Source organism: Pipistrellus kuhlii, unplaced genomic scaffold (assembly GCF_014108245.1).
Source record: "Pipistrellus kuhlii isolate mPipKuh1 unplaced genomic scaffold, mPipKuh1.p scaffold_m20_p_7, whole genome shotgun sequence".
In the NCBI taxonomy this organism is placed as follows: domain Eukaryota; kingdom Metazoa; phylum Chordata; class Mammalia; order Chiroptera; family Vespertilionidae; genus Pipistrellus; species Pipistrellus kuhlii.
Genome location: NW_023425573.1, coordinates 46,405,285 through 46,693,642, shown reverse-complemented (window position 1 = coordinate 46,693,642; position 288,358 = coordinate 46,405,285). Strand labels below are relative to the sequence as shown.

Genomic DNA, 288,358 nt, shown 5'->3' with positions numbered 1-288,358 from the left:
CCTCATGTGGACACAAGATGGCCACCACAAGATGGCCAACAAAGGAGGGACCAGGTCTGCAAGGGAGGGCAGTTGTGGGCAATCAGGTCAGCAGGGGAGGGCAGTTGGGAAGGACCAGGCCTGCAAGGAAGGGTAGTTGTAGGCAATCAAGCCTGCAGGAGAGGGCAGTTAGAGGTGACCAGGCTAGCAGAGGAGGGAAGTTGGGGGCGACTGGGCCTGCAGGGAAGGGCAGTTGTGGTGGGACCCAGGCCTGCAAGGGAGAGCAGTTGGGGGAAGGACCAGGCTTGCAGAGGAGGTCAGTTAGGGGTGACCAGGCCTGCAGGGAAGGGCAGTTGCAGGGGACCCAGGGCTGCAGGGGAGAGCAGTTGAGGGGAAGGACCAGGCCTGCAGAGGAGGGCAGTTAGGGACAAACAGGCTGGAAGGGGAGCAGTTAGGCATCAATCAGACTGGCCGGGGAGTAGTTAGGGGGTGATCAGGCTGGCAGATAGAAACGGTTAGGATTAGGATCGGGCCTAAACGGGCAGTTGGGCATCCCTTGAGGGGTTCCTAGATTGAAGAGGGTGCAGGCTGGGGTGAGGGACACCTCCCTCCCCGTGCACGAATTTCATGCACTGGGCCTCTAGTAAAATTATAAAGTAAATTACATCATAGGTTTGTACTGATATCTCCAACTTCAATGCAAGACACAAGTTTTATTTAACTTTCTTCAGTCTTAAATTTCTATTGGGTTTCTCTTATGCCAGAAGTCTCCATTTCCTCTAATCCTGAAAATCCGTTTTCTACCTTAGTAGTCTAATTACTTGCTTCCCTTCCCCCCCCCATAATATACTCACAAGAGTCTCACAATAAAAATACTAGTAGCGCTACCAGCAATATGATCACTGAAAACAGTTCAATATTTCCTTACAATTCTTTCATCTTTAGGATAGATATATCACATTCAATTGAATCACTGTGTTTTAAAGCTGTGTGGAATGAATGGTTCTTTCTTGGCGGTTGTATGATCAACTGGCATGGTAGGCAGAATAATGGCCTCCTTACACTGTCCATGTCCTAGGCTCTGAAACCTCTGAATCTATTACCTTACATGGCAAAAGAGACTTCACAGATGTGATTAAGTTTAGGGCTTGAGATTGGGAGACTTTCCTGGATTATCCAGTTGGGTTTAGTATAATCACAAGGATTCTTAAAAGTGCAAGAAGTAGAATAAGAGGTTGGAGTGATACCATGTGAAAAGAAATCAACACACTTTTGCTGGCTTTGAAGACAGAAGCTGTCAGTGACAATATATGGTATTATTTTTCCATAATTAGAATATAGTGGTCTGGTAATTCATGGCTTAAAAATGAGCTTTGTGCCTGTTGCAATAACATGTAACAATACATTTGCAAAATTTTTACTTAGCATGCTTATAATTCCAGGGTTTGGTCCAAGGGAGCATTGCTCATTAGATGAGGACATCTGACTCTTCACATGGTTAATTGAACATTGTAAGAAATTAAAAAAAATATTTTATTGATATTTTACAGAGAGGAAGAGAGAGAGATAGAGAGTTAGAAACATCGATGAGAGAGAATCATCAATCAGCTGCTTCTTGCACACCCCCTACTAGGAATGTGCCTGCAAACCACGGTACATGCCCTTGACCAGAATCAAACCCGGGACCTTTCAGTCCGCAGGCCGACGCTCTATCCACTGAGCCAAACCGGTTTCAGCCATTGTAAGAAATTATTGGTAGTTTAATGGGTACTGTATTCTCCCCTTGAAATTTTATGGATTTTCCACCCGACTAGCTACAGGGCCCCTACATGGCTTCAGACATTTTCCTCCAATATTTCTGGATATTTCCAGTGTGCATGCCATAGGCCACATTTATTATGCAATGTGACCTCTGCCTCTGTACTTTCATTGGGTGAGTCAGAACAGAATGGTACAGAAGTATTCTGAAAGCCATTCCTATTGTGGAGGGCTAGCAATAACTCGTGAATCTGACCACATATATATGTGCAACTAAAGCAAAAGTATATATCCGTAACGCTGCTTCCCCTCAGCAGAATCCTCAACATGCCTGCAGCCACTCTTTTCCAGCATGAGAAGAGTGGTGCAAGAGAAGTGGAGTAAAATGAGACAGTGGTCTTAGTTAATTGTGGCTAAAATGTATTACTTTTGCAAATTTTACAAAATCATTGCCATGTGAACCTGTTTGCTAAAACCTCTTCCAGAAATTTGGAAGGGGTTTATATTAGTTCCTTGTTGATGCAGTAGCAAACTACCACAAACTTGATTGCTTAAAACAAATTACCCTCTTACAGTTCTGGAGGCCAGAGGTTTTAAGTGGTTTCACTGGTCTGGAATCAGGTGTCAGTTGGTTTGCATTTCTTTTGAAGGCTTTATGGGAGAGTCTGTTCCTTTGTCCTTTCAGGTTCTAGAGGTTGTCTTCATTCTTGATTTCTGGTTCCATCTTTTGAGCTAGTGATAAGTCGTTCTTTTTTATCCTCAAGCTCTCAACTTCCCATTGCAAGTTCCTTAATTTAATTACATTTTCAAAGTAGCATATTAATATAGCCACAGTTCTGGGGGTTAGGTGTGGACTTCTTTGGAGGCCACATGCAGCCTACCACACCGCCAGTGCAGAGCCCTGAAATGAAGGAAACTTTTCTTAGTTCTAGAATAAATCTGCAAGATCTTAGAGTTTTCTTCATGCAGGTCCTATGTGGTCTTCATTAAATGTGCTTTTAAACATTCTGTTTCATTGTCATAAATTATAAATAGCTGTTTTCCATTTTTGTTACTAGATGGTTGTGTTAGTATGGAGAAGATTTACTAATTTTTGTATAGTTCCTTCTCAAATGTAATATTAAAAAGTCATAGAACATGTCATTATTAATTCTACTATTTTCTTTTTTAAAAAAATATGTATTTTATTGATTTTTTTTTTTTACAGAGAGGAAGGGAGAGGAATAGAGAGTTAGAAACATCGATGAGAGAGAAACATCGATCAGCTGCCTCCTGCACACCCTCCACTGGGAATGTGCCCACAACCAATGTACATGCCCTTGACTGGAATCAAACCTAGGACCTTTCAAGTCCGCAGGCCAAAACTGCATCCACTGAGCCAAACCATTCAGGGCCTATTTTATTTTCATTAAAATTTATTTATTATTTCTTGATATATAATTATATCAGCAAAAGCATTGTTTTATTTTGTCCTTACAAATTATTAACATTTTTTTTCTTATCGCACTCATAATCTGCATTCAATGCCCAGGTTTTGCTGAAATATATTCTAGTTTAGTTGTAGGTTATTATTATACTTTCCACAGTACTACGACTTTTCTATTTTAAAAACACTTATTTAACACTTATATTAGAAATTTTTGTCACTTTGTTATTATCTGAGTTAATAAATATAAACTATTTTGGTGCTTTTTAAAAACATTTTATTGATTTTTCACAGAGAGGAAGACAGAGGGATAGAGAGAAACATCCATGAGAGAGAATCATCAATCACCTGTCTTTTGCACACAACCAAGATACATACCCTTGACTGGAATCGAACCTGGGACCTTTCAGTCTGCAGTTCTATCCACTGAGCCAAACTGGTTTTAGCTATTTTGGTGCTTTTTAATCTGGGGACTATTGTGCCACCTAAGGAGTATTTGGCAATGTTTGAAGACATTCTTGGTTTTCACAATTAGGGAGGGGAGAGGCTGCTGACAACCAACGGGTAGAAGCCAGAGCCATGTCAAACATCCCCTCCCACCCAATAATGATCTAGTCCACATGCCAAAGTTGAGAAACCCTGAACTATATGTATTATGAAGTTCATTGCTTATTTCTATCCTCCTCTGTCATTTTCTTATATTTAAATGTCGTTATTTTGATACATGTGTTGTTTTGTTAGAGTACTATCTTGAATATTTTTTCCTTGGATGGCTTATGTCTGTCTGTGTTCTTATATATCTGCAAGCATCTTTATTATGCTTGGCAAGTGAATGGTATAATTTTTCCATTGTAAATAACTTGTTTTTGAATGATATCTTGGCTAGGTATAAGATTTTTGAATTATATTTCCTCTCAGTATTCTGTCAATGTTGTATTCTTTCTATTTCCCGATGTTGCTGATGCCAATCTGATTTCCCCCCCTTTATGTCTTTAACTCTGACACTTGTTATACAGTTCTTTTTTATCCTTGAAATTTGTGACTTTTATTAAGATATGCCAAGGTATAGCCAAGGTATATTCCCTTCCTCCTTTTCTCCCTCCTTCTCTTCCTCCCTTTTTCCCATTATTTCCTTAATCAGTGAGCTCTTAATGGTAATCTTGAATCTTTTCTTATTCCAGGGAAACTTCTTTATTTTATTTCTGGAATCCCTCTTTCATGTTTCAATTTTTCCTTCTGGAGTTTCTATTATTAATATTTTAGACCTATTGGATCTGTTCTCCAAGTTTCTAAACTTTTACCTCATGATTTTTATTATGTTTTTGTTTTCCCTCCTGATCCAAACAATAGCTCTTAAAATTTTAAAAATTAAATTGAGATTTACATATGGTGAAATGTACATATTTTAAGTGTACAGATGTATAAGTTTTTTTAAAAATATATTTTATTGATTTTTCACAGAAAGGAAGGGAGAGGGATAGATAGCTAGAAACATCAATGAGAGAGAATCATCGATCAGCTACTGGGGATGTGCCCGCAACCAAGATACATGCCCTTGACTGGAATTGAACCCGGGACCCTTGAGTCCGCAGACCGACGCTCTATCCACTGAGCCAAACCGGTTTCGGCTAGCTGTATGTTTTGACAAATGTATATGCTTATGTAACCCACATCTTATCAAGATACAGAGCATTTTTTATCACCCCAGGAAGACTTTTCCTTCCCAGACATTTCCAAGCCACCCCACCAGACCCCACCTGATTTCTTTCACCTTAGATTAGTTTTGCCTGTACTAGAATTTCATGTGAATATAATCACAGTGTCTGGCTTCTTTTATTATGCTTCTAGAACCCATCAGTTTATATTTTTCATGAATTTTGGAAAAATTTAAAGTATATTTAAAACTTTTTCTCTCTCTCTGTGTTACCATCTCCTCTTTCTGGGACTCCAATTATATGCATTTTAGAATGTTTGATGTTGTTTCATAGGTATTTGGTGCTCTATGCATTACTATTTTTGGTTTTATTTTTAAAATATATTTTTTATTTATTTCAGGGAGGAAGGGAGAGAGAGAAAGAGATAGAAACATCAATGATGAGAGAGAGTCATTGATCAGCTGCCTCCTGCACATCCCATACTTGGGATGTAGCCCACAACCTGGGCATGTGCCCTGACCGGGAATCAATCCATGACCTCCTGGTTCATAGGTCAATGCTCAACCACTGAGCCATGCTGGCTGGGCTACATTCCTTTTTTTAAGTCTTACTACTTCTTACAGATTTCTACATGTTTTGCTTCTTTTTGGCTCTTATTGACACTTGAGTCCTTGAAGATTCATCTTCTTTCAGAGTATTAGTACCCTTCTGGTTATAATATTTTCTAGCCTAGACACCAGCGTATATAAATTCAACTACTGTCAATATTCTCAACTTTTCTACCATTTTTCATTTTACTGTATTCAGTCTTTACAATCTCAGATCCTGAACAATCTAAAACCTGTCTTCTCTATTCCAACATATGAAATTCCACAAAAAATAATCACAACCATTTATATTAGTGTTAAAAATAATAGAAATGTGAATGTTGTTATCATACATAACAATCCACACTTATTTTTATTCATAACATAAACAAACCAATTTTTTAATGGAAATCCAAGTTTTCATAAATCTATCCCACAACAAAAATTGTTTCTAAAGTTTACACAAAGTGCCAAAACCAGTTTGGCTCAGTGGATAGAGCGTCGGCCTGCGGACTCAAGGGTCCCAGGTTTGATTCCAGCCAAGGACATGTACCTTGGTTGCGGGCACATCCTCAGTGGGGGGTGTGCAGGAGGCAGCCGATCAATGTTTCTCTCTCATGGATGTTTCTGGCTTTCTATCCCTCTCCCTTCCTCTTTGTAAAAAAACCAATAAAAGTTAAAAAAAATCAATAAAATAAAATATAAAGTTTACAAAGAGAATATATAATAATAAAAGTATAATATGCTAATTAGACCAGATGTCTTTCTGAATGACCTTCTGAATGAAGCAGCGGCTGTGAGGGAAGCCTGTGTCCCGGTGCCAGAGGGAAGCTGGTACCCGCAGCTGGAGGAAGGAAGGCCTACTCTTGCACAAATTTTGTGCATTGGGCCTCTAGAAAACTATAATATGCTAGACATATTGTAAGCAAAATAACGAGTATATTAAAGCTGTATCATAACACGAAATCAATGACACAACATGAAATTTTACCTCCATAAAGATTACTTTAGGGGACCCACATAATAGGATCTAGCTATAATAGGGTTGTCAATTTAACTAATTTAACCTATGGGACAATTTTTTAAATCATATAGCATTCTTCGTTGCAAACAAGAGAAAATGTACTTTGTCTAATGTAGAAGAAAAAATAAGAATTTGTTGGAAGGATAGCACATAGGATTAATCTGCAAAGGACACATATGGAATCGCTGCCCTTAGATAGAATCTGATACTTTCTCAATCTGCTCATTCTCCTTCTCCCACCACCACTGTGGCAAATTATCTGATTGTCTTTGCATCTTGCTTCAGTTTCTCATGACACAAAGTTGCAGGATAATAAACCATTTAATTAATCAAGCCTAGATTACATGAATGCTGCTATTTCCTAGAGAGTGCTCTTTGGTATTTGTAAGGGGAAGTAGGACCCTGACTCGCCCCTAGTTTGGGATTCCCCCAATATGAGAAAGATATCTGGATGCTGAACTGCCAAAAACAGTGAATGTCCACTCGATCCTTGAAGCAGTCCACCTTAAATATTGTTTTTCTTGGCAAAGATTTTGATCTGTATTGGACAGCCTGAGTTCAAGACTGTATTTGCTGACAACTACCTGGAGTTCTGCTTGTCTATGTTGCCAATTAAATAAAGACCCATATGCTTTAACAGACAGTTGAATTGGTAGTAGGATTGATATCCTCTTGTGAAAATTGAGTTGCCTAATATAGACACATGGCTGACTAAAAGGCCACCCCCGGTGCAAGGCAAACTGTGGGCGTACTCATAGTCATGGCCAAAGGCCATTTTAAAAAGTGATTATAATTTAATCTAATACACAGACAAAGGGGACATTTATGGCCCAGGTAGCAAAACCGTAATATTAGCTGGGAAAATTTTACAAAAGGTGTAAACAATGCCACCTTAGCCATAAAACAAATATCAATATTAAAATATTTCGTCTAATTAATTTCCTTTCAATGTACATGATTCCTTGCACTGGATCACTAGTATAACAATAAAATGCATGTAAGATATAGTTCTGAGCATATGGAGTTGATAATGCTGACCTAGGTCAATAGGACATGAATTGCTTTTCAAATATGGTATCAAACTATTTGATAATCTATAGTCTCCTTCTCTGATATTGATTACATGATTGGCTTTTTAACCACCTTTGAGACACACAGGAGATATAGTCAAGACCTGTCAGTGGATATCTGAAACCATGCATAGCACCAAACACCATATACATATACTATGTTTCTTCTTATACATATACCAGGGGCCCAGTGCACAAATTTGTGCACCTTAAAAGGAACTGTGGGCCATGAGGCTGTCGTGGGCACAGGGGCAGGTCTTGGCCCATCCTCCACGCCCCTGCCTGACCCCTCCCACTGCGGTGCCCAGTCCACTGTCTCCTGGCAGACCTACTCTCGATACTGTCGCTCCCACGTGCTGATGGCACAGGTACTGCTGATACCTGCTGACAGGCATGGAGTGATTGGGGGTAGTGCCAGCAGCAGGTGTGAGCGGGGCTGGCGCCATTACCTGGTACAAGCAGTGATTGCTGCTCCAAATGCCCCTCAGGAGCAGGGGGAGGTGGAGAAGCCCTCAGGGTGATTGGGGCCCGAAGCCACTGCTTGCACCCACTGGCGGTGCCAAGCAATTGGGACTGGTGCTGGGTGTTGGCAGTGGCTGCAAGTGGCCACTCTGGCGCTGGCTGCAGGTGTGAGTGGGGCCAAAACTGGCAGCAGGTATGAGTGCTGGGTGGGACTGCAGCATGTGGGAACAAAGAATCCTCAGTAACCATGAGAGGCTCTCCCCGATGACAGTGACTGGTACCCTGTCTTGGTCTGACACCTTTGCTCACCTGCTCCACCATCCTGCCACGGCTGATACCTGCCATGTTCTTCGCATGCTCCATGGTGGTCAGTGTACGTTATAAGGACTGACTGTTTGGTTGTTTGGTTGTTCCACTGTTTGGTCTATTTGCATATTAGGCTTTTATTATATAGGATACTATGATAAAGTTTAATTTGAAAATTAGGCAATTTCACTGATAGAACATTAGTTTTCACCATAGATGTTAGCAACCTGAGCATGCAATTTCTTCTTATTACTGGTAAGTCAAGAACTTTCACCTTTTCAGTTACAGGAAGCACAGTACTGCTTCTCTTTGGCATATTTGAATTGGCAGCATTGCTATCCTTGAAATTTGGGATCATTATTTAGTAAAATGAGGCTTACATTAATACAGCATTTTGATACTGCAACAGTTGATCTGATAATCAAGACAGCTACTAAGTCACTACAGGAGGGTAGCATATACAGCTTGGATACTGTGGGTAAAGGAACGATTCACACCCCAGGAGGGACAGATGAGTTTGGCTGGAGATTTTAATCACACCACTTAGAACAGCGTGCGATTTAAAACTTATGAATTATTTACTTTTGAAATTTTCCATTTAATATTTTCAGAACATATATGGCCATGGGTAAGTGGAACCATGGAAAGCTACTGTAGTTTATGACCCTACAGTAGGATTTTGTCTTTTTTCAGGTAATTTATTACTTCACTTGAACTCATGCTCTTGGGTTCCTTATCCTAATGTTTCTCAATTAAGTTAAGTAGCTTAGATATTTGATCTGAGAATGCCATTGCAGAAGATAAAAATGTCATGAAAAAGTTGTGAACACAATGTTATTAGAATGCTATGTGTGTGTTTTAACATGTCTAAGAGTCAAAGCAAAACACAGCAATAATCTATTTGGAGGAGCAGAGATACAGAGTTCATCAATGTCACCCCCCTGATGGCAGGAGAAGTTAGGCCTTACACAGTCAGCTGGCTGGAATTAAGGCTGCATTGCCATGATGAGAACATTTGCTGAAAATAATGGCATGTGAGATGAAATGATCATTTCCTTTTTGACAATTCTGGAGTTAGAATACATAGTGTGGGAGGTAAAAGGGTTGCAAAGAGAATTAGGTGTAAGAATAACAAGGCAGTGTGGGAGGATAACATTTAGTACAGATGTAATGTATCGTGGCTATATTGTAAGGCACATTAAAACCAGCTCAAAGAGATGATTTTAAAGTTGGTGAACATAACCATTTTTCAATTAATCTTTATGAAAAACAGATTTTACCTTTTTATCAAAATTAGGAATGCTTGACTCATTTATGAAATAAAACATTTTTATCACATTAACAAAGTAAATGAATGTAAGGGAGGTTTAAGGAAGCATAAGTGAAGTGCTGGTACCTATCCTGAGTAAATCTGTATAAATAGTCTACACCTAACTATAGAATTCCTCTGTTTCTCAGCAGATACTGCTCCTACTCTTGTAGTAGGAGAAAGCCACAACACCTGGGGAAATGGAGTTTATAGGCAGAGAAAAGGACTATGTTCCTTATGTTTGAGGAATAGCAAAAAGAAGGCCAGTGTCATTGGAGCAACAGGAGACAGGTAATGAGATTGGTAGCTGATGAGATTGAGATGTACCCAGGGATCAAATGATATAAAGCCTTATACTTAGTAAACCATGGCGAGGCACTGTTTTATTTTAAATGTGATGGGAAGCCATTGGAGGATTTTGGTCAGGGACGTGACATGAAATGATATGCATTTTAATAAGAACTTAGGGGGCTACCCGATAACTGCCTGAGGGAGAAAGAGCAGAAGTGGAATGATGGGTCAGAGAGGGACTGCAGTAGTCCGGGAGGGAGATGATGGTGGCTTAAAATAGGGCACTAGGTGTGGAGGTCATAAAAAGTGGTTGGATTCAGGCTATATTTTGAGTCTAGGGCAGTCAGGATGTACTAGTGATTTTGCTTGGCATGTGAGAAAGAAGACTGAAGGATGACTTCAAAAATGGCAAAATTATACTGTATGTGGCAAGGCAATATATACTCAAGATAGAGGAGATCATTAGATAAGCATGTTATCGGGCCCACTAGTTGGCTACTAGAGTTGCAATTTGGGCTTCAAAACCGTTGTTGCAACCTGAACAAGAAGCTGTTTTGCATGTTTCCATGTTGTCTGGGTGGTGGCAGTTGAGTCTGTTTTCTTTCTTCCCTGTGTATTCTCACAGTGAATCCCCATCACCTCAGCGCATCTGCAGTCCGTGCAACACTAACTTATAGAGTTTGCTGAGGGCTCCTCAGGGTTTCATAAATATTGTTAATGTTTATAATGCTTAATTCAAAGACTTGGCAGCAGTATCAGACATTATGCTTGAATCTTAAAAAAAGAAACCTCTGGTAGTTCAGTAATGTAATCCTAATGTTTCATGTTTTTAAAAATATATATTTTATTGATTTTTTTACAGAGAGGAAGGGGAAGGGATAGAGAGCTAGAAATATTGATGAAAGAGAAACATCGACCAGCTGCCTCCTGCATACTCTCCACTGGGGATGTGCCCACAACCAATGTACATGCCCTTGACTGGATTTGAACCTGGGACCCTTCTGTCTGCAGGCCGATGCTCTATCCACTGAGTAAAACCGGCCAGGACTCATGTTTTAATAATGGTTTTATAAAGTAAATTAAAAAATATTTGAAATTTAAAAAGATCATTTGAAAAGAGACATTTAGTTATTTGAATACTAGTATTTTCAGTACATGAGAACAGGATATCCTCCTTGAGAACAGGAACTCTATTTGTTTTTTGTGGTATTATAAGTGCCTTGCTTAGTTCCCAACAGACAGCTGGGAGATGTACAACAGATCTTATCTGAAGGAATGAGTGAATTGATGTATGCTAACACTTCATCTCTACTGTTTAATTTATATATTCTGCCTATCACTTTTATTTCCCCAGGGTATTCTGAGAGATTTAGTGATTTGGCATAAAACTTCTTTACACTCAATGTAGTCACTGATTAAACAACAACAACAAAAAGATAAAACTACAGAGGGTAGATTGCAACTTGTAGTAGGTGCGCTAGAAACTTATTTTGGTTTAAAATGTAGATGTCATTTGTTTACTTGGAAAAAACCTCCCCAAATTTGAATGTTACATAAAAATAAGCATAACTAGAATAAGAAGAGAGAGAGAGGTTATTTTTTGTAACATCTGTGTACAAATTATTATTAGCATTGCTAATCCAAGAGCTTAATCATTGGCATGATACCTGTATCACCACCAGATGCAAGCTCTCTGAACCTAACAGTAAATAAATGATTTTGATAATTTTAGTATAATTTTAAAGAGAGACTAAAATGTAAATATTTCTCCCCCAAGCTAGCTCATTGGTCCAAAGCTAGCACATTTATAAATGAATATTTAAAAAATGTGCCATTGTGTTCCTAAATTACAGTTCTTCTTTTATGTAAAACAAAAATAGATATCTGTGAATAGTAGTTGTTATGAAAACAGAATTTTAGTGGATGCACCAACAGAATTAGAAAAACACACAAAGATTTTCAAACAAACTCAATCCTCAAGACAAGAAACTAACTTTTGTTAAAAATGGAAACCCACCACCAGCCATGAGATGTTTTGTAGACAGGCTTGGGTTAAAATAGGTTGTGAAGACAAATTGAACTTGGAAAAGTATAGTGAGCTACAGATATAAAAATTATTTTGTGGAGTTGGCCCAATATTTCTTGCTCAATATGTAGTTTCTACTAATATAATTAGGGGATATGTTATAGGAAGGTTTTCTTTTCCTCATATCAGTTTCAGAAGGTTAGGTTTAGAACATTGTAAATTTCCTTATGATATTATTACTCTATTATATATCACTTTAAATAATTTTGAAGTTATGTATCATCAGTTTGTACTTCCTTGTGGATATCCAATTTTCCCTGCATCATTTGTTGAAGAGACTGATCTTTCTCATTGAATAGTTTTGGCAATCTTGTAGAAAATTAGTTGACTCTAGATATATAGACACATCAATTCCATTCCATTGATGTATACAGTCAGCTTTCCATATCTGTGGGTTTGAACTCGGTTTGTTCCATCAATTGCAGAAAATATTTAAAAGAATTGAAAATATTAAAAAAAAATAGTTACCTTATTTCTGACCTGTGTAGTTAAGGCTATAATGGTTGCCTCTGTCGACTTTTTTTCTTATGATTATTCCCTAAACAATACAGTATAACAACTGTTTACATTATATTTACATTATATTAGATATTATAAGTAATATAGAGATGATTTAAAGTGTACAGGTGTATGTGGTAGGTTATATGCAAATACCACACCAGGGGATCTGAGCATCCTTGCATTTTATTGTCTGGGGACTCTGGAACCAATCCTCCTCAGATATTGAGGGACAAATGTATGTCTATCTTTATGCCTGTACCACATTGTTTTGATTACTGTAACTTTGTAGTAAGCTTTGGAATCAGGAAACACGAGTTCTCCAATTCTGTTTTTCTTTTTCAAGATTGTTTCAACTATTTAAAGACTCTTGTAATGCCATATGAATTTAAATCTGTAGTTCATTTTGGGGACTACTGTTATCTTAAAAATAATAAGTCTTCCAATCCATCAACACAGAGTGTCGTTTCATATTTATTTAGATGGTTTCTAATTTCTTTCCCCAATGCTCAATAGATTTAAGTATACAAGTCTTGCACCCCCCTGGTTAAATTTATTCCTGTGTATTTTATTCTTTTTTGCTGCCATTATAAATTAAATTGTTTCTTAATTATTTCTTTGAATTGTTTACTGCTAGTGTATTTAAGTACATCTGACCTTCTTTGTCCTTCAATCTTTCCTTTTTATTGTTTACATATGTCTCGTCCCTCCTCCCCACCATAAACTCCTCTCCAGCCATTCCCACCCTCAAGGACAAGCCTCCACCGTCCCAATGTCTGTGTCCCTTGGTTATGTTAATATGCATGTATACAAGTCCTTTGGTTGATCTCTTTTCCACCCCCTCACCTGCATTCCCTCTGAGGTTGGACTGTCTGTTTGGTGTTTGTTTGTTTTTTGTCTCTGGATCTATTTTTGTTCATCAATTTATGTTGTTCATTATATTCCACAAATGAGTGAGTTCACATGTTATTTATCTTCCTCTGACTGGCTTATTTTGCTTAGCATAATGCTCTCCAGGTCCATCCATGCTGTTGAAAATGGTAAAAAGTCCTTCGTTTTTATAACAGCAGTAGTATTCCATTGTGTAGAGGTACCATTTAAAAAAATATATATTTTATTGATTTTTTTACAGAGAGGAAGGGAGAGAGATAGAGAGTTAGAAACATCGGTGAGAGAGAAGAGAAACATCGATCAGCTGTCTCCTGGACACTCCCCACCGGGGATGTGCCTACAACCAAGTTACATGCCCTTGACCAGAATTGAACCTGGGACCTTTCAGTCTGCAGGCCGAGGCTCTACCCACTGAGCTAAATCAGTTTCAGCTGTACCACTGTTTTTTAATCCACTCATCTGCTGATGGCCACTTGGGCTGTTTTCAAATCTTAGCTACTAGAGGCTCAGTGGATAAATTTATACATGGGTGGGGTTCAGCTGGCCCCCCTTATTGTGGCCAATTGGGCCAGGCTGCGGAGGAGATGTCGGAGATTGACTGGCCAGTCCAGCCCCCTGGTGGAATTCCTGTTTGAACTCGTGGTCAAACTCCCAGTAGAGGGGACAATTTGCACATTAGCCTTTTATTATATAGGATTGTAAATTGTGTTGTTATGAACACAGGGGTGCATATATCCTTTCTGATTGGTGTTTCTGATTTCTTGGGATATATTCCTAGAAGTGGGATTATTGGGTCAAATAGTACCTTAGGATGATATTTGTTTTTTCTTTTAGTTGTAGTTTTGATGTGGTTGTGTGAGACAGCAAGTTCAAGTGTTTACCTATGCGGCCATCTTGGTTCCTCCATATCTGTCTTTCTTATAAAAAGGGAAGCATGCTTGGCGTCTCGCTTTTTTCACATAATATGTCCTAGAGACCACTCCATGGCAGTACAGAGTTTTTCTAACAAATGGGTCTATTTCCAGACATTATAATCTGTTGTACTGTTCTATTTATGTGTTGGCAAATTACAGAAGATTTGAGGTGTCCTGGAGATCATTTCATGATAGTACTTTATTTTTTTATATGGCTGGGTAGTATCTATCCATTTTATAGATATACCATGGTTGTTAACCTATTGCTTTTAAAGGATATTTGATTTGTTTTCAATTGTTTGGTATAACAACTAATACTGCTTTGGATAACCTTATGCATATGTTGTTTGTATTTCTTTTCTTTTTCTTTTTTAACATTTTATTTTATTTTTTTAAAATATATTTTATTGATTTTTTTTGCCCCCCTCCCTCCCTCCCCTACATACCCTCCCTCCCCAGAGTTTTATGTTCATTGGTTGTACTTATATGCATGTAAGCAAGTCCTTCGGTTGACCTATTATCTCCCCCAGATCTTCCTCCCCTCCCCACTGTAATTTGACAGTCTGCCTGTTGCTTTACTTTCTCTATATCTATCTCTTGGTTCATCAGTTTATAATGTTCTTTATCATCCACAAATGAGTGAGGTCATGTGGTGTTTCTCTTTCATTGATTGGCTTATTTCACTCAGCATGATGTTCTCCAATTCCATCCAGGTTGCTGCAAATGATGAGAATTCCTTCTTTTTTATGGCAGTATAGTATTCCATTGTGTAGATGTACCATAGTTTTTGGATTCAATCATCTGCTGACAGGCACCTAGGCTATTTCCAAATTCTGGCTATTGTAGATTGTGCTGCTATGAACATAGGGGTGCATATATCCTTTTTGATTGATGTTTCTAGTTTCTTGGGATATATTCCTAGAAGTGGGATTACTGGGTCAAATGGGAGTTCCATTTTCAGTTTTTTGAGGAAACTCCACACTGTTCTTCACAGTGGTTGCCCAGTCTGCATTCCCACCAGCAGTACACGAGGGTCTTAAAGTGTGGTTTCAGGGAAGTTTGCCAGCAGTAGGATTGCTGGGTTAAATAGCAGACACATCTGTAATTTTTGTGATAATTACTGACTTATTCTCAATAGAATTCACAAAAATTTGAGGGTGCCTGCTTCTGTATAGCCTTGACAATGAAATATGTTGTCAGACTTTTGGATTTTTGTCAATGTTATAGGTAAAAATGGATCTCAGTGTAGTCTGATTTGAATTTTTCATATGAGATAGGTTGAGAATATTTTAATTTGTTTAAGGTTTATTAGCAATTTTGTGTGTGTGAACTATCATTTTTCTATTAGATTTTTAAAATCATTTTCTTTATTTGTTCTTGGTCCTCTTTGTATATAATATATATATATATATATATATATATATATATGCATATGTAAGTATATTTTTTGTCATTCAAACTTATTTTTTAATCATAAAGTTAAACTTGTCAATATTTTATTTTATGGCTTCTGGATTTTAAGTCATAATTAGAAAGGCTTCCCCATTCTGAGGTTATAAAGGTATCTAACCATAATTTCTTCTATTTAATTTCCACTTATATGGTTTCAATTTTTATATTTAGACTTCTGAGCCATTTGAACTTTATTCTGTACTGCTCCAATTTTATTTTCTTCCAATTGGTTATCCAATTGTCCCAATATCATTTATTAAAAAGTTCTTTTCCCCATGATTTGAGGTGTTACTTTAATGATGAACTAAAATTTGACATGTGCATGTGTCTATTTCTAGATAATTATAATCTGTTCTATTGGCCTATTTATGTCTTGGTAGATTATAGATGATTTGTAGTGTTTTTAAAATCTGATAAGACTAGCCATCCCTACCTCCATTACTCTTCTTTACATATAAACTTTAGAATGAACATATCTAGATCCAAGAACTTCTTGTTTTTTTTTTTTTTTTGAGATTGCGTTAAATTAAGTTAAAGGAGAATTGTTAATCTCAAGAGCATGATATATTGTTCTGTTTTTTACATCTGCTTTTATGTATTGAATAAGAGTTTTATAGCACATGCAGATTTGCACATTTCTTTTTTCAGTGTAGACATTTTCTCTTATCTACTGATTTGTATATGAAAATGCTTGATTTATGGGTTAATTTTCTATCCTTTTGCCTTACTAAAGTACCTTATTTTAGTTTTTTTTTCCTATTGATTTTCCTGGGTTTTCCAGTTATATGACCATATCATCTGATAATAATTTTTCTCTTCCTTTCTAATTTTTATTTTTATTTATTTATTTTTCTTTTTTTAAAAAAAATATATTTTTATTGATTTTTTACAGAGAGGAAAGGAGAGAGACAGAGAGCTAGAAACATCGACGAAAGAGAAACATAGACCAGCTGCCTCCTGCACACCCCCCACCGGGGATGTGCCCACAACCAAGGTACATGCCCTTGACCGGAATTGAACCAGGGACCTTTTAGTCCACAGGCCAACGCTCTATCCACTGAGCCAAACTGGTTTCAGCATTCCTTTTTAATTTTTATTTTTAATTTGATTGAGTTAAAATTTCCAATGCAATTTATATAATAGCAGAGCTTTGTCCCTGACTTTAGTTGGAATATATTCATCCTTTTTTCAGCTTTCACCAGGCCTGATATTCTCTATGCTTCTACCAAGTTTTTCTCACCCATCTTCTTTCATTTCAATTCAGTCAAAATATGCTTTCCTTTGGCTCTGTTCTCCCCTCTGATTTGCAATTTTATAAATGAGGAAAATTCCTTTGTATTCCATTTGAGTTCTTCTTCAGGCTGCTTAAATCTAAACTTAATTCCTATCATTAGTTTTGTTAGTAGAAGTGGACAAAGAAATAGTCCTTTAAGTAGAAAAAATTATCCCATGTTGCAAGACTGCTGTAAACATATCCCCCTGTCTCTACCATATAGTAAGATCATATATGTTTTCTACAGACAATTAAGATGCAATTAATAAAGTATGATTAATACCTTTCAGGGCTCTTGACTAAGCCTTTCTCACTCTCTTCCATTTTGTTCTAGGCTTTATGCCAATTGTCTCTGTGTCTTTTATCTCCAAAGTAGCCACACTGTCTCATCATTATTAACTTTTTTTTTTTTTTTTAACAAACCTTTGGAAGGTTGAACAAAACCAAGAAGATGAGTCTTACTATTGGGAAACAAATAATTTAAGATCAAATTTGAATTTTCTCTTTTAAGTTTTACCTAAAGCTTATCATATTTTTATTCTTTATCAATGATTCTGAAACAATTTGTTTTCCCCTGACATTTTATAATACCCTATGCCCATAGCAATTTGACTCAAAATGACACTTCTTATATGTGAAAATAATATGAAATATCAATCCCAAGCAACCTAAAGTCTATACCAGAGATAGCAAATAGGTCTCATCTATGCATCAGATTCAGGGGAAGAGTGCTTTCATGTCTACCAAGTGTGGGGATGGAGAAATAGTGGCATAGTGCCTATTTGAAATACCTCACCTATGCTTCAAAACCTTAAACATATGGGATGGGTATTTATGAAATGTGTTTAGGAAAGTCGCCCTTTTATTTATATTTAAAATAATCTATTGTCTGTAAAGACATTTTATGTGTATTTCAATGTGTCCAAGTCTGAATTTCTAAAGGCAATCCCTTTTTATGGTTAAAATGAAAATCACTAAATAATTATGAAACACTCTGTGGATGTTCCAGTAAGTCATTTATATGGATGATAGTGTAGCTGATTTTTGTCATGTGGGGATGATGGCAAGCCATTACTCAAAGTTCTGGCAAATTGGTATTCATTAACTTGGGATCAAGCCCTCAGCTCAGCACACTTAGAACCTTCACTTTGTCGTTAAATTAAATCCATGTGTCATGAGAGACTCACAGTAACCAAGCTCATCAAGTATATTTGTTAATTTGTGCTGAGAACTTTAACTGGAACAGGTACTGAAAAACTCTAGTCACCTGATTAGCTCATGGTACTTGTAGCCAAGTTACTGGTAAAGCCGAATCTCAATCCAAATATCAAATTAGTGATTTTTAATAAGAAATATAACTGCCATTTGAACCAGAATACTCAAATCTATGTGACTTGCCTATCTTTCCTTGTAGGCATGGGAAGTAAAATTATATTCTTTCTTGAGCATTAATTAGGACAGGGTTAGATTAATTTAATGGTCTTTTCAGTGGGTTTTGTTTTGGCTCAAATAGATTCTCCATGTATAAATGCTTGAATGCGGTGCCAAAGTTAAGCTTTCTGAAGCGTCTTTATTTATACGTATTTGATTGGCCAGTTCCTCTTTGATTGACATATTTAATAAAGTATCATTATATAATTAATCAAATAGCAGCCAAGTCTTTCAGGCCTGACTTCTGTTTGTCTTTGAAGGTGACTGCATCTTTACTCGAGAAGACCATCTTATTTTTCTAACTTCAAGGTTCTTTTGGAAAGCCTCACCATTTCATAACTACTTAGAATTCATCTTACTAAAGAACTATATTTAGGCTTATTTTTAAGTGAGGATTATTTATTTACCTCAATTGTTTAAAATGCAGATACTCCATAGTGAGGGAGGGGAACGATAGGTAAAGGTTATGAATTCCATGCAACACAAAGAAAGTTTTTAATGGATGTTAATATTCAATCACATCTTTCAGAAGTGCCCTGCTTTTCGCACATTTTTTTTTTTTTTTTTTTTTTTTTTTTTTTTTTTGCTGCACACTCAAGCTGTGGCCCGCAGACCTCCCATGCAGACAGCACATATGTTTGATGGGGCTGTGCTGTTAAAGTTAGTATCTAACGATGTGTGCTACTAGTCTTTACCTTATAGAAGCTGAATTGGGTTCATAATATTATCCAACAGCACTGCAGTGCTTATTAAAAGGGGTTTTGTTTCTTTTCCCATTTTATTTGAGACAAAGTTTCTAAGATTTTTCTTCCTATAAACCTCCACATTTCTCAAATTCTATTCTACTCCACCCTGGAAAACAAAAGGGATCCCATTGCCACAATTTCACTGTAAAGCCATAAAATTAAGCTTTACAGCAATACTTGGTTTTCTGTAGCAATTTCTAGTTGAGAAGCTCTAAATAAGTATAGCTTTCACATTTTTCCTTTAGTTGGAATTGGGGGTGGAGGTTTAGAATTTACTTTAGTCTGTGGTCCCTACCTGGCTTCTGGGGCACATCATCTATCTATTATAATAAGAGAGTAATATGCTAATTAGACCAGACAGCCAAACGACCTTCTGGATGTCATTCTAGACGTCCTTTCAGACAAAGCCACCATGGTGGGGGCCGAGGTAGAGGTGGTTAGGAGCGATCAGACAGTCAGGCAAAGTAGTTAGGGAGATGAGGCAGACAGGCAGAGGCGGTTAGGAGCCAGTGAGGGGGATGTCCAACTGCAGATTTAGGCTTGATCCTGTAGAGATTGGGATTGGGCCTAAACCGGCAGTTGTACATTCCCTAAGGGGTCCCAGATAGCAAGAGGGTGCAGGCCAGGCTGAGGGACCCACCCCTCATGCATGAATTTTGTGCACCTGGCCTCTAATATATACAAAAGCCAAGCAACTGGAACAACCAGAACAACTAGTTGCTATGACATGCACTGTTGCTGGCCAACCATCCCAATCAAAGGGCAGGGCCTGCTGGCCAACCTCCCACTTGGTGTTTATATATATAGATGTGTACTTTAAAGAAATATGTTTTATACAAAATTTTACATGCTTAATCCTACCCTTACAAGGTTACTTTTATCTTTACCTTTTTTCTTCTTCTTCCTCTTCTTAAAGAATACTTTTCAGCATTTCATATAATACTGGTTTAATGGTGATGAACTCCTTTAGCTTTTTATTGTCTGTGAACCTCTTTATCTGACCTTCAATTCTAAATGATAGTTTTGCTGGTTAAAGTAATTTTGGTTGTAGGCTTTTTAAAAAATATATATATTTTATTGATTTTGTACAGAGAGGAAGGGAGAGAGATAGAGAGTTAGAAATATCGACTAGAGAGAGTCATCGATCAGTTGCCTCTTGCACACCCCCTACTGGAGAAATGCCCGCAACCAAGGTACATGCCCTATACCGGAATCGAACCCGGTCCCGTCAGTCCCCAAGCCGACGCTCTATCCATTGAGCTAAACCGGTTTCAGCGCCCTTGACATTTTAATTATGATGTGTCTTGCTGTGGTCCTCTTTGGATTTCTTTTGTTTAGGGTTCTCTGTGCTTCCTGGATTTATAAGTCTGTTTCTTTCATCAGGTGGGGGAAGTTTTCTGTCATTATTTCTTCAAATAGGTTTTCAATATCTTGCTCTCTCTCTTCTGGCACCCCCATAATTTGGATTTTGGTACACTTGAAGTTGTCCCAGAGGCTCCTTACACTATCTTCATATTTTTGTATTATTTTTTCTTTTTGCTTTTCCAGTTGGGTATTTTTTGCTTTTTTGTACGTATTTCAAATCTTTGACTTGATTCTTGGGATCCTCTACTCTGCTGTTGAATTTTAAGTATATTATTTTTTTATTTCAGTCAGTGTATGCTTAATTTCTGTTTGGTCCTTTTTCATATCCTTGAGAGTCTCACTAAATTTCTCAGAGGTTTCTAAAAGATTCTTGAGTAACCTTATAACTGTAGTTTTGAACTCTTTATCCAGTATTTTGCTTTTATCCATTTCTTTCATTTGTGACTTGTTTCTTTGTTTCCACATTTTGGCTGCTTCCCTGTGTTTGTTTCTATGTACTGGGTAATTTCTATGTCTCCTTGAGTTGATAGAGTGGCCTTGTGTGGTAGGTGTCTCATAGAACCCAGTGGCTCAGCCTCCCCAGTCATCTGAGGTGGACGCTTTTGTAGCACCTCTTTGTGGGCTGTTTGCACAGTCTTGTTGTAGTTAATCCTTGGTTGATGTTGGTATCACAGGTTGATGTTTGACCTCCAGGCAAAATGGCTGTGATGATCATCTGTGTCTACACTGGAAGATCTGTTGTGCAGGAGACACCCTTGTGAGGCAGGACTTGCTTCAGTGGGGCTTTGGTACTCACTGAGTCTGACCCTTGAGATTGTCTTTTATGGATGTGAAGAGTTGTAATCTAGTATGGTCTCACTCTGACCACTGGGTACCCTGGCTCTTGGATCTCCAAGGAAGTTCAAAATCATCCACTGTTTGGGACCACACAGCAGGAGCTACAGAGACAGCTGCAGATTCCTCTTCTTTGAATAGGGTTTGGAAATGCCCAGACAAGGCCCAGCTGTGAAGCAAGACTGCTGCTGCTTCCACGCCTTGGGCCTTCTTCTGGAATCTTTGGGGCTCTCTGACCCAGCTGCAGTTTGACAGGTTTTAGGCAAAAGGACAGGCCATTCATAAGCAAAAGCCAATGTGCACAACTTGGGTGAAGTTGTAAATTGGGTGGGGCAGGGTCTCTGGGAATCACCAGAGTGGAGCAAACAGCAATGGCTGCCAGTCAGCCCTTAACCAGAAAAGTCCCAGGTTCTCCACGTTCCACGCCCTCATGTAGGAACAATGATCGCTGCGATCACCTCTAAGGGAAAACTGCCCTCCCGTTCCTGTCCTGATGCCAGACAGTCCAGTTTCTCCTTGTATGAGCCTGGGTCCCCAAAAGTCTCTTCTGGAACTGGAGTTCAGAGCAAGCGGGAGCTTGTATCTCCCTCCAGGTAAAAAGAGCAGCACATCCAGCCGAAACCGGTTTGGTTCAGTGGTGGAGCATCAGTCTGCGGACTGAAGGATCCCGGGTTTGATTCCGGTCAGGGGCATGTGCCCTGGTTGCGGGCACACCCCCAGTAGGCCCGGTAGGGTGTGTGCAAGAGGCAGCTGGTTGATGTTTCTCTCTCATCGACGTTTCTGGCTCTCTATCTCTCTCCCTTCCTCTCTGTAAAAAATCAATAAAATATATTTAAAAAAAAAAAAAAAAAAAAAAAAAGAGCAGCACTTCCAGGTGCCAGCACTTAAAATTTTTTTTTAATTGATTTTTTACAGAGAGTAAGAGATAGTTAGAAACATCGATCAGCTGCCTCTTGCATACCCCCCACTGGGGATGTGCACATGCCCTTGACCAGAATCGAACCTGGGACCCTTGAGTCCACAGGCTGATGCTCTATCCACTGAGCCAAACTGGCTTCAGCAAGGTGCAGCACTTTCCGTGCCTCTGCACCTCTCACCAGTCCCAGTGCTCTTTCTTCTCCTCTCTGGTTGTGGAACTTCCACTCAGCCAGCTTTCCTGTGGTTCTGGGTGGTAGTTGTTCTGCTGTGCAGTTGTAGTTTTGATGTGGTTGTGAGAGGCAGCAAGTATAGGTGATTACCTATGCAGCCATCTTGGTTCTTAGGTGAAAGGATCTTTTAATTGCAATGAAACTCCAGCAACAACGTCTATTTTTAATGATTTATTGGTATGGTGGCATAACCAGAAAAATAAAATTACTATTTTGATATAGTGAGACTTTTACATAAGATGTGTGGTGTGGTTAAAAATCTTGTTCTTTTATACTCTGATTATATCTCCCTTGAATTATTTAAAAACTACCTGTAATGACCCTGATTAGGGAGCTCACTGATATACCAAGGTTGCGGGTTTGATCCCTAATCAGGGCATATTCAAAAATCAACTAATAGATGCATAAATAAGTGAGAAACTACAAATCAATGTCTCCCCCTCTCCTTTCCTCTTTCTCTAAAAATGAATAATGAACTAAAAATAAAATAAAATAAAATCTGTAAGTGGTATAGCATTATGCTGTTGCCTAAAATGTATACATGTCTAAGAAATGAGATATATAACTTGTGAGCTTTGAGGGAATCCCATCATTAACCTAAATTCTTACATGCAGGGTAAAGTGAAGTCTGCCTTCCTCAGATGCCTAAGCCTGAAACGAAGTCTCTGGGATCGGTTTTTCCTGCAGTATCAGCTCGGCTTGAAACAATGCAAGTAGCATATCTGATCACAAGCAGTTGATCCCCAGACATGTTTATTGATGGCACTATCAAGGAAAACAGCATACTGACATACAATACAAAGAAACTTGGCAGACTTTATAGTGGCAATTCATTTTGGCATTTATATTGGTAAAAACAGATTACAAGGCTTAGTGCAGCTCAAACCTTATTTAAGCTTGCAAAATGTGTCTCATTTGATCAGCTGGCATTTCACTGAGAGCAACGCCTCTGTCTCTAGGAATTCCTCTCATGCAGCTATTATCCTGGTGTAGTGCCTTTGCTTTGCTTTGAGTGTGTTACATCACTTAACTCCCCCCCACCTTGTTGACCCCATTCAAAAGATTCTGGTCACCATGCCCCTGCAGTGCAGTTTAAAGTTTTTCACTGAACAGTGACACTTAGTGGCTAGAAATATCCCTTACCATGCTCTTCTGTAGGAATCTCCATTAACACGTCCCATGGTAATAAAGGAAATGATACCAAAATTTTGTCTTCTTGGCAAAGTGATATAGAGTATTTGAAGTGTTGTTGATTTTGCAGCAGCTGTCATTCCATACCAATCCATTTAGTTGAAAAGCAAACAGGTGGCTCACACATATTGTTTGTACTACATAAATTTTTAAGTTTTCTTTAGCCCTACTGAAATAAATGGGGCATTTTTGCTGTTGGTTTGAATTTACTGGAAGAATATATAACAATGTGGTGAATATATTATTATGAACATTGTTCAAAATGCTTGCTTTCTTCTAGGCAGCTATCTATTGACTTGAAATATGAACAAGTATTTTAACCTAGACAAGTAATTTACATTTATACCCATGAGAACGAAAACACACACACACACACACACACACACACACACACACACAACAAAACCAACTCACACACACACACAAAACCAAAAATAGACAAAAGATTACTGTGCCCTTAATTAACTCCTTTGTTTTGGTATTGGGGCACAAAAGAAGTTAAACTATAGTGAGGCTTTAAAAACATTTACTACAAGATCAAGTGTTTATTTCCTTAAGGTCTAGATTAAGTTTTCTCTCGATTTTATTGTATATATGAATATTTTTTACCTTTAAGGAAGGTTTGGGGACAATAATTAGAGTTTTATTTTCCTGCAAAATGAAAGCATGCTAACTTGCCTGAGGTTAATGTTTTTTAAGTCTCTTGAGATGCTGTGGTTGGAAAATAATTTAGAATATCATCTTCTGCCAGCTTCATATACAACAGAGAGATGAGTGGAAAAGATCTGATTAGTGGGTGTGACAAAATATGGCACAACATTCACGGGAAGAATGTACACCATGTTGTTTTACTTACATATTGTTTTTTTAAGTACCAAAACAAATACAAACACAAATACAGAACTGATTTAGGGAGTGGGAGTGGTGAGGTGATGCATTAGTCTTTTACCCATGTAGTGAAAAGTCTTTTTGAAGTAAATCAATTACATGAAAAGCTCACTTTACAGAACAGATAATTTTGAATGTGATTATAAGGTTTATGGAAGCATTTACCAAAATCTCAAAATAAGCCATGTACCATCTACAACAAGTTTTAATTTAGACACTTCCTCAGTTGAGGAAATTGAGTTAAATAACCGAATTCTCCACTCTCCACTTATTTTAAACTCTTACTCCTCCCACCCCCATTTGTACTTTCTCTCCCTGCCCAGCAGGAGATGGTGCCCCTCTTGGGCACTCAGGGCATTATGGATGTACTCTTAACTCTTAATATACGGCATGGGAATTGCCTGTAGGTTGTCTGTTTCACACAGAAGGCTAAGTTCTTGAGGTTTGATATTGTGTCTTATTCACCACCTCTAGCACCTATAACAGTGCCAGACATTTAATAAGTACTCATTAAATATTTAACATTTGTAGGTGCCAGAATGTTGGAATATGGCTAAAGGGAAAAGGCAAAGTGAAATTCTTACCTGGTCTGCAAGAGGCAAGGTGACCCCTTATTTGTGGTGCTCTCTTTAGGGATTGTCCAGGAGGGATGATGAGTTTCTAGGCTATGGACAGTTATTTTTGCTATTGGCAGTTTCAAAGTATGGGATTGAGGATCAGCCATCCTACATAAAAAAGTCATTTTATTCCAGAGTTAAGTTTCAGATGGTGTACAGCAGACCCTTTAAATCTCTATACAGACCTCTCAAGGAGGCTGTCTTCACTCATGGAGATGTTAAAGTACTATATAAATTAAAGTGCTATGATGAGAAGGATGTTGTATTTGCTGAGTGGAAGCTTAGTTCCACTATTAACTCTGCATTTAACCTTGACCCTATACTTAATCTCTTTAATTTTCAATTTCTTTTACAAAATGGAAGAGTTGGATTGGATGACCTCTGAGGTTCCTTCTGACTAAGGTTTCTTTTTCTAAGCTTGAATAGCTCATCAGGTTACAAAACAAAGATTCTAAGTTTGATTTTAATTACCTAGAAAGTCAAGACAAGGCTGTCCACAGATGAAGCGGAGGTCAATAGGAGTTACCTACTCATTCATTCCTTGATTTAATACAGGCAATACCCAAGAGATGGAGCATCAATATTTAAAGTTAATCCTGGTAACATTTGCACATATTTTTTTTAAAATCAATCTTTATTGTTCATATTATTACAAAGGTTCCTCATTTCTTCCCCCCTCCACCAGGTTGGACCCTCCGCCCCCTCCCCATCCCCCATTGTCCTCATCCATAGGTGCACAGTTTATGTTCAGTCTCTTCCTCCCTCCCTTTCCCCGATAGTAAATCCCTTTTCAGATAGTAAATCAGTTACTTAGCATTTTCTCATATCAATAATACTTCCACATGCCCAAAGATACACTTCACACGAAAGACATTTCCAGATAGGTCAACCAACCTCATCCAGGCCCCACACAAGGCACTCACAGATCAACACCCCAGCGCTATACTAACTCAACATATCCAGATCTAAGCCTTCATCACTTGATTCAGCAGACCCTCAACTTCCTGCAAAAGTTTCCAGCCATGTCTGAGAGGCAGCCTTGGGGCAGGGGCAGGCGAGGAGCAAGCTATTCCGGGCCTGGCTGCTCTGGGGCCTGGCCTCTGTTGCTCTGGTCCGTTCCACAACCAGCTGCTCGGGGTCTGGCTACTGCCGCTCCCGACCTGGTTGCTCTGGGCTTGGCTGTTGCTGCTCCAGGCCTGGCCGCACCCAACCCGGCTGCTCTGGGCCCGGCCACTCCAGGCCCGGCTGCTCCGAACCTGGCCGCTCCCAGCCTGGCAGCTGCTGCTCCGGGCCTGGCCATTTTTTAACTTTTTAAACAATATTTTTTTTTAATTGTTTAAAGTATTACATATATTAGTACATATATCCCCCCCCCCCCCCCCCGCCTCATTGACTTTCCCCCAACCTTCCCTACCCCCTGCCCTCATCCTTCCCCCACCACCCAGTGTCTTGTGTCCATTGGTGTGCTTATATGCATGCATGTAAGTTCTTTGGTTGATCTCTTCCCTCCCACCCACCCTCCCCCACCTTTTAGTTTTTAAAGTAAAAATGTTTTTTTTTTAAACTTTTAATTTTGATATAATCATAGGTTTATATACAGTTGTAAAGAATCAGAGAGATCCCATGGACCCTTTACCCAATGAAAACATTTTGCAAAAGCTATATTATATTAAAAGCCCAGTGCATGGATTTGTGCAGTGGTGGGGTCCCTTGGTGTGGCCTGCAGGGATCCAGCTGAAAATCGGCATCCAACATCCCCTGAGGGATACAGTAGTAAGTAAAGTGGCAGGTGGCCAGGGGGGAGCTGCTTCCCCCCATCCTGGCCCATCTCATCCCACTCAGTTGAGTGGCCCTTCTGCTGTGGGAGCACACTGACCACCAGGGGGCAGCTCCTGCATTGAGTGTCTTTCCCTTGGTGGTCAGTGTGCATCATAGCGACTGGTCTACCAGTCACTTAGGCTTTTATATGTATAGACTAGAGGCTCAGTGCATGAAATTTGTGCCCTGGCGGGGGGACGTCCCTCAGCCTGGCCTGTGTTCTCTCATAATCTGGAACCACCGGGTTCTTACAGCTCAGCTCACTGCTCCTTAGCACTTCCACGGAGGTGGGAGAGGCTCCCACCACCGCTGCTGTGCTCCCCAGCTGTGAGCCGGCTTCTGGCTGAGTGGTGCTCCCCGTGTGGCAGTGCACTGACTACCAGGGGCAGATCCTGCATTGAGTGTCTGCCCCCTCATAGTCAATGTGCACCACAGTGACTGGTTGTTCTGGTTGTTCCACTGCAATGGTTGCTTAGGCTTTTATCATGTGAGGTTACCTCAGTCTGGACATTTACATTGATATAGCCATGATACAGGACATTTCTATTATTACAAGCCTTCCTCATATTGCCCTTTTATACCCACACATCGTTCTCTTCTGTTTCTACTCCTAAGCCGTGATAACCTCAATACGTTTTCTATTCCTATAATTTTATAATTTCAAGAATTTTATAATAAACAGAATCATACAGTATGTAACATTTTGGAATTGACTTTTTCACATAACACTTTGGAGATTTTTTCAGGTTATTGCATGTATCAATACATGCAATAACTTCATTCTTTTTTATTGCTGAATAGTATTTCATAGTATTGATGTACCAGTTTGTTTAACCATTCACCCATGGAAGGACATCTGGATTGTTCCTATATAGGTTTTGGGCTATTATAAATAAAGCTGCTATAAACATTTCTGTTCAGGTTCTCAGGTGACTCTATATTTGAGATAAATGCTCAGGAGTGCAACTGATGAGTCATATGGTTATATATATATATATATATATATATATATATATATATATATATATATTTTTTTTTTTTTTTTTAAGAAGCTGACAGATTACTTTCCAGAATGCCTGTATACTTTTGCATTCCTACAAGTAGTACAGGAGTGATCCAGTTTTGCTGTATCTTCACCAGCATATGGTATTGTCATTTTTTATTTTAGCCATTCTAATAGGTGTGCTTTTAATTTATATTTTACTAATGACTCATGATATTGAACATAATTTCATGTACTGATTTGCCATCTGTGGAACCTCTATGGTGAAATGTTTCTTCATTATCTTTTACCTATTTTATAATAGATTAAAAAAAAAGTGTTGATTTTTGAGAGTTCTTTATATATTCTAGACACTAGACATTTGTTGAATATGTGGTTTGCAAATATTTTCTCCCAGGCTATAACTTGTGTTTTCATCCATTTTAACAAGGTCTTTCACAGAGCAAAACTTTAAAATTTTGATGAAATTTAGTTTATCAATTTATCCTTTTAAAATAAATCTTTATTATTCAGATTATTACAGTTGTTCCTCTTTTTTACCCCATAGCTCCCCTCCACCTGCTTCCCACCCCACCCCATGCCCTTACCCACCCTGCACTGTCCTCATCCATAGATGTAAGATTTTTGTTCAATCTCTTCCCACACCCCCACATCCCCTACCCCCTGAGAATTGTCAGTTCACTCACTTTCTATGTCCCTGATTCTATTATATTCACCAGTTTATTCTGTTCATCAGATTTTTTATTCACTCGATTTTTAGATTCATTTGTTGATAGATATGTATTTGTTGTTTATAATTTTTATCTTTACCTTTTTCTTCTCTTGCTTCTTAAAGAATACCCTTTCAGCATTTTATATAATACTGGTTTAGTGGTGATGAACTCCTTAGCTTTTTTTTGTCTGTGAAGCTCTTTATCTGACCTTCAATTCTAAATGATAGCTTTGCTGGGTAGAGTAATCTTGATTGTAGGTTCTTGTTATTCATCACTTTGAATATTTCTTGCCACTCCCTTCTGGCCTGCATAGTTTCTGTTGAGAAATCAGGTGACAGTCATATGGGCACTCCCTTGTAGGTAACTAACTGTTTTTCTCTTGCTGCTTTTAAGATTCTCTCTTTGTCTTTTGCCTTTGGGATTTTAATTATGATGTGTGGTATCTACCAATTCATGAACATGGTATATCTCTTCATTTATTTATAATTCCTTTGATTTATTTAATCAGTTTTGTGTAGTTTTCAGTTTGAAAATCATGGACATGTTTTGTTAGAATTACATTTAGGTATTTTATTTTCAGCATTTATAAATGGTATTGTATGTTAAATATCACTGATTATGTATTCATTGATATTGTATAGAAATACAATCGATTTTTGCATGTTAATATTGTACAATATAATAGGATCCTGCTGAAATTATTAGTTCTAGGAGATTCATTTTGTGTATGTGCCTGTGTGTGTGTGTAGAATCTTTGGGATTTTTTATGTAAATAATCATGCCATTTGCAAATAGGGGCAATTATATTTATTCTTTTATAACATATTTTGTTTCCCTTTTTATTTTATTGCCATAGCTAGCACTTTCAGCACTTTGTTGAATCAAGAGTGGTCAAAGTGGACATTTTTGCCTTGTCTCTAATCTTAGGGGGAAAGTTGCCAGAAGTACAATGCTAGCTGGTTATAGCTTTTTTCTAGATGCTTTTTGCCAAGTTGAGGTGGTTCCCCCTAATCCTATTATATTATGAAAATTTCAGTTTTATTTAAACCTTCCATTTTGATTGACATTCTCTAACACCACTCGGGCAGTGGAAGGAGGGGGGCGATACTGCAATATTAATATCATGTGGTGAAGAAATCTAGCTTGTTGTCACTTGAAGGGGAGGAGCTTCTTGTTGTCCATTGGGTGGGAGTGGAGATTCTCGCTTCCCACATGCTTTCCTCTGACACTGTGGTCAAGTTGGCCTCCGTACCAATGGGTGATTGTTGAAGTCCTATTCTGCATGAGACCTCCTTTGAAACGCCCCCAGTGGAATGGGGAGGGTGCCTACTAGTTTGGGGAGGAAGTTCCGGTTCTCCATATGGTCTCCAGTGACATGGCAAGGGAGGGGGAGATCATGTTCTTGCCAGGAAGAATGAAAGTCCCAGATTCGTATTTGTACTTATTTGACACCACTCTGGTGATGGCATTGAAGTACCTCATTATTGTCTTTTGAGGGTGGAAATCTAGGCTCCCCACTTAGCCTTTGTTAGTATGGGTTGGAGTAGAGCACAGTTTTCCCTGTGGTATTTGACTGGAGTAGAGCAATTATTGTCTAAAAGCTCTCTGTTTTACTAGACTGACCTTTCCTTGCTCCTTTGGTTGGAGAGAGCAAGCTTTGGTTGGGGCTATTTTGTCTATGTCTGTTGGTGTTTCTAGGTTCCTGGTTTCTTCAGCTGCAAGTCTGGCATGTGAGAGATAAAAACAAAACCTAAGGAGCTAACCACCAAATTGTTTCTTGGGTTTTAATGTTCTTTGCTGATCTGCCTTCTTACCATCTTTCAGTCTTCTTATATTTATTTTATATATGATGCTCAGAATTTTTTGTTGTATCCAGTGGGAGGAATATGGAAAAGCACCTCTACTCTATTTTCCTGGAAAAATATGTCTTAAAATAGAGATCTTTTATTTGCTGCTAAGGTTAGGAGTTGTGAACAAAATGGGGTAGTTGTGGGGAAAAGAAGAGAGTTTCATTTTGATTTATTTATAGTGTTTTTGAATGTTAGAGGACAGAAAAGAAAAATAGATTTTGCACTTCTAAAAAAAAAAATCTAAGTCCTAAAAAAATTTTTTTGGAATTCTGCTTGAATATTGGTTCATTCATTCATTCATTCATTCATTTATTCATCATTCAACAAACAACTATAAATGACACTGTAAGCCTGGTAGAGTGGTTGGTGCTAGGAACACAAAGATAAATAAGATCATTTTTGCCTATTAAGCTCTCAAAGATTAGGGTATTGGAGCCTAACACCCAAATAAGCAAATAATCAGAACATCTTATGGTAAGTGATGTCCTAAAGGATGAGTAGCAGTTCTTTAGGTAATATGCAAGAAGATGATCTAAGCAGGAAAAATGGCTTATTTGAAGGTACAGAATTATAAAATTTCAAGGGTTTAGGACACTGGTCGGCAAACTCATTAGTCAACAGAGCCAAATATCAACAGTACAACGATTGAAATTTTTTTTGAGAGGCAAATTTTTAAAACTTAAACTTCTTCTAACACCACTTCTTCAAAATAGACTCACCTAGGCCGCGGAAGAGCCACACTCAAGGGGCCAAAAATTGCGGCATGTAGCTCCTGAGCCACAGTTTGCTGACCACGGGTTTAGGACAATGGCAAGTAGTGATGTGAAGAGTAAGGGGTTCATATCAATAAAAGGTGAGCAATGGGTTGGGATGAATTGTGGAAGGCTTTAACGTGTTGTGTCATACTAAAGAAGTTTAACACTTTCTGAAGGCAATGGGGAGTAATAGTTAAGCTATTTGAGTGAGCACTTAAAAGTAATGATTTTTGTCATGTTTATATTTATGTCCATATATATCCTTTAATATTCTTTCACATGTGTGGATGTAAGATTTGCCATCCTGCCTTCATCTCTACTTTCTCTTCTTTCTTCCCCTCTATGATCATCTGTGGCTAAAAAATTGGGGAAAGAAATGTTCACCTAATTATCTATAATTACTAGATAGAAATGTGTAAATGTAACAGATGAACAACTGAAACTCAGGATGAAGCTATTGTTTCAAATCTGTTCTCACAGACAGTTGCATTTTCACTAGCTGTGAGTGTGAGTTTATGTGTTTAAATATAGTACCACTCAGTTATTCCCAATAGTCACTTCACAATCTTTTCATTACCTTCACAGTCATTTCAGCCTACTTATCAAAAGTGACTTCTCATACAATGTAGTAGAATTATACACTGATGAGATATATTAATTTTAGGAAATGGAAAAGTCCATATTTTCTCCAAGAAATGGGAATGTATGATTCTAGCTCATTATACTAAAGTAGATAAAATACTCTTCATCATGCAAAGTGTTATATTTTTCATTGTTTTCTTCTTAATCATATATATTTATGGTCATTATCCTTTCTGTTTTCAGGCATATCCTATTACGGTAGTTTCTACAAATTTCCCCCTCTTCTGTAATAACATTTATTTAAACCTTATGGTATCCCAATGTATTGGTATATTTAAAAAAATTCCATATACAATAACACTTTATTTTTATGCTGTCTAAATCTTTTATTTAAAGACATCTGGCATGTTTGGCTCAGGGGACAAAATATGACAGTGCTGAAAAGTAGTATTAGCAATTCTTATGACTTCTTACATATTTTAAGATGTTTATGGCAGAAATTACATACTGTGGGAGATAGAGTAAGCAGAGTAAGAAAAGTTTATGATATGCAATTGTTTACTTGTCTATAACCTTAGGAAAACCATTAGCCCTTTCTATGATTGTTATTTTTTAATTATAGTTTTATAGTTATAAAAGAGGCAGAAATTTCCCCAAATATCTGCATAATAGAGATACTGAGATTTTAAACATAGTTTTTTTTTTGTTTTTTTGTTTTAATGTACCTGAAGTGGCTCACTGAAATTCATTTTCTTGCAATGATTAAAAACATGCCCTTTATATGGTATGTGGTAACCTTTTGATTTGAACTTTATGGATTATAAATGAAAATGTAATATTGGGCTGTAGTTTCACTTGTAATATAAATATAAATAATTTTTATTTATTTATTTAATTGTGGAAAAATTGATATGCAAGATTATATAGATTTCAGGTGTACAACATTATAATGTGATATTTGTATACACAGTGTTCACCACTCTAAGTCTAATTGCCATACATCACCACACAATTGATCCTTTTCACCTATTTTTTTTTCCTCCCAATCCCCTTTCTCTGGTAACCACCAATCTGTTGTCAGTATCTATAAGTTGTTGTTTTTTTTTTTTAAGACTCCACCTATCAGTGAAATTATATGGTATTTATCTCTCTTTGACTTAATTCACTCAGCATAATAATATTTGGGTCCAACCATGTTGTCACAAATGGCAAGATTTTCTTCCTTTTTTTTATGGCCGAGTATCAGGAAAATGCAGAATACCTATTATCAAAAAGACAAGAAATCATAAGTGTTTGAGATGATATAGAGAAAAGGGAATTCTCAGAGACTGTTGGTGGGAATATAAGCTATTGCAGTCACTATGGATAACAATATGGAGGTTCCTCAAAAATTTAGGAATAGAACTACCATATGACCAAGCTATTCCACTTCTAGAATATGAAAACACTAATTTGAAAAGATGTATGTATCCTTATGTTCATTATAGCATTATTTAATATGGAAACAACATAAATGTCCATTGAGGATGAATGGATAAAGATGATGTGATATATATATATATATATATATATATATATATATATATATATATATCCTATATAATAAAAGGGTAATATACAAATTGACCATCACTCCAATACGCAAGATGGCTGCCCCAACATGGTCAAAGATGGCTGCCCCCATGTGGACACAAGATGGCCGGCACAAGATGGCCAGCAGGGGAGGGCAGTTGTAGGTGTTGAGGCCAGCAGGGGAGGGCATTGGGAGGGACCAGTTCTGCAAGGGAGGGCAGTTGGAGACAATCAGGCTGGCAGGGGAGGGGAATTGGGAGGGACCAGGCCTACAGAGGAGGACAGTTAGAGGTGACCAGACCTCCAGGGGAGGACAGTTTTTTTCGGGGGGGGGAGGGGACCAGGCCTGCAGGGAAAGACAGTTGAGAGGGGGACAAGGCCAGCAGGGGAGGGCAGTTGGGGGAGACCTAGGCCTTTGGAGGAGGGCAGTTAGGGGTGACCAGGCCTGCAGGGGGGAGGGCAGTTAGGGGCAATCAGGCCGGCAAGGGAGCAGTTAAGCGTCCATCAGGCTGGCAGGGGAGTGGTTAGGGAGTGATCAGGCTGGCAGGCAGAAGCGATTAGGGGCAATCAGACAGGCAGGCAGGTGAGCAGTTGGGAGCCAGCCATCCTGGATTGTGAGAGAGCAGTCGGACATCCCTGAAGGGGTCCCAGATTGAAGAGTGTGCAGGCTGGGCTGAGGGACCGCCCCCCCCCTGCACAAATTTCGTGCACCTGGCCTCTAGTATGGAATAATTAAGTTCATTATAATTTTTTCACAATAATCTGGAAAATTGGTTAAGAAGAGAAACTTAATTTACTACGATATGTCTATATTTATATAAACTTATGTACCTTTTATTGAAGCCAAAGATCAAGTCAGCCAAACTACAGAATCAGATAGGCAATAATCATTGGTAGTTCTGCATGTGGTGACTGACGTTGTGATTTTTGTGTGTTTCTTTTTCAGACTGAAGTTATTTAAAAATTGTGCATACTTGGTAGAGGTGCACAATGAGAAGAATAATGCTGGATTTTTATCTGATTCACGATACACATGCCAGCTCTATTTTGCTTTCCTGAAAATGTTGAACTATCTTTACTCCTCTAAATCTGTTGCCTTTCTAAGCATGATACCAAAGGCAAATATTCTGAAGAAACAAAGTGATACATTTTACTATAAAAATTTTTAAGTTCTATCTGCCAAAATCCAATATAAGCAAGATTGAAAGGCAACTGACAACTGGGAACAATGGGGGCAACACATATGGTGAACAAAGAGTGACAATCCTTCTTATCAAGGGCTCTTAAAACCTGCAAGCGCACACAGTACACACCAGGTCATCATTTCATGTGGAGAGCGAGGTGCTGTTAGCATCTTTATTTTATAGATGAAAAAGTAAGCCTTTGAGAGGTCTTACTGTTGGTTGAAAGGTCTTATTGTTGGTGAGGGCTTCAAACCCAGGAGATCTAATGCCAGAACTTATTAGCTTTAACCATAATTCTACACTGCCCTTCATTCTGAGATGGCCAAAGACATAAACAGGCAATTTATGAAGAAAGACATCCAATAGCCAGTAAACATATACATTTTTTCATTTTCTAGAAATCAAATAAATGCAAATGGAAATAGAACACATTATTGGCTATCAAATTGATAGATTTAAAAAAGTGGTTATGTTCCTTGTTAGCAAGATATAGAAAAATCAGGCAATTGATAAATACTTTTATTGGGACAACCTTAAACATTTCTTAAAATTCTATTTTGTTTTAACATTGCAATTCAATTTTTAGTTCTTTATCCTGAAGAAGTAATTGTGTAATATGAGATTTAGTTACAAGGATATGAACTCAGTATTTGTTTATAACAACGAAAACTGGAGTCAGCCAGAGTAGGGGATTGGTTAAAAAAAGTAGTGTGTATCTATAAAATGGAGTGCCAGCAGTTGTTTAAAAATACATTTTAAAGAATTTTTAATGACATTTTAATATAAACTGTGAATTATGAGAATAAGATCATCAAATCATTAGGATTCCATTTAGAAATGTACATTTTTTGCATTGATAAAAGACTGGAAAATTTTATACCAAAATATTTAACAGTGATTAACTTTATTTAGTGAGACTATAAGTAGGTATTTTAAGTTTTCTAAATTTTCTACAATTTTAATCTTTTCATGAGGAAAAAAATGTTACTCTGAAATTTCTTTAAAATTCTTATTGCATGTAAGATTTTTTTTTTTTAAAAAAAGCATAGTCACAGGTTTGCAAAAAAGGAAAATTTGATCTCTCTATCATTCTTTAACTTCCCATGAACAATATATGTTGATCATTATGTTGGTTTTTAAATAGATAATTATCAGTAATATTATTCCTAAATAAACTTGAATGACATTATTTTATTCATAATTTCCACTTGAATTTTTCTTTGTCTTATTTTTATCTTTTTTTCTTTATCTTTTCCGCATTCATATTTGCCTTTTAAAAGTATTTTTATTGATTTCAGAGAGGAAGGGGAAGGGAGAAAGAAATAGAAACATCAATAATGAGAGAGAATCATGAATTGGCTTCCTTCTGCATGTCCCACACTGGGGATCAAGCGTGCAACCCAGGCATGTGCCCTGACTGGGAATCTAACCATGACTCCCTGGTTCATAGGTGGACTCTCAACCACTGAGTAACAATGGCCAGGCCATATTTGCCTTTTTATTCCTTATTTTTTTTCTGAGTCATTTTTTACTTTAAGCTATTGCTTCTCTTAACAGACTGATGGAAGCCAGAGGGGAGAGAGTTGAGGGATGGGTGCAAAAGATAAAAGGATTAAAAAGTACAAATTGGTAGTGACAAAACATCACAGGGAAGTAACAGCATAGGGAATATACTAAAAATATTGTAGTAACTATGTACAGTGCCTGGTGGGTACTGGAAATATTGGGGGAAACATTTTATAAAGTATATGATTGTCTAACTACTATGCTGCACACCTAAAACAAATACAAAATAATATTAAATGTAAACTATAATTGAAAAATAAAATTTAAAAATATTGTCTCTCTTGTTTTTCCATTCACTCTCTGTAACACAATCATTTCATTGTTCATCCTTCTCATCCTTCTTTTCACCTCAAGATTTTTTGCAAAATTGGTATGGAATGTCATGAGAAATGAAAAATGCCTACTTACGTATTCTATCTTATAACAGATTAAGACTATAACCTAGTATTATATAATTGGTGGTTTAATTTCAGCATTGGTTTATAACCTTCTATATATGTTTTATTTTCCATATATATATATATATATATATATATATATATATATATATATATGTTTTATTTTCCATTAATGTGGGACTTAGTTAGGTTTTGTTCCTGAATGGCTTCACTTCCCGCCCCCCCCCAAGCAAATGTTTCTTCTTTTCTCTGTTTTTAGTAAGCCAGTGTATATTTGGAGACATGGCACAGTAGCAGATGTTTCAAACAGAAAGAAAATAAAGAAGATCTCTAGCACTCATTCGCCATTTTCTCCTGATCAAAGTTTCAGCAGGTATCTACTATATGCTGATTTTTTTTCTCTTGTTCATATGTATGAGGCAAAGTAAAGTAAGTAGGGATTAGAGATCTTGAATGAATATCTTTAAATCCAAAGATACATTTCTAGGTTGGAAGGACAGATTTGGTGGTCTGATTTGCTGCAGTTCTATCATTTGAACACTGAGTGGCACTAAAGCCTAGGTCACAGATAAATTAATGCTGAATCAATTTTTAAGATTTAAGGGTCTATGGATGGGTATGGCTTTGGAAAAGGGTCAGTAAAAAGTATTTTGAGCTATCAAAGAAAAGGAAAGTTAGTTTAATAATCAGTTACTTTTGGGAACTTGAAATTTAATACAACTATTGCTATTATTTGCAAATTATATGAAAACAAGAAATAAACTGCTATTAAAATGTCCAAAGATGTAGGGAGATCTGGGGGAGATAATAGATCAACCGAAGGACTTGTATACATGCATATAAGTACAACCAATGGACACAAAACTCTGGGGAGGGAGGGTATGTATGGGAGGGGCAGCAATGGTAAGATATGTACACAGATAATAATTTAATAAAAAATAAAAAATGTCCAAAGATGATTATTCTCACTGCAAGCTATTCTTGAATATTTCCCACTTTTTCTTTGTAGGGAAGTGGAGTGGCTACATTTAGAAGAAGGTTGCAGACGGAGTGTACTCATATGTATGCTGTTAAGCTCTTTGGCACTCATAGTTGGGGGCAATACCCAGAGTAAACATTACTTCTGAACTCAGGCATCTTTACACTTGATCTTAGCCAAAAGGCCGAGAAGCGATGAACTCAAGCATCTTTAGATGCTTGTGCCTATTTAATTATACCTGTAAATGTATTCATACATTTGACTAAATTCGGGAAATATCAGTGCCATTGCTGAATTTGATTGTTTTGGAAAAGGAAGAAAATTATGCTTCCATTTTGCTTCTCTAATTTTGCTTCTCTAAACATTAAATTCTTCATTTTTCTCTCTGTGGATATTCTATTGGTACACACATTCCTCCCTGAGAAAAAGCATATTACAGATATTTTTTTTAGCACCTACTAGATTTTTAAATACACTTCTTTTCATTGTTTTAAACTTATTTAATTTCTTAAATTATTTTCTCTAGGGTTGCAAAACACATCCTTAACTTTACACTCTATTTAGAATCAATATTATATGACTTCCCCTAAAACCTAAGAATTTTGCAACTATCCATTTACCTGCTTCCTACTATTATTGCTATAGTAGCTATCTTTTTTGGAAATTAAAAGTAAAGAGTAATATTTACATGTATTCAGATATTCATATTTCTAATTCTTCTCCTTCTAGAACTTGCATGTGTTGTTCTACTGTCTTCTGAGTTACATAATTTCTGATGAGATGGGAGTGTCCAAGTGAGTCTTTATTCCCCAGTAAGTACTTTGCCATTTTTTTTTCTGGCTGCTTTTACACCCAACTCTTTATATTTGGTTTTCAGAATTTTGACCATGATTTGTTTAGATTTATATTACTTGGAATTTGCCGAATCATTGAAATTATGTATTTATATTTTTAAAAGATATGAGAGATTTTTGGCCATTATTTCTACCAACTTTTTTCCTGTGCCATTTTTTTCTCTTCTCCGATTCCTGGATTTCGATTACACATGCTAGTGTTTTTGATATATTTGCATGTTTCTCAGGCTCTGTTCATTGTTTTAATACAGTATTTAAAATTCTCTCCACTCATTAGATTGGACAACTTCCATTCTTTTTTATAAAAAAATATATTTTATTGATTTTTTACAGAGAGGAAGGGAGAGGGATAGAAAGTTAGAAACATTGATCAGCTTCTGGCAAACCTCTTACTGGGGATGTGCCCACAACCAAGGTACATGCCCTTGACCGGAATCGAACCTGGGATCTTTCAGTTTGCAGGCCAACGCTCTATCCAATGAGCCAAACCAGTTAGGGCCAACTTCTATTCTTTATTTATCAATAAAATTTCACTGGCTCTTTCCTGTATTATCATCTTCTGCACTTAAGAACATATAGTTGTTTTTTATTTCAGGGATTACAGGATTACAAATTCTATTTAAATGAGATTTCCTATCTTTTCATTCATTGTAAGCGTATTTCCTCTTACTTCTTTGAATATAATTATAATTATGATTATGCCAAAATACTTTCCTCTTCTTTGAGTATAATTATGATTACACATAAAATATGTATCTGTTAAGTCTAACATCACTGTCATCTTGGAATTGGAACATAAATTTCTCTTCAGAGAATGGGTTACTTTTTCTGGTTCTTTATTTGTTGAATAATTTTGGATTAATTCCTGAACATAGTGAAGGTTGTGATATGAATCATTTCTACTACAATAAAGAATGCTGTTATTTTGACTTAGCCAGGCATTTTTTTTTTTGTTGAATCTTCAAAATATAATGTCTCCTCAGTGGCAGCTCAAATCTCAAATTATTTATTTTACATTTCAGTATCTGTCTTAATATTTAAAAAAATGTCACCTGGCCAGTGTTGCTCAGTGTTTGAGTGTTGACCCATGAACCAGAGGTCATGGTGCAATTTCCAGTGAGGGCACAAGCCTGGGCTGTGGGCTCCGTCCCAGTGTGGGTGTGCAGGAGGCATCCAATTAATGATTCTCTCCCATCATTGATGTTTCTATCTCTCCCTCTCCTTTCCTCTCTGAAATCAATTAAAGAATTATAAAAAATTTCAAATAAGTTAACATTCAATATTATATTGGTTTCATGTGTACAGAATGGTGATTAGACATTTATAGAATTTATGAAGTGATTTCCCAATAAGTCTAATATCCACCTGACACCATATATAATTATTACAATTTATTGACTATATTCCCTATGCTGTATTTTACATCCCAATGATTATTTTGTGACTGCCAATTTGTTCAGTTTTGTGTTTTTCAATCTTTAGTGGACTGCTTTGTGTCTGCTCTGTAGATGCAAGGTTCAGCGAGCACCCAGAGATTTGGGCAGATTTTACAGACAGAATCTGGGCCTCTAATTTGGAGATTTTCACTGTACTGTATATATTGGGAGTGGTGACCCTGAACCCTGTCCTCTAGTTCTTTTTTTTTTAAATTTTAACTTTTGTTCTTTTAAAAAACTTGTATTTTAATTTATTTTTAAAAAGTATTGTTGAGAGTCTTATAGATATCCCTTCCTTTCCTTCCCAATATCCCCCTAAATTAGGGGTGTCGAACTCAATCAGAGAAGGGACCAAAATCTAAAATCCAGCCTAAATCGCGAGCCGAATGGTTTACTGAACAGTCATAAACTGTCATTGTAATGGAAACGCAACGGAGTGCAGTGATGACAGCGTGGTGCGGGCCACATTGCAAGGCTTGGCGGGACGGATTTGGCCCTCGGGCCTTGTGTTTGACACATGTGCCCTAAATCCTATTCCCTCCTTGCTCCAGGCCCTCACTACCCTATTGTCTGTATCCATTGGTAATGCATATATGCATATAAGTTCTTTGGTTAATATTTTCCTCTCCTCTCCTGTCCTCTTTCCTCTAAGATTTGCCTATCTATTCCATGTTTCCATGCCTCTGGTGCAAAATATTCATCAGCTTATTTTGTTCATTAGATTCCATGTGTATTTTGATTTTTAGATTCAATTGTTGATAAATATGTTTTTATTGCCATTTTATTGTTCGTATCTTTTCTTCTTGTTCTTCTTCTTGTTCTTCTTCCTTTTCCTCCTCTTTCCCCTCCTTTTCCTTCTTGTCCATCTTCTTCAAGAAGACCCTTCAACATTTTATGTAACATTAGTTTGATGGTAGTGAACTCCTTTAGCTTTTTCTTGTCTGTGAAGCTCTTTATCTGACCTTCAATTATAAATGACTAGAGGCCTGGTGCATGAAATTTGTGCACAGGGGAAGGGTGTGTGTGTCCCTTAGCCTAGTCTGCACCCTCTCCAATCTGGGATCTTTCTTACAATCTCGGATTGCTGGCTCCTAACTGCTTGCCTGCCTGCCTGCCTGATTGCTCCGAACTGTTTCTGTCAGCCAACCTGATCACCCCCTAATCACTCCCTTGCTAGCCTGATCGACATTTAACTGCTCCCCTTCCAGCCTGATTGCCCCTATCTGCCCTCCCCTGCAGGCCTGGTCACTCCTTACTGCCCTCCCCTGCAGGCCTGATCATCCTCAACTTCCCTCCCCTGCTGGCCATCTTGTGTCCATATGGGGGCAGCCATCTTGTGTGTTGGATGATGATCAATTTGCATATTACCTCTTTATTATATAGGATAGCTTTTCTAGGTAGAGTAATGGTTGTAGGTCCTTGCTTTCATCATTTTAAATATTTCTTGCCACTTCCATTTGGCCTGAAAAGTTTCTATTGAGAAATCAGCTGGCAGTCATATGGGTGCTACCTTGTGGGAAACTAGCTGCTTTTCTCTTACTGATTTTAAGATTCTCTTTTTGTTTTTAACTTTTGGCATTTTAATTATGATGTGTCATGGTGTGGGCCTTTTGGGTTCATCTTGTTTGGGGTTCTCTGTGCTTCCTGAATTTGTAAGTCTGTTTTTTTCACCAGGTAGGGGAAGTTTTCTGTCAATATTTCTCCAAATAGGCTTTCAATATCTTGCTCTCTCTTTTCTCCTTCTGGTACTTCCATGAATTGAATGTTGGTATGATATGCTTGAAGTTGTTCCAGGGGCTTCTTACACTGTCTTCATATTTTTGGACTTTTGTTTTCTTTTTGCTCTTCTGATTGGGTATTTTTGCTTTCTTATATTCCAAATCTCTGATTTGATTATTGGCATTCTCTATTGATTCCCTGTAAATTCTTCATTTCATTAGTGTATTCTTTATTTCTGACTCGTCTTTTTTCATATCTTTCATGTTTCCACTAAGATCTTTGAAAGTCTCACTAAGTTTCTTGAAGCTCTCATTAAGATACTTGAGCATTCTTATAATCATTGTTTTAAACTCTGTATCTAGTAGTTTGCTTGTTTCCATTTAGTTCTTTTTCTGGAGATTGTTGTTCTCTCATTTGTGACAAGTTTCTTTGTCTCTGCATTTTGGCTGCTTCCCTGTGTTTATTTCTATGTATTAGGTCAAGCTGCAATGTGTCCTGAAATTGGTAGAGTGACCGAGTGTAGTAGGTTTTCTGTAGGACCTAGTGCCATCCAGTCACCTGAGCTGGGCACTGTAGGTGGGCCTCTGTGTGGGTTGTCTTGTTGCAGTTGAGCCTTGATTGCTATTGGTATCACTGGGAGGATCTGACCCCTCAGGCCAATTGCCTGTGAGGACCAGCTGTGACTACAGTGGAAGAGCTGCTGTGCAAGAGATACCCCTTGCTTCAGTGGGGCTTTGGTGCTCACCAAGTCTGCCCCTTGACTGTTTTACTTGAGGATGTGTAGATTTGTAATCTGGTGTGGCTGGTGTGGTCTGAAGCTGTCCATTGGGTACATTGCCTTTGGGGTTTCCTGAGAGGTGCAAAGTCAGCCACTACCTGTGCCCCACCTGGCACAAGCTACAGAGTGATCTGCATGTGACTGCTGCTTGTGTTGGCTTGGAGGCGCCCAGGAGAAGCCAAGCTGTGAAGCAAGGCAGGCTGCTGCCAGTGATGGGCCTGGAGCCTTTTCTTGAGAGGTATGGGGTATGCTGACACCAGCTGCTCCTTGTTTGAGAGATTTTAGAAATGTCTGAAGCCTGATCCAGGACAGGACATTCATATGGAAAAGCCACTGCAAACATCTTGGGTGGGGCTGCAAATTGGGTGGGGTGAGGTTTTAGGCAATCACCAGGCCAGAGATATTATAAAAGTGTGAGCCAGGTTGATGGAGACTTAGATATGGCACCTATCAGTCATCTCTGAGTCAAGGGAGGTCTCAGCATAGGAATAGTGACCCCTGTGAGCATCGCTGTTTGGGAGAAAGTTGCCCCTGAGTTCTTGCCCCAATGCTAGACCATACAGTTCCTCCCTGTATGTTCTTGGATCCCCACAAGCTGCTGCCCCAGCACTAGAGTTCAGAGGAAGTGAGTCTGAGTAAGGCAAGGACTGACAACCAAGATTACTGAGACTCTGGGCCTTTAAGAGAAACTGTCTGGGTCTCCAGCAGCCTTTGTGTCATTCAGCCACATCCCTGCTGGTTTTTATACCCCAAAGTGATGAGAGCTTCTCTTCCCAGCACTAGAGCCCTGGGCTAAGGAGTCTGGTGTGAGACTCAGACCTCTTGCTCCTCATAGGAAGCATCCACAGCCAAGATATCCCTCCCAATTTAAAACAAGCCCCACATAGAGTTGGAACAGCCCATCCACACCTCTGCCCCTCCTGCAGTCTCAATGTGCTTTCTTCTAGTTGTAGGGCTTCTATTCAGCCAGATTCAGGTGGTTCTGAGTGATGGCTGTTCCATATCTTAGTTGTATATTGTTGTAATTGTTGGAGAATGTGAGTACTACATTTACCTATGTTGCCACCTTCTCAAGAAGCTCTGACCTCTGGATCATTAGGCCAGAAAGATTTTAGGTTAAAAGCCATAGAAATGGAAAACTTTATTCTCTGCCGTTCCCATTCTCCAAGTTTTGATTCTCCTCCATAATGCATCTTATTTTGTTCACTCTCCAATGCCTTAAGATCTTTATATTTTGGCATTTTGTGCAGAATTTATTGTTGTTCTCTGTGTTAGGAACATCCTGGTATGAGACAATTCTGCCCTGATGGGAACAGAAGTCTCATATAATTCTTAGCCCAGAAATCTCCAGTTCTTTATTAACTCCAGAAAAAATATTTCTATCTCCTTATCCTGGCATTTTGGATTATCTATCTTTTCAGGCACATAAATTCTGCTTTCTCTCCTTAGGCACACTTTATTCACCCATTCTGTGATTTGCCTACTATAAAAAACTTCTTTGTTGTCACCCTAACACATTTTTAGTTTTCTCTGTCTTTTTCTTATAGCTTCCAATGCTTGGGACATAATTTCTCTTAGGCTGTTATTCAGTCTTCAAGGACCAATACACATATCATTTATTCTATAGTAGAAATAGTTGCTACTTCTTCTCTGTTTCCATTAAAATTTGTTTACAGTAACATTTATAGAGTTAGTTTATTGTGTATGTCCTGCCTAGCTGAATTTTGTGTTAACTTAAACAGGAACTGTCTAAATCACAGTTTTAACAAGTATTATATCAAGCATAATAAGTATTTTGAATTAAAAAAACTAGTGAAATTTCTTTCTATGTCTATTTGATTTTGTACTGATTTATAGTTCTAATATTTATACTGAAGCATAACAGTATCTTGGTAAAGAAGAGAATAAAAGTTTATATAAAATAAAATCTAATTATATAGATAACATTCATTCCCCCCCCCCTATTTTCTTATAACATAACATTGAGGGTTTTGTAGGTGTTTATTTTATTTTTTAAAGTGCAAAGATGCACATAACATTTCCTGTCTTAACCATTTTAAGCATATATTTCAGCGGTGTTAAATACATTCACATTGTTGTGCAGCACCACCATCATCCATCCCCTAACTCTTTTCATCTTATAAAACTGAAACTGTAAACCTATTAAATAGTAACTCCCCATTCTTACCTCCCCCAGCCCATGGACTTTCTATAATACCTTTATGATTTTTGACTAACTCATTTAACTAGAATCATTTAGTATTTGTTTTTCTGTGACTGGCTTATTTCACTTACCATAATGTTCTCAAGGTTCACTCATGTTATAGCAAAGTACATAATTTCCTTCCTTATTAATTCTGAATAATATTCCGTTACATGATATACTACATTATTCTTATTTATCTTTTGCTGGACACAGATTGTTTCCACATTTTAACTACTGTGAATAAGCTGCTAGGAACATGTGTGTACGTATGTTTCTTTGAGACCCTGCTTTCAAATCTTTTTGGCATATACCCAGCAGTGGAATTGCTGGGTCATGTGGTAATTCTATTGGTAATTTTTTGAGGAACATCCATACTGTTTTCCACAGGAGCTGTTCATTTTATATTCCCACCAATTGTGAACAAAATTCCCCATTTCTTCACTCTCACCATCACTTGTTTTTTTGATTGTTTGTTTGATAGGCCATTTTAAATGGACGTAAGGAGAAATCTCACTATAGTTTTGATTTGAATTTTCTAAGTGATTAGTAATGTTGAACATATTTTCATGTGCTTGTTGGCCATTTGTATATCTTGTTTGGAGAAATGTTTATTCAAGTGTTTTTCCATTGTTGAGTTGGGGTGTGTGTTTTTGTTGTTGAGTTTTATGAGAACTGTATGTTTCTTGATATTGATGCCTTATCAAACGTACATGATTTGCAAATATTTGTTCCCATATGTGGGCCTTTTGATGTACAAAAATTCAAATTTTCATGAAGTCCAATTTGTCTATTGTTCTGAGGTCAATCTATTGTAAACAGCATATATACGGGTCTTGTTTTCTAATCCACAGTGCTACCTTATGCTTTGTGACTATTTTCTAACTATAAATTTATATTTACAAGAGATTCATTTTAAGTCTAAGGACAAACATAAGCTTAAATTTAAGGTATGAAAAAAGATAATTCAGGTAAATGATAACCAAAAGAAAGCAGAGATAGCTATATACTTATTCAAAATAAACTTCAACTGAAAAACTCTTTATATATTATATATAAGTGGTCATTATCTATCTATCTATCTATCTATCTATCTATCTATCTATCTATCTATCTATCTATCTATTGAAAAGCCTAAGCGACTGTCTCAACCAAACAACCAGATGACCAAACATGCAGCATGGGGTTGGTTGTGGGGAGGGGCAGAAAGGGATGATTAGGCCGGCCAAGGGGGTGCAGTTTGGGGTGACCAGGCTGGCAGGCAGGTGAGCAGTTAAGAGCCAGTGGTCCTGGATTGTGAGAGGGATGTCCAACTGCTCATTTAGGCCGATCCCCAGATTAGGCCTAAACCGGAAGTCGGACATCTCCTGAGGAGTCCTGGATTGCTTAGGGTGTAGGCTGGGCTGAGGCCCTTCCTCCCCGCTCCTCCCCTCCCCCCCATGCATGAATTTTGTGCACCGGGCCTCTAATATAATGATAAAAGGGTCAGTTCAATAGGAGGATAAAATAGTTATAACTATATACACATCTAACATAAGAGCAACTAAACATATTAAGCAAATATACTAATAGACCTGAAGCAAGAAGTAAACAACAATATAGTAATAGTGAGAAATTCAATATCTCACTTTAGGCAATTCATAAATCATCCAAACAAAAGCCAATAAGGCAACATTGGTCTTGAACCGTACTTTAGATCAAATTGAACTAACATATATGTATAGAACATCCCATCCAACAGCAGCAGAATACACATTCTTCTCAAGAATGAAATGGAACTTTCTCCAGAATGAATAATATAACTCACAAAACAACTCTTACCAAGTTTAAGCATATTGAAATCATACCAAATTCTTTCCCCACCCCAATGGCCTGAAAATAAAAAGTCAGTAACTGAAGGAAAATTAACAACTATGTGGAAATTAAACAATACACTCTTATGCAACCAGTAGGTGAAAGAATAAATCAAAAGGGAAATTAAAAAAAATTTAAAACAAAAATGGAACATAACATACCAAAACTATGTGTTACAGAGAAAGCAGTTCTAAGAGGTATGTGTATAGTGATGAACTCCAATACAATGAATGAAGAAGGATCTCAGATAAACTAATTTTATACCTCAGGGAACTAGAAAAAGAAGAACAATAAAAGTCCAAAGTTAGCAGAAAAAGAAATAACAAATATCAGAGAATAATTAAATGTAATAGAGACCAAAACACAATAGAAAAGATTAACAAAAAACTCAGAGCTGTTTTTTTGAAAAGGTACACAATATTGAAAAACCTTAAGCTAGACTAAATAAGAAAATAAGGCAGAGGACTCAAAATCAGAAATGAAAGAGGAGATAGTGCAACTAACACCACAGAAATAAGAGACTACTATGAATAATTATGTGCCAACAAATTGGATAATCTACAAGAAATGGAGAGACTCCTAGGAATATGCACTCTACCAAGACTAAGTCATGAAGAAATGGAAAATCTGAGCAGACCAATAATGAGTAGGAGATTAAATCAGTAATCACTAACCCCCAACAAACAAAAGTTTAGGACCAGATGGCTTCACTAGAGAACTCTATCAAACACTTAAAGAATCAATACCAATTCTCTCATTCTCTTTCACAAAACAGAAGAGGGAAAACAGTTCCAAACTCATTTTAGGAGGCCACAATTACCCTGATACCAATGCCAGACAAAACAATTGCACAGTGGCTGCTGGCCAGTGTAGGTTAAAAAAATAACAATTTGTCAAAATTTGTTATGCATACTTGGCAGTTCTAGATATTAAAATGTTAGTCATGGCTGTAGTGAAACATTTCTAAAGTCAAAAATACAAACTTAATTTGAAGTATGATGTTCCTCCTTTGTGTTCACTGCAGTTAATGATGTTATGTGAAGAGAATTAATTACACACGCACAGGTGGAAAAATGGAGGAAAACTTTAGAAATTTTTGCAAAAAATTCCTAACCTAAAAAAATGGTATCCACAGGATATAATGAACATTTTAAAGATGAAAAACCAAATTACACAAACAAAACAAAACAAAAAAAATGGGCAAAAGACACAAACAGGAATTTCTCCAAAGATGGAGCACATTGTCCTATAAATAGAAAAAAGCTGCTTAGCTTCATTAGCAATCAAGTAAATACAAATTAAAATCACAAGCCCTGGCCAGTGTGGCTTATTTGATTGGAGCATCTTCCTGTGTACCAAAAGGTTGTGGGTTCGATGCCTGGTCAGGGCACATACCTAGGTTTCGGGTTTAATCTGTCTGGGCCACCGTTGGGGCATACAGGGGAGGCACAGATCTTTTTCTCTCTCTTCCTCTCTCTAAAACTTATCGTCTGGGTCAGTATTAAAGAAAAGTTTGTTTACTCTCTTCACAACTTTCAAGTATATGATGCAGTATTGTTAACTATAGTCACCACGCTGCACATTAGATACCCAGAACTTATTGTAACTGGAAGTTTGGACTCTTTGACCAACATCTCCCCATTTCCTTCGGCCCCATCTCCTAGCAACCTCCATTCTACCCTCTATTTCTATGAGATTGGCTTCTTTAGGTTCCACATATAAGTGAGATCATACTGTATTTGTCTTTCTCTGACTGATTTCATTTAGCACGATGTCCTCAATATCCATTCATGTTGTAAAAAATGGTAGCATTTTCTGGTGGGAATGCAGACTGGTGCAACCACTGTGGAGAACAGTGTGGAGTTTCCTCAAAAAACTGAAAATGGAACTCCCATTTGACCCAGTAATCCCACTCCTAGGAATATATCCCAAGAAACTAGAAACACCAATCAGAAAGGATATATGCACCCCTATGTTCATAGCAGCATAATCTACAATAGCCAGAATTTGGAAACAGCCTAGGTGCCTGTCAGCAGATGATTGAATCCAAAAACTATGGTACATCTACACAATGGAATACTATGCTGCCATAAAAAAGAAGGAATTCTCATCATTTGCAGCCACATGGATGGAATTGGAGAACATCATGCTGAGTGAAATAAGCCAATCAATGAAAGAGAAACACCACATGACCTCACTAATTTGTGGATAATAAAGAACATTATAAACTGATGAACCAAAAGATAGATATAGAGACAGTAAAGCAACAAGCAGACTGTCAAATTACAGTGGGGAGGGAAGGGAGATTTGGGGGAGATAATAGATCAACTGAAGGACTTGTATATATGCATATAAGTACAACCAATGGACATAAAACTCTGGGGAGGGAGGGTATGTATGGGAAGAAGGGGGGGCAAAAAAATCAAAAAAATATTTTAAAAATTGCCTAAAAAATAAAAATAAATAAATAAAATGTTAGCAGTGATTATCATTAAAAAAAAAATGGTAGCATTTTCGTATTATGGTTGAATAAAATTCCGTTGTATGTATACCCAAATTTGCTTTATCCATTCATTCATTGACAGGTTGTTTCCATGTTCTGACCAATGTGAATAATACTTCAGTTGAACATAGGGCTGCAGAACTCTATTTCAGAGTGTGATTTTATTCCCTGCAGATATATACCCAAAAGTGGAATGCTGGATTATATGGTAATTCTATTTTTAATTATTGAGGAATCTCATACTAGGGAAGTGTTCCCTTCTTTACTATTTTCTGGAAGAATTTGTGATGTGATAACATTAATTCTTTAAAAATTTGGTAGAATTCACAGTGAAACTACCAGGGTCTGGGTTTTCTTTGTAAGAAGATTTAAAAAAAAATTCTTTATTGATTAAGGTATTACATATGTGTCCTTATTCCCCCAGTACCCCCCACCTCCCATTCATGCCCCCACCTCCCTGTTGTCTATGTCCATTGATTAGGCTTATATGCAGCATACAAGTCCTTTAGTTGATCTCTCCCCTTTACTCCCACTATCCCGTATTTTTTTTAAATGACCTATTTAATCGTATTCAGAATACTCCCTTATAATTCCTAAATTTTCTATAAGGAGATTAGTGAGGTCTATGTCTTTAACTGAAATGATTACTAATTCCTCTACCTTCTTGAAGTATGGGATATAGTTGAAATAATTATTTTGTCTTTGTCTACTAATTCTGTTTTATCTGTTTTATTTCTGGGTCTGTTTTTCTTGATTGATTTAACAATTCTCATTACGGGCTATATTTTCCTGCCTTTAAAAAAATACATCTTTGGTATTGAAAGTATTGCAGATGTCTTTCCCCTCTCCCCCATTAATCCTCTTCACCCAACTCCTGACCTCTCCCTAGGCCTTTACTGCACTATTGCCTAATAAAATTTTTATTAGTTAGCAATTATTGTGAATTTTCTATAAATATAGGGTGGGGCAAAGGTAGGGTTACAATTATGAATATACAAAACACAGAGTTTGTTCTTGTATGATTATTTATTTAGATTGTATTATTTTTCAGATGAACAACTGTAAAACTACTTTTGTTCCACCATGTATTGTTGAGCTTTTCTTTCAGGACACAACGTAAGTTCCTTGGAACCAATTTGATTCTTCCAAACCTTGCTTTTCAAGGACAGAGTAATCTTTAAACTAGGGCTGATTATGCCCCATACTCAAGGCAACACGTTTTCTATTACTCTAGCGTTGCCCTGTGAAGTATGAGGTTTTGCACACTGGCTGATGGGAAAGTGTAGTATCCCTGGCCCTGCTGGACTTCTGAGGATTATTTCTCTACTCCTTTGAGGTGGTTCCCCTTCTCTTCTCAGGTAGTTTCTTCACACACCTTTGCTGATCACTACCCAGCCATTCTCTAAGTAGTAAGCTGGGCATTCAGAGGGCTCATTTATTTTACTTTCTCAGGGATTACTCCCCTGCATTGCCTGTTGTTAAATGTCTGAAAACTATGGTCTCACATATTTTGTTCTTATTTTATGTGGTTTTATGTAGGAGAGTAAATGTGATCAGTGCTATTCTAACAATAGTTAGAAGTGGAACTTATGTTTTAGCAGGGGAAACAGATAGTTAATCCTATGTAATAAAAGGCTAATATGCAAATTGACTAAATGGTGGAACTACTGGTTGCTTTGATGCACATTGATCACCCGGGGACAGGTGCTCAATGCAGGAGTTGGCCCCTGGTGGTCAATGCACTCCCACAGAGGGAGCACAGCTCAGCCAGAAGCCAGGCTCATGGCTGGTGAGTGAAGTAGCAGTGGTGGGATATCCCCTAAGGTGCAGGCTGGACTGAGAGACAACCCCCCCCCCCCCCAGAGTGCACAAATTTCATGCACTGGGCCTCCAGTAAATTAATAAAAAGATGATTAATGTAAATTCAGATATGGGCTCTTTAACTTCTCTGAGGATGAACTTTTACCTTGAAACCTCAATAATGAGAAGGAACAAGCCATTCAGAGATATGGGGGAAGACCTAACTGGTGTGACTTATGGTTAGATTGTTGGCCTGTGCACTGAAGGGTCTTAGATTTGATTCTTGATCAAAGACATGCAACCATTTGGTGTGTCTCCTTCACATGGATGTTTCTATTCCTTTCTCTACCTTTATCCCTTCCACACTCTCTAAATACCAATGGGAAAATATCCTGGGACAAGGATTAACAAAACAAAACAAAAAGATGTCTGGCATAGGTAAATGTCTTGGTAGTGCTAATGCCCTGAACCTGGAATAAATGATTTGACTTAACCCCGTCTTTTTTAAATACTAAATTTATTGGGAGGACATTGGCTAATAACGTTATATAAGTTCCAGGTGTACAGTTGTGTAATAAACCATCTGTTTATTGCATTGTGTCCTCACCACCCAGTCTAGTCTCTCTTTGTCACCATATATTTGACCCTCTTTATCCTCTCCCTCCTCCCCCAACCCCTACTCCCTTCTGGTAGCCACTCTTCTTCAATCCTATCTTTTAAACTTTAGCATTTGTAATTGTCCTACTATTCTGCCAATCTGAGATCTTTTTAATAGCTTATTTATACTGTTGCTTTTTCTTGTCTATTCAGAACATTCCCTCAGCTTAAAAGGAGGACATCTTATTTCATTGCTGAGACCAGTTGCCATCTTCATGGAGTCATGGAGTCTTCTTGCTAACCTCAGTCAGAGTGAGATTCTCCCCACCTCTCAATTGCTATAGCACATATTGTGTGTGTGTGTGTATGTGTGTGTGTGTGTGAGACACACACACACACACACACACACACACACACACACACACCAGGGTTTTAAACCATAAGAAGTGTCAATTTTGGTACTTATAGTTAGATTTCTTTGTATTTTGTTTTCTCCCACATCATCAATACCTAGAATAGCTCTTTACATAGCACAGAGAATTAAAAAATGTTTGTTAAATAAATGGTTATAATATACTTAATTGTGTATATCTTTCTCTGAAACAGGTCATTTTGATATAGCCAGTTTGAGGTACAGATGTAAATTGTAAAAATATATATTTTAAAATTTAAATTCTTTATTGTTTCAAGTATTACATATGTTTCCTTTTTCCCCCATTGACCTCTCCCTGGCCGCTCCCATCCCCCACTGCATGTTCTCAACCCCCTAGTATCTGTGTCCATTAGTTATGCTTATATGCATGCATACAAGTCCTTTGGTTGATCTCTTTATCTCCCTCCCCTGCCTTATCTCTGAATTTTGACTGCTTGTTTGATGCTTCTCTGGATCTATTTTTGTTCCTCAGTTTTTGTTGTTCATTATATTCCACAAATGAGTGAGATCATGCAATATTTATCTTTCTCTGACTGGCTTATTTTGCTTAGAATAATGCTCTTCAGGTCCATCCATGCTGTTGCAAATGGTAAGAATTCTTTCTTTTTACAGCAGCGTAGTATTCCTTTGTGGCGAAGTACCACAGCTTTTTAATCCACTCATCTACTGATGGGCACTTAGGCTGTTTCCAATCTTAGCTATGTTGAATTGTGCTGCTATGAACATAAGGGTGCATATATCCTTTCTGATTGGTGATAAAAATATTTTTAAGAGTTTAAGTTATGTTTGCAACAAGACTGATTTCTTTGCACCCACTGTTAATGAACTGAAGGGTTTCATTGAAGCCCAATCAAGTTTGAACAGGAGTTTGCACCCAGTAAAGATTTATTAATTAAGGAAATGACTCCACACCTGGCTCTCTGATTGCTTCTAAGGGATGGATTACATAGGGGGCTAGAGAGTTAGGGTCATCTGGTCCTGCTGTCAGTCATGGCTCAGTCTGTCTGGTTTTGCAAGGGTATGGGAGGTGGGTCTTTCCACTTTTCTGGACCTAGAGTTAAAACAATTGAGACTTAGATGTTGACGAAAACTTTTTCTCTTTGGTCAACAGACCTGAGGCTTTGTTCCTAACATTATTTGATGCTGACCAGAACCTCATTGTCCTGAGGCTTAACAATAAAGGGAGTGGACATGCAAAGGAGAGGGAGGTGGGTGAGTCAGCGTGCTGGATGAGGCCAGTTTGAATTGAAAGGAAAGGAAAGAGAAAAAGTCTGTTAAAGAATTGAACTTTCTGTGCCATTACAGCATGAACCTTATCTTGGGCTTGCTACCATTCAGTTCTAGACCTCCAACCAGTTCTGTACCTTGCTACTGAACACTACTTCAGAAGTACCGTATTTTTCGAACCATAAGACGCACTTTTTCCCCCCCAGAAATGGGGGGAAAAAGTCCCTGCGTCTTATGGTCCAAATATAGCCTACACATATACTTAAAAAAATAAGTTTTTTTTACTTGCCCGGCTCTGTGTGGTCTCTGTGTGCTTGCCCGGCTCTAAAATGGTTCTAAATGCTGCTGTTTACTTTACAGGGTTGATTACATGTGCTTATGACTGTGATGTTGGGTTTTAATGCACATAAAATATTTTAGGACACTATTTGTTTCAGAATCTTTTTTTCTTCATTTCCCTTCTCTAAAAACTGGTGCGTCTTATGGTCCGAAAAATACGGTAAGTTTTGCTAGGCTTAGCAATGAGATAAAAATGTCTGTTGAACGTATTTCTTGGTTGCTATAAAACTTTATTTTACACCCAAGTGTCATTTAATAAAATTTATTTCATTCTACTATAAGAGCTTTACCAGGATGCTTAATAAGCTTTATTTGTTTTATCTCCCAGAGTATCTAGCACTTTGCTATGCAAAATGTGATTTGCAGACCATTTGCATCATCTGGGAGCTTGTGGTAAAGTGCAGAACCTTGGGCTCCACTTCAGAATTAGTGATGCAGAATTAGTGAAGCAGAATTTGCACTTTAACAAGATTCCCAGGTGATTCATGTGTACAAAGCACTGGTTTAGTGTTGTTCTTTGGCTTTGTTTCACACAGTTGTTACAATGAGTATTTGTTGAATGGCTAAAAGGTTTTTAGGTTAAGTATGATGTGTATCACAAGCCCTTTATCAAAAAGTTAGGTTGAATAGAAACTTAATAAATTGTGTCAGATTATATAATTTTCTAGGGAAGGTAGTTCTGCAAACTCCTAGCTCATCAGTTGTCAAGTCTTTTATTTATGTATTTATATTTATTTTTAGTATGGTCATTTATTAAAATTTTTTTTAAAAATTTTATTCTTTATTGTTGAAAGTATTACATGTTTCTGTTTACGCCCATTGACCACTCCCAGCTTGCACCCCCACCCCCAAGTCCAGGCCTTCACTCCCTATTGTCTGTGCCCATTGGTTATGCTTACATGCATGCATACAAGTAGTTGTCAGGTCTTTTGAATATGTTTTACATATATTCCAGTAAATCTCAGGATGCTCATAACACAGGAATTACATTATAGGGTGGTAGTTAGTAAAGAGATACTGGTTTTAGAATGTAAGAATTAGAAATCCAGTTTAAATTGGCTTTGGAAAAAAGACTTATTAGCTTTGGTAATAAGATCACTCAAAATATTGGACTATATCTAGATCTCAGACATACTTATTATTTGCCACTTACTACATCTGTGTGTGTGTGTGTGTGTGTGTGTGTGTGTGTGTGTGTGACATTTTCTTCTTTAGAGAGGCATGGAGAACTAGGTCTATCTCTTATCAATTCTAAGAATCCAGCCCAGCTGGCATGGCTCAGTGGTTGAGCATTGATCTATGAACCAGGTCACTGTTCAATTCCTGGTCAGGACACATACCTGGGTTGTAGCTTGATCCCTGGTGTGGGGCGGACAGGAGGCAGATAATCAATGATTCTTTCTCATCATTGATCTCTCTCTCTCTCTCTCTCTCTCTCTCTCTCTCTCTCTCTCTCTTTTTCTCTCTCTTCCTCTTTGAAATCAATAAAATATATTAAAAAATAAGAATCCAGGGGGAAGATATTGATGCTGATTGGCTCATATTGGCCCAGATGCCCATCTTTGGATCTATACACTTTAGCCAAAAGATTAAATATGACATTTTCCAGAAGAAGTAAAGGAGTACTTTGTCATGATAGGCAAAACAATAATTTCCAATATAATATTCAAAACATGACTATAAACTTACATCCTACAGATAGGGTACTTACATTTTTTTTCTTTCCTTTATCCAATTGATGTCTGGGACTACCAATGGGATTTTATATGTTTTGCTAATCTGTCTTGGTGATTCTTTCTGCCCTCTTCCAGTTTTCACATTCTGAGATACTGTTATTCTAGAGACGTACTGATGAATAAAGATAGTCTTGTAGTTATGCAAGCTATTTCACCCATATCAATTTGCTCCCATGTGGCATCATGTGGCCAAACAAGCCCAATCCCCAACAAAGAGGAATTTGTATTAATCCCGTGCTCAGGCTCCTAATTCCTCCACCTTTAGTTCAGGAAGTTCCTCTTCATAGCCATTCTGCCCAGGTCTGCTCAGGATGATTAAAAGAAAAAATCTTATGTTTATTTTAGGGGAATTCCCAGTGGTACCCACAGGTGTAATCGAGTCTCCATTACTCAGACAAGAAAATTAAAATATTGAACAGTATATTTTTAAAAGTTCATGTTATTTAGTCATAAATGACATCAAGTGGGATACATTAATATATATATGAAATCTCTTATTCTAGAAGGGCACAGTCAGGCTAAAGATTAATTTAATATATATTTTTTTAAGAGCACACCTCTGTGTCTTTAACCCCAGCATTTGTACTTATGGTGATTTCACAGATTTCTTCATGATTATTCTTTCAAAATAAAGGTAGTCTTACTTTTAAGGACAGTAACTGCTAAAACCCCTAGTACTTCTAAAACAAAGAAAACGAAATTGTTTTTCTGTTCCATGTACCACAGTGAGATCATTAATAATATTGTATTTGGTTTGAATAATCAATATAGATAACATATGTAGTCTTTAAAATGTTCTATTTACTAGTATATGGTACAGGTAGAGTTGTGTGGTGGTTATTGAAGAAGCATTTTATTAGCTGAGTCTCTATCTGTGATTTATTGCCACTATAGTTTCATTGGGCTAAGGTGCTGTTCATTCATTTAACTGATTTTTACATGTTTTCATTAATTCACCTTTTTTACTAAAAACCTTTATTGAATTCATGCATTTAGTACCGTAATAAAGCTGGGAAAACAACAAGAAGAAAGACAGACTTAGTCCATACTGTTTTGGAACATAGACTAATGGAATTTTTTGAATGGAGCCTCAAATAAATATCTTTTTTTTCACTCTTTGTGGGAAAAAACCCAAAAAATAAAATAAAAACTTCCATGTCCTTATGAAGAGAGCTACATTGTTATTCCTGATGTCCTGACCTGACTCTGGAAATTGTATTAGTTTACCTTAATGATTCATTCATTCATTCAGCTGAATGCCATTCTTTGCTTCCTGTCTCCAGCAGATCTATGCCTACCAGACAACAGGAATTAAAACTTCATGGTGAGAGGACTGATACCATGATACAGTTTAAAAATATTTGCACACTTCTTATGTAATCAGGGATTTTAATAAAGGAAACGACTCTTCTTTATTGCTGATCAAACCACCAAGCTCTTTTCTCAGTAAATGCTCCACCTCCCTTTCTGATATAAAAGACTTATTTATACAAGTTCTTGCAGTTAATTTATTTAAGGCATTATTGTTGCACTGCTGTATTTTTTACTTGAATGAGCCCAGTTATTTCATTATTGTATTAACTGCTGCTCAGAAGGAATAGGCAAAAACAAAACAAAGCAAAAACTAACTCATAAATGGGATATAGTGAAATAATTTGAAAAGATTAAGATACAGTATTTATTTTCACTATACTGGTCTAGTTTGCAAGATAAACAATAACTGATTTCTCTTTTTGAGCCCCTTCTCCTTCCAGCTCTGCCCCAATTCTTTGCTCCTCTTTTTCAGTCTTCGGAAGTACAGTTGTCTATGCTCCAAATTCTCTCTTCCAACTGCTTCTTAAATTGCCTCCTACCACTACATTAACTGCTCTTGAGAAAGTCCCCAATAACTTCCTTATTGTTAAATACAAATGAGATTCTCAGTCCTCATCTACAGAGGTAATGGAAATGCTAGCCTTTAACTTGCTCAGGCCATGAACATTGGCATCATCTTCCTTTTGTATATCTTCTGAAACTGTTTCCTCTATTACTGCTGCCATCATAATTCAGGCTCTTGTTATCTCTCATCAGCTAACTAACTGGGGTCTCTGCCTCTAGCTTCACCCCAACATCTTCCATGTTATAGATTTTCTAACTGCCTGGATTGTCATGTCACTTTTCTACCTAGGATCCTTAAACATTTTCCTAACATTCATAGGATAAAGTCCAATCTCTTGGGTATGGAAAATAGGTCTTTAATAACCTTATCAGTGTCTTCACTTTTATCTTTTTCTTCCTGCCATTTCCTTTTATATATTCTATATTTAAGGCATATAACACTTCTAGGAGTTATGAAATGCATGCTGTGCCTCCTGTCTGAAATATCCTTAATCTGTTTCCCCCAAGAACCTATTTAATACTTTATTATGGTAGTTGTCATATGGAATGTTAAATGAATGTTTGCTTTTTCCCATTTCCAAGTACATTGTTAGCTCTCTGAGAGGTTATGTCTTATTTATCTTTATATTCTTTATATCTTACTTATCTTCATGTAGTGATATTTAGCACACAATATAATTTATAACTTATTATAGCACATAATATGCTTACTGATTAATAAGCCCTGAATCAATGAATGGATGAATGGATGCATACATAAACACCACATAAGTAGTTTTGTATTTGGTTTTACCAGTGAGGGAAAACTGCAGAGTAGAAGAAAGTAAGAGAGATGACTATCTGTGTTAAATGACTGGTTAACACAGAGGTATATAATGGGGAGAATTTACTTTTTGATATTGTTTGGAGATTTATGACTGTATGGCACATTTAAAAATTCCAGAACATTTAAAAAATGATAACATGCAGAATGGCTTGGATACTGAGGCTTGGGATGTTAACTGATTTGCTTAAACTTTTTCAACCAATTAGTGCTTGCATTTGAGTCAGTCCTCAATTTCACCAAAGTTAGTATTTTGCAGATGCAAAATACATCACGTTTAGTACAACCCTGTTATTCAACCAATAAAGTAAAGTAAAGAAAGTACCAGGGTGAGAAATCTGTCCAAGATACCAGAAATGGAGATTTCCATTTCCATGCTTTCCCTTCTACAGTATAAGGAGCATTAAAGTGCAATGGTCAAGAAGTTCACTCAATCCAGTCTGCCTGGACATGTATCTCAGCCCTGCCATTTACTAGCTTTGTGATTTGAGAAAAATCAGTACTCTCATTTGTAAAATCCGGGTAAGTATCCACATCATAGGACTAATGAGAAGATTAAATGACTTAATATAACAAAGCCCTTAGAAAAAGGCTGCCACATAGTAAGTCTTAAGGTATTAGCTGTCATATTTTGATAAAAGTACAGTAATAATGTATTTTTCTCTCCCATTGTGTTCCCACTGAGTTTATATTATAGGATAGGCCATGCTGTGTTGCAATTGCTCTCATGTCTCTATGTCCCTATACACTGTGAGCTTTTTTGTTGATGTTAATCCTCACCCGGGATATTTTTTCTGTTGCTTTTTAGAGAGAATGGAAGGAAGGGGGAGAGCAAGAGAGGGAGAGGGAGGGAAGAGAGAGAGAGAGAGAGAGATATGAGAGACACATCAATTGGTTGTCTCCTGAACCACTGAGCAACAGCAGCCAGGGCTACACTGTGACCTTTTTAAGGATAACCATTTTGCTCAAGGACCTAGCACAGTGTCTTGCCCACAAGGGGCATTTATTACATACATTTTAAAAGAATGAACAAACTCTTTATTCTTTGAAATTAACAATTGGATACAGATTTTACTCTTTGATACTAAACCAGAATTCTTCGGCAATTTGTGAATTCTCATTTCAGTAAAAGAGATAGTAGAAGCATTGAGAAAGCATGTTGTAAGTTATTTGGACAAAGAAAGACTTACCACCACAGGATTTCTTACCCTGACACAGTAGTTACCACCCTAATTATTTTCTGTCAAGACATAGGATCACATGCTTTCTATTCCATCTTTTCTGAATGAACTTCAATATGAAGCCTAAATATGAAGCCACATTTCCATTGCTTTGTTGGTAATAGAAATACTTTATGTTTGCTTTGACTAGGTTCATTGTTTTAAAAGTTTCTGACCATAGTACCAACTTTGAGTTTGGATTTGGTGTTCATATTTTTCTTTGTGGAAATTTGAATTGAGGCAAACATTTCATTTGGTAAGCTACACAAATTAGAGATTAGTTTTAGCAAGATGCAAAAAGTAAATGCTTTGGAAACAGCCTGGGTTGGAGTTCTGACTGCTGCTTAATTGCTGTGGGATTTCAGTAAATTATTTAATTTCATTCACCTTCAGTATGCATCTCAGGGTTGATATGAATACATGAAATAATTATATCAGATCCTTACCACAGTACATGATATAGTAAATAAGTGGTAGGCTTTTGTTTTTAAACAGTGGATGTCATGATAGATCATTTAAGATATCCTAATAGTCCTGAGCAGTGGTTAGAGTGTTGGCCTAAGAACTGAAGAGTCATAGGTTTGATTGCAGGGTAAGGGCAAGTTACTGGGTTACAGGTTCAATCTCCAGCCCCCATTGGGGTACAGGTGGGAGGCAACCAATTGATGTGTCTCTCTCACATTGATGTTTCTCTTTCTTCTCCCTCCTTACCCTTCACTCTCTCTAAAATCAATGAAAAAAAAATCCTCAGGTTAGAATTAACAACAACAACAACAAATATTAATATATATTTTAATACAGTACTATGTAGTGTCTGCTAAAATATTATATATATATTTAAGCTAATTTTTTTTCTTTTAAGAGATAAGAGCTCTAGTTAGAGCAACATAAAGTATGGAAATCAAACTTATGATAGGTGATGCACAGACCACCTATATCAGATCTCCTGTTAAAAATACAGAATCCTTGTCCTCAACTCAATTATTTTGGTTAAAATCTTTGGGAAGTCTCTGGTGTCCCCTATCTCTGCCCATATGGATTAGGCTCACTTTCTGTTCTTTCTTATCTGTCTTACTAGCAGTGAAAATGTATGATTGTCTCCCTTCCAGACTGAGCTCCTTGAATCAGGGCTTTTAAATTTCCAGTATCTAGCACAGTTTTGGATCTGTAGGAGGCATTATAATATCAGTTAAATGAATAAATCAATTTTTATGTATCTCTCTTGATTTATAAGATGATAATATTCTTGAAAAGTGGCATTAAATTAAAAAACCTACATCATAATTCATTTTCTTTCTGTAAATCAAAGAGAAGATTTTAGTTATTCAGTTTTGCCTTATTTTATTAATATTGAGGTAAAATAATATTTTTTAGCTTAATCAAGTCCCCTCCTCCCTCCTACATTTCCTTAACTGCCTAGCATTTCTTCATTTACTCATTGGTATTTAATGTCTTGGGAAAGAATGATATGGTAGAAAAGCTCTCTTTCAGTGTCAGAAACTTAAACCTAGGTGGACAGTTTTCTAACAATAGCCTTATAAGAAAAGATGAAGAGCTAGGCTGCCCATAGCAAAGGATTCTTTGGAATGGAGGAGGGGAAGAACTGGAAATGAGCAAGGGTTTCAGTTGCCAGTGTTTTTTCTCTATTGAGGGTGAAGGTAGGGGTAAGGGGAGAAAGAAAAGACAATTCAAATAAGGTTTGTAGAATTTGAAAGTAGCGGGAAGTTGTGTCCCATTCCTTAGTAGAGCTTTAAGTTTCTTTCAGTTCTGTTGCAGCATGGGAGATCATGACTTCCAATTCATATTTATAACAAACTAGAGGCCCAGTGCATGAAATTCATGCACAGTTAGGGTCCCTAGAGGCTGTTGGCTGCTGACTGGGGCCTCCCTTCACCTGGCCACCAGCCACCAGGGCAGCCAGGGTGAGGGTCTGCAGGCGGTTGGCCATCCAGCCCCGCCCCCCTGGTTGAACTCTAGGTCGAGGGGACAATTTGCATATTAGTCTTTTATTATATAGGACTAGAGGCCCAGTGCATGAAATTTGTGCATGGGGGGTGGTAGTGTCCCTTCAGCCCAGCCTGCACCCTCTCCAATCCAGGACCCCTTGGGGGATGTCCGAATGCAGACATCCTTCTCACAATCTGGGACCACTATCTCCTAACTACTCACCTGTCTGCTTGCCTGATCACCCCTAACTGCGCCCCCCTACCAGCCTGGTCACCCTTAACTACCCCTCCCCCCCGCCGGCCTGGTCACCCCCAACTGCCACCCCCCCTCCAGCCTTATTGCCCCCCATTCCCTGTGCTGGCCTGGTCACCCCCAACTGCCCCTTTTCTCCCCCCCCCCCATTGGCCTAGTCACCCCTAACTGCCCCTGCCAGCCTGGTTACCCCACACAGCCTGTTCAGTCATCTGCTCAGTTGTTTTGGTACCGATGGTTGCTTAGGCTTTGATATATAGTATAAAGATAATTCTATTGCTTTAAATATGATTAAAATAGAAATAGTGATTGATGCCCCATAACCCCAATTTTAAAAATAGTAATACATAAAACATACTGAAATGTTAACAGTGATTATTTCTGGGTGGTGGGTCTATGAATGACTGTCATTTTGATTTTTATGATGCTCTGAATTTGGAAATATTTCCAGTATGAAATAGCTTTTTCACCTTGGTTTGTCTAACTAAACATTACTCATCCTTTAATTCAGGTCTCATCTTTCCCTTTTTTTTTCTTTTTAATATGTTTTTATTGATTTTAGAGAGAGAAGAAGGGAGAAGGGAAGAGAGAAACATCAATGATGAGAGATAATCATTGATTGGCTGCTTCTTGTATGGCTCCTACTGGGGATCAAACCTGAAACCCCTAAGCTGTATTCTGACTGGGAATTGAACTGTGACCTCCTAATTCTTTGACCCCACTGAGCCACAGGAGGCTGGATCCTTACTTCTTAGTTGTGCCTTGTATTTTCACTTTATGCTCTTCTCTTTTTCTGGACATCTCATTCTCTTATCACCGTAGACATGAAATAATAATCTGTTTCTGTTATTAAGCATCTATTTTGTGCTATATATTGATATTATATCTGATTTATTTTTGTGTCAACATATAGCACAAAATAGATGCTTAATAATTTTTTTTAACTGATAAGAAATTCAGTAAAATTATTTTATGATTTGCCTAAATTATGGTCTCCAATCAGGTTTTCTCCATTAGAAAAAGAAGCTATTTATAAGTAACTTGTAAAGACATATGAATTATGGAACTCTGAAAATTATGGTAAAATTAGAACACAAAATAAAGTTTTAAATTATTTAAGACATGTATAGAATGTATCTGACATCATGTATTATATGTATCTGAGCATTGTTCACTAATAGTTTGATTGCTTGTGATGAAGCTGAGAAATTGCTCTGAGAAAGAGTTTAGATTTCCCCCCCCTTTTTTCCTGTGTGACATTTGTCATCTTTCTTTGACAGTGTAAACTCAATAATAAACACCGAGATATTTTTCTTGTTTGTCATCACTTGAGAATGTATAGTAAAAATTAACCATGGACACTGAATAATGATTATTTTAGTGTAAATCTTTATAAATTGGTATAGAAAAAGGGTAAGTTAAGGATTATTTAGCTATGAGATTAACTCTGTAATAAGTGTGATATTGATTATTTTCAAGTTAGGAATACAAATGATACATTCAGGACCATTTAACAAAGACAAGTGATAATTAGGCTTACAGGCTGATAATTGGAGAAGTAATATGTTGAGGCATGCATATATTTCTTGTTTACATAACAAGCAAAGGAAAATTAGATTTTTTTAAACAAAAGAAATACCCCATGGATTTTAAATCTCTACTGTAAGGGTGAGAAAAATGCTATTAAAAGTTAATCATTTTGTCTTCTGGACTACCTCTGTTTGCACATATTTTTACCTAAGCACTTGTCAAATCATGTTTCTTCTCTTCTAAACTATGACTTCTTTGAGTGCAGGGTTTATGTCTTGTTTGTTCATCTATAGTTGCTAGCATATGATAGGTGCTCAGATGTTTATTAAATTGAGTTAATTTAGTTCAGATGCTACCCTAAAGGCAAAGAATTAAAATCAAGTCTTTGTCCTAATCTTCAGGATTGGAAAATCCAGTCCTGAGCTAAAAAAAGTGGAACTTAAGGGTCTTCTAAATCTGGACATTCACCTAACATTGGAATGGACTTCCTAATTACTTCCTTCCTATCTTTCCTTTTCTGATAGTTGATGCCTAGAATCATGCTTATCAGGTTGGTGGTCAAGAACATTTGTAAAAAGAAATGATTCGTTACCTTTATTTTTATTTTATTTTTAAAAATATATTTTGTTGATTTTTTTTACAGAAAGGAAGGGAGAGAAAGGGATAGAGAGTTAGAAACATCAATGACAGGGAAACATCGATCAGCTGCCTTTTGCACACCCCCTACTGGGGGATGTGCCCACAACCAAGGTACATGCCCTTGACTGGAATCAAACCTGGGACCTCTCAGTCCACAGGCAGACGCTCTACCACTGAGCCAAACTGGTTTTGGCAAGATTCATTACCTTTAAATTCTACTATTATACAATGAAGTTTCTTATTCTATATCAGATTTTGGAGTGGGCATTCTAACCTTTCTTTTATGGTCAAATGTCATCATTTAAAAAAATATAATATTTTTTATTGATTTCAGAGAGGAAGGGAAAAGAAGAGCGACATAGAGAGATAAGAGAAAATCACCAATTGGCTGCCTCCTGCACATCCCCTGCTCAGGATCAAGCCTGAAAACTGGGCATGTGTCCTAATTGGGAATTGAACCTTGGCCTCTGGTTCATAGGTGACATTCAGCCACTGAACCACACTGGCTGGGCAAAAGTCATCATTTTTTAAACTGTCAAGAAAGATCATTTTGTTATTTCTTGAGTTTGTCAAATTCACTTAAATACTTTTGGATTGATAAGTCTGCCAAATCTACATAATGTGCTTTTAAGTTGTTCAGAGCATTTGTATAGGTCACAAAGGATAGAAGTACAATACAAAGGGATAACACAGAAATAAATTATATAAACAATGCTAGGATACATTTACATGTCATTTTTTGAAATATTAATCTTGAGCTAGTAATATCATCAATGCAGTATAATTTTCAGAGTACATTTTTGATCTTGTTGCCCACTTGAAGTTTAGCTCTTTTGTACTAAAAAGGATAAAAACAAAGGGCTTTTAGATCTAAGCCAGAAACCTAATACTACCAGGATCGAAAAGTGTTTTTTTGAAATACTAGTGTTGACAATCACCTTTTGAGTCCAGTGTCTTCCTCAAATACAATTAATGCTAGATAGCCTCTTTTCTAAGATAAACATTGTATTAATGTGCATATCTTTACCCCCAGGACTTGAAATAGCAAAAGGAGGTAGGAACTAAAAGAACATTGGATCCATGCTAACTTGCGTCCTTGGAGGATTAGTAAAAATCAAGGTCAGCAAGAGTCATAGGATGCAGGACAAATCAAGGAAGAAAGCACACCATGGTGGCTGTGTTTCTTTTCTACTGGCCACCACATGGACAGCTGGAGAGGAAGGTGGCTCTTCCGTTCAGTGCTTTCTGTAATTCCTCTGTCTGTATAGTTGGCTTCTGGCCGGTCGCTTTTATTCATTCTTCAGAGAGGAAAATTCCACTTTAATTTTGCTGGGTATGACAGGAAGCAGCATCAGTAGCACAGTGCCTCCCACATAGTAGGACTGACAGAATGAAATCAGACTGTTGTCTCATTCTAGTGGTGTGTCTGGAACATTCAGTTCCTTGGACAGATTCAATCTTGCAATACTTAATTCAATGTTTGACATTATGGCTATCAGATTGGACTAATGAAATCTCATTGGATTTCTGAATAACAGGCCAACCAGGAGCCCATTTTTAAACACCTGGAATCCAATAAAACTTGACTATAGTGGAAAGAGGTTTGGATTTAGAGACATATAAAAGTTACCTTGAAGCATTTTTCAAAAAGTACATTCGTAGCTACTACCTCTACTAGCAGGGGCACATTAGAATCTCCAGCACAAGACACATGTTGTTGAAAAACAACAACAACACCTCATGCAGTTCGGATTTCCTCTTCCCTAGCTTCTGTTCTCATTACCTCTGGAGTTTGGAAATCAATGAGAAGTTGCTCTCCAAGGGTCTATCTGTAAAATTCTATCGTTTTATTGGCAAACATTCTACTACCTGGTGATGCTTTTGTTGCCAGCAGTTATCAATTCTATACCTATCTTCTTTATTGGAACTTGTTTATTATGTGGACATAGTCTCTCCTGTATGGTCCTTAAATCTAAAGCTTTTAGAGCTATGAGATAAAGGTAGTGGATTAAGTGAGGATCACTTTCTCCTTTCCCACTTTTTTTTCCTCCACACTCAACATCTTGGATCAGAGAACTTTGGCGATACTGACTTTCTTAATCTTTAGAGGTTGAACAACTGCTGTTGAAACTCTGGCTAAGTTCTATTGCACTGGTAGAAATAGTGGCTCTAGCATATAGTAATGACTCAAGAAATGGTGGTTCCATCAAAGTACCTACTACATATGGTTTAGTAATACACATTGTAGGAAAATATTGGTTAAACGTAATTGAAAATCACCTCATTTTTGTTTTGACTCTTGAAAATTGCTTTTCTAGTTATATTTATGTGTTTTTTGAACAAGTATAAAGGGAGTGACTTAGGGTATTCTAATGAGATAAAAAATAATCTTTCTAAAGAGAAGTTACTTTTTTTCTAATAAGTTGTTTGTGATGATCTGTAATGGTCATTTGAGTGGAAATGGAGCTTTTATTCATCAGTCCATGGTAGAATGTCAAGCTGAACCCCATGTTAGTCAATTCTTTATTAGACATTCTATTATTTAAGTCCTTGGAATCATCTCAATGTGTTGAGCACAAAACTACGACTCAAATATATGAATTATTATGATTAAACATTTTTTATTATTTGAAGTTTATTATAAAGAATTGTATTGATTGACTTGGGGCGGTAACACACAATACAGTGTACAGATGATGTGTTGTTGAACTGTGACCTAAAACCTGTATAATCTTGTTAACCAGTGCTACCCCAATAAATTAATAAAAAGTAAAAAAAAATTGTATTGAGAGGGAAACCATAAAAGTTATCTATAATTCCATCTATGCTGAGCATTGTGGGAAATTTTGGTGTGTTTTGAAAATAATATTCACTTCTGCTGTTAAAAGGTTTTTAAAGTCTGTTGAAAATTTTTGTATTTGAGATAAATTGTCTTAATAATTTTCAGTTAGCCTCTCTTAACCCCCTTTCATATTAACCTCCATGTTCTCAGTCTGGGGTCCAGTGATATGCGGGCTTCATGACTTAAGTCCCCTAGGACCCAGAATCAATTTGAGAAACATGTGTAGTGACTGAGCAATGATTATCAATTACTTCTCCCTACAAAAGAGCTTATCTAACTGATTCTCTTTCTCCTAGAGCATCTCTTACTTCTCTGTTGTTCAGACTTTTGAGGCAAAAAGGTGATATGCTTGGGTTACTCTTGTCAGATTCATGATCTTTTCAAAGTGCTTTATTATCTTTATCATTGCTATTGTGATTTTATTTCCTTATTATTTTTGTCAGAAATTATAGAAAATATATTTTATTTGTAATCAGGTATAACTTACCTAAGTCTATCACAATAAATGTTGAAAGTATCTGTCTACCCAATTTTTATTGAGTCAAAATGGATTTAAATGTCTGATTTCCTTGTTACTGCACTGTTCTAGCTCACTAAGTGATATCAATTTTGATGCCATCTTATCTGTTTTTAAAGACCCTATGTACTCAGAGTGGAACAACTAGTAAACCTTATTAATGCCATCTTGTTTGAATTATGCCTCTTAGGGGCATGAAGAGAATTGCCTCAAAGTGTCAAAATCTGGCTGAGCTGTTGGAGTCCACCTTAGACTAGTTTATATAAGACGTTAGCATCTTAGGTGAGATTCATTAGACTTGCAGCTCTGCAGGCTGTATATTATACCAGTAGCCAGGTGTGGGCAGTGATACAGGCTTTGAGAGATCTCTCTTGCTGGCCCAGGGATCCAAGGCAGTCAGTGCAAAACCTGGCCAGCAGCCCGAGTGAGTAGGAGCCATGTGACTCTGGTGAGTTGGAGTGTGCAATTGCCTCCTGCCTCAGAGCTACCTGATCCGAATACTAAGCAGAGCGAGTGCCGGGCTGAGTGTAAGACACTGAAGCCGCTGCAGAGAAAGGTGCTTATTCCAGCGGCGCTGCAAAACATGGAGATTAAAGACCAGGGAGCCCAAATGGAGCCGCTGCTGCCTACGGTAAGAGACAACCTGCTGTGATGTAGCTTTAACCAGCGGTGTTTGCTGCAAAACCTGTCAGGCAAGCGGTCTGCTAGCTAGGTGCAGCGTGTGTACTTTTGGGGTGGTGGATAGCTCCCACGACATAAGGACAGGGGTCTCCTCCCATTTTTGGTGACTGAAATGCATAACGCAAAACACATGATTCTCTCCCCCCCTCTCTCAATATGGATGCACTATGGTGATGAAATGTCTTGTGTTTCTGCTGTTTGAAGGGATGGCTAGGTTTTAGCAGCTGTGTGGCTTTCCCTGCCTGTTACTGCCTATCTTGGTGTCTCAGGCTGTGCAGGGATGTTTCAAGCCCCTGCAAAGAAGCCCCCTTTTATCATATTTATCCGTGGTAAATTTCCTCCTTATGCCTCATGCCCCTCACAGGGAGGTAAGTGAATTGGCTGCTGTTGCAGCTTAGAGATTTAGTCTCTGCAGAAACCAGGGGAAAGGCGAGCAGAAGGATCACGTTCTGTGTGTGTGTGTGTGTGTGTGTGTGTGTGTGTGTGTGTGTGTGTGTTCTCTCAGTCTCTCTCAAAGGGAAATGTGTCATGGTTTACATACAAAGATGGTATGCATTTTGGGGAACAGGTATACAATCCAGATTTGAATATCTGAAGGGTTCCTGAATGCTCATTTGGAAATAGCTTGTTTATTGCTGGGTCTTTGAGCCTCCTCCCTCGACCTAATTCTTAGGTAAGTAGTTGATTTATCTGTCTTCTGCACAAATCTCTCTGGCTGGCTCAGACTTTGTAGATCCTCAGACAGCATCTTCTTTCTCATCCTGGAGCAGCTGATGTTACTGTATTCAAGATGAGAAAGAAAAAAAAGAAAAAGCCCCAACGGTATTTTCTTGATGCAGCAGAGATGCCAAATGAAAGCTTCCAGCCATCCATCAGAGCTGTCACAGCTCAGAATAGCAGACATCTCCTCCTTGCGCCAAACCAGGTTGTTCTCAGCTCTCGGCTACTCAGGTTGGTGACCCACCTAGCAGAGAGGGGACTGGCAGGAAGCTGTCCATTTCCCGGTCTATTCCCAGGCGTTGAACACATCTTTAAATCAAAGAATACCCCCATGGGGAGTGGGTAAATTCAGGGCCACTGTATTCTTAGGGCCTTACCTCTCCTACTGGCTCAAAATCTGCAAAAGATTCCAGTTTGCATCCCGGAATCAACTTTGGTCATTGAGCATGCCCAGTTCTCCTCAGGATGCCAGATTTGGGCAGGGAGGAAGCAGGGAGATGGGAAGAATCAGGAGTCACCATAAGAATGGAGCCTAATTAAAGGGCAGGGACAGTGTGTGTGTGTGTGTGTGTGTGTGTGTGTGTGTGTGTGTGTGTGTGTATGTGTGTGGTGGGGGGTGGGGGAAGAGGGATGAGGAGTATGGGAGGGTGGAGAGGAAAGCATGCCAGTTAGCCTGGCTGCTTAAAAGTAGAGACATTTCTTTGCAGAGCAGAGAGGAGTTATTTTACAGAATGAGAGTGAAAGGTTTGTCTGCCTTTTCAAACTTGTGTAGATACATAAATTAGGATTCTGTGGGTACTGAGAGTAAAGGGTGTTAAGACTATCAGAGAATTATTGTTCCCTAGATGACAGGAGCTCATCATAGGAATTGGGGGATGGGGAATTAGGAAAGATTAAGACACAGGGGAAAACCCTGTTTTAGGGAAAGGGGGTTGGGAATTGTCCTAGAAAAGCAATCTGAAATAATTTTAATGTGGTGTGTGAGTTGTCATTTGTGGGAACAGTTGAAGAATTTTGGAGCAAATGAGAAATTTAGAAGAGAATGATATTATGGGCTAGATGGACAATCTGTTGCTTAAAAGATAGAAAATACAAGTTTGTCTAGAAAAGAAGGTCTATAGTAAGTTGATGGAATTTTTAAAGAGTCAAAAGTTTGCAAGAATAGAATAATTGCATAGTTTAATGACAAGGAAGGATCATTTAGCAGTTCATTATAAGAAAGAAAGAAAGAAAAAAAGCCCAAGAAGATAGAAAGGATGCTGAATTATTGGCCTACTTGTATTTGTATAGTATTTTCAACTTCCTCAAATGCTTTTATGGATTTTTTTTTTTAGTTTCAAAAACAATCATGTTAAAGCAGATTTTATTATCTTAATTTTAAAGATGAGAAATGAAAGCACAGAGAGTTTGAATAACATGTCTAAATTCACACAGGCATGAAGCCAGGACTAGAATATAGGTCTTCTGAAACTGGTTCAGAACAAAAGTAGTGTTTTTTTTGTTTTTGTTTTTTTTTTCCAACATGACATTATTAACCAGGCTTATTATAATGAGATTCTGGACTGGCCTTTTATGCTTGGAAGAAAAAGAGAGAAACAACTTTGGGTTCTGTTTTAGAAAATTTGCAAATAATTATGTGAGAGGCAGTATGGCATAGTATTCAGAAACACAGTCTCTAGGTCCCAGCATTGCTGTTTATATGCTGTGTGATAGAGGTAAAGGGATAAGCCTTAGTTTCTTCAACTGAAAAATGGGAAGGGGATGATACTTATCTTTTGGGGTTTGTGGATGAGTAAATGAAGTAACATATGTCCAGTATCTGACATTTACTAGTAGTACGGTAAATATTCTGTAAAAGCTGCTATTAATATTGATGGAAGTATAGACATTGAGATGAGTCCCAGGTTTCAGGTCTTATGGAAGGTGGCTTGTCAGTGCTATGTCCTAAGAAGGAAAAGTGGGGAAATGGAACACCAGAAAATTCTATGCAGTGGAGGTGGAGGTGGGATTTTTAGTTTTAGCTATGGAGTCTGTAGTATGGCAGGAAAGCTAATCAGAAGGCCATAAGAAAACATAGATTAGATCTGGGACAGAGCAGTCAGACATAGGTAGATGGAGAAGTCAGAGAGAAAGAAAAATCATAAGAATAGACATGCCAAATGAGTGAATGTGTGAATTTTGATTTCAGTGAAAGGGAGGAAAAGATTCTTTTCCCCCCCAGGTGTACCTTTGTTTAGTATATATAAAGTACTCCTTAGAGGGTGTGTGGAGGAGACCCTGATGTGTTTTCCTTTTCTCTCAGTTCTTCTTTAAACTAATAATTTTCTTTTGCTGGTCAAGGCCTCACTGCATTGTGTAGGCCCCAGTCACTCTTAGGGTTAGGGAGTTCAACTCAGGTAGGCCCAGAGTAGAGGCTGGCTTCCATAGTACCTGACTGTTATGTTTGAGCTATTACAACAAGCCATATTAAAAGAATTACTTACTTATTAAATGCCTTCTATTGGTCAAATATGTTCTTGATGCCAGGGATACAGAAAAGAACAAGACGGACAAAACTCTGTCCATATGCATCTCACAATCTAGCTAGTCCAGAGGTAGGGCTCAATGTAATTTCTTGAGAGACTGTTGTTTTCTTCTCAAATATTTCATCATTCTTATAAGCTCTTTGAGATGGGTACATATGGGAAATATATGTGACAATCATGATGCTGAATCACTTCAGTAATAATAGTTTTAATCATTTAAAAACAAGCCAGAGGTTTAGGATATTGCTCATGACTTCAAATTTTTCTGTTGACATTCAGTGTTGAATTTGCTTCTAAGAGTAATCTGGCAATTTAAATTACAAGGCCATGGAAGAGGCTTTTAGGAGGTTATTTTTATAAAAAAATATTTATATCTCCTGCCATTTAATCTTAGGTGCTATGTAGTGGGTCCATGTAGAATTCATTATAAAATTCTGATGTTCTAAAAGGAACTCATTTTAAGTGGAACTTACTCATAAAACTGTCCTGAGGTATGGAAATAAAGTAAAGTCAACTTTTTAAAGGTAATTTGATATTATAGTGTAGCTGGTGGAATTGAGCACCTTTAAAATGCTAGTTCAGAATTTCAAATGATCTGAGTTATTGTTATTTTATTTGTGCAAAACAGTTATGAAAATCTTTGATATTAGTAAATCAGTGAAAGGAAAATGGGACTAAAGTGTCAGAGTAACAAAAAGAGCACATAGGTTGGCTAAGCAATATTAGTATTTATATTTTACTTGAATTATAATTCAGATATAGTATGCATTTAAATAAAACATGCTTATTACACATGGAAGCAAAATGTACACAAGGAAGCCAAAGAAATAAATTATCATTTCCACTTTCATGACTTGAATTGTTACTTTACAATGGTGAATGACTGTGGAAATAAAATATGTGTATAGGATGCTGAATGGTAGAAAATAAAGACTATAGTATTAAATTCATGATGAAAATATTGAGGTCAGGTGAGGAAGTGGAATAGTATATGAGAGAGGGGTAAAAAAATATCTAGGCCAAGTTCTAAAACTCAAATCGAGTCAGAGAGCATGGTAAGAAAAATAATGACACTTATAATGTATCATTTTTTTTCTAACCTTAGGATGGCTGCTTCAGAAGTTAAACTGGACATAGATAGACTATAGAGCATTGAACGATGCTACAGGTGAATGGAGAAATGTGGGTGCTACTCTCAGTCCTGTGTGGAGAAATTACCACTCCCTTTGCCACATGGGACACATGTCTTGATTATTTGGCTTTCTGCAAAGATGCACTTTCAATCTATATAGTAAATATTAGTGAAGTGGTATTTACTTTTAAGTAATATAGCTGTAACTTAAAGTTCTAATATATTCTCCCACTTAAAAGATTTGTCTCAGATACTCCTTGGGTGTATCTTATCTAGAAAGAGGGAATAACTAGTGTATAATGCATCCATCTTGCGGAATTATGTATGTTTTGGTCAGAGAACTGTAGAGATCATTTGGAAGCCAGATTTGAGATGAAATCCTTAATTTACAAACTATGAAACCGAGAGATAAGGACTGTATTTAAGGCATACCATTTATGTTAGTTAATGGCAGAACTTGGCCTAGAGTTCAAATCTCTTGATTCTGAGTTCATTCTTTCCACTGTTGTATAATCCCTATTCTATAAACAGCTGAATGTCAAATTAAAATTATTATGGTAATTATCTTTGTGAATTATTAGTAGCTCTTACTTAGGATCATGCAAAACACAAACATCTCTAGTCTTCATGATAATCCTGAAAGGTTGCTAATGTTATCCAGTCTTAATGATAAGAAATAAGGCTTAGAGGTTTGAATAAGTTACTCAGATTCACATAGCTAATGAGTACTGAGCCAGGGTTTGAAAATATTGTATCCAATTAACTTTTCTCTTTTTAATGAAAGTCAACTAAAAAAAAATCCCATTATCAAATTGGCTTTCACATTTAACTCTTAAAAAATCTAAGTACTATGATACAACGTGCTATAAGATGTACTACTAAGGCATTGCAGGCCACATATTGCATGATTCCATTTATATGAAATGCCCAGAAATAGGCAAAGCTTTAGAGACTAAAGGAGATTAGTGGTTGCCAGGGCCTGGGGTGTAGGGAAGGCTGCTAATAGCTATGGGGTTTCTTTTTGTGGTGATGAAAATGTTCTGGAATTAGGTCTTCTCCGGTTTGGCTCAATGGATAGAGCGTCGGCTTGGGGACTGAGGGGCCCCGGTTCGATTCTGGTCAAGGGCATACTCCTTGGTTGCGGGCATATTGCCAGTGGGGGGTGTGCAGGAGGCAGCTGATCGATGACTCTCTCATCGATGTTTCTAGCTCTCTATCTCTCTCCCTTCCTCTCTGTACAAAAATCAATAAAATATATTAAAAAAATGTTCTGGAATTAGATAATGGTGATGGTTGTAGAAGATTGTGACTACACTAAAACCCATTGAATTGTATGCTGTAAAATGGTGAATTAGATCTAAAACAATTTGCAAATAAAAGTAAGTTATTGTTTAACCATTATCATTAACAAGGAGAAAGTTGTAAGTAGTCTTTTATATCAGTCAGATTTATATAAATCAAAAAAGGGAAAGAATATATTCATGAAAATTAAAAATCCCTCTCTCTCTCTTTCGTCTCTCTCTCTCTCTCTCTCTCTCTCTCTCTCTCTCTCTCTCTCTCTCTCTCTCTCTCTCTCTCTCTCTCTCTCTCCCCCCCCACACCTCCCTCAGATTGGCTTTACCACACAATTTATCTTCTGAGATTGGTTAGGGTTTTGAAAACTATTTGTAAATCTGAGGTCTTTTGGAATATATCTTCAAAGCTGACTTAAAATGTTATATGGGATATAATATCTACAGGAAAAGAAGAGAACTCTTTAGGATCAAATTGTTATTTCTTTTCCAAATTATCTCTTTTTTTAAAATATATATTTTTTATTAAATTATTATTTTTGTACATATACCAATGCCCCCCCCCCTGTACATACCCTCCCTCCCCAGAGTTTTGTGTCCATTGGTTGTACTTATATGCATGTATACAAGTCCTCCAGTTGATCTCTTATCTCCTCTAGATCTCCCCAACCTCCCCGCTGTAATTTGACAGTCTGCTTGTTGCTTTACTGTCTCTATATCTATCTTTTGGTTCTTCAGTTTATAATGTTCTTTATCATCCATAAATAAGTGAGGTCATGTGGTGTCTTTCTTTCATTGACTGGCTTGTTTCACTCAGCATGATGTTCTCCAATTCCATCCAGGTTGCTGCAAACGATGAGAATTTTTCTTTTTTATGGCAGCATAATATTTCATTATGTAAATGTACCATAGTTTTTGGATCCAATCATCTGCTGATGGGCACCTAGGCTGTTTCCAAATTCTAGCTATTATAAATTGTGCTGCAAGAACATAGGGGTGCATATATCCTTTCTGATTGATGTTTCTAGCTTCTTGGGATATATTCCTAGGAGTGGGATTACTGGGTCAAATGGGAGTTCCATTTTCAGTTTTTTGAGAAAGCTCCATACTGTTCTCCACAGTGGTTGCACCAGTCTACATTCCCATCAGCAGTGCACGAGGGTTCCTTTTTCTCTGCAACCTCGCCAATACTTGTCGTTTGTTGATTTGTTGAAAATTCTTTATTGTTGAAAGTATTACTTATGTTTCCTTTTACCCCATTGATCTCTCTCTGGCTGCTCCCACCTCCCCTTCCCCCCCACCCCACCCCCTGCCACCAACTCAAGCCCTCCCTCCTACTGTCTGTGTCCATTGGGTTTGCTCATATGCATGCATACAGGTCCTTTGGTTGATCTCTTACACACCTCTCCCCACTCTCCCCTGCCTTCCCTCTGCCGTTTGATGATTTGTCCAATGCTTCTGTGTCTCTGGATCTATTTTTGTTCATCAGTTTATGTTGTTCATTATATTCCACAAATGAGTGAGATCATGTGATACTTACCTTTATCCGACTGGCTTATTTCTCTTAGCATAATGCTCTCCAGGTCACCTGTTGCAAATGGAATTAATATTGTAAAAAAGAGCTTTTTTTTTTTTTTTTTTTTTTTTTTTTTTTTTAAATAGCAGCATAGTATTCCATTGTGTAGATGTACCACAGCTTTTTAATCCAGCCATCTGTTGATGGCACTTAGGCTCTTTCCAGATCTTAGCTATGGTAAGTTATGCTGCTATGAACATAAGGGTACATATATTCTTTCTGATTGGTATTTCTGATTTCTTGGGATATAGTCCTAGAGTTGATATTACTGGGTCAAATGGGAGTTCCACTTTTAAGTTTTTGAGGAAACTCCATACTGTTTTCTACAGGTTTGCATTCCCACTAGCAGAGCATGAGGGTTCCCTTTCTCCATGTCCTCACCAGCAATTGTTTGTTGTTTGGTTGATGATAGCCATTCTGACAGGTGTGAAATGGTACCTCATTGTCATTTTGATTTGTCCAAATCATCTTTCTGAATTTTCTCTTGATACACTTTAATATAAAGAACATCAGAGCAACAAAATTTCTAAGAAAAATAATTAAACCTTACTTGTGTTACCAACATTGTTTTAAGGTCTTTGTTGGCCTGGCCTTATAAAGTGTTATGTTACTTTATGGCAAATCAAACTCCAAAGAAAACCATAAATTAAGTATTTTATACTGATTTTTATAATGTGTTTCTGTCAGGATCTTATAATGTCCAAGATTTTTTTTTTTACATATAATATATTCATACATAATGGCTTACCTATCATAAAATTCTCCTGTTCAGGAAATTTATAGAGCATCTCAACTATTATTACAATCTGTTTTAGAACATTTCATTGCCCCCAAGGTTTTCTCCAGCCCTTTTATAGTTAACTCTCAATTCCTACCCTAATGACTGATGTACTTTCCACCAATTTGCTTTTTGTCTCTATAGCTTTGCCTTTTCTAAACGTTTCATATAAATGAAATTGCAAATGGGAAGTATTTTGTCCATGGCTCCTTTCACTTAAGTGAAATGTTTTGAGGTCCATCCATGTTGTGGTGTGTGTCAGAAGTTTGTTCATTTTTATTACTGGAACATATTACATAGTATATAGTTTCTAACATTTACCTATTGCAAACAGTGCTGCTATAAATTCTCATGTATATATCTTCATGCATATGTCTATTTATCTTTCTCTTGGTAGAGTACTATAAGTGGAATTGCTGCATCGTATAGTGAGTTTATATTTAATGTTTAAAGTCGTTTCCAGGCTCTTTATCAGCTGCACCAGTAATATAAATGTTTTTGTTTCTCCACGTTTTTGCCAATACTCAGTATTGTCCAGCCAGTGAGTGTGAAGTGGCATGCTGTTGTGATTTTCGTGCTCATTATCTTTGTCCATTTGGATAGTTATGACAAAATATCCCAGACTGGGTGATCTGTTAACAACGCACATGGATTTTGCACAATCCTGGAAGCTAGGAAGTCCACAATCAATGAGTGGCAGATTTGGTGTCTGGTGTGAGCCGCTCCTTGGTTCATAGATGGCAATCTTTCTGCTATGTTCTCACAGGCCAGAGTGAGAAGGAAGCTCTCTGGGGCCTCTTTTATAAGGGCACTATCACCTTATAAAAGGCCGAATCATCTCCCAAATGCTCCCCCTTCTAATATCATCACATTGAGGATTTGTTTTCTACTTTTTTGAAAAATTTGAATTTTTTATTGTTGAAATTATTACGTCTCCATTTCCCTCATCGACCTCTCCCCCCAGTGCATGACCGAGGATTAGGTTTTAACATAAAAATTTTGGGAACACATTCAGTCTTATAGCATTAATGTTGAACATATTTTCATATGCTTATTAACCATTTGTATATATTTTTTGATGAAATGCCTATTAAAATCTTTCACCCATTCCACCCTCCCCCCCTCCCCCCAAATTGTACGAGTTTTTAAAATATATCCTGGCTACAAATTTCTTGTTAGAAATGTGATTTTTTTTTTATCTAGCTGGTTTGGCTCAGTGGATAGAGCATTGGCCTTCAGACTGAAGGGTCCAAGGCTCGATTCCAGTCAAGGGCACATGCCTGGGTTGTGGGCTCGATCCCCATTAGAGGACATGCAGGGGGCAGCCTATCAATGATTCTCTCTCATCCTTAATGTTTCTATCGCTCTCTCCCTCCCCCTTCCTCTCTGAACTCAATAAAAATATATTTAAAAAAAAGAAATATGATTTTGCAAATATTTTCTCATTGTCTGATCATTAACACAAAAGTTTTAAATTTTGATAAAATATAACATCAATTTTTTATTATTGCTTTTGGTGTTGAATCTGAGAACACTGCCTATACCAAGGTTATAAAGATTTTCTTTCTAGAAGTTTTGTAGTGGTTCTCATGTGTAGATCAATGATAAATATTTTGACTTAATTTTTGTATATGGTATGAGGTAAGAGTCTAAGTTTAAATATATATATTTTTTGTGAATATAATAGATATACAATTACTCCAGCACCATTTGTTGAAAAGACCACCTTTCTCTGTTGAATTTTCTTTGCAGCTTTGTTGAAATCAATTGATTATAAATATAAGGTATCTTATCTGGGCTCTGAAGTTAATCTACATGTGTATCCTTACCCTAATAACACACTGTTTTGATTATTGAGCCTTTATAGTAAAATGTGATACCAGTAAGTCCTTCAACATTGTTATTCTTTTTCAAAATTGTTTTGGCTATTCTAGGACCTTTGTATTTCCAAATAAATGGCAGAATCCACACTTTTGATTTCTACTTTTGATAGAAATTGCTTTGACCTTATAGATAAATTTAGAGATAATTGCCATTTTACAATATTAATTCTTCCAAAACATGAGTGTGGACTGTATCTCCATGTTTTTAGATCTTTAGTTTCTTATGATAATATTTTGTAGTTCATTTTTTTTTAGTGAGGATTTTATGCACTGAATCAAGGATGACATGGGAATCCCTGAAGTGCTATTTGTATACAAGTTCCTATATTATGGTTAGGCCCAATTCCAAATAGTTTAGGACTTCAGAGTTTTCCTCAAAGATGAAAATGGAGATTAATCTACTGACTTGGTGGGACCGAATAAGAATATATCATAGACAAGGAGTATGTATAGTTTTGATTTAGTCATAAATTCTTTTATATAAGCATTATCAAGACTTACTCACTCATCATGAAAATTATGCTCTGAGAATCTAATAAGCATGGTTTTTAAGAAAAAATTTCCCATTGTGTATTGAAGGTGTTAGGGTGCTGGAGTGCCTCCAAAATTTATTTGTACCCCTGGTTCTTCTTGCTTATTCTGAGAAGCTAAATTATTAAGAGAATACCTATTTTTTTCTTTTTGACTATCGAGGCTTTGCTATCAAAGATGATAACCTTAGTCAAATTCCAGAAAGCAGGTGCCATAAAATGTAGTTAGGTACATAACAACCACTGAATGGAATATAAACATAGCTCTGCTTATGAAACCATTTCATTACTGTTAGATTCATACTGCTTCTTTCATTAAAGCAGTGGGGATTTTCTGTGGATATTTAAACTGCTCTGGAAATAAGCCTACCCATATTCTTTGATTTGATCAGAAATTTGGATGTGGTTAAAAAATGGAAAAACATGTATATAGCAAGTGATAGATCTAATATATAATGTCATTTGAGTACATGCCATGCAATTTGTGTTTCATTACCAAATTATGATATAAATTTCTGTAAAAAAAAAATCAGACATTAGGGGAGAAACCAAGATGACAGCATAGGTAAACACCTGAATTTGCTACCTTGCACAACCACTTCAAAACTACAACTAAAGGACAAAACAGTCATCATCCAGAACCACAGGAAGGCTGACTGAATGAAAATTCTACAACTAGAAGGGAAGAGGAAAGCACACTGAGACCCAGAGGAGGCACAGAAGTAAAGTGCCAGGATACAGAGGCCCGAGAACGTGGAAAGGGCTGGCAACTAAGGACGCAGTTGTCTTTTTCAATCAGGAAAGAGATACAAGCTCCCAATTGCTCTGAACTCCAGTTCCGGGCAAGACTTTGGGAACCCAGACTCATATGGGAGAAACTGGATTGTCTGGCATTTTAGTGGAACACGAAGGTGGCCTTTCCTTAGAGATGCTTGCAGTGATTACTGCAGGACATTGAGACCTGGGGGCCTCTTAGGGCAGGGCTGACTATCAGCCATAGCTGTTTGTTCTACCCTGTTGATGGCCTGAGACCTTGCCCCTGGGCCCTATAGGACACTTAGCACACAAGGTCACTCTATCAACACAGGGAAGCAGCCAAAATGCAGAAACAAAGAAACAGGTCACAAAGAAACAGGTCCCTGCTCATAATTCTCTGGTTTAATAATTTTTAAATCTTTTTTGTGATTTGAAAAAATAGTTTTTAGAACTGAGATTAGGATTAATCTATGTTAAAGCAAATAGTTTAGTAACAATAATGGTTTTACATTTATCTTTACATTGTAAGATAAGTACTTTCTTTTTATGTCTTTACCATAAATATCCATTACAAATGGTTGTCATAAAAGATAAACAGCAACAAGTCCTGAACAATAAGCCTCTTAGCCTGATATTAGGAGCTGTGTAGCTACGAGTGCCAGTGTAATAAAAGGAGTTGGAATCTCCAGTCAAGACTGTTTCTGTAAAGTAAGGTGATATGTTATTTTGCCAAATTATTATAAGAACAAACATGCAGAAATGGTGAACTTAATATTGACTTTGTCCACTTAAAAATCCATGAAGCTTTCTTACAATTCAGGAAAGTCTAACCATAGTGTATTAACTTAAAACATACTGACTCAGTCTTGAACTCAGCTTTAAAAAGATCGACCTTTCACAAAATTACTTTAGTTGCTTATAATTGCACTTGTTCCCTTTAATGACTTAAAAACACTTCTTTCCATATACTTACTTTCACCATCTCTCTTAGCTATATAATTCAGTATTCCTAGTCTTTCTCATCTCAACTGGTTTCTCCTATCTTTGGACATGGTTGCATGATCTGACAAAGGACAAAAAGAGGACTTACATCTTTGATTCCCTAGGATAGTCTATATCTCAGTGCAAAATACATATTTAGCTCAATAGCTCTCTTGATTTCAAATAGACTAAATATTTTAGAATGAATTCTATCACCTAACTTTCAGGTTATATTGAAACTTTGGACATTAGAATCAGTTTTTCTTGGAAAAAAAATATACTTTCTTGATGTTTTACTTGGTTAAGAAAAATGCCCTGAAGAGGGAGTAGAAAGACTTCAAAGTTTATTTAATCTCAAATTGTTCCATAAAACAATAATTTGACGATTGTGTTTCAAGAATTTACAAATACATATTTAAGTTTATTTTAAAAAGTACATGCATATTTACTAGCAAGAGTATTTGTCAAAATACAATTGAATACAAACAATATTTGAATGGTTCATTTGATTTAATGAACCTGAAGTGTTAATAATTTGTTTACATTAATCATATCCCTACTGGGTAAGAACAGAAAGGTAAAAATGTAGCTTGACCGTCTTTTAAGGAATGCCTCGAGGATTCTACCCACGTGGGAAGCATAATAAAATGTTTCAATTACGGGCTTCTGAAACCTCTTGCACTGCTTTGATCATGATGTTTTTATGTAGATGATCCATGATAAAGGGAGAAGAAGATCAGTGAAAATAAAAAAATTCAAAGATAATTCAAATTATCTTTTTAATTCAGTAGTTTCAGTGTTGTTCTGTGTTCTTTAGTGAGATGGTGAGCTACATGCAGCAACAAGAAGAGATATAGGAGATGATGAAGAAAACAATATTGTCCAGCCCTGTCAACCATTCCTCAAAAAACAAAACAAAAAGAAACATACAAATTTAGCAAATGAAATTTATTTCCTAAATATTTTGGGACTTTATGGACTACAATTTGAAATGACAGTAGGTTAAAATAAGATAAAAATGGATGGATGTTAATTCATTTAATGCTTAATGATAAGTGATTAGGCATGAGAGAGTTAGAGACTATTTGGTTTTCAGGATTAATAATTTAGTAATCAGAAGTAATTAAGAAGGACATTACCCTATGTGAAATAAACCAGGCACAGAAGGACAAACCCTGCCTGATCTCATTTACATGTGAAATCTAGAATAGCCAAACACATAGAAGCAAAGAGTAGGAGAATAGTTGCTAGGGGTTGGAGAGAGGAGGATATGGGAGTGTTGGTCAAAGGGCACAAAGTTTCAATTATGCAAAATAAATAAGCTCTGGAGGTCTACTGTAAAAAAAAAAGTGAGCTGAAAAAATACAAAAGCAATAATGTAGGAATACTTTTATATAAAACCAGAGGCCTGATGCACAAAGATTCATGCAAGAATGAGCCTTCCTTCCCTTGGCTACTGGCACCGCCTTCACTCTGCCAGAGCTGCCTTTCCACCTTCCCACACTACCTAGAGGCCCGGCATGGCTGGGTCAGTGCGGAACACAAGCGTCCCTCCCCACCACCAGCCGCTTGGCACCCGAGTATGCAAATTAACCTGTCATATTTGTTGGGCTAATTTGCATACTCACTCCCGATTGGCTGGTAGGCATCATGAAGGTACAGCAATTTGCATTCTACTCTCTTATTAGCATAGATATGTCAATATTAATAAAAATATATGGTTGAAATTGTTATGTCAATTGATCAAGTATCGATAGCTATGTCAAGGGAATTATGTGTGTATGTCTGTGTGTTTGTGTGTGTGTATGTGATAATATGATTGTAAGAGACACTGCAAAGTAATCTGGTAAATACAAATTAGTAAATAAATGATGCTGGGATACATAACTATTTTGGAAATTAAGTTAGATTCTTATTTCTACCTACTTCAAACTAAATCTTAGATTTAACAGGGTAGAAATAGATGTGGTGATCTATCTTCTCTTTGGGTTGTAAAACTGTATTTAAGCATTAAAGAAGCAAGAAATAAACAAGAAATATCTATGTATCTGTCTGTCTGCCTATCAATCAAAGCAATTGAAAATTGGAAGGGACTCCTTAAGTAGAATTTTGTTCTGTCTTCTTTTATAAGCTGGTCAGTTGATTGTAACCGCAAGAGGAGACATAGAAGAGGTTCAGGAAAACCATCTTTATTGTACTTCTAGGTCCCTAGGGAGGGAGTCACTGCATGCCATGCATGGCCAAGGGGAAATGCCAGGTTTTGGTCAGGTGGCAGATGACAGGAGTAAAGAAAGCATTTAGGCTAGAGCCTTTATTGGGGTTTCCATAGGAACGGCAAGGCAGGGTAAACAGCACAGAACTGTCCAGTTTGAATAATTGGGGTTTGAGATAGAGGAGTGTTCCTTAGGTGGTTGGCCCTGGAATGATTAACGGAAATATTGGCTTGATTGTGTGAGTTAGAGGAGAAGGAAGTTGGGAATATAGATTTGTGATTGGTTGACTTGCATGTTTTGTGGGAAAGTTTTTAATCATTTTTTTTTTTTAGAATTTAGCTAGCCTTGGTAGACTCAATCTCTCCCTAGGTCTGTAAGGCCTCAAATGCTAGAGCATAAGCAATACAGAAAAAAAAAATAGTATTATAACCGGCCTGATGATAAAATGAAGGCTAAATAGGAAAATAGAACCTAAGAAAATACAGAACAAATGGGTATACTATATAAATCTGCATATTCTCTTTAAAAAGGAAATAGAAAGAGATTACTTATCAGGCCATGTGTGACCATCTCACTTTACCTGTATCCAGGTGTAAGAAAAATTTTCAAAATTCCCAGAAACTTTCTCTCTCTAGGTCTTATATGCTCCCATGACTATGGGCTTTAATATAAATTTTATTAAAAATGAGTATATACCACTAATATTTTCATACTACACAACCTATTGTAGTAATATTTGCCCAAAACTAATATATATTGCTTATTAATATAAAAACATAGGGAAGACAACATATAATTCTCATTTTGTTCCCCAGCCTTTCAAAAGTGGATTAGTGACAATTTCATCTTGGTCTCACTTTCTAATTACATATTCCTCCCGATAAGCCATGACAGTGGTTTTATATTATGTGAATAAAGAGACAAGAGTTCACCTTTGATTATTTTGGATAAAGTCTGCACAAGAAAACACACTGTACTAGTATTGTTTGGATTTTGTTTTATTTTCAAGAAGCTAAGATTTTTAAAAACGTAATATTCCCAAAGAATTTAGTGTTGGCTGAACATTCAAATAAAAAACCAAGTAAAGGAATTTTATATAAACCTGAGAGCCAGTCAAAATAAAGAGCAGTGAACTTTTATCAAATGCTGAGAATGTGTATGGAGACTTCTTAAATCTTGTTCATTTTTTGTTCACCTGAATTATATACTAAAGTCTATTTAATATTAGTAAACATTTACAGTACATATGGATGATAGAAAGAAAATAGTCTAAGGAAAAGGTAATAATTCAATACATACTACCTCTATTAATGCTCATGACTATTCTATGAATTAAATCAAGTTCTTAAAAAAAAAGTTTAACAGCAGCTTTTTAAATTTCATGGAATATAAAACATTTTTTCAAAAAAGTCCATGTAATTCTGTTATAAATTTGTAAAACAACTAAAGAGATAAATTAAGTTTTCACAAGAATCTTGTCCAGAATCAGAGTATGATGCATAAAAATAAAGTACAGTTATGGCTCATAATGAAAATTTAGAGTATTCTGTTTAGATCTCTTGGCTTAATCCCATTAAAGGCTAGCTACATTTCTTTGTGATGCTCTCAACTTGAGCAGTTTAATAATTCCTTTATACCAATTGACTCTTAGGATGCTAAACAGAGAACAATGAAAAAATTTCTCTTTGACTTGTTTTTACCAGTTTAAATTGTGTGTTACACATATATAAGAAATATTTGATACTATGAAGTAGAAAACATCAGGCTAAATTAATAATTTTCACCATTTTAATTCCAGAATGTAGAAATCTTTATAGCTATATTTTAAAGTTCAAATTCTTTCTTGTACAGACCATTAACTGATTTCAAAGTTTTATGCAAGAATCAGATTTGAGGACATATTTTTAAATGTTTAAATAAGTAAATGTAATATTTTATAATCTTCACTACTGACAATACTCTAAAATTTAAACTAGAAAGTTATTTCTCTCCTTGTAAATTAACTAGCTGCTTCAAAATTAGACATAAGCAATGCCACATATATTTTTATCTTTGATATACTGACAAAAGTCAAGCTACTATGATATAAAACATTTCTAATTTTTTGAAATCCATCCTTTAGCCTACTTTTCAAATGAGTATTGTTTCTGAAAGTTTCATTGTCTTAGGTAACAAGAATTTTATGACAATATAATTCTTTTTCCTCTTTTATTCACAATTCTAGAGTAGGCACTATTCTTTTAGTGATTGCATATCTTTTGCACACAGAGATTTTAAAAATATATTTATTATTTAAAGTATTACAAATAGTAGTACATATATTTCCTTTTTCCCCCCGACTGACCTTCCCCTGGTCTCCCCCACTCTGGCACCTGCCCTCACCACCCAACCCCAGTGTCTTACATCCATTGGTTATGCTTATAAGCATTCATATAGGTCATTTTATTGATCTCTTTCCCCCCTCTCTAATAATCCCCAGCCTTCCCACTGTAATTTGACAGTCTGTTCGGTGCTTTACTGCCTCTGTATCTATCTTTTTGTTCATCAGGTTATAATGTTCTTTATTTTTCATAAATGAGTGAGATCATGTGGTATTTTTCTTTCATTTCCTGGCTTATTTCACTTAACATAATGCTTTCCATGTTCATCCATGCTGCTGAAAATGGTAAGAACTTTTTCTTTTTTACAGCAGCATAGTATTCCATTGTGTAGATGTACCACAGTTTTTTAATCCACTCATCTGCTGATGGGTACTGAGGCTGTTTCCAAATCTTAGCTACGGTAAATTGTGATGCTATGAACATAGGGTTGCATATGTCCTTTCTGATTGGTGTTTCTTGGTATATATTCCTACAAGTGGAATTACTGGGTCAAATGGGAGTTCCATTTTTAGTTTTTTGAGGAAATTCCATACTGTTCTTCACACAACAAAAGGAGAAAAGTGAGAAAGAGAGTGTTGTCATAAAGGTAAAGTTGAGATAGAGTGAAATGATGCTAAAGGATAAACGAAAATAGAATGTAAAACATTAATCCCAAAATAAAATAAAAAGAGAAAATAAAATGAAACTTAAAAAGGCAATAGTAGTAACAATAAATGATTTAAAATAAAAATATTATAATTAAAAAGGTAAAATCAAGTGAGAAAAAAGAAAAATATAGTTTCTTAAGTAACAGATAAAAAATACAAATGTGCAGTAGTGAAGATCATTTACTTCCTCTACTGTTTTGCTTGGCAGGCCTGTTTCCTGTTAGGTAGTCAGGACAGTATTGGAGTTCCCTGCGTTTCTCTATGTCGTAAACCACAATCCTGTTTTCAAGCAGCCAGTATTTTGTTGTTTCTCAGCCAGCCTTTAGTTCTATTTACGTAAGAGTCAGTTTGTGATTCAACCAACCCCTGGGTGGCAGTGCTTTTGTATTGATATCCGGGGCTATAAGTCCTCTCTACCCAGTATTTAGATTTTTTTTTCTTCTCCTGCAGCACTTCATACTGGTTTGGGGAAGTGGGCTGCCCCAGAGCTGGTTTTCTGATAATTTCCCCCCACTCTTTCCCCTACAGTATCTGAGAGTGTTTTTAATTGGGCCATCCTATGTACTGGGCTTAGTAATCAAAAGCAAGGATTTAAAGAGGGAAAAAAAGCCAAAGTAATCGCCGAACGTGAGACTTTTTTGTCCTGGCATTGCTATGTGGGAGTCTGCGTACATCTCTGCACACGTCTTTTACCCGTGGCACAGCGCAGCCGGTTTAGTGGTAAAGCTTCAGGCTGCCTTTTTGTGCCCAGCCCAGCTATGGGTTGATTTCTAGAGTTCCCTTCTGCCTGCAGCCCTGTGGACCCCCTTCCACATTCGAGGACTACTCTGGCCCCAATAGCCACAGAGTTTGTGGGGCGCAGACTTCCTCTGTACCTCTAGATCCCGCTGAGCACATTTCTCTCTCCATCCTGGATTGCAGACCTCACCTTTTTCTGTGAGAAATCTAACCTTTCTGTGAGAAGGTTTGGAGCCCTTGTAATTTCTAGTCCAGGCTCAAGTTTGGTGTCATCCCCAGGTGTGGTCCCCTGCCCTCTTGCCAGGGGCTCAGCCCTGCCAGATACTGCCCGTGTCTGGGGACTTCAGGCTTCTGGGCCCGGTCCTGCGGGAAAGGACTGTAAATCCACATTACTTCCACATTCACCGACCAAGCTGGCCCCAAGGGCCGCTCATGCCCCACTGCACTCAGGGATTTTAGAACAGGCTTTTTAAAAATAAACTTTCTTTTTTTTCTAGAGTTATTATAGAGTCCTCCTAATTTAAGACTGTTAGCAAAATTCACTGTGGTTTTTTTTTTTTATTGGGAGGAATGAAATTGCCCTGATTTAACTTTGAAACTCGGTGATTCCGTAAATATCCTTGTAACCAACCTTTACATGCCTATCATGTTTAATAGCGTTGTAATTCTTCAAACAATTGAACAAACTAATTTCAGGTATTTTAATTGTCAGGCGATTGTGGAGAAGCATATTCATTTTCATGTTCAAATTAGAGGTGATTAAACTATGAAGAATTTGAAATATTAATTGACAATTAGGATGACATGCTTACATCAATGCACAAGTCTCATTTTTATGTACATGACTGCAATAAAAGTAACTTTTTGATGTGTTTGATCAATATTTTAGAATATTTACTATAAAATAATTTGTATTTATAAACTAGTATCAACAGCTACAAAAACTTGAAATTTACTTCAACGTCAACTTAGAATAAATGCATAAATTAATTTGTTGAAGAAAAGAACTACTGGAAAAAGAATGCAAGGAAAAAAGTGTTTATGGGGCCAGTGAAAATAAAGAGCAATGTACCTTAATCAAATGCTTAGAATGTGATTAGGTATCTAAAGTGTTCCTGTTATATAAAAAAGGGAAGCCTAGGTTGAGCTAAAAATGAAAAATATTAGTATGATATTATTGAAACTTAAAGCAATTTTCTTTCAAACTGTTTTCAAGATTTAGTTTCTTAAAAATTTGAATACAGATAATTTCGATTTCTATATTTTATACATCATAAAACTTAATTCCATCATTCTGATGTCATATAGATCAGGCAGTTTAGGATAAATTGATGGATCTAATGTCATAGTCCAGTTCTTCACTAATAGTACTTGGGAAAGAGCAATGATGCCAACCCAATTAAACATGGCTTTTCAGAATTTTTCAAAAGTTCTTTTACTAGTATAGCATCCATGCATTGTTCAAAGTTTTGTTGTATGTCTGTCCTCATTTCTGCCTCTTGTTCCTCTATCTCTATGAAAGTAAGTAGTTAGGCAACATTATTTTCTAGAAAAGGTGATCAATAAATTCATCTCAGTTGGATATTTGAGCATCATGCACCAAGCTAGTGGTAAAATTAAGACTAACACTCATATGTCTTAAATCTTAATTTGATCAACATTTTTCTATTACTCTGTGAAATGGCAGAGTTCCCTTATAATTTCCTCAGCTGAAGGTGCAACTGTACTTTCCCAAACAGGTATTTTATGTGTTACTTGCTCACTCATACACTTATTTATTCAGCTATTTACTGAAGACATACTGAGTGCTAAGGATTTGGCTCAGCTGATTTTATTTCCCATATAAACTTTGATCCTTCCTTGTTTAGGACTTTGAAATATTTATCAGAGTATTGCTCAGATCCTAATAATTGGTAAGTAGGACTAAAATGTTCTTAAAAACAAGAAATTACTAAAGCTTTTAAAAATTAATGTTAATTTATTTGTAAAAAATACAAAAGCTCAGGTTTCAATTGATCCTGAGTTTCTCCCCCCTCTATTCTTTGCAGAATTAACCCATTTTCAGTTTGGTGAGTATGCTTCCAGAGTTGGCAGACACTCATAGATAATACATGACATTGTAGGTGTTTTCAAAAATGGCAGCATTCAGTTGCTTCATAAACTGCTTTTTAAAACAACATGTTTTAGAGATCTATTTTTAGTGGATGATTCATCTACCTCATTTTATGTCTGCATTTAGGTTGATTTCAAAAAATTTTCCTGTTATAAAAAATTATATATGTTCTCTATAGTAGATAGAGAGATGCTTAGGGGTAATTGCATTAAAATTCTTAATAGGTGCCGAGAAAATTACTCTCCAGATTGGTTGACCCAATTTTTATGCAACCGATGACACCTTTTTCCATACTCTTTTACAAATATATTACGTAAATTTGTTTTGCCAATCTAATAGATTAAAAAATATTCAAAATATTAATAAAATTTGCATTTCCTTATATTATATTTTAAGATTTATTGTCCATTTCCTCTTCTGTGAATTGCCTTTTCATACTGTTTTCCATTTAAAAAATTCTTTCTTTTTTTCTGTAGATTTTTATCGAGTTCAAATTCTTGTAGATTGTAATATTTGTCTATAAAATACATTACAAATTTTATTTAAGTTTTTTCTCAGTTATTTGTAGTGTTATAGCTATAGAAATATTTCATTGTTATATAGTCAAATTTATTAATTTTTTAATTTGTCAATTTTTTTACCTTTTGTGTTTTACTCAAGTTCATATATATATATATATATATATATATATATATATGTATTAATTTTTAAAAAATCTTTAACCTAACTAGACTTTTCTTGTATGGTGCTGTGAGATAGATATTTGACTTTACTATTTCAAACCAAAGGACTTAAAAAACCTAACCTTTTTATTTTGGTATAAATTGAGATTTACAGAAAAGATGCAAAGGTATAGAATCCTAGTATATCCTTCACTCAGATGCTTTTAATAGTAATCATAAATTGTATATTTGTCAAAACTAGTAAATTAATATTGATATATTAATTGCAACTATATTACAAAGGTTTGTTTTTACTTGTTAATAACATGGCTATTTTCTATTTATGGGGGTCTCATGCCATAATTCCTTATTTTTTTTCTTTATCTGCAAGCAATAAGTGGTTTCAGATGTTAACTGACTTGTTAATTTAGGAGATAGTCATTCTCCTCAGCATACTTCTATGTTTCTCCAGGTTATCAAATTCATTGGCATGTTATTGTTGGGATAGTTCCTTATGATCCTAAGTATTTCTGCAGTAGTAGCTGTAATGTCTCTGTTTTCATTTCTGACTTTGTCTTCTCTCCTTTTTTCTTAAGCTAGCTAAAGGTTTGTCAATTTTGTTTACGTTTTTGAAAAATCAACTCTTAGTATTGTCTAGCTTGTTTTTCTGGTCTCAACGTATCTTCGAGATTCTTTTACCAGGAATATAAGCTTCTCAGTTGTTTGATCTGTTTTCTTATTTAAAGTCTGCTTGGGACTTTTGAAATGTGACTTGATGATTTTCATTAGTTTTGGGAAATTCTTAGTAATTATATTTTCAAATATTGCCTTTTTCAATTTTTTTCTCTTATCCTCCGGAATTCCAATTCCATTTAAATTGAACCATCTCACAATATCTTTGGTATCTCTTACTCTTCTGAAGTATTTTCTGTAGATTGACTCTTTAACATTTTTTTTCCTAGATAATTTTGAGCTATTTCTCATCCATTGATGTCTTAGGTTTAGTCCTGATAGGTTTTAGTTCCATATTTAGTTCTATCTAGTGGATTCTTTCATAAATAGGCAATGTTACTTTTAATAGTATTAGTTCCTTGAAAATTTAGATTTGACTTTTATTGCCATAACTGTAGTGAATGCACTTTATAAAAAACAAAACATTGTCTCTGATAATTCTTTTCCATGGGGAACAGTTGGGTCTGTTTCTGTTGTCTATTATTTATGGGTATTCTTATTCATGTTATTGTAGCTTCTCTTTTCTCTGGTATGTTTGATCAGGTGTTGTAGATTGTTGTAAAATTATTAATAGAAATAATTTAAAGTTTAGCATCTGAAATGATTTTTCTCTCTTTGCTACCACCAGGCATCCAGAGAGCCAGTGATTCTGGGTCATCTTAATCTGATTTCAAAGTGTGAGATTTTCTGTGACATTCAGATAATTCAGTGCATGACAGAAATCAGTGCGAAGGTGGTTTTACTGCCAGTTTATCCTTACATCTAGGTTACAGTTTCTGACATCTCAATCTCAACCACTGGTCTTGCAAATTTTGCTTTCTAAGTCCAAGAGGCTGTCAGAAGTAGGTTTAGTCTCTTAAACAGATCAAAACAGCTTAGAGCAGCACTTCTAACTATTCGTCTGTCTGATTTTCGGTCTATTTTTGTTCTGTAATTCTTTACTGTTTCATTAGCTCATCTATGCTTTTAAGAGTCTCATGCTCTACTGACTGAGCTAGCCGGGCGAGACTCATCTATGCTTTTAGAAAGATGTTAGTTATAGTTCATCTTGATTTAATTTAAAAAAAAAATAAAAGTCCTTGGAGTTATTAGTGGGAGGTTGGCCTGAAATGTCTAGTCCACCATTACAGCAGTACAAGTCCCTCAACTATACCTATTTGCTTTGAAATTAAAGTCTATCTCTATGTAGCAATTTGTAGGAAAACATGGACACAGAATTAATGTTGACAATTAAAAGCAAATCCCATGACTATTTTTGCTGCTTGTTTATTAGTCCAAATTGAGATCTACTCTTACTAAGAATTTCTCAGAGGGGATGACTATACTTAAATTTAAAGCTTTACAGAAATTTTTATTTCTGTAAGTAATGAACTTTTAAGGCAAAGCATGAGTGAGCATGTATCAATGGCCATGCTGATAGAAATGAAATTTGTAACATCTGTTTAAACATTTGAAGTAGATTTAAAGCAAAATAAAATAATGTTGTGTCAGAAAATATCACTAGAATAATTTGATTATATTTAATAAAAATATTTAAAAGGTTAGTTCTTACCTAAGGTGAAAAATTTGATTTTACATCTTCCTTTGACAGCAACCATCCACATGCATTGTTACTAAAATATCAAAGTTGTGATAAACTACCATAAAAGGTGGATTTAAGGTTTAAAAATTTCAAAGAAATAATTTTGTAATTTATTTTACTTTTTAAAAAAGGTATCAGAGCAATAAGTAAGAATATAGTCAATATTTCCTTAGTTGGTCTTTGAGAGAATCCTGTTCATTAGCTCTTAGAGGGAGAATATCTCTAAATGTAACTTTGTTTATTGCTGAGAATGTGCTCCCCTGTTCCCTCTCCTGGGTCACATGGTTACCATATATTTAGATTTTAACAGGATTTTATGTGATTACAACACTGGTCTAAACTAGTAGAAGCGATTCTACTGATGATTTGAGGGCAGAGGCAATCAGTGAAAAGCATTTTGTGCAGGAAGTGTTTCTGATATTGTTAAAATCATCTTGGTCATAATACCTCTGCACATTATGCACTTACAGTGGAACAAATGAGTTGTGAACCAGGGAGGGCATACAAAGAAAAGACTAGCAAGTGATAGTAATTTGATAAAAGCTTAGTTAGTAGATAGCTTGGCTTCATAAATAGAAATAATTTAAAGTTTATTTACCATCTCAAACATTTTAAAATCAATTTATTTTTAATTAACAAAATATTTGCTTTTTTGGTTTATTTTTCTTCAGAAAAAATATTGAAATATTTTGAAAAACCATTTAAATCCTGTATAACAGATAATATGATTCCTGGAGATCTGAGGAGGGCTTTCAGGACCAGGCACCATTATAATGGAACAGTCTGAATCTTTATAGGGATAAAGGAGAGGATAATGGTGTTAGAGGTCTGTAGAAGTTAGAGGAAAAATGTGTAGCTGATAGGAAGGAGAAATGTTTGAAAACAGCTATGGATAGTCCAAAATTAGCAAAACATATGAAGAACCAAGATGATTGGAGAAATTGGGGCAGTCATTAGAGAAAGCTAGAAAGGCATAAAGAGTAACAAAGGCAAAGATCTTTCAGGTGACACTGTATTTGTAAATTGCATCTGTTTGTTTGTTTGTTTTGTTTTTCTTGATGACAAAAAAGAAAGCCCAGCGCAGACTATGAATAGATAATTTGTGACTGATGGAAGTAACCAAATCCTTGATTGTAGAAAGTAGGACTTTATCACTGTTAGAGGACAGCTGTGGTCAGAAATACAGAAATTTATTTATTTATTTTTCTATTTTTGTTCCTCCTCTCCAAATTCTGTCCTTGGCTCTTCTCTGAAGAGCGCGTGCGTGCGTGCGTGCTTGCGTGCGTGCGTTGGGGTGGGAGGAGGTAGGAAGTAGTAATGTAGAAAAGGTAGGAAACCAGGCATCAAACCAGGGTCTAACCCTCATTCACTAATTGAGTGGTAAGTCAACCTCTGAATGGTAGTTTCTAAGCTATAAAGTAGAAATAATAATAGTTATACTATTACCTTACAGGGCTATTTTAGTATAAGCTAAAAGATTGAAAATGCTTTGAAAAATATATAAAATGTAAAGTTTTATTTCATTCAATACTTATAAAAAGCAGTATTTATAGAGTCACAGAGATCTAAGTATAAATCCTGATATTCCCCTCTCCATTATAGTCTAGTTATTTAATGTCTCTGATTAGAAATATTCTTATTTATGTAATAAAGACATAACTGTACCTTACAGGATTGTGAAAATTAAATATGACACTAATCTAGTGGAGTACTTGGCACACAGTAGGTGACAAATATGAGCACTAGCCCTTACAGAGAGACATTAGAAATCTGCTTCATGGTGGATTTGTATGGTTCCATTTTACTCATTATTTATACGTAATTTATTTGCTCTGTAATGTAATTGATTTTTCATGTTTCTTGTAGCTTATATGCCATTTACTATTAATTATATGTATACTTGGGAGTCTGCCAGTAAATGCTAAGCTGCTGAAGGCTGGGAACTCATCTTGTTCACTTTATATTCTCCATCATGCATAGATTGTAGGCAGTTTTGCAATAAATTATATTAGAAGGGTTACCAATTAGGTTCAGAATGAAGTTTCTATTCTTGGTAGGGTCTTCAGTTTGACTCTGAAGAATGATTAACATCTGTGCTACATAATGAATAGTTATTTATAAATTCAAACATTTATTTATCTATTTTTGGGTTTTGTCCTCATGCAAGTACATGTAAACAGTGTCTTCAATGTACACTTGAATAGATGCTGGGATTTCTTTTGATTAACATACTATTAATTAGGGATCTTTTTAAAAATACATTTTTATTGTTTTCAGAGATGAAGGAAGAAGGAGGAGAGATAGAAGCATCCACGATGAGAGAGAACCATGGATTGGCTGCCTCCCACACGCCCCTCCACTGGGGGTGGATTCCACAACCTGGGCATGTGCCCTTGGCTGGAATCAAACCCAGGACCCTCAGGCCACAGGCCAATGCTCTATCCATTGAGCCAAACCAGCTATGGCTAAGTAGGGATCTTAATTGTTAAAAAAAAAAAAAAAAAATCCTTCTCTGCCGAAACCGGATTGGCTCAGTGGTAGAGCATGGTAGAGCATCGGTCTGTGGACTGAAGGGTCCCAGGTTCGATTCCGGTCAAGGGCATGTACCTTGGTTGCGGGCACATCCCCGCAAGAGGCAGCCGATCAACGATTCTCTCTCATTGATGTTTCTAACTCTCTATCCCTCTCTCTTCCTTTCTGTAAAAAATCAATAAAATATATATTTTTTAAAAATCCTTCACTTTTGCCACAAAACAACATAACACAAGAACACAACAACACAACAACATAACATAACATAACATAACATAACATAACATAACATAACATAATTACACCAGTTACATCCCTTCACTTTTGACATATTCTTTTGGTTAGAAACAGTTACAGATCCTGCCCAAAGACAAGGGGAGAGAATGTCACAAAGATGTGAGTATCAGGGTGGGAAATCATGGGGGGGCATGTTAGAATTATGCTTATCAACATTAGTATAATTTTGTGTCTCCATTTGTAAATAATGTTAACAAACAAGAACTTCTATGGCTTGAGAAGTTCTACTTTGTGAGTACATTAAAATTTTGCATTAGAATTGTTTAGACTGAATTTATTATCTTTTAAATTGATTCATCATAGATCCTTGACCCGGAAGAAAAAAAAATAATTTAAGGAAAACTTCAGATGAATAAAACTATTTAGAATAAAATAAATGTTAATGTCTGTTTTGCTGCTTAATAGGTTCATACTTTTGTGTTTTAGTTGATAGAAATCAGGAGATAAGAGTTCTTGGAAAATTCTTGGTTTTGCATCTCTTAAAACTTAACTCTGATAATTATTTTAATGGATAGTAATTTCAACTAAAGTCAATCTGTAAAATAGAAGATGAACTGGAATTCCATATTATATGGTGAACATTACTTATGTATTATCGATGATTGTAACCACTGAGAAAAGGTATTGGGATAATTATAAAATATTTTATATATCTTTAAAAAAGAAATATTCAAATTGGAACATGGAGGGAAACATATACCCAAAGAAAAACTTGTATAAGAATGATTTTAGTAACATTATTCGTATCAGACAAAAAGTAAGAAAACCTAAATGCCCATCAGCTGATGAATGATTAAATAAAATTTAGTATATCAATATAGCAATGTTATGTGACAGTAAAGAGGAATAAAATACTGATATGTGTTACAGCATGAATAAACCTTAAACACATTATGCTAATTGGAAGAATCAGTCACAAAACACTACATATTGTATGATTCCATTTATATGAAACTAGAGGTCTGGTGCATGAATTTGTGCCCCAGTGGGGTCCCTTGGCCTAGCCTATGGCATCGAGCTGAAAGCAGCTCTCAGGATTGTGCGAGGGTGCAGGCCAGGCTGAGAGCCCCCCCTGGTGCACAATCAGGGCTGGGGAGGGATGTGGGAGCTTGGCCAGCCAGAGAATGCTGGAGGGCTCGAGATGCGTGTCTGGCCTGTCTCGCTCAGTCCCAGATCGGCCAGACCCCAGCAGCAAGCTAACTTACCGGTTGGAGTGTCTGCCCCCTGATGGTCAGTGCACATCATAGTGACTGGTTGATGGGTTGACTGTATGCCCTCTAGAGGTCAGTGCATGTCATAACAAGCACTTGAGTGGCCTTAGCATATCATTAGCATATTGTGCTTTGATTGGTTTAACAGATGACAGGATGACTGAACACTTAGCATATTAGGCTTTTATTATATAGGATATCCAGATTAGGCAAATCCATAGTGACAGAAAAATAGATTAAAGGTTGACTAGGCTGATGACAGGAGGAGAGTTGTCCAGGAAAGGTAAGTAACTGCTAATAGGCACAGGGTTTTCTTTTGGGGTGCTAAAAATGTTTTGAAATTAATTGTGGTGATGGTTATATAACTTTGTGAACATACCAAAGACTATTGGATTGTATACTTTAAATGGGTTGGTTGTATGGTATATAAATTATGTCTTAATAAAGCTCTATAAAACATGAAATTGCATGGCATTCTAGCACTTTTATGCAGTCAAATTATTTACTGCTGTTCTTACCTCTCCTGACTTTGTTCTGAGCATCTTATTGTGTGGCATGTTCCATCTGCTAAGTTAAAATTGAAAAGCGTAATTCTGTATTGACAAATTTTCAGTAAGAACCAGTAGAAATATGTGAGATCTTTATTGTTGGTAGGACTTTGACCATATTTAATCAAAAGTCATATATAATTCTCTTGGATGAAAGTAAAGGACACAAGCACATTGTGTATTTATTAAATACTTATTAAATACTTTAGTATCCATTTTATTGATTTATATTCAGATAAAAGCTCTGATTATATGAATAAATTTCAACACACCCAAGATCACATGTTGTCTCTTTAAAAATGCAGCTTTAACAATTCTAATTTATACTGCATGATTTTCTTTTCTTTTTGATGCTTATTAGGATATTTTAATTTAATTTGTTTCTCTTCTCTTGTATCATAAAAAAGTCAAATAAAAATAATATTTAATGATGATGTGGATGAAACAGATTGGGTGGAAGGCATTCTTATAACTAGGGAATATAAATCAAGGTAGTCTGATACTTGGCTTGTTTTTGATGCTTTATGAAATTTCCTTAGAGATTTCCTTAGACTGCATCTGAAAATGTACGGCTTTACTTTTCAACAATATTTGTTTATGGATATCTGAAGAATTCATTAATATTTTTAGGCTTTCTATTTGCTGGTTTTGTTCCCATTTTGCAGATTGAATTACTCAAACTGCATACTTAATATGATTTGTCCAAAAACTGAGTGGGCTGTAGAAGTGTTGAAACATAATATTTCAGCAACAAATGTATTCATTTGTTACTTCAGGCTACATAATTTTATTTCAACTTGCAATATTCAAAAGCTAAACACAGGACCTTATATCTCTTACTTTAAAAAGTAAAGATAGTGGTTTTATGAAATATGATTTATGGAAATAGTCTACTCATGAATAATTATTAAAGTGAATAATATCCTGACTCTATGGAATCTTGAATTTCTTCCCAACTCTATGACATAACGTGAGTGTGATAAATGGGGTATATATTCTTGGTATCATGGACAATTGCTAAAGAGACTGTAGGGGATCAATTAGGTTTTTTCCTTATCTTGGGTAGATTATCTAAATTGTTTTAGAGATTTTTTTTTTCTATGGTAAAAAAATATTGCTTTAGTGTTCATTTTTTAAAAAACTATGTCTAAAGTAAGCAAGCTTCTTTACTCATTGTTTGGGGAGGCAAATACAGAGTGGCTCTGTAGCATCCTTAAAATTGTAACTTATTATAATTAGTTTGTATTTAAAAGAACTTTCTCTCTAAGGAGAGGCAGATTTAAAAACAACAACATTACCTGCCAATAATTCCTGTGACTAGAGATTTCTTCTACCCTGTCAAAATAGGTAGGCTGTGTACAAACATAGAACAATATAATTTTGTCAAATTAGTGCTATATTATATTATACATTTTTAACAGCTGCTGGTTTTGTGTAAGAGACCTTGATATTTATGGAAAAATGTGTACATTATATACATTTTTTGTAAGTAGATATTTATAACATTGTATTTCAACCTCCAACAAATTTTTTGAGGCAAAGAAACATGATCTTGAGGAGCATTTCTTAGATTTGCTTTATTGCATTAGTGAAATATTAGGTTTCGGTTAGGAAGTATTTGTAAAAGTATGTATGGCCTATTGGGCATAGAAAAACTGGAAATAAGAAGCTGTGATTGTGATGATTCTAACTCTGAATCCTCTTTTTTGGTCTTTCATGTAATGCTGTTTTCTTAATAAAATACATGAGGGTTTTGGCTATCTCTATCACAGTTTCAGTACATTTATTTTTAAAAAAATATATTTTACTGATTTTTTACAGAGAGGAAGGGAGAGAGATAGAGAGCTAGAAACTTTGATGAGAGAGAAACATCGACCCTACCGGGGATGTGCCCGCAACCAACGTACATGCCCCTGACCGGAATTGAACCTGGGACCTTTTCAGTCCGCAGACCGATGCTCTACCCCTGAGCCAAACCGGTTTCGGCAGTTTCAGTACATTTAGACTGCTATATAACAAAAATACAATAAATTGGGTGGCTTAAAAACAGTGCAAATTTATAATATTACTCACAATTCTGGAGTCTAGGAAGTCCAAGATCAAGACAGATTCAGTGGCCGGTGAGTGCCCAAACTATAGTTCATAGAGAGCCATCTTTATGCTGTGTCTTTATATGGTTGAGAGGGCAAGGAGCTCTCCGGAGTGTCTTTTATAAGGGAAAGGAATCCCATTCATGAGGGTTCTTCCTCCATGACCTAATGACCTCCCAAAGGCTCTCCCTCCAGTCACCCTCACGTTGAAGATTAGGTTTGAACATACACATTGTGGGGGGATACAAACATTCAGTGTACTGCAATGACCATGTCACAAAAGTTAAGATGCAGCCATAAACAGAATAGTTGAAACTTTTGTGCAGTGTTATTGATATAATACCTAAACATACCTGTGCTAGAAAACTATCTGAACAACATTTGTGCTTAAACCTTGGTAAATTGTGCAATGTTGATACAAAATCATTGGATATTTGATATCTAATGAGTGAAGCAAAGGACATTTTTAAAGTTTGTAACCAGAGATAGTGACCCATAAGGAGCTGTTATATAGCCCATTGCAGTATCTTTGTATAAATAAACTTCCAATAGCATGTTTAGAGGCTAAGATATCCATTGCTAGAGCAATTAGATCACTTAAATATGCAGGTCATATTTGAAAACAGCCTTTTACTATAATATTGCTCTTTTAAAAATGTCATGTACAATATTAAAAACTTACAAAGAGAATGAAAATAATATAAATGAGAAATATTGATTTTTTGTTGTCTAAATTTAATGTTTTTTTCTTTAGGTCTTCTTAATTTTTTAGAGGAATGAATTGATATAACATCAGAAAATTATATAGTACCATAGTTGCTTTTATGGGTATAATTAGGTCTTTTAGCTGACCTGCCATTCATATTCATATGATTTTCTTTGTGGACACAGTTTTTGGGTGAGTATTTGGAGTTTTGAGAAACAGTTTAAGAAGACTCAGCAACACCAAAATTTTCATTTTGACATTTATTTCACTTTAATGAATATACTACAATTAAAATTTGACATATATTTTTAGAAAAGTCTTGTATGACATTTAATATGTGTATTATTTCAGAAACTGAAGAATGTATTTTTGTAAGCAGAACTGAAGGAACACAACTGAAATAATTCTATAAAAGACAAATTTAATCCAAAAATAGCAGCTTTTGATAAATGCTACTGTGGTTAAGTCCTTAGAATGAGTTCATTTCCCCCTGGAATTAATGATAAATGAGATAATCGTGCACTTAAACTTTTCAAAAGAAGTTATTTTACTTTTCAGGACCATATATTTGAGAGACTGTATAGTATAATGCTGCCAAAGACAGAAAATTAATATTCAAGGTTGGCCTGTGCCTGTTTAGAGTCATATTTTGAATGGAGCCAGCTGTGGTGTTCTGTCACTAAACATGACATATGTTCTAATCTTGGTTGAATCATTTTGATTATGTGGTTAAATTCTGTGTGTGAGATGGCCAGGATTTTCACAGAAAGAAGAAAGAAGAAATAAGATAGATGGTTCTATGAAACAAAGCATGTTTTTAATATTGGTTTCACCATTGATGTTGAATCTTGGGATTTCAATTGGAAGCTAACTATATTTTCATAGATACTTGGGATCAGTAAATTCTCAAAAAGGGACCAAATCCTAAGGTATTTGATGATGAGAGGAAACATTTTTATTGTTATCATTAGACTCCATTTTAATATAAAAATTAAGGATTCTACACAAGTTAACTTTTATATATAACATCGAGCCATAGAAAATCAGCCTGTGTGATTTGAATGGGTGGCTCTGAGGCAGCTAGATAAAGGGAGAAAGAGCCCAGAGACCATCTTTCAGGGTACGTAGTTTGTGGGTCGTCGTCGTCGGCGAGTCATGAGCATCCAAAGTGTTGCACGTTCTTAGTTCAAATTCAGGTCTTCCTTTGGAAAACTCTTTTTAAAAATATATATATTTTATTGATTTTTTACAGAGAGGAAGAGAGAGAGATTGAGAGTTAGAAACATTGATGAGAGAGAATCATTAATCAGCTGCCTCTTGCACATCCCCTGCTGGGGATGTGCCTGCAACCAAGGTACATGCCCTTGATTGGAATCCAACCTGGAACCTTTCAGGCCGACTCTCTATCCACTAAGCCAAACCAGTTTTGGAAGAAAACTCTTACCATAGTCTTTAAAAAGTTACCATTTAATGGGAAATTATTTTATTTAAATGACACTATTTGTGATTTTTTTTTTTTTTTTGCCTTACCTGGAAATAAAAATGCATGCTCTCAGCTATTTAAAATTTCAATGTAAAAACACAATGAAAGGACAAGAATCATATACGTGTGATCTAGACAGATCTAAATAGAAATAAAAAGCTGTATTAGTCCAACAGTAATTACTAACAATGAAGAGTTTTTGAGGATATAAAAACTAACATGTAGTTTTCTCATGACAAGCATTGTACCAAAGAAAACTTCAGAAGCTTTGAAATGATATTCTCTTCGTTAGAGTGCCAGTTTCTTTGGTATGTATTTCCTTTTGTCACCTGGGGCAATTTTTCCAACACGTAACACATGTGATGTTTTTTCTGCATTTGGAATAATCAGCTTTTCCCTGTGCTCATTAAGGGGGGAAAAAGAACTGCAGCCAAGGTATTAACACAAAGCAAGGTATTAACAGTGCCCAATCTCTACCAAATACCAAGTTTCTTTGTCTATTACTCTAATTAACATACTTTAATGAGTTCACCAAGTTTAATGAATACTTCATGTAAAACTAAGCACTTTCTACCTCCTAGATTAATTTGACACCTAATGTAACAGATCTGGTTAGCTATATGAATAATTCATGAGCTGGTATTTTTCAAATAACAAATAATGAAGAATATAAAACATTTAATATAAAAGGAATTTTTAAAGATTTGCTATATACTTTCTTGCACATAGTATAATTCTCTCCAGCATCTGTTGAAGTTCATGTTCTAGTTAACAATGGTCTGAAACAATGTGATATATGTATATATTTCTGTTCATGCTAATGATTTAAAAAAAATGCAATGAATCTTTTAGTAGTAAAACTCACTCCTTATAATTCATATTCTAAAAATAGACTCAGTTACTTTGACACTATTGGGTTGGTCTGCAAAGTCATTTTAATTTTATGATGTGAATAGTAAATATTTCTTTCATAAAAATTGACTTTTGAACTGTTAAGGTTGGAAAGAGTAGTCAAAATAATGTTGATTTTTTTGGATAATTTTTTAAAAGTAGAGATTTAAAAAATATATGTTTTTGTTGATTTCAGAGAGGGTAGGGAGGGAGAGAGAGATAGAAACATCAACGATGAGAGAGAATCATTGATAGGCTGCCTCCTGCACCCCCCCCACTGGGCATTGAGCCCACAACCTGGGCATGTGCCCTGACTGGTAATCGAACCATGATCTCCTGGTTCATTGAGCCACACCATCTGAGCATAATGTTGATAATTTTTATTGATTTGTATTGACATGTAGTTTGTGTATTTACATCAATGAGCTGCATTTAATTCACCATTATATTTGGGGGTATAATAGGTCTGAGAATTTTAAGCAACATGTCTGTAGGCAATATCTTGATAGTAGAATCTCTTTTCTCCCATTTTCTTCAGCCTATTAAAAAAAGAGGAGCAGAAAAATGTATAATTTTATAATGATATTTTTATAAATATCAAAAATGTTGGCAAATATTATTGTGTTCTAGGAACTGACTGAAACAGATAAAAAGCAACATCTCTGCCATCAAGGAGCTTAGACTCTAATAGGGAAGACAAGTTAATAAATAATTACAATACAGTATTACAAGACCTAACCATTTATGATTCAGCAACAAGAGCAAAGGTTTAGTTTGACATTGCATAAAATACAACAGGAAGGTATTGTGAGAATTCCTACTTAGCGTTTCAGCTCTACGTTCAATATAAGCTATAGCCATAAGCTAAAGTGGATTTTAAAAAAACATATTAAAATATGCCTACCACAATAAATTGATATCACTTACTTTGAGAAAACAAAGATATTCAAGTAATGCTGCCATCATTCAAGCTGCTTTTTGCTCTTCTTTTAGACTTCTATTCAGGGTCCATGGCAAAATGGATTAAAAAAAAATGTTTTAAGTGTAGTAGCAGATTTTCATGCTTTGAGGGTATATTTAGTTTTTCAAAAGAACCAAAAATTATCTAGAAGGAAATATGTCAAATATGGTAGCTGAATAACAGTACAAAATTATTTTTATTTTTAAAAAAATATATATATTTCATTGATTTTGTACAGAGAAGAAGGGAGAGAGATAGAAAGTTAGAAACATTGATGAGAGAGAGTCATCAATCAGCTGCCTCTTGCACACCCCCTCCTGGGGATATGCCCACAACCAAGGTACATGCCCTTGACTGGAATCGAACCCGGGACCCCTCAGTCCCCAAGCCGAAGCTCTATCCATTGAGCCAAACCGGTCTCGGCATAAATTATTTTTATTGTTTAAAAATAACAATGAAACAACCGATGCAACAATCAAAGAGTGTGACTGAGCCAATCAGTCTAATTTTCTACTTGCAAACTGACTCTAAGAGCACTTTCCAAAGGTATCAAAACACTTCCCAACGCTGGTATTGTTGCTTCGATGACAGAAACTTTGTAGATGCAGTAGGTGTATGCTACTAATAAATGGCTATTATTATATGGACTAATACATGGCTCTGATTAGAAGACTTTTAAATATGTCACTAGAGTAAGGAATGTCAGATTTTCAGGTTTTACTTGGAGTTTTGCGTTTAAGAGGAGGGCAGCTGGGGTTGAGGAGGAGAGAAAGAAACTTGAATTCTAAGGAATAGTGAAGGAACCAAGAAATTTTATTCTAGAGAAGAGAGTACTCAGAGAGAATCTGATAGCTGTTTGAAAGTATCTGAGGGATTAGGCTTATTCTGTGTGTCACAAGAGAAAAAAACTGGAGCCAGGGAGGGAACAGTTCATCTGCAAAGGGAGCAGGAGGCCTCAGAGGCAGTGAGTTCCTCGTCACTGGAAGTATTCAAGTAGAGAACACGTGATCTCTTGGTTGTAGTGAGGGCGGGATGAAAATGTTAGATGGTAGTGTTTTATCAACCCTGTGATTTTATCCTTGACAGCTGAAGATTTTCCTTTCCAAAATAGATTTTACTGGTGAAGGGAACCCATAACTTTCTTTACATATGTTTCAATTCTCATTTCTTGGACTATATTCAGGTTATAATATAGTCTTTTGGAACACATTACTTGATTTTTTTTTTATACACAGAGAATATGGATATGTATATTTTTTTCCTTTTTAGAGGAGTCCTTTTAGAAGATTTCCACATGGACTAATTTATCCTTACTCCTGGTTCTCTACATCTGTTTTGTGCATTTTCACCTCTCAGTTTCTTCCACTTTGTTCTACAAAATGCCAACTTTCATTATTAAACAAAAGCGTTGTGTCATGCCATCAAGTTCCAGCTTTTCATGGTTTATGCTAAAAATTTTGTGTAGAGGATCTTTCCCCCTCTTTGGAATGAATTAGCTTGTATCTGCTTCAGGTTGAAGCTTGCCTTTTTGTCATTGTTTATGATAAATTAGCTTCTGAATACCATGTGAAATGCTAGAGACAAGCTCTGTGACTAGAAAACAGTCTCCATTATATCACATGAAATAGTTTGTTTTTAGCCCACCAGGATGACTGTCTTACTTTTGTGAAGAAACAGGCAATATTCAATGCCTTTCTTACCAAATTGAGATTATGAGATTGTACAGAATTTGTAACCTTTATAGACAAACATTTTTTATTCAGGACCACTGAAGGTTGTAGTTGAATGAAAAGGCACTTGGTCTGTCTCATTTATTTGACGTTATATATTAAAAAAAAGTACAGATTAGTGTTTTCTTGGACTGCCCCTTTTCAAGCCTAAGAAGATTAATTTGGTAATTAAATGTGCCATGGTTACGTTTGGTGCAATTATTGTTTGGTGCACAGATACTCTTCTGTGCAGCGCTAATGTGAATGACACACTGAGATTGGGAAATCATTTATAAGGATGGGTACTTTTTATAGTACAGCACCTTCTTGAATAATGACATTTTGTTTAACATAATTTTGTTATAACATTGATAAGATGCTATAGGAATTTAACTTGTTTATATCAGTTGGCCTTTAGAAAAGTTGGTTATACATTGTTTTGCTTAAAGTTGCAGATTTTATGGACAACATTAAGTGAAGACTTACTAAATTGGTAATAGGAATATTATGTGATATGAAATCACAGGGCACAGTTGGTATTTTAAAATACTAGTATGATTAACCCTCACCCTTTATCTGCCTAGTCTAGATGAAGGGTGAAGGTTAATCATACTAGTTACTCTTCTTTTTATTTTAAAGACTAGAGGCCCAGTGCATGAAATTTGTGCATAGGGGTGTGTGCCCTTTAGCCCAGCCTGCACCCTCTCCAATCTGAGACCCCTCAAGGGATGTTCAACTGCTCATTTAGGCCTGATCCAGCACTGCTGGATTCCAACTGCTCTCCTGCCTGACTTCCTGATTGCCCCTAACCGCTTCTGCTTGCCAGCCTGATCACCCCCTAACCACTCCCCTACCAGCCTGATTGCCCTTAACTGCCCTCCACTGCAGGCCTGGTCACCCCTAACTTCCCTCCCCTGCAGGCCTAGTCTCCCCCAACTGCTCTCCCCTGCAGCCCTGGGTCCCCCCACCAACTGACCTTCCCTGTAGGCCCTGTAACTCCCAACTTCCCTCCTCTGCTGGCCTGGTCATCCCTAACTGCCCTCTCCTGCAGGCTTGATCACCCCCAAATACCCTCCCTTGCAGGCCTGGTTCCTCCCAACTTCCCTCCCCTCCTGGCCATCTTGTGGTGGCTAGCTTATGTCCACATGGAGTCAAGTCATTTTGTGAGTTGGAGTGATGGTCTATTTGCATATTACTCTTTTATTAGATAGGATTACGTAGGCTAGAGGCCTGGTGCATGGGTGGGGGCCAGCTGGTTTGCCCTAAAGGGTGTCCCAGATCATGGTGGGGGTTCCCTTGGGGCATGGGGTGGCCTGGGGAAGGGGCCTGTGGTGGTTTGCAGGCTGGCCATTTTCCCTAGCAATCTAAGCAGAGGCCTGGTATCTGGGATTTATTTATCTTCTATAATTGAAACTTTGTAGCCTTGAGCAGAGGCCTGGGCTTACCAGAGCAGGTGGAAAGCTTGGCTTCCTCCATTGCCAGGTGCAACCCAAGCCTCCTGCTCTCTTTGTGGCTGCTGCCATCTTGGTTGGGTTAATTTGCATACTTGCTCCTGATTGGCTGGTGGGCATGGCTTGTGAGTGTAGCAGAGATACTGTCAATTTGCATATTATTCTTTTATTATATAAGATGAGGTAACATGCTCATTGTTGTTGTCACTCTGCAAAATAGTAATGTGGTCAGTTATAATTTGATTACCAATTCAGGCCTGCAACTAGGTAACTCATGAGAACTGACTAGACTTATTCTGAAGCCATGGTTTGATATATTTCCCCAAAGCTGATGAAAAACCTGACCTTTTTAAGGTTATAAGTATAGGGTCTTGAGTCAAATGGTCTGAGTTAAAAATCTTGATTTTACTGCTTACTGTCTGTGTGTATGTTTTGCTGTCTCTCCTCATCCTCAGTTTTTGTATCCATATATTTGTTAAAATAATTGTGCTTACTTCTTGGGTTAGGGTGAGTATTAAATGAATTAATATCTATAAAGTGTTTATAACAGTGCCTGGCACACAATAATAAATATTATCATTAATATTTCAGACTTAGGTTTTTCCAAAGTATCTAGTTTCCCGAGAAACAGCTTTTTAAATTTCTACTATTGAGAGCTCTTCCTCTTTCTCTCCCCTCTCTTTCTTCTTCCATTCTTTCCTTCCACAAGCATTTATTGAGCATTTACTATACTTTGGCCATTGCATATGAGGGAGAAGAAATTTTCATTTCCCCTGTTGGATTGAACAATCTGCTGGTCTAGAGGTCACTTGCTTTAAGTTGTTTAGCCATCCAGAATGAATGAGGTGATGGTATTAGAACCTTTGATCCCTCAATTCTTTTCTTTTGAGTTTTAAGTCATTTATACTCTTGGGTAGGTTTTGTTTTATGTCCAAATAATTTACTTTCCGATGAACATGGCTTTTAGATTGTTTCTAAAGTCACAAGATTAACTCCATTTGAAAAGGGTGTTATAAATGCTTCTTTCTACTTGAGTATAACATTTCCTATAGTCAGGAAATTAAGTTATCCAAGGTGCAGATCAGACCTCACTCTCTGTAAAGCCTTCTTAGACTACTCTAACTGCAAGATGTCTCTGAGAGCTTGTGGTACTCATTGGAGCCTCTTACATGTCCTTTGCTGAGTATCTTTTGAATGAAGAAATTATTTTAGTATTTTTTTGGTATTCTTTCTGATAGCATTTGGTACTGAACAGGTACAATAATAATATATTTATATGCATGATCTTAATAATAATAATAATAATAATAATAATAATATATCTGTTGATTTGATTTGTTGACACAAGGCATAATTTTTTTATATTATGTACTTCAGGGTAAAATATAAAATAAATTTAAAAATTCTCTGAAAATAAGTTTATAGCTTTTCAAATATTTTAATTTCAGAGTGTAGGGAAATTTTAGCTTTAATTTTTATTATTTGTATTTTTAAATTAAATTGATGGGGTGACATTCTATATAATAAAGAGGTAATATGCGAATTAAACTTCATGCCCTTATAAGATGGCTACCTATGACCAGGTTGGCAGTGGGGGACAGTTGGGGGCAATCAGGTAAGCAGTGGGGGGCAGTTAGGGATGACCAGGCTGGGAGGGGGCATGCAGTTGGGGGTTACCAGGCTGGCAAGGGGGAATTTGGGGGCAATTAGGCTGGCAGGGGGGTTAGTGAGGGGCAACTAGGCTTGTGGGGGGGGCAGTTGGGGTGACCAGGTCAGCAGGAGAGCAGTTACGGGCAACCATGCTAGCAGAAGGAGGCAGTAAGGGGTGACTAGGCTGGCAGGGGGGCAGTTAGGAGTGACCAGGTCGGCAGGGAGGGGCTGTTGGGGGCAACCTGACTGGAAGTGGGGGGCAGTTAGGGGCCCAGTCCGGCTCACAGAGGCAGTTAGGGTTGACCAGGCAGGCAGGTGAGCAATTAGGAGCCAGTCCAGGATTGTGAGAGGGATGTCTGACTGCCGGTTTAGGCCAGATTGCTGGAATCTGGCCTAAACCGGCAGTCAGACATGCCCCAGCGGGTCCTGGATTGGAGAGGGTGCAAACTGGGCTGAGGGGACTTCCCCCCTCCCCCCATGCATGAATTTTGTGTACTGGGCCGCTAGTTGGTTAATAAGGTTAGATACATTTCAGGTGTACATTTCTATGATGCATGATCTGTATATAACATTGTGTGCCTGGCTTTTAAAAATTATAATCCTAATACTAGGTCCTAGGAAATGTAGAAAGATAAAAATGATCTTTGATATTAAGGTAGTTGCAATTCATAAAGGGGTGGAAAAGCATAAATCAAGGCAGAAGGAAATAGTTTCTTATTTTTGGTTATATGTTTAGATGGTGTGCGGGAAGGACTATTTAATTTTGTATATGTGCTGCCGAAGCGAGCACATGGACTATTTAAGTTTGACTGGGTGAAGTAGAGAATGCTAACATCAGCATTTGATGTTAAAGTGGCATGTGAGCTGACCTTTGACTCCTGAAAGGCATTTGGGAGAAGCATAGGATGGTGTGGACAAACTGTCATGTTATGAAGATAGGGTAATTGGTAAAAATTGTAGACCTGATAGTATTTGAGAAGTGGAGTAACATAGGCAAACTGTTTTAGCACGTTAGCCCTACTAACCTCTTTAGAGGTAAATGAGATTTGGATGATTTGAAAAGGAAACAAATTTTATAATGTTTTCTGCTTTATGCATTTTTAGTGACTTGTGATATATTTGAAGAGAGCCTTTCAAAATGGAATGTTATAAAACCCTCACATTTCTAATAAGCAATGAAGTAACAAATATCTACCTCTTTTTTCTTGAGACAACATCCTTTCTGATTAAATGAGTTCTTTCTTTGCCTTATTGATATTTCCCCCCATCATCTTTTATTTTGAGGAGTGTAAGAAATATGGAAACCTGTTATGCTGTATTACTTACCTTTTTCATATAGAATGTCTGTGCTTTCAAGGTGATATATAAATAAGCAGTCCACTATTCAGCAAAATGAATTGTGGCATTAACAACTGAGGTTTACAGGCATTAATCTCAGGATCCAAATTATTGATCTAATTCTTAGTCAGTATTAAATACTAATGAAAAATTATACCAAAGTTAATATCTAATTTTATACTTCTTTAAGTATCATAAATGCTATAAATGGTTTTTTGACTTTTGTGTCCCTTGTTTGAAGTGATTTTGGTTATTGTAAAAATATGTGTTACCGAGTTACAATGTAAAAGAAAAACATCTTGAGATGGTGCAATTTGGAAAATGAGGACAGTTATTTTAGGTCATCAAATAAGGGTCAAACCATCCTGGAATTTTCTGAGCATCAGGCCATTGCTTGTATTATCTGGATAATGTTAAAGTATGTTATTGCACCAGGAAACTGCTCTGGGCAGGGACCTGCGGAGTGCACTGTATATTAACTGATGCACTAACCCCATGGTTGGCAAACTGTGGCTCGGGAACCACATGAGGCTCTTTGGCCCCTTGAGTGTGGCTCTTCCACAAAATACCACGGCCTGGGCCAGCCTATTTTGAAGAAGTGGCATTAGAAGTTTAAGTTTTAAAAATTTGGCTCTCAAGAGAAATTCCAATAGTTGTCCTGTTGATATTTGGCTCTGTTGACTAATGAGTCTGCCAATCACTGCTAACCTGTCAGTTAAGGATGAAATTAGCAACATGGGATTAGCTACACTTCTTGGATAACTATTGAAAGTGTTTGAGGTTGCATCTGCACTCTTCCTAATTCACTGTGTGTCCCTGAGACATTAGTTTCCTATCTTTAAAATAAAGTACAAAATGCCTAGCCAGGTTTTACCAAACATTCAAAGAATAACACCTATCCTCCTCAAACTATTCCAAAAAGTCCAAGAGGAAGGAACCCTTTCAAGCTCTTTTTAGGAGGCCAGATTATCCTAATTCTAAAACCAGATAAAGACACTACAAAGAAAGAGAATTACTGGCCAATATCCCTGATGAACATAGATGCTGAAATCCTCAACAAAATATTAGCAAATCACATCCAGCAATATATTAAAAAGATAAGACACTATGATCAAATGGGATTTATTCCAGGGATACAAGGCTGGCACAATATTCACAAATCAATAAATGGGATACATCACATAAATTGAAAATAATGTATTTTTTACAAATGAGGATTAGAAGTTCATTGTTTTTCCAGACATGTTTGAAAGAATAGAATCTATTTTTTAAAATAGTTAAGTTTTTGATGTATGTATATCATCTTTGGAAAAGTTTCTATTCAGGTCTTCTGTTCATGTTTTAATTGGGTTGTTTGTTTTTCTGCTGTTAAGTTATTTAAGTTCTTTATACATTTCAGATATTAACCTCTTATTCTGATGTATCATTGGTGAATATCTTCTCCCATTCAGTAGATTGTCTTTTCATTTTGTTGATGTGCAAAGCTTTTTAGTTTGATATAGTTCCATTTGTTTACTTTTTCTTTTTGTTTCCCTTGCTTGAAGAAATGTGTCTTATTGTTGCCTTTTAATTTCACATTTAATTTTCAATCATTTCAATACAAATGGCTGCTAATTCAGGTCTTATCCAAACTATCTTTTTTTTGCAGTTAATTTTTAAATTAATTTTAGTTTTTAATAACAGTATACATTCAGTATTAGTCTGTTTTACTTGCAGGTATACAACATACTGGTTAGACAATCATATACTTTACAAAGTGGTCCCTCTGATATTTCAAGTACCGACTTGAGTCCATACATAGGACTGGGAGAATGGAAATTACCTTTCTGCATTAGCACACTGGAGTAATTTTTTAGAAATAATTTTCTTTTGAAAAACAATAGGTCAGTTTCAAGAAGATGATCACATTCATCTGAAAGGGCTTGGAAACATGCAAGAGCCATTAATTAGATACATATTTATTTCATGGCCCCTAAGAAGGTAGTCCTGTTATCCCTGCTCGTGAGAAGTTAGGAAAGCATCTTAATCTTGCTGACCCTTAGTGTCCTAATCTATATGGGATAAAAATTCTTATTTCACAGAATTGTGAAGATTATGGATAAAGCATTTAAAGTGCCTATTATCTGGTAGGTACTAAGTAAATGTATTATAGCAGATATTTAACAGGTGATAACTATTATAATTATTTCTGCTGCTGCTGCTAAGCACCATGCTAGCAGTTAAGAATAAACATCTTTTTGTACTGAGGGAAGGACTTTCTTTTTTTTAATACATTGTTATAATGAAAGGGGAAACATCTAGTTGATCACCTAAAATTGTATCACACATGTTTTGATTTCTGTAATATGATTGGGAATAGATGACATTGTGGTTAAGGGAAGAAATATACACATGGCCTGTTTCTATATACTGTAATTTGGAAAGAAATGACCTTCCTTATTTCTTCCCTCACTCCCTCTCTTCTCAAAAGATGTAAATACTTTTGATGAGCAGCTACTTGACACAGCTACTGTTATGTCCTAGGATACAATGGTGAACAAGACAGAAATGACTCCTGCTACTAAAGAGCTTAGTGAGAAAGACAGACATAAAAATCTAAGGGAACTAATTTGGTTAATTCAAACATTAAAAAAAAAGAAGAAGAAACCAAACACTTTAAGCATGACATTTCTTGAAATGCGCAAGCTTCTAGCACTTGTTTCTCTTTCCAAGTTATAGCAGCTTAATGGGACTTCAATAAAAAGTTCTTAACCATCCAGCAGGATGGTCATTTGCATTTTGAGATTAGACTTGTGAAATTTCAATTGGACCAGCTTACTGAAGTTGTAACTAACTTTGTGTGACAGTGGCCTCAGAGGCCCGGGTCTTCATTGTGTGATGACGGAGGGACTCCTGCTTTGGCCACTGATTTAACTGTGCCCTTGAGGCCATCTTGAAACCTCACGAGTTTTCTCTCATTCTGTTAAAAAAAATAAAAAATTATATATATATATATATATATATATATATATATATATATATATATATATAATTGATTTCAGAAAGGAAGGAAGAAAGATATAGAAACATCAATGATGAGAAAAATCATTGATTGACTGTCTCTGCACATCTCCTACTGGGAATCAAGCCTGCAACTGGGCATGTGCCCTGACCGGGAATCAAACTCTGACCTCTTGGTTTATAAGTCAATGCTCATTGACTGGGCCCATTCTATTTTTGTATTTTATTGCCCTTTCCCTATGCCAAGGTGACCTTCACCATGGTGAACACCTTTCATGGTGAACCCTGATGGCTGGTCACACAGCACATGCCCAGCTCGGAGGGCTCTGAGTATCTGGTGGCACAGACATGCACCCAAGTGCTCCCAGGACTTGTTTTGTTCTGATAGCTCTGAAGTAAGGTTCATTATCGTGTGATTTTACTTAGGGGGAGAGAAGATTTTTAATACTAAGATATAAAAGTAAAAAACCACAATATATTCAATACTTGTTAGATACGTGACTGTAGCAAGGCTCTTTATCTCCTTAGCTTTCCCTTTTTCTCACCTGTCAAACAGGACTTGCCCAGATCTCTTCTATGCTCCTTCTTAACTTCCAAAGCATTCTATAGACACCTTTTTCTTACATTACCTTTTACATGTCTACATTTTATTTATTTAACTATAAAATGGCTATTTTTTCTGCCACAATTCATTTTTATAAAAATGATAGTGAAAAATAGACAAAGCATCTGATGTTTATTTTTTAAAAATTTAGAAGCAAAATTTTGACTTTTTGGCTTTGCTCTTCTATTCCTATCTTTTTATTCTTCTGTCACTAGTATTTGATTCACTCCAATTAAATAATGTATTTGTTTCTTTCACATTTTTATTCAAAATTAGAATTGTCCTTTAAAATAAATAGTCTGGGAAAACACTCTTTATATTAAAGATTAGAATATGAGGGCCAGAGACTATGGCTATGTGTGAAGGGCTCCAGGTATTATTTGAAATTGTAGGCGCATCATTCAGTGAGTATTCTTTGTATACTTATGTGAACAGAGACCACATAAACCCACAAAATTGAAAAACTACTTACTACATTAGGTAGATCAACAAAAAGTATTATTTGAAAGAATCTTTATGATGTAACCAGAGGATTAGGGTGGGTAGAAATGATTGGCTCATGTACCTTCTGAGAAGATTATGGGCTCTATCATGAACCATGGATGCAATTACTAAAATGGCATTTAAAATGAAAAGAAAGGTCATTTCTTTCCTTTTTTGTTGGTCTTTTGTTGTGAAACTTGACATACAAATATCATTTCTTTTCCTTATCCTCTACCTCATATCTATGTCAATTTAACACATATGGTGATGTTGGATTATCTGCTATCTAGGAACACCAGGAGATTTACAAAAGAATTTAACCAGCTAGCTTGGTACATTTTTGAGTACAGAATGTTACATACTTTGAAATATTCAGTTCAGTTTAAATGATATGGACAGACACTCACACATTTTAGCCAGAACTGCTATGACATTTTGGTCAAGCAGCATTTATGATATATAATTCATATCCAAATTGTTTGATAGGTGCTATTAATATATTTATTTTATGTATGAAAAAAACAATACATAAAGAAATAGGTAACTTGACAAGATTAGACACAGTTGGCCAATGATAGAATCAGAAATAAACTTGGACTGTTTCACTGTTGCACAGAGAGAGTAATCTTTTTGTTTTGCACCCAAATCTTTGATTCTTATCATGGCAACAGAATGCTACTTTTAGAAGAGGACACGGTTTCAGGGTGAGCCAAGGGTATGTCCTGAAATTACATGGTCCTTCCTATCATCATTTGCTCTATTCTCTGGGTCTCTCAATTTTTAAAGGTTTAGATGGGAGCTATTTTTACTTATCTTCACTTATCCCCCCCTTTTCTTTTTTTCTTTTTCATTGTGCATTTTAAAATATTAACTTTAGACGTTCATTTTTCCTTATAACCTGACTTCCTTTAGGCCCAAGTGAATTCTTTTGCGAACCCAAATCTGTCCTAACCTGGTGATAGACTTAGTTAATGAATCTGGGGGAGTGACAGAGTACAAATGGAAACAGAACATTGCATTCAAGCTCTTTTTACTTCTGGGTGTGTCCTAAGAAATGACTTTATTTACTTAAAAACTTGCTCATTTTTACAATATATAGAAGGGAGAGTACTGTACACGTGAAGCCAGATGATCATCAGTTTCTCTGAGACATGATTTAAAATTAATGTAGAAAACCCTTTTATTAATACCAAAATGAAGGATTATACAGATATTTAATAATTAATCACACATACAGTAAAATGTTTGAATCTTAGGTGTATAATGAGTGAATGTTCATATATTCATATGCCTGCGTAACCATCATTCTGAAGAAGATACACACACACACACACACACACACACACACACACACTCACACACACAAACGAAGATACACAGCTTATCTAATACCTGTGAAGCCTCCCTCATGTTCCTTCTCTTTGTTCTTTCTTACTCAGTGGTAACCATTATTCCAATGTCTATCACCATAGATTAGTTTTACTTGTTCTTTAGCTTCATATATTTGAAATTATACAGTATGAACACTTTCTTGCTTTTATTTTATTATTATTTTAAAAAATATATTTTATTGATTTTTTACAGAAAGGAGGAGAGAGGGATAGAGAGCTAGAAACGTCGATGAGATGTGCCTGCAACCAATGTACATACCCTTGGCCAGAATCGAACCTGGGACCTTTCAGTCCACAGGCTGACGCTCTACCACTGAGCCAAACCGGTTTCGGCTCTTGCTTTTATTATGTATGTGAGATTCACCCAATGTCCTTGTATATAACTTAAGAATGAAATTATTACATCATAGGATATGCATACATTTTGCTTTAGTACCAATTGCCCACAAGTTTTTCAAAGTGGTTTCATCAATTTACATTCCCACTAGTAATATATGAGAGTTACAGTTGCTCCATATGCTTGCTAACTCTTGGTACCGTCAGTCTTAAATTTTAGTCATCCTTAGGAGTGTTGAGTGAGATAGATATTTCATGCATAGATAGGAACTTTAAATTTGTCTATTTTTAGTTTGTTTTCAGTTCAACAAATATTTATTTTAAGTTTATTGTATTCAAGGTTCTTAGTTCAAGCTCATAGTCTAAAGCACATGTGTCAAACACAAGGCCCGCGGGCCAAATCCATCCCACCAGGCCTTGCAAAGTGGCCCACACCGCGCTGTCATCACTGCACTCCGCTGCGTTTCCATCACAATGACAGTTTATGACTGTTCAGTAAACCATTCGGCCCGCGATTTAGGCTGGATTTTAGATTTTGGCCCCTTCTCTGATTGAGTTCGACACCCCTAGTCTAAAGTAAGTCATGTCTTGCATGATGGGGTATAAAATCATCTATTCAGTACATATTTATTAACTAGAGGCCTGGTGCATGAAATTTGTGCAATCGGGGAGTGGGGAGTGGTTCCCTCAGCCCAGATTGTGAGAGGGCACAGGCCAGGCCAAGGGACCCCACTGGTGCATGATCAGGGCTGGGGAGGGATGCAGGAGGTTGGCCAGCCAGGGAGGGACAATATGAGGGCTCCAAGGCACACCCAGCCCATCTTGCTCAGTCCTGGTCAGCTGGACCTCAGCAGCAAGCTAACCTACCAGACAGAGTGTCTTCCCCCTGGCGGTCAGTGCATGTCATAGAGAGCAGCTGAGTGGCCTTAGCATATCATTAGCATATTACTCTTTGATTGGTTATATGGATGACTGGATGACAAAATCCTTAGCATATTAGGCTTTTATTATATAGGATACTTGCTAAGTTCTTAACTATGTGTTTATCCTGGAAAGGATACAGAAAGTATCTTTACTTTCAATGATTGTACAGTCTGTGTAGGTCAGTAAAAACAACACACATAAAATGAGAAATTCAAATTACATGATAGCATGTGAGAGCTAAATTGTATGTGATAGAATTTAATTAATGTAGAAAGAGGGAATTGATAATGGTATTCCTTAGATTACCTTTAGAAGCTCTCTTCTTCTTTAGTTTCCCATATTGAACCAATGACTAAATGCAATAAATTTTGCTTTATATTTAAAATAATATATATTTTTATTGATTTTAGAGAGGTAAAAAGAGGGAGAAAGAGACAGAAGAAGAAAGAGATAGAAACATTAATGATGAGAGAGAATTGTTGATTAGCCACCTTCTGCATGCCCACACTTGGGATTAAGCCTGCAACCCAGGCATAGATCCTGACTGAGAATCTAACCATGACCTCCTGGTTCATAGGTGTATGCTCAATTACCATGTGGTCAGGCCAATTTTACATTCTAAATATCTGGAATAACTTTACATATTCTGCAATTTAAGGTTAACATTTTTGGCTTGATTGTTCTTTTTTTTAAAATATATTTTTATTGATTTTGTATAGAGAGGAAGGGAGAGAGATAGAAAGCTAGAAACATCGATGAGAGAGAGTCATCGATCAGCTGCCTCTTGCACACCCCCTACTGGGGATATGCCCGCAACCAAGGTACATGCCCTTGACCGGAATCGAACCCGGGTCCCTTCAGTCCCCAAGCCGACGCTCTATCCATTGAGCCAAACCGGTCTGGGCTTGATTGTTCTTATGTAGTATATTAAAATTGCCTTGAAAATGGTCTCTCCACCTTCATTTTTCATTTCTTTTTTCCATTCTCCTATTAGAATGGCCTTCCTTCCTAGGTCTCATCACTTGAAGTCATTCTTTTACTTAAAATTTTTCAGTTTCCTCCTATTGGTTTTAGGGTAAAATAAACTCTTTAGCATATACCTTAGACTTGATTATAGTCTAGCCCACCCAGCCAATATTTTTAGCTTTATATTTTGTCATTTCTCTCAGATACACATACAATTTTCTATATATCTGGATTGCTTCCTTCTTCCTGAACCTACTAAGATAGTCCATGCCTTTGCATGTGGTATTTCCTTTTGTGTTTCTCTTCCTTAAAGACTTGGCTAAAGGTTCACTTCTTTTAGAAATCCATTTCTGATATACCATCTGTGTCTGGTTTAAATGCCACTTCTCTGTGTGCCATGTTTTCAGAACTCCATGCATTCTGCTTACATAGTATTGTCATTTTGGACTCATTTATTCATTTTTCTCTACTAGACTATGACCTTGTTGAGGTCAAGGCTGTTGTCATTCATACTTAATACATAGATTAGCTGGAATTCTAGCCACTTAATGTATAGGATTTTTATAAATGAATAGGATGGGATGAAATATTTTGAAGAGGTGGAACTTACAGCAACAGCATGGAGGTGGGAATTAACATCATGTATATGGGAATAGGAGAAATAAGTGGAGTATGTGTGTGGGGGCTGTATTGAAATTTTTTGACTACAGGGATTGTTTACATTGTATAAATACAGGAATAGAGATAGAAAAGATGAGATGAGATCAGATTATAGAGGGCCTGGGGAGTCTGATAAAGGGTTAGGCTTGATAAGGATAGTAAGAGGTGGTCATTATAGGTTTTTAAAGAGGAAAATAATGTGATGAAAGCAATTACTAGGTGTACCAGTTAATATTGCAGAGTTTTTTCAATAGATGGAGTTACACATATGTTGATATATATGCGATTTGATATGTATGTTATTTTGTTGTATTGCTCCTTCAGATTACCACTTGTTCTGATTGATGGCACACACACTTTCTGAGCAGCACTTCAAAATGTATGAAGAAGTGGAAAATTGGGTCTCTGAATGTTCTGCCTCAAAAGAAGAAAATTATCGTATTTTCTTTTATTACAAAATCTGCATGATTATGGGTAATGTGGAATAATGCAGATTAATTATTAACCAGTTAATAATGCAGATTAACTATTAACTGATTAAAAAGAAGTTATTAACCAGTTAATAATGCAGATTGATCATTAACCAATTAAACATGTGGTTTGAGCATTAACCAGATAATAATGCAGATTAATTATTAACCCACATGACTTCATTTTGCTTCCTGATCTAATTTTTGTCCTGTGCTGTGTATCATCTATAGATTGTTTTTACTGTTAACTTAAAATACTTTTTTTTAAGAGAGGAAGGGAGAGAAACTTGATCAGCTGCCTCCTGCATAACCTGTATGGTGAATTGGGAAAGGGGCCACATCCATTGTCACCCATCCTCATTTCCCCATCCCATTTGAGGCCCAGAGGTAGGGTAGGATGGGCCACCATCTCCTGGGGAAGGAAGAGAGGCTGGAACAACATAAACCCTTGTGTTGAGGGCTGACTTGCATCGATTAATAATGTGGATGGAACCTTAACCAGTTAAAATGCGGATTGATCATTAACCAGTTAATAATACAGATTAATTATTAACCATTTAATAATGCAGATAAAATATTAGTTGTTAAAAATGAGGATTAATCATGAACTGGTTAATAGTGCAGATTAACTATTAACCAGTTAATAATGCGGATTTTGTAATCCAAAGAAAGCACGATAATTTCAAGAGAAACATCACAAGTGCTTTATTCAAAGTAATGGCAATTGCTAGTTACACATTTCCCCATCTTTCAGGTAATTTGTGGATACTGTCCCAACAGAACTTTTCTTGTTTTGAAGTAAACCATTCAGAGACCCAATTTTCCACTTCTTTGTACGTTTTGAAGTGCTGCTCAGAAAGTGCATGTGCCATCGATCAGAACAAGTGGGAATCTGAAGGAACAAGTTCTGGTGAATACAGCGAGTGGGTTAATACTTCCGAGGCAAGATCTTTTAACGTGTCTTTAACTACCCTGTTTCCCCCAAAATAAGACAGTGTCTTATATTAATTTTTGCTCCCAAAGATGCGCTAGGTCTTATTTTCATGAAGAAGAATACGGTACACATTTATTGTTAAATGAAAATAAAGGAAATTTATTACCTGTATATGGTATGGTGGTACGGTAGTTGTCAACACAAACCAGACAAACTGTGAATCCTACAGTATCAAGAATTTACTCATTTATTCAATGACAATCATGTCATCATCTTCTGGAACATCATCATAACAATTCAATCCTGAATTTCCTAGTGAATTTCTTGTGACTCCATTTCTTTCAGAATCAGTGGACCAAATCTCTCATGTTTAGCAATGTCTTTAAATGAGTACTTCTTGTCAAGGTAGCCTGCTCGCAGTGCATTTGCAATGCAACTGTCAGTGATTTTCTCCCATGAATTCTTCACCCAAGTCACAACTTCTTGCAGTTTAGGTTTCACAAAGTTTCCACGCTGATTTCTCTCCATTCTATTTTCAATGTAGTCATTAATTTCCATGTGCAAATTGTCTTTGAATGGCTTGTTTATTGCAATATCAAGAGTCTGGAGATAGGCCTTATTTTCGGGGATGCCTTATATTTCACTCAGAAGGAAACCTGTAAGTATGTAGGTCTTATTTTCAGAGAATGTCTTATTATCGGTGAAAGACGGTAGTTTTGAAGTGTTTCATGGTGCGTCATTATGAAGCAAAACTACTTTGCTGGTCATTTTACCATCAAAGCGTGGTTCAAATTGATTATTTGTTGTCGGTAGCAATTAGTATTAATGGTTTCACCAGGGTTTAGAAGCTCATAATACACCACACCTTCCTGATCCTACCAAATGCAGAGCATTGTCTTCTTTCTGAAGTGATTTGGCCTTGAAGTCAATGTTGATGGTTGACCTGGATCAACCCATGATTTTGTGCATTTGGGATTCTCAAAATATATCCACTTTTAATCGCCAGTCACAATTTGATGCCCAAAAGATTTTCTTTTGTGTCGTTGAAGCAACATTTTGCTGATGACTTTTCAGTTTTCCAATTGTCTTTTATTCAGTGGCATCCATTTTCCTTCCTTTAAAACCTTTCCCATTGCTTGTAAATGATTGGAAATTGTTTGCTGAGCAACGTTTAATCTTTCTGCAAGTTGGTTTTGAGTTTGACAAAAGTTTGACATGCATCTTCATCCAATAATGCTTGTAATTGTTGGTCTTCAAACTTTTTTGATTGATCTGGATATTCTTTGTCTTTCACATCAAAATTATCACTTTTAAAGTGTTTAAACCAGCATTTACAAGTATCTTGAGATGGAACATGTAAGCTTCCCGAAGTATACGATAACTTTCAGTAGTACTTTTCTTCAAAATAATCAATTAAAACTTCCTGCAAATGCTCTTTTTTTGGCACGAAATTCAACATGTTTAAGCATAAAAATATCTATGATGTTAACACCTTCAGAAAATTTGAAATATGAAGTTTTGAAGCTTGTTAATACAACAAAATAGCATACATATCAAATCACATATATATCAACATATGTGTAACTCCATCTATTGAAAAAAGTCCTCATTATTAACGGTACACCTAGTATTTCAATAGCAATCTGCAGAATGGATTTTAGAGGACAGATTAGACCCAGTGAGGCCAAACAGAAGGCTTTCAAGGTAACTTAGGTGAGATAATGAGAACTTAGACAATAGTAATGTCTGTGCAGATACAGAGGAAGACATAGATACAAGTAATATTTTAAAGAACACATTGATATAATTTAGCAATAGATTAGGACATTATTAAAATAATTTTTCCTCAGTTCAGTAAGAAGCTAGGGTATAGGTTTACCTACTTTTACTTAAAGAATATGAAGTTGCAGCCTTCTCTGTCCTTCAACTTGTGAAGTCTATGCCACTTACTTAAACATTCTCATTATTACTTACTATCCATCAAAATCTATTTGTCACTATCCATAGAGAACATAATGGACTCACAATCCCTCTTTCTTTGCAGTTGGCTGCTAACATCCAGGCTCATGAGTCATATAATTCTTCACTGTCAGCACTTCACATCAGCCATGTACTGGTTAAGACTTAATCATTATGTGGCATGAATCCACCTAGAATCAGAGGCCTACAGAATTCTAAAAACAGGAAAAACCATACAGTTCATATTCATGTTGGAGAAGAGAATCTGAGGTCAGAAATATTGAGATCTGTTGTAGCACAGCTAGTTAAGTCTAAATCTTTTGAATTTTAGTCCAGTATGTGTTACATTAAATTATATAATAATGTATTTTCTAATCCTATAGGCTTAACCCTTTCTTCGACAAAAAAGTTAGAAACTTTGCTCCTTGTATTCCTATGCTCACTGAACAAACTCCTTTTTTTAATTTTTTATTTTTTAACCAGGACTCATATTCAGGAGGTACTTTACTCCATTACATACCTTCTCACTACAAATGACTGCTAGTTTGGTCTGTAGGACATTATAGTTATTATAAAAGTCTCTTTACGAATAAACTAAGCTTTCTCATCTTTTGATGTGATCACTGTGATTCTTTCTTCCCCTTCAATTTTTCTGTTTCTGTTCCCAGAGTACAGACCTAATTAAGGAAAAATAGGAATCATGGAATTATGCTGACATGAAACACTACAATTTCATGCTATTGGTTCTTAGCATTATCATACCTATCCACATCTATACCTTGAGCTGATGTTTCTATTTTTCTACTTTTTATTAAAGTATGTTATACATATAGAAAAACAATGCTTTTGCTTTTCTTTATTGTAAAGTTAAGACCTTCAAGAACAACTGGACTGTTTCTTTTTTCTTGATCTTAATATATTAGTTTATTCTTACTTTGTTCATTTTCCCAAAAAGTGTATTTTATAAAACACAAAACAAAAACTAGTCCTACCAGATAGTGGAAAATATAATTCTTTGTCAAAGATATTTTGGAAATATTCATTTTATATCCCTTTCTTGAATTTAACAAGCTCAGTAGCAAAGTCTCTAAAAAAAACAACAACAATCTAATAATCTCTCTCTTAAAAATAAAAACAATCTAATAGTAAAGACAGTTTTATAGTTTCATTTAATCCAATGTTTTATAAATTTACTTATCTGTGAACCATTTTTGTTCTAACATTCATTAATATTCTTTAGTATTAATGTAACATAAAGTGAGTGAATAAAGCTGATGTTTTCAGAGCTCTATACTTGTATGAATGATAGGACTACAAAGAAAAGAAAGTTGATTAGATGGAACTTGAATGGGAAGACAAATGAATTAAGTTTTTAGTTTTTAAGATAATGATTTGTGGAAATTTTCAGAATATAGAATCAGTGAAATTATGTTTTGTTTATACAATTCTACATAACAAACCATCCCAGAATTGATGACTTACAAAAACAATCATTTGTTCATGATACTGCACTCTGGCTCATTTGTATGGTTCAATTAGAACATTGAGGCAAGAACTGTATTTAGTTTACTATGACATACCTAACCATAAGCACAGTTTGAGGTACTTATGAGGAATTCAGTCAACTTTTGTATATAAGAAGAAGAGCGATTTACAGAATGGAAGCTGTCAGAGAACCAGCCAAGGGAGAGTTTCAAAGGAAAGTATAGTGGATGACAGCATTCATTGTAGCAGAAAAGTCAAAGAGCATCAAGATAGGGAAAAACCTATATTACTATTATTTGCATTCCTTAAAGCTGCAGATATCATTCTTTGTTCTGTATTACTATTGGTAGGTTGAAATGTTTTTAGAGATTTCTCAAGTTTTAAAATATCTAATTTAACCAAACTTTATATTTTAGACACTTCAAAGAGTAATAGCCCTAATGAATCTGGATTATGGTAATTAGCCTGAAGGAGGAGTAATGCTTGACAAGTAGTTGAAACATTTTTCTAAAGTGTTATAATTTTATAAATTTTTAAGTAATATGTATGAAAAATAAGACTAGTAAGATCAGAAAGACAATCAACTCTAGAATTACTATCAGAGGTAGAAATCACATTAATTTTTTTCTTTGTGGTAAAATATACATAAGATAAAATTACCATTTTGGCTGTATTGAGTGTTCAATTGAGTGGCATTAAGTGTCATTCACATTGTTTTTGCAACTATTACAACTGTATATCTTTAGAACTTTTCTATCATCTTATTCTGAAATTCTGTACCCATTAAACATTAGCTTCCCCTCTCCCCTCTCCCAATTGATAGTTATCACAGTTACACTTTCTGTTCTGACTACTATAGGTTTGCTATATAAGAGAAATCTTATAATAATTTTTTTAGTGTTTGGCATATTTGACTTAGCATAATGCTTTCAAGGTTCACCCATGTTGAAGCATGTATCAGAATTCCAGTTCTTCTGAATAATATTTCATTGTATGTATATATCATGGTTTGCTTATTCCTTCAGATATATATATATACACACACACACACATTTGAATTGTTTCCACATTTTGGTAATTGTTACAATTATTTTTCTGCATGAGAAAAAAAAAGATTTTGCATTTTTTCCCTCCTGAAGTCTGTTTGAGTTATCTGTATTCACTTTTCTAGTTCTGCTCATTCAGGAAATTTTCTGGAAAAGTGCCCTGAAGAGAATAGTGAAAGACACATTCTTACTTGTAGGTAGAAAGCAAAGCCTTATTTTTCTGATGGTTGGAGAAGGGCTTGAACAAGACTTGAAAGAAGAGGATGATGTTTGCCTGTAGGTACAGTCCTTATAAAAGAAAAAGGAAAGAATTGTGCCACCGTGTGGCTTTAAACACTGTATTTGATCTACTTGAGCCTTGGTCTCCTCAACTGTAAAATATAGAAATAATATCTTTCTCACAATATGTTGCAGGGATTAAATGAAAGTACTTGGCTCATAAGAGATTAAAAATATACTGAAGTTTCTGTATGTGTTTCTGTTCTAGCATCAAGAGTGGTGGATTTTCACAAATACAGGCCAAGTTCTTATGATGACTTAACTTCAGCTATGCGTTTGTTGCATAATCACTCAGTGACTGAAGAGAGTGTAGTCAGAAATGGACAGTCATCTTCCAGAATTGCTGATTCTGAGATCCAAAAAGAGGCCAGTGATGGAATCACATGCTCTGCATGTTAAGATGCTACAGGAAGAGAAGATAAGCAACAGGTTCACATATAGACCCTGTAGAGAAGCATAAGGGCAGAGAGCCTACGTAATTGCAGGCGTTGACTTGCAGTTGAGCTGCTTATCACCTTAGCAACTCAATTTTGCTAGATCCAGGGTGATTACCTGCAGGGATTTATTTATTCAATTATGGTTAATGATTCTTCTAAGCAACATTGGGTAAGCCAGTTAAAAACTAATTGTAGCTACCATTTGTTGAGTATTACAGTGTTCTAGACCTTGTGCGAAGTGCATGACCTATCGTTTCATATAATCATCATAATTATTCTGTGAGGTATGTACCATTACCAATCTCATTTTATAGATGAAGAAATTGAGATTTAGAAAGATTAAATAATTTGTCCAAAATTATAAGACTCTGAAGTGGTTAAGTTAGTATTTAAGCTCAAGCCCTTTTACATGGCTGTGCATTTAACTATTACACAAAAATTAATTTCTTCTTTTCTTTTTTTTTATCCTGATTATCATTCAAAGTTATTTGACTTAAATTCAACTACATTTACACAGAATTTATCAATAAGTTTATCAGTTACTAAGTTTTAAACATATGATTAGGAAGGTTAAGATGAGAAAATAATATTTTATTTAATGTTAATTTTACCTTTGATTAGGAAAACTAATTTAAAGAACTTGGTACATTTTTACAAAGAGAGGCACTATACATCAAAATGCTTCAAGGAGAAAGATGCTGCAGTTAAGCCTGGAGAGGATGTTATGAAATCACTAAATATTGTACTTTTTTTTTTTTTTTTTAAGTAACAGTGTTATAGTTAACATTGTTTTCCCTCTCAAAAATTGTACCAGAGGAGAGGCCTATTCTTTTATTTTATTCATTTAGTGAATATTTGTTAAACATCTACTGGAGATATAAAGATTTGCAATGAAGAAAAGCATAGTTCCTGTCTTCAAAGAGGTCATAGTGTGATGGTGAGAATGGACAAACACTATAATATCAAATAAAAGGTCCTGGGGGCAGAGGAGTTAGCCCTCAACAGGAAGGTGGAGAAAGGAAAGGTAGAGGAGAGAAAATTAAATTGAATATGGGGTGCCCAACATTAAAAGGGAATGATTACAAATAAAGTAAGTAACATTATAAACCAAATGATGGACTTGGAAAAAGATTTATAGCATAGGTGATAATTCAAGATTAATATTTTTAGTATATAAACCACTTTTAAAACAATCTTAAACTCAAATCTCTTTGACTGGAATTTGAGAGAGGAAGCTTACAGAGCACATAGTCAATATCTTTGTGGAAGAATATAGTGAACAAGTAAGTCTCAAAAGAATTAAAAATGGCCTCAAAAATAATAGAAATGAGAAATTTATATAAAATTGAGATATCTCTTTTCAATTGTTAATTTGTTAATGTTTAAATAGTAGACAGTCATAACCAGTATTGATGAAGAAAGGGTATGGAAAAGGGGCACTACTGTTCACTTACAGGTACAGATTAGATAGTTTGATTCCTTTTAGAGGACACTTTAGCAACATGTATTTGAAGCATTAATTTATTATGTTAGAGAAATTTTACTTCCAGTTACCTCATCTGTAAAATGAGCACATTGGATCATAGTCCCTGAGGTAAAAAGCAAGAACTAAATATGTGGCAATAACTATAAAACGCTTGCTGCTAAAAAGTGTTATACAGCTACACAATGGAATACTATGCTGCTGTAAAAAATGAAGAATTCTTACCATTTGCAACAGCATGGATAGACCTGGAGAGTATTATGTTAAGCAAAATAAGCCAGTCAGAGAAAGATAAATATCACATGACCTCACTCATTTGTGGAATATAATGAACAATATAAACTGATGAACAAAAATAGATCCAGAGACAAATAAGCATACAACAGACTGCCAAACCTCAGAGGGAAGGCAGGGGAGGAGGGGGAAGGTAAGATATGGCATGCATATAAGCATAACAAATGGACACAGACAGTAGGGGGGTGAGGCATGTTTTGGGGCTGGGAGTGAACTGGGAGAGGTCAATGGTGGGGGCGAAGGAGGCATACGAAATACTTTCAACAATAAAGAATTTAAATTAAATTAAACAAACAAACAAATACTATTGCTCTTCTCAAGATGCTGATCCTATATCATTTTGGATGTTCTGATAACTCAGCCAATCATTAAAAGGATAATGTTACTTTTGACTATGATTTTCACACTTTTGGTCCTTTTTTATTTAGACCAAAAGGTTCTTTTGCTATGTGTTGGCTGCTCTTTGTCCCTTTTATCAAACCTTTGTTAAGGAAAATGTAGAGGTATTGTGCTTTGCTATTATGAGAACACCTTAATAACACTGCTCTGAATAGCATAGTGTGGGAATGAAAATAAATATCTATTAGTTTTCATTGGTTAGCCCATGCTAAATTACTGTTGTGTGAGTCAAATAATGGATTATAATTTTCTGTTTAAATTGATTTCATTAACTGGATGGTAGAGGAAGTAAGAGTTTCTTTATACAATAGATTTTATGCTTTTATTTCAAAGATCAATTAAATATGTAGGCAAGAAAACACAGAAGAAATTTAGATTACATGCACTAATTAATAATGTCCAGAGACTGATGGAAACAAAGTTTATGTTCATGTTATGAAAAAATGTATGAAAGAGAAGTTTAAATTATTTGTTTATTTCCCATTTATTTATTCATTTATAATTTGTCTGAAGTTATGCACATTATGAGAGGACACAGAAGGAATAAAAGATGTCTTCTCACAATTTTTTGACCATTTTATAAAACCTAAACATATACAAATGAAAAGGATAAATAAGAAGGATAAAAGTATATTGATTGTCAAAATTAAATCTGTAATAATAGAGGAGGTTAGTATTAGTCTTAGTATTTTCTCTCCCTAATTTTTCACATTCAAATCCTATCCTTTTAAACTAAAAAGTATACAGTGGTGCCTCACACAACGAACTTAATTCGTTCCAGGAGCAAGTTTGTTATGCGAAAAGTTCGTTATGTGAAACGAGTTTTCCCATAACAATACATGTTAAAAAAAATAATTTGTTCTGTAGCATAAAATATGCTAAGATGACATAAAAAAGATAAATTTTTTGTTATTATTTTTATTTAGATACATCATGATATAAAAAAAATATTGAGTTTAACTTAAAAGGACGACTGCCGTGATACGTGCGTGATTTAATTCGTAATGAAGAACGATTGCCGCTATACGTGCTTAAGTTAAGCGCAGTGACTAACGACTGCCTGCAGTGCCTGCGCGGAAGGATGCAATACATCGGCAGCGATTGTGGAAGCTCGGGCGAAGCAGTCGTGGAAGCTCAGGCAAAGCGGTCATGGAAGCTCGGGCGACTTCGTTGTGTGAAACGAAGTTCGTTGTATGAATCATGAAATGAAGTTCGTTGTGTGCAGCATTCGCTGTGCGAGGCGTTCTTTATGCGAGGCACCACTGTATCTGGAATCTATCCATTTCTTGTCATTCCTACTGTCACTATCCCCTGTTCAAAATTTTATAACTTGTCATTCTGCCTCCAGTTTAGTTTTACCCAATTGACTCTCTACTGTGGCCAGGATAATATAAAACTGCAAAACTGATTATGTTGACGACTTCTCATTGCCCTTAGAATAAACGTCAAACCCTTTATTTTATTTTTTAAAAATATATTTTATTGATATTTCACAGAGAGGAGGAAGGGAGAGAGATAGAGAGCTAGAAACGTCGATGAGAGAGAAGCATCGACCAGCTGCCTCTTGCACACCCCCCACCAGGGATGTGCCTGCAACCAATGTACATGCCCTTGACTGGAATCGAACCTGGGACCTTTCAGTCCGCAGACCGACGCTCTACCACTGAGCCAAACCGGCTTCGGCAAAACGTCAAACCCTTTAAATGGCTTCTGAGGCTTTGTGTAATTTCACTTTGGCCTCCCTTCCCAGGCCCATCTCTGCCCTCTGTCCTACTTACACGTTGTGGTGTAACCATGCTGTATTTACCATTCTTGAATGTGACTTGCTCAGGATCTTCTCTGTTTTAATGGTACTTTCTTAGGGGGACCCTTTCTGATCTCTAGATTAGGGTTAGATGCTCTTTTATCACTCTCATATCACTCCTTGATTCTTCTGTCATAAAAAACATATTTGTTTAATTATCTGCTTTTGTAATGGCATATTTCGTGTTGTCATGGAGTCCCCAGCACCTATACAGTGTCTGACACATAGAAGGTTTTTAATATTTTATACATGAATATAGAAAGGGAGATGGTGTAATTTGGGAGAGCCTTATTAAGAAGACAGATTTTCAAGAATGAGTACCTCTTTTTATTACAAACTAGAGTCCTGGTGCACAAAATTCATGCACGGGGAGTGGGGTGGGGGAGGGTATCCCTCAGTTTAGCCTGCACCATCTCCAATCTGGGACTTCTTGAGGGATGTCTGACCGCCTGTTTAAGGTTTAAGTGGGATCATGACTAAACAGGCGGTCAGACATCCTTCTCACAATCTAGGACTGCTGGCTCCCAACCGCTCGCCTGCCTCTGCTTAATTGCCCCTAACTGCTTCTGCCTGCAGGCCTCATCATCCCTAACTACTTCCCTGCCAGCCTGATCTATGCCTAACTGCTCCATGGCTGGCCCAATTGCCCCTAACTGCTCTCCTCTGCTGGCCTGGTCACCCCTAACTGCCCTCCCCTGCCAGTCTGGTTGCCCTTAACTGTCCTTCCCTGCAGGACTGCCCCCGCCCCCCCCAACTGCTCTCCTTTGCTGGCCTGGTCTCCCCCAACTGCCCTACTCTGCTGGCCTGGTCACCCCTAACTGCTCACAACTGCCCTCCCCTGTAGGCCATCTTGTGGAGGCTATCTTTGACCGCATGGGGAAAGCCATCTTGTGACTTGGAGTGATGGTCAATTTGCATGTTACTCTTTTATTAGATAGGATAAGAGAATAAATACTGTATAGATAAGACATACTTTTTTGCATATGTTTTTTTTTTTTAAATTTAAGTGTATCATTGTATACATTTAGGTAAAATGCTAAACCCTTTGTCTGAGCCTGTGCAGGTAGAAGCAATAATTTCTCTAAGGCAGTGGTTGGCAAACTCATTAGTCAACAGAGCGGTAAAATGCAGCTTGCGAGCTGCAGTTGCTGACCACTGCTCTAAGGGGATAGTGTGCATCAGGTGATTAATGAAGCCAAATTTTTAAATTTTGTACAAATGAAAATTGTATATTTTTAGGATATAATAACTTTACCTCCAGATTTATTGAGATACAACTGACATAATATTATGTAACCTTAAGATTTACAACACGTTGATTTGATATACATATTTTTGATACTTATCTATTGCTAAATTATTAGCACCATAGTTCAGTTTTCTCTTATTAGAGCTCTTTATCAGTCTTAAAATTTCCTGAATTTACCTTGTTGTAGTAAATGAAAGCATTAGAAGAACACTAATGAACACAAATGAGACACAATGAGAAATCACAATAAGAATGTCAATAACTTACATAGGTTTCATTCCTAGATTTACTATGCACTTTTGGAATTCAATACTAATACATGTCTTTTCTAGAATATATTAAATATACATATAAAAGGCATTTTGCTTTGAAGCATAAAGTCTAGAGAATATGAAATAAAAATGAAGTTTCTGAGAAAAGTGAAATACTTTTACTTATATATCTGTTGACTGTTATACACCATTATCAAAGGTTGCCAGAATAAAAGTTTTTCAGTTTTAGGGACTTCTAATTTTAATGGGTTGGGTGAGTAATGTTTGGAAGAGAGAGTACAGTTTTTCTCGTTTTGTCTTTATACTAAAGCTTAGTCATGCATGGAGAAAACTGCCTAATAATTAAGAATTGCCATTTGAACATGGTATTTGCACTTAATTAGATAGAATTACACACATTGGCACTTAATTAGATAGAATATTGCTTATTTTCAAAGAACTGACAAAAAATAAAACTCTTCTTGGCAAGTGACATCTTCATAGTAGCAGAAGTGGGAAACTGGAGGATGTGGATCATTCTGTGTTTGATGATGCAGGATTGCTATGAGCTGCAAGCTTACTATTTTCAGAGAGCATTAACAGCTTCAGCAAATAGCAAACACGACTGTGTCATCCTCCCTTAATACAGAGTGTTTGTAACTGAAAGGGGAGACGACAAACAATATATGAGATCTGATATCTTCATGATAGCTTAAAAAATGGGCAGACCTGCTGTTTGATTCTTTCTTCACTTGCCCTGAAGATGCTGAGACAGAGAGATGGCTGTGATTATCTTTTGTAAGACAGAAAATGCAATCTTTAGGGGTTTCTGGGAATAGAAAGGTCATGCAGTCTGGAACCTGTGAGTCTTTTCAATCTCTAAGTCATCAGGTATGACCTCATGAATTATGATAAGACTATTAGATTACAGAGTTATTGCTTTTCTAGCTCTTAGTCATTTGGAATATATTAATCTATATAATTGTTTCTTATTAGATTTTCCTTATGATATTTGAAGGAGTAATATTTGGAGTAATAGACACTAGCTAAATAATCAGAATTTTAGAAATGTGTGTGTGTGTGTGTGTGTGTGTGTGTGTGTGTGAGCGAGCTTGTGTTTATTTTAGCTTTTTTGGGGGAAGTGGGGATTAAGGGAAATGTATCTTGCATGAGATTAAAAACAAGGTTTGGGGCTTTACAGATTTTTACAGATTAAGCCTGAATACTGCATCTTTTATTGGGAATGATAAAAATAGCACACAATGTTCAAACTGATAAGGATATTTCATAGCCAGCTGCTTATATATAGGGGAATATTAAAATGTTTTTATCTGGAATTTATTAAGCATAGAAATAGATGTTGCTACCATTGTAGTGTGCAACCACACAGCAATATATGTGTGATGAGAAGAGACAGGTTTACTAGCATGTGAGCTAGAAGCTAATTTCCTGAAATTTATGTTTCAGTATCTGACCTGTCTTGAAAGGCATTTGTTTTAATAATTTCTCAGCCCTATTGAAATAATTATGCTCTTGGTCCTTTCATCTGCTAAGGCATTACTTATGGATGAAAGCAGATTATAAATGTATTTTTTTTTTAAAGAAAGCTTGTGGCATTTAAGCTTGTTTAATGTCTTTGACCCAGAGATGTTCTGCATTTGCTTACTTTCATTTTCAAAATGAAGACTTGACCACATTGACATATTAACTACAAAGAGTAGAGAATCATCATAGCAAAAAAATTTGGATTTATATCTATTTTATCCTGAAACTCTCTTATTTTAAACTATCTTTACCTACCAGGTTATAATACATTTAACTTTAGTTTGATGTAGCATATTCTTAGAATTACATGCTTGGTAATTAATACCGTGCCTGTGTTTGACATTCAGATTATGAAGGAAATATGACACATATTTTTATGTGATACATATTTCTGCTTGAATTTTAGAGGATACTTGATCATATATTCCATATTAAATGAGAAAAAGATAAAATATTGCAACACTTCTCAACAGATAGTTTTGTGTTTGTGATTTGGTAGCATGATTAGGCTTTAGTGCTTCATTATAGTGAAGGGATATAATATTAAAAGTGAATATATTATCAAAGGACTGAAGTGGAAGTCTGAAGCAGTGATTTAATTCAGTTCTGGTTTTTAATTAAAACCACAGTGAAAAATTATACTTACTGATATTGGCTATAATTTATATGTTATTCAGGCTACTTAGCCAGCTTATATTCTTATTAGTAGGGAAGACTGCCATATTTTTAAGCTTGCTTAGTTTTGGAATGATGTGAATATACCTTTTAGTTGCTACAAAACCTGTTTAATCTGTTAGAATTTATTTTCAGTATTTGCATGTATTAGTCACTATGAGTACATTCTGTTTCTTGGCATTGCTCTGGGATTACTCTAAGTATTGGTTTCACAGCATTCTTCTGGTTTTCACTATTTTTATTACTTTTCAAAGGAACCAAACCATAAAGACTTTTGGGGGGGTTACTTTCCTTTAGTGATACTCAAATGAGGCTATTTCAAAAGTTTTATAAGGTGAAAAAAATACTGTATTAGAATTTTTATTTCTTTTACAAATAGGAGAAATTCTCTCCATTGCTATGTCAAAATATGTTACATTAAAAAAGTAAAGATTGGTTAGAATGTCACAAACATTTAAATTTACTTTCAATCATTTTTCCTGTCCAACAAGATGATCTTGACACTCTGAATAGTGGAATGAATTGTAAATCTGCCCACTAGCAATTGTCATCTTCTTTTTTACAATGGTTGTCTCTGCCCGTACCATTGCATACATGCCTTTCATTAAACACCATAAAGGTTTTTAAAAGTGAGCAGCCTATAATCAACTATTTGAGTAATTGTTTAGTTCAGTAAACATTTTTTTGCAAACTGATCATTTGCACAAACTGAATTTGGTGTTGTGAGGAATACAGGAAAAAAAAAGTTGTTTCCTGCTTTGAAAATCATGAGAAAATGTACATGAGCTATGCTCACATTTTGAATTGATTTTTGAAAAGTGGTATACTATAATACAATCAGTTTTATATACTGACTAATCCTAGAATGAGTTATTCATAAATATTTTTCTCATGTAAATATCTCGGTATTAGAGAAATAAAAAATTGGGTCAAACTATATAATCAAGCATTCTATAAGTTTGAAAATTGTATTGAATTCTTTTAAAACACATAATTTATTTCACCAGGGCATTATATTAATAAACTGAATCAACAAAATAACTTGGTATGTTTTATAATCCATAGTTGTTATTTTGAGAGTGAAGGTGGATTTACTAGTAGCTCATTTGCATGAGGCAGAAGCAAGAACTCCAAGAATCAGCTCAAAACAGGAATGTGACCAATTCAATCTAATTCCAGGCCAGGCATAGGTAATTATGTGTTATGGAAGGGGGTTTTGACTTCATAGGGTTTGAGCTTTAGCAATACAGAGTAGCAAGTATGGGAGTGTTTGATCTAACTAGGTCATTTGGGAGTCCTTTGTATAAAATGGGTTAGAGAAGCTAGGATTCATCTCAAGCTCTGAGAAAGGGAACTGGGAGGAGCTATAATGGAAGTGGGCCTTAGCCTGCTGGCTGTTGGACATCCAGGCACTACTCCCTTCTCTTTCATACCAGTACACAGAATATATGCAAAACCCTTGTTTCTTCAGAACCCCAAACTGGGCCATGTTTCTTCTTTTCTTATCCAACAAGATGATCTTGACACTCTGAATAGTGGAATGAATTGCATTTTCTTTGGTTTGTATAATATAATGTTTAAGCATCTGGACTGCCACATTCATTGTGTTCAAATCTTAGCTAACCCACTTAGCAGCTGTATGATCTTGGGCAGCTTACTTAACCCTTCTAGGTATCAGTTTCTTTATTTGTAATATAGGGATAGCAATGGCACCTACCTCAAAGATTTTCTGTGAAGATCAAGTGAATAAATGTTTATAAAGCACTTTTAGGAGTAGCAAGCACAGCCTTAGCCAATTTGTCTCAGTGGATAGAATGTTGGCCTGCAGACTGAAGCGTCCTGGGTTTGATTCCAGTCAAGGGTATGTACCTTAGTTGCTGGTTCCCTGGCCCTGGTCATGGTGTGTGCAGCAGGCAACCAATCGATATGTCTTTCTCACATCGATGTTTCTCTCTATCTCTTATACTCTCTCTTAAAAAAAAAAAAATCAATGGAAAAATATCCTTTGGTGAGAAAAGACAAACAAACATCATTGGCAACATTAATTATTGACAAACATTATATACATTCAAAGACTTTGATTGAGCTATTGGCAAGTGTTGGTCATGGTAGTCATGCAGTTTAGTTTTAGTTTTGTTCCCTCTTTCATTCTTCTTATCAAATAAGAAATTGAATAAAAAACATATGGTATACTGAATAAAGATGATTATAAAAAAAAAAGCAAGCCAAGAAAAATATGCTACTGCTAATAAAATTCTAACATTTACTGACTATAATAATTGTGGTTGGATGAGAAATTTTGTGTTTAAAGTTTTTTGCATCGGCTTAACTTGGCTGAATGAAGCTTCTATAGTAGGGGTGTCGAACTCAATCAGAGAAGGGGCCAAAATCTAAAATCCAGCCTAAATCGCGGGCCGAATGGTTTACTGAACAGTCATAAACTGTCATTGTGATGGAAACGCAGCGGAGTGCAGTGATGACAGTGCGGTGCGGGCCACATTGCAAGGCCTGGCGGGACGGATTTGGCCCGCGGGCCTTGTGTTTGACACATGTGTAATCTATAGTATTCTATGTGTAGATCTTTTGCTTTCTTATGTTGAACCAACTACATTCATGACAGGAAGATTATTGGGCCTTTGGGCAAATTTAATATCAATGTTGAGTTTTTTTACTTATAGTTGAAGATTAAAATTAAGAAGTAAAATTAAGGTATATGAAAACTTGAGGCCCTGTGTACAAAATTTGTGCACCAGGGGTTGGGGGTCCTCAGCCCAGCTTACACCCTCTCCAATCCAGGACCCCTTGAGTGATGTCTGACTGCCGATTTAGGCCCAATCCTGCCCGCAGGGATCAGGCCTAAACCAGTAGTTGGACATCCCTCTTGCAATCTGGGACTGCTAGCTCCTAACTGCTCACCTGCTTGCCTGCCTGATCACCCCTAACTACTCTGCTTGCCTGCCTGATTGCCCCTAACAGCTCTCCCCTATTGGCCTGATCATCTCTTACTGATCTCCCCTACTGGCCTGATTGCTCCTAACTGCTCTCCCCTGCCAGCCTGATCACCCTTGACTGCTTTGCCTCATCCCTGCCACCGTGGCTTTGTCTGGAAGAACGTCCAGAAGATGTCCAGTTTATCTGGTCTAATTAGCGTATTACCCTTTTATTAGTATGGATAATAGAGACAAGTTATATAGTTTGGATTTCATGACCTGATTTGTTTTTAAATAAAAAAAGACAGGCCAAAATACTTCACTGAAAGTTTAATGCACTTGTCTTATAATTTTATTATTTTTTATTTAAAAAAAAATATATATATATATATATACATATATATATATATATATATATATATATATATATATATTGATATATATATATTTTATTTCAGAGAGGAAGATAGGGAGAAAGAGATAGAAACATCAATGATGAGAGAGAATCATTGATCAGCTGCCTCCTGCATGCCCCCTTCTGGAGATTGAGCCCACAGCCCTGGACATGTGCCCTTGACTGGAATGGAACCTGGGACCCTTTGGTCCGCAGGCCGATGCTTTATCTACTAAGCCAAACCGGCAAGGACCTGTAATTTTATTTTTTAATTAATACTTTTATCCTAGACGAAAGACCAAAATGATATATATGCTATACAGGTAATATGTATGAATTGAACATTTCAAGTTTCTATTTGTAAAAGTATAATATTTTGGTTAATATAAAAACATCTATTTGCTCAAAAATTGTCATGCTTCTAAGCACAAGTGAATAGTTTGGCATTTAAATGAAATCTAAATGCTTATGTGTTCTGTTTTGTGACAGCTTTGCATTTTAGTTGCCTTTTCTTGAACTATTTTCTCAATGTACAACTCTTTGTACCACTTTGCACAGGTTTCAGGCAAACCTCAGCATAATGCAATTTGTTAAAAAACAGTCATACAAAGCCCTACAGTGTTCTGGTGATAGTATTAGGCAAGAATATAAAGACTGATGGTTTGCTTTAATCAGAAGGTCACAGCCCGTGAGTCATACACTCTAAATACAAGTAACTGTAACACATTGTGGGAAGTGGTAAGTGCCACAGAGATTCAAAAGAGAGATGAAAGAAGCACAGATATTTTGTGTGTGTGAGTACAATGGGTAGACTTTCCCCAGCTGAGTGGGGAGAGGAAAGGAGAGGCAAGCTAGATGGGGTGTTAGGTAATTGTGGAAAAGCAGCATCTGAGGTAGACCTTGAAAACTGGCCAAGATAGGAGAAAGGTAATTTTGGGCAGAGAAAACAGCAATGACAAACGTAGGGAGGCAGAAAGCAATAACATACTTGAGCAGAATAAAGTAGTTTACTTTGGCCTAGGCTGGTATGGTACTTTAGACTATCACGGGGGAAGTTTGTTGGGACCAGACAGTGTAGTCTTGAGTGTTAGATTATGATTTCTAAAGTAAGACCATTTCTGTGCCAATCTACTTATTTTGGGAGGAAATAAAATTAAAAACAAAAGAGCAATACCTATATTTTACAGTGATTTTTCAGAGCTCTAACCCTCCTGAGACTTTGGAAATGAAAATTAAATTCCTGAGTAGATTATTAGTAGTTAGTAGACAAGGTAGGGGGTAGAAGCAAAAGGAAGGTTTTTTAATAAAATTCTCTCTCAAAATTGCACATGAGGGCATTTCTCAGTCTATTCGCAACCACTCACAAGTCCTAGATTTCAGTCCTAAGAGACCTCCTGCGTGTCCCTGAGGTAAACTCTGTTTTATTGGTAGGTAATCTGATTTAGCTTTGGCTTTATTTTTGACATTTCCTAGACCAAGGACAATCTAGAGGGATCATTTTAACACAATGAATATGAATGTCACTATGGTGAATATTTGAATAATAAGGACTTTATCTTAGGGAAAATTGAATTTAGTAATTGCTATTTATAATCATGGAAGCCACAGAGATATTTTAGCTTTGCTCTTTGTTCATTTAGAAGTGATAAAGTAAACCATCATTGCTAATACTTTTCATGTGACCTTTAAGTGTATTCCATACACCAGAAGCATTTCAGTATTCCCTGAGGCTATTAAAAAGCTGGTAACATCCAAGAGCAGATTTTCTTTAGCTGTGACATCTGGGATGGGGCCCAGGAAGTTGATATTTGTATGTAGGAATTGTACAAAAATTGGAATTGAAGACTCTCATTTAAAGTGTGTCAGAAGTAAAGCTTGTGTGAATAAAAATGAAATCAGGTACACTTGCTCTTCTGGCTCTATATTTAGAGCAATAGCAGACCCATAGAATTGAGAATACTCTGTATCTTCCCATAGAAGTTTACATTATTAGGAAACTCCATTTTCTAGAAGTTCTTGTGAGGTTGCTTTTATTTTCTTTATATTTATTTTTTAAAATTCTCACCCAAGAATATGTTTTATTGATTTTAGAGAGAGAAGAAAGGAGAGAGAGAGATTGAGAAACATCAATCTGTTGCCTCCCGTACACGCCCTGATGAGGGATCAAACCAGAAGCCTAGGTATGTGCCCTGATTGGGAATTGAACCTGCAACATTTCTGGTGTATATGACATGGGAGGATGGTCCAACCAACTGAGCCACCTGTCCAGGTGAGGTTGCTTTTATTAATCCTGTGACTTCACATTTCCTGGGAATGAGCCATACATATGGTAGGGAGCCAATACTTTTTCAGTTATTGTTTAAAATCATAGACCCATTTCTGGAAAAAAAAACTTGGAAATTATAGGGCTTTGGGTTGCTTTCAAACTTTTAAACATTTAAACATTTTCCCTTAAAAAGCAGATAAAAAAAAACTCTAGTGAAGTGATCATTTCCCCATTTAAACATTTTTAAAATGATAAAATGGGAATATAGATCAGAATAAGTTGAAAAGATAGTTGAGTATTTCTTTATCAAGCTTATTTTTTTCTAAAAGGCAACAGAGCCCAGTTTCAATGAAACCCATCGCAAAATATGCTGCAAATAAATGTATACAATTTATTCATATGAGTTTTTTCAAATCTTATTAAATTTAATAAGAAGTTGAGTCTATTGCATAGTCTGGAGGGAGGCAATATAGCACAGTAGTTATGAGCTAGAGTTTTAGAGCTGGACTTATTTGGATTCCATATCTTCCACTTTACTGGCAAATTTTATTTTAGAAATGTTACCTAATCTCTCATTCCTCAGTATTGTCATCTGTAAAATGGAGATACAAATAAACTAATTTTTGGAATTATGTAAAAGCTACAAAAGATAGAAAACAAATCTATTCATTCAAGTAATTTACATTATTTTATAAGTAAAGATTATACACACACACACACATATATATATATATATATATATATATATATATATATATATATATATATATTTAGTACTTTCATATATTTGTATATGTGTACACATTATACTTTAATTATGTATTTAATATGCTAAAAAAGAAACTAAGTAGCTTGCATAAGATAAAAATTGCCAACAAAGGAAAGGATGATATGGAATTCAATCCTAGAAGTCTAGCTATTAGCCATTGTGTTATACTATTTAGTGTTATATACACTTAAATTAGATAGCAATGTGTAATTTAGTATATTCAAAATGCCAATTAATATGAGAAACATCAACATAAATTGAAACTGCCATGGAAGATATTATTGAAGAGATGTGACTCCTTTCTGCTTTCTCTTCCACTACAAATAATAAATGTAAAGTCATTAGCACAGTTCCTGCCATAGGTGCTTAATAAATTATGAATTGTTATTCTTATCATAATTGTTCTGATAATTTCTTCTCAACATTCCCTAACTGATGCAACATAATGTTTGAAAACCATGAAGCCAATCTAGAGTCATGAGTCAAATTACCCGCCAGTGATCCTTAGTTGTAATTATGCATCAGAGTCACACATCTAGCATTTTAAAAACATTGATGTTCAAAGCTTATCTTCGGAGTACCAAATAAAGTCTATGAAAATAAAATCTAAGCTTCTATATTTATAAAAAGCTTTCCAAGTGAATCTGCTGGGCAGCCAAATGGAGAACTACTGCTTTACATGGTGATGAATTCTGAATTTATTTCTCCATTCTACATTTTAACCTCTGTTTAGTGCTTCAGACATTGCATCACAATGGACACCTCTACTCATTTATATTATAAATATCTCAAACTTGGCATATCCCAAATTAAACTCATTATTTTCTCTTCAAAAGTTCTTTATCTTTCCTGGCATGATGACCTCATAATCATTTTCAACCACTTTATCCCAACCTTAAATCCAATTGCTGATCAAATTTGTCCATTGTTTCTCCTAAGAAATCTAAAATTTACACCTTCTTTCCCCATTGTCTTGACCTCAGTGTGAGTTCACATTCATTTTTCTCCTGGACTAATTCCTTAATTAGTATTTTTTCTTCTTCTTATCACCTATTCCCAAAGCAACCTACTCCCCATTCAGCTGCCAGAGTATGGTTTCTGAAATTGAAACCAGAAACAGACATTTCACTACTTAAATTCCTCATTACCTTCACAATAATTCTCAGAGTTAAGAACATACAATACTTGTTTCTTTTTTTTTAACTTATTTTAGTTAGCATAATGCCTTCTATGAATGACTCACGTCCCGCCTGGTTCAGGGTTTGGGATCTGGAGAAGGTGCAGCACGCAAATGAAAGATATAAGAAATAATAATTTGGAAATATTGGGGGCCAGGCTGAAAGCCTAGTGCAAGGGAAAGGACTGCCACTGGTACTCAGGCCTTCCAACTTTTTATTCAATTTCTTTCTTATAGATGGCTAAATAATATTCCATTGTGTTAAAGCTTATCTACAATATATGGCTTCAGTTGAATTTTTAGGTTTGCAGACGTAGTACAAATGTAAAACACATTTTGTTATTTGATAGTTGGCTATTCAGCTGTTAATCAGTAAAAAAAGTTTTTTGATCTGTTTTGTAGTTTTCGTTTGGCGTTCGTTGAAAAATGGAAAATCAAAAGGAACATTTTCGTCATATTTTGCTTTTTTATTTCCGCAAAGGGAAAAACGCATCGCAAGCTCATAAAAAGTTATGTGCTGTTTATGGTGACGAAGCCTTAAAAGAACGGCAGTGTCAAAATTGGTTTGCCAAATTTCGTTCTGGTGATTTTTCACTCAAAGATGAAAAACGCTCTGGTCGTCCAGTTGAAGTTGATGACGCCCTAATCAAAGCAATAATCAATTCGGACTGTCACAGTACAACACGTTAGATTGCAGAGAAGCTTCATGTATCACATACATGCATTGAAAATCACTTAAAACAACTTGGCTATGTTCAAAAACTCGATACATGGGTTCCTCAAGAACTGAAAGAATCACAGTTAACGTAACGCATTAGCAGCTGCGATTTGCTAAAGAAACGTAATGAAAATGATCCATTTTTAAAACGACTGATAACTGGAGATGAAAAATGGGTTGTTTACAACAATATCAAGTGGAAAAGATCGTGGAGCAGGCCAGGTGAACCAACTCAAACAACATCAAAAGCTGATATTCATCAAAAGAAGGTTTTGCTATCAGTTTGGTGGGATTACAAAGGAATTGCCTACTTTGAACTCTTACCACCCAGCCAAACGATCAATTCTGATGTCTACATTGAACAACTAACGAAATTAAACAATGCAGTTGAAGAAAAGCGGCCCGAATTGACAAATCGAAAAGGTGTTGTATTCCATCATGACAATGCAAGGCCATACACATCTTTGGTCACTCGGCAAAAATTAATGGAGCTTGGTTGGGATGTTTTGCCACATCCACCATATAGTCCTGACCTTGCACCATCTGATTACTTTTTGTTTCGATCTTTACAAAACTCCTTGAATGGTAAAAATTTCAATAATGATGATGATGTCAAATCGTACCTGATTCAGTTTTTTGCTAATAAAAACCAGAAGTTTTTTGAACGTGGGATTATGATGCTGCCTGAAAGATGGCAAAAGGTCATTGATCAAAATGGGAAATACATTACAGAATAAAGTTATTTAGTTCCATGAAAAAATTGTCTTTGATTTCTTTTTAAAATCCGCAATTACTTAGTTGCCGACCCAATATTTATCTACTGATAGACTTTGGTTGTTTCTATATCTTGGATATTGTGACTAATGTGGCAATGGACGTGACATGCAGATATCTTTTTGAGATAGTGACTTTATTTCTTTTGGATATATACCCAGATGGAGGATTTTTGGATTATATGGTAGTTATATTTTTCTTTTTTTGAGGGATGAGGAAGTGACATTTAAACAGCTATCTTTAGTTAAAGATTAGTCTAAATTCTACCAGTTAGAAAGAGACAGGTTCATTCAAGCCTTTAAAAATGCTCTCCTCTCTGCTTATAATGCTTTTGGCCCCTCATTTCTCCTTGTTTTTGCTTGCCTAGTTCTTTCTTATGCCTCAAGGTTCATTTAGATTAAATAAGTTAAACATCACCTCATTTTGAAACATTCTTTCTTCCCCACAGAGTGAATTAGGTGTTTTTTTTCCTTTTGTTCTTCTGGGTTTCACTATTTACCTTGCACAATGAATACTGTATTGTAGTCATTAATTTTCCTATTTGAACTATGAATGGTTTAATGGCGAATGCAGTATTTTTTATTTCTTTATAGCCAACATTAATACAATGCCTGGCACATAATAATTACTTAATAAGTACATTTTTTTGTTGAATAATAAAATGAGGAACAAGTATGAAATATTCATAGAAAAATATGGCCTACGTCACTTAGGTAACAGGACTTCATCTTACCTGAGGTGTATAAATAGACTTGAACCAGACTCTGAAGTGTTTTAAAGTTAAATTAAGGAATTTTAGATTTTATGTTTAACTAATATAATACCTTTGTAGTGTAACATATTGGCTAAGAGTATTGACCTTTATTCAAACTCAGACTCTGCTTCCTAGTAGCTGAAGATTCCTGGGAAAGTATCTTATCCTCTTTAAGTCTCAGAATACTTGTCTGTTTTGAATATTTTTAATGAGTATATGTAATTATATGTATATTATTATTATTATTACCCAAAACATGTAAAGATCTAGTACTTTGCCTGTCACATTGTAAACTTTACAATGAATATTACTTGTTATTTTTTACTGCAATTATAGCATTATTAAATGAGATGGAAAAACACACAATGAAATGGAAAGATATTCCATGTTCATGGACTGGAATAATCAAAATAGTTAAAATGGCTATATTCACCCTAGCCAGTTTGGCTCAGTGGATAGAGCGTTGGCCTGCGGACTGAAGGGTCCCAGGTTTGATTCTGGTCAAGAGCATGTACCTTGGCTGCAGGTACATCCTCAGTAGGGAGTGTGCAGGAGGCAACTGATTGATGTTTCTCTCTCATCAATATTTCTAGCTCTCTATCCCTCTCACTTCCTCTCTGTAAGAAATCAATAATATATATATTATTATAATTATATGTATATTATTATTATTATTACCCAAAACAATATATAGATTTAATACACCAAAGTCCCCATGTCATTTTTAAGGAAGTATAACAAAAATTATGGAACTACAAAAGACCCCAAGAGCCAAAGCAATCCAGAGATAAAAGAAGAAAGCAAGGTATCACACTACTTAATGTTATTGCCTCCCATTTCAAATCTAATTTCATTTTTTCCATGTTTAGGGTATTTTTATTTTCTTTCTCTATGTTCATTGACATTTTAGATAAATAGGAAATTTAAGAGCACAAGGTTTTTTGCTTTCATTATTTATTAGCTCTAAAATGGCAAATAAATAAAGCAACCTTTCCCCATTTCCTCTCTCACATTTTTGGTATTTGAATAATTAGGAAAATCACTTTGTTTAAAGTGGCTGTTAAATGTAATAAAAGTCAAATTTTTAGTAAACAGCATGCTTAAGATTTCTACCATTTTATTAATGATATGATAAAACATCACTTATTCACAATTACTGAAGTTAAAGGAAAAATATCACTAAACTTTACTTTTAAAATTACTTCTTTTCACTGCTTTTCTTATCATTGAAGTTTATCTTATAATGTTTTATTTGTCTTATTCCTCAATACCATTTTAGTTATCTAAAAATACTTTGAAATTTTCTTATTTATTCAAACCATAATACCTTATAAATATTATTTAATTAATCCCTCTCTGACTTGGTTTGTTGGCTTTCTTACATTAGGAATCTTCTTTCTATTTCCAATTTGCAAATTATTGAATATTCAAGTGCAAATCACCTATTAATCATTGAAATGCATACAATAGGGTATTATTTGTTTAAATAATTTGTTTAATTGATTACTTGTATGTAGGCCAACTCAAGACTGTCCCAATTTATGATGAGAAGGCTAAATACTTTTGTACTACTCTAATTTTTAAGATTCTGACAAGTTGTAAAGAACGTCTTTATTCATTATGCAAAAGATAAACATTGCTAATTTTATTTAAAAATGTATATGTATATCTTTATTTCCTTTCTATAATGGATACTAATGACTTTTACAAGTTTACAATATGTCAGTAAAAACATTAGGGTTTTGGGTGGCAAGAAAGGAGAAGGGTATTGATATATGAGAGGATTACAAATGTTATTATCCTAGGCTAAAGCACAGATAGTTATTTAGATAAAAAAGTGATTGTTACACTGATATAAAAATAGCTTAATATAAAAAATTCAAGTATTGTTCAACTAGAAAGGATCTTAGAGATCATGGAGTTGATTTTTAAACTTATTTTTATTATATTTGTTTATATCTTTTAGTTTCTTGGCTCAAGATTTCTTCTTGTATCTCAGGCATCCTTTATGGAATAATTTTATTTCTTCCTGAAGTATATATTTAGAAATTCTGTTAGAAAGGATTTGTGGTGCCGAAACCGGTTTGGCTCAATGGATAGAGCGTCGGCTTGGGGACTGTGAAGGGACTCGGGTTCGATTCCAGTCAAGGGCATGTACCTTGGTTGCGGGCATATCCCCAGTAGGGGGTGTGCAAGAGGCAGCTGATCGATGACTCTCTCTCATCGATGTTTCTAACTATCTCTCTCCCTTCCTCTCTGTACAAAATCAATAAAATGTATTTTAAAAAAAAGAAAGGATTTGTGGTAATAAGTTGACTCAGTTTCTGTTTCTCTTAAGTGTCTTTAGAGAATATTAGCTTAGCTGGGTATTCACTTCTAGATTAATAATAATTTTTTAATATACCAAAGTTAGTATTTACTCTATTCTAGTTTATATTTTGATTAATTTATCATTACTTTGTAGGTGATTTTTTTCCCTTACTGTTTTGAAAATTTGTCATTCTGAAGATTCACATGATAGGTGTAGGTGTGAATTGTCTTTTAATTCCTGTTTGTGATTCATTGTGATTACTAAATCCAAGGAATCATGTTGTCTATCATTTTCATTTATTATTTTCAACCAGTACACTTTCTCATTTTCTTTACTCTTAACTTTAGAACTTCCAATTAGGTATATGTTAAGCTTTATCATATTATCCTCCATTTAAAAAAATTATCATATTTTTTATATTTTCATTGTTTTATATTCTGTGTAACTTTTTCAGGTCTTTTCCCCAGTTTTATAATTCTTATATAATTTTTCCAGTCTATTGTTTTACCTATCCATGAAGTATTTAATTTTAAGAATCATGTATATCATTGTGTGTTATACTTAACATGAGGTCTATAAGCTCTTTGTGGGGGGGGGGAAATCACACCTTACTGAATTTTGCAGCTCCAATAATAGAAATAATAATATATTATTTATGGATAACTTAATACAATCTTTGGCAGACTCAAGAACTTCATATCTTTTAATAAGTTATTCAAGATACAGAGAAATTACAGAATATGCCTAAATGAAGTGAAAAAAAATTCAGTCTAGGTAGTATGCAGCTCCATAAACCTCTCAGCATTTACCCAAGACCGAGTTTTGTTGACCTCTTAAAAGGGAACATCAGCAGCAGAGGGGTGGGTCATATTTATAAAACTTGTACTTGAACATCAAACAAGCTCATGGGGATGTAGCAGATGCTTAAGGAAGAAAGGACATAGCAGGATAAATGGAGAAGGCCTATCATAAGACAGATGGAGACTCATAGGGCACTTAGGAGCAAGCAACATGAAGAGGCTAAAGACAGCATGAGGCAGAAGTAAGGAAATGTAGCAGCAGTTAACATCATTTTCTGGGTCTAAAATTAGGTAAATAGGCAGAACTGAGGCTCTAGAATAGGGGTGTCGAACTCAATCAGAGAAGGGGCCAAAATCTAAAATCCAGCCTAAATCGCGGGCCGAATGGTTTACTGAACAGTCATAAACTGTCATTGTGATGGAAACGCAGCGGAGTGCAGTGATGACAGCGCGGTGCGGGCCACATTGCAAGGCCTGGCGGGATGGATTTGGCCCGCGGGCCTTGTGTTTGACACATGTGCTCTAGAAGGATTTTAAGAGCAAGATAAGAATCAGGTCCAGAATTCAAAACATATCTAGAGGATCAGGTGGGCAACAAGGCAGGAACTCAATTGTGAGGTATCACAACCCTTTGAAATACTTTAGGCTAATTAAAACTGTTCCTAATTTCTCAAAAACACTTTTTATCCTTAACCATCAGATGTTAAGTTCTCTAGGAGAGCACATATCCTTTAGGTCACAGTGGCAGTAATAAGTACAATACTGTATGTTGTGATGACGTTAATTCTGAACCAGAATTAGCTTAGCATTGGAAGACTTTCACCCCGGAACCTTTCAATGCTGAACTTGACTCTGGAGTATTTCATCCAATGAACTTCCCTGACCTAACTGTGTAGTCCCTGACTGCTCTTTTCTATTTTTAATTTAAATTCTACTTTACAGTATTACACAAGTCCCTCTTTCCCCCCATTGACCTCTCCCCAACTGCCCCCATACCCCAGCACATGCTTTCACCCCCTTTCCCTCGTTTATGTCCATTGGCTATGCTCATATGCATGCATACAAGTCCTTTGGTTGATCTCTTTACCCTGGCTGGTCTTTAAAGCTTGTCTGGGTGGAGTTTTCCAAGTAAATGAGATTTAAAAGAATCTTGAAGTTTTTACATGACAATTTATAATGCCTTCTTAGTTCTATTCCTATGATAGAGGGTTTTACTCTCCAATTCTTATTCTCAGTTCTATTTTTTCTTATATGTGTAAAAATGAAATAACACATTTACTTTGCATAAGTAAATGAAACTTAATTGCCACCTCCCCAATTAAGTACTTTAGAAAGGAATTCAACTGCTTTTATTAAAAATACGTAGGAAAGGAGACAGGGTGGTTTATTGGGCTACTTTAGAATAGATATATTTTATGTGATTGAATTACTATAGTCTATATGATAGTTTTAAGTTATATTACCAGAGGTGATATAATCTATATTTAGAGTAGATGCCAGATTTTAAATGCCTAATTTCAAAGTAATATGCTAGTAAAAATAGATGGGTTCATTTATCTTTTGAAAATATAACATACTTAGTGAAATCCAAAGTTATGCTTGACTTATGCCTAGATTTTAGGTCAACTAGTATTTTCTTAAGCTCCTATGATAAGCTAATCTCTGAACTGATACTTTCATATCTAATGTCCTATGTAATACAGTCTAATATAATTAGAGGTTAAAGCATGACCTTTTATATTGGTATAATACTTTAGTTTACATGAGAAAAAAAGGAATGCCTCTAGAATAAATATGGATGCACATGTAGGATATTAACATTGAATCTAAATGTTAATCCTCAATTTCCTTAATTTCATAATTAAAAATAAAAGGTAATGAGGATATGGCCAAGAAGACTAAGAAGTAAAAATCCTTCATTTATTTGGTAATGACAAAAAGGTAACTTCTAGAGATTACATAATGGATTTATATGTTGAATATTAACATCATATCTATGAGTTAGTATCAGTTTCTTAATTTCATAATTGAAAACAAAAGGTAATGGGATGAATGAGAAAAACAAGAAGTTAAACTTCTGTCTCTCAGTTAATGAAATAGGTAGTAACAACACATTGTATTAAAGCAGAGCATGTAAATAATGTGGCAAAATGTTATGTGTGAAAAATACATGTTTTAACATTAGTGGAATGAATACCTTAGTTTTCTGTGAAATATTTTAATATTAATGAGAAATGACAAGTTTGGAGGCTTTGTAAATAATAAACACTTTTAAAACTAGCTCTCAGGCCATGCTTATAAAATACATTTGTCTATATATTTCTATTATTCTAGTCCTATGTCATTATCTCTCATTGGCTGAACTCAGTTGGAAGGTAGAAGCAACGGGGCCCGATGACGCAATCCATAAAGACAGAGCGTGGATAAGAGTGGAAAGTGAATCTGTTGTGGCTAGTGGAGAATATATAGCACATCATATTCTCCAATACCCAATATCTAACAAAAAGGCAGAAAATTGGTTGCTTTAAAAATTGTTATGACAAATACTTTTAGGGAAGAAAATTCTGAATTGAAAACAAACTGCTCTCTTCTCTATTAACCCATTGTCAAATGAGATGAGACTTACCAAAAGGACATGGAAAAGTTAATCTTCCTGCTCATGGGATTGCTGTTAGATTTTGTCTTATAAAACTAGAAAAGTTTATTTTGTTGAAGACTGTGCTCAAGAGTTCTAATATTAATAAGTCAGAAAAATGCATTTTATATATATTCACAGAGATACTTACAAACAATCCTAGAATAAATTGTTTTTCTGAATATTTTAACACTTAAATGTGTAGGCTCATATTAATTGTTTTTTAAAGAGAGAGTGTACTGGTTCAAGGTCACTTCAAATGTGAGAATTGAGAAGAAAGCGTGTTCTTTCCCCCCTGCTATTTATAATAATTGTTCAGTTAAAACAAAACTTTTTCCTTTAAAAACTTTGTTAAAGGATACATATTTCTAATTTACATTTATAAACATCCAAGTTCAATATGATGATGTCCTAATGTTTAGAAGTAATCAAATTTTAGAAAATTATAGAATACATTTGGGTTATGCCAATTACATAGAGTGTGTCTTTGAAATAGCTGAATACAAATTCAATTTAGTCAGAAGCAGGGTTTAACCAGAAAGGATAATATATAATGCTATAGCCGAAACCGGTTTGGCTCAATGGATAGAGCGTGGGCTTGGGGACTGAAGGGTCCCGGGTTCGATTCCGGTCAAGGGCATGTACCTTGGTTGCGGGCATATCCCCAGTAGGGGGTGTGCAAGAGGCAGCTGATCGATGACTCTCTCTCATCGATGTTTCTAACTCTCTATCTCTCTCCCTTCCTCTCTATAAAAAATCAATAAAATATATTAAAAATATATATATATATAATGCTATATTTTCCTTGAGAAGGAATGGGAGATATAGAAAGCTAAGCCAAAATAGATCAGGAAAAGATGTGTGGTATATGCCATTACAATAAAATGTCCTTAAACTTAACATGGCAAAAACTTCAGAAATTGAAAAATATTGATTTGAAGAGTAAAGTATTTTTTTGTTAGAGGCTTACATAAATGGATTAAGATGTGATTACTGTTTCTCAGTCTTCTCAGTCTCAGAGCCATAGTTTCTACCGTGATTTTCAAATTGCAGGCTACAATTCATTTTTAAGTCCTGAAATACATTTAATAAATAATGACTGGTATTTTAAATGAAATAGAATATTCTGCAACAGAAAATGTCAGGACACATTGTTTATAGTAAAGATTAGTGTTTATTTGTGAAACTTTTGTTTTGGTTACATATATGTAAATATGTGATTATCTATCACAATAGATAATATCCAAAAGTTTTTAAAGATTGTCCTATATTATTTACTGAAATCAATAAATGTTAACCCAATCGTGTAGCAAAGCTAATTGTATTGAGAGGCAATATAACACATTTATGTATCTCTCCCTGTACAGTGCTAAAATTTGTTCCTAAATGGATAAAAATACATAGAAATTAGGCTGTACTAATATATTTGATTTTCAACAAATCTAAAGAGATTAATAGTACCAAATGAAATAAAAGTGTTTTGTACTGATGTATTGGGGTTACAACATAGACTGGCACTGCATGTTGTATATCCCTTTTCATTCCTGTCATCATACCTCATGTTTACCTGGGTATGTGGTGGAAGGGAAATACCCTATTAAAAAGTTTTGAATAATATTGAAATGACCTTGGGAACTATAAACAAAGTGGATGAATCTCAGTATGTATATCAGTATTCATTTGTGTAGAGAATTTTCAGCCTAAAATATCTTCATTCATTTGATGTATCTATGAAACATTCAGAGAGTATTTAAAGGGAATAATGTATAAGAAACCAAAAATGAGTCACTTACATTGAGTTACATTCATATTTTAGCTTCTAGTTCTTTTTATTTCAAACAAATATTTAAACAGATCACTTCTGCTTACAATGTTATAGTAATTAAAGAATTACTGTATCCTATTTAGATCCTCCTCTGCTCTTCAAAATTTCATTTTATCTCAGTATTTTTACATTAGCTAATCAATAGAATATCTTTTTCATGTAAACAGTATACATATTTTATATAAATACAGACAAAATTATTTGTATCAGTTAAAAAAAAGATTCAGGTCTTGAAGTCAAAATTGTACAGGGAGAAAACACCTTATTATATTCTATATAAAGCTTTCCATTTCGCAATTGTTTTAAGAGAACACCATTGTAAAATCTAGTGGAATAGTCTTCCTTCTGACTTTGAACATGGATGCATAATTAGTTTTTTGCATTTATCTTACCAACACTTCAGAGGTCAGAGATGCATTCCAATGTGACATATATTTAAATATATCTCACACAGAGGATAAGTTAAATTTGTAAATATATCAAGAATAGATTCTAAATAGGCTGAAACTTGCATTTGTTTGATTCAGGAATATTATATAAATACCATCTTTAGTTTTTTTCTATTGCTATTATTGCTCAAACCAACAGATATTTAAAATTTTGCCAAACAGAAGAGCAATGGGCTCTGAATTGTATTCTCATTTTCAGTTTTCTCTCATTTATGGTGTAGGCTTCATTAACTCTGATTTCAAACACTTTGCCCTGACCTGTCTCAGTTCACATTTTCAGAAAGATAAAGGACTATAGGGTTTCAAACATGCCTTTGTACTATATACAATGATAGGCTTAGAAATAGGTGTTACCAATCATATAAACATTGGAAGTAATCTGCATTTTACTTCAGTATTTTGTATTTTGTGTATTTCTGCATGGTCAAAATGAACTATATTCACCCTTCTCCCCATTATTTTATTGAGAACCAAATCAGTGGGCATATTGTTTTGAGTATGTACAATATGCATATGCTAGAAACTTTGCCCAGGCATTCTAAATAGGTTTAAAAAAAAAAAAAGGAATTGAATAAAAGTTTAATGCATATGACTGTGTTTTACAATTTAGTTTTAATAAAATGCATTATACTGAAACAAAATAATTAGAGTTGTAAGTTTACCTAATAATTGCTACTAATTGCTTTCAAAGGATTAGACCCCTCCACCCCATTTTTAATGGCAATGGAATTATGCCACTCTACCATAGCATGAGTGGTGTTAATGCTAATGATTTTTTATATTTTCCATCTGTAGGTCAAAATGTCATCTTGTTAACAAGAATTCTTTATCAGAGATAGAAATTCATGTTACTAAATCAACAAGATAATTGTTTATTTTCCATTTTTTATACCCCTAACAAATGATGCCAACTGGAATGTTTGTCTTCAATTTCATGGAAAATCAAATGCTATTTGATTCCTAAATATGTGGCCAAATTAATTTTAATCCTTCTCCTTAAATTAACACTTGGTAACCAAATAGAATAGTCATATACAAATAGTTTTAACTGACTAAATTAAAACTCTAATATATTAGTTCATATTACAAGTTTTCTGTTGTCTGTCCGAGTGCTTGCTTATTTTTTCTTATTTGTTCATTTGTTGCTTTCAGTTTTAAATCCCACATATGAGTAAAATCGTATTTTTTTTTTTTTTTACTTTTTCTGACTTATTTTGCTTAGCATGATATTCTCAAGATCCATCCTTGATGTCACAGAAGGAAATTTGACTTTGGGTGGCAAACACTGAAAGCAAAATATAGAGAATGCATCATAGAATTGTACACTTGAAACCTATATAATTCTATTAATCAATGTCACTGCAATAAATTTAATTAAAAATATTGGAAGCAAAAAATACTTGGAGCTTCTAACTTTAAAAATACCTTCATTAATTGTAATCATTGTTATTTTTTTTAAACAGATATATCTTGTAAATAAATAATAATCTTATTTCTGAAGAACTTGTATTTTCTGAAAGTAAGAAAAATATATGTATTTCTATTTAGTCTTCCTTTTTCCCATTCTACAGAGAAATGATGAAGAGGCAGTTGTGGATAGGGGTGGAACACGCTCTATTCTCAAAACACACTTTGAGAAAGAAGATTTAGAAGGTAAGACATTTTTCCCACTTGGGATAGCTATTGTTATCTTTGTTTCAAAGAGAAATGTGAAATATGTTACAGTGTAGAGAACTGCAACAGTCGATATCAGAATAAAGGTGGCAATGGATGTGACTGTTTTGGTGCAGCTGCAATGCCAATAGGCAGACCTGGAAAAGTAAGAGCATTCTTTGGCAGACATCTACTATATTCCAGGCACTGTGTTGTGCTCCAATATTTTAATATTCCTTATTTCAAAGAGATACAATCAACTGAGGAATGAAAGGAAAAAAATGATGTCAGACCAATAAATGTGTTGGTGTGTGAGAGGGGAGAATAGGACAGGAGAGACATTCAACCCAACCTAGTTGCCAGAAGAGGCCGTCACTGGGAGAGTTAGTGACAATATCTCCTCTGATATCTGGGAGAGAGAGTGGTTGGAGGCACCAGTTGTTTGTACAGTGGTGCCTCACACAACGAACTTAATTCGTTCCAGGAGCAAGTTTGTTATGCGAAAAGTTCGTTATGTGATGTATTCTCTTCAATAAGGAAGAAGGTCAAATACTTCAACAGGGAGGTGGTATATTCTTGGTAGTAACTCTGAAACCAAATTATACTGATTTCAAATGTTAGTTCTGCCTTATTTACTACAGAATCTTCAGCCAGTTTACTTCTCTGCACTGTTAAAAAAAGGATAACAATGGAATGTATTTTCTAAAGTTTTCTTTTTTTTTTTAAGAATAAAGAGAAAAATACTTAGAATAGTACCAGACATATGAGTTACAATAAATATTGACAGTTGTCATTACATTGCAGTTTAATATATCCACTATACTACTAGTTCATTTTTATTTTTTAACCCAAAATTATTACTAGCGAGATACAAGATATTTGGTATTTTATATCTATTTCAGAATTGCTATTGAAGACAAACACATTTTATAAAAGCTTCCTTCAATTAAAATTTTATGTATTTGTTTTAATTTTATTTTACTGAAATATAATACTATATAAAAGTCTAATATGCTATGTGTCCAACCATTCATTTGACCATTCAACCAGTCACTATGATGCACACTGAAAACCAGGGGGCAGGTGCTCTGACTGGTAGGTTAGCTTGCTGCTGGTGTCCAGCCAATCGGGACCTGATCATGCACCAGTGGGGTCCCTTGGCCTGGCTACACCCTCTCGCAATTGGGGACTCCTCAGGCATGTCAGAGAGCTGATTTTGGCTTGATCTCCACAGGCCAGGCTTCTACTTGATATATAACTGTGTAAATTTAAGTTGTTTTATACGATGATTTGATATACATAGTTATTGAGAAATGATTAACATAATAAGGCTAGTTAACACATTCATCGCTTTACATAATTATCTTTTTTTGTATGTGGCAAAGATGTAAGATTTACTCTTTTAGCAACATTCAAGTATGTAATAAAGTCTTATTAACTGTAGTCACCATGCTGTATAGTAGATCCCCAGAATATACTCATTTTATAATTAGAAGTTTAAAAAGTACCTTTTGGCTAATCTCTTGCCATTTCTCCCACACCCCCACATGTGGCAACCAATCTTTCAATTAAAATTTTAAATTTGAAAATTACTGTTTCTCAGAACTGTGTATATACTCAGCTAATATAATTACTGGTATAATTTAACATCCTTAGTATACAGCTTGTAGAAATTCTAGATGGTTAAAAATATCTATAAAGTCTCAGGTGAAATATGTTTAATGGAAAATGAATACCTGACCAATATCAACAATTTGGTGTATATTAGAGTATTCATACATATTATACATTCTGATGAATGATTTGTCAAATGTATTATTTTCTCCTTCTAAACCTATTTATTCTTTTTAAAAATATATATTTTATTTAATTTTTACAGAGAGGGAGGGGGGTAGAGAGCTAGAAACGTCGATGAGAGAGAAACATCGACCAGCTGCCTCCTGCATACCCACCACTGGGGATGTGCCTGCAACCAATGTACATGCCCTTGACTGGAATTGAACCTGGGACCCTTCAGTCCACAGACTGATGCTCTATCCATTGAGCCAAACCAGTTTTGGCAAAACCTATTTATTCTTTTGTTTTATATATATCATATCATTTCACTCTTCTCTTATTACATAAAATCAAGAGCATGCAATTTTACTAGATTTTGCTTACTTCCTATTTTTCTACATCATGTAGTCAAAAAATTCTTTGAATCTAACTCAGGGTGTTTCCTCTTATCCCTTTTTGTTCTTACTGCCTTTGCTCCAATTCTTTCCTTTTCTATATACTGAGTGCTATGTCTTTCTCACCATCCTCCCTTGTTAGTATTGCTAGTATTCTTCCTAAGCATACTTTCATTTCTGATAGTAAAATGTAGCTAGCAGCATTGAGTCTCTATATTTAGACCACTTCAGGATCTTGAATAGAGTCAAAATTATTAAGGTTAACCAATTTTCATTTTGGTCTCCCACATTCTTGTTGAACTAGTACTTTTTTTTAATAAGTTTTTATTGTTCATATTATTACAAATGTTCCTTTTCCCCCCCCCCCACCATTGCTCTCCTCCACCAGGTTCCCACCCCACCCTCTGCCCTTTCCCCTCTCCCCATTGTCCTCATCCATAGGTGCACAGTTTATGTTCAGTCTCTTCCCACGCCCCCCTCTCCCCTTTTCCCCAAGAATCGTCAGTTCACTCCCCTTCCATACCTCTGATTCTATTATATTCAATAGTTAATATTGTTCATCAGATTTTTTTAATTTCCTTGGTTTTTAGATTCACTTGTTGATAGTTACATATTTGTTGTTCATAATTTTTATCTTTGTTTACTTTCTCTTCTGAAAGAACTCCCTTCAGCAATTCATACAATTCTGGTTTGACGGTGATGAACTCCTTTAGCTTTTTTTTATTAGTGAAGCTCTTTATCTGGCCTTCGATTCTGAGTGATAGCTTTGCTGGGTAGATTATTTTTGGCTGTAGGTTCTTGCTATTCATCACCTTGAATATTTCTTGCCATTCCCTTCTGGCCTGCATGGTTTCTGTTGAGAAGTCAGCTGACAATCGTATAGGTGCTCCTTTATAGATTACTACCTTCTTTGCTCTTGCTTCTGCTGCGCCCAGGTGAACACCTAGCCGCAGCCGCACACAACAATTTCAATAAAATACAACTAAAATATAAAACGGACATTGCCCAGAACTACAGGAAGGTTGACTGACTGGAAATTCTACAGTGAGAAGCAAGGAGAAAACCAGAAGGAGGTACGGAGGAGCTGGAAAAGCCAAGGTACGGAGACGTGGCTCGCGGAGAGGACTGAGAAGGAGAGGAGGGAGGCCGAGTGCCTGGCGGGCATTCCCTAGCGGAAAGGAGATAAAACTCCGACTGTGCTGGGCCCCTGACCGCTCTGATCCCGTTTTAAGCCAGACCCCGGGGACTCAGGCTCAGCCATAGGGAGCCGGGCTGTAAGGCGGAACCCGGGGAAGTGGCGAAAGGAGGTCCGGCGGTGCGCATACTGCCCACAGAGAAGGGACTGTCTGCTGTGCCGCGGGATTGCCCTGACGGGAAGGAGACTGGGGCTCCAGACTGCTCTGAACGCCACTTCCAACTCCACTTCCAACTGAACTGAACCCCAATACCGGGCTCATTAGGGGAGAGCATAGACTGTTTGGCAGCAGGCGAAAATCGAGGGCACCTTTCTCTCAGAGGCGCCAGCAGCAGCAGCACTGAAGGACCCGCATAGGGCGGGGCTGACGGAAGCCAAAGCTGCAAGCTCCACCCTGAAACCCCGTCTCATCTGTAACTGCGAAATGCGACAACAAAATAGATCACAAACGAAAGAAATGGAGGACAAAAAGCGTCTGGATATAGAGTTCAAATCTACGCTTATAAGGTTTTTCAAGAATTTCCTAGAAAAGATGGATAAGGCCTATGAGGATATGAAAAGAGATCAACTAGAATTAATAAGGAGTCATCGAGAAATGATAAGGGATCAACAAGAAATAAAGAATACATTGTCTGAAATAAAAAATATTTTACAGAGTCCTAAAAACAGAAGGGAAGATCACAAGAATCAAGTCAAAGATTTGGAACATAAAGAGCCAGAAGACACTCCTCCACAGAAGCTAGAAGGCAAGAGAATCCAGAAAATTGAAGATAATATAAGAAACCTCTGGGACAACTTCAAGCGAACCAACATCAGAATTATGGGGGTCCCAGAAGATGAGAGAGAGCAAGATATGGAAAACATACTGAAAGAAATAGTGACAGAAAACTTCCCCCACCTGGTGAAAGAATTAGACTTACAAGTCCAGGAAGCGCACAGAACTCCAAACAAAAGGAATCCAAAGAGGACCACACCGAGACACATCATTATTAAAATTCCAAGAGCAAAAGACAAAGAGAGAATATGAACTAGTACTTTTTAAAGAATAAGATTATGAAAGGAATAAGGCATTAATACCCTTAAAATTCTTTCTTGTACTTACCCTTTAGTACAAGTGCAGTGTATACAGTGACCAGATAAAATACACAATGCTCAGTTAAATTTGAATTTTATTTATTTTTTAAATATATTTTATTGATTTTTTTTTTTTTACAGTTAGGAAGGGAGAGGGAGAGAGAGAGAGTTAGAAACATGGATAAGAGAGAAATATCAATCAGCTGCCTCCTGCACACCCTCTACAGGGGATGTGCCTGCAACCAAGGTATATGTTCTTGACCGGAATCAAACCTGGGACCCTTGAGTCGGCAGGCCGACACTCCATCCACTGAGCCAAACCAATCAGGGCTAAATTTAAATTTTAAATAAACAATAAATAACCCTTTAGTATAGATAGGCCAGGTAATATTTTATTTATATTTTAAAAATTTCTAAGTCTGTCAACCCAGTTGTGGGTTATGATGAATCACCAATGTCCCCTCTTAACACTGAGGCACTTGTTTCCACATTTGCCATGGGTGTTGCCTGCAGTTGGTTCAAACCTAAACCATTCTCCAGATAGTATATTTTGCGTAGGGGAGCTGCTCCTTGCCTATTGAACTCAATTCATGGTCAATGAAGGAGTTTAAAGCTTCCTCCCTCTACTCTCATTCCCATCTCAGTTTGGTATAACTCTGAAGGGTCGTCTCCGCTTCAGAGCCTCCTGTGGAAACTGAGGCCTTCACTGCAGCTGCACAGTAATTTTTTCGCTTCCCAATGCTGCTGCCCACATTTCCTCACAGAAGTTATTGCAGGCCATTGGCTTCAACAAACCTTTTGAACACTCCTCAGAGTCTGTTTCCTGAGGAAGCTGACCCACTTATTGATCGTTTCCCAGGTCCCTGAACAGTACTAACAGAAATATTCAGTAATTGGCAGGACCTTCACATTCGATTCTTAGCCTGAGGGTTGAGAACTATTTCAGAGAGCGAAAAGGCTCTGAAACTCCTTGCCTTGGCCATGAGAGGAAATGAAAATCAGAATTGCATGTGACCAGGAAATGGCAGAGATTAGTGTCATTTTTATTTATCTTATTTTTTAAATTTAATTTTTATTGTTGATACTGTTACAGATGTCCTTGATTCCTCATCCCCCTGCTTTGCCCACCATTTAAAATATATATATTTTTATTGATTTCACCACTTTTTATTAAACTAGATAGATGCTAAACAAAATCCTTGCTAACACTTCTTACTTTCTGTTTGTTTGATAGTAACCATCCTAATGAGTGTGAGGTGGTCTTTCATTGTGTGTTATATTGATTTGTTCAATAATATGTCACTAAGAAATTAAATTTATATAATGTAATTAGGTACATAATTAACACTCATCAAATATTTAATCACCCTTCAAACATCTAACATGTAAATACAGTATTTCTAATTATGTTTTGCTGTATGAAGATAAACCTAGTTATTTTTTTATTCTGTTATTCAAGAATTCATAAATATAAAACTTTAATGGAAAATTTAAACTAATCTTTAAATCTGACTTACAAATTAAATAAAAACAATGTTTTCTTTATCATATATTGCTTTTAGCAAATATTAAATTACTTTAAAGTCAAGGATTTAATAGAGAAAATGATACCTCTATATTTATATTCTTTTCCTCATTCCATTTGACGGAAAAAATAGTTATGCTTCTAGTTTATTTCCTTTGGGGACCTTAATGCATAATGGACCCAACATCCAGAGAAAATGCAATAAAAGCACCTAGCACAAAGCTATCATACAACATGATTCTTATTTATCAATGGTAGCACCTATAATTATAACACAGTATTTTACAACTGAGGTAAAAAAATAGGGTGGTGGTGAGAAAAAAAGAAAAGAAAAAGTTAAAAATTAGGCCTAGACTTTTTTTTTTTTCTTCTAATCTTTTTCTTTTATTTCCAAAAAATTGCACTAGAAGGAAATTGTGGAATCTGCTGAGAGAAACCAAAGGTGTCTTCAGGGAGGCAGAGGCAGGCTTTGAAAAATGAATAGTTCTGAAGGCAAAGAAGAAAGGATCAGTTGTGTGCAGGGGATGGCAAACATGGTGTGGCTAAAGCATTAGGATAGTGCACCTGGAGATAAAGAATGACTGGAGATGAAATTTAAATATTTGCAAGAGATCAGATAGTGAAGAATGAATTAATCCTTGAATTTACTCGATGAGGTATTAGTATGATGTCCATTTTACAAATAAAGAAACTAAACACAGAAGATTAACTTTCCCAGTCTACATGATTAGCAAGCCTTAGAGCTAGGATTCAAATGCACCTTGTCTATAGGTGACTGAATGCCGCAAGATTACCATTAACTGGAAGACTGGAGTGCATGTACTCACTTAATCATGACTATTTTTAAAAGTTGAGACGGTCATATTATGAAGCAATAAGGAATTTGATAATTAGTACTCATATCAGAATAGTTCCCCAAATGATTTTGCAAACATTTGAAAGTTTTATAATTAATAAATTCCAGTTCTCACAAATGGGAAAGAAGCCTCATTCCCACTGAAGACTATTTTCATTATAACTTCCTGTTTCCTTATTTTAAACTAGAGGCATGGTGCACGAAAATTCATTTGCTCGGGGAGGATGGCCCCTCAGCCCGGCCTGTGCCATCTGGCAGTCTGGGAGTTTTCTGGATATGTCCACCTGCCAATGTAGGCCCACTCCCCAGGGGATCGGGCCTAAACTGGCAGCCCAGAAGCCCTCGGGGGATGTCCACCTGCTGGCTTCAGCTCACTCCCTGGGGGATTGGGCCTAAGCTGGCAGTCAGACATCTCTCTGGCAGCCCAGGAGCCCTTCAGCCTGGTTTGTGGCTGAGTGAAGCTAACCCTGTGGGAGTGCACTGACCACCAAGGGGCAGCTTCTGCGTTGAGTGTCTGCCTCATGGTGGTCAGTGCGCATCATAGCAACCAGTTGTTCCCAGTCATTCTGCAGTGAGGGTCAATTTGCATATTACCATTTTATTATATAGGATTCCTGTCTTTGCTGTACCACAAAATAATCACATTGTTTCTTTATCCCAACCATTTTCCCGTGCTATTATTGCTCAACTTTTGTGCAACTTAATGTTGTTGATAAGAGGATTTTCAACATCAGTTGATGGGGCAATTCCAAGTTGTATTCGATGCACTGGTAATAATTAGTAGAGTTAATTAATTACACAGAATCCATTTGAAATTGTACATTTTGCATGCCAAACACTTTGGATATTTGAGCATGGAAATTAGGAAGACAGACTAATACTAAAGATTTCAGAAAAAAAAAGCCAATATTAAATTTCATTCCCTTCTTGAGCTATCTTTGCCACTTGTGCACATTGTATAATGAACTTTTCTATTTCTTTCATGGGTATCCTAAATATAAGAATCAAATAAGAGAATATTCTCTTAAAAAGAAAAAAAGAAAGAAAAGAAAATTTAGGAAATTTCATCGTTATCTTTCTATTTTTCTATCAGGCACCAGGTAATGATGTTCTGATAACCCTCCCACTAAACATCCCTTCCCCAACTCACTCACAGCTTTGATTTATGGCATTTGTCAAAATTCATGGTTATCTACTTTTTCTGTGGTTGAAAACACATCACCAAAGTGTTTCACTGAACACACAGTGAGGAAGAGGTGTGCACAGCTGCCTCAGGAGAACTGGTGAGCCAGCTTCAGGCACTTGTGCAAACCATTGTTTTCATCTAAAATTTCCTGCAAAAAAATTGAAAAATGAGAAACATGATTTTTATATGTCAGTGTAAGTCCATATTTATTGCAATAAATGTTTAAGGTAATAACAACTGTTTACTTCCTGGTAAAAAGAGGTTAAGTAGGCTAATATATATTTCTGGATCTTTTTTGTTCCCCACCCCACTTCACAAGGCCTCCCATCTACATTTCACTTGCCAATACATATCCTATTCCTTGAAGTCTGATCTCCTCTTTTGTGAGCCAGCAGTTGAATTTTTCAGCCTACTGCAGCATAAAATGCTGTAAAAAGGAGTTAAGATTTGTTTTCATTTATTTATTCAAGAAATACTTGCTGAGCTCTTAATATGCCAGGTACTGCAAATAGAAACATGATTAAACAGACCATATTGCTAACAATAGATCCTACCAGGGGCATTATGTACCTGATGGTATTGTTAGTTATTTGATTGAAATTTGAAAAGTTTTATTGGGAAGTAGAAGGTGCCAAGGGAGTGTATACTGGTGGATATAGCTGATAGACCTGATTGCATGGTGACATGAGTCCCCAGAAGCAGGAGAGGAAAAACCAATGCCCATGTATTTGTTGAGCCTTTGTTTCTGTCACATTTGCTAATGTCTCATAGGTCAAAACACGTCACATACCCAAATCCAGATTCAAGGGTTGGAAGAATAGATTCTATCTCCAATGAGAGAATCTGCTAAAATATTGTGGCCCTAAAAAAAACAAAAAACAAAAAAAAAGAAAGAAAAAAAACCCCACACTACAAGACTATCTACTTATTTGCAAACATCTATATAGGAATGCCAACTATTTTTCACCTTTGCTTTCAGATATTTTGTTTTATTCCTTCAGTTTCACAGTTGAATTCCACAACTGTCTTCATGGAACTCTGATTTCCTCCTCAATGACTCTTGAGTTTTTCTAAATAAGCCTTTGTCTTTCTAATTACCACAAATCCTCAAATAAGCCGCTTTCTACATGTGCATATGTCTTTTGAATAATCTACATTAATAAAAGAGAAATATGCAAATTGACCATAACTTCATGACACCCAACAACCAATCAGGGGTGAATATGCAAATCAACACAACTAAGATGGCTGGCTAATTTGCCTACACAGGCATAGAGCTTGGACTGAAGACTCTGGCCTGAGCGAAGCCTGAAGCCTGAAGACTGAAGACGACTGAAGCCTGAAAACGGAAGGCTGAAGACGACTGAAGACTAAAGACTGAAGACTGAAGAGGCTTTCTCCACTGTGGCTGGAGTGAAGGCCTGGTTCCTGGGTGCTGGAGGAAAACCAATGCCAGCAGCCAGGGGAAGGAAAGCTTATTGCATGAATCTTTGTGCAATGGGCCTCTAGTACAATATAAAACTAAATCTGGAAAATTTTACAGTTTCACATTTTTGGTCATTTCCTGACCTAAGTGGCAGGGCTGTTCAGAAATTATATTGAATAAATTAGTTAAAATGAAGTTGGGAAGGTAGAGAGTAACACCTTCTCTTTTGTTTTCATTTTTTAAGTATCAACATATATTGATCTCTTTTCTCCCCATTCCTTGCAAAGTAAAACAACAAAACATAAATGCTTTAAAATAATAGTGAAATTGCAAGCTTCAGTCATTATAAAAAGAGAAGCCCTGTCTGGCTATTGTGGCTCAGTGTTTGAGCATCTATCTATGAAAGTTTGATTCCTGGTCAGGGCACATGCCCAGATTGCGGGCTCAATCCAAAGTAGGAGACATGCAGGAGGCAGCCAATCAACAATTCTCTTTCATCATTGATGTTTCTCTCTCTCTCTCTCTCTCTCTCTCTCTCTCTCTCTCTCTCTCTCTCTCTCTCTCTCCCCCCCCTTCCTATCTCTGAAATAAATATAAAAAACGAAAAAATAGATGCTCTATCTCATCTTATTTCCCCCCATGCTCTACATACTATGACCCAACTCAAGTTTTACCTTTTCCATGAAACTTTCCTTGCTTACCCAGAGTATCCTTGATTTCATTCTGTTATGAACTCCTACAGATTAGTATTATTTATTGCTTTTATTTATATTCAAATTTGTATTATTCACTGTTTTCTTTGGATTTGAGTCTGTAACAATTGGATGGTTATCTTTTTTTACGTGTAGCTATCATATCCTATAAGCATTTTTTATTATCCTGTTTCTTGACTAACTTAAACTGTAAGCCTCTCTTTGATTGCTATAAATATCCAGCCTCCAGCTATCTGATAGCCTGTCAAAATTGAAATTCTCCTTTCCTTTTTTCTTAGAAAATATCTAATTTTATTTATTCAGGAAATGTTGAGGCTTACTATATTTTAAGATTTAAAAAAATAGCCGGGACCGGTTTGGCTCAATGGATAGAGCATCAGCTTGGGGACTGAAGGGTCCCGGGTTCGATTCCGGTCAAGGGCATGTACCTTGGTTGCGGGCATATCCCCAGTAGGGGATGTGCAAGAGGCAGCTGATCAATGACTCTCTCTCATCGATGTTTCTAACTCTCTATCTCCCTCCCTACCTCTCTGTATAAAATCAATAAAAAATATATTTAAAAAATAAATAAATAAATAAATAAATAAATAAATAACACTGCCATCTCAACTTGTTGTTTTGCTTAAGACAGTGGTACAAATGTATAGGAAAGTTCTTCTTAGTATTGTTGTTTCATTTTCCCTAATATTTTCAAGATATATTAATATCTCAATGACATGTATTTTTATTACTTTTTGGATTTTTAGCATGATATAAAGTTAATTTGTTGAATGTTTTGACTAATTAAAAAAATAAAAATTATTCTTATATCATCTTTAAAAATAATTTAGGTTAAGTTAATAAATACCAAGTCATTTCAGAATAATGACATTTGTCACTAAGTTTCTTGAATTTTTATTCTTCTTTTTTAAAAAATCCTTTATTGTTTAAAGTATTACATGAGTCTTCTTCCCCCCCCCCCCCAACATTGACCTCTATCCCACCACTCCCTACCTCAATGGCAAGCCCTCACCTCCCCACACCCTACTGTCTGTGCCCATTGGTTTTGTTCATATGCATGCATATAAGTCCTTTTGTTGATCTCTTAACACTTCACCTCTTGTCTTCACTTATAGGTTGTACAGTCTGTTCGATGCTTCTATTTCTCTGGTTCTATTTTTATTCATCAGTTTATGTTGTTCATTATATTTCACAAGTGAGTGAGATCATGTAATATTTATCTTACTTTAACGGGCTTAGCATAATGCTTTCCAGTTCCATCCATGCTTTTGGAAATGGTAAGAATTCCTTCTTTTTTAACAATAGTGTAGAGTTCCATTTTGTAGATGTACCACAGTTTTCTAACCACTCATCTGCTGACGGGCACTTAGGTTGTTTCCAAATCTTAGCTATTGTAAATTGTGCTGCTATGAACACAGGACGCAAAGAGCCTTTCTGATTGGTGTTTCTGTTTTCTTGGGATACATTCCTACAAGTGGGGTTACTGGATCAAAAATAAGTTCCATTTTTAATTTTTTAAGGAAATTCCATACCGTTCTCCACAGTGGCTGCATCAGTCTGCATTCCCACCAGCAGTGCATGAGGGTTCCTTTTTCTCTGCATCCTTGCCAGCACTTGTCATTTGTTGATTTGTTAAATATAGCCATCCTGACAGGTGTTAGATAGGACTTCATTGTTGTTTTGATTTGCATCTATCAGATGATTGGTGACTTTGAGTATGTTTTCATATGTCTCTTGGCCTTTTGTATGTCCTCTTTCAAAAAGTGTCTACTTAGGTCCGTTGCCCATTTTTTGATTGGGTTGTTTATCTTCCTTTTGTTAAGTTGTATGAGTTCCCTGTAAAATGTTGGAGATTAAACCTCTATAGAAGATAACATTAGCAAATATGTTCTCACATGCAGTGGGCTTTCTTGTTGTTTTGTTGACTATTTCTTTTGCTGTGCAGAAGCTTTATATTTTGATATAGTCCCGTTTGTTTATTTTCTTCTTAGTTTCCATTGCCCTTGGAGCTATGACATAGTAGTATGTCTGATATTTAGTTGCCTATGGAATCTTCTAAGATTTTTAAGGTTTCCTGTCTTACATATAAGTCCTTTTTTCATATTGAGTTTATTTTTGTATATGGTGTAAGATGGTGGTCTAGTTTCTTTCTTTCTTTCTTTTTTCTTTTTTTTTTTTGCATGTATCTGTCCAATTTTCCCAACACCATTTATTGAAGAGACTGTTGGGACTCCATTATATGCTCTTGCCTCCTTTGTCAAATATTCATTGAGCATATTTTTGTTCTTCTTAAGTGATATCTATGAGAATAGAAAATTCTATTTGGGATATGACATATTGTAAGAAAAATTTATGGTAATAGGGATCCCAACCTTGAATGAGTAAATGGAAGAAGAACCAACAAAGGAAACTCATATGAATAAACAAAGGTGGAGGGAGGGCCAAGAGAAAGCTCAGTCATAGAGAAGAAAATGGCCAGTGCTGTCAAGTGCCACATACAGAAACAGTAGAGCTGAAAAAACTCCACAGAACTCGGTATTACTAGGGACCTTGGTGAAATCTGGTTTATTAAAGACTGAGTTTTCACTCAACTGTGAAGGGAAGAGAACTGATGAGATAACTGACTAGTTGAAGGTTGGTGGAAAGAATGATTTTTAAAAAATGATAACAGTGTAATTATAAACTATGGGAAATAGACACAGAAAGATCATTATGACAGTTAATAAGCTATTGATCATTATAAAATATATAACCAAGTAGTTAGTATTGTGACTGATCCGTGGTATACCAAAATACAGTGCCAAACTTTAAGATTTACACACATCATCAACACAAAGACTATATGCTGGATTGAATTGAATTGAGTTTTCATTGACATGTAAATAATTATCTTCTGTGATCTGGAATAATGTAGAATTTAATTTGTGCTTTTACTTCTGATAAGGTCATCGGACACTATTTATTGGAGTTCATGTGCCCCTGGGAGGAAGAAAAAGCCACCGACGACACAGGCATCGTGGTCATAAACACAGAAAGAGAGACAGAGAGAGAGATTCGGGATTAGAGGATGGAAGGGAGTCACCTTCCTTTGGTAAGAATTTCCTTCTTTTATTAAATTTGTGACCATAGCAATATTGCATTTGTTTGTACAACCCTAATTAACAGCCATCTACTTGTTTAGTTTATACTTTCTAAATTATGTTGTGTTGGACAGATTGGGAAGAAGTGGGAGAGAGAAAACTTGATCCTTATTTTTCTCTTGTGCATCTGCTTTATGAAGGTGAGAACTGTGTTAGATTTGTGAGTGAGGAGAAACACTTAAGTAGTAAAATTTAGTTGTATAAACTCTTGTTAATTTATCCCAGTAATAGTCATTGCTCTATGTAGTTTGAAAATTCAGGGGAAAATGTTTTATTAAGTTCCCATTTATATTGCTAATCTGCCCAAATTTTATTCTTAGGATGTGAAATTTTTGCTATTTTTCCTTTGAAAGTAGATACAGAATATCACATGTAGCGATATGGTAGTTGTTAACAATTCTTGAGAGCCTTGAGAGCCTGTGTACGTGACATAACCAAGAACCCGCCTTTCAGTTCCTTGACCATCCTGTCTCCCATGACCTCATTCACTGTAGTCAGCTCACCTACACATCCATGATAACTCCGTCTCAGAATGCACTCACCTTGATCTCTGACCACAGCTTCTCTTCTTATTTGCTTGTGCAACAGTTGACACCAAGTGCTGGTCAGGATGTGGAACAAGTGCAACTCTCTCATACATAGCTGCTCAGAATGCAAAAGAGTACAGACCCTCTGGAAAGCAGTTTTATAAAGTTAAAAATACACTAAGCATATAACATAACAATCCTATCCCTAGGCACCCACCCTAGAGCTATAAAGACTTATGCCCCACTGGAAAACCCATATAAGTACAAGTATCGCAATTCTATTCATAATTGCCCTGCACTGGAAACAACCTAAATATCCTTCAACAAGTGGCTGCACAAATAAACTGTACATTTCTACAATGGACTACTTTTCAGCAGTAAAAAGAATGAACTATTGATATACGTAGTTACACAGATAAATTTCAAAATCTCAAAGGCATTATACTAAGTGAACAACGACCGTCTCAAAAGGCTGCCTGCCATATTTTTCCATTTATATGACATCTCGGAAAAGGAAAAAAACTATAAGCAGTGGAAACCAGATTAGTTGTTACTAGGGGTTGAGGGAGTTTTTTAGTGAGTTATATTCAGCTTAGTTTTAGTATAAGTTAATTTATCATAGTCTACTCTTCTGAATATTACCATAAAATATAGCATATATGATGAGAGATGTATGTATGTGTTGTGTGAGGTAAATGAAAGTAGTTTTCATGATTGTTATAAGTAACACAAAATAATCATCATAATAATCATATTTATATATATATGTATATATATATATATATGTGTGTGTACATTATCTGCTTATGGGATTACATATTTATTTTCCCAAATTATGCTAGACTTAATGTAATGCTAAATTTAGGTTTAATTCCCCAAGATTACTTCAGGTAAGTGTTGTAGTGGAGGCAGGGGAGGTGTGAGTTTGGAGTGGTGATGAAGGAGGTGACCGGGGCATTTTAAGCTTAAAGTCATGGTAATGCATGCTCATGTCTCTGATTTTCCACAGACACTCCATCACAGCGGGTACAGTTTATTCTTGGAACTGAGGATGATGACGAGGAACACATTCCTCATGACCTTTTCACAGAACTGGATGAGATTTGCTGGCGTGAAGGTGAAGATGCTGAGTGGCGAGAAACAGCCAGGTGAGGATTTTTGTTGAAGGGCGAATGCATACTAAAGAATTTTCATGCTATTAGAAAAACAGATATATATTGCCATGATTTTGCAAACATCCACGAATGCTGCTAATTTCTGAAATTGCTCATCTGGTCTGGGCAGATCCTATAATGGGGTCTGGGTCAGAGTGAACTCTGAAGGCAGTAATTATAGTAAATAGTGACTCAGAGCCAACAGCAGCTGCAGTCCTAAAGATAAACAGTAGCATAATTTGTGTGTCATCAAGAAAACAATAGAAATCTAAAAGTAATTTATTTATTTTATTTTGATTGCTGGCCTGTGATATATGATAATTTGAGTTGGGGGTGTTAAAAAGGAAGAGAAATATAAGAGGCTTTTAAAAAATATTTTATTACTTTTTACAGTTAGGAATGGAGGGGAATAAAAAGTTAGAAACATCAATGAAAGAGAAACATTCATCAGCTGCCTCCTGCACACCCCCTACTAGGGATGTGCCCACAACCGAGGTACATGCCCTTGACCGGAATCAAACCTTGGACCCTTCAGTCCGCAGGCTTACACTACATCCACTGAGCCAAACCAGTCAGGGCATATTAGAGGCTTTAAGTATTGTCCTGGATTTATGTCCTATTTGGCCAGGATAAAAATATTTTATGTTTTTAGGATATGTATACATTCAAACATAGTGTTTTTCAAAATAACTTTCTCAAGATTACTTTTTCTGTCATTTGTAATTAATATTTCTATATTATCATATAGTCATTAAATTGCTATACAAGAATAATAAACTAAATTTTGCATTTACTTTTTATTTATTCTTGCTCATTGTCTCATTTATGTAACAAACACTTATAAATTACCTATTAGGTGCCAGGTGCAATGGCTATAGAACAATAACAAAAAACAAAATTTTCCTTCAACAGTCTCATAGTCTAATTTGGGGATTTAGGCAAGTAAACAAAATTGTAAATGAATGATGTAATACAGGTGCGCACAAGGAATTGTGGGCACACCTCGGATTGTCACTTACCCTCTGCCTCCCATGTTTTGTTGTGAACACCAGCCACATGGGGTCTTGTTGAAATGTAGATCTAACAGGCCTCATGCATAGTGTCAGATTCTAACACTCTTCCAGGTGGTGTCACACCAATGTTTTTGGGTAGCAATGATTTAAACCACAGGGCAAAAGAGAGGGAATCAAAATAGCTTACCAATATATATAAAATATATTTAAAATATAATAAAAAGGTATATATAAAACATAAAAATATATTTGGACCACTTTCCATGTTATCAGTACAGATGTACATCTTATAATGACTGCATTCCATTTAATTATATGAATATTTACTTATTAATTTATTTAGGTTGTTTAATTTTTTGGGGGTAGTCATTGATGCAGTAATTATTTACTCATGTTTGACATTATTTTGTAGGTTATTTATGTAGGGTGAATTTCCAAAAAGTGGAACCTATGTACAAAAAAGCAGATTTTTTTTTTTTTTACTTTGGAATATATATATAAAAACTATCTTCAAAAATTGTTTTGGTAATTTATACTTTAACATTCTATGAGAGTGCTTATTTTGCCCAAATCCTTGCCATACTAAATCACCAAACTTTATTTTTACAGATGAAAAATAAATCGCATTGTTTTGACTTGAAATTCTTTAATTATTAGTGAGATGGAACATCTTTTCATATGTTTGAAATTAATTAATTTATTTGAGAGAGAGGAAAGGAAAGAGGGAGAGAGAAGAGAGAGACATTTATTGTTGCTCCACATATTTATGCATTCATTGGTTGATTATTTTATATGTCCTGACCAAGGATCAAACTTGCAATCTTTGTGTATAGGGATGACACTAACTAACTGAGCTACCTGGCCAGGTCCTCATATGTTTTTATTTTATTCTTATGAACTAATTGCTTCTTTTCTTTACCTATTTTATGTAAAATCATAATTTTCTTTATTTGCCATTTTTAATACCTAAAATTGATGGAATTTTATTCTGTGTAAATTACGTTTTAAGTAAAAATTTACAAAATTAACAAATTTTCCTTATAATGCCTTCTATTAAAATATTTAAAAGATAAAACCAAATTTAAAATTGTTTTTATATAACCAAGTTGATTTCAGGATTAAGAACTTTTTACTTTATATTTTTCTTCCAATTGCATCAAAAACAAAATACTTTGGAGTTTTTAAATATACATAATATATGTAGTCATCTTCTTTACTTGATGATAAACAATCTTCAAATAAACCACAACCATCTTCACAAATTAGTGATATAACTATTTATATGACTTGTTGATAAGGAATTTAAAGTCCTAACCTCCCTGTATAAGTTTAGAAACATCAGTCTTCAAATAGTTATAAAATATAGGTGTTCCTGTTTGTTCATTAAATTCCACATAGTGAGACAAGAACATGTATTTCTTATAACTGCCAAGAAAAATATGATACAGATTCATAGATAGAGAGTGGGCAGACAGCTCTGGAGGGGCTGGGGTAGGAGGACTGAGCAAAAAGTAAAAAAAAAAAAAAAAAAAAAAAAAGCGACAGAATTCCTTAATATAGTGGTGATTTAGGGAGGTAGGAGAGGGTGGAGGAGGAGGAAGGTATAGAGGGGATAAATTGTGATGGGAAAAAGGAATAGGTGTTCCCAGATGACTTGAAGTCTTTCTTTCTTTACTCTCATTCCATAGAATATAGCTAAGAAGTAAGCTTGGAATATGTGTTTTGGCATGAGTAGCTCTCTTATTCTTAAAATGCTTGTTGATGTTTTCACCTTCCAGATAAAATAGTTATCTGTTCCTTTGCCAATAGCTTCTTGTAATTTTCCCAGTCTCATAAAGCTAGTAGGTGACAGTATAATTTAGAATCTAGTCTTTCACTCTGTCACAGTTGAGCTGATAAGATTTTTATCATGTTCTAAAGGTTGAGTTGAACAAAGTGTTTGTCCTGAATCACCAAAATGTATTGCTATTTATTTATCCTATTTAATAAGAGGGAATATGCAAATTTACTGTTACACCATCACAAAGATGGCAGTGTCCATAGCCACAAGATGGCAGCACCCAATCCCCTCAGATCCTCTGGAGTCCCCCAGTCCTTTCAGCCCAGCCAGGAGGGCAGCAGGCGCATGGTGCGGCCAGACCCGCCCTCTGCCCATCAGCCACCCAGCCACCCAGGGCAGGCTTGAGATGCAGGCAAGCCTTGGATGGTGGCTGTCCAGCCATGCAGGGCCACCTGAGGCTCAGATAACCAGGGCTGGTTGAGGCTTGCGCTGCTGGCAGTGGCAGCAGCAGAGATGTGATGGGGGCATCGCCTTCCCCTGATCACCAGGTTGCCTCCCATCCCTGAGGGCTCCCAGACTGTGAAAAGGATCGCCCTCCTCCCACACCTCCCCCCCCAACCCTGTCCTGCAGTGCATGAATTTTCATGCACCGGGCATCTAGCCTCTAGTAAAGGATAAAAGAGATGATCTAGCTAATTATTAGTATTCTTGAATATTATTAGCTAGGACATGTGTTCTCAGACATCTCTTCCAGAACCTCATGCATGGTGCAGCTGTTTAAGGTTCAGGGAGACATCTGATTAGCAATCAAATAGTAACAGACATTGAAGAGGAGGGTACTTGAATTTTGGCTGAGACAATACATCAGGGAAGAACAGTACGTATTTATTGAAGACTAAGAAATGTAGTGGGGCCGAAACCGGTTTGGCTCAGTGGTAGAGCGTCAGTCTTGGACTGAAAGGTTCCAGGTTCGATTCTGGTCAGGGGTATGTACGTTGGTTGCAAGCACATCCCCAGTAGGGGGTGTGCAAGAGGCAGCTGGTCGATGTTTCTCTCTCATCGACATTTCTAGCTCTCTATCTCTCTCCCTTCCTCTCTGTAAAAAATCAATAAAATATATTTTTAAATAAAAAAATGTAGTGGGTTTTAAAGTGGCAGAAGTAACTTTGTTCTGGTGTCCCTAATTCATTTAAAAAGGCTAATTAGTTAATTCATTACTCCAACTAATTTGTCAAATGAAACTTTATTCTAATAGATCATTAGCATACCATTTGAAGCACTTCATTCTTTTGATTAGTATTCCAGGGGGATTAATATGTTTCTACCCTAGTAGAAATAAAAAGAATATAGTTTATCAGCACATTGCACCTGTCATATTTCACATCTTGAATAATTCATGCCCACTGTTGTTGCCAAGTAAAACTTGAGCAAAGTTTTAGATTTTGAAGTGAAATTTTTGAATCAAAATTATTTAATAAATGTTTGTGAAAAACAGCTGTTCACTTTTAAAAACCCTAAAGAAGCCATATGACAAGGACTAATGAAATCAACAAGATTAGAGTGTTCTGCTTATAAATAACATATAATGTTATTAATAGGAAAGTGCTCAAAGACACCACAGCTGTGCACTTGTGGAGACAACATGCTTGACTCACTGTGGTTGTCCTTTAAAAAGTGCTTTCCACAAAGGAGCTCAGAGGAGGCCAAGCAGGGGTAGCAGTGAGGCCTCTGATGCATACATGGTAGTATAGAAAGGATGACTACCTCAGAATGATTTTATTGATGTTGTGAAGCATTTGATATTCAAAAGTAGCAAAGGTTCAAGTCATCACGATTTTTCAGTGCAGTGTGAGGTGTGAAGATAATATGGATTAAGAACACCTAATATCCATAAACTCTAAGTTTGGTTATATTTCATCCCCCCCCCTTTTTTTGTTAAAATAGGCCCTTTTTAATTACATATGTTATTCTCAGGCCCCCACCCTAACCATTTCCCCACTCTAGCTCTCCATATCCCCAGCTCTATCCAAAGGAGGATGTTTTCTCTTGAGAATCTGTGACTTCCCTGAGGCTATAATTTTGGATGTTATACTAACTAACCTCTCTTTCTATATTTGTACAAGCAGAGAATAAAATTTTTTTGCAAAGGTCATCAGAATTAGTGAAAATGGACTAAACAGAGTTAATATATATGGAAAACATCTATTTCTAATTTACAGAAGAAATTTGTTTTGTAGACTTTTAATATGAGTATTATAGAGATTATTGCCAACTTAATCCTCAAAGAATTAATGAAACACCTCTTTTAGGTTGTTGTAGTTTAGTACAAAGAGATTCCAATGTGCTAATCATGGATGAAAACAGATGCAGATACTGAAAGAAATCAAAATATTCTTTGAGTTTAAAACTGTCCCTCCCCCATAGAAAATGGCATGCATTTGGCCTATAAGCTTGTTTTTTTTTTTCATTGTCCATCACTTCTCATTCATGCCTGTGAGATTCTTGTTTGCTTTGGTTTGCTATTCAAACAAATGTCAGCTGAGTTTATTTGAAAACTGGAATAAATTGCAGCACTTTAGGTCATTAACTGCAATCAGGCATTTTGCAACTGACAGCATACTCAGTGACTACGAAATTTTGAATCAGGATTTGGTGTGTTTTCAGACCTGTTAATTTCTATCTTTGAAGTTTAAAATGGAATGAACCCCTGTTCCCTCCCCCCCACCTCCCAGAAATTAGCTATACTTATGTACTATATATATATATATATATATATATATATATATATATATATATATATATTAATGTAGTCTTTAAAATATTAAAATATCTTAAAGCTTTTAGCATTATCTTAAAGCCTTTCACATTATCTGAAGTGGTCACAAAACCTGTGGCTAAATCAAACCATTCGTGCAAATAACTTACATGTGGCCCTTTTAACTACCCAGTTGTTTGGAATTCCCAGAGACTTCATTCTCCTTTTCCAAAAGGCCAAGGACCCAATTTGAAGGAAATTATTCTAAAGAAAAGAATATACCTTTTGGATTTGTTTTTAAAATGTCTTTTCAGACAGACACATAGATCAATGCAGCAGAATAGGGAACTGGGAAAGACCAACACAAATACTGCTGAGTTTTGACAAAGGGAACTTTTAAATAAAGGAAGACTTGTCTTTTGAACAAATGGTACTGAAACAATTATCTACAGGTAAAAAAAAAAAAATTAGCCTCAGTCTAAACCTCGCAGTGTATACAAAAATTAATTGACAGTAAATTGTAAATTTAAAACATAAAGCTATGAAGATTTTAGAGAAAGGATAGGTAAAAATCTTAAGGACCTGGGGCTGGATGTTGAGTTTTCATACATGATATCAAAAGTACATCCATAAAAGAAAAGAATTATAAATTAGATTTCACTCAAACTAAAAACTTTTGTACTGTGAGAGACCCTGTTAACAGGATGAAAAGACAAGTTACTGACAGGGAAAATTCTTTGTGGTGTGGAACAGTGTTGTATCATGATTGTGTTAGTCGTTGCTGAATCTATCTATACGTGGGATAAAAATGCATGAGACTACACATTCACCCCCACCCCCAGGAATTCTTAAAATTTAAGTTTTCACTTTCAAGTTGCCAAGATAAATTGATGTAGATGTTTTTATTATTTATTTAATTATCTTCACTGTTATTTGGAAGTATAAAATTTAACTATAATTTTCCTTAATGAAAGGGTTTGCGAATGTATGTAGATCTAGAAGCCCAGTAGTATTTAAAAAAATGAATTTATTACCTGTGTTATCACAGCTCACAAATAACATTATTATGTGGTTTAGTTTATGAATTTACATTTAACTAATTATGAAATGATAATATTTTAATAATGTAGAAATATTTTTCAGGATTTCTTATTTGAGTAAAAAATTTAAATACAACATTTTAAGAGTGGTTTTATATATAGAGATGACACAGCCTTCCCATGGTCCCTCCTCGGCTGGCCAACCTCCTGAGTCCCTCCCTGGCCCCAATCATGTACCAGTGGGGTCCCTTGGCCTGGCCTGCATTCTCTAGCCATCCAGGCTGAGGGTCCTCCCCCCCCTCCCGAATTTCATGCACCAGGCCTCTAATATTCTATAAAATTGCCAGCAATTTTAGAAATACTGACAGTGATTTAGGACTTAAATATAAGTTTTTTTGTTTGTTTGTTTTTGTTTTTGTTTTGTTTTTTTAACCTTCAAGTGTTTTATATAGGTACCAGAGGCCTGATGCACAAAATTCATGTAAGGGGCTTGGCCCTTGCAGCCCCAGCCAGCCCTCCTTCACACCCCCAGATGGCCCTTGCAGCACTTTGCAGCCTTGGCTAGTCTTTCCTCACAGCCTTGGTCAGCCCTTTGCAGCCCCAGTTTCATCCGGACAGTTGTCCGGAAGGATATACAGATGGTCGTTCTGCTGTTCTGTCTAATTAGCATATTAGCTCTTTATTATATAAGATAGTTATATAGGTATAGTTATACCTATATTTTTGTAGGTATAGTTATTTCCCCCTATCTGAAACTTTTGGCCAGCATACCTATTCTCCTCTATTGTGTTTCTTTTCACTTCCTGGAAATTTTTGCTGCCTGAACACTGAGGACAGATCCACAGCTTCCTTTATCTTCCTTTGGAACTCTGCACATTAATCATTCTGACTAGCCCTTTTGGTTAGTTATTTTTGACTGATCCACTGTTCCCTAACTAGTTAGTGCTACGTATTTGTCCTCTGTTGGCATTGGATCATTTGATTATGCAAAACAGTAACATAATATCATATAGGGAATTGGAGTGGTATAGCATTGAGAGGAAGCTAGGGCAAAATGACACTAGAGAAAGAATGAGGAAAATGGTGAGCATAAGCTTTGCCATTATGGCATTTCACTTGTATTCTGAATGCCTGGTGAGGCAGCCAATTAGTGATTGTCTCTCATTATTGATGTTTCTCGCTTCCTTTTGGAATCAATAAAAAAATATTTTTAAAAATATTTAGTTTTAAGACCTCCCACTAAAGAAAAATGAGTATTCTTTTATTTTCTTTTGCATCTCTTTCAATTATCATTATTTTTTCATGAAGTATATATACTCTTTCTTACTTCCATAATGGATTCATTGTAACCACTGATGAAACATTTACATCAAAATTCTTCTTCAGAGCTAGACAAATTAATATAAAAATATACGAGTTTTTTGTTTTAATATGTTATTCAACGACAAAAAAGAATGCCTGTTAAATGAAAGAAACTGAGTGACTTGGGATAGCTTTTACTTACTTTCAAAACCCATGAAACCAAGAAGCAATTGAATATCTTTATATTTATATTTTTAATATATGTATTTATTGATTTTAGAGAGAGGAAGGGAGAGCGATAGAAAGATACAAACATCGATAAGAGGCATGTGCTCTGACTGGGAATAAAAATGGTGACCTTTTGGTTCCTGGGTCAGAGTTCAACCTCTGAGCCACACCAGCTGGACTATTTCTACTTTTATTATTAAGATAAAGCATCATGGATCTATAATATAATATTCAATGTTTTGATAATATTTATTTGTGTAGGTGGTTGAAGTTTGAAGAAGATGTGGAAGATGGAGGAGAGAGGTGGAGCAAGCCTTATGTGGCAACTCTTTCATTACACAGCTTGTTTGAGTTGAGAAGTTGTATTCTGAATGGAACTGTGTTGCTGGACATGCATGCCAATACTTTAGAAGAAATTGCAGGTATTTCCCCCCCACCCCCCTTAGTCTATTACACTCATGCCTGCAGCTGATCAATGTTGCTATCTTTTCCTTATAATTCTATACATGTGTGATCTTTGAAAAATAAATTCTCATGATCAGTGTATGACATCTTAAAAATAATTTTTCTGACCTTCTTATTTAACATAAAATAAGTTGAATATTAGAAAAATATGGTTAAACTGCTCCAGTGGCAAGTCTAGAACTTAGTTTTTATTGTTTTCACCATTATATTTAATTAGATTGTCACCATTAGAAAATGTAAGGAAAAAAATCATAAAGCTAGAGATTGATATTTTTCAATATTAAAGTACATGAAATAACCAAGAGAGAAAATTCTATTTAGTAAATGGGAAAAATGTTAGTTCACAAAAGAATAGGAAGGTAGGAAGGTATGATCATTTATTTTAAACTCTTGACTCCTAGAGGCTGCCAAGTGATGCAGTTGAGATTAGTTTGTAATTGAATACTATGACCAGCCCTTGGGGTGAATGATTTGCATCAGAAGCCTGTATGGCAACATCACACAAGCAGTGATATTTAGGAAGCATCTTACTGATATTCTAGAAATAGAGGCAAAGAACTCATGTATCTTATGGTTTGAAAAACAAACACATTTTAGTAAAAACAAAATAATACAAAACACTGAAATGAGTTTTGAAAGAGGTGAACACGCCTTTTGAGGGGAGGAATGGGAAGGGATGGGGCTTAGGGTACTCAGCACACACTGATTGGTGGTTTCATATAAGGCATATGATTAGGCACTTAGGTACTTAGAAATCAAGAGCTTAGGGTATTTGGCAGGTGCTGATTGGTGGTTCAATGTATAGTCCATATAAGGTGCCTGGTTAAGTCTTCGGGAATGCCCAGGACACAGTTGCAGGTTATGTCATGCTCCGTCCATAACGGAGGATCTATCAACTGCATTACTGTCTGAAGAAAGAGTAAAATTCCAGGGGATATAGCCCAGATTTTAATGGCATTTTGATTAATTTAAAGATTATATATTTGGCTGTTGGTGCTGATAGGCATACATACATTGCATTACATGTGAAAAGTAAGTATGGGAAGATAATAGTAAGCCTAAACAAAACAAAAAAACAACAACAAGAAAGATAGCCTTTCTTCCCTAAATTTCATGTAACACCTATGAAGAGCTTATTACTTTTTAAAATACATAATTGGAGCATAAAAGACTGTGTAAAGTTAAACACAGTATTTGTTTTTTTAAGAAAAACACAGGAAGGATTCAGTCATAGGTCACACTACACCAAGATTTAAAATGTCAATTTAGAAATTAGCAAACTTTCGGTGGAACAGTAGCTGTCCAGCTCAATTTTTTAGCTTTATATTATGGGGTCTTGCTAATGCCCAATACACTTTTTTTCCCATTGACACATAATTGACATACAATATCCTGTTATCTTCAGATCTATACCATAGACATTTTAATAATATTAATTCAATTCCTCCACCGATTTTTAAAAATAGTTTTTAAAATTTTGTACATTCTTTATATTTTTTTGGATAGCAACCCTCTATCAAATGTATGATTTGCAAATATTTTCTCCCTTTCAGTAGGCTGAATGGTTTTGTTGATGGATTCCTTTGTTGTGCAAAAGCATTTTAGTTTGATGTAGTCCTACTTATTGTGCTAATGCTGCTTTTGCCTGAAGAGACTGAGCCAAAAAATATTGCTAAGATAAATGTCACAGAGCTTATTGTCTATGTTTTCTCAGAGGAGTTTTATGGTTTCAGGGCTTACATTTAAGTCTTTAATTTAGTTTTAACATATTTTTGTACATGGTGTAAGATAGTGATCCAGTTTCATTCTTTCGCATGTAGCTGTTCAGTTTTCCCAGGAGCATTTATTGAGACTTTTCCCCATTATATATTCTTGACCTCTTTTCATAGGTTAATTGATAATATATGTGTCAGTTTATTTCTGGATGCCTATTCTATTTTGTTGATCTATGTATCAGTGTTTATATCAGAATCATATCATTTTGATTACTATAGTTTTTTAATATAGTTTCAAATCAGGGAGCATGATACCTCACCCTTGGTTCATTTTTCTTAAGATCGCTTTGAATCTTCTGGGTCATTTGTGGTTCTATACAAATTTTAGGATTCTTTGTTCTAGTTCTGTGAAAAATGCCATTGATACTTTGATGGTAATTGCTTTGATTCTGTAGATTGGGCAGTATGGACATTTTAACAATATTCATTCTTCCAATCTATGGGCACGGAGTAACTTTTCATTTATTTGTGTTTGTCTTCAGTTTCTTTCATCAATGTCTTATCATTTTCAAAGTACAGGTCTTTTACCTCCTTGGTTAAATTTAGTTCTGGTTATTTTATTTTTTGATACAATTGATAGAGGAGAGTCACATAATAGGAATAGAATCACAGTTGTTTAATAGCTACTCATTATAGAGAAGAGATTTTCATACAGACCTGGGAGACTGAAGGACATGTTATAAGGCCCTGATGATAAGGCAGCCTAGAGTCCATATCAAGGACAGAGCCTGTCTGAAGGAAGGCAGCATTCTGGGGCTAATCTCTTGAAGGACAATGAAATAAGGCAGGCCCTAACAACTCACTAACTTCAAATTCCCCCTACCCCCTAAATTTATATAAGAGTTTATTTGAACTGAAATTGGAGAGAGCAGAATTTTCTTCTGAGGATGGCCTGCTGCTCTCCTCATACTACTGGCATTATTGGAATAAATGGTCATATTATGATTCAACCCTGTCTCTGCTTAATTTGGTTTAAATAGTGACAGGTGACCTCAGGCCCATTTAGTGCTTGGCATCACAATTGTGTGTGGGACTGTTTTTTCATTTCTCCTCCTGATAACTCATTATTAGTGTATAGAGACACAACCTGTTTCTGTATACTAAGTTTATATGCGGTGACTTTACTAAATTCATTTATTAGTTCTAATAGTTTTTTGTATATGGAGTATTTAGAGTTTTCTATATATAGCATCATGTCATTTGCAAATAGTGACAATTTTACTTCTTCCTTTCCAATTTGGGTGCATTTTACATTATTTCGTTGCCTAATTGTTGTTGCTAGGCCTTCCAATACTGCACTAAATAAAAGTGACTTGAGTGGCTATCCTTGTCTTGTTCCTGACCTCAGATGAAATGCTTTCAGGTTTTCACCACTGAGTATAATGTCAGCAGTAGGCTGGTCATGTATGGCCTTTATTATATTGAGGTACTTTTCTTCTGTACCCACTTTGTTGAGCATTTTTTAAAATCATAAATGGGTGTTGAATTTTGTCAAATGGGTTTTCTACATCTTTTGAACTGATTATCAAATTTTTATCCTTTGTTAATTTGGTATACCGTGTTGATTGACTTGCAGATGTTGAACCATTCTTGTGTCCATGGGATAAATCCCACCTGGTTATGGTACACTAGTGGCCCGGTGCACGGAATTCATGCATGCGGGTGTGAGAGTGTCCCTCAGCCCAGCCTGCACCCTTTCTAATCTGGGACACCTCAAGGGATAACCAGTGTTGGACATCACTCTCACAATCCAGAACTGCTGGCTCCTAATCACTCCCCTGCCTGCCTGATTGCCCCTTACTGCTTCTTCCTGCCAGCCTGATTGTCCTTAACTGCTCCCCTGCTGGCTTGATTGCCCTAACCACCTCTGCCTCCACCCCACATCTGGGACTCAGGATTCCCTCCTCCAGCCGACCACAGGCAGCGGGATCGGGGCTTCCCTCCCTCTGGTCAGCCATAGGCAGCCACAGGGGATGGTGGGTAGGTGGCTTTGCCTGGGCTGCAGCCGCAAGTGCTGGTGGTTGGGGACCACGGGGTGGGTGGCTTCTTGTCTCCCAGGCCACAGCCAGCCACAGGTACTGGTGCCCAGGACTGTGGGGTGGACGGCTTCTCCATTTACCAGTCTGTAGCCTGCTGCAGTTGCTGGTGCCTGGACTGCAAGCGGGCAGCTTCTTTGTCCTCCCTGGGATGCAGAGTGGGAGACTACTCAGGCTGGCTGATCGCCCACAACTGCCCTCCCCTGTTGGCCATCTTATGTCCACATGGGGGTGGCCACCTTGTGAGTTGGAGTGACAGTCAATTCGCATATTACTCTTTTATTAGATAGGATAATTTGTGACCATAATGATTAACAATAAGGCCTGAACTTTTCTCTTTACCTTTATCTATCACAATTTTCTATATGTTAGGCAATTACTAACATATTAGTCACTTGTTTCTGTTTTCCAAAATCTAGATGTAATAGTTTATTTTAAGGGCTCTAAACCTGAGTACTTTGCAAAATGCCTGGGCTCTGCAGCATTAATGTGTTTTTTTTTAGGAATTTTCTAGCAGAAGATTATGACTCAGATATTGTTTTAGAATGATGAAGGATTTTTATATCAGTATTTTGATGTTTTTAATAGACTCTTAGATCATTTTTTAAAGAGGTTTTATAGACTTAGTAGGAGAAAATCCCATTTATATCTGGCAGGTCTGTTAAGAATTTCTGGTATAATTAAAGTAGGATTTTCTTTTGGATAAAGTTAATTTAAAAATGTCTATTTCCCAATGTTTCAGGGAATTCAGAATAAATGTAAACTTCCTTCAAAATATTACTTAACCCTTTCAAAACCCTTTCAAAATATATTTTCTTACCACAACTTATTCCGATATGAAGATTAATTGTATTAAAATTATTCTTAATTACATTTTATAAATCATAGGCAATTTATGGTTGTGTTAATCTCTTTAAAATATAACACTGTAAAGATGAATAATGGAAATATTCTTTCTGCAAGGTGTATACTTTAGCCTAATTCTGTCAATGAGAGTAAGAATTTAAAAGAAAACTAAAGTTAGTACCATGGAAAAATTAATCATTGCTCTCAACTCATTAAATTAAGTTTTATTGTCTAAATTCTTTCAGTGAAGTAAAAATCCATAGTTTGCTCTACTGAATGTAATATGCAAATTTAGGAGTATGGGAATGTCATACATTTTAAAACGTGCTTACACTATTACAGTCTTTGGTCTGGAAAGTATGTATTTTCTTAGTAGTTTATATTTTTAGTAAATACACTTCTTAGTGCTGTCAAATTTAGGATTTAAACCCATCCTATTTCCCACTCCTTCCTGAACATTCTTTAAAGTTAAGAAAATGGGTTTTTAGAGCAAAGCATTTATATGATAATCTTTAAAGAGTTCAGACATTTACATAGAATCTATAAAATCACATAATCTCTAAACCAGTGGTTCTCAACCTTTCTAATGCCACAGCCCTTTAATACAGTTCCCCATGTTGTGGTGACTCCCAACCATAAAATTATTTTCGCTGCTACTTCATAACTGTAATTTGATACTGTTAATGAATTGTAATGTAAATATCTGTGTTTTCCGATGGTCTTAGGCAACTCTGCTAGTGGTTCTCAACCTGTCATGACCCACAGGTTGAGAACCGCTGCTGTAGAGCCGCCTAAGACCTGTCATGTGGGTCATGACAGGTTGAGAACCACTAGCAGAGTTGCCTAAGACCATCGGAAAACACAGATATTTACATTACAATTCATTAACAGTATCAAATTACAGTTATGAAGTAGCAGCGAAAATAATTTTATGGTTGGGGGTCACCACAACATGGGGAACTGTATTAAAGGGCTGTGGCATTAGAAAGGTTGAGAACCACTGCTCTAGAGGGTTTCATTCAGTTGTCAAATAGATTGATAATAATGAAATAATTGTCTGATTGACCTCCTAGAAGATGTTATTGGTGAGTGAAATAAATCAGCCAGAGAAAGACAAATACCATATGATTTCACTTATATGTGGAATCTAAAGAGCATTATAAACGAGCAAACTAAATAGAAATGGACTCATAGATACAGAGAATGGACTGATGGTTGCCAGAAGGAAGTAGGGTGGGAGACTGGTGAAAAAGGTTAAGATATTGAGAAGTACAGATTGGTTACAAAATAATTATAGGAATGTAAATTACAGCAGAGGAAATATAGTCAGTAATCTATACTAATAAAAGGGTAATATGTTAATTAGATCAGGTCAACCAGACATCTTCTGGTCATCCTGCCTTCCTTCCAGACAAAGCCATGGTGGCAGGGGCCGAGGCAGAGGAGGTTAGGGGCAATCAGGCCGGCAAGGGAAAGTAGTTAGGGGCAATCAGGCCAGCAGGGTAAGGCAGTTAGGGGCAATTAGGCTGGCAGGGGAGGGCAGTTAGGCGTGACCAGGCCAGTAGGGGAGAATGGTTAGCGGTGATCAGGCAGGCAGGCAGAGTGGTTAGGAGTGATCTGGCAGGCAGGCAGTGAATGGTTAGGAGCCAGCAGTCTCCCAGATTGTGAGAGGGATGTCAGACTGACAGTTTAGGCCTGACCTCACGGGGATTGGGCCTAAATTGGCAGTTGAACATCCCTTTAGGGATCCCGGATTGGAGAAGGTGCAGGCGGGGCTGAGGGTTCCCCCTACCATATACACATTTCATGCACCAGGCCTCTAGTCTATATATATAAAACCCTAATCAACTGGTCGACTGGTTGACTGTTTGACTAGTAGCTATGATGCACACTGACCACCAGGGGGAAGACGCTCAGTGCAGGAGCTGCCTCCTGGTGGTCAGTATACTCCCACAGCTGACCAATGGGCACCAGATGCTGGGCTCATGGCTGGCAAGTGCAGCTGCAGTAGCATAAGCCTCTCTCGCCTCAGTGGCAGTACTACCAAGTGGCTGTGACAGATGCAGCTGGGCCAGGATAAGCAAGAGCAGTGCCTGGCCTGGGCTCGGGCCCCTCCCGGCCACCTGCCATTTTGTGCACTACTACATCTTTCGGGGATGTTGGACTTCCTGTTTTGGCCCGATCCCTGCAGGCCTGGCTTTGCACACTTACTACCAGTTTCTGCCTGCCTGGCCTGTGGGGATCAGGCTGAAACCAGCAAGCCAGCATCCCCTAGGGACCCCAAATTGTGAGAGGGTGCAGGGCAGGCTGAGGGACCCCATCAGAGCACAAACCTGTGCACCAGACCTCTTATTGTATATAATAACTGTGTATAGTGTCAGGTGGGTACTGGAAATTCTGGGGACCACTTAGTAAAGTATATGATTTCCTAATGCCATACACCTGAAAGTAGCACAAAGTAATGTTGAATATAATTTTTTTTAAAATAAAAAATAGTTTAAGTCAAAAAAAAATTGTCTGTTTAAGATGAAAAATAATTTTTCATTTTCGTAGGTCTTTTTACACAAATGCTATAGTTTTTTCAGAGCCAGCTTAGTAATAGAAGATCAAGATCTATTTATCCTTTTTTTCTTCTTGCATCTTTTCTTATCATCCAGATCCTGGCATTGTGCTTTGGCAGGCCAGACCGTATTATTAGGCATGACAGCCTGCTGAGATTGTGGGACTTGACTCTGGGCCCAAAGCCATTATGGTCCATTATCCTTCTCTACTCTCAAGGTTAATACTAACATATATTACAGTGGTGAAGAGAACAATATAAGTGATCAGTGGATTAGACTCCCTTTGGTACTTAAATATCACCTCAGTATAATTTATATTCTTAAGCAAGATGATTAACTTTTCCAGTTCATTAAGATGTTATTTGATGCAGTTATAGCTCAGAGGAGTTTGCTGTGTACGTCTGTGTGACTAATGAGCAGATGAGTTTTTTTCCTATTTGCTTTCTCTTATGTAACTCTTTCAAATAAAGACCTTATTTTTTTGAAACACTGTGAAGCTACTGACTTACAGGTTTTTGAGGTACTCAAGCCTGGAAAGATTGTGCTTTCGTAGGAATCACAAATCATAACCATGTCCATGGTTTATTATATGACTCATTTTTATTCTGATTAGAATATTGAACTGGGGATACATAGTACAGCTTATAGATGAAACTGCCTTACGATGGCATGCCTCTGATGTTTTAATAACTTACTTTATAATTCCCAATATGCGATATATATTGCATATTTTATGTACACTTTTCAATCTTAGTAAGATTTTAGTATAAAGTCATGTATATTGACAATTTATCCTTTTCTTATTTCAAAATTGTTCCAGGAGTATTATAACTACTGATCTCCAGAGAACTGAGATATAGATGAGTTATGCTATACTATCATTGATTTTCAGAATTAGAAAGGACTTTGAAGGTAATTATAGTGTACATTACATTACAGCTGACTTTGACACATGCCTACTATCCCTTTCCATTTTAACTGCAAAGTGATAGAGCTAACGTCGGCAAAGTATACTCTATGCTCAAATATGGCCTACTGCCTGATTTTGTCAGGCTTATGAGCTAAGAATGATTATTACATTTCACATGATTGAAAAAAATCACAAAAATGATTACTATTTTGTGACATGAATATGATATGAAATTCAATTTTCAGTGTCCATACCAGTGTTACTGAAACACAACCATGCTTATTTGTGCACATGTTGTCTTTGACTATTTCTGGGCTGTAAAGGCAGAGCTGAATAATTGGGACAGAGATTGTATGGCCCCCAAATCCTAAAATACATGATATTTGGCCAGTTATAGAAAAGGTTTGTCTACCTCTGGTTTAGAGAGCTGACTCTAGAGTAGGGGTGTCGAACTCAATCAGAGAAGGGGCCAAAATCTAAAATCCAGCCTAAATCGTGGGCCGAATGGTTTACTGAACAGTCATAAACTGTCATTGTGATGGAAACGCAGCGGAGTGCAGTGATGACAGCGCGGTGCGGGCCACATTGCAAGGCCTGGCGGGACGGATTTGGCCCGCGGGCCTTGTGTTTGACACATGTGCTCTAGAGTATAGGTCAGGTCTTAATTCATTTAAAGCTCCATGGTGGTGGTGGTGGGGCATTGCTTTTGCCAGTGATTGGCTCAGCATAGGCAAAGCTGTGTCACTTGACAAAGGAGAATTTTTCCTGAGCAGGGGAAAAAAATAATGATTTTTTTTTTTTTTTAGAGAGAGAAAGTCTCAAAAAGGAAAAGAATCTATGGATACCAGTGAAGTATTTCCTTGTTGTTCTTGGCAGCTTCCTTATGACAAGGAAAATCAGCCTGAGGTTAAAGCTCACACTTAGAGAAAGGGAATGCTGACAGAATCAGAGAGAATGGAATTCAATCCAGCCTAACTTGGATCTTCCTGTTTTATAAGCCAATGAAAGTCACTGTCTTAGTTTGATTTGGGTTTTCTGTTATTGATAAACCCAATTTGGCCTGCACTTGATACAATATTATAAAACACAGATGAATGTATTAAAACTGCAAGATTCAAATCAATAGCCTACTTAATGGAAATTGCTAAGGAAATCTTGTAGTGGGAGTTATTTACTGAGGGTGTCAGTATTCAATCAGTGCTTTAGGTGTCTTATGTCCTTAGTCATGGAGCAACATATGAGTTAGATATTATCTCCATCTTACAAACAAGAACCCTGAGGTTATTCAACTTTACAAAACCACAGAGTTGGAATGTGGCACAGTGGAAACCAAGTCTATTTTCATAGTCCATTGCTCGTTCACACTGGAGGAAAACATTGTTTGTAAGGGAGAATTCTGCTAATTTTTAAACCTTCAGTGTATTCAATGGGCAGTGGAAGGTAATTCATTGTGCTCCGTTTGTTTCATATAAGGAGTATCTAAAAAAATCAAATAAAGTTAATACCTGGTCATCTAAAAGCAGATTAATTACACTGAGGTTTATTGAAGTGAGCTTTGTATTACCAACAAATTTAAAATGCCTTTATTTACTTACTTATTTTATAGACATTTAGGACACTGCATATGGTAGCTATTATTCTTAATTATAGACTTCCGAAATCTCACTTTTTATACATTGTTTTGTGGTTATAGAAGGCCTTTTTTTACATAAACACATTTTCCAGGAAGGTTTGAAAAGTATGAAGCACCTTTTTCTCAATACATTTCAAATATGTCTATTTGAGATATAATCCTCTATATGATCACTACATATTTAAAGTTGAATGTTTATAATACAAAATTTCCTAAGTCTTTCTTGTGCAACTTTTCTACAAAGAGAAACTTCCTAGAGTTTTTTAAAGAATTTATTCCTATTTTAAGATGACTAGTATTATCTAGAGGCTGGGTATTTGGACTCACAGGTCCCCTGCTGCCACACTACAGGAGAGCTGTGCTAATCTTCCCGCATTCCCTTTCCAGATATGGTCCTTGACCAACAAGTGAGCTCAGGTCAGCTCAATGAGGATGTACGCCACAGGGTCCATGAGGCACTGATGAAACAGCATCACCACCAGAATCAGAAAAAACTCACCAATAGAATCCCCATTGTCCGTTCCTTTGCTGATATTGGCAAGAAACAATCAGAACCAAATTCCATGGATAAAACTGGTAAATCTTCCTTTATTGTTCTCTTTATGTTTATCATAGGCGTTTGAACGATCCAAGTACTTCTAAATCCTCTAAGATATTTTTTATTTGAAAATCGTCTATCAAAATTCAGATTGTTGTTATAAAATTGTTTCTTTTAATATACTTATGTAATATTGTTATCAAGCATTGGATTGTAGAAATTTTAACCAAGAATTTAGGTTCCCCAAAGGGCTCATGAAGTGATGCAAGGGAAACTTTAGTTAATAAGAAGTGGTAGGCTCCAATGCAACAAATAATAAAGTGAGTGTCAATTGCATCCCAAACAAGGTCCTAGACTTTATCTCATAGCTTGAGACTAGAATGCAATACTTCAACTTATGTTCTTTCAGTTAAAATGAATGTGATCTTTATTTAGTGTTTGTGGGGCGGGGGGGAAGATACTGGTTGCATATAGCTTGTAGTCAACAAGTCCATTAGACAATGCTTTTGAAAAGACCAGCTAGGGCATTGCTTGTGGCTCCACATATATTAAGCCTGATTTCTAGTTCATGGGCTCATTCTGCATCCATAGAGCTACCATGCTTACCGTCTTCACACACAAACACAGGAGCCCCCAACCATGGTTTTCTACCAGTTATGACTTACTCCCTATGGTTTGTGCTTAAGACTGTTTTATCCTTTCTGTATTTTGTTCCTCCTTTGATCCATTTGGTCCTTCATCATTTACATTAAAGAAGTTGCTTAAGAATCTTGTTGTTATCTAGCCTTTCCATTAGTCTTAGGAAGGAAAATAAAGTTATCATGAGGATAATATGAATTTGTTAAACTTTTAAAAAAATAAATCTTTATTGTTCAGATTATTATAGTTGTTCCTCTTTTTCCCACCCATAGCTCTCCTCAACCCAGTTCCCATCCCACCCCATGCTCTTATCCTCCACTGTCCTCATCTATAGGTGTATGATTTTTGTCCAGTCTCTTCCTGCACTCCCCACAGCCTTTTGAATTTGTTAAACTTCTATCAGCTATAAGAGTTCCCAGCTTTAAAAGATAAATATTAATAAAAAATAATTGCAAATGCTTTCCTAGAAAGAGTCTGATTTCCACAAATGGACTAAAGTATATGTATTGTCAGCATATGTTATTTTATATAATTTCACTTCTATTTTCAGGCTTCAGAGATGCCTTAAATACAAATGCCATGACAATGAATTTTCCTCAGACATTTTTTTATATGGGAATTTTACCAGTTTTCATGCTATTGAATCAAATATACTACACAAAGAAGTAGAATAAATGATAAATCAATAAATATGGTAGAACATAGAACCAGTTCTTATTGGCAAAATGATTTTGGAAATATTCATTTGACTTTCTAAAGACCCTTCAATGACTGAATATAAGTCATTGTTATGTAGATGTGTCTGTAGTTGTGTATATATTGAGTTTAGTAAAAGTGTTATGAGCATTTTATGGTCTATACAAATTTGTATTTGTGAATTTCACTGAACACCTTTAGAATTTATAACTGCTTCAAGTCACCTCATATGTTTGAAATATATCCATATTCTAAATCGTAATTTACTTAAAATATGTTATACATAAAAATGACATAATGAAGCTTTTTTATTTTAAGACAATATAAGTAGCACTTTTACTATTGTTGCAATATTAGTATTTATTTGGCATGATGTTATTAAGAAAACAGACTTGGATGTTTTACTAATATTGGCTATGGGATTATGTCCACATAATTCCAAAGACAGTATTAAATATTCCCATGAATTAATTTTTGGGACTGTAAGCACCAAAAAAAAAAAAAAAAAGTCTGCCTTCACTCCATTACTTTAACTGGAAAGCAGAGTATAAAATATATGCCTATAAGAAGAAAATGCATTTATTCAAAGGTGCAAGGACCTTGGACCATTAACTAGTCATAATTTATATGTCAAATTTCACTGGGGATAGGTTTGCTATAAAATAATTTTATTGCATTAAGTTCTTGGAAGAAAGGTTGCTGAATTTATTGGATGAACCGTTTATTGTAATATCATGTAAACCTGGACATACTGTTTGTTTTTTCTTTAAACATTTGTTAAACATAGAAAGAGAGATAATTAGAGCCTTGAATCACAAATCCACATATAGATACATAGAAATACAACATTTTATGAGAGCCTGTTTTTTGTCTTGTTCAGACAACTACTTAGTTTTTCTGAAAACTAGAATGTGAGTAGTTCTAAAGCGATTCTGTCACCATATGTACAGTCAGCCTTTATCTTAACATATACAGACCCATTGGAGGCATAAGTTATGATAATAAAAATTTGGAAACATTTCTAGTAAGATTCATACATCTAATTAAGTATTGTAGACTGTGCTGTCAGAAGTGGTGTTCTAAGCCTAGGCCTATAACACCTCCTTATGACTCTGTTTTGCTTCCTCACACACTTTGCATAATTATGTGTATTGAGAATTCTGAAAATATGTATAGACTTCACCAATTTAGAAATAAATTTATCCAGAAGTAAAAGCAGTGTGAAAGACCTTTATTACTAAGGTTCTCAATCTGCTTATGAACTCTAAAAACTGACAAACTTTGGATAAACAAACATTGAAATTCATAGCCATAAACACAAATTTGGGATTATATTTCAAAATATGCAATAGAGATTTTTTTTGCATAGAGATATGCAAAAAGATTTCAAAATGTACAAAAAGGAATAACAATATTTTTATTATTTAAAAATATATCTTCAGTAGATAAAGATATAAAAAGATGAAATTTTCATTTAAGATTATAGACTAAGGGATCAGAGAGGATTTTCTAGCAACTTGAAAACAAAAACATGCCGAAACCGGTTTGGCTCAGCGGTAGAGAATCGGTCTGCGGACTGAAAGGTCCCAGGTTCGATTCTGGTCAAGGGCATGTACGTTGGTTGCGGGCACATCCCCAGTAGGGGGTGTGCAAGAGGCAGCTGGTCGATGTTTCTCTCTCATCGACGTTTCTAGCTCTCTATCTCTCTCCCTTCCTCTCTGTAAAAAATCAATAAAATATATTTTAAAAAAAAAAGAAAAGAAAAGAAAGAAAACAGAAACATTTTTCTTCCTAAGTACAGGCTCTCTTCTTTAATATGCTTTTGTTTTGGAGGCAAAACAATTGAAACCCCCTCTCCCCAAATGAACTGATGCTTATGTTAAGAAGTCTGAAGGAACGATATAGAGTAAGGTTTCTACTTTCTGAATTGACTTGACCCTTTAGCATGCTACCTTGGTAGTATTCCCAAGGGCTAACCATTCAGAGAAGTTTATCTGAATTTCAAATATGGATCTTTTCTACTATAGATTTTATGTATTTCCAAGATAGTGATTTCCTTGGTCCTCTCCTCCCAAGCCCAAAATATTTTGTTCATAATATTTTTAGTGATTTGTGGTAATGTATTCAATCTCACCTCCAGATATTACACTAGTTTTGATTTTTTTGTATAATAATTTTCTTGGTGTTCTGCACATTCTCTTAAGGGCTAACATGCAGGATGCTATGGATTCACTATGCATTTTTAATGCCACCATGCTGTGTTTAACTTTCACTTTTCATTAAGCATCAAAACTGTGAGCATTAAATGTCTGATTCTGATGTTTCAATAAAAAATGACAGTTACATTTGGCAAAACAACAGCAAAAAATAATTTAAAAATAATATCTTCTTTAACATTACAACCCTGAAAAAGATATGGGAAGAAAATACTAAAAATGAATATGTGATTATTCTTTGAAATTAGAAGGACTTTCTAAAAATAAAAATAAGACTTTTGTATTAAATGATATAGAAAAAAATCAGTATTTGTATTTATAATTTATATAGGTTATGCATTCAATTATATTTTGAGACATTTGGATTATAAATCTATTATAAAATAATATTACCATAGAAATAAAGTTTATATTAAAAATAATTTAGGACTGTTAGTTTCCTCAGGTATAGAATTTTTCATTCCAATGTGTCTTTTACTAATAATTCTAACTTTAATTTTTTTCCTTCATATATTTTTTTCCTTCCTATTCTGAATACTTTCCAGTTGTACCTTAAAAAAACTTTTTAAAATTGATTTCAGAGAAGAAGGGAGAGGGAAAGATGGAAAAAACATAAATAATGGGAGTCATTGATCAGTTGCCTTTTGCACACCCCTTACTAAGGATTTTGAGCTCACAGCCTGGGCATGTGCCCTGACCAGGAATAGAACCGTGATCTGCTGGCTCATGGTGGAAAGCTCAACCACTGAGCAACACTGTCTGGGCTCCAGTTTTACCTTTTATTTAAAATCTCAAAGGAATTACAGAGCAGAATGTCTCTGACTTACTTTAAAAAAAAAAAAAAAACACATAGTTTTCCTGGAGAACATTTAGATTTGGAAGGATGGGATATATGTTGATTCTTCCGGTCTGTGCACATGTATTGTGAATGATTTTTATTTATAGCCTTTGGAAATCAGTTTTATTGCTTTGTAAGCATTACTTTTAAAAAATGTTGGACTTTTTATTTTCAAATGTACTATGTTTTTATGTGTATTTAGATATTTATATGCTTTCTTATTTTTAAATACTGTGATCTCATACGTAAGATACCAAAAGTTATAAATTATCCTTCACAGTGTTCTACCTTTGAAGAAATAAAGCTAGCATAATAATTCTTAGAATTACTTGGAAAAAACAATATAGTAAAAGTTTCATTTTGAAAACAGATTTAGACATTTTATAATAAAGCTCCAAAATGTCAAGATAATATTGTAGACACAATTGATGGCTGTTAAGAGGCTATATTATTGCTACTGAGTTTTGGAATGTCAGAACTAGTTTTAACTGCAAAACTATTTCTAGTATGATGTTTTTAAATTTGTTATTTCTTATATTACATTTTCAGGCATAATAATTTTTTCCAGGTTTAATTAAGTGCATACTTTTTATGTTTTTGAAGTACAGTTCACTTAATCAACATTTTCTAAATATTTAGCCTTTCTTTCATGTTTCCTATTTCCATAAATTAATGTATTGTTACACATGTTTGTAACTTTGTCATTCATCTTTATATTTCTTTATTTTGCTCTGTCTTGTGTCTGTCTCTAACAGGCTCATCTCATCTCTGTACCTCCCTCATCTCCTACCCTTTGGGTACTCTAAATGCGTTGAAGGTTTCTGAGGTAGTGTAAACCAGCTTGGTCTCTAGGTTAAAGTAATGTACCTCCATGTCTTAATCACAGTTTCCTTCTATTACACATGATTTTCAGTACATTGAGCAGTAGGAAACAATTATATTCTTAAGTGATATATTCTTCTATTGATTTGAATTTGGCCAAATAGGAATTATGGTGCTGTTTTACAATACTTATGTATATAATTTATTTGAAGACAAAGAAAACTATAGGTAAGGACTAAATACTTAAAGGTTTTTTGACAACATATTTTACTGTTGTGTTTTAATAACATGTTTTAATGATACTGATGTTACTTAAATTAGTACTTTTGACATAATCTCATGTTACTCCCCTACAAATTTATAAGAAGAGAAATGGCTATGCCAGTTACACAATGGACCTACTGGGAAATTTATGGATTAGCAAGTAGAAAGGCAGAGTTTCCATAGTCTAGTTAGTAATCACCTGAATTATTCTCAGTTTTCTCCTGTGCTTATCCCACATCTTTAATGATTTTCCCTAGAAAACTTCTTGTCTATAATAACTTTACCCAACTCATAGACGATCCCTACATAGAGGTCCAGAGGACAAAATGAATTCATGATTCAAAAGAAAATTTGTTCAAGCAGTTACTAATATGAATACTAGATAATTACGCATTTTATTGATAAAATATATTACATATATCAAAATATATAACATTAAAAATGTGAACTCTTTGAGTTTAAAGGTTTGGAAAAATAAACACATATGGTAAACATACAGGATAATGCTAAGTTTCTCAAATGTTTACACTTAAATAGCTATGTACTCTTCCCAATTAGTAATAATGGTATTCATTTTTTCATCAGTTTTAGAATAATTTACCCTGAATGTAATGAAGTTACTGACTTAATAAGTGTCTTTTTCTAAATTGCTTTGGATAGTCAACTTCATGTCTCATAATAGATGTGATTAAACATTGCAATGACATTTATTTATAGGATATATTAATATGAATAGTGATCATGGGGTGAAGTGATGGTTATGTAAAGAAGCAGGAAAAAATGTGTATGTTCACAAGTATTGTGGCATAGTGATTAGACCAATTATAAAAAGTAGCATTCATAAAGCTATATATATATGCTAAATCCCAACTTTATACGATTTTGTCTTAGAGGGGAAAATAGCCCAGGACATTCTTTGTTATTCTTTTAGGAAACATATTCACTTCCTTTGGAAGAAAATTCTGTACCTGAAAATTGTCATTATATGAACTACTATTGTTTTAGACATTAGTGAGGAAACAAGGGATGCTCTTTTAAAACCTAAATTTGCTGTTTCTTCTTATGTAATATTTGAGTTAATGAAAGTCATTTTGAAATTCAAGCCCATCACCTTCTTTTGAAAGGCAGTGACTATTGAAGTAAACAAAATAAATTAGTGCTTAGACAAATAAAGATTATAGTTGATAACAAAATTATAGAAATTATGAAATTTCCAGTAGTTCAATAGATTATAATTCATGTGTGCATTTTAGTTTAATAGAGAGCAAATAAAATTTTAATTTTTTTTAAAGTCTTCTATTTTTTCAAAATAACCCAAACCAAGCTTGTTTAATTTTGAAATAATATTACCCATATATTTTTCTCTATCCTGCTAAGTTTTCAGATACTGCTTTGAAGATATATAAATTTAATGTGTATTGTTTTATGTTAACACATTAATGTGCATATTGATAAATATTTTTTGTAGGACTCTAAACTTTGCAAGATATTTGGAATATGACATTGTTATTAAAAACATTTAACTACTAATTTTTACTACTGTTAACTATTACTGCTGAAATATAAGAGATACCAAATTTATAGTTTATATTGCTAGACTGGTAGTTTTTAAGCTTTTATTATTTTTTTAAATGCATTTTTATTGACTTCAGAGAGGAAGGGAGAGGGAAATAAAAATATCAATGATGAGAAAAAATCATTGATTGGCTGCCTCCTGCATGCACTGGGGATCGAGCCCACAACCTGGGCATGTGCCCTGACCGGGAATCAAACTGTGACCTGATTCATAGGTCAACAGTCAATCACTGAACCATGCTGACCGGGCAGTTTTTAAGCTTTTTTTGTGTTAGCATACATCCTATGTACATATCTAGAATCCAGAACTAGCAAGGAAATTACTAACATCTAATATGTCTCCTGCTAGTTAAATACTCTACACTAGGTCATTATCAATATCCTTAAAATATTTATAAGAAATAGTTTTCAAATTGCTTCCTGATTATCAGCTTTATGAAATAATATTTTGTGGAATTTTTATCATATAATAACAAAAATATTATAGAAAAATAAATATCAAAATATATTAATATTTACAAGATAAAAAACAAGTAAATGTTCTATTTATAACATATATATGAAAACATAGGCTATTAAATTTTAATTTATAGCATATTTTATATACAATTAAATTTCTTCAAAGCCGATTACACTTAATTAACTATTTTTTGTGTGTTTCTTGCTGATTGAATTAAATGATTGTTCTTCCATGTATTTTATACATCATCAAATAAATTATTAAAAGAAAGCAGATATATGTTTATTTAATTTTTTAAGCTTTGAATTTCACCACTCAATTTTACAGAACATTCAGTAAATTTAGGTTTAAATATATCTAATGTTCTATCTCATGAAAATATGGAGAAATGTTGTGAAACTGGTGATTGAAGACATCTGTTAGTAGCACAAATGCATTATGTAAAAGGTTTTTTTAAATTAGTTATTATTTTGAGAATGATAAATTCAATGGCTGCTAATGAATAGTTCACAGTCATAGCTGCACGTTACAGTTAGAAATGGGAGAATGAAAATAATCAATGCTGCTTAAGACTATTATTTCTCCAAAATTATATATGTGTCTTGGAATATGCTAAAATCAGAATTTGTATGCATGGTTTGAGGCACATTTGCTTTAAAATATCATATTAAAATCTTCACCAAATGTATTATTTTACTTTGTTTAGTGAAAGCAAAAAACTATTTCTCTTCTATAAGAATCTTGAACCCATTAAAAATTGTATCTATTAGTAAATGGCCCAGTTGAGAGGCTTAATAGTGCACAGGACAAAATTCAAGTAATATTTGAAAGTAAGTTATAAGTGTCTTAAATCACACCTGGCATTTTCTGGGTAGTGAAGAGTAAGTGGGATTTTGGGAGAGAATTTATAGAAAAGGTTTTATTTGTATATGTCCTAGTAGTTTAGAGGCATTCAGATAAGTACAGATTACAGTAAAAGGAGATGAAACTGCAGGTGAATTTGAATAAGTTGGGATTTAGGTAGGTAGAGAGAAGAACTAGGCAGACACAAGAGAGTGTATTCCCTATGTATAAGACTAATGAGAATAGGAGCAAGTAGTTTGGAGTACGTTATTATAAATATGGTTAAGGCTTTAAAGCTGGGTTGGCATCACTCATTTCACAATAAAAATAACAAATAAGTATGGAGAAACGTTAGGAAGAAGAAAGGTGCATGTGAAATCATGCAGACCTCTTTAATTTTTATCATTGAATTGCTAAACATGAAGAGCTTACAGATAAATTTAAATTAAAAAATGTTTCATAATTAGTGGATAATGGAATTTAATTATCATTTGCTAACCATTGTCATGTTCCCAGATCTGCTGTCCACTTAACTAATGTCATAATCTTCACTATAATTTGGGAAAGATGACAAAATAATTAAGTTCCTGGTTAATGTTAATGGAAAATTGATATAATTCAAATCGATTGATCTTTTTTTCTGGTCTCAATATCAGTATGCTTATGCAATTGAATAGTGACAAGCATAAAATCATAATCACACTGTTTGTACTGTATGAATGAACACTCTCATATAGAAATCTCCGAAAGTTGTCAAAAGAATTTTTTCTCAGTTTGTTCTTTCAGGTGCAATGGAAGCTACATATACGCCATGTGCTTTTCAGAGAAATATTCACCCTTTTTAAAAACTATACATTTTAAATTCTTTAGTCTGAGCTTAAATCATAATTGATGTCTACCGTGTTATTTAAAAAATATATATGTATATATAATCAGTTTTGGATAAAATGTAAAAATCAATGATGTTTCAAAACCATGATTACTTTTTAATAGTTTCATAGGTGATCTTCCTTCACAAGGAATAACTATTTAGTTATAGAGTTTTAACCTGGGAATGGGTTTACATTTTCTTGACCGAATTCTCCCATTTCTTTCTGTAACTGATAAATAAGAATATTAAAAGAGTTCTATTTATATTGAACCTTCATGCTTACCTCATAAACTCATTAAGGAACTTTGTTAGTCTAGTTTAATTCATATTTCACGCAGTATGTCTGGAATTGTGTAAGTAATTGTTTGTGTTCTATAATAACAATCTCTTTTAGCAGGTCAGGGTGTCTCTCCACAGTCTGCTCCAGCCTGTGTTGAAAATAAAAATGACGTGAGCAGAGAAAACAGCACAGTTGACTTTAGCAAGGTAAGCTTTTCTCCTTTTCATTTAAGTAAGCTGCTGAATTGTTACTGAAATTACTACACAAATTTTTGCATGCACATTTTTTTGTTGTTGTTACTTAGCCAGAGCTGGATGTTGTTATGGTGATGGCGTTTAAGTTCATATGTAGCATTTTACTTATGTAAACATGTACATTTTAGGCATAGAATTTAGGTTTGAGCCACTTGGTATAATGTATCGCTTCCAGTAAAAAGAATAGCTGGACTTCACAGAGAAGTTTCTGGAAGTTTATTATTTAAATGTTTGCTGTTTTCTCAAAGTTATATTTTCCTTTACTTAAGGAAACACAAATCATATAAAATTTCATTGTAGTGATTCAGAGAAAGGCATTAGTGTAAGAAAACACTGGATTATGGTGGAACTGAGCAAGGTTTCCAATGAAAACATAATAAAGATGGACTGTTGTGGGATACATCTAACTGGAGCCAATTCAAGTGCAATCTTAAATTATCACTTACTGAGATTATTCTAAGAAGATAATGAGTCTGAGAAAATAATGTGATTTTAGTCAGCGAATTCCTGACATTGTGCACGTGCTATTGTGGGCTATGGCAAACCAGCACTTAAACAGCAATGAGGAGTAGCAATACTGGCCAAAAATAGAGGGTCAACCATTCTCTTTATCTGAGTGGCTGAAACAGCAGTAACTCAGAGTGTGAGTCTGTGTGGTGGTTTTCCACCCCTAAAGTCTGTAACACTGACAACGATCATAACAGTGGGCGGAGATGGGGATGAGAGGCACCAGTCAAGTCCTGAAAAAAGCAATAGCAGTCAGCTCCCCGTTGCTGTTTCAGAATCCCTCTGCTAATGCCTCCGCGGTCTAGTCGTGTGCATGCTCGCCCTCTGGTGCCTGGCAGTCTCCGTGGCAGCGCGGTGTACCCGGTTAAGTCTGTTAATTATGCGCGCAGGGACTGGGAGGCCAACAAAAGGGGCACACTAGTCCCTGTGGGATGAAACACAGGCATGAAAAAGGACCTCCGCACCAGCAAGAGAGAGAGGTGAGGGCACACTCGGGCTATGTTTCCACCATGGTTCAAAGCTCATTTCACTGTATGCAGGCATGCGATTCAAACATTAAGCCAGCTCAAATGTAATCCATTTGCCTTTCCAAAAGCTATCTATCCAAAGCATTACATCTTCATTCATCTGCAAGTTGGAATGAAATTGTTGCAAACTGCCATACATTTAACTGCTGATATTCTTCATTGAAAACATTACCTTATAAGCAGTGACAGCCCTGAACGGGTGGCTCAGTTTATTGGAGTGTCATCCAGTATGCCAAAAGGTTGTGGGTTCAATTCCAGACAGGGCACATATGGGAGGCAACCAATCAATGTCTCCCCCTCAAAAAATTAATAAAACATATTTGGGTGAGGAATAAATAAATAAGTAAATGCACCGACATAAGAAATATCTTACTTATTTATGCAGGCATTTACAGTACAACATGGGTATATTTAAATTCTAAAGAAGAAGAAGAAGAATCAATTTTTATCCTTTCAACTAAATTACCTTTTTAACTTTTTTTAAAATTATATAATCCTTTCAAACTGAATTTTATATTTCCATACCATTTTACTTTTATTGTCTGACCTATCTTTGGCAGCCTTAAAAATGCTTCTCATTTAAAAGAAAATGAATTTTGTCAAGCAGAGACTAGACTTATCCTCAGGTCTCCCCAAACAATTAGAACTACAGGAGAGTGAAAAACACATTTTCTTTCCTTTAATCCTTTCGTTGCATTGCTTTTTCAATTACTTGTCCATTTCATCTTTTAATAGGCAAATTAAATTGCTAGGGCGCTCTACTCAGTATTAGCCTTCTGTATTCCTCAGTCTCTCATCCCCAGCATGACATCTTGGAAAGAACATGGCTTTTCACAAAAAGCGTGAGATCTGGAATCCTAACTCTACTGTTTATAAACTATCTGATCTTGAAGGAATTCTCTGAACTTCAGCTTTCTCGTTTGTAAAATAAGAACAATAATCCTATCTAATAAAAGAGTAATATGCAAATTTATAACCACTCCAACACACAAGATGGCTGCCACAAGATGGCCTGCAGGGGAGGGCAGTTGGGGGTGGTCAGGTGAGCAGGGAGGGCAGTTGGGGGGGAGGACCCAGGCCTTCAGGGAAGGGTATTTGGGGGGAACCCAGGCCAGCAGGGAAGGGCAGTTAGGGGTAATCAGGCTAGCAAGGGAGCAGGTAGGCATCAGTCAGCCTGGCAGGCAGAAGCGGTTAGGGGCAATCAGGAAGGCAGGCAGGCAAGTGGTTGGAAGCCAGCATTCCTGGATTGTGAGAGGGATGTCTGACTGCCCCTTTTAGACATCCCTCAAGGGATCCCAGATTGGAGAGGGTGCAGGCTGGGCTGATGGACAGCTTCTTCCCCCCAACCCCTGTGCATGAATTTTGTGCACTGGGCCTCTATAATAATAATAATAATAATAATAATAATAATAATAATAATGATGTTGTAAAAAATAAAATAATAGAGAGCCTGGCAGAGTGTGCTGGGAATGTAGCAGGCATTGTCCAGTTAAATATTTTCAACTTTAATATGTAGATTCAAAACCCCAGTCGAGTTTTGAGATGTTAATGGTAAAAAAACGTCTTTATTCATGTCATGTGACTTGATCCTATCTATATTCAATCTACATTTTTTAACCCTTCCAATGGCCAGGCCCATCAAACTTCCTAATTTAAGGAATTTTTTTTTAATATAATCTAAGTTGTCAGGTTGTCACTTCCTATAATATCTTCAAAAGCAGATGTGTCAAAATACTCCATGTCACCATTTCTTAAATTGACATGTAGAGGGTGGATATTTTATTATTTCCCAAATGTTGGTGGCATTTCTTTTATTTCAAACTAGAGGCCTGGTGCATGGGTTTGTGTACTGGTGGGGTCCCTCGGCCTGGTCTGCGGGGATCGGGCCAAAACTAGCTTTCCAACATCCCCCAAAGAGTCCCGGATTGTGAGAGGATAGTTCTTGGGTGACACGCCCTGGAATCAGGCTCCCTCCTCTCTTCTCTCAATTTTATGTGACTTTCTCTCTGTATCTGTCTCACTTCTTTCATCTCATTTTACCTTAAGTTTCGTGGTAACTGATGACTTGTGGGCATTTAGCTGCAAAGTGCAATTATTTAGCAAACAGGATTTACTTAGCCAGGAATCTAGTCAATCTAGGGCAGGACTCTGCTCAATGTCAGGCTCCTGCCAAGGCCCTTCCGTCCAGGCAGAGTCCCTTGGTGGCGGGAACCTCCTTCTTCCCACCTGAGCTGCTCCTCCACCTTCCCTCCCTGGAGGTTGCCAGCTGGCACTACTCTCTGCCCAGAAGGAGGGAAGCCGTGGCTGTTTTCCCAGCTGAGAGTGGTAGTGGGAAAATTTGCTGCCTCTGCTGGAAATCAATATTAAGTGGATGGGCCAGAGCAAGCACCTCATTTAGCTAATCGAGTCAAAAAAAGTTTCTGTATGGGCCAGACCCAGGACCTCTGCCTTGGGCTAGAGGCCTGGTGGGAAGCCAGATCCAAAGTGGAAAGCCAATGGACTAGAGGCTTGGTGCACAGATTCATGCACCGGTGGGTGCTCCAGCCTGGCCTATGGGGATTGGGCCAAAACCAGCTCTTCAACATCCCCTGAGGGGTCCTGGATTGTGAGAGGGCGGTTCTTGGGTAATACACCCCAGAATCGGATTCCCATCTCTCTGGTTCTGGGTGTGACACCTGAGAACTGCAGCTGCCAAGTCTCCAAAGCTCGGCAGCTCCTGCGTTGAGTGCCTGCCCCATGGTGGTCAGTGTGCATCTTGGCTACCAGTCAGATGGTTGAATGTTTGGTCACTTAGGCTTTTTATATATATATATATATATATATATATATATATAGACTCAAAGAAACATTCACATTATTTTCTAGAGAAAGAACTTTCTTCTGCATCTATCTTTAGCATGTAAAACATAGTATAAAGCAGTGGTTCTCAACCTTCCTAATGCCATGATCCTTTAATACAGTTCATAAAATTATTTCCGTTGCTACTTCAGAACAGTAGCAAAATTACAGTTATGAAGTAGCAACGAAAATAGTTTTATGGTTGGGGGTCACCACAACATGAGGAACTGTATTAAAGGGTTGCAACATTAAGAAGGTTGAGAAACACTGGTATGAAGAATTAGATGATTAAATCCTTGAACTCTAGGAAAACTCAGAAATCTCCTCATTTAGAAGGTGAGAAAGCTATCTCTCAGAGAGATTAAGAGAGCTGCTCAAGATCTCTGGTTAATGTCACAGTGCCATTCCCCGCCAGAGAATCCCTATTACTTTTATTGTACTTCATGTAATGGGCTTAAGACTTAAACTTTCCCCTAAAGTCCCATCCGTATTTCCTTCACATATCAGTGTGTAGCTTGACCACACTTCCGGTTCCGCCATGATCTGTCTACACTTGTTCCCTAGAAATATAACTGCTTCACACCTACTGCTTATGTGCCAAATGCTCAGAATGAAGCATCTTTCTCTTCTTAGCAAAAAGGTCTGCGGAAACTAAAAACAGGGTGTAAATCCTGATTCATAAGAGAAGAAGTCCTTCAAGGTCTTATTCAGAAGAACTGAAAATCCAGGATTTTTAAATGTTCATTCCAAGTGTTTTTAGTCAACTTGAGGATTGTCCTAGAGATGTATTCAATCTACAATAGTTCCTTACTCAGAGGTCTTTTAGGCAGTTGTAATTTTATTACAGGTTAAATTGTGGTCCTTAATTGTGACCTTTTGTTATATTAAAAGGTAGTTAATTATATTGCCAAATAAGGTTTTTTAATGAATTAGATATTAACACAAATACAAAAATATAGGGATGCCCCCAAGAATAATATAATACATAATTGCAACATAATAAAATCATTAGAGAATATAAAGCTAATACCCTCTCAACTAATTACTTCCAGGATAATATAATGGGGAGTGGGGATGGGGTTATAAGGGGTCAATAGGGAAAAGATGGGACCATGAAATACTTTCAACAATAAAGATTAAAAGAAATTTTTTAAAATAAAATTAAAAAAAGAATAAATAATGGCCCAGGCCAGTATGGCTCATACCCAAATTATCAGTTCCATCCCAGGCTGGGGTGTGTGTGGGAGGGAACTGATGGGTGTTTCTCTGTCACATCGATGTTTATCTCTCTCTTTCTAAAATCAATACAAACATTGAAATAAAGAATAATATAATGTAATGAGTATAATATAATGGCTACTTCAGATATATATATTATTTAACTATGACTTACTATGTTTGAAATCAATAGATAAATTTGTTAATCCTGAAATAAAAGTCTGTATATTTAATGCTTTTTTCTAAATTACAGGTATAAACTAATAATATATTAAGAATTATGTAATTCAAAAATAAAATTATGTGTAAGGACTATATATTTCCTTTTATATAATTAAACTATACAGATTATTTTTATATTTAATCCTTAGGATAAAGTATATACTCCATATAATGAGTTTTATTTTTTGTGTCATCTTTATGTTATCAATAAATTAAGTAGTTATAAACTTTCTAAATAGCTATGCTGACTTCTTGATTTAAGAAAGCAATGTATGTAATGTAGTCCCTAAAATCTGGCTATGGGCATTCTAAGGTACTTCTAAAAATTCTAATATTTTTCCATTTTAAACTTCTTGGAAAAGCTATTCTCATACCATTAACCTTGCAAAAGAACTGCCTGGCCCCTTAAAAAAAAATCTTTGCCTCACTTATATTTGCCAGAACTCTTTTCTCTCTCTCGGCTATTCCCACTTTGATCTTTGGCCTCCACTTAATTGACATAGAGCATAAAACCAATTACTAGAGCAGACAAAAATCTTATTCTCCCTATAAAGTGATTTCCATAAAAAGCAACTCAAATGAATTAGAACCAAGAAATAGGCCTTGCAAAATTGACTTTAAAATTGCTGTTTGGTTTGCGTTGAGGCCCTGCGCATAAAAATGAACATGTACTCTTAAGGACAGTTTACAGTCATTTTTCAGACTTCACCCTTTAAGCATTTCTTCTTGTTAATGATCACTTTTGTGTTGTGTGCATTCATTTCAATCATAGACATCTCATATAAGAAGTTCAACTATGGCTCTTCAGCCACCCCAAATGTTAAATTTTATATTCTTGTATTTTTTTAAAATCTCTGCTATATCTAAATTCTCTGATGAGAAATTAAAATTGAGGAATTATCAGGCTAAGTATAGAATGAGAAGGATATAGAATAAAGGTGAATACTAAAGTCATAATTAGCACTGTAAGGAGAAACATGTTTCTATTTCTTTTGAAATAGGCATATTTTGAGTATTAATTAAAATGTATTATGCATAAAATTTAGATGATGCAACCTAAAAATATTTAAGTCTATTGGAAAATCTGAATTAAATCATGACTCAAGCATATTAATTTAATTGAACACATGCTCCTTTCTCCCTCAATATTTCAAGATTGCTGATACTGAAGAACTTTTTCTTTAAGATATTAAATAGAGAACCTAGAATATTCAACTTATTGATGACAAGTTAGATAAATACGCAAGTAAAGAAAAAAGTTATTTTTGAAGGGAAAAAGACCTTTAACTATTTAAAAATGTGTTTAAACCATATACATATATAAGCTATATTTATTCAAATGATACAGTATTTATTGATGAATTACAATATGTGAGGCACTGTGCTAGCATGGAATTTAGGGAATTTTCCCCATTTTGGTTTATCTTAATTTGCTCTGTGATGCTTGCAGGTTGATCTACATTTTATGAAAAAGATCCCTCCAGGGGCTGAGGCCTCAAACATCCTAGTTGGGGAGCTGGAGTTTCTGGATCGAACTGTGGTTGCATTTGTCAGGCTGTCTCCAGCTGTATTGCTTCAAGGCCTGGCTGAAGTCCCGATCCCAACCAGGTAAAAAGTGTAACAGCATCTTTTGCATTTTTCTTAAAACATTTTTTTTGGTGGGGTAAAAAACAAGGAGTAAATGTAATTTACTCCGAGTTTTTTTCTAGAAATGAATCCACAAATCTGTTGTTTTATCTTGCTTGTGGAGATGGGGGGAAAGTTCCTTAAAATTATTCTTTTTTTTTTTTTTTTTTTTTTTGCCTTAGCTGGTTTGGCTCCTTGAATAGAGCATTGGCCTGCAGACTGAAGGGTCCCAGGTTCAATTCCGGTCAAGGCCACATGCCCGGGTGATCCCCAGTAGTGGGTGTGCAGGAGACAGCCGATCAATGATTGTCTCTCATCATTGATGTTTCTATCTCTCTTTTCCTCTCCCTTTCTCTCTGAAATCAATTAAAAAAAATAAAAATTTTATTCTGTTCTTTCCTCTCAAACTTTTATGTTTTCTTTCAGGCATGTTCCTCTTCTTTAAATACCACTATATAAATCCTTGATAAAAAGTGATCAAGTATTAAGCTTTCTCTAAGATTGCATTTGACATTGGGCTACTGAGGATCCTGTATACGAGTGTGGTCAAACTAAAAGGAAAAAAAAAAAATCAGTTTTCAAGATTGGTTAATGCTTAAATAAGTAGGCCTTCATGTACATGTAAGTGGCATCATTAGGATAGCCCCTGCTGTACTTAATGTACTGTATGTTTTAATCTTAGGCACAGTGTACTTCCCATATATAGAGTCTGAGGAATCGTTGGTAGAAGCATCTGGTGCTGAGACTGAATCCAAATATAAAAGCACAAATTTAATATGATTATCTGAACTTGTTTCTCTTTGAACTATGCATAAAAACAACAATTTAGGTATAGTATTAACTGAATTATAATTGTTTATAATATACCTATATTTTATGGATATAAGACTATTCACAAGCAAAAATATGCGAAAAAATAGTTGACTTTAGCACATTAGGTTCCTAGCAAATTCACCCAGGGACTTTGTTTTCTTCTCTTTTCCTCCATCAAATGTAATTTCTATATGAAGACAGCCTTTTATTCTGATTCTATTTTCATAGCAAAACATATCTCTCTCGGCCCCATCCTTCAAATGACTGGGGCTGATTGTGTAATGCTCTATTTCAGATGCTGTAGTATGCCTCCTCTTCCAAACATTGAATGCCTCGGCCAGATTAAGATGACGTAAGGTACAGGTGCTATGGCATCTGGGTTTATAGAATGTTTCCTCTATGAACCTTTGGCCTTTACATTAGAGTACATCACTCTGTGGCTTTAAAAAATACATTTTATTGATTTTTTTACAGAGAGGAAGGGAGAGGGATAGAGAGTTAGAAACATCAATAAGAAAGAAATATCGATCAGCTGCCTCCTACACACTACATACTGGGTATGTGCCAAGGTACATGCCCTTAACCAGAATTGAACCTGGGACCCTTGAGTCCGCATGGCTGATGCTCTATCCACTGAGGCAAACCAGTTAGGGCTCATTCTGGTTTTGATTATGAATAAAACATCCCCAAATATGGAACAGTTTAGTCAGGAGAGGCCTCATTTTGGAAGAGCTCAACCAGCTGGAACGGGATTCAGTGTTTGAGTACCTGTGCCTGAATCTGGTTTAAGGAAGGAAGCTGGTTACCATTCAGGTTACAGAAAGAGGTTTAGCCTTTTGGAGGTCTACTGAGACTTTTGTACATACTTTTATTATAAAAGGGGGAAGATGAACTGAGGCTATTAAAGTGGCATATGACTGTATAATTAAGGCCAGTTTTTCTACATTGTTGTTCTGTAACCTAATATCTAATGGCTTTATAAGGTATATGAATTTCTAGGAATTTGGGATTTAGATTTAAGATGTCAAACTTACTAACTTCAGAGGTATTATTTTAGTAGCTTAACATTCTTTATTAGTCTTCCAAGCCATGCATTCTTGTCGCACCATTTAAGATAGTGTCTGATGAACTCTGAGTAAATGATGGCTGTTTATGATCATGAGAGTTCCCGTCTTTCAAATGAAAGAAAAGAAAAAGTCCCAGGAGTAAAGACATAATGGGGTTATGGACCCTCACTTTGAAAACTGTCAAGATTTAGGTGACCTCATTTCATACTGACATAGCAAAATATGTGTAGAGAACAATGGAGGGAAAATTAGGGGCAGGGTAGAGCTGTAAAGGGACAGACTTGACTAACTAGGGAAGGTGAAAAGTAGAAGACTAGTTGGACAAATAGAATAAAGAAAGCCATCAAGGGTCCTAATTATCCTTTCTTAGGACACCATGACAGTACCAGCAACACAGTAAAAATGTCAGAAAATAATCTTTTAGGAATTTATAAATAGCCCATGGAAACTTGAAAAATAGCAACATGTACATAGGTTAAGAAATGTCTTAAACGCATTAGTTGTTAAAGCTTCTGCCACCACATTAAATGTATTCCTGTTTTAAATGTATAGTGGACATTTCTGTATGGTAGATATTGACTTGGGCTTGGTTTCAACTGAAACAAAAACTTAATGTCAGATCATATAGGACTGTGTAACATATGCTTCATGTAAAAACATGTACGTATAATTGCTAAGTAAATGAAGGGTAGAATTATAGTACCTATTTTTCATATACTTTACAAAGCCATTAGATATTCATACTTAAGAGCATAAATCATTTAACAAATGAATGCTGTAGAGTTATATTGCAGAATACAGAGCATTTAAAATTTTTTACAATTTCCCTGAAGCACTGACCTTTTCCCTATAGCATTAATTTGTCCTGCATAGTTAGAGCATATATTGATTTCTTTAAAAATTCCAGTTGTGATCATGAGTTTGCCTATTTATATGGGATATCACAGTTCAACTGGTATTTTTATTCCTCTAATATTGAAATTAATGTCTTTAATGTCTGGCTTTTTCTGCCTAACTGGCCTCTGATTCATGACAAGTTTTTGTTTTTTTTCTATTTGATGTACATTTTACATGCACCTATTGTTTTTTGACTATAGACTCTTTATTTGTTTATACAACTGTATTACCTTTCCCCACTTCTATCTAGTTCTACAATTTACTTATTAGTGATTTTTTTTTTTTTTTACAATTCAGAATTTTAAAAAATATGTGTTTATTGATTTCAGAGAGGATAGGAGAGAGGGAAAAAGAGATAAAAACATCAATGATGAGAGAGAATCATTGATCAGCTGCCTCCTGCACTCCTAGCACTGGGGATTAAGCCTGAAACCTGGGCATGTACCCTGACTGGGTATTGGACCATGAACTCCTGGTTCATGGGTCGATGCTCAACCACTGAGACACATCTGCCAGGCCAATTCAGAACATTTTAATCAGATTTTACTTTTGTCACCTTAAGAATGATAGAATCCTTAAACTTCTCACTAACAACTGTGTAGGCTTTATCAGTAATGAAATGGGAGAAATACTGAAATAAAAATAACCACAGATTCCCAATGCTTACAAATCTTAAGCATAAGAGACAAGCATTATAAACTATTTCAACTTAATAATGAACTGTGAAAAAATACAGAAGTATTTTACATGGAAATTCCTATATTCAATAATTCCTTTGAGATGAGTGATTATGTACTACTAAGATAATTTTTCTATTTTTACTATGAAACATTTGTTTTATTTTCTTAATTATAGGTTTTTGTTCATTCTGCTGGGACCCCTGGGAAAGGGTCAACAGTACCATGAGATTGGCAGATCGATTGCAACCCTAATGACAGATGAGGTATTTATTCAAGTTCATTGGGAACATTTTTGGCCACTAGGTACACATAACTTTTGGGGTTCCTGTATCGTGACAATTTAACATGACTTCGATTTCTCTGTATTGTCTCCTCCTTCTTCTGTTTTCACCGTAAAATTTCCTTTGGAGAAGTTTGCTTAAAAGGGGTAATAAGTTCACACACATGAATATAATACTTTAAAACCTCATATTGTAAAAATAATTTGTTATTTAGTGACATTTAGAATATATTATTAATATTCCCCTTACATTATATGTATTTTCAGAGCAAGCAGCATTATTACTGTCATTGTTAATCTTGTTTTGGGCAAAGTGATTTTTAAAAAATATATTAACAACTTAATTGAGGTAAAAGTCACAGGGTACACAATTCACCCATTTGAAGAGTACACTTCATTGGCTGTTAGTATGTTCAGAGTTGCATGCAAACATAGGGAGTAAGCAAAATAATTTTAAGGTCCAAGAAAAAACAATGAACGTTTATTGTATGTATGACGATAAAAATAGTATACATGACAATAAAAATGATGCAAACACCTATAAATTTTCTTTATAATGGCCTATATGTAGTTTTTCTTAACCTGGGAGTTTTTGAACCGTTAGAACTATAGATGGTTTTCAAGGGCCTGTGATCCCTCTGATATAGCACATACATTTTCTGTGTAAAGAATTTGTGTGTAGATTTTTCTGGACTGAACAAAGCTTTCATCAGCTTCACAAAGAAATGTATATCTAAAAAATGTAAGATCATAAAAATGAGAACACAAGATGTAACATTGTTTAACTAGGTCTTGTATTCCCCAACACTTTATGGAAATCTATTTTTATTATTTTATTGTTCTTCTTATTAAAAAAGAACAGATGCAAAAGATCACAGAAGGAGTATAAATTCAAAATTCAGTAGTAAATAACAAATGGGACTATACAAAATTAGAATCTTGTCTAAATAATTTAATGATGTATTTACTGAATTTATGGCTTCAGATACTTTAAAATCTGTAAAAAAAAAAAAAAAAAAAAAAAAAAAAAAAAAAAAAAAAAAAGAGCAAATTAACATTGGCTTAACTTTTACTAGCCTTACAAAATCTGAAGATTTTAACTTGTATTTGGGGGGTTGATAGAAATTATTCTTTTACATATGTTCAAATTGTGTTTTATGATTTTATATCAATTGTTTTTTTAATCAGGTTCAGAAAAAAAGAGAACAACTTATTGAGTATATTAGTTTCTATGGTTGCTATAGAAAATTAAAATAAGGTGATTAAAATAAGAGTAATGTATTTTATCATATTTTTGTGCGGCCAGTTTTCTAAAGTCAAGGTACTGGCAGGGCCACATTCTCTCTGAAGGCTTTGAAGGAGATCTTTCCATGTCGTTCCAGCTTCTGGTAGCTCATGGTGTTTCTCAGCCTGTGGCAGCGAAACTCCAGTCTCCGCCTCCATTTTCACATGGCTTTTCACATGTGTGCCAGCTACTATTCTGTCTCTTATGAAGATACTCATTGGATTTAGAGCCAGTGTAATCCAGGATGACCTCACCTTAGGATTCTTACCTTAACTACATCTGCAAAGACCCTTATTTCAAACTAGAGGCCCAGTGCATGAAATCCTTTCATGGGTGTGGTCCCTAGGTCTGACCAGTGATCAAAGCGCGACCATCTGGCATGGAAGGGCAGGTCTCAGCTTACCTCTGGGCTGTGGTCAGTACCGGGGCCTCCAAGTCCCCATGTCCCCCCCCTCTGCCTGAGTCATCAGGTCCCTGCCCAGCTCCCTCAGCACCTGCGAGCCAGGCAGTGACCCTGCCCCTGCTACCGCTGCTGCTGCTGGTCGCCATCTGCAGGGTAATTGGCGGGGCAATTGGGCCCTGCTTGAACCTGCCTTGTCCTGGCACAGCCCACTCACCTGCTCCACCATCCTGTGCAGTCCCACTCTGGTCAGGGCCCATCAGGTCTGGCAGCGCCTGCACTGCTGCCTGCTGCCAGTGCCATGTCGCCAACACTCCCATGTTCTATTTTATAACCTTATTATTTAATAATTGAAACAAAATTAACCTTTTAAATTAGTTCATATATGCCAAGGTATAAATATTGCTAAAATATATAATATAGTCTATACATTTTCATCTCTATTTTTAAGCAAAGGCGTCTTTCAGAAAGTTTGATTTAACACACATAAATAACCTTTGCCAAGCTTGAATCATTAATTCTAGCTTAATTAGCTTCCTTCTGTGGGACTGAAAAAAACATTAATACTTTTCTTCCTACCTTCTAAGTTCTTCTAGGCTGGGCTAATAACAAAATTAACAGATACTCATGAACAGAAGAGAATAAGACTTTACTATATGGACCTGGGGAATTCACAGAGGCATGAAAATTCCAAAGACAATGAGGCAACATTGGGTATCTAAAGACACTTTTTGGGAAGAGCAGGGAATTAGATTTCAGAAGTGAAAATGGGCTATCCTCAGGTAGTTGAGGAACACCGAAACAAACATGGCAAGAAAATCATTGCTAGGTGACTCAAAAGCACAGGGACACAGGGATATCTATCAATAGCTAATAAGCATCTGGCTAAAGCCTTCTTGTTCACCATACTTAATTCAACCTGTATCCTAAGATCTTCTTCCTGAAGGAAGTTTCTCTCTCTGAATCTCTTGGGCAGAAAAGGGGGAAGAATAAAGTTTCTTTGAGTCATTTGTTTCTTAATAAATAGCTTAAAATCAGTATCACTCAAAAAGCAGCTTCAGGTTGGCAGAATTTTGGTCCCATCCCTTCCATCCTCCTTCCCCTTCCCTTTATTCTCACCTCCAGAAATTTCGGCATTCATTTTGGCATTCTGAGAAAAATATATGTCTGTGGACATTCATATATAAAACTAAATTATAATATTTTACTTGAAAACATATATTTTCCCCCAAATTCTATAATCTCAGATGAGGTAACTGGGAAATGACAACACTGAACACATTAAGATTTTATAACTTTTAAAATCTATAAATGATATTTATTTTCATCCTTATAGGTATTTCATGATGTTGCTTACAAAGCTAAAGATCGCAATGACTTGGTATCAGGAATTGATGAATTTCTGGATCAGGTTACTGTTCTTCCTCCTGGAGAATGGGATCCCAGCATTCGTATAGAGCCTCCAAAAAATGTTCCTTCCCAGGTATGCATACTTGAAAATACTTGTCTTTTAAATATATGTACCAAAATAGTATCACCTATCACAAGGATTGACATGCTTAAATTATAACCTCTGTGATGTTGTGCTCTATAATAAGAAATATATATTTGGTATTCCTTTTGTTTCTAGCACAGAGCTCCTAAAACTTTGAGAATTTCCTGTTACTAGAGTAACAAAAGTGTCTTTTGTTAGGTTGAGGAAGGAGTGTTTTGGAACTCACTTAAAGAGGGGAGCTGATTGCCAGCAATGCCAACCATATAATTAGGTGGTTGGAACTTTCAGTTTCACCCTTCCTCCTTTGGGGAGGGGAGAGGAGCTGGAGATTGAATTCAATTCCCAATGGCCAATGTTGTAATCAATCTGTCTCTGTAATGAAGCTTCCATAAGACCCCAAAGTATGGGGTTCAGAGAGCTTCAGTGCTGGTGAACACATGGCGGTTGAGGAGAGTTGTGCACCGGGAGAGAACATGGACACCGCTTGCCCTTTCCCCTTATCTTCCCTTTGCATCTCTATCATGGGCTGTTCCTGAGTTATATCCTTTTATAGTAAACTGGTGGTCTAGTAAGTACAATGTTTCTCTGCGTTTTCTGTGATCCACTCTGACAAATTAGTTGAACCCCAAGGAGGGGGGTCTTGGGAACCTGAGCTTGCAACTTTTAACTGAAGTAGGGGGGAGGGCAGTAAGGGGACAGCCTTGCAGGACTGAGTCCTCATCCTGTGGTATCTGATGCTATTTCTGGGGAGATAGTGTCAAAATTGGGTTGAAATATAGGACACCCAGATGGTGTCTGGAGCATTGCTTGGTGGTGCTAGGGATGCCCACTTTCTTCCACATGGAATTGGTACCAGAACCTATTTAACCTTCAAGAAGTTAGAAAATCTTCCGTGATCGCATGTAACACACTTCACTGAGAAATTTGGTCTATTGATGATATACTACTAAATAAAACAGTCCCATATCCCTGGAAAGATTTTAGACCCATCTAAAAACATATTATACTGGAGGAAAATTAAATTTGTAATAAAGATGTAAAATATGGCATAAGAAAAAGTCCTTTACTGCCTTCCTATATTCTGATGCATCACTTAGAAGTTAGCAAGTATTAAAAAAAAATTGAAAGGCATGGCTTAGTTTTATTATATAGAAAACGTTTCTATTACTGCTGATCATATTAATTGGGAAGCATTTTTAAGTAAAATTCTTATGTTTGTTTTATCTTGGTGTGGGTGTGTGACATAAAAATTGAAGAAATTCTGTTTATAAAAATTTAATGCACATTTACTCGTGTCATATATATATATATATATATATATATATATATATATATATATATATATAATGTCCCTCCCCCCAGGAAAATAGAAACAAAGATTGTTGCTATTATTTGGGTTCATTTTTTTAATGTAGGCATGCTTTTGTTGAGAGTGGTGACCAAATGTTTGTTAATCCCACTCATAGTATCACCTCTATTTCTACTGAGTCTGCCTCCTACAACTATCCCAGTTGTCATCGAGTCAGCCTTGTTTGGGGCTCTTGTCCCTGCGGAGTCCAGGCTGGTCTGACTTGACTACACTAGTTGAAGTAACAGATGGTCTAATTGACCCAATCCTGGACATGGAAGTTCTTTTAGTTAGCTAGAGATGTGCAAGTGAGCAGATATACCATTCAAATGTGCCTATTTTAAAAAGGCGTCATAATTCCACTCTCAATGCAAGGAAAATAAGCTGACATCTGCCTTATTTCTGTGTTTTCATCCTGAAGTCATTTCATAACATTAAAGATAATGTGCTTTTCTTTTCTCAGCAATAACAATTTTGTCATTCTATAACTGCAGCCATATATTTTCAGTTAATCTACTGCTAAAATAAAAGAAGTTGCTTAAGGAGTAATTTTAAGGGTTGTACACTATCCTATTTTTGTACTTGTTTACATCTTTGCCATTACAATAGTAGAAAAGGTGATATAATGCTTTCTGAAATACTAAGCTTTTTAATTGGTGTTATTTAGAAAATTTAACAAAAATATAAATACATTGAGACAGACTTTTAAAGTCACTTTTTAATACCAATTAGTTTTTCTTTTTTTTCTTTTTTCTTTATTGTGGCAAAATGTATATAGCAGAAAGTTTTACCATTTTTTAAGTGTACAGCTCAAGTGTCATTACAAATTTTGCACATTGTTGTGCAGCTATTACCACTCCCTGTCTCTAGAACTTTAAAAAAAAAAAAACCTTTATTGTTGAGTTTCATAATTTTTCTTTATTTTAAAAAATCCCTGTTAGTTTGTCAAACATTAAAACTGAAGTTAAACTTTTTTTTTTAGAACACCTTGTCTTTGAGTAATGATGTTATTAAGGCAAGTTGAAGCATGGGAGCTCTGTATTTTTAAAATTATTTTTATGAGGTGATCAGAATGTATTGGGAGGCAATAGTAGAAAGAACATTGAGTTAAAAATTAAGACCTCTGGGTTCTGATCTTATTTATTTGTATGATCATGAACAGATGTCCTAACCTCTCTATACTGACATTCTATGTCAGCATGTCTAATAGAAATTTCTGCAAGGATAGGAAATTTCTATATCTATGATATATAACAAATCAAGTCACTATTGAGCACAAGAAATGTACCTATTGCAACTGAGGAACTAAATATTAAACTTAAATTTACTTAAATTTAAATAACCACATGTTTTTAGTGGCTGTCATTTTAGACAACACAGTTTTGTATAATGAATTTGAATTAGAGATAAGCTGTATGCTTCTTTATATTAGTATTTTTAATGTATTGATATGTTGTAATTGAATAACACACTATGAAACTTTTCTTTTATTAGATGAAACAAAATGAAGTACATTAAGTACTCTGACTTCAGACTTGTTCAAATAATGCTTCCCCCATGTGATAATTTCCATGATTGTTATTCTTTTGAAATGTATTAATAATGAAATTTTAGGTATTTTTCCTTTCGGTTAAGAGAAGAATAACCAGTCACCTAAAGTGATAACCCTGAAAATACCATTGTATCAGTCATTATAATCACTCCCTTGTGTATACTCTCAATTTCTTTGCTTTTCTCTCATGCCATTTACTTGCTTGTCAAAACTACAACCCTGTTTGAATGCAACTCTTTAGTCTGTATCTGCCTTGGTACAGGTGAATGTGGCTAAAGGAGAACATGTAATTACACTGAGTGATCTCACATAATTCTTGACTACATACCCCAAGTGGGCCCTTAATGTTACAAGTTCATAGTCCAATCATTCTCTCTAGATGACATTTCACACCTGTTTTCTCTCCTCAAACCATCATCACATCCTTTCTGACCTTCACTCTTAGATGTTGGCTTGCTTTTTACTTTCCCGAGAAATATAAAATGATTAAAAGAGAATTTCCACAGACTCCCACCACCCCAGCTATCCACCTGCCAGCATCTTCATCCGCATACTCTGCCTCCCATATAATACTATTGATGAATTATCCAAAGTCAGCCTCCTACCTGTGTACTCCTACCCATCTCTTCACACACCTACTCAAAGACATATCTACCAATTATCCTTTTTCTTCCCTGTCTCATAATTTCTTTTGCTCTGTATCATCTGTTAGCATACAGCATTGTTAATTCTCATATCTTAAAAAAAGAATTGTTAATATTGCTGCCACTGCAACTAAATGCCACAGAAAAGTTCTCTGGACTGCCTGCCTCCAATCCCTCTCCTCCAATTTTCTCTTAAACCTACTCAAGTAAGTCATTTGCTTCCCTAACTTCACTAAAATTACTTGAAGGCTATCAAATATCTCTACAATGCAAAATTTCATGGTCCACCTCAGTCTACATGTTATTTGGCCTATTAATCATCAACATTTGGCAGAGCTGATAACTCTTTGGTATACTTTTTTCTTTGGCTCCAAAACACCACACTCTTGATTTTCTTTGTACCTTACCACACTTTGGTTTTTACTTCTTCCCAGTCTTCTTTTCTGGTTTATTCTCTTCTCTTTGATTTCTTTATGTTGAAGTGATGCAGGATTCAGTCCTTAGTCATATCCTGTCCCTTATCGATACTCATTCTCTTGGTACTATCTTCCAATTTTATAGCTTTAAATTTTCTCCCAAATTTATATTTCATCTTGAACTTGAGAGTTATTTATCCAAATGCCTATTGTGTTCTCCTCTTGGATGTCTTTTAGATATATAAAACTTAACATGTCCTAAAGTTTGAACTGAATTGTAGACTATTTTATTTCTGTACACATCTTTGTATTTCTATGAGGAAAGTCAATGTAGTGCTTCCTGAAGTAAAAAAGAAACTGATCTTCTCTTAAATTTTATTCCATCAGCACCTTCCCTTCTTGATAGGACTAATTGCACACTTACAGTTGTACTCACTCCACAGTTATATACAATTGATGGAGCCAAACATTTTACTACTTTTTCTTATACCTGATTTCCAGTCTGCCAGAAAACTTTTGGCAGTGCCTTCTATATCTATCCAGAATAAAACAATTTCCTGCTATTACAACTGCTACCACTGCATTGCAGGCTGCCATCATAATACTTTTGGATTACTGAAATAGCCTCCAAACTGGTCTTGTTTCTACATTTGGTCCCTAGAGTCTGTTCTCAATAAATACCCAGTGCGACTCCAAGTTAGATCATACTCCTCCTTTCCTCAATACCCTGCACAAGTTCATCATTTCACCGAGAATAAAAGCCAGATACAATGGTTTATGAAGCCTCCACAGTCTGTCCTCCCTTCACCTCTCAGGAGTCATCCCTTACCAGTTTCTTCATTGCTTACTCCTCTCCAACTCTATTGACCTGCTTGCTCCTTGTTCTTTAAACCCCATAGCCACTCTGCTGCCTTAGGACTGTCCCACTGGATATGCTTTCTGCATGAATATCCCCTAGTTATTGTCATGGATAACTCCCTGACTTCCTCAAGTTTCTTTAATGACACTTTCTTACTGATTACTGCCTGACCAGTGTATTTATAATTGCCTCGCTCCTCTCTCAACACCCACCCTGTACCTCAACCTCCCTCTTACTCTGCTCTAAATTTCCATGTTTCCATAGCTTTTAATCCATCTAACACACAGTAGAATGAATTAATTTATTTGTTTACTGTTTGCCTTTCCTATTAGAATGTAAGCTCCACAGGCCTGATTTGTCCACTAGACTAATAGTGGTGGGGCCTAGAACCCGACACAAATTGCCTCTCATAAGAATTTATTGTTTGAATGAATAAATTGTATAATTTGAGTAGTCAAATATCTGCTCAACAATTGATTTGTTTTAAAACATCAAAATATGTGTGTTCTGAACAAAAATATTTTCTGTATTATTTCTCAGAATATTCATTGATACTATTCATACACACTTTCTTTCAAATACATTTCCCCCACCCCCTTACTACAAAGGAACACTTCTTGAGGAAAGGGCTCTGTAGACTGGCAAATATTCTTCAATGTTTATCATTGCCTTCTTGGTGTATAGCCTTTTCCACTGTAAAACAATGCGTTAACTTGTCTACTAAAGGATACTTCCACAGAAGACTAATATCACTTGCTTTCTGAGACTTGTGGAAGCTAAGAAATGTTTTCCTAGGTGGTTGAGGGTCATTCTTTTTTTTTTTTTTTTAATTGATTTTTAAAAGGGGGGGAGAGAGGGGGGGGGAATGTGCCCTTACTGGGGCTCTAACCTGTAATCTTCTTGCATCGGGAAGATACTCCAATCAACTGAGTCATTTGGCCAGAGCTGAGGGTTACTCTGAAATCCCTTGACTAAAATATGCTAATTATTTACCTGTAAAGGCATTTCCTTTATTAGTTGACAGGAATCCTTCCTCTTATCTTTTCACTTCAGTTCATTGTACCTATTCATGTTTCTGGGAAATTGTAAAAATATTAAGCAACAAACTTTCCTATATTTTGTTCATGTCAAAACCTATTTTTCTCATGTTTTAACCCCGTACTATTTTATCTAAATGTCCATTGTACATCAGATCCTTCGATAATTCACTTCACACTAAACATGAAGAAAATGTTTACATGTTTAACATGATTTTGGAATGGCAGTCAAGTAAACATTTTAATTAAGCCACTTAACATATTTTTTACAATTCTTTAGGCACTTTTGAATGCATTGGTGTGATCTAAGATCATCAATATATTTTTACAATTTTCAAAAATCTCTGTCACTGACAGAAGTAGGTGGAATACATCTATGGGAAAATAGCACTTGTATAAACCTCAGTTTACTTGTCATTGGCTCAATAGTCTTGGATCTCTATATGAGTAAGAAAGGACCATATAATAAATCATTCTTAGAGTAGGAAGATAGCCAGAATCAAAGAGGAAAATACGGTTTAAAAATAGCTAATGATAATAGTTAATGTTTATTGAACAGTTGAACTATGCCAGGCATACTAACACCATATTAATACCACCTCACCCCAATGTCCCCTGGCCCTGGTCTTTCTGTCCCCTTCTCTAACTTCAGAGCTTTATCTCTACCTGACATTGTAGGTTAATTATTTGTCTTCACTAATGGGATACTTTTTCTCGATCACCTTTGCATCTCTAGTATCCATAACCATAAAGGACACTCACTAGGTACTCAATAAGTATTAGATGAAAGAATGAGAGAATGTCCAAAACCCATTTCATTCTCGTGAGCACATTAATGGTGTAAAGCTTTAGGAAACTAGATAACTTGCAGCAAATAAGTAATGATGTCTGGGTCTTAGTTATTATGCATATTGTCTCAAGGGAAACATTTTGGTTTTGGTATTTATAAGTAGCACCTGATATTTACAAACCAAAACACTTCCAACAGGAGAAGAGGAAGATTCCTGCTGTACCAAATGGAACAGCAGCTCATGGGGAAGCAGAGCCCCACGGAGGACACAGTGGACCTGAACTCCAGCGAACAGGAAGGTTAGTGAAAAGCACCTGTACGGGACTTCGAAGACCAAATGATATACTGTTCTTGTGTGTTAGGAATTGCTGCTTTGAGATCTCATTTTTAAAAATACTTTGAATATGAATTTTGTTTTGGGAGGGAGGGAAAAAATGCCAGTGAATTTTATTTCTCTGTAGTTACCAATGATTGCCATTACCATTAAGTCTGAACAGTGTTTGCATCATTCCATTTTAACTTACCCAGTCTTTCATTTTGCTGTGTATAAAATGCATTCACAGATTCTTAGAATGAATAAGAAAACTGTCAGTTGCCCCTTCCAAAAGAACCCGTTGAAAGCTTCAAGTTTACGATAGAAATAAAAATAAATACCAAGAGAACAGTCTTGTAGACTATATCTCATTACATGCAAGTAGGATGTATATAATAGCATTTTTTACTTTTGCAGTCATAATTTGAAAGAGCTATATAATTTATTTTTCTAATCACACATTTTTGACGAGATGAAAGCTTCAATTTATTTCTTAAAATGGTTCTTTATGGTTTTTTGACAGCTTGTCTTTCTCCAAGCAATGTGTGAGCAGAAAATCAGAAACCCTTGGGTGGGTCTCTCTTCAGAGAATATGTATGCACAGCCTCCATTATAATTGAAGGCAACTGCAAAGGCTTTGCAGCATTAGTGCTCTCTTCCCCTCAAGGCCATTTCCTGAACTGCTTTCACTGTGTTTTCTAAGCTGACTTCCCAGTTTCTACAACTCTGTGCATTTTAATTCTCCTCTGTTCTTTCCCTTGATCTCTGTTTGTCTCTGAGGAAATGTGCTTTAATGTCTTCCTCAGACATAAGAAAGGTTCAAACAATTCTTTCCTTTTCCCTTTACTGGAAACATTGTTACTCCTTCTGCTTTCTTTCATATTTTCAAATGCTGCCTTTTTATTTCTGGTGGTTATAATATATTTTTCCCTCTCAGGTATAATGTGCCACATAGCTTAGACTTTTTCAGAGTTCACCTTTCCTTACTGCTTCCTAAATCCTCCCAGGTCACCCATATCCGGTGTCTTCGCTTCTCCAGAGTTCTTCCACAGATTCTGTTGCTGACATGGCTTGAAGTACCCATTACTCATCTGCTCGCCTGGAGTTGCTGGTGTCCATCTGGGCTGCTCTTGCACTGTTCTCTGTAATGACCTCCCACTTCCGGATTTAGATCCTAGCTGCTAAAAGCACATTTATTACACAGTAACATAAGAGCTATTTGGACTAATGTATGCTCTAATAAATACAATGGTCTAATAGAAAGTACTATCAAACCTATAAATATTAACTACTAATTAATATTTCATAACCACCTCAAGTTCTTTTGGGGGTTAGGTGGGATAGAAATGATAAATGAATGAACAGACTAATAAATTAAATCTACTTTGAATTGTGACTTTGACAAGTTACCAAATCATTCAGAAATGACCCACCCTCCCCAAATAAAAATAATATGTATTTGTTTTACAAAACACAGGTAAAGGAACCTGAAAAGATTTTTGTGTCTGAACTTCACAGGTTCTCTGCAGGAGTTTCTGAGTTTCAAATGTCCCTTTTATCTTCAATTTAAAATTTACCCTCTCAGCATCTCCTACTCCATATCCCTCTGATGGAAGTAATCACTGGGAAAACATAGTGATTCTATCACTCACATAATAGTTATAAAGTTATTTAATATGTTACTATTGAGTGCATGTCAGGGAGATTAAAAATAATACTCAAAATCTTCAGTTATACTGAAGATGTACATTTTTTAAGGCAAAGTAACTTTGTTTCTTAATTACACAGTCATTTTTGAGGTTATTATTAGATTGCAAATGAATATTCCTATTTAGAAGATAATAAAAGTTTAATATTTTCCCATAATTTAAGTGTATTCAGCATAGTGACAGTATATTGGAACAATGTAATAGGTATTTTTTTTAACCTCCATGTAGGAACTTAACCATAGTCTTATTAATTTTAATATGGTATTTTTATTCCATGGAGCACAAAGAAGTTTCAGTAGTCAAGTGTTAAGTCTGCATGTGATTACTAAATGTTCAAAATATGAGAATACCTGCTCATTAGTATTCTATTTCTAAGAGGTCAAAAACATTCAATCTTCAAATTAGGGAACATGTCACAATTTAATACTATCTCTCCCTACCCTCCAAGGCTCTTTCAAGTGTTTCAGTTTGGCTTTGAATATATTTTAAAAAATGAATTTATACCAAGTAAGGTTATTACTGTCTTGTGAATGACAGAAATTGGAATATATCTAGGCAATAAGGGATTCACCTTTATGGTCATGAGTTCCTTCTTCTAGTTGCCTTTGCCTAACAGTGAAAACAGCTGTGGAAGCTACCTCTCTCATTCAAAGGCCATTTGGATGGTTGCCTGGAACAACATCTGGGGAGGGTGCTATGTGTGTGTTTGGCAGAAAGAGTAGCTAACTAGTTCACCCTCCCGCCGGCATTTCCTGCTAGCTAAACAAAATGCAAACAATTAAAAAATACTTCCAACAATTCCAAGTAGCAGCCCTGAGATTAAGAATAGGTTGATGTAGAAATGGCACAGAAATATTTGGAGTAATTCTAAATCTCATTATTTGAAATTGGACTGATGAACAGCTCTGAACCTTGTTTGAGAGAACCTGGGGTTTTTTGTTTGTTTATTTATTTTTTTGGCCGTTAATACAGTATTTGGCTAGGAATTGAGCAAACATAGTTGTGCAAAGCCATCCCTGTAGATCATGATAATGCAATGTAGCAGGTTCATGTTGAGTCTCATCTCAGCTGATGGAAAACCTATACTGGGACCTGGACATTTTGCTTTGTATGTCTTTTATATTTGGATTTCACTGTTGTGTTTCCTCCCCCTGTTTTAGGATTTTTGGGGGACTTATTTTAGATATCAAAAGAAAAGCTCCATACTTCTGGAGTGACTTCAGAGATGCATTCAGCCTGCAGTGCTTAGCATCTTTTCTGTTTCTCTACTGCGCGTGTATGTCTCCTGTCATCACATTTGGAGGACTGCTGGGAGAAGCCACTGAAGGTCGTATAGTACGTAGCATGCTTTTCTCTGAACTTCGAAACTAATCCATTTTTAAGATTCCAGTTAGATAAGTGAGCGTTTGGTCTGGCAGATAACTTTATATGAATTTCCTGGATGGTAGTGCAACTGGTAATCTGGGAGTGGAAATATCTCAAAACAATTACTTATGAGTCTCACACAAGCTTCTGATCACAACTCTGGCCCCCCTCCTAGGCTAGTTTTAGGCTGTGGTTCTTCCCTCACAAGAGATTCATTCCCATATTTACAAGCCAGGCTTCTGTCCATTCACATGCCACAAAGTATGTAAACTTTTAGTGAGCAAAAGAAAAGCAAGGTAAGGAAGGTGGAGAAGACATATCCCTACTCACTACCATTTATTTTTGGCCGACTGCCTGCATCTTATTTTTATTCTTCTATCCCACATCTTGCCCAAGGTTGCTAGGATTTTCATTGCAAAGGAAAAATAATATGCTCTTGTATTTTAAACTTTTCTCCCCAGTTATAATGGGTACCTGTGTAGCTTACTTAGATAATGAAATAATTTATATCTCTACACAGAGTGCAATCGAATCTCTCTTTGGAGCATCCATGACTGGAATAGCCTACTCTCTCTTTGGTGGACAGCCTCTTACCATATTAGGCAGTACAGGACCAGTGTTGGTGTTTGAAAAGATTTTGTTTAAATTTTGCAAGTAAGTGTTATATATGTTTGGCTCTTAGCCCCTTTCTGTTTCTCTACCGTGTGTATTCTTCTCCCAACATGACGTTTAGAAGTCTTCTGGGAGAGGTGGAAGTGGCTGATTTGATTCAGTGTGCCATTTTTGCCTCTCCATGAAAATAAAGGAAAACAAAAACGATTTGTGTATAATGTTTTGAGATGTTTGTAAAAAATTATATTCAGTTCTCTACCAAGAGCTCCTGCTCGTTTTATCCTCATAGTGTTCCCTTTAGACAAAGTCTTCAGTTTGGATACTCATGGGATATGAAGCTATTTACTTTCACATCATGAATTGGACTTATTTCCATCTGTTTAAAATAGTGGCAAGCTGTAAAATGACCTTCTTTCTGCTATTCCTTTTCTCCTCCTAGAGAATATGAGCTGTCATACCTCTCTTTAAGAGCCAGCATTGGACTTTGGACTGCAACACTCTGCATCATACTCGTGGCCACGGATGCAAGCTCCCTTGTTTGCTATATCACCCGGTTTACTGAGGAAGCTTTTGCTTCTCTTATTTGCATCATTTTCATTTATGAAGCCCTAGAGAAGTTGTTTGAACTCAGTGAGGCATATCCAATCAACATGCATAATGATTTGGAACTGCTAACACAATACTCGTAAGTACTATTTCCCCTGTTGGCTGCGGGGCTTTCCTTTTAACAAACATTGCTATTGTTATAAGGAATGTGAGGAACTTACTCAGCAGATAAAGTGCCTTAAATTGATTCATGACCTAAATCCTGCACTCTCAAAGTGGAACAGGATTTTAAAAGTCATCTAATGAGCCACTTATCAGGTACTTATGGTCTCAATATAACAACTCTGCCTAGAATATCTTTTTTGGAGTTTTATTTGTCAGGAATTCCCTATTAAGTAGTGAACCAAGGTCAATTTTGATATGTAGGCATTTTGTTTTTGAAAATACATATGATTTTTGTTTTTCTTTACAGCCTTTTCAATTTACTATAATTCAAAGGAAACTGAAAATATAAGATTTCAGATTTAGAGCAATATGGTAAAAGAGATTCTATTGGGTCAATAAAAAGATAAACAAAAATCATTGAATTGATATATAATATTGCTTTTGCAATGTATGACATTTCTGATAGAAGTACTCAGATATTGCTTTTTGAAGTTAATATATAGTTTAGAGTTAAAATAGGATTGAACCTATTGATCTTTCTAGTTTTAGTTGGTCAATAGTTTAGAATCTCTCTAAGGCTATGTTTATATACTGTATGTGGACATTATATTTGCCCTTTCTTGTTCTTAATCTGAATATTTTTGTTGACTTTGTTTATACATTTTTATATAGCAAGCATTTGAAGCAATATGTTTTTATGGGGCAGTTATATCCTCTGCATCAACCACCAGTGCTCTGATTAACTGCTTAGATATGGCCTCAAATGTTTTAAAGATTTATTACCTTTGTTATTAGAATAATTTGAAATTAGATCAAAATAGTGCAATGTATAATTTTGTAAAGAAAAAAGTAGTGATAGGGCTAAAAAATAACATGATTTTTATTTATTTAGTAATTTTTTAATTAGAATTTATATTCAATATTTTGTATTAGTTTCAGTTTTACAGCACACTATTTAGACAATCATATACTTTACAAAGTAATTCCTCAATATTTCAAGTACCTAACTGGCACTATATGTAGTTATTATAATATTATTGACTATATTCCCCATGCTGTGCTTCACATTCCTGTGATGTTTTTGTAATTATTAATTTGTAATTCTTAATCCCTTTACCTTTTCACCCAGACCCCAATCCTCATTGTCTCTGGCACTATCAGTCTGTTTTCCATATCAATGTGTGTGTTTATATTTTGTTTTTGCATTTATTTTGTTCTTTAGATTTCACATATAAGTGAAATTATATGATATTTGTCTTTCTCTGTCTGACTTATTTTACTTAGCATAATACCCTCTATGCTATCACAAAAGGTAAGACATCATTATTCTTTATGTCCAAGTAATATTCCATTGTATATATGTACCACCACTTTTTTTATCCACATATTTCTTGATGGGCACGGGTAATTTTCATATTTTTGCTATTGAAAATAATGCTGCAATGAACATAGGGGTGCATATATGCTTTTGAATTTGTGTTTCAGGTTTCTTTGGATAAATTTCCAGAAGTGAAATTGCTGGGTCAGAAGGCAGTACAATTTTTGAATTTTTTGAACCTCCATACTACTTTCCACCAATCTGCACTCCCACCAATTGTGCACAAGGGTTTCTTTTCCTCTACATTCTCACCAACACTTGTTTGTTGATTTATTGATGGTTACCGTTCTGACAGGTGTGAGGTGATATTTCATTGTGGTTTTAATTTGCATTTCTTTGATGATTAGTGACATTGAGCATTTTTTCATATGTCTATTGGCCATCTGTATTGACACTTTGGATAAGTGTCTATTCAAATCCTCTGGCCATTTTTTAATTGAAGTGTGTTATTTTTTAATTTTTTATTTTTTAGCTGTTGCATTGTATGTGTTTCTTATGAATTTTGGATATTAACCCCTTATTGGATATATCATTGGTGAATATCTTCCCTTGTTTAGCAGATTATCTTTTTTTATGGTTTTCTTTGCTGTGCAAAAGCTCTTTAGTTTGATGTACCCCCATTTGTTTATATTTTCTTTTGTTTCCCTTGCTTCAGGAAATATATCAGAAAAAATATTGCTAGAGAAATGTCTAACATTTTACTGTCTATGTTTTCTTTTAGGGTTTTTATGGTTTTGAGCCCAGCATTTAAGTCTTCAATCCGTTTTTAGTTTATTCTTGTGTGTCATGTATGATGTGGTCTACTTTCATTTTTTGGCACATATCTGTGTACCCTATTTTTCGGGCCATAAGATGCTCCGGACCATAAGACGCACCAGTTTTTAGAGAAGGGAAATGAAGAAAAAAAGATTCTGAAACAAATAGTGTCCTAAAATATTTTATGTGCATTAAAACCCAACATCACAGTCATAAACACATGTAATCAACCCTGTAATGTAAACAGCAGCATTTAGAATCATTTTAGAGCCACGCAAGCACACAGAGACCACACAGAGCCGGGCAAGTAAAAAAACTTTTTTTTAAAAGTATATGTGTAGGCTATATTTGGACCATAAGACGCAGGGACTTTTCCCCCCCCCACTTCGGGGGGAAAAAAGTGCGTCTTATGGTCCGAAAAATACGGTAATTTCCCAACATTATTTATTAAATAAGCTTTTTTTTTTTTTTTTTTTTTTTACCCCATTGTATGTTCTTACCTTCTTTGTTATATATTAATTGATCATGTAGGTGTGGGTGTATTTCTGGGTTCTTCATTCTGTCCCTTTGATCTATTTGTCTTTTTTTATGCAAGTACCAGGCTGTTTTGATTGTTATAGCCTTGCAGTATAGTTTGATATTAGATAATGTGTGGTACCTCCAAATTTGTTCTTCTTTCTTTAGTTTCTGTGGCTATTTGGGGTCTTTATTGGTTTCTTATACATGTAGGTCTTTGTTGTTGTTGTTGAGTATGATGTTAGCTGCATGTTTGTCTCATATATATGTGATTTTTATTATGTTGAAATATGTTCCCTCTATTTCTACTTTGTTGAAAGTTTTTATCATAAATGGGTGCTGCTGGATTTTGTCAAATGCTTTTTATGCATCTTTTGATATGATCATGTGACTTTCATCTTTCCTTTTGGAAAATAATGTGATTTTTAGTACTTTACTTTTTCACAGATAGCTTTAAACAGTATACTTCTGTTTTTTGGACAAGAAAACAAGAGTGGAAACAAAATAACTTTTCTAATAAAAGCAAATAGTGAGGGTGTTATGAATAGGTTTCAAAAATGAATGAAGGAGGTGTCAGGGACACTCTGAAAGCAGGCAGATAGGAAGAGCAGTTTGATTAGAGTGAGTGATAACAGTGATACTTGCCTTTTCATTTATCTTCAGTTTCAAAAAGAGCAGTGCCCCCTAATTTGGATATTTTTGCTAGGGTATATATTCATCTCTTCAAATCTACCACTTGCTAGATGCTATGCTAGGTGCTAATGAAATCATGAATTATATTCTGTTCTCAATGAGCTTCCAGTTTAATATGGGAATGCAGACAAACAGACATCACTTAGATTTCCTTAAAGTCATAGTTTTACAAACCAAATAATAGAATGTCTTTGATTTTGTTAAGACACTCATAGTATCTCTGGCATCCTAATTTTATAATGTGGTAATAATATGTAGACCTTATATTCAAAGCTATGAACTTTTCTTTCATTGTGCCAAGAGCAAGTGTCAAGATAATCAATTTAATTTCAAGAATATATACATTACACCAGATGATCAAGCTGAATTTGTCAAGTTAGCAATAAGTAATGAGTTTGTGGAAATAACTTCTTCTAGGTTGCCTTGATTTTTAAAAATGGCAAAAATAGAATAAATCACTCTGCTTATGAAAGATGAGATGTTTCTTCAAATATATTGTAATAATCTAAAGCTCTCAAAGATGGCTAGCTAAGGAAAGGTTGGGGCTGTATTAACTCTTTTTAGTTGGTTGAATCAAAGCAAAGAGCAGGGTCTATTACTCTAACTTGTTAACATACAGGAGTTGAATAATTACAGAGCTATTAAAAAGTATGATATCATTGCTAGGTTATGGGAAGGATTTATTTTGAATTTTGATCTTTTTCCTATTTTTTTATTGTTGTTTTTTTTCCCCCAGCAAACAGCACTCTATAAAACCCTGTTTGTTAAATAATAAATGTAAAGTACATAAACTGAATACCTTATCACAAACTAAATTTTTAAACAGAAATATATGATAAGCTAACTGAACTTGGATAGTTCTACATATATCGAGTAAAAATTGTGTTCAAACAAGTTAACATACAATATTGTAAGTAGCGATTATTACTCATAATTTTTTTTTCATTTACATGGGTTTTAAGGGTATAAAAATCCAGTGGAATTTTTGGAAGAACATTTTATTATGAATATTTGATTTTAAAAAACTCATTTACCTATTTAAATTTTGTCTGCTCTTTACCCCTGAAATCATGTGTATCAGTGGTTGAGAAACAGTGCTTTAAATACATCTTAAATTTTCAGCAGTTGGAAGAACTATTAAGAAGCTGGAAGATTCTACCATTTTAGGCAAAGATGAGGGATACCATTTTTTCAGTTGCACAGGCTGACATATGTTTTAAACAAACATTTATTGGCAAATGTGGGCAAAACATTTCCTGCTTTTATAATTGAAAAAAAATATATACCATGGGTACTTCCTTCTTTTAGATATAAAATAAAACTTTTGGAAGAAATATAATTAGCCTTCTATGAATCGTTATCTCTGAAAATGTTCATCACATCTCAACAAATTGAAATACTGTGCATTTAATATACAAACACAACACCTGTGGCCATTTAATGCATCTTAATGAAGAAATCACTAATACCTGCTTAGTACTCTCCCTTTAATATGGATGTTTGTGCAAATTTTTGCCCTTTCATAGCTATTTGACAAGAAAGTATGGAGGATAGATCTATTTCAGGTTTGCAAATCTATAGTTAAAGAGAAAGAAAATAGTAGATGGAGTAGATCTGAGAAATAACATTGTTAAAAGGCACTTAACAAAAGCTTACTGGTATTTACCAACCCCCTGGCTCTGTGGAGGCAGAAAGATGAAGAGACATTAATCTTGCACACAAAGGCTCATAACCTATTAGGAATAGTGAGGACAAAACAAACAAATAATAAACTGATACTGGATACTATGGCTACTGGAGGTAAGACTATCATTAAAACTAGAATTTAGTTCAAAAGAAGAAAGGGAAAACAAAGATAGCAAGTGTTTGGATTAAGAATGAACAATAAGATGGGTTTCCAGAAATTTATTGAATAATGATTTTTGAGTGCCTATTAATGTTTATTGGATTCTTAAGATGTCAGATTTTTAATAGAGAAAAAAACTCGATATTAAATGTAAGTTGTAAGAAGCATTTCAGAAACGTAAATATAAACAACAACAAAATAAACATGTTCATTTGTGATGTGTACCAAACACTTTGTTAGTATAAGGGGTACAAAGGTGTGCCTGCCATATAGTATTGGGCCCAGCATTATGGAGATTAGTCAAGTGGAGTCACACATATATTACACAAATAAATACATAAAAATGCAATTATAAAGTTATGTTGCAAGCAATTCTGGATAAATTTAGTTATGTATATGTAGAAAAAGGTGATTTTAAAATTTAGTGTTTATCTAAATATGATTTTTATCCTTTAGTTTTTGATTAGTGAGGACCAACAGATCAATCCGCTAAGATAACCTGCCTTTCATCATCTTTCTCCCAACATCTCTGATCAGCTTTGGGGTTCTGCTCTAGGTTTCAGTCCTGCCTCTCTTCCAGATGACTTCTCTACCATGTTGGCACCCTGTCTAAATGTGCAGTCAGAACTAGTTTCATGAATTCAGTTTGTATATTTTTATCTCACATTCAGATCCTCATAACCTCTCGGTTTATTCAAAATTTCTAGTTGAACTCTTTAAGTGTAGTGATAAAGAAACTGTAAAAGAGTGCAATTATCTTTACATGATTAAGTCAAACTTGATTGGTCAGGTGATGTCAATTATATTACATGTTCAATTAATCAATATGCATTAAGCATTACTATCCTATATAATAAAAGGCTAATATGCAAATTGTCCCCTCGACAGGGAGTTCAACCAGGAGTTCAATGAAGAAGTGGGGCTGGCCAGCCAACCTCCCTAACCCCCCCCCCCCCCCAGCCAGTCCCACCTCTGATTGGCCCCAATTGGAACCAGCCAGCTAGATATCACCCATGCACAAATTCATGCACTAGGCCTCTGGTATTCTATAGTATGCTGGGATTATGGGAGATAAAATTGTTACAGGCTTGAATCTAGTTAAAGAGATGAAAAAAATAATATTATTCTGTTCTTCCAAAAATTCCACTGGATTTTTATGTCTTAAAACCCATGTAAATGAAAAAAATATGAGTAATAATTGCTACTTATAAAATTAGAACTTAATTTCTTTGAACACTATTTCTACTCGATATTTGTAGAACTAGCCAAGTTAGCTTATCATATTTTTCTGTATAAAATTTCAAGTTTTGATAATATAAAGTGTTCCATTTATATACTTTACATTTATTATTTAACAAACAGGAAAATATCAAGTGAAAAGGTATATACACATCTTATAAAGGAAGAAGTTTACTTTGTAAAACATTCTATTGTAATAGCTCTTAGTTTCAGGCAAAACAGTATTTATATATTACAAAAAAACTATCTTTTATATATAGTTTCTCTGTAAGACTATTCAAATATTATGAAGGGTAACAAAATTTGTTCTGTAAATGAATACTTATTACTTAGTCTTGGTGAAATTTGTGTTGTGGCCAGTTCTGCTGCTTCTAGTCACCCCATTATGTTGCTCATACCTTCATTGCATACCTACCTGGTATCTTCATAGTCTATAAGAACTTGCTCTTAAAAATGATTACTAGGAGACTACTTTTATTTATTTCAAAACATTTCATTTTTATGTTTAAAAGAATAAAGCACCTACGATATAATTTTATTTTCAATTATAAAGCAGACTTTAGGGAGTAAGAGAGGTGGTCCTTACTCACTGTTAAATCATATCACTTGGTGTAATGGGTTGAATTGTGTTCCACCAAAATTTGTATGTGGAAGATCTAACCCTTGTAACTTAGATTGTGATTATATTCGGAGACAGGGCCTTTAAAGATAATTGAGGTTAAATGAGGTCATATTGGTGGGTCCTAATCAAATCTGACTGGTGTCCTTAAAAGAAGAGGAAATTTGGGGACAGAAAGAGACATCAGAATGCACAGGCACATTGAAAGGAACATGCGAGGACACAGTGAGAGGGCAGTATGTGCAAGCCAAAGAGAGGCCTCCGAGGAAACCAACCTGATGACACTGATCACAGACTTACAGCCCCCAAAGCTGTAAGAAAATAAATTTTGATTTTTTAAGCCACCCAGTCCATGGCATTTTGGTATAGCAACCCTAGAAAGCTAGTATACTGAGTAAAAGCTTATAGTTTAGTTCTATTTATGTTTGGACTTGTAAGAGCAAACTCTCTGAAGTTGTTCCCCTGTTAATGGCCATCTTATCCTTTCAGCTGTTCAGATGAAAAAAAACATGAATTTATTTTTGACTACTTCTGACACACCCAGACTTCTTAACAGATATAATGGCTCTCTATATAAAATTTAAACACTACTTAACCACCCCCTCTTTCTCCATCGTCTCTTGTCTAGATTATTACAATTGCCTTCCAACTGGTGTCCCTGATTTTACACTTGCTCTTCCACAGACTGTTCTCTATGAAGCAGCCAGAATTATTCTCTTGCAGCCCAAGTCAGATCATGTCACACTGCTTCTCAAAGCCCACTGATGGGGCTAGAAAACACTGTATGCTCATAAATATGTTGAAAACATAATAAGAACTACTGAAAGAAATATGTCAAAAATCACAGTAACTGGTAGAAAGACTGATTTCCTTTTGTCCTTTATTTTATAAATATCCTATAGTATGGTTTTATTATTTTGGTAATTCAAAATACTTTTGAAATAGGAAAAAGTATAGACATAAAAACATGTTTGGCTTTTATAGATAGATCATAATTCTCTGACTTTATGCCACATATTAACAACTAACTTGCTACAAAGCACTCTAGGGGTTAATTTAGTCAATGAAAAGACTTAAACAAAAAAGAATCACAAACCATTACTGTTCAGCACACACAGGAAGGTACTGATAATAACTACAAAGACAAAGGAGATCATCTGTAACCCAGGGACTAAAATTAGTAATAATGGTAAAGGCAGTTGTACCAAATTATGTTTTCTAGAAGACAGCCACAGGCTTTTCTCTTGTAAAGAAGACTGATCACCTCCATTAGCCTTGACAAAAGCAATGACTTCTGGATGAGGGCATTTAATTATAATGTTTATCTAATCACTCTGTAGCCATTTACATAAACAAGATGGCTTACTGCGCACACATGGGTGTGGGGAGGGGAAGTGGCAGTAAAACATAGTGTTTGGTGAAGAGTGTATTTTAAGCCAAACAATTCACCAGCATAAGTCAGAATTATTGGCCTTTTATACTGGAGTTTTTAAAAATGTTAAAAAAAAAAAAGTGCATATACAGCCTTTGGATTACCGAAATTTCTAGTCTAGTAACAATAGTAATAACAATAATGATAACTAACACCTAATTTGAATTCATTTATGCCAGATTCTATTTTGTGCTTTTATCTACAAAAGGTAATTAATTCACCTTTGAAATAATCCTGCTATTACTAATTCAATAATCCTGTTGAATACTATCATTATCCCCACTTTTTAAAAAAATATGTTTTTATTGTTTTTTTAGCGAGAGAAAGGGAGAGGGAGAGAGAAATAGAAACATCAGTGACAGAGGAACATCATCCATCAGCTGCCTTCTGCATGCCCCCTGCTGGGGGATTGAGCTGGTAACCAGAATCAAACCAGTGACCTCTTGTCAAAGGCTCAACCACTGAGCCACATTGGCTGGGCTCATTATCCCCATTTTAAGAAAACAGAAGTTAAGTAATTTGTCCAAAGTCCCTGAGGTAAATGATCATAGGAACCCTGGCTAAAAAAGCTAAAGTCCAGTATTCTAAGCACTTATATTCTTAAAGGTTATTGTTATTATTATTTTTTTTTGCATTAACATTGCTATCATATGACCGGAGTCACTAAAAATTACTTTGGATAAAATTAACAGAAGAATTTAATCCAAACTTACATTTTATTTTATTATATTGCTGTCTCTAGTTTTTTGTTTGCTTGTTTTTGTTTGTTTTTTGTTTCCCTTTTCTTTTTGTAGTTTTTGATTATTTAAGTACATCAGTATATAGGTGAAAAGCAGGAAAGTGGGATTTTCCCCCCTTGATTTATTTATTTAGAATATCTGCTTTTGATGTTTTAGACGAGCATAAACTATAAATAGCCAGAGCCTTCTTTGAGCTTTTTCCTGTCTAAGCATGCAGCCTCTGAGAACTCTTGGCTGAGATTTCCAGTATCAGAGGGGCGGACTCAGGAAGGAGCGGTGTATCTGTTTCCTAAAGGCGGTGGGTATCACATTGCCTAACTCAGGAAAGAACATTGGCTACACTGGTGTGTGATACCTGTGATGCATAAAATCCATCTCTTAGGTTAAAACACTTATTTTTCCTCTTTGGAATTCACTTATGGATGAGAAATATTATTAACAAGAGATAGGCCTGACAAGGAAGGATAGGTGACTAATGTCCACTTATAAATCCGACTCTTCAAAAGAGTGTCTTTTCTATGAACTCGCCATTTTTATACTAGATTTCTGAGTACTTTCAGAACATCACTGTTAAAATGTCACTGTACTCCCAGGAATGCAATGACACAGTCTATCATTGTCCTCTCTGACACAGCACAGTGGCTTTGAAGAAGAAACCAGGCCCTGAGGGAACGGAGCACACACAGCTGAGTGAAGGAAGTCATCCCTGGCCAGGGCTAGACGCAGCTGTGAGAAATTGGAATCGAGAGTGCTGGTGTAGTTATGGTGATCTGAGGGGAGGGCAGGTCTGCTGGGTGTTTGGGGGGTGACACCATACAGGAGAGGGGTCCTGGAAGGGGAAGCTAGGAACCCACACGGTGATATGTAGATTACTTGGTTGTTCTGGAGCCATCGCTTTCATCTGGCTATGCTGATGGAAGTGGCACAGAGCTGCGTCTAGACTCTAGACTAGGGGTGTCGAACTCAATCAGAGAAGGGGCCAAAATCTAAAATCCAGCCTAAATCGCAGGCCGAATGGTTTACTGAACAGTCATAAACTGTCATTGTGATGGAAACACAGTGGAGTGCAGTGATGACAGCGCAGTGCGGGCCACATTGCAAGGCCTGGCGGGACGGATTTGGCCCGCGGGCCTTGTGTTTGACACATGTGGTAGAGGAAGCACATTCCAGCTGCAAGTGCAGAGGTTTCAGGGTCAAACAGGCCTGGATTCAAATATAATTCTATCAGCATGTATGGCTTTGGGTAAGTCATCAAACACTTAGTTTCCTGCATCTATAAAATGTAGAACTCAAACTATTAAACTAGAAAACAAAGTGCCTCATGTTATGCATGTGGCAGCTATATGCATATCTGATAGATATGCACAAATATGCAATAGCTAGTGGAAGCGTATATGTGCATTGTACACACACATATGTCTGTATGTAGATGTATTCATGGGTCTACTATAGTGCTCTTTCTCCTTTGTTATGTTACTCCCACAAGAAACTTGCCATATATTTTCTATTTTACATTTAAATTTCCTTTTATCCTATAGAAACATGCTTTTACCAAATTTTCACGTAATTTTCTTATTAAACAATGGTGTTGGGCTGCTTTATCTTAGGTAAATTTGCAGAATTACTAACTTGGAGAATTCTAATCATTAGCTACCTAAGAAAACAGAATGTTTACCACATGATAGAACAGATTCAGGCAATATGTCACTAATTTTCTTTAGCAAGAAAGTGAGTATTGCTCCTAATGAATAATATTAACAGTGTTCTTTTTGGGCACCACTACTATGCAGTAGTCACCTATGGTAATCATTATTTGAACTCATGACAAAGCTGGGTTAAGAATTGGAGGCAGGTCTTCTGTGTATTCAAATGGTTTAACCTGAACCATAGTATAGGTATGTGCCTTGTCAAATGACTAACATGATTATTCTAATCTAGCAGATTATATAAGGTATCCATGGCGCTAGAACCTCATGCCTTACCTTCTCTGCCCCCCACACTTTTGACAGATGTCAAGACAGGATCTTTCTTATCACAGTTCTCTACTATGTCTACTGACTTTTTCAAGACCTCTCAGTGGCCAGAGTACTTTTCTTCAATAACATTCCTTCAGAGTTTGAGCTACAATGATTCGAGATATGGCTACATCTAGTATTTTTAATTCTGTGATATGGAATTTATACGAGGGCTGCGTAACCTACAAAAACCATAGCAACAATGGAATAAAGTTTATTCAATAAACAAATCTTTCAAAAAAATCCTTCGAAGCTGCCCTACTGTTGTCACTTTAACATTCAAAATAGTACTTACTATGGCCCTCAAGGCTCACTGTACAGTCTGGCCCATGGTGTTCTCTTCAATGCAAAAACCCTCATTTCTTTTCCCCACTCCCTTTTTGATTCAGCCACACTGAACTTTCTGAGAGAATCTTCTCCCTGACCCAGACCTTCCCACCAGCTGTGTGCTCTCTCTAGTCCACCACACCACCTCCCTGCCCACACTATTTCTTACTAAATTTTGTTCAATCTCAGCTTAAGCCTCATTTTCTTAGTTTTTCCTGAGCACATAGACTCAAGGCTTCTTAGCAGCCTAGACTTCTTTATGGCATATTTCACAAATGTATTTATATAATTAAGTAATCAGCTGGTTAGTATTTCTCTCCTGCATTTAAAGAAAGGCCCCAGGACCATGTCTATCTTATTCAATGTTAGACTTAGCATGGTGTCTTGCTAAGTGTAGTATTGAATTAACTTTTTAACTCACTTGAAAAAATAACTCATTAACTTCTTATTCGGTTGAGCATTGTGCATAATAATACCTTTATGACGAGGCTTTCAAGGGCTCATTTTTTTGTGTGTGTGTTGCCATACATATAGAACAAAACATAGTATATCCTGGGTTCCCCTGAAAGCATAGCCTGAGACAGAGGCTTTCTTAAAGGGCCACTGATCGTAAGAAGCAGGAGTAAAGAACCAGAGAATGATTGCTACAGATGAATTGTTCCCCTCAAAATTTATATGTTGAAGCCCTAGCTTCCATTGCAACTCTGGAGATAGAGTCTTTAGGAGGTAATCAAGGTTAAATGAAGGTAGAAGAATATGCTCCAAATCTGAGAAATGATCTATATCCTATATAATAAAGAGCTAATATGCTAATTAGGCTGAACAGCCAAACGACCTTCAGGATGACTTTCCAGAGGAAGCCAGGCTGGGTGGACCAGCCAAAGCTGCTAGGGGCTGTGAGGGCCAGCTGAGGCAGCTGGTGCTACAAGGGCCGAGCCCCTCGCATGAATTTCATGCATAGGGCCTCTAGTCTACATTATAAAAGGCCAGGGGCCATTATGACCTAAATGACCAGATGGATGACTAGTCACCAAGAAGTGTATGGAACACCTCTCAGTCCCTCCACCATGGCTCACAAAGACTCCTGTCTCAGCAAGGCTGGTGGCTGGAGGGGGGCGGGGAGGAGGGGCGGGCACAATGAGCTCATTAGCCTCCAGCTGGGACTGAGATGGAGGCCTAATGACTTTGCAGCTGCTATGGTGGCTGCAGATCAGGCCTGGAGAGAGGCTGAGAGAGAGAGACAGAGAGAGAGAGAGAGAGAGAGAGAGAGAGAGAGAGAGAGAGAGAGAGAGAGAGAAAGAGAGAGAGAGAAAGCCTGCTCAGCAGCTATTGCAGCTGCTGGTAAGGCCCAGAGAAAGAGAGGCAAGGTCTGATCTGCAGCTGCCACAGAGGCTGCAGATCAGGCCCAGAGAGAGGCATGGAGAGAGAGGCCCAGAAATAGGCCTGGAGATGCTGACTGGCATAGAAACTGACCAATCAGAACCAAATCTGGATGAACTGCGAGAAGCCAATGGCTGCCTAGGAGGCAGAGCTTTTGACGCTGACTGGCATAGAAACCGACCAATCATAACCTAATCTGGGTGAACTGCAAAGGCAGAACCCAAGGTGGAGGTTGAGGAGGGGTTTTAAGGGTAACAGCTGTTTGGTATAAGGTGTAAGAAAGCGGTTCAAGTTTTCAATGACCGGTTTGGCAGTATAGTGCATATGGCTGGCTATCAGTCTGGATATAGGGATTATGTATTTTTGTCTGCCAAGAGCATCTCCTCCTGCTGAAAAGTCTTCCCCTCCCATTTAGGCAACTCTATCCTATATTATCTATCTATACTAATAAAAGGGTAATATGCTAATTAGACCAGGTCAACCAGCTATCTTCTGGATTTCTGACTTCCTTCAGAACAAAGCCATGGTGGTGGGGGCTGAGGCAGAGGCAGTTAGGGACAATCAGGCTGGCAGGGGAGGGAAGTAGGGGCTGAGATCAGGCAGCAGGGGGTTAGGGGCAATCAGACCTGCAGGGGAGGGCAGTTGGGGGTGAGATTACACCGGCAGGGGAGGGCTTTGGGGGAAATCAGGCAGGCAGGCAGAGGTGATTAGGGGCAATCATGCAGGTGGGTAGAGTGGTTAGGGTCAATCAGGCAGGCAGACAGGTGAACAATTAGGAGCCAGTGGTCCCAGATTGCAAGAGGGATGTTCGATTGGAGAGGGTGCAGGCTGGGCTGTGGGAACTCGCACCCCATGCAAGAATTTCATGCACCAGGTCTCTAGTATATGTATGTGTGTGTGTGTGTGTGTGTGTATACATATATATATATGAGCCTAAGTGACCATAATAACTGGCCAACCAGTTGCTATAATGAAGCAGTGACCACCAGGGGGCAGATGCTCAATGCAGGAGTTGCACCCTGGTGGTCAGTGCGCTCCCAAAGCCAACCTCCTGTGGTTGGCCAACCTCTTGCAGTCTTTCACCCCAGCTGGCAGGCCTCAATTTGCCTGATGGACTTAGGGGAGTGGGCCTACGTTGGCAGTCAGACCTCCTTAGCACTACTGCAGAGGTAGGAGAGGCTCCTGCCACCACCTCTGTGCTCACCAGCCATGAGCCCAGCTCTGGCTGAGTGGCACTCCCCCTGTGGGAGTGCACTGACCACCAGGGGATAGCTCCTGCATTGAGATCTGCCCCCTAGTGGTCAGTGTGTGTTACAAAGACCAGTAGGTCTGCCATTCAGTCAATTTGCATATAAGGCTTTTATTGTATAGGATGTAAGTAAATTATAATAATACATTTGGGTGTGTTTAGCATTTTTCCACTTGACTTATAGTTTAGAGGCAAATAGTCCTTTTAAAATCTTAGAAGGCATCCTGGCTTAAAAGGCCCTCAAAGGCCTGGTTCTAAAATACAATTCCCTGGGACAGAAAGGGAATGACCTATTTCTGTGGTCTAGGGCCCTGGCTATATATCTATCCAACTTTCTGGACATGGTCTTTCCTAGAATAATTTAGGATAAACTAACCCCTTATCTCTTAGTTGGAGGAAGGCCATGGCTAGAAAAAGAAGGACCCATTGCACATTTGTTTTTATTCTGGTGACAAAAAGATACTTTTCACTAACTGCACCATTTTACTTTTTCAGGTGTAACTGTGTGGAGCCCCACAATCCCAGCAACGATACGCTAAAGGAATGGAGCGAGTCCAATATTTCTGTGTCTGACATAATTTGGGAGAACCTAACTGTGTCAGTAAGTGATACATTGAAAAAAATGAGTCATATATTGAATTGTATTATTGTTTGGTGGCTTTTGTTGACATTGTGAATGAATTATCACTACTAAGGTAACTTTTTTTGAGTGCGTACTGCTATAAAAGAGATAGTTTTTTGTTTGTTTTTCTGGGGGTTTCTTTCATTATGAACTATATCTAATACCTAGTAGGCCTGCATTGCTCTAAAAGCACACATATACAACATAATGTGACTAGACCCATGGTAAGCAAGCTGCAGTTCACCAGCCACCTGTGGCTCTTTGGCCTCTTGAGTGTGGCTCTTCCACAAAATACCATGGTCTGGGTGAGTCTATTTTGAAGAAGTGGCATTAGAAGAAGTTTAAGTTTTAAAAATTTGGCTCTCAAAAGAAATTTCAATCATTGCACTGTTGATATTTGGCTCTGTTGACTAATGAGCTTGCCGACTACTGGACTAGACTGCCTGAAAGCATGTTAAATAACAATGGTCTTGACCTAAATGAAGCCATATGGCAGCACTAAGTGGTCCTTCTGTGTAAAAAAAACCAGATGCTTTTACTTTACTCTGTAGTACTGTTCCAGCTATTCAGAATATGCTGAGGGTAAGGGGCTGCTTGTTATTATTTTAGTGTAAATATTTTTATTCTAAAGAAAACATTTTAATTCTAAAGAATCAGTCTAAATATTTTAATTCCGAAGAAAACATATTTTTATTATAAAGAAAACATTTATTCTGAAGAGAACAAAAGACAGTTTATTAACAAAATTCTGGCACCTCCCTCATGAAGGGATTTGTTGTTTCCATTTTCTTCTGATCTCCCACTAAAGGAAGAGGATGGCATTTTTATTTTAAATCCATACCTTTTTTCCTTTTTTTATTGTTTAAAGTATTACAAATAGCAAATATCAAAAAATAAGAATAACTGATAATAAAAATCTAATTCTCCAACCTGAAGAATTTGAAAGAGAGCAACAAGAAAAGCTCAGAGTGAGCAGAAGGAAGGAAATATTAAATCCCATACCTTTTAAAAACTTTTTTCTTATTTCTGCTTAGTGATTCCTCTCTCACATAGCTGTTTTTCCATTCTGCTTAACCTATCATTATGTTCGTGTACTTATTTTTTCATCTGTATTTCATCCTTCACTTCTGTTTTGTCGAATCTCATAACTGGAAAAATTGAAAATGTTCTGCTTCAAATAAATATTTTAAAAAATCCGAGTCTTCCTAATTTCTTTTTTACTTCCCTCAGTTACAAATAGGATGATCCAAAGCTCTGTATAAGCGCAAAACCATTTTAGCCATCAGCATAAAACTATATGAATTCAGTTCATTTTATGAAACACATATCATTTTAGTAAGCAAGCCAGTTAATGGAACAAATAAAAAACTTTTTTGTTGTACAAATTTATAAAAATCTAAATGTGTTTTTTTAAATTGAGGTATAATTGACAAGCAGCATTATATTAGTTTCAGGTGTACAATATACCGATTCAATATTTGTATATATTCTGAAGTGACATCCACAATAAGTTTTTGTAACATTCGTCACCACACATAGTTACAGAATTTTTTTCTTATGATGAGTACTTTTAAGGTCTCCTCTCTTAATGAATTTTAAATATAAACATGAATTTTGTAAGAGCCATTTGACCTATTGCCTATTTTGCCAATTTTCCCATTAAATGTTTTCTTTAGAATAAAAATCAAATTTCTTACCCTCTGTATAAAATTCAATCTTGACCTATATTTTACTACCTTTATTCTTTTCTTCATCATTTTCTCTAGAATAAGCCTTTACTTTCTCTTGTTTTTTTCTTTTATAGTTAACATTTATTACGCCCTACTTTTTTCCCTAGAAAAATAATATTACACGGTTATCCATTTATTGAATAACCATTATTATCTATATCATGGTTGATACATCTGACAGTGTATGTTCAAACTCATTTTTTTTCTTTTGGTAAACTATAAGGATTGTTATGTCTAAAGAATCTCTTGCTTGTGTTCCTCACCATGTGTTCTCTTCAATGCAGAAACCCCAATAATCCCATCTCTAAATTATTTAGCATGATCATTTACTCTATGTGTTTTATATTGTCTGAATAATTTAATGCTAAATAACAATATTCTGTATAGCTGCAAATCCTGAGTAATAACCTTCTAAAAAATTCACAGAACAATTGATCTGGTTTGCCGTCAGTTAATTTTAGATATTAGAACTTTTAGAGTCAAGCAGAGTATAGTGAACAGTATTTTGCCATCAAAGCATAACCAGCATTTTGTTGTTGTTTTCAAAGTTCTGGCATAAATTTTTATTATTATTTGTCATTCATTAAAAGCTGCTTTTGAAATTGAGTAATTGCTAATCTTGACCAAAAATAACCTTTACCACCAAAGGGAATGCTACATATTGAAAAAAAAATTGTAATTTTTAAGTTAATGAAAACCATTGAAATTTTTTTTTCTTAATTGTTATACCAGCGTTTTTTTTTAAAGCATAATCACAAATTAGTAAAATCAGTTTACTAATAAAGCTTTGTGCTAATGGCTTTTATAACTACTTTGTTAAAATAATAATATAGCATTTACTTTATATGTTGTTCATATGACAGATTTTTTAAAAATTATATTTTTACATACCTCACAAATTATAATTTTACATTGCGAATTCACAAAGGGCAAAGAACTTTAGCTTTCTGAGATTTTCCCAAGTGAGTGTTCCATAAATATTCAATGATTATTTTGAAAGATAGTCCCATATTACAGATTTACTATTTAATATGTCTTGTTTTTGTTTATTTTCCACCTTTATTGAGATATAATTGACAAAAATTATACATATTTAAGGTATACAACATAATGTTTTGATTACATGTACACATCATCAGATGATTATCACAATCAAGCTAATTAATATACCAATCCATCACATAGTTGCCTTTTTTTGGAGGGAACAATTAAAATCTACTCTTAGCAAATTTCAACTATATTATACACTATTATTAAATATAGTCACTATGCTGTTGGTTAGATCTTCAGAACTTACTCATTCCACAAAACTGAAACTTTGGACCCTTTGACGAAATATTTCTCCATTTCCTCTTCCCCGCCCCAGCCTTTGGTAACCACCATGGTACGCTGCTTTGACTTTCTTTTTTATTTCATATTTAAGTGAGATCATGCAGTGTTTGTTTTTCTGGCTTATTTTATTTAGCATTATGTCTTCCAGGTTCACTTATATTGTTGCAAATTACAGGATTTTTTTCTTATTTTAAGGGTGAATAACATTCAATTGCATATTTATACCACATTTTCTTCATCCTTTAATTCTTTGGCAGACACAGGTTATTTCTGTATCTTGGCTGTTGTGAGTACCGTATTTTCCAGCGTATAAGATGACTTTTAAAACGAAAAAAAGTCAACCGGGCTTTTTCAGTGGCCTGAATTCAGGTCTCAGTAGAGGGAACAGAGAAAAAGAGGACAGATAGAAAGCACCTCACTTGGAAATCTAGGATGGCACTATACCACCGCCCTAGCAGGCTTTTTACTAGAACACAGTGTAGCTTCGGGTACAGAACATGCATAATTTGCATGCATAAAAAGCCTGCTTGGATTGGCCAGAGTCAGAGAGGCGGTCTATTAAAAAAAGAACTGGTGTTGCCTCGAAAGTGGGGGGTAGTCTTATACAGCGAATACAGGCCTATACCTATGTTTTAACGGTAAAATTAGGGGATCATCTTATACGCCAGAAAATATGGTAATGCTTAATACAAATCTTTTATGGCAAGCTGGAATACTTAGGTTTCTTTTGTTATATGTATTTTTAGCAATATCTCAAAATCAGCCATTATAAGGAGTTCTTAGGCAAGGTTTAAAATACTCACAAGCATTTAACTTGCAATTATTAATAGTCTTTTGCCAGAATAATGTATGTAGCTAGCATATTTAAGGGGCAGAACACTAATGCCAACTTCAACTTCTTATTTTATTAAACTTGATTTTTACAAACTTATAAAATTATTAATACTTATGATGTAGTTGAAGGATAATTAGTAGAAATTAGTTTCCACTAATTATCTTTTTCATTTTATTTTGTAAGTTAAATCATGTGTTAGACTCAAACTAAAAGAACAAGATTTAGATTTGGTATCCACTTCTATATCTCAGGATTTAGATGTAGAAGTGTGTGTATGTGTTGGGGGTGGGAAATAGTTAGAAAAAAGCAGAAAATAAATATAGAATTTAGTAGATTATACTTTTTAAAATATTAACATTCTGTACCCCCCAAATAAATACCCTTTTCAAATTTACTTTGAATTAAAGTACAATACCTAAGCAAGCTATTGGAAATTTATTATCTACACTAATAAAAGAGTAAAATGCAAATTGACCATACCTTCAAGACACCCCACCAGCCAATCAGGAGTGGGTAGGCAAATTAACCCAACAAAGATGGCTGGCTAATTTGCATGTGCCGGCACTGAGAAGCTGGAGGTGTTCTGCACCACCCACAGCCACTCTGGGCCTCTGGACTATGTGGGAAAGCAGAAAGGCAGGTCTGGCTGGATTAAAGGCGGTGCCGGCAGCCAGGGGAAGGAAGGTCCATTCTTGCATGAATCTTCATGCATTGTGCCTCTAGTAAATTATAAAGCAGTTAAACAATCCTTTGAAATGGCAAATGGCAGCTCTGAGAGCAGGATTCAGCCAAATAGAAGGAACATTTTATGACTACACAAAAGACTGCAGAAATCACAATTCTATGAATAATGAGTTTACAGTGGAGCTAGTAGCTCCTCTTTGTATTTAGTTGCTCAGCTTGCCCATTACTTTGCTTAGTAATTGTGCTACTAGTATCTCTGATCAGGGATAAGAGGAAGAACAAAACAAAAAAAAAAAACAAAAAAACAAAAAAGGAAGGATTTATTTTTGGTACTTTATTTTTACAAAGTTTTGAGAAAAGGAAAATTAAATCTATAATTAAGGCCTGGAGGATTTTTCTTTGGTTTTTCAATTAGCCAAGTTATTGTGCTCTGTATTAACTTAACATGGATAATTGGAATTCAGCCTTAGCTATCAAGGAAGGTATTTGCAGTTAGATTAGAAGATGGGACAGAATTGTTTCAGATAATTATAAGGTATACTAGCAATATTTCTTAATAATCCTAGCCTTAGAAGTAGCTGCTCAAACTAGATTTAATGGTTCGTTGTTTATTTTTGAATAACAGTGTAGCTGTCTGTGGTTTATTTTACAATCTTTTGAAGGTATTTATTTTTTGCTATATAAGGGCTCCAGGGCCTGAGGCATTGTTCAGTGAGAGGACTCTGTGTTATTGATCAATCCAAAAGTGCATTTGTTTCTTTAAAATCTCTGTACCATGGCACAATTCCATTTCTGTTCAGGTCCAGAATATCTTAAAGGTTGATCAAGTCACTGGTTCATGTAAGCAATTATTTTCTGTTTCAAAATAAAAATAAATGCATTAGTAACCTAATCTTCAAAATAAGAGAAACCAAAATGATTTTAAAAGAAAATTTTCAATTTCAAAATATTAATATTTAAAATACTCAGTTTTTCTTGGAGAAAGGAAATTTTTTTTGACTTTGCTGCCACCTCATGGCTAAGGCAGTAATTAGCCATGATCCTTCAGGGGCTTATAAAAATTTATGCCAGGGGAAAAAGACCACGGAAAAGTCAGAAAATATGAGCTCTGTCTTGTTCATGAAGTAATATTTGTTGTTGGTGGTGTCTGTGATCTCAGTTTGGGATCTGAGATTCCTATCTTTGACTCACAATTTCATTTCAGCAATAACATAACATAGTTTTTTTGTTGCCTTTCTTATCTTTTTTGGTAGATTTTGGATTAGATAATTTTACAAAATCATTGTTCTTTAATAAGTAATAATATCCCCCCCATGGACACTGTATTTGTATCTCAGCTCTACTGCCAGCAGCAGCACTGAGATCAGAGCAAATTACTTAAACGCTGTCCCAGTTTCCTCAGATGTGAAATCAAAGTAGTAACATCTACCTAGTTTATAAGCTTGACGTGCAAATTAAATAAGATGATGTATTTAAATGGTTTGGTATAGTGTCTGACCTGGTAATCACTCACTATGAAGTATGTCAAATGTTCAGTAAGTATGCTGTTAGGAACTTAGTTGTATAAGCTTAAATACATATTATGGGTAAATCAGTTTTATAGATTTAAATTTAATTTGAAAAAGGCCAACATTTTAAAAGTGATTCATGCTCAAATTTCACATCAGACTGATATTTCTCACCACTGAACCTGCCCAGATAGAAGCCGTGGAGCGTAGTGTGCTGTTAAATCACGGTGAGGGCCATAGATGCAAAGCTGCAGCATCTCCCTGACAGCTGGCCCCAGCTGTTGGACGTCTGAAGGGACTGTGTCCATTTTTCCTTAAGAGCTCAGTTTGCTTTACTTCCTCTGGCAGGAATGCAAGTCATTGCACGGAGAGTATGTGGGACGCGCCTGCGGCCACGAGCACCCATACGTTCCAGACGTTCTGTTTTGGTCCGTGATCCTGTTCTTTTCCACGGTTACTATGTCAGCCACCCTGAAGCAGTTCAAGACCAGCCGCTATTTTCCAACCAAGGTACTTAGACTACAGTCTTCTGGATTGAAACATAAACCTACCTAAAGCAGGTTATGAAGGCATAAAAAAGAAAAAAGCAAGTTATGAAGGCATACATGTTTAGAGAAAAAAGAAAGAGCACTTGCTGTGATAAACGGATCCACTAAAAAGCTTTAGTGTGAGCAGGCTGCCAGGGTCCGAGTGGAGGTAGCAGAGGAGGGAGGGGAAGGAAAAGCATTTTGAGACAGGTGCTGGAAGTGCACATGAACCCCAGGCTTCTCCTTCAAATCCCAAAGATCAGCTCCCACTTGCCCACTTCCGTTTTTGGAAATGGAAAGTGCACACTGCAATAGTGACTGTCACTCTCTTCAGTGAACAGTGGGAGCTGTTCCAGCCTGACAGATACCTCCTTGGAGCCACTGCCACACTCTAACTGGGAGAGCCCCTGCAAAGCCCATTGGAATTCCATTCTCTTACATTTCAAAGTGTCAGTCCCTCCCCTAACCCACCATGTTTGCATCTGCATATTTGGAAAGGAAAGTAAACACAGCTTAGTTCAATATTTAACACTGCCAAGTAACACCTATAATGTCTGACTCAGCCAATAGAAAACAAGAAAACAAGCTTTTTAAGGATGAGCTGATGATTATAACAAAAATTCCAGCCTGGGAAAAATGTTTCAAGAAGTGTTTCTTCTGCAGAAAACTTCAGTTTTCGTCACCTCCTTCTGTAAGATGGAAGGTCTATTTCTCTCCCTTGAAAGTCTAATTTGATTAAATTATTTTTGTAACTTGAAACAATAATCTCCTATATTTTTGTGTGTGTCATAAAGGCATCCTAATAAAGAAGCCAGATCTTGGTGATCATTGCATTAGGATTTTCGCTGAAAGATGGCTTTATACATGAGATGGCTTTAAAACTGGCTTACACAGAAGAACTTTTAATTTTTTCTGCTTTGTTGTAGCATTCCTTGCTGCCATTCTGATATCCCAGATATACTAACTAAAATACTATGCTTCTTTAATAAAAACTAGATTTTATTTTATGGTGCTTCAAGTTTATCATTAAAATGTTGCCTATGTGAGAAAGAGTCCTAAAATGTAGCCAAATTCTGGCCTTGCAACCTTATTCTATGTTCTAAATATTCACGCACTTAGCTTCATAATAAACTTAGATTTTAAATAAAAATTAAAATAGCACAATAACCATTACAGCAATTTCTCAGTGCCTCTTTCTGGAAAGGTTGAGTATGTAGCCATCTTAATGACATTTACATAAATATACATTCAGGTTCTGACAGAGCTAATGATAATATTCTAGTATGCATAGCATATAATATTGTGATGCTACGTCATAAAGTTTTTGCAAAGAAAGATTATGTTCCTGAGTATTCCTGTCTATTTATAGTTTCTTCAGGTGACAGATGTTTTCATTATTTTTAGGTTCGATCCATAGTGAGTGACTTTGCCGTCTTCCTTACAATTCTTTGTATGGTTTTAATTGACTATGCCACTGGGATCCCATCTCCAAAACTACAAGTACCAAGTGTTTTCAAGGTGAACTTACAGCATTTTCTATTTACTTCTTCTTCTCTGTGGGCCAAATCTTCACTTAGACAATGGCTAGAAACCTAGAACTTGGGGTTTTGATGAAAATATAAAGCTATAGATTAGTAAAATGCCCATTAGTATGACTAAAACTTTGGTCTACTATTTTTAAAAAAAATTAGGAACTACAGAAGTAGAATCCTGTCAATTCTCTTTGACAATATTTCCTGTCAATTTTGCCAGTTGAAATATTTATATATAAGACTCCTAAGAGTTAAGGAAGCATTTTGAAACTAAGGGAATTGCATTATCTTGATGCAGAATTGCCCAGTGAATAGTATTTAAAAATAGGTCTAAAACAGAATTCTGTGTGACCCTTGTTGAGTTCCTTAAACTTGATTTTTCTTATCTATCAAACAGAGCTACGGACTTCCTCATAGAATTATTGTCAAAAGACTTCCTCTGGGAGGGATTCATCTCAGGCACCAGCCATGTTTAGAACCCTCCCCTGAACCCTTAATGTCACCAATTGTCTTTTTGCTGTTTTCAGATAATGGCCTGTGCATACATCCTTTTTAAGGATGAGCTGATGATTATAACTAAAATAAGGTTTCACACAGTTGTCAACTGTAAAAATTAATATTTCTGTAAATATATATATACACACACACACACACACACACATATACACACACACACACATACTTGCCAACTGGAAATGGTAAATATTATTTTATCTAATATAGGTATTGATTAAGAACACAGATTTTTGAGCCATTCAGAGTTTAAATCCTGTCTCCAGCACTTATTAGCTTTGGGTTTTTGAGCAATTTGTTGGATCTCTCTATGTCTCAGTTTTTTAATCTGTACCTCCTTATTTGTTGCCAAGGAAAGAATGAATTAAAATATGCAAAGCACTTGGAATGGTGCTGGTACCTTATAAGTGCTTTGTAAACATTAATGTTATTCATTATTATTATTAATGTAAACATTAATATTATTCACTCAGCATATCAGTTTATAATTAGGGTTTTCCTGGAAGCATCTGTAAAATTTAATTTGATTAGGTATTCATTAATTTAGCTCATAACTATGTACATTCTTTTATTTTTCACAGCCCACCAGGGATGATCGTGGCTGGTTTGTTACACCAGTAGGTCCAAATCCATGGTGGACAGTAATAGCTGCTATTGTTCCAGCTTTGCTGTGTACTATTCTAATTTTTATGGACCAACAGATTACAGCTGTCATAATCAACAGAAAAGAGCATAAGCTAAAGGTATAGTTTAACATTGGTTTTAATGTAAATTATTATGACTTGACTGACATCAATTGATGTTCATTATACTTTATATTCTGTAGTCAATTGTATAATGAAATATTAAAGTAATGCTTTCAAGTTCACACTTTTTATTGTTTTTATTCAGGATATTCTGAATTACAATAAACTTAAAGTTAATTGTTTTTAGTTAATTGATTAACTAATTAATCAATAATACTTGGCTGAGTTCTAAACTCTGAAACCTTATCTTCAGAGTTTAAAATAAAGACAGTGCCTAAATTCTAACATTCTTTACCATGTTTAACATATTTTAATGAAATAATCTATTCTGGTGAAGTGCATCTTTACCAATTTATCTTACTTGGGGATTTCTTTATTTTTTTATATAACCCTAAATATGTCTATTAGATTACATTTATTATTGGAACAAATTACATCTTCAGATATTTCTTGTTTTTTTTCTTGTTTTTGTTTTTGTTTTTGTTTTATTCCTCTGTCTATAATGCCCATGACAAAACAAACAAACAAACAAACAAACACACACACACACACAAAAAAAAAGAAAAACCAGTTATAAATGTTATAGACTGTACGTGACACCTCTATTGAGTTTTATTGCAGATTTTAATGCCTTTCTTTTTTACAAAGAGAATGAATATGGATATGTTTTATATTCTGACGCTGCCATTTTGCAACTGAGAATAATCAAAGTTGTTTATTGGTATACAATTTGTCTGAGATATGTAATCTGAGTGCTATCACTTATAAGAACATGTTAAATAAAATCAAAGTCATTGAATGGTTACAAGTTATCTAAATCAATTCTTCTAAAAACAGAACATGCACAATCTTGTTTTGTTTGGAATCATGTACATACTCTAAACTCTAGAAAAAGGTTCATTGTCAGAGCAACAGAAATCATGCTCCAAAGGATTTATAAGTACGTTTGTTAGAAAGATTAAGATCTCTGATTGAAATATTAGATGGTAAGTAGTAAAAACATAAATGTAAGAAAACAATGATTTGTAATAAATCTTGCTAAAAAATGAATTTCCTATATATAATGGAGAGTGTGTCTATCTTAAAACAAAGAGCATTCTTCATTCTCTTTGTAAAAAGTAACTTAAGAGTGCTCACAACTTTTTTGAAAGTTCATTAAATTCACTTGTTTTTGTCAAATAAAATCTTAATTATTAAGGATATATTTTACAAAAACATTTCATAAAGTTATAGGAACTAGACCAGTGGTATGCTGATATATGTTTAACAACCAGTTCTCTGCATTTAAAAAAGAGAGAGATCTTGGTTTACTATATATGAGAGATTTTGGTTTACTACATATTACTTTAATAGTATGAACGCCTCATCACCGCCTGGCTCATTTTATGCTGCCAGTGTGACAACAATTGGCAGGAAAAAATTTTTGAAAATTAAACAATTGGCTCTGGTAGCCTATATGAGCTGGCTCCCAAAACATCGCTGAACTACACAATTCAGTATTAGAAACGGAAACATTGACAGTCCTCAAAACAAGGAATTCAGACTCCCAAATTTAATAGCCTACTTACTTAATATCAATCATTCAAAAGTATTTGCTTTTAAAATATTAACCTTCTGCAAAAGCAAATGTCACCACTACCTAATTATTAATGTTATATAGTTGCTTAAATAGATCTATAAAACAAGTGTAACTACTTTATATTGAATAATTTTAGCCTGCTACTCTCTAAGAAGTAGGAAAACATTTTTCCTAGACACCAGTTATTTTTTAAAGCTGAAAATGCCTATATTTTTTCATGATCAAGAAACGTATGATTTTAGTTTTTCAAAGTTAAAAGAAAAAAGTGGAAAATACTATTATTTCATTACCTAGAGATAACTTCATTAACATTTTTATAGATACCCAAGCATATATTTTTATTCTACATATGTCACTTGCATTTTTTTCACATAAGATCATTATCATGGAAATCATCCAATGTCAACAATGCAAATCTGCATTATCATTTTATTTTTTAGTATTTATTATTGAAATATGTTCTGTTTCCCCCCTATTGACCCCTTCTAGCCTGTCCCCACCATTCTCCCTCCCCCACAGGCATTCACCACCCTATTGTCTTTGTCCATGGGTTATGAATATATTCACACAAGTTCTTTGGTTGATCTCTTCCCACCCATCCACCCCTGCCTTCCCTCTGAGATTCCACAGTCTGTTCCATGTTTCTGTGTCTCTGGATCTATTTCGTTCATCAGTTTATTTTGTTCATTAGATTCCACATATGAATGTGATCTTATGATACTTGTCTTTCTCTGACCAGCTTATTTCATATAGCATAATTCTCTTCAGGTCCTTCCATGCTGTCTCAAAGGGTAAGAGATCCTTCTTTTTTACTGCTGCATAGTATTCCATGGTATAAATGTACCACAGCTATTTTATCTACTCATCTAGTGATGGGTACTTGGACTGTTCCCAGATCTTAGCATGTAAGCTTAATAAATTGTGCTGCTATGAACATAGGGGTGCATACATTCTTTCTGATTGGTGTTTTGGGTTTCTTAGGATATATTCCTAGAAGTGGGATCACTGGATCAAATGATAGTTCCATATTTGATTTTTTGAGGAAACTCCATACTGTTTTCCATATGAATCTGTATTCCTACCATCAGTGTACTAGAATTCCCTTTTCTCCACATCCTCACCAGCACTTGTCATTTGTTGATTTGTTGATGGTAACCATTCTGACAGATGTGAGGTGATACCTCATTGCCATTTTAATATGCATCTCTCTGATGATCAGTGACTTTGAATATTTTTTCATATATCTCTTGATCATGTATATGTCCACTTTGGAGAAATGTCTATTTAGGTCCTTTGCACATTTTTTAAAAATTGGATTGTTTGTCTTTCTCTTGTTAAGTTGTATGAGTCCCTTGTATATTTTGGATGTTATCAGAGGTATCATCGCCAAATATGCTCTCCCATAGAGTGAGCTTCCTTTTCATTTTGTTAATGTTTTCTTTTGCTGTGCAGAGATTTTAATTTTAATGTAGCAGGATACAAAATTAACAGAAATCTATGGCATTTTTATATATCAACAATGAATTCTCAGAAAGAGAAACAAAAAAAAAAACAACATAAAAAAACCTATTTACCATTGCAACAAAAAATTAAGATACTTAGGAATAAACTTATCGAAGAAGGTAAAAGACTTGTACTCAGAAAACTATAGAACATAGAAAAAAGAGATAGAAGAAGAGATAGGGAGAATATACTGTGTTCATGGATTGGTAGAATTAACATAATTAAAATGTCCATTCTACCCAAAGCAATCTATAGATTCAATGCAATCCCTATTAAAACACCAATGGCATATTTCAAAGCTTTAGAACAAATACTCCAAAAATTTATATGGAACCAAAGAAGACCCTGAATAGCTGCAGCAATCTTGAGAAAGAAGAACAAAATTGGAGGTATCACAATACCAGATATAAAGTTATACTACAAAGCCACTATAATCAAAACAGCCTGATACTGGCACAAGAACAGGCATATAGATCAAGAACAGAACAGAAAGAGACCCAAGCCATTATGCTCAATTAATATTTGACAAAAGAGGCAAGAGCATACAATGCAGTCAAAACAGTTTCTTCAATAAATGGTGTTGGGAAAATTGGACAGATACATGCAAAAAAATGAAACTAGACCACCAACTTACACCATACACAAAAATAAACTCAAAATGGATAACATACTTAAATGTAAGTCGTGAAACCATAAAAATCCTAGGCAGGAATATCTCAGACATCTCTTGTAGCAATATGTTTGTAGCTACATCTCCTAGGGCAGAGAAAACTAGGGAGAAAATCAAAAAGTGGGGCTGCATTATAATTTTAAATGTCTGAATATATATTTCATTATATGACACACTAGAGGCCAGGTGCACGAATTCGTGCACCATTAGGATCCCTTGGCCTGGCCTGCGGGATCGTGCTGGAACTGGCTCTCTGATATCCCCCAAGGGGTCCCGGATTACAAGAGGGCACAGGCCAGGCCAAGGGACCTTACCAGTGCATGATCAGGGCCAGGGAGAGATGCAGGAGGAGGTTGGCCAGCTGGGGAGGCACAGTGGGAAGGCTCCAGGACATGTCTATCCCATCTCTCTCAGTCCAGGATTGGCCAGACCCCAGCAGCAAGCTAACCTATCGGTTGGAATGTCTGCCCCCTGGTGGTCAGTGCACATCATAGCGAGTGCATATCATTAGCATATTACGCTTTGATTGGTTGGTGGAATGGCCTACTGGTCGACCAGACACTTAGCATATTGGGCTTTATTATATAGGATGTTATAAATTAGACAAATAGATCATATTTTAAGAGTAAAATAAGTTGTGTAATCATTGCTTCCTTTCAAAGGAAAATATTTTTAAAAAATATATTTTATTGATTTTTTACAGAGAGGAAGAGAGAAGGATAGAGTTAGAAACATCGATGAGAGAGAAACATTGATCAGCTGCCTCTTGCACACCCCCTACTGGGGATGTGCCTGCAACCAGGGTACATGCCCTTGATTGGAATCGAACCTGGGGCCTTTCAGTCCATAGACCAATGCTCTATCCACTGAGCCAAAGCAGTTTCGGCAAAGGAAAACATTTTTTAAGTCTTTATATTTAAGCAGGAATTCCACAAATTTCACTGAAAAATTATTCTTTTTAAAATTATCAGCTAAATTGATGGAGGCAGTATTTTTTTCTAAATATTAGTGGACTCATATTAAAACAAAAAGTAGAAGTAAGTGAAGATTTGCTGCGGGTGGCCATTCTTTTTTTGCCATTCTCTGTCGTTACTCTTTCCCAGTCTCTCAGAATTATAAATCACACAGCACTTCTTCCTGTTCTTAATGAGCCTGTGGTTGGCCCTTGACATTCACCATCTTTGCTAAACTTCAATTTGATGTATTTCCTTCTTTGCCTATCATGTAGCTAAAATATAATAAAGCATTCTTTCTGTGAACTTTCAAGCATTTGCATTTATAGAATTAGATGTAGAAAAAACATCTAATATTTTTGTCACTAAAATAAATTTGAGGCTATATTAGTAAACTATATTACATTATTTGTATATTAATTTTTTATTATACAAATAAATGACCATATATTCAAAAGATTCATAATGTTTCCCTTTAATAGTTATCAATAGAGCAAATCTCACTTAATCAAACTTTGGTATAGTTCCCCAAGTAGAAGAGACAGTCTCTTCTTGGTCACTATAAGTCTGAATATCCTATCTTCCCACCTGGATATGGAAGATACTTTATCTACACTGAACACTTTTTCCCCCCCCTCCTTGGCCTCTAACCTTTGTCTTCTTTAAGCATTGGAATGGTGTGGTCTATTGTTACTGATTATCTTGTTAACAATAACAGTCTTGTACTCAGAATAATGGTTTGTTCTTTCCGCCTGTTGCTTCTCTGAAATGTTTGCACTATCCCCTGGCTTTGACGTGAGCCACATTGTCACAGAAAGACATGTGTTTCTTAGGTATATCCCCAGACCACAAGATAACCACATTTTCAGCGTTTACTTATTTTTTTCCTCACTTGAAAGCCCATTTTTGCCTTGAGTGGAGCATTCCCAGAAATAGTTCAATGAAGTATGTTTTGTGGTTTCTGTTTCAAGCACCTGATGGATTCCACAACATGTGTCTAAATGTATCTAAGTCAATACCATATATCCAAGTCACCTTGGAATTCAGCTTTTCATTCCTTTTCTCTCCCAGACTTATAGTGGAGGTCTTTTCACATTTTCCTTATTTCTGTTACCAAAACTAGTAGTTGATTTTCTTCTAGAAGAACTTTTCATGCCACTAAAAATGGTTTTTATTATTTTGTGAGTGTTGCTACATTACACAGGAATGACATGTTGACCTATAGAGGCTAAGTCCAACTCACTGGCACAGTAATTTACTCTTCCCTGAGAATGAAGAAGCTCAAAATTAGCCAAACTCCAACTCACTGTGAATCATGACCTTTGGGTTGATCATGGTGATCACATCGGAAGATAGATAAATGTCAAATCACTATGTTGTGCACCCGAAAATAATATAATATTGTATGTCAACTATACTTTAATGAAAAGATTTAAAAGCTGTAAGTATAAACATTTGAGAATGCAAATTATCCTCTACACTATGTATATAGATGTAAATCCATACTCTATCTAGCATTTTTTGCTTGTTCATACCTTTCCAAGAGAAATGGGATAGGCATAGATTAAATGAATCTCTTTGAAAAGCATTACACATGTTCAATTAAAAAAAGTATTTTCTAAAAGTGGAGAGATATTATTTTACAGAAAAGAAAGTTTCTGTTCAGGTACAACTGTGGGCTTTTCTACATGTTTCTGTAGACAGTTCAGGCTTCTTTTGACATCATTTTTAATAAACAGCAATACAATCCCAGATCACTTGAGTAAATGAATGCATTTGCAGCATTCATTTGGCACCACATTCTCTTGATGATTATGGCATTTGATATGTTCTTTTTTGCCCTCTTTGTCAGCCTGGTTCTTCATGTCAATCTATAGTCTTTTAAGTGGTTAACTTGACAGATGCAGGAAATTGCTGCCAAGCTTTGAAATGAATTTTTTCAGCAGTGGCATCTGGGTATCAGATGGTCCTCTTGGCTGGCCTCTTGTCTTGCTGCATGCTGGTTTTAGTGGGGTCTGCTGTAGCATCACCTGTTGCTATGCTCCCTTTCCCTTCCATATGTCCATTTCCCATGATTCATGGGTGAATGTGAGAATAAAAGCTCTGGTTCTGTCTTTATTTCAGAAAAAAAAATTCTACAGAAATATGTTTGAAGGTGCAGAGTTCCTTCTCTGACAAAGGGATACTTCCCTTAAGCTGGCATGCCTATCAGCTAATACTTTGGTTATAAAGACGAAGCTTTTAAAGACTCATTAAATGAAAGAGGAGGAGAATGACGATGAATGAGTGAAAGTGCCAAAACTGCTTTATTTTTTCCATTCACATTAAGATGCTGCCATTGTTGTACAGCATGACCAGGGGAAGCTGTATTTTAGTTTTTATTATATACTTATACTTTACAAAGCTAGCTTTTTAAATTTAAAAAGAAATTATTTCCTCGGAGAGCATTATTTTTTTTCTGCTTCCTGCAAGCGAGAACATGTTTACATTATTTTAAAAACACTTTACAAAAGGTATAGGAAATCACTATCATGAAGAAGTCCTTTCTCATATTATTAAGCCATAGTCAACATGGGTCCTGGGAAAATCCAGGGTGTACAGGCTCAAGGCCCCATGTCCTCTGCCCTCTGAAGTTTATCCCCACCACTAGCGAGCTTCCATTCTCTCTCAGCAGTACTACAGCTCCACACAGCACCAGGGGCCATCATTCCCACTGTACTCCCCCAGAGGCTGGGCTTGAGCAAGGCCTTCACTATTCTTGCTCCTCTCTCCTGAGTCCCTAGAAGAAAGCAGTCCTCTAACTGGCTAAGATATTGTCCTTTCAAGGGACCCAAATTTGAGTGTTTTTTTTTTTTAATATATTTTATTGATTTTTTACAGAGAGGAAGGGAGAGAGATAGAGAGCTAGAAACATCGATGAGAGAGAAACATCGACCAGTTGCCTCTTGCACACCCCCCACCGGGGATATGCCCGCAACCAAGGTACATGCCCCTGACCAGAATCAAACCCGGGACCTTTCAGTCCTCAGACTGACGCTCTACCACTGAGCCAAACTGGTTTCGGCCCAAATTTAAGTTTTAGTCCATGCATCGACATCTTCCAAAATGTTCAGCAAAAGGACCTAAGGAACAAACTATGACACCAGTAAAGCTTCTTCATTCCTATGCCTTTTTGTTTAAGTGGATATTAGGGTGTTTCTCAGCCCACTCTCCTAATAATGAAGATCTTTCCTGCATTGCTTGCCAAGAAAAATTTCTATCAACTTCTTCACAGGGAAACTGGATGTAGGCAGGGTGGTGAACTGGAGCCTTGCCCTGCTCAGCTGACCCAAGGAAGAGTGCCACTGACAGTGGACAAGGAGGAGGTCATTGTGTGGATGTCTCCCATTGTCTCCTTGTCTTCTGCACTTTTACAATTTGGCAGGGATAGGCAAAAAGGAAGTACAATGGACTTAAATGGTGTTTTTCTCAATAAAACTATGAACAAAGCAAAATAGCTGAAAGGAAATATGACCGTGACGAACATGCAACAAATAATCCATGTGTTTTACTCCAGGCTATATGAGCTTTCATATTAACTGTAAACTGCTTACAGTTTGGTAAAACTGCCTGTAAAATAAAAAAGCCTAAATTATTCTTTTAGAATTGGTAATGTCTGCTCGTGCTCATGACAACAAATTTAACAGCTATATTTAAAATTATACATATTAATCTGGATTCCAAAAGATGTTTCAATGATGCATATTTACTTTTTAAAAAGTCAACTTAATGATTGCTTATCGTATGCCAATGACTGTGCTGAAAACCGTAGGAAACACTGAGAAATTATGTTACCTATCCTTAGGAAACATACTTTTATGGAGGAGCCTTAAAACAAATGAGTTCAAAAGAGAAATTCATTGTTCAACTGCTAGAATGTAGTGGTCTCTAATGTTTGATGGCTGTGTACTATATACCCATTATGGCTCTAAATGATTTGCAAAATTAAATGATATATTTCTCCCAACAACCCAATTTGGTGGCTCCTGTATCATCATTACCACTTTTCAGATAGGGAAACAGTGGATCAAGGTCATTGGCTGGGCCAGCATTTGATTCCAGGCCACTTGTCTCCAGAAACTAAACTCTTAACCACTTTATTACACACACACACACACACACACACACACACACACACACACCCCTCATTGAGAGCTGGAATATGAACTAGGCCACGCCCTTTGCTACTTCTGAGACTTTGCCCTGTCACCTTCCCAAGGGAGAGAGAGAGGGAGAGGGAGAGGCTAACGCGGCTCTTCCCCATTTTCAATTTCTTTAGAGAGCAGTCATCAATTCCCCGTTTCCCATGCCCCTTGCATTCTCTTTTCCTTTTTCACATTTCCTGATTGGTCCAAAAAAGCACTTACATTTGCAGTACCTGGAGATCAGTGATAGTGAAATAGGATCACAGAAAAGATAGAAAACACAAAAACTATGATTTTAAGTTGCTGAAACTAAAACAAATGGAACTGACTGTGTGTGTGTGTGTGTGTGTGTGTGTGTGTATACACGCACACACATATGTATATGTACATATATATGTATAAGGAATCTTAGGTTACATGATATTATTTTTCTAAGGAAAGTCACCCGTTGAAACAAAAGAAGGCAATGGGAAATTGAGTATTTTAGAATAATTTATTTTTTAAAAAGTAACTTTATTGTTGAAAGTATTACATATGCCCTCCCTTTTCCCCCATTGACTCCTTCTAGCCCTCTCCCATCCCCTGCCCCAGGCCTCCACCACCCTATTCTGTGTCCATGGGTTATGCATATATGCATATAATTTCTTCGGTTAATCTCTTCCCACCACCCACCCACCCACCTCCTGCCTTCCCTCTGAGATTTGTCAGTCTGTTCCATGCTTCTATGTCTCTGAATATATTTTTTTCACCAGTTTATTTTGTTCATTAGATTCCACATATCAGTGAGATCATGTGATAATTTATCTTTAGGAGATCTCATATGAGAGGATAGTTGGATATTGTCAGAAAGTGTCCTCTAGTCACAATCAGGTCATTCTTCATCCTGTTGTCACGGTCCCTACTTTGTTTTCTCAGCCTGATACTTGATAGAAAGTTGGTACTTTATATATATATATTAATTATTGATTTTCTTACAGAGAGAAAGGGAGAGAGATAGAGAGCTAGAAACATCGATGAGAGAGAAACATCGACCAGCTGCCTCTTGCACACCCCCTACCGGGGATGTGCCCGCAACCTGGGACTTTTCAGTCCGCAGACTGACGCTCTACCACTGAGCCAAACCGATTTCGGCGGTACTTAATATCTTTATGTATGATTAAATAATAATAAATTGTGAATAATACTAATTGCAAATGAACTTGCCCATTTAAGGAAACTATGGAAGTGACTGTTTTTGATAATGACATTACTTACCCAATAGAAATAGAATAGAAACTAATGTTAACATTAACCTAGAAATACACTGAACCTATCAAAGTATGTAGAAGACACTATAATCATAATTGCAATAGGAATACCTGCAATATTTATTTAAGTGAATTACATATCTTGACACTGTTACCTTTTTATCTTTATTTTGCATTTTAGAAACAGTTGTATAAGACTCAAGACCACATCTTCTTTATATTCTTATGTTCCATGGTGGTTGTGTTATTTGTCTTTATACTAAGTTTCCCCCCACACACACACCTTCTCTCTCTTTCTCTCTCTCTCTTTTTTTTTTTTTTTTTTTTTTTAAACAGAAAGGCTGTGGATACCATCTGGACCTATTAATGGTGGCTGTCATGCTTGGTGTGTGCTCCATCATGGGCCTGCCATGGTTTGTGGCTGCCACTGTCCTCTCCATCACTCATGTCAACAGCCTAAAACTGGAATCGGAATGTTCAGCTCCAGGAGAACAACCCAAATTTCTTGGCATTCGGGAGCAAAGAGTTACTGGGCTTATGATTTTTGTTCTCATGGGTTCATCAGTCTTTATGACCAGTATTCTGAAGGTAATAAAATCTGCCCTTCTGAATTTAAGAGAAGGCAGAACATACTTATTATTGTTTAAGAGATTTCATTTGAATATAAATTATCAATTTGCAAATGTTTTATGGCAAGTGATGAAAGTAATTAATTTCTTTACCATGTTTATATAACTTTTTAACTTAATGAGGGAAATTGTGTGCTGTATTTTAAAATCCTTAAATAAAAATTTAGTCTTGTAAAGTAAAATTTGATGTGTAACTTATTACTATAATTTTGAAATGGTGACAAAGTTGTGAGAAAGAGTACCTCATTATTTCTTGACTTGTGATCTGAATTTACTACAGGCCTAGACAAAATTAGGCTTTTTTTTTTTGTCAATGGAAAGCTATACTTGCAATTAACATTACCTAGTATAAGATAAAGGTACAGAAGTAAGCAATGTTATGGGCATGGCCACAGGTGCAGATGTATATGTTCCATAAAACTAATAATATGAAAGCATTAAAGAGTAATTATTATGTCATAATTCTGATAGATATTTCTAAGCTGTGTTATTTGTATTTTATTGTAACTCATCTAAGTTGTCTATAATTTATAAATTCTAGTTGAAATATTTACATAAATTTACGTGTATTTAATAATTTCATAAGTATATTATATTTGCAAGAATTGATGTGTATGTCATATAAATAACTATAGATTTAGAATGATGCCGAGTATTTAAAGAAAGAGAAAAATTGAACAATCCACAATTATACAAACATCTGGTATAATGTAGAAACAACATCTAAGTATTAGCTTCATTCTTCGCCTTTAATCCAAATAAGTTGTTGAAAATAAATTGTGCCTTTTCTCCAATTGTTTTTTCACAGTTTATCCCTATGCCAGTGCTGTATGGAGTGTTTCTTTATATGGGTGCTTCATCTCTAAAGGGAATCCAGGTAAATTATTTACAGCAATAAAGGCACATCTATGATGAGTTACCGCAAGGTCTATTGATGCTAAGTCTTGTGATTGTTAAGAAAAGGACATCATCTTAGGAACAGGTTTTAAATTAAAATTAATTTAAAAAATAGTCATATTTCTAAAAATTAAAAAAGATCCTCATAGGCATCTTAGGTTCATAATCCTAGGGTACTTTTGTTTACCTTAAGTATATTAAAATTGAAATGTTTAGATTTCACAGTAACTAATCATAGTACATTTCAAAATATATACAAATACTTTTAATCTTTGATACTGTCTTCATTATTATGGATATATATATATATATATATATATATATATATGGCTAGAAAAAAACTCTATGCACAAAAATATGTTACACACACTTTTAAGATATCAGAAACAATCCCAATTTCCAACATTAGTAAATGATTATATAATCTATGGTATATTAATTGAAAGGAGGTAATTATGATGATAATAAAAGTAACATGGTAGAAATGCTTATGGCACAATGCAAAGTGAAAAAGTAGGAAAATAAATTTTATCTACCATTGGTTTATAAAGCTATGATATTGGTCAGATTAAAAAGGAAGACAAAGAAATAAAAATAATTTATTACCCAGCCAGTTTGGCTTAGTGAATAGAGCATCTGCCTGAAGACTTAAGGGTCCCAGGTTTGATTCTAGTCAAGAGCATGTACCTTGATTATAGGAGAGATCCCCGGACCTGGTTGAGATGTGTGCAGGAGGCAACCAATCAAGGTGTCTGTCTCACACTGGTGTTTTGTTTTGTTTTTCTCTCTCTCTCTCTGTCTTTCCCCCTTCCTTCCATTCTCTCTAAATAAATAAATAAATAAATAAATAAATAAATAAATATCCTCGGGTGAGGATTAACAAAAAACAAATTTGTTAAAATATTGAGGTCCTGGGTGATTTTTTTCTTTTATGTTTGTTTTTCTATTATTATATTTATAGAAATATTAAAGTTAAAATAAAGTTATAAAGTAAGGTAGTTTCAAAGTATAGGGAAAGGCTTATTAATTGTTTAAAGACGTGTTAGAGAAATAAATATAGTTGGGTTAGTTTTCTATTGCTGTATAACAATAGAATACATAACAAAAACATTTATCTCACAGTCTTTATGAATCATGAATAGTGAGAGGAAGCCCCTGTTTGCCTCATGAGTCTCTCCACAGGTCACTCAAGTGTCCTCTTGACATGGAAGTTCACTTCCATTGGAGTGAGCTATGAAAGGATGAGCAAAAGTCACTGTGCCTATTAACTTAGTCTCCAAAGTTGCCCTGGGTCACTTCTACTTTTTACTATTTGTTAAAAGCAAATCACTATGGCCAGTTGGTACATAAGAGAAAGGAAATTAGACTTCATCTCTTTATTTTGGTTTGTTTGTTTGTTTTTGTTTATATTTTAAATCTTCATGAGGATTTTTTCCATTGATTTTTATTTTTTTTATTTAAAATATATATTTTATTGATTTTTTACAGAGAGGAAGAGAGAGGTATAGACAGTTAGAAACATTGATGAGAGAGAATCATCGATCAGCTGCCTTTTGTACACCCCCTACTAGATATGTACACAAAACTAAGGTACAAGCCCTTGACTTGTACCAGAATCGAACCTGGGACCTTTCAGTCCACAGGCTGATGCTCTATCCACTCAGCCAAACCAGTTTTGGCTCCATTGATTTTTAGAAAGAGTGAAAGAGAGAGAGAAAGACAGAGAGAAACATCGATGTGAAAAAAACACATTGATTGGTTGCCTCCTGCATGAGCCTCCATCAGGTCCCAGGCCAGGGAGGAGATTGCAACTGAGGTGCTTGCCTTTGACTGGAATCGAACCCAGGACTCTTTGGTATGAAAGCCAAATCGGCTAGGGCTAGACTTTATCTCTTAGAGAAAAAAATACTAAATAATTTGTGGATTCATGTTAAAAGCACACGATTCTTTTCTAAATCTTTATAGAGACCCTTGGCAAATTGTTCCTGATTATGTTATGTAGTGGTTGAATAGTGTTCCCTAGAATTTTTTTCCACCTGGAATCTCAAAATGTGACCTTACTTGGAAATAGAGTCTTTGCAGATATAATTAGTTATAGTTCTCAAGATGAGTTCATCCTGAATTTAGGGTGAACTCTAAATCCAATCACTGGGTTCTTTATAACAAGAAGAGAGACACGGGAAATAAGGCTACATGAAGATAGAGACAGAGATTAGAGTTTTGCTTCCATAACCAAGGAACATCAGAAATCACCAGAAGCTGGAAGAGCAAGGAGGGTTCCTTCCTCACAGCCTTCGTAGGGAGCTTGTGTAGCCAGCACTTTATATTGGCCTCCAAAACAATTTATATATATATATATATGTGTGTGTGTGTGTGTGTGTGTGTGTGTGTGTGTGTGTGTGTATATATATATATATATATATAAAGGCAGTGGCTGTAATGACAGAAGGCTTGACCAAACACCAGAGTCAGTCCTGCAGTCAGTGCTGGGTTGCTGGAGGGGGATGCAGATCAGGCCTGAAGAAAGGCCTGGAGAGAGAAGCAGGGTCTGGTCTGTAGCCTCTGTGGCAGCTGTTGATCAGCCCTTGCCTCTTTCTTTGTCTCCGGGCCTCCTCAGGGGCTGCTGATCAGCCCCACCTCTATGATCAGGCCTGGAAATAGGCCCAGAGATGCTGACTGGCATAGAAACCGACCAATCAGAACCAAATATGGGTGAACTGTGAGGATCCAATGGCTGCCTAGGAGGTGGAGCTTTTGACAATCATAACCCCTCCCAAGGTGGGGGCTGAGGAGGGGTTTTAAGGCAGTTGGGGGCGAGATCAGGCTGGCAGAGGAGGGCAGTTTGGGTCAAGATCAGGCCAGCAGGGAGGGAAGTTAGGGACAATCAGACCAGCAGGGAAGAGCTGTTGGGGGCAAGATCAGGCTGGCAGGGGAGGGCAGTTGGGGGTGAGATCAGGCGAGGGGGGGGGATCATTGGGGGCAATTAGGAAGGCAAGCAAAGCAGTTAGGGGTAATTAGGCAGGCAGGCAGAGAGTTTAGGGGCAATTAAGCAGGCAGGCAGAAGGGTTAGGGGCAATCAGGCAGGCAGGCAGAGGCAGTTAGAGGCAATCAGGCAGGGAGGCAGGTAAGCATTTAGGAGCCAGCAGTCCCAGATTATTGGCAGTTAGACATCCCCCAAGGGGACCCTGATTGGAAAGGGTGCAGGCTGGGCTGAAGGAACTCTCCCCCCCCCCCCCCCCCCCGCGCCCCCCGCCCTGCTTCCTGCATGAATTTCATGCACTGGGCCACTAGTATATACAGTATATATAAAAGGCTAATATGCAAAGTGTCCCCTTGGGTGTTCAACCGGGAGACTAGGAGTTTGATCACTCTCTATGATATGTGCTGACCACCATGGGTGGCACAGAATGAAGAAAGGCCCCAGGCACAGCCAGAGGCCCCAATCAGCCCTGATCACTAGCCAGACCTAAGGACCCTACCCATGCATGGATACCCATGCACGGGGCCTCTAGTGTAGGGGTGTCGAACTCAATCAGAGAAGGGGCCAAAATCTAAAATCCAGCCTAAATCGCGGGCCGAATGGTTTACTGAACAGTCATAAACTGTCATTGTGATGGAAACACAGCGGAGTGCAGTGATGACAGCGTGGTGCGGGCCACATTGCAAGGCCTGGCAGGACGGATTTGGCCCGCGGGCCTTGTGTTTGACACATGTGCTCTAGTGGGATAATTAATTTGTATTGCTTTAAATTGCTGAGTTGTGGTAATTTGTTACAGTAGCATTAGAAAACTAATATAGATTTTTATATAAATTTGCCTTTGAATGCTCTTATTTTCTAACTTAACATTATTAATTCTTTAAAGGAGTATTGGTTAATCTAAACTACTGATTGATCTAAAGCACATTTTCTTGAAAAAAGAGACTAATTTTGAGGGTTATTTATTGTAAAGTATAGTTTGTTTTTGTTGACTAAAAGGAAAACATAACTTGTTGCTTTTTCTTTGACACGGCTTGATTCATGGCTGTTCAAAGGCATAAAAGAAACGTTACCTTACAGAAAGTTATGCATTTATCAAATTAACACTTAAGTGTGGAGCACAGGGTGAGCTTCGGTTCAATAATAGACCATAAGAGAAATTGAAAAAGTTAAGTTTATTGCTCACAGGTCCTGGAGAAAGTACCTGGCCTTGAGCCAGAGTGGAAGGTCAAGGCAGAATAAAGAGAGATGGAAACAAAATCTGGGCACATGCTTTTGTTACGGTCTATGGTTAGAGTACTTTGGGGTTCCTGGGCTAATTCAAATTAAATCAGTGGGGTTTAAGTCCCTGGGAATCTAAGGGACACATAAGGGAAAGGTACTGGGAAGTAGGCGAGGTTGTTGATCACAAGGGTGTTTGGGGAAGTCATATGAGGACCTTTGTTTACTTGTGACTCTGTGGGCATCTGTCTCTAGGGAAAGCGATTGCATGAGGGACTAGTATAGTTAAAGGTCACTGCAGACCACTAGGCTAAATAAAATGGTTTCAAGGCAACAATACCATGGAGTGTCTTAGCCAAACTCTAGACACCGAGGACCAGGCAGCATGGGAACTCTTTTCCTGAATGAACAGCTGCCCAGGTCTGACTTTGGGAGCAGGAAAACCACGTAGGCCTTAGGGCAGTGCTGGATGTTAGAACTGAGGCAAAACTTCAATATGAAGTCATTGTAAGATCGTCAGACACCCAAGTGGGGAAGATGAGCCTGTTCATCCTGATAGTGGGTTACATTCACTTGGGTGACGGAGATGGTGCAAAAGTGTTAAGCATTTAAATTTTTCTCAAATTAGTTTTAATTTTCTCATTTATAATATTATGGATGAAAGTGTGTTGTGAAAGAATTGATTTGGTGAGGCAGAGAGGGAAGAGTACTAAAGAGTTTTTATTTGTTTTGTTATTTTTTCATGTGTGTGTGTTTTCTTTTATTTGCCTTTGGCAATAGTTCCACGAGTACTAATTTCATCTGTAATTGCAAAGTATTTATTATTAGGCCTCAGGCTCACAAAAATATAGCAGTGGAAGTTTAAGAAACAAAGTAAAATAATTTTGATAGATTTCAACAGATTCCCCCCACCCCAACTCCACTCACAAGATTTTATATTCATGATTTAAAACTAAATAAATCTTGCAATTATTTGCAGTGTTCATCTTTTGTTTGAAAATTGAAGAAAATATTATCAAAGGCACAAGATAAAAGCATGAGTATGAAATAGCACAAATGAAACAGCAAGTAAGGTCTCGGCTGAGAAAGAGTGCTAGTGAAAACTTAAGTGAGCCTGAAGCTCAGGGAATTGAAACCCATATTTGGAATTCTGTGGCTAACTCAGTTCTGAAATGGGAATTGATGTTATGTCAAGATAAATGCTAAATGCAAAACTCAGATTACATTTATCATGCTTATCATGATATAAGTGGTAATAAACATGTGCTGAATACCAACAATACAAGGAGCATGTTAATGGGTTACTCTATATGTAGTAGGACCCTGTATTGTATATGACTGTTTAGCATTATTAAGAAAATTATCTAGACTTCTCATTGTGCAATGTGGCAGAAAAAAACAGCTCACAGTGTTCTCAGAATGTTGTTTCTGTACTCAGATATATCACCACATCTATATTCATTCCAACACTTCAGGAGTCCAAAGTAAAGCAAATGTGCCATTTAAACAATAACAATTGAAGCATCCACACACTGAAGTACACTTATGCAATGACATAACTTCACAAAGGAGAAATGGTGGCTGAGAAAAATGAGTTCTATAGAAACTGAAACATTCAGTTATGAGCCAGATGATTTTAATTTACTTCTTCCCTATTCCCACTCCCATTATGTACCAAATTTGATTTGCTTGTTTAATGACGTGTAATTTTAAGATATATTGAGGATGTAGAAATAAAGACCTAATGATATATTTGTGGACAGTATGGAGAGAGATGGGCCAGGAAAGAAATTCAGTGCTTAGTACTCTGCATAGAAGGTTTTCACTAAACACTTTTGTAGCTTATCAATGCATATGAATAAATATACATGAACTGTGGATGAACTAACCTACATGTGATTCTGGTTTAGATGACCAAGAAAAGATCATGCCATAGCATAAGAAGGGAACACAGAGGAAAGATGGGTTTCTGTTGAGTTTGTGAATTCTATTACACATGCAAACAGATTTTGGTAAAATAAGATGTTTTGATCCTAACACTTGACTCAATGGACATTTGTTCCTTATTAGAGTAATTTTGGAATATGTGATGAAAATTACTTACAGTTTTCTTATAAATTAGCTAAGAAATATAATCTAATAGTACTCCTTTGAAAATGCATAACAGATATTACTGTAGAAATGGCATGAAAATGGACTGTGATTAAAACCACATTCTAAATAATTGCTTCCTGTTGGAAACATTCAAAACTACAAAGTTTGGCCTGAGGAATATTAAACAAAAGAATACACATAAAATAAAGTAGCATGCAGTATTGTTACTAAATAATATATGATTAAAGATTTAAGATTCTTCTAAAATTTTAGTATATAGAATTTTAATTGAGAAAATTAGCTTTTGTAGATAAAAATGGCCTCCAAGCCAAAGCTGTAACTGTCTTTAATGTAAAATTTAAACAGAAATAACATTGTTCTGGATAAAAATAATTTTTTATAAAATCCAATAAAACATATAAATGGTTTGAAAGTGCAGTATAGGAAATTGATTAAGAAATTAAATTGAGTTGACAAAATTTGCTTTGGAAAGAATTTATTAACTATAATTAATTTTGGTTAAATATTTATGGATAAGATATTTGTGTTTGTAAAAACAGCACTTAAATCTTGTAGAGATCAAAACAACAAAGTCAGAAGAGCAGAGTCAAAATAAGAAGTCAAAACATCTGACTCGTCAGCTGGAGATGCGAAGAGAGCTCCCGAGTCAGAGAGGTGAAATAGAGTTCTAGGTGAGGGAGTCTTTAACAAGTATGTTTAGTTGAAGCCATGGACTATTATATGAGAGAAAAGGACAGAGAATGGGAGTTCAGGAAGCCCCATTCAAGGGCAAATAATGTGATGTGACAATGAAAAAGAGGTTGATGATGGTGTTTTGTCTCTCAAGGCTATGCTCTCTCTGGTATCAACATTTAGCATGATCTTTAATATTTTTAAACTCTTCCAAATTACAACCTGGGTCCATATTTTCAAGAAAATGTGGGATATTATAAAACTGATATCATAGTATTTCAGAATGTATGCATAATAATACTACTATCCAGATGCCCAAATGTCAACTTGAAAGTGATCCAGATGTACCATATATTGGACCACATTAACTGTTTCCTTGTTCTAAAATTAGTCTGTTTACCTTTTAGTTCTTTGATAGAATAAAGCTCTTCTGGATGCCTGCAAAACATCAACCAGATTTTATATATCTAAGGCATGTTCCACTTCGAAAAGTCCATCTCTTCACAATTATTCAGATGAGTTGCCTTGGCCTTTTGTGGATAATAAAAGTTTCAAGAGCTGCTATTGTCTTTCCAATGATGGTATGAAAACTTCTAACTTTTTTTTCTCTTCCTGTGATTTTTCTCCTTTTATTGGAAACCCATGAACTGAAATTGGAGCAATAAAGTCATTCTGAACAGTTATTGGTAACCCTGGTATAAACTTTAACCATTAAATCTTAGTGACTAAGATTGGGTTTGAGATTATATACGAATTGCAGTGACTTAATATTAGTTTGGTCTCTATCATTCTGAATATTAGTAGTTGTCTGAATTAATTGAAGTTGGGTGGGAAAATGTAAACTTTCAAAATTTAACTTTAAAACTATACTAGCAAATCTGAAAAGTTGAGGAATTTTTAAAAGGTTGAGGAATTTTAAAAATGAAATTTCATAAAATATTTCAGGCAAGTTTTAAATGCTTCAAAATATAGCGAATTTGAATAACTAAATAATTTAAAATACTTTCAATACAGATAAGGATAGTTTAATGTTCATTTAAAATAAAGCAAACTATATGTATTTAGGAAAACAGTGGAATATGTTTTATAGTTTTTAAAATAGCTTCTTTGAATGACTTCTATAATAGGTAATTAACACCACAGCTGAATAACGGAGGATAGGGTAAGAAAGAGAAATAAAAGAAGCAAGAGTACAGACAATACCTGTTATATACATATATTTTAAAATTTCGTTTTTAATCTCAGTCCTATTTGAAATTGACTTGTTTCTAAAAACAGACAAGCATATCCCATTCCCATTTCTTCCATATTTTATACTATTTTATTATTTATTTCAGGTGTTAGCTCTGGTATTTGTAAGAAAGTTGATGGACTTTTTGTTTACCAAACGAGAACTCAGCTGGTTAGATGATTTAATGCCCGAGAGTAAGAAAAAGAAACTAGAAGATGCCGAAAAAGAAGTAAGTCATAGCAAAATAAATATCTTATAAAGTAAAAGGAGCACTTGTACACAATAGCTCTTTGCAAAACTAAATTATTGTTTATCTTTAGACAATTAGTGATTAACAACCACAGGCGAATAAGTTTGGAAAATTAATGTTTAAAATCATAATGTTGGAATTTGAACACAGTGAGAGCAAGTGGGCATATCTTACATGAGGAATTCAATCCGTAGAGAAACATGATAACACTTTATATTTCATTATCACGAAAATTGTACAGTTTATTTTTCTGATTCTTCCCCTGTGATTGGTAGAAACTTACAGATACTTAATTATTTCCAACTTATAGTCATTCAGTGATTGCTTTTGGTTGAATAAGTGACATACAAAAAAGAGACATTATCGCTGTGGATATTTTTCTAAGGACAAAGTTTTAATCAAAAGGTAATTTTAATCCAAGGATAAAATGATTTATTCTTGAAATAGATTAAACGCTTAAGGGGAAAATATATTAATTTGATTTGCTTTCAAATGATTTTAAGATTATTATTGAGAAACTTTTTGGATTTACTTGCTTTGATGGACTACTGATTTATCCTATCCTGTTTCATATATTAAAACAATTCAAGTTTTATGGAGTATTTAAAATTCATACTTAAGTCTGGGAGTATAAGTGAAAAAAGTGACCTTTACGTAATTTACCAGAATGGTTGAGCCCATAAATTATGAAAGATAGGAGCAAAATTTCCATGTGAATAGAAATAAAGATGAAAGAAAATATTTGATGACAATTGTACATTCTTTCCACTTTTCCTTCTTCTGTAAGGTGGTTAGTAAGTGTATTAATTTTCTTATCTACAGTATATTTTCTCAGACCATGGATACATTCCTCTTGCCTTTGGGAAATGTGTTTGAAAACCTTTCAGTATCTTATATTTTATTCAGTCATTAGGTGAGGCTTGATAGGTCACAAAGTCTAATGAGATTTCTGCACAGATGTTTCTACAAATAGAGCTACATAATATGTGACTCTGATATTTCTTCACTATTCCATAGTGTCCCATCATTGACAGTGGATTACCACACTTAGGAACTGATCATGATGATATATGAATATTTCAGTTTTCTCAAATATTGAAGAAAGCATACTAAGATTCATACTTCTAGTACTAATAATATAAAATTAAACTACATTATTTAAAATTCATATTATAAATGTATCATTACTTCACTTTTCTGGTTGATATATTCTTATTTAAGTATTAGGTATTTTTTAAAAATAATACTTTAGTTGAGACCAGTTTGGCTCAGTGGATAGAGCATTGGCCTACAGACTCAAGGGTCCCAGGTTCGATTCCGGTCAGAGGCAGCTGATCGATGATTCTCTCTCATCGATGTTTCTGACTCTCTATCCCTCTCTCTTTCTCTCTGTAAAAAAGTTAACAAAATATATTTTAAAAATTCAAAAAAAATAATACTTTAAGATATTTTGATAGTCTCTAACTTTTGGACTTGAGGTAAAGGCTTGCTCTCATCATCAGATACTATTTCAAAAAGTATGACATAAATTTGGTATAAATCAAATGTAAATAAGATTGGCATCAGAATAAAGAAACTGTGAAGACTTAAATTATACATACTTGGTGTAATAAAATTATTCAGGTGGAAAGCAGTTTCTAAGAAGCTTTAAATTCCAAAGAAGATAATTTTGAATTCAAAACCTATGAGCTTTCACTCAGTCTTTCTGATAATGAGAATATAAAGTATACTGAAGCAGTAGTTAATGTAATTTTACCTTTTTTTTTTGCTTTGACCTTGTCAATTTTCTTTATTACTTCTGTAGGAAAAAGATGGAAACAGCCCAGCCCTCTAGTCATCCTTCCACAGCATTCTCCTTAGGCCATACCCATCCTGTGGGACATTTTTTGCCCTTCTAGAACTTCATGAAATGAAAACTGATATTTCTATATAACATATTATCTTTAATTTTTATCATTAATTTTTTAAAATTTGTCTTTTATATGTCTGTCAAGTAGGAGAGAACAAATATGATCATAATCATAAATGTATTAGAATCTACCATTTCCATTGCACAGAGCCACTCCCATGGCCACATATCTATGGGATTAATAGGCATGTGTGCCAGGTGTCCATTTTGGAATTTATTAATCTCAGATAGGCAGAGACACTATTTAATGAACTTCTAACTTTTTTCCATCATAGATCCACTGCACTCCAATGGGTGTTTACTATTTTCTGATTATGATGATAATGATTCTAGAAGCAATCAAATATTGCTAAAAAATTCATAGTATTCATGTTTTCCAAAAGGATACAAAATACATTAGAGATTTATTGAGGCAATTTTACTGTAGTATCCTTCAGATATGCATATGAGAAAAAGTTGCAATACATTATTTCAGACAGGTTTACCAACACTTAAAATTTCAGATAGATTAATATGATAATACTTTCATGGGATCTTCAGTACATGGAAAGGAACAAGAGAACCAATAACACAGTGATAAAATAATCCATTATCAAACATTAAAATATAGGTATGACCAGTGCAAAAAAAAAAAAAAAGAGAATTTTCTATCTGACAACTGGAGGAAGAAAAGGAAATTTAAAGATGTTCACTTTCTAACTTAGAAATAAGAAGATTTAAGATGTAATACTTTTCTGCTTGGTCACCTGGATCTCAGGATTTGACTCTTGTGAGGCTGGGGACTCTCCTGAAGGATATGACTCCTTCCTGTGGCCAGTCTTCCAAGGCCCATTTACTCAGGAGATTGTGCATTGAGGTGGTAAATGGACAAGATGTCTAGAAAGGTTGCATTTCTGCAATTACTCAAATTAATTGAGTAACTTTCATTTGATCTGGAAGGTGATAAGTAGCAGAAATGTTTCCAACTCCCAGAGACTCAAATTTACTAGTAGAGTATTCTCACCTTTTGTCCTTTTGATGGTAGTTGCAAGCTTATACCTTTATACAACAGGGTTTTCCTATCAGTAACCCACTTCTGGTCTTATGGAATTGAGAAAACATTAGTCTGACCTTAAAATTCAATAATGAGTTAAGCAGAATAAATAGCTACAACAGGCCAGTCCAAGGTCGCAGAGCTTCTGTTCCAAATTTTCATGTACCTCATGCATATGCATATGCATATGCTTCAGTTTTTAGAAAGAAAGGATTATAATCAGGATAGAAATGAATATTGGAACCCTGACATTTTGCACATTGCTCTGTGTAAAGGGAAGACAGCAGAATCAAATTCTGGATGTCCAAATGTGCTCAAAGTACCAACAAGCTTTCCTTGCTACTTAAATATTCTCTAGGACATTGTACCCATTTGACAAAAGGGCTGCTGTTAAAAGCAGAAAGCCCTAGCAGCATGTTTGCTCCTGGGAGAAGGCAGTTAGTGTTCAATAAATCCTGGAAATTCAACTCTGGGAAGTGATCATGGAAGTAACACCTCTTGGTTTATAGGAAGTTCACTCTAACATACACACTATAAAAAAAGGCAAAAGAGGGGGCTAGTGAGACCTGTGATCTATACAAAGCATGATCATGAACAAGGCCAACGAGATACAAAAGCAATCTAAAAACAAGAGCAATTAAACCTAGCACAGAGTATGTCTTACTGCTAAGAAAGATCAGAATTGCTTGTGGATTTGGGAAGCATGTCTTAATTATTACACAGACAAATGTTATTTCTAATTGAACCTTAGACTGAGGCCAGCATATTCTTCCTCAAGCAGTTGGTTTTCAAAGAGTAGTCCTAGGATCTCTGCTGTATCCCAACCAACACCTGCAACTTGTTAGAACGATAAATTATTGGACGCTACTCAGACCTATTAAAAACTCTGGGGAGGGGTCAGTACTCTGTTTAAAGACCTCCAGGTATTTCTGATGCATGCTAAAATTTGAGATAAGACTTCCTGAAATCACAAGAGTCTGTATCTCCAGAAGATACTCTTTTAAATCCAAGGTTACTCTATCAGAACTTTTGTATTTTATAATAATATAGATAAGTCATTTAGAGACAATCAGACATTCTGATGAAAAACATATGTTGCATCCATCTATCTATTCATATGAATTCTGTGAGGATTACTCCTTTCCCCCTTTATTTCTTTTTGGCTTTCATCATTAAAGTCGGGCAGTGTATGTGTTGACTCTTCCATCTATTGGGAGTATTCAAAAATACCTCTTAGAGATATAATATTTTATGGCATTAAACATATTGTATATATGTGTGTATATAACACTTTATATATAATATATGTGTAATTTTGCAGCATTATCTGTTCTATCACTAACTTAGGAATTCATAATTCTTTGGTTTTCCTTGTTTTTCTCTTGGATAAGACAAAGGGGTTAAACTTGAAGTCCCCTCTATTTCTTAAAAATCTATGAATTCTAAAATTGCTGAATATTTCTCTATTTACTAGTAATACTCTAAGAATTTTTGTGAACATTGGCTCTTTGCTGTTGTTTGCACTTTGGACTAATTGAGGGCTCTTACATAAATATAGACTTTACCTGACATATGGATATAGTAACAGAGGCTACCTATTTCACTAAGGCAGAGCATTTGTTAGGTAACATGGTATTTTTTATGCTATCACAAAATATAATTCAGATTCATAATACTATTTTATATATAATATCCTATTTATCAAAACACCCCATAATTTAACTCCTATTTTATTTTCTGCTAATACTCAGCACAGACCTTTGGCTCCAGTTGTTGGTTGTCATGCAAATAAACCTTATTTATAGACAACTTTTATCATTGGCCTACCTAGAGTTTCTTCCTTTTTACTACCTGGAGTTTGTTCCTTTCTAATACCAAACTGATCAAATAAGGTGGGCTCAGATACCACTTTCTCTGGTCCCTGTAGTTTTTAAGGTTACGCTTCTCATCCTCTGAGAGTAGGGTTTATATTTTCCTTTTCATTCCTGTCATTTAGATGATGCTTAATATATATTTGTTAAATGATTTATGAATAGCTGCTAGATTATGCCTATCTCATAATACATGCTCAGTAAATGTTTGGCTGCTTTTGAATAGATTTTTTTTAAGCCTCAATTTTCCTGCCTTTCACTGGTTATAGCATTAACTGTCCTTCACTTATCTGGTATCTGAAGAAGGCTTTAGAGTATCTTAATTAAAAATATGGTATTCGAATCACAGTATGAATATTCCCCTAGTCAAATTGGCAAAACCCTTCAAATGTCCTTGGTAGACTTTGATCATCATCCTGTTAAGACCTTCACCACGTTGTAGGTAGGATTCAGCATATTTTTGATGGATGAAGTGCTGAATAGAACTCACTTTAAGGTACTTCTGACTTAAAATGTGATGGATACTCAGCTTTATGCTCTCACTTTCTTTTACTGTACGGTTGAGATAAACTAGGTTGCCGTTGTCGTGACGGCCAGTGCCTGATTTGACTGCTCCTCCCCAGAAAGTCTCAATTTTTGGCTTCCTCGGTGCTGCCTGGGATGCAGCCGGCCCTCCATCCAGAGCACGGGGGCCCACCCAGCCTCCTTCTGGCACGAAAGGCAGCGGCTGCACTGCCACGTTCTCTTCAGATAAGCATGGCTTGGGGATGCTATCTTTAGAGGTGATGAGTTTTTGTTTGGATAGAATTATGACTAGTATAAAGCCCACACATGCTAACAAGCCACAGAGTGCAAAATAATTATTGAAAGCAATTTGAGAGAAAAGTGGAAAATCATCTGAGGAAAAAACAAAATTGTTCCCAAAGCTTTGGTCCAATTTTTTTTTTTTTTTTTTTTTTTTTTTTTTTTCCTGTTAGATTGAATCTTGAGTCTTGGTGTTCTGCTGCCAGGTCACTTAAACATTGATGGCACTGTTCTTCTCTTAGCTTTTTTGAACTTTACTACTTTATTAAACCTTCCTACCTGGCTTTTTGAGATTTATTCTGAGTTGGTCAGGAAAGATAATATGTACCAAGCTTACCTTTCAGTGGATAAGCAAGGAAATAATGGCATTTTGCCTGTATCTTGGTTTTACTTAAATAGCATTTGGGATCACTGAATGTTTCCTCTTTATGTTCATCCATGCTCATTTAGGTAACCTTTTCTATAGGAAAAAAAAACACCACATCTATCTGAAAGGATATATATGCTCTGTTTGTGGTCTCAAGGATGTGCACATAAGTTAACATGTCATGTATATTATGTTCCATGTATAGTGACTCACCTATGTGCAAGACATGCCTCAATCTAGACTACAGATTTGCTCTGCTCAGATGCTTAAATGTGTAATTTAAAACAAATGGTACTATCTATTTACCATAAATTAATTCTAATAGCACTGCCAAATGCCAAGGGGACTAAGCATAATACTCAAGTAATGAAGAACATATGATGGCTCTTAAAGAAATTTTTTTCCTTAAAGAACAGAAAAAGGGAATAGAGTTGATTTCTGCTATGCAAAGGGGTAACAGACACATATCATTGGCACCACAGAGTATAAATGTAACATAGGGCTTGGGGGGTGGGGTACTGATAAGCAGAGAGACAGCAGAACTCATTCACCCCCCTGGCCTCTCACTGTTCCACAGCATAAGCCTGGGTATAGATATTCTGTGTGCAACATGGCCAACGTCCCAGCAGAGGAGCCTGCCTTGGTCAGCAGGTTGGATGTGGAAGCAAGTACCACAAGAGTTAAAATGAGACATGCCTATATTATATTATTATATTATATTATATTATATTATATTATATTATATTATATTAATTATATTAATTTTCATGGGTTAGTTGAAGAGACTCTAGCAAACACTGTTTCTTTAAGTCTTTAAGTAATAAGAAATATGGCTAGTGGATCTTCAGACTAGGCAATATGCAAGTTGAGGGCCAAGGCCAGCATACAGATAGCTAAGAACAGCCCTGCATGCCAAAAACAATGACATCAGCCAAAGATCACATGTTTCTGAAAGCCGATTTAAATCAGCCCAGCTACTGCTAAGCTCCTGAAAGAGGGAAGGCAATGAGCCTCCAGGTCATTCCTGTTTTCTCTTTACAGTTCCCATTTGGTCAGGGAGCTGCCTAGATTTTCATCTTTATACAACTTAAAATTCCAGTTTTGGACTTTAAGATAATAATTCTAAGATTTTTTTTAATGGCCCTAGATAGTTCTCTGAACTTGACCATTACTAATTGACGCTTTGAAAACAAATGCATTAAACTGGAGCTATAATCTACAGATAAGTAAATTTCTTTTTCACTGTATGGAAAGAAGTTGATGATAACATTATTGAAAACTAGAGCAGGGCATTTCAGTATGGTAATAAGATTATCTTTATCCCAAATATATAGTTTTAAAATGTTATATCTGAAGAAATAAATATATAAAGCAGTTCCACTCTTTGGGAAGGGTGGGATATTGTCATTATAAGAAGAAACCTGAAGCATAAAGCAAAAGCCTGAGATGCATTCCTGAGTGGAAAACACATCTGTGTTTTGGTCCATACAGGAAGATATCTTTCACTCTCTTTTTCCAAGTCTCTCCAATCTCCCCAATAATGGTTCTCAAAGTGTGGTCCTCAGAACCGCATAGTCGGTGCCCCCCTGGAAACTCATTAGAGATGTAAATTTTGGGGACCTACTTCAGACCTATTAAGTCAGAAGGTGGGGTCCAGCAATATGTATTTTTAACAAGGCCTTTAAGTTATTCTAATGTGAACTAAAGTTTGAGAACCAGTGCTCTAAGTGCATCCTTCATTCCCTTCTTATAGCATATTTTGGAAACAACTTTATAACAATGAAAATGATTATATTATTCATACTTTTGTCCTTATAAAATTTAAATTGATTTTGTTTTGTTTATTTGTTAATCCTCAATGGTGGATTTTTTCCCCCCATTGATTTTTAGAGAGCATAGGAGGGAAGGGAAGAGATGGGGAGAGAAACATCATTGTGAGAGAGACATATTGATAGGCCGTCTCCTGCAAACGCCTTGAGCCTGCATCTACCTTACATGCCCTTTACAAGAATTGAACCCATGACCCTTCAGTCCTCGGGCCAACACTGTAACCACGGAGCAAACCAGTTAGGGCAGATTGATTTTTTTTTTTTAATCTGCTTGGAAATTAACACGAAAGAGACTGTTGTTAGCATTTAAATTACTTTGTGATATGAGACTCTCATTAATTACTTGTATTCTTAGCAGTGAATGCTTCCTTCATTGAAAGGACCTATGCTAGCATTAATGAGTGCAAACAGAGTGGAAGGTCCTGGGGTTAATGAGATAGTGAAACATTAATCTGTGTTTTTTCTTCAATGTAAAAAAGAGACTCATCAGGTTCACTTTATATATTTTATGTTTATCTTTCCAGGAAGAACAAAGTATGCTAGCTATGGAAGATGAGGGTACAGTACAGCTCCCATTGGAAGGGCATTACAGGTAAGATAGAAAGGTGAAAACAGATAAGTTGAGAAATGGCACATTTTCTTATATGCTCTATTAAAAATTTTGTACTACATGGATTCCTATAGAGGTTTGCTGAAGTTGTATTAAAGTAGAAAGAACTGAAATTAGGAATTAGATTACTCTGTCCCAGTAGTAAAATTTGTCATTAATAGCTATGTGACTGTGGCCAAGTAGCTTAAAATGAAGGGGGAGAGGGGCATGAAGCTACTGTTTGAAGTCTTTTCTTCTCATATTTTATAATGGATATGAAAACCCTCTTTCGTATCCTCTAAAAGTAGCACCTGAAGACAGCTCAAGATTCAATTCTGGGATAAATAAGCTAGGTATTCACTAAATGGATCACAGCTAAATATTTGAACTCTGTGAGATTATCCCTAAAAGGCACTTCCAAAGAGGTAATCTATTTCCAAGTCCATGGTCACCAAACTGCAACTTGAGAGCCACGTGCGGCTCTTTGGCTCCTTGAGTGTGGCTCTACCTACAAAATACCACGGCCTGCACGAGTCTGTTTTAAAGAAGTGGCATTAGAAGAAGTTTAAGTTTAAAAAATTTGGCTCTCAAAAGAAATTTCAATCATTGTACTGTTGATATTTGGTTCTGTTGACTAATGAGTTTGCCGACCACTGTCTTAAGTTAAGGGAAATTTTACCAGTCATTTTAGGAAATATTTATGTAATTCTCTAAAATACGCTAATTGTCTTTATGCACAAAGATATAGCAAAAGAAAACAAACTTTTATAAATTACAATAAAAATTTTGAATGTATCTGGCTAAAAAGTTCTATATATAGTCTCAAAGTACTTAAGAATAATATAAGGCAATGCCAGTAAAAAAGCAGAAGAGGCTTTTCTCTGAGGAGGAAATTTGTCATAGGGTTAAAAAAAAAATAGTCTCAAGATCTTCAGGGTCTTACTATAAAATCATATTTCTTAGATTTAAAACATATATAATTATGTACCACTTAAACATAGAAAGTATAGAAAGTACTTTATCTTTTTAAACATAATAAGTTTTAAAGTCCTGTTGATTATTTAGTTGAATCAGCATATTCTCAAGTGTATTCTATAGAAATCTAGTTTCATATGATACCACTTTCAAAAGGATTATGTAGTTCAGTAAGTTTGGAAAATGTCCCACACCCTATTCCAGTTTGTAAATTCACAAAGCACATTGGCATATTCAGAAATCTAAATAGTATTGCATTAAAAAAAAAGTTCAATGGTTTAATCCAGCATTTTCCAAACCTATTTGCTCACAAGACTGTCACCTATCTTAAAAATCTTGTATTCTACATGACACTTTTTGGGGAATTACTTGATTTTATGCTTGGAGTTTCCAAAGGCTAAGCGAATTAGAGGAATTAATGAATACATGTCTAGATTAGGCAAGGAAAGGGGCCTATGAGACCCAAGGTGGTGTTCTAGACCCTTAGTGTTTCTCCAGAAATTTGGATTTGTTGCCCTCTTATGAAAACTACCAATAAAAGCCACGTGAGGTCAGACTAGGATTTCCTTTTTCTTTCTTCCTTCTTTCCTTCCTTCCTTCCTTCCTTCCTTCCTTCCTTCCTTCCTTCCTTCCTTCCTTCCTTCCTTCCTTTCTTTCTTTCTTTCTTTTTTAAAAAATATATTTTATTGATTTTGTACAGCAAGGAAGGGAGAGAGATAGAGAGCTAGAAACATTGATGAGAAAGAGTCATCGATCAGCTGCCTCTTGCACACCCCCTACTGGGGATATGCCCGCAACCAAGGTACATGCCCTTGACCGGAATCAAACCCAGGACCTTTCAGTCCCCAAGCCGAGGCTCTATCCATTGAGCCAAACCGGTTTCGGCTCTTTCTTTCACAGCAGAGAATCTTTTTTATGTGTAGTGAGAAGAGTGCTATTTTCTCAATCAATGAAACTTTCCTTGACTGGGCCTATGATTTGTCTCTGCTGCACTTTGGTTGTGTTTCTAGCCCTGGGAATGTTCGGGAACATTATGAATGTCACCTATAATTGGTGCCATTTAAAAATGCAAACAAAAAAGCACCAAGCTTGGTATAATTGCTCATATTACAAGCTCCCCCAGCCACTGGGAAAGACCCCAGCCAAATACACAGGGTACCTCTATTTATTTAACAGACTAGAGGTCTGGTGCACCAATAGGGTCCCTCAGCCTGGCCTGTGGGAACAGGTCGAAACCGGCTCTCTGACAATCTGAGGGGTCCTGGATTGGAAGAGGGACCAGGCCGAGGGACCCCACAGGTGCCCGATTGGGCCAGGGAGGGATGTGAGAGGTTGGCCAGCCAAGGAGGGGCAGCGGGAGGGCTCTAGGGCAAGTCTGGCCATCTTGCTCAGTCCTGATCGGCTGGACCCAAGCAGCAAGCTAACCTATCAGTTAAAGCATCTGCATCCTAGTGGTCAGTGCACCTCCTAACAAGCAGTTGAGCAGCCTTAACATATCATTAACATATTATGCTTTGATTGGTTGAACAGATGACCAGACACTTAGCATATTAGTCTTTTATTATATAGGGTATTTGTTGAGTAAGTATGAAGTGCCAAGCTCTATTGGAGAAGAGGAGTGTTCAAGAATCCTCCATAAAGCTTATACTCAAGTAGACTAGAGGGAGGGGGAGTCTGAAAATAAACACACCAACAAATATAATAGCATACTATTTCAGATAATGAAAAGTACAATAAAAAGAAAAAGTGAAAAAAGAGGAATGGGAGTGCTTTGAGGGGATAGAAATAGAAATTTTAAATAGTCAGCAAAGGCCTGTCTGGGTAGGTGGCATTTGAACAAAGGAGGGAAAGTTTGTACCATGTGAAGGAACACTGAAGGCAGAAAGAAGAACTGGTACAAGGTTGTTAGGCAGCAACAAGCCTTATGGTGATCCAGAACAGTCAGGAAGCCATTGCATATGGCTGGAGAGGAAGGAGCAGGGGAGTAAGAGCAGGAGATGAAGAAGGGAGGTGAGGGTGGGAACAGAGTGTTACAGTCCATCTACTTGCCTTTTGCTCTGAGTGAGTGAGAGCCACAGTAGAGTCTAAGCCACATGTGTCAAACACAAGGCCCGCGGGCCAAATCCGTCCCGCCAGGCCTTGCAATGTGGCCCGCACCGCGCTGTCATCACTGCACTCTGCTGTGTTTCCATCACAATGACAGTTTATGACTGTTCAGTAAACCATTCGGCCTGCGATTTAGGCTGGATTTTAGATTTTGGCCCCTTCTCTGATTGAGTTCGACACCCCTAGTCTAAGCAGAGAGTGAAGTGGGTCTGCTGATATTAGGGGAAGAGGCTAAGCAGTGACCATGCAGCACCTGATCTCTCTAATTTGAAATGAATTTAGAAAATTGTTGCCAAAACCAGTTTCTATGTAACTTGAAAATATTGTCTAGATTCATGTGGGTTTTTTTTATAAATGTTTTAATAATTGAGAAAACTATTCAATACTTCTTAATTTTTAATTATCAAAAGTACTATATCTATATAAAGGCATAGGATTGTCCTACATTTGTTTCTATCACTAAATATCTTCAATTGCTTATTTATTGTTTATCATTTCATTTTGGGTAAACTATCTAGAGATGATCCATCTGTGATCAACATTTCTGATGAAATGTCAAAGACTGCCTTGTGGAGAAACCTTCTGATTACTGCCGATAACTCAAAAGAAAAGGAGTCAAGCTTTGCTTCTAAAAGGTTTGAATTCTAGTATAATGTGGATTTATACTGATCCCAGCTATTGACATGAATCCATTAGCAAAAATATAAGATCATTTCATCAAATTTATATCTAAAGTATTTCAGAAAATTTATTTTGAAAAGTGTGTAGAAATTGTAATTATCATATTAGTTGGTATTGTTTTTATCTCCCTTTCAAATTAAAAGTTCACTCTAAAACTATGACAGTGGGGAGTAATGGTGCTATAAATGGGTCCCAAGGCACGACATCTTTGGACATTCATTTTGGCCTAATCTTTTGCAGTAAGATTTTATTCTATTCCCTTATCACCCACAACCCAGGAACCCTGTTGATGTCTGACCACAGTTTGCACTCCCCCATGTCCTCTTTAAAACTCATATGAAATATAAAATGGAGATTTTGTATATTTCCAGTCTTCTACTCAACCCCTTGAAAATGTTCTCTAACCCCCTTACCCCCAAACTTTCAGCTCCAGAAAGTTCTATCCATTCTACTCTGTATAAAAGCATAACAAACAACTCCTGTAGTTGTGGATGATAGTTTTAAATGCATGCTGGGGGAAGAGTATGTCCTTAAATATCAAGAGTCATCATAGGATTTCCAACTAAATTTTCCAGAATTTATAAAGAAAATATTCAAACCATCAGCCTGCTTAGATGCTGACCTAAAGAAAAATCTCTGTTATGCTAATATATCTTATTAAAGAGTGATTGAGGGATTTGGGACCGTGTTTAATTATTAAGTTCCTTTATTTTCATGACCTTAAATTAACTATTTCTACTTAATTTTTATATTACGTTTTGTCATAAGCTCCCCTTCCTAATCACTCTAGAAGCTGATTCCCCAAAGGTAAGACCCTCTCCCTCAAGCTTACTCCTTAATTGTATTTCCTTATGTTAAATGGTGTCTTCTAGAAACCTGGTCAGCCTATGTTCTCTGTGAGTTTTGGGGAGGCAAAAGGCATGCAGAGTTGTGGGCTGAGATCCAGTATCAGACTGTTTATGGTATTCCTATGACGACTCAGCTCTTTAAAAGGGTTTGAAACTTGAGTAAACTTCTCCCCCACATGATTTATACAAATGCATCATATATAAATCAACAAATATCATAGAACTGTATTTAGTAATGATATCAAATTTTTATATTGGAAAAAAAGAAAAAGTATCCCTTGCATTAAGAGATTACAAAGCTGGGCGCTTCCATTTATGCACCACCATGCTTCCAAACCTGCCAGCTTTCTCTGGCTTCATGAGAGATATTTGGAAACATAGGCTAGAAAAAGACTATACATTAGACTTAGGGAGTACCTCTTATTGCTGGTTTTTGTCACCCCAAAATGGCATGCTGCTTCAGTGTCATCTCTGTTCTCAACAGCATAAATAAGAAAAACAAATGTGTAAGAGTTCTCCCCAGAAAGATGGGAATTCTCTGTCTCTCTGTCTCTCTGTCTCTAGCTCTCTCTTCCCCTCCATGCTCCGCCCCCTCTCCTCAACTACCTAACACTTACTCCAAAGGAGGTTAATATAAATTACTCAATAGTCTCTCTCAAAGCATCTGGTTGATGCTTTCTATCTTTTAACTGGACTTTAAAATTTTCATGTATTTTTTTGCTTGGCTCAAGCAGAGGTCATATTTTATTCTAAAACGTGCTTAATCGTCCTTTCCCAAAGATCCCTGCTATGGCCTGATAGAGTCATTCACATAGTAACACCATTTTGCCAGAAGTCTTGGAAGAAAATCAGAGTTATGAGAGGGGTAATTTCTCAAACCCCTTGAAATAATGTGCCTGTGGACTCTTTAATATTAAAAATATGGCATTACTTTGATTTATAAAAATATTGAACTCAAAGTTTATGGGTTCAAAATAAATGTCAGATATGGGGATATGTGGGTAACTTGAGACACTTGAACTTATAGATGGCTTTTCTTCCTGTAATACACTAATCCATTAGTACAAACTCTGTCTCTGTTTTTCTTTGGTTCAAGCAAAAGTGTGTGTGTGTGTGTGTGTGTGTGTGTGTGTGTGTGTGTGTTTAATCCTCACCCAATTTTAGAGAGAGAGAAAGGGAAAGAGAGAGAAACATTGATGTAAGACGAAACATAGATTAGTTGCCTCCTGTATGTTTCCCTATCATGGGTCAAACCTGAAACCTAGGTATGTGCCCTGACTAGGAATGGAACCTGCAATCTCCTGGTGTACAGAATGACGCTCCAACCGACTGAGCTACCTGGCCAGGGCCAAGCAAAAGTTTTTATGATATTTTAGGCACTCCTTAAAGTAAATAGTAAAGTCAAGTAATGTTTTTCACCCCCCTCCAGTGCATGAATTTTCATGCAGCAGGCCTCTAGTTGAAAAATAACAGTTTCAAGATTGCTTAGCAGCGTGGATGTAGTGGGTCAAGTTGTATTCTCTCTTGAAATTTTACTTCTTTTATTTTAAATTGTAACTCCTCAAGGGACCGGACACTGTCTCATCCATTTTCTATCCATTGGTCTTTTCAAAGTACTATACAACATGATACACACACATACACACACACACAACATTAAACATGCAATGTGTGTTATAGATATGTAATATATATTTATTATAATAGTACATAATAGATATGACATATATATAATATAGTTAACAAATATATACAATCCATTACAATGAAAGTTTATAATTGATTGGTAATGAGAAAATCAGTGTAACAAGGAACAGAGTAATAACCATACAGTAAGAAAATTTAATTTTCTATTTTTTATAGACATTTTGAGGTGGTTATAAAACTTCTGCTTCCTAGTGTACTGAAATCTTATACAAAAAGCACTGATTTAAAGAGTTTAAAAAAACCTCAATTATAATTGGTTGTTTTGTAACCGAACAACCAGTCTGATCAAAGTAGGACATCAGGAGGAAGTGTGTCTGGAACCAAGTCGACATCCCGAGTCTCTTTTTTCCACTCTTGGTGACTAACAGTGCACGAGGCTTTTGCTCATTTATCAAAAGCATATGGAGCAGGGCACTGTGCACATAGAGACCGTGCTCATGTGGAGGCCAGTGTGTCTCTGTCCCCGCAATCTCCCGCAGATAGGACCTGTCCTTACGTCTTTCAAAGACAGGGGTTCACAGGAGGAATACCAACCTCAGGATCCTGGCATTCAAGCTACAGGAGAACTTTGTCATCCAGGTCAAACCAATTTACAGATTAGGAAACAGGTTCCAGGGACGTTAAATAACTAGCCAAGGTCATACAGCTCATTCTCAGCTTCCAGGAACGGAATGCAATTTTCTGTTCCAAGCCCAGGGCTTCCTCCCCTACCCCAGCTGCCCCTTTTCATTGGCTTTGTTTGGCCGAAGAGACTGGGAGTCAGGCAGGTAGAGCCCCAGGAAAAGTTAATTTGGAAAGTAGGGTAGCAGGCACTTGTCATGTGAAAGGAACTTAAAGTGGAAGAAAGTGAGTCATTTAGATGGAGGAGTTAAAAATACAGAGTTAAGGCTCTCAACACATCATGTGCACACTGTCATCCTTCTCATGGTAGGAGAAAAGTGAAAAGAGTTGCTTTGCTCTGACCTGCAAGTAGTGTGCGCTGAGAAGTGTGGCAGGCACAAACCCGGTGCCATAGACACTCGCTCACAGCACTGGCAGCCTGCCACCGATGGCAGAAGCTCCGGCACTTCTTACCTGATGGTGCCGGGTGGTGGTGACAACTGAGAATGGCTGTTTCTATGATAGCTTGAAATGGAGGAAAAACAATTTAAAAAACACACTCTTAGAAAATATCTAAGTTACTGACCATTGTAAAAGCTGCCCAGAAGACCCCATAGAATAAAGGGTTTAACTGTCACTTTATTACTTGGAAAAGAGTTACTAAAACCAAGGATTTCCCCACCAGCAGCTATTTTATAAACTCGTATTAAGGGCTAACATGAACAGTAATAATGTCTGGGTTTTTCCAGCTCAGGCCTCAGAGGCCGGCCAGCTGCGGGTTGCCCCTCCATGTCAGCAGCAGGGAGGGTCGCAGAGTGGCTCAGATACAGAGGGAAGTGGTGGGGGGAGCTCCCTGCCCTTCGGGAAGCATAGACTCTCGGTGTGAGCTTCGAGCATGTGAGCACATTGTTAGAAGTTTCCGTAAAAACTGTCCATGTGAGAGCAGGGAAAATGTACATCAGAAAAATATTGAAGAACAGGAAGACAAAATGGGAGAGTCACATTAACCAGCTTGCCCATTAGTGAAATTAACTACAGACTAGCTAAACTAGAAGCCACTTGGGAATGAGTTTATTCTGGACTGAGTGAGGAGAAGCATTGTGCCTGGGATGGTCAGGGTCTGTGAAGAGACGGCACGGCTGTCCGGAGGGCAGTGTGTGGGTGGCCACCTCCTTCCAGACCTATGGACCAGGACAGGGTTCTCACTGAGATTCAGGAGCCAGGCCATGCATGCACAGAGGATGGACCGCTTGCAGCAGAGTCCAGAAATTCCTCCTGTGACATCTCGTTTGTCACGTCAGTGCTCTCTTAAGATGGGGCATAACTGGCATTTTCAATAATCATTGTTGATTCATTTTCCCAAATGAAAGCCACGGTATTAATCCTGCATGCTTTTGAAACTGTTTTTAAAATGTCTGGTTTTGGTTTCTGTGTTTTGAATTTCCCCCTTTTCTGCAGTTCTTGGTTTCTATGTCACTGAGTGCAGAGGGTTTTAATTGTTGCTATCTATCTATGTGTGCTTCCCAGCATGAAAGCGCAATGCCTAACGGCCCTGGTGGCACTCCGGGGTGGATGGGTTTTGTGTCTGAGCAAGCACATCTCACAGTAGCCATGCGGAATTTCAGTAATAAATTTCTCCTTTCCCTCCCTGTAGCAGTGAAAACCAAGAAGAGAAGAAAGCTGACTCACAGAAAGGTGTTGACAGGGAGACTTGTCTATGACTTGATCTTCAATTTATTTTTTACAAATATATGAGAAGAGTGCCACAATTATTAATAAAACTGCTTTGATCATGTATTGTAAATTCTGTCTCTCATCCCAAATCTACCTTCATACTGTAAGTAGTGCAATACTTGTTTCTTTTTGTGTTTAAACTTCTGAGCAGTGAGACACACTTGTGAGCATATGCAATAGCTAATGAAGAACCCCTGCATTCCTTGCTGTGTGCTAGGCATTTGTAAACAATGGATTCTCCTTGTCAGTTTTATGAGAGCAATAGCATTCTTAAAGAGATAAGTCATATTTACCTAGTTTGTATTTTCCTAATGTAGTGACCTGAGGATACCTGGTAATTTCAATCAGAAGAATTTTGAATGGTAGTCTTACTTCTTATTTTGTATCAGTGACTTATTTCAAAATAACCAAATTAAAAATTTAGTTGGAAAGCATTTTTTAACAATTGAATTTATTCACTTCCTTGATTTAATATGATACATTTAATAGTTAAGAATTTCTATGTAACTAAAACTGAAATTTGAAAAAAAAAATGTAGAAACCTATTCACAACTTGTTTAAAAGAATCAGACACTAATGCAAAGAGTCAAGTAGTATTTGCTTAAAATTCAAGTTGTGATTACATGATCAAATACTAGGCTTGTACGAAATGCTTTAGAAAAACTTTCTAAGTTTTGTGAGATTTTCAAAACAACCTTTATGGGGAATATGCTGTTAAGTTTCTCTCCCGTTGACAATGAACATTTTCCAAATAAACCTATTATATACAAACTCGTGGAATACCAATGGTGAGTCATTGTACATGAAATTCCACTTCTGTACAGTTCTCTGCTGCTAAAGGTCATGTACTGCTTAAAGCTGCTTCTGAATCATGTTCTAATGTTAGACTGACAGGTCTCTGTTTTTCTACAAAGCTCTTTCATCTTTTTAATTAAATGCATGTTGTAGAAAAATGATATTTTAAAAGAAATTTTCAGATTCTGTTTGAAAGCTTCTGTAGATATTTCAGTTCATATAAAATCATCTTTACTAAGCTTATATAAGAGGAAGAAAAGTTGAGAATTTTTGAGCACTACTAAGAATACAGTATTTCTTTTGTTTTTAGATGAATGTGAAATTAACAAGACCAAATCTTATAATACTCTTGTTTCCTAAGAAGGATCAGTGATCTTCAGTGTCCAATTTGATAATCATTCAGAGCCCTGTCGCTTTTCCAGACTATTCATTGCATATTCTGTGTATAAGTGCACATGAAAAATTAGGGGGAAAAGCTCTTGTGATTAAGCTTATGAGGGGTAAAAAAAAACCACCAATAACAAGGCCTTCATACGTTCAACATTTTGATGCCTTCTGAAAATTTCCCCTCAGAATCTTTTAAGGAGCCATTTCTTTTATGGAACATAAGCCTAAAAAATATAAGAAGAATATACAGTGAACAAAGTCTGTGTTTATAAATGCCAAGGAAAAAATACAGAAACTTTCCATTCTCAATGTGTTGCCTTTGTATATTTTGTAATACAGATACTACGTTATAAACATTCCCATTATTTTATGATTTAGACTAGCAGTACATGCCAGACAGTCCCATAAGCAGCCTACCAGTATTTTCATATATGATTAACTGTTCTGTTAAAAAATGATTGTAGTGAATTAAAACCTTTACATGGTCACCTATTTGAATAAGCAATCATATCCAATGAAATTCTGTATTTCTGAGTATTTTTATAGTCATTTTGTTCTTGTGTGAATTTTAATGATATCCTATGTTAATCCTACTATTTTGAAATTATATAAAATATAAGAAAAAGTGTAGTGTTATATATTTCTTCCTAATTTCAGATTCCTGGTCAAAATTAGTGAATATCTTGAATGTAATTTATTGCAAAGTTTAAGTAAAGTGTAAATGTGACTAAGACATTGTGTTTTTCACAACTAAGAAATGTTATGTGGAAATAAATATTTATCCTAACTAATTTTCTTGCACATTTTAAATTGTGATGCAAGTGTCTTGTCTTTTTTTCCCTTTAGTGCTAATCAGTAAATCAATATTTGATAATAATGTTTAAATTTAGACACCCTTTATGTAAAGAAAACTTGGTGAAGTAGACATTTCAAGAGTATTAATACAATTTGATGAACAAAATATTTTGAGAGGTATATTAAAAAATATGTCTTCATTTTCCCAGAGAGCAGGAACTTGGGTACATAGCATTGCTCATATCCAAAAGGATTCAAGGTCATTAGCAGGTTTCTTATTATTGAAACACCTTAGACTAATGTTTTCACTCTCAGTGGCAAAAGGATTTCCTCCCTGTTTGTCAGGTGAGACCATTATTCATTTGTAGCCGTAATTGCATTCAGAATTCTAATGTATGGATTAATACTTTTGTCATGACTCTTGCGTTTACTTTGTAATTGCTATCATTTAACAGCTTTTGATATTGGGGAGTTTTTTCCCCTAAGTATAATCTAAATAAATCCTCAATGTAGTTTAAATCCATAGCCTGATGGGAACTTTCCACTGACAAGCCACAGCAACTTGTATTTCAAGATGATCTCCAATATCTTATAGAACTTTTCTTGGCTCTTAAAAGTGTGGCTTTTTTTTTTTTTTTTTTTTTTTTCTTACCTGCATTGACCTACTTTTCCCGTTTAACTTTAGCCTGATTTACTCTTGGGGACTTGAGTATTTTATTATCATTGCAAGATAACTCTCCTAATTTTCCAGTATATCCATCTCATATACTCATGCAATGGAATGAAATGTGATTGCAACCATTTGAAAATTTTATGAGCATAATTTGGATAATATGATGATTCTCTAAGTATCTACTTTGTAAGGCTACTTGTAATCAGTCCCCTTGAAGAAGCCCATTTTCAGAATTACTGGTAATACTTTATTTTAGAAATCTTTTTGGGCATTTTCCTTGGAAAGCTATAGCAATTGATACAACTGTCACTCCAATTCATTTTCTATTGATGCATTGACCATTATTCTTTGTGCTGAAATTTTGGAAATGGGACTGTGATGTTTGCTACTTGGAGTAGGGCAGAGTTTGAAGAAAATGTTAGATAAGAGATGGTATATGAATTAGGATGGATATGGGAAAGGAAACCTCCTCCAAGAACTGCAAAGATGCTCAAATACATGTCCATATTGAAGTAAAAAAAATAATAAATAATTAAAGTATGTGTGGTAACTAGCCAACAAACAGCCCAATATGGTGGAGTGTTAGGAGGATAGTGGAGACCTATGAGGAAAGATAGAAACATAAGTTGGAAACATTATAAGTGATGTGTTAGGATGTTTGATTTTTGAGTAATGGAAATACATGAATTTTTGGAAGATGAGTTTGGCCACAGAGTAGAGAGCATTGTGGGAGGAAAGTGGAATCACCTCCTTAGGGATGCTGCTCCCAGGATGGTTCTCTAAGGCTTAAACCAAACTCTCTGTGAGTGGCCTATAAACTTCTATTAAGACTGCATCCATGCCGAAACTGGTTTGGCTCAATGGATAGAGTGTCGGCTTGGGAACTGAAGGGTCCCAGGTTCGATTCCTGTCAAGGGCAAGTACCTTGGTTGCGGGCATATCCCCAGTAGGGGGTGTGCAAGAGGCAGCTGATCGATGACTCTCTCTCATCGATGTTTCTAACTCTCTATCTCTCTCCCTTCCTCTCTGTAAAAAATCAATAAAATACATTAAAAAAATAAAATAAAAAAAGACTGCATCCACATAGACTGAGAGTACTCCCTGGGTACTTAGTAAGTCACAACAGATGTAGTAGCTATATTATAAATCCTTTTATGGAGAGCATTCCTTTATGTAATAGGTTTGGGTTGTACTTGGGAAAAAATTTTTTTGAAAAGCATGGCATCACAGTAATCCTAAGACTGTTGAAGAAATCTCAGTGTAGTACAAAATTCAGCCAGTGGCTGGCTCATCTGGGCCTAAGAGGCCACCTGCTCCCACCCATCCTTTATTTTCATTACATCCATTTTTACCATGGACTCAGCTTTGTATCTATGCATTCTTGCCATCAGATAGGGGTATAGTCATAGATGTCTGCCATGCAACTTATTTCTGCCATCCTATCTAATAAAAGAGTAATATGCAAATTAACACCACTCCACTACACCCACAAGCCATGCCCACCAGCCAATTAGGAGTGAGTATACAAATTAACCAAGATGGCTATGGCCACAGAGAGAGCAGGAGGCTTGGGTTGCCACAGTAATGGAAGAAGCCAAACTTTCTGCCTCTCCTGGTGGGCCCAGGCCTCCACTCAAGGCTTCAAAGTTTCAATTATAGACGATAAATAAACCCCAACAAAAAATGGCTGTGGCCTCAGAGAAAGCAGGAGGCTTGACTCTGCTCAAGGCTACAAAGTTTCAATTATAGAAGATAAATAAATCCCAGATACCAGGGCCTCCGCTTGGGTCGCCAGGGTGCATGGCTGGCCTGCAAACCACCACAGGCCCCTCGCCGAGGCCACCCCACACCCCAAGGGAACCCCCACCTTGATATGGGACATCTTTCAAGGCAAACGAGCTGGCCCTCACCCATGCACCAGGCCTCTATCCTATCTAATAAAAGAGTAATATGCAGATTGACCATCACTCCAACACACAAGATGGCTGCTCCCATGTGATCAAACATGGCTGCCCCTATGTGGTCATAAGATGGCTGCCACAAGATGGCCATCAGGGGAAGGCAGTTGGGAGGGACCAAACCTGCAAGGAAGGACAGTTGAGGGTGATCAAGCCTGCAGGGGAGGGCAGTTAGGGGTGAGGTGACCAGGGCAGCAGAGGAGGGAAGTTGGAGGTGACTGGGCCTGCAGGGAAGGGCAGCTGAGGGAGACCTAGGCCTGCAGTGGAGAGCATTTGGGGGGACCAGGCTTGCAGGGAAGGGCAGTTAGGGGTGACCAAGTCTGGAGGGGAGGACAATTAGGGGTGACAGGGCCTGCAGAGGAGGGAAGTTGGGGCAAAAAGTCTGGCAGGGAGCAGTTAGGCATCAATCAGGATGGCAGGGGAGTAGTTAGGGGGTGATCAGGCTGGCAGGCAGAAGCAGTTAGGGGCAATCAGGAAGGCAGGCAGGCAAGCAGTTGGGAGTCAGCAGTCCTAGATTGTGAGAGGGATGTCCCAGATTGGAGAGGGTGAAGGCTGGGCTGAGGGACACACACTCGCATGCACGAATTTCATGCACCGGGCCTCCAGTTTGTTTATAAGCTCCCTGAAGGCAGGAATAGTGTTTATCTTGTTTTTGTTACTCTCCAGAGCCTAGTTCTGTGTTCTGCTGTTTATCCACCCAGCAAAGGCCGTGGGCAGAATTATACGTAAAATGTATCAGAAGATGCTATTGTTCAGTTTACTAAGAATGATCAAAGATCCAAAAAGAATTCTCACTCACATATTAATGTTAGAACAAAAATAAATGCTTATTTAAAAAAATATTTTTATTGAGTTTATTTCAGACAGGAAGGGAGAGGGATGTGAAAGGATCATTGATTGGCTGCCTCTTGTACACCCCACACTGGGGATCGAGCCTATAACCCGAGCATATGCCCTGACTGGGAATCAAATGCTGTGACGTGACCTTCAGGTTCATAGGTCAATGCTCAACCACTGAGCCACACTGGCTGGACAAGAAATGCTTATTTTTGAAGGTATCTCTAGCACCTGTGGACGTACAAGGCTCAAGTGAAAATCTGAACAATCTGTGTAGTCATCAAACTAGGAGAAGAAGCCAAATACATGTGACTGGGAAGAAAGAAAAGGGGAAAGCACAGTGCCAGGCATAGATATAATGTCAGACATATAAGTAATTAGTTGGTATTTTCGTACTTCTTTCACATTCAGAAACTGAGGTTCAAAGAGGCTAAGCAAAAGGTCTTTAAAATGTTTCTCACTGTGGAAGGTGGTTCTGAAATTCTAACCCATGTCTATGTAACCTCAGCTGCAGTACCCTGCATCTCCAGCAGAAGGTGAGGTTTGGGTGCCTTCCTCACTTAACAGGCACTCACTGTAGCTCATGCAACCAGACTCAGGTTAAGATGTGTCATATTCCTTCTCAGTTATATTATGCTAGTGGCCTGGTGCACTAAATCTGAGCATGGAGGAGGTATCCCTCTCCCAGGCCTGCACCCTCTCCAATCTGGGACCCCTCGGGGGATATCCAACTGCCTGTTTAGGCCCAATCCCACTGGGGTCGGACAAAACCGGCAGTCAGACAAAACCAACAGTCAGACAAAAATGGCAGTTGGACATCCATCTCAAAATCTGGGACCGCTGGCTCCTAACTGCTCACCTGCCTGCCTGATCACCCCTAACCACTCTGCCTGCCAGCCTGATTAAGCCTTCCCCCCTGCCCCCCTGCTTTTCCCCAATTGCCCCTCTTTGCCATCCAGCTCTTCCCAACTCCCCCTCCTTGCTGGCCTGCTCACCGCCAACTGCCCTCCCTTGCCAGCCTAATCACGCCTAACCGCCTTTGTCTCGGCCCCACCACCATGGCTTTTGTCCCAATGTCTGGAAGGTCTCCCTGTCTAATTAGCATGTTACCCTTTTATTAGTATAGATTTTCTTTGGCACTTACATTTCTGTGATTAACATTGGGAACCAAACCTACTCAATGAACTTTTTTTTTTTCATGCTCATGAGTCACAAATATCATGACTTTGGACAGGAAAAACCTAATGGAATAGTTCGGGTTTTTGTGGTTTGATCAGTCATACTTCTCACTATACATGCATTTTAAATGTCTGACAAATTTGTGGTGACTTTTAAGTTGAAAGATTAAAGATTATGTAGATTAAGAACTTTGATTGAATTTGTTTAAACTCTGTAATGCCAGAAAAGATACCATTCGCAATTTAACTATAAGGAAATTATCTTTCTTTTTATTAACTTACATTCTTAAATTTAAATATTCATATTATCACAGAAAGATAACATGCAGAAAGATAATAAATTTTTACTGATCATGACATTGGTCTTACTAATGCCATACTCTGAGCTCTTCTTATTGGTAGTGACCTTATGCTTTATTACTCATGTTCATCTCTCATTCTCAACCTTTTGTATCTGTCAGAAATCCTGAATAGCCACTCCAGGTCATTCAGGATATATGTAAGAAGGTTCTCAAACACTGCTAAAAGGACTGTCACAAAGTTCTCAGAACAAACTCCTCTTACTTTAAACTCTGAAAAGAGGCATCTTGTGTTTTGGTATGTTTTTCATGTAAATATTAAATCTTAAATATTGTACAAATTTAGTTGTCTTAAAAACTGAAATTCCCAAATCAACTTATAACAAAAGGCCAAGTGGTGGAACTGGGCAGCCTCAGTGACTACCTCTGAATAAGAAAGAAAAGACCTACAATAACATACAGCCTGATATGTTCATTGATCTTCATGGTGGTGACCTTAAGTATTGGGGAGACTAAAAATTATATTTTATGCCTGCTATTTTATAAAGCATGGAGGCATGTAATCATTTTTAGGAAGGTTTTCCAACAAAAATATGTTCAAAAGTGATTTTTAAAGGGACTTTCTAAAAATTTTTTATCAAAAGCTAAAAAACAAACTCTGTATCGAATGGAAGACATGTGAAGACTTCTCCCTTCCTTTGGTGCACGTGCTCCTGCGAGCTGGTGACTCTAACAGGTTGTGTACAAGAGGAATCTTAGCATCACGTGCCTGCTGACTCGGTGGCTGTCAATGGCAGGTGAATCTGAACCTCTTAAGGTTTCATTAGTTCCTGGGTGTTTCAGACTTGCCCTCAGACTAAGTTTATATCTAACTTACTTGTCAATTTCTTTAACTTCCTCTTCCAAAATGCTAAAACTCTTATTGGAGAGTGAAACTTCTTAGGGGGGTCAAATGAAATCTGACTTTAACGACAGTCACATTATTTCCATTTGCAACCTTAATTATGCAAAAAAAAATATGCTGGGATTGTTTATTACCTCTGGGCTCCAGAGGAAACAGTTTTGATATTGTACAATACTTGTACAATATCGTCAGTCATTGTACAATATCAGATATTATACAGTGGTCTCAATATCTATTATTTATCTGATATGGTACAACATCTGCTATTGTACAATGGTCTTATTAATACCTGGTATTGTGCAATGTATGGTTTCAATTAAGATAAAAGGAGGATTTCTATTTCATTTGCTTTTGTGACTATTAATTCAGTCCAGGATGTGAACATATGCTCTATGACTACTGTTCTGGATATAGAGCTCTGCAAAGATCAGACCAGCTACTCACTATGATTAACTCTATCAAAAATAAAATTATAACAAGAACCCTACAGGCTTGGATGTCAGTTTATAATTCCAATGGATGAGTGAGATTTGAGACTGAAAGTGAAGTACTCAATGGCATGCTCTGAAAATACAGTTAAAGCTGAATTTCACAATCCTCTGTCCATTCCCATGCATGACTCACCAGTTTAATATTAACAGATTTTTT

At 36.0% G+C, this 288,358-nt stretch overlaps 1 protein-coding gene across 9 annotated transcripts; it reads left to right on the top strand.

Annotated features, from left to right (window-relative positions):
* Positions 1-67,051: 67,051 nt before the first annotated feature.
* SLC4A10 (solute carrier family 4 member 10) lies at positions 67,052-281,857 on the top strand. Of its 9 annotated transcripts, none has more exons than XM_036421114.2 (27): positions 67,052-67,379; positions 149,585-149,666; positions 162,757-162,903; positions 164,489-164,627; positions 173,013-173,173; positions 183,365-183,553; positions 193,134-193,225; positions 194,170-194,259; positions 200,036-200,193; positions 203,844-203,931; positions 206,970-207,116; positions 213,973-214,073; positions 216,957-217,131; positions 217,682-217,815; positions 218,213-218,458; positions 233,170-233,275; positions 239,734-239,895; positions 241,317-241,430; positions 242,539-242,700; positions 253,176-253,427; positions 254,277-254,345; positions 261,758-261,931; positions 262,688-262,810; positions 271,169-271,236; positions 274,833-274,949; positions 275,764-275,802; positions 279,805-281,857. In XM_036421114.2, the coding sequence occupies exons 1-26, from the start codon at positions 67,332-67,334 to the stop codon at positions 275,774-275,776; spliced, it is 3,357 nt and encodes a 1,118-aa protein (XP_036277007.1). In that variant the 5' UTR covers positions 67,052-67,331; the 3' UTR covers positions 275,777-275,802; positions 279,805-281,857. The 9 variants fall into 9 exon arrangements, with proteins under 9 accessions (XP_036277007.1, XP_036277004.1, XP_036277011.1 ...); XM_036421113.2 differs by lacking the exon at positions 67,052-67,379 and adding an exon at positions 128,607-128,882 and having other exon boundaries at positions 275,786-275,802; XM_036421112.2 differs by lacking the exon at positions 67,052-67,379 and adding an exon at positions 128,608-128,882.
* Positions 281,858-288,358: the final 6,501 nt, after the last annotated feature.

Bases quoted from the DNA above. Each gene is read 5' to 3' on its own strand.
- SLC4A10 (XM_036421109.2), top strand. From the start codon at position 128,802: ATGCAATCTTTAGGGGTTTCTGGGAATAGAAAGGTCATGCAGTCTGGA. The intron at 217,132-217,681 runs GTACGTAGCATG...ATCTCTACACAG, and splicing joins AAGCCACTGAAGGTCGTATA to AGTGCAATCGAATCTCTCTT. The intron at 241,431-242,538 runs GTGAACTTACAG...TATTTTTCACAG, and splicing joins AAGTACCAAGTGTTTTCAAG to CCCACCAGGGATGATCGTGG.